The sequence below is a fragment of the Psittacula echo genome (genome assembly GCF_963264785.1).
Source record: "Psittacula echo genome assembly, chromosome: 1".
NCBI lineage: Eukaryota > Metazoa > Chordata > Aves > Psittaciformes > Psittacidae > Psittacula > Psittacula echo.
The window spans coordinates 122,366,574-122,654,931 of NC_137735.1; the positions used below are offsets into that span (position 1 = coordinate 122,366,574).

The 288,358-nt window shown below is 38.0% G+C and overlaps 4 protein-coding genes across 4 annotated transcripts; all 4 read right to left on the minus strand.

The window, feature by feature from the left end:
* Positions 1–384: 384 nt before the first annotated feature.
* Positions 385–2,094, minus strand: MYF6 (myogenic factor 6; the record flags this gene model as incomplete). Its single annotated transcript, XM_080624126.1, has 3 exons — positions 385–1,068; positions 1,289–1,379; positions 1,579–2,094. The coding sequence occupies 3 exons, from the start codon at positions 2,092–2,094 to the stop codon at positions 950–952; spliced, it is 726 nt and encodes a 241-aa protein (XP_080480252.1). The 3' UTR covers positions 385–949.
* A 23,638-nt stretch (positions 2,095–25,732) lies between these two features.
* PTPRQ (protein tyrosine phosphatase receptor type Q) lies at positions 25,733–152,724 on the minus strand (the record flags this gene model as incomplete). Its single annotated transcript, XM_080612896.1, has 63 exons — positions 25,733–25,770; positions 26,053–26,176; positions 27,946–28,081; positions 29,752–29,900; positions 32,082–32,207; positions 32,320–32,454; positions 35,188–35,264; positions 36,602–36,692; positions 41,626–41,707; positions 42,375–42,401; positions 48,985–49,029; positions 50,306–50,434; positions 51,228–51,327; positions 55,899–55,972; positions 56,403–56,625; positions 57,863–58,021; positions 58,586–58,652; positions 59,315–59,559; positions 61,836–62,022; positions 65,390–65,511; positions 71,953–72,285; positions 82,480–82,749; positions 84,155–84,296; positions 86,133–86,284; positions 87,071–87,346; positions 87,635–87,925; positions 88,392–88,557; positions 93,464–93,609; positions 95,156–95,316; positions 98,812–98,932; positions 101,397–101,498; positions 102,179–102,361; positions 105,242–105,523; positions 107,774–107,881; positions 108,696–108,875; positions 108,995–109,132; positions 110,918–111,128; positions 113,455–113,627; positions 115,254–115,400; positions 116,144–116,272; positions 117,917–118,166; positions 119,579–119,778; positions 121,463–121,532; positions 125,629–125,855; positions 126,696–126,807; positions 127,738–127,898; positions 129,288–129,548; positions 131,172–131,334; positions 134,900–134,997; positions 135,476–135,582; positions 136,061–136,211; positions 136,505–136,634; positions 136,815–136,945; positions 138,275–138,535; positions 139,730–139,999; positions 140,657–140,941; positions 142,562–142,846; positions 143,535–143,721; positions 146,952–147,169; positions 147,377–147,631; positions 148,763–148,898; positions 149,499–149,636; positions 152,677–152,724. The coding sequence occupies 63 exons, from the start codon at positions 152,722–152,724 to the stop codon at positions 25,733–25,735; spliced, it is 10,191 nt and encodes a 3,396-aa protein (XP_080469022.1).
* A 6,334-nt stretch (positions 152,725–159,058) lies between these two features.
* Positions 159,059–257,041, minus strand: OTOGL (otogelin like; the record flags this gene model as incomplete). Its single annotated transcript, XM_080610115.1, has 59 exons — positions 256,948–257,041; positions 255,962–256,001; positions 254,833–254,881; positions 252,601–252,661; positions 250,532–250,630; positions 249,075–249,229; positions 246,089–246,210; positions 243,855–244,060; positions 240,893–241,023; positions 240,189–240,295; positions 237,922–238,028; positions 237,031–237,156; positions 236,205–236,313; positions 235,908–235,954; positions 234,359–234,504; positions 232,678–232,801; positions 230,897–231,074; positions 229,923–230,047; positions 228,352–228,561; positions 227,395–227,560; positions 226,043–226,117; positions 224,850–224,902; positions 224,026–224,188; positions 219,255–219,362; positions 217,829–217,967; positions 204,508–204,642; positions 203,883–204,029; positions 202,061–202,180; positions 199,683–199,799; positions 196,912–197,068; positions 196,339–196,365; positions 192,981–193,148; positions 191,107–191,385; positions 190,681–190,798; positions 189,385–189,464; positions 188,241–188,507; positions 182,959–183,866; positions 182,119–182,296; positions 181,099–181,241; positions 179,698–179,721; positions 179,479–179,571; positions 178,617–178,806; positions 176,088–176,302; positions 174,084–174,225; positions 173,561–173,746; positions 172,861–173,073; positions 171,862–171,966; positions 171,466–171,573; positions 171,007–171,108; positions 169,695–169,799; positions 169,564–169,604; positions 168,561–168,624; positions 167,400–167,578; positions 167,064–167,168; positions 166,124–166,243; positions 164,101–164,146; positions 162,544–162,615; positions 160,328–160,407; positions 159,059–159,259 (listed from the first exon to the last, which is right to left on the minus strand). The coding sequence occupies exons 1-59, from the start codon at positions 257,024–257,026 to the stop codon at positions 159,059–159,061; spliced, it is 8,160 nt and encodes a 2,719-aa protein (XP_080466241.1). The 5' UTR covers positions 257,027–257,041.
* A 5,970-nt stretch (positions 257,042–263,011) lies between these two features.
* Positions 263,012–267,304, minus strand: RPS16 (ribosomal protein S16). The gene is made up of 6 exons (XM_080623479.1): positions 267,193–267,304; positions 267,051–267,106; positions 266,215–266,316; positions 265,389–265,485; positions 263,350–263,397; positions 263,012–263,206 (listed from the first exon to the last, which is right to left on the minus strand). Exons 2-6 carry the CDS (start codon positions 267,096–267,098, stop codon positions 263,061–263,063), a joined length of 441 nt encoding a protein of 146 aa, XP_080479605.1. The 5' UTR covers positions 267,099–267,106; positions 267,193–267,304; the 3' UTR covers positions 263,012–263,060.
* Between the last annotated feature and the right edge of the window lie 21,054 nt (positions 267,305–288,358).

Genomic DNA, 288,358 nt, shown 5'->3' on the forward strand with positions numbered 1-288,358 from the left:
AGGCCCCTGCCTGTCCAGCTAAGCAAGCGGCACCAGCGGGCATTTCAGGGGAGCAATAACGCTTTTCCGGGGAGGGGGGAGTCTGCCGCGAAGCACAGGGAGGGCACGGGCTGCCGCACCCCGTCTTGCTCGAACGCTGCCCCTGGAGAGGGTCGGTAACACCGCCGACGGGGCCCCAGCTAAGGAGAGACGCGCGGAGCCTTGGAGGAGGAAACGGAGGAGAAATGTGTCCAGCCGGATGAGTCATGTCCCGGCTGTACCCGTCTGACTACCAGGGGCTCGACGTCGCTGAAGCCGGTGGCGGGTTTTAACTCGGAGATCGGGTTATTACTGAATTACCGGGAGGTTGGGGGGGCGGGGGGGGGGGGTGGGGGGGAGGAGAAACACTGTAACGCAAAGAGCTTTATTTTACAATACAAGAAATCTGTCTGTTCTTATATACAATATCACATTCCACAATTTAAATATTTGTTATGTTTACAAAAAAAAAAAAAAAAAAAAAGGCAAGACAGTACTGAAATTATTTACAGGAACGAAACGAGGCGGGATCTCTTTTAAATACGATTAACGCGAAATGCAACCAACAGCTTCCCTCAGACAGGAATGAACTTTTCGGTGAGCCTCAGGCATAGCCGATCACCGCTACACAGGTAAGTATCTTAAATTAAAAAAAAAAAAAAAAAAAAAAGACAGTAAAGACAAAATAAAGGTGAGATGGTCTATGCGACACGTATAAAGAAAACAAAACTCAGGGCCGGGGTAAAAAGAGGGAAAGTCTGTCTGGCTTGGGTCAGGGAGAGCCATTTTCTCTGGGATAGGTGTACCCTAACTCGACCTTAACGAGGCCCCTGCTTGGGCTTTCCGCTGCCTTAATTTGCTTCGTTACTTAGTTTAGAGGGGAGGGGTGGGGGCTCCATCTCCGTTAAATATACTACCAAGGCAATCGGGTTTACTTCTCCACCACTTCCTCCGCGCTGGGTAGTTTGGGCTCGTCGGAAGAAATACTGTCCACTATGGAAGAGAGGCAGCGGAGACTGCTGGAGGCCGACGACTCGACGACGGATCCTCCTGCTCAACGAGAGAAAAGGGATTAAAGAGCAAAAACGTTCGTCTTCGCCGGGCCTGCGGCGCGGGGCTCACGGGGGGCGGGGTGAGACACCGGCCGTTGGGGACCGCGACCGTTTGGGACAGCGACCGTTAGGGCAAGGGAAAGAAGCGCGGCAGCGGCGGGTGAGCACGGCCCGGCGGTGGGGGGGTACTGAGGAGCAGGGGCCGCGGTGCCAGTTACCTTCCTTGGTGCTGACTCCGAGGGCTCGGGAATGGTCAGAAACGCTTTGCCAGTCGGAGGTGCAGGTGCTCAGGAAGTCCGAACTGGGGACCTGCGGCACACGGGCCGGTATGAGCAAGGTGGCCCGCGGCTCCCCGGACCGGGCCGGCTGCCCTCCGCGGGCCCGGGGAGCCCACACGCCCCGCGGCCGTCACAGAGGCCGCGCAGAGAAGGAGGAGGGGTGGGGACGGGCGCGGCGGGTTGGCAGATGGAGGCCGGGGCGGCGGAAGGAACCGGGCGGCAGTGCTTACATTTCCCTGCTTGGGGCTGAAGCTGAAAGGGTCCCCCCCGATCTCTTGCATTTTCTCCTGCTGATCCAGCCTGTGCAAGAGGTCCTGCAGTCTCTCGATGTAGCTGATGGCACTCCTCAGGATCTCCACCTTGGGCAGCCTCTGGTTAGGGTTCGCTACAGTCCGCCTTTTCAGAGCCTCGAAGGCTTCGTTGATCTTCTTCAGTCGCCTCCTCTCCCGCAGAGTGGCTGCTTTCCGTCTGTCTGTGGGGGCTGACTTTCTCTTGCAAGTTTTACAAGCCCAGATCAAACACTGGCCGGGGAAGTGAGGGGGTTGTAGTCCCGGGGGTGCCAGCACATGCTCCTCTCCGCTGCTGTCACTGCCGGCCTCTGGCGGCATTTGGTCCTGACAGGGGGACAAAGTGCCGTCGCTGCCTGGGTACAGCGGGGATCCCTCGGCCATCTCCAGCTGCTGCAGGGCTCCATTCTCCCCGTCCAAGAAGAAGAAATAGGAGCCAGTTTCAAAAAGGTCCATCATGCTGTCCCTTGGCCTCTCTGCCGGCTTGAGTTGGGTGGCAGGCTCAAAAACACCCCGAGGAACAACCCAGATGGAATTTAATTAGTGCCGTGACATAAGTCCCCTCTGCTTTATATAGGAGCTGCTGAAACCCTATCCAACTTTTAGCTGTCGCGGTGTATCACCCTCCAAAACTGATTCCAGCCAGTCTCCTGGGCGCTGTCCTGAGAACATCTCCTATTTAGAAGGGCGAAGGGGGGGGGGGGGGGGGGGGGCACGGGGAGAGGAAGGCAAATTAAAATAAAAAGGTAAAACAATCGGAAAAGAAGAATACAACCCAGCTACTGTCCCCACTTCCCGGTATGCTGTGACTGAGCTCGAGGTGAAGCGAAGGGACCTGAGATGCGGGCTTGGGGGCTGCGGCGGCCCTGTCCCAGTCCCCGCTGCCAAGCCCGCGGGGCATGGCCGGGAGACAAAGGCGCGGGGCTTCAGAGGGAGCTCTCCCCCAGCCCACCCCACCCAGCACACACCGCAGCGCACCCTCGGTGACTCAGTGCTGACTATAGATCTATAAGGAGTGATTTCAAAGGCAGCTATCGCTCTCTGAATAGGTTAATATTTTCAGAAGAAGTCAGAAGCCCCTGCTATTACACACCCGCACCCCCCCTTGAAACATGCCATTCCTGTGACCCAAGCCACCCGGGCCAGCCCAAGGTTAGGAGCCAAGCTCACTGTGCCTCCACACACAGGGGGAAGGTTGCCAAGGCAGAACCTTGCTGCGGTGCTGAAGCGCCCACGGTTATTGCAAGTCGGCTTTGTCTTTTAATATGAACTTTCCCACGTCTCCCATGAGGTGTGATAGGAGTGATTCCAGGTGACTGGGTTACAGTCTGACTGCCTCTGTCCTTGGCGGTGTTCAGGGCAAGCAGAGCCCAGGAATATGATGTAACTGCAGTTTAATCCCTTGGGCCTGGCAAAGCATGTAGAGCTTCCTAGCCCCTGAGACTAAAGACAGAGCTCATGGTCACTTTCTGTTAGTATATACTGTAATGTCACATCATGTCTGGGCTTCCCTTGCATCAAGAAAGAGACGGTATGGGGAAATGGCCTGTTTGCCTCTTTCCCTGCACTGTCTTGTGTTCCTTAAATCCCATGTAATTTCTCTCTGCTTATGTAAATATATATGTGTGTATATGCATATGTATGTGTGCATATCTATAGACACACACATATGTATGTGTATTTATGTGGATAAACGTATATTTCTGCGTGCGTATATACACATGTATACATATGTACACATACATATCTGTATGTTTCATAGAAACTCAAAATAATATATGAAGAGTGGATGAAGCCTCTGGAATACCACAATATCTCTCAAATATAGTTTCTAACTTCATTCTTTCAGAACTGTTTCATTTTTGTTCATTTCTCAAAAGCTACACTGGAATTGATCATTGACTTGACTGTTTCTCTGAAACTGATTGCAAAGCAGTATTTCAGAGTACAAGCATTTCAAAGAGTAGGTGATTTTGTTTTGACCAAATCAGAGTTGTGAACATTCACCTTGTTTCTGCTTTAATGAGGCAGAACAATACCCAGCTTTGGATGAGACAGAGAAATTCAGACTGTCCTCAGCAAAACTATTTTTGATATTAATATTCTAGACCTGAGGGTTTTTTTCTTCTCAGATTAAAGAAGTTAAGGAGCTGAATGTAAGATACAGTTTCCCAGTTTCCATGCTCTGCAACTTGCTTTCTGTTTGACCTTTGACTAGTGACTTCATTTCCATGTGATTTTAATTTTTTGTCTTTAAAAAGAGATATAATGTTGACCTTTACCTGTCCCTTGTGCTTCTCGATTAATTTGCGGACTATCCAGGGAGGAGCCACTGCTTGGCACTGCATGCTTTGGAGTCCCACAGGGATGTTTTTCCCATACCATTAGTGATGGTACTAATAATAATAATAAAAAAGGAAAAATTGTAAGCTGACTACTTTAAACATTTTCACGTTTAGTACAGTCATTTTTTTCTTTTAATCTTTAGTTTCTTCACTACTGCTCTGGTAATGTTTGGAACAAGGCCAGAAACAAGATCAATCTACTGGTAAAGTGCACAAATGAAAACTTTGTTTCAGTGAGAAATCTCATTGCCAAGTTGTTGTCCAAGAGTTTTAATTGAACTTAAGGAGTTTGGAAGCTGGAAGTTTAGGACCCAGATGCTCCTTAATTGTTGTCAGCAGTTTGGTTTTTTTAACAGGAAACCAAGTAAGTACTTTCTTTCCAGCACTTAGTGCTAGAGGAAACAGATTTGGTTCCTCACAGTAACATGGACATGGCATAATTAGGCCTTTGTGGAGCAAAACTTCTATTAACTGTAACTGAATTTTAATTTGAATGAAGTCAGACAGTTTCCCCATCACATAAGCAGCTTGAGTTTTGCTATAGCTTTCACACCGCATCTCCCATTGCAATTCCTTGGTGAACACAACACAGCTAGCAAACAACCCCAACATATTTGAACAGAATTTCCTCAGTGATGTTCTCCATTACAAAAGTGGATCAAGTGGATGAGTCAAAAGTTGGTGCTGGTCTTTTTTCTCTTCATGCCTTGCATTCCAGATCATGTTAGATGTAAGCACAAAGACATAAGAGGAAGTAGAAGCATGTGAATAAGAAACAACTGGACATAGAATTGGAAGGAGAATCACTGTTGAACTCCACTTGTAAGTTCAGTTGGCTTGATAGCCCCTTACAGAAAAACTCACTGTCAGTCTGTGAAGCCTGTTCTTTATTCAGTTGTGACTGCTTCCACCAGAATACTGTGCTACTATACTAAAGAGGTACTTTCAGAATATTTACACAAGTAAAATATGAGGTGTACTGTATTTCACTGGTTACAAGGTCTGTTATCCTACCAAAGGGGTATTTCAGTAAGTCAGCAAGTGGCAAATTCAGTAAGTGTTCAGGATGACCCAAATCCAAGCATTTTAATTAGTCACGGCTGATCTCCAGAACTTTGATCCTTCTAAATGCACTTTGCCACATAAACTTTTCTGGATAATTATGATTGAATAATGAGCCTGGAAATGCCCGGGTCACTCTTAACACCTTATGATTTATGCAGAAGTTCAGTCCAGAATTACAATATTTTGTCATCTAGAACCCATATAGCACCACACACCACTCCAAATACCTCTTTTTCTCCTTCACTCTCGTCAAGATCCTTCTAGCTGCATCTCTTTGACACTTCTCTGCAGCACCATCATTAATCACTAGGGATCAGGCATATCCACTCCTATGTGGCATCTAGGTGAAGATGACATTTTCGTCCCGCCTTTGTTGTTGCCCTGTTCTACGGTACAATGCCCCCCTTGATTTCAGAGATGTTTAGATACCTGACTTCCAGGTAATGATTCTTACGTTGCTGCTTGCAGATTGATGAAGTGCAGGTTAGCAGCATAAACCCAGGTTTGGGAATGGTGGGATTCTCGGAGTCTGTTTGCACTCCAGATATCAAAATCTTTCTGTTCACATCTTCGTTCTCCTTTTCCTTTAACACTCACGTTCAACAGCATCTTTCTTAGCAGAAACTTGCCCTTTCAACATATTTTACTGATAATGTGCAATGCTCTTATTCTGCCTTTATTTCTTTTTCTAACAGTTCATATCCTCTGGACTTGTGTTTCACCAAGTTTCTGAAATCCCTCTAACATTTGACTTGGTATCTTCTACTGATATTTCTAACACATACTTCTTTTTTCCCAAGGCAAATAACACCTCCTTTTAAAATTCTAGCATTTTTAATCTTCTTTCTCTTATTATAGTATCTAGGCAACCACTTAGAGTACCTCTTTGCCACAGAGGAAGTTTAGGCTCTTACTCCTGTCCTGTTTTCTCCCAGTTCCAGTTCACAGAATACCTTCTCACCTGAGTTTGGTAGTGCATTCATGTAGGGGTAGGTGACATGTCTGGGGATGTGTGTTAATGCCCGTGTTTTGTTGTCACTTGTAACCTGTATGTTGCATAGCTAGGACACCAGTTTAAGCTATTAGAGAGTTAATTGTCTGCCATTCCTCCCGAAGTGTTGCAAGGTGCACTGAAATACTAAGGATGCATTTACATTGTCATTTTAATTTGCCAGGAGTGCCCTTGTGGAGCAAATCTCGGAATAGCCCCACTTACTGCACTTTCGATACTCATTACAGGGTGTTGTCAGTGTGTCTTCTGGGTTCTGTTCAGGAGACACTAAATTGGAAGGCAGCCTGAAATGTGAAGTGGATGCTGGGTCTTCAGCACCACCAGTTTCTACAGCTCTGCTCCTGATGAACTTGTATTACCTGCTAATGTATTCATAGTCAGTTCATTGGGAAGAACTAGAGAAAACCTCAACATGTTGCTGCAGTAGAGATTTGCTGCTGAAAGAGTAAATCTGAAAGAGTAGGAATGAAATGAGAAGGGCTGCAAAACTAAGAAGGATGAGACACTTCATCTCTCAGAAGGAAATTTTAAACAGATGGAAAGGATTGAGATATCTTTACTTTGTAAACATGTTTGAAGGAGCCAAGAGATGTGGAAACTATAAGGGGAAAGTTGGTGCACAAAAGATAGGTAGTCTGGTAAAGAACATGTATCTATCCCCAAATCTACAACTTATTACAGAAATGTTTGGTGAGCAAAGATTAGAAATTTTCCATGAGTTTTCTTGAAAGCCTGGGCAGCAGAAGGGACCAGAATTTCTTATGCTGACAATGATGTATGGGAAATTTATGCAAAATAACTTTACTGGCATTCATGGAACCATAATTGCTGCCACTGGAAGTGACCATATAGAATTTCATGGCTTGTGATATGTAGGAGCACTTCTTAGCTGAACTTGGTTATCTCTTCTTGCCTTAAAATACCTGAATTTCACAGAGGTCTGCAGGAGTAACACAGACCAGCTTTAATTCTTGTTTTTCATTTATATGTGTTGTTAGACTGTTAGCTGACCTTTGCTTACCTAGACTCTTTCTTGATCGTATTCAAATCTGCTTGTCCAAGGAAATGATACTATTTGCATATCTCCATTGCTCCATGCACTCTCACTGGAGATTTAGGAACTGACTACAGGAAGTGTGTGTACTGTACATGCCAGTCCTTGTGTGTAAGAGTGTGCCATTTCAGAGAACTTAAAAGCATGTGGGAGCAACCATCCCTCAAAATGCAAGTGGAGTAGTGAATGGTGTATATGCTGCAGCACTGGGAAGCCAGAAAAATAGAAAACTGGAAGAGACAACTTTGTATATTTTTTATGGTCTTTTTAGGAGAATATTTAAAAATTCTTATTCACAGAGGCTGTAGAGCTGTTCCAAATTATTGCTGTTTTCCTTTGATTGGATATGGACTTTAGTGTTCATATCAGTTACAGTCCTGTTAGTATCTGAGAGGTGCAACCTTGCTAACTAAACAGATTTCTCTAGTTCAACATAGTAAGGTAGGATTTCATTACAGCCTTCATGTTGGGCAGTTATGAGACACAGTTCTAAATGGCAGATGCTTTAATGCCTGTGTCAGGGTCTACAGTGACAAATAGTCACCACTGCACAAACACATTTATTTTACTACAAGACATTTTCCTGGGGAGGAGGGAGTGCCAGTCAGAAACCAGAGGCCCCTTGTGCTGTTGCTGTCTGAGATGAGCATTTTCCATGGTTCTATCTGCAAGGAGGCATTCCTTAGTAATAATGATAGACGTCTTCTGCTTGTGATTAGGCAAAAAATAGGAGACATGGATTGTGACACAAGTACAAGACACATCATGTGCTATGCAATCATATTTTTGCCATCACATTTTTTTGTAATTACATGAAAGGCCATTTTACAGTCATATACTTATTTGTCTGTTTACACTACAACCTATTGGAGGCATAGAGTGCATTTTCACACTATGTAGTTTTAGACCGTGATGACTGTGATATCTAAACCTAATCTCAGTCAAAATGCTACTACTAAATGAAATAAATATTCATTTTAATTCTGCAAAAAGAAATTAGGAAGGAAAGGGTGTGGAGAGATAGTTTCTGGATCCAGCAGTCAGGCTAATCACATCCCTGCTGCCTATGGACAGGAAGAGCTTACTGCTCAGACTGTGGAAAAATTATAGCTTACTTTTCTAGGGCTCACAAGGGATTTTTGCACAGCCGTGGATCTTCATGGAAAATTGAGATGATGATGGCTTGGAAGAGGAAGCTGTGAAGATACAGTGAAGGTAATGGATGTAGTCAACTCCCTCCTCAGCAGTAAGATAGGAATTATTTAAAACAGCACATCACAACTTCTGAATGATTATTGTGAATTATCTCTTTTTATACATAAATTGTATTCAACCATTTCATCATCCATTGAAAACATTCTTTTGCTTTCCTGGTGTTAGCTCTCTGACATATGGGCGTACCAGTGTAATGAGCCATTTGATTGCAGTTACATAGCATTGGATGGCTAAGATAAAGTTAATAACCTATAGTAAATTCAGGCATTACTTGGTCTTGACTTATTTCCTGGTGCTGCATTAATTCAGTTCTCAATTATTCCATGCACATGTGGATTTAAAATGCAGAAACAATTGAAATGGGAATGAGATATTACTGTTGCGAAATGTAACTACAATATTGGAAGTAATGCAGTCATGTCATAGCCCTATAGAATTCTCTGTTCCTCATGAGATTTAAAGTATTTTCTCTGTTGTCTATAATTTCAAAATTTGTGCATTTTATTTTCAATATTCTTCTGCCGTTATGGACACTGATTCAGCTCATCATTTTGATGAAGTGTTGGTTTCACCATGATTTGTATTTTGTACATCTTACATGACTTGTACTTCAGGGTTTTGTTCATCATGTGTCATCATTTCCTTTTGCTTTCCGCATCCTACACTGCTCTTAATTGAACACATACAGCTGGTGTCATGTATTTTGATAAGACTTGCTTGAGACCCTTTGGGTGCTATCAATCTTTTACAGTATATGGTAAATACAGAATGCTGGTTTTGCTATCCTGTCACATTTTCTGTTTTAGCAGAGCTAATTGCTATGTCCTATGTTTTGTCCTCAAGTTCTTCCTTAGGTAAAATGATTAGCTTTGCTGAGACAGTCTTAGCTTTGAAAATCATCTATACAGCATCTCTATTTCTGTAAATATGTTCTGACTGATTTCATAGAATCGTAGAATAGTTAGGATTGGAAAGGACCTTAAGATCATCTAGTTCCAACCCCCCTGCCATGGGCAGGGACACCCCACACTAAACCATGTCACCCAAGGCTCTGTCCAACCTGGCCTTGGGCACCGCCAGGGATGGAGCATTCACAACTTCCCTGGGCAACCCATTCCAGTGCCTCACCACCCTTACAATAAAGAACTTCCTCCTTATATCCAGTCTAAACTTCCACTGTTTAAGTTTGAACCTGTTACCCCTTGTCTTACCACTGCAGTCCCTAGTGAAGAGTCCCTCTCCAGCATCCTTATAGGCCCCCTTCAGATACTGGAAGGCTGCTATGAGGTCTCCATGCAGCCTTCTCTTCTCCAGGCTGAACAGCCCCAACTCTCTCAACCTATCTTCATAGGGGAGGTGCTCCAGTCCTCTGATCATCCAGGTAGATGACGTCAACTGCTTTACCCCTGTCCATCAGTTCTGTAGCCCCATCATAGAAGGCCACCAAATTGGTCAGGCAGGATTTCCCCTTAGTGAAGCCATGCTGGCTGTCACCAACCACCTCCTTGTTTTTCATGTGCCTTAGCATGTCTTCCAGGAGAATCTGCTCCAAGATTTTGCCAGGCACAGAGGTGAGACTGACTGGTCTGTAATTCCCCGGGTCATCCATTTTCCCCTTCTTGAAAATGGGGGTTATACTTCCCTTTTTCCAGTCATCGGGAACTTCACCTGACTGCCATGATTTTTCAAATATGATGGCCAGTGGCTTAGCAACTTCATTCCCCAGCTCCTTCAGGACCCACGGATGGATTTCGTCAGGTCCCATGGACTTGTGTACGTTCAGGTTTTTAAGATGGTCTCGAACCAGATCCTCTCCTATAGTGGGCCTAGGGTCTTCATTCTCACAGTCCCTGCATTCGCATTCCAAGACTTGAGTGGTGTGGTCAGAGCATTTGCCAGTGAAGACCGAGGCAAAGAAGTCATGAAGAACCTCAGCCTTCTCCAAATCCAGGGTAGCCAGTTCTCCCGATAGCTTCCGGAGAGGGCCCACATTGTCCCTAGTCTGTCTTTTATTTGCAGTGTACCTATAGAATCCCTTCCTGTTATCCTCAACATCCCTAGCCAAGTTTAATTCTAACTGGGCCTTAGCCTTCCTAACCTGGTCGCTAGCTTCCCAGACAAAATGTATTTGAATGTAATGTTCACAACATGTACTTTGGGTAGTCTAATATGTGACCATTCCCTTTCCATGTCCTTTCTGTGTGTGGTTTTTCACAGATCTTTTGATTGCTGTATTCCATAATCATTGGGGTTTACTGGGTTTTAATAATAATAAAAAAGTTTTGTATATTCATTTTTAACATTTCCTATTTTTCCCTTTCTTTTTGCATTATAGCAAGAAAAAAAATGTTTTCACAGTTCTACCTTTCTTTATTCCTTAAGAATACAGTGATCTTCAAATGCTTTCATTATTTCTTCTAACTTCCTCGTACTATCTCCACTTGGGTTGGACTGGTACACCAAATAGCAGTTAGTGTATTTTGGAGCCCTTTTGCATCACTTACAGTCTCCTGCATCTGCTGGCTTCTTATCATTGAAAGACAAATGTACTTCTGTCCGTTCCTCATGATGACCTAGTCAGCTGTCTATCTGGAAGATACCTCAGAAGTCCTTAAAGGTTTATCTCCCATCAAATACAGGGATGAAGTGCGGAAGGTGCCACACTGCTGTCCACCAAATCTGTCATCTGTATTTTTTGTCAAAGGTGAATGTCAGATGCTTCAGTGGAAGATACAGGATGGTCTGAAGAGATTTCAACAGAGAAGTTTCTTCCTAATCCCTTCAGTTACATTGGTGTGAGCCCTCAAACATGACAGCCTGTATCACCTTCGGACTTTAAAAATTATTCTGTATAGTGCATCTGGGACTAAAGAAAATATTGATACAGAATCCCCAGGTATCTTACCTACATGGGCTTTCAAAAGGAAGATAGCTGCTACTTTTGGGAAGCAGAAGCCATTGAGATAAAGACTTCCAGAAAGAAATTTGCACTGTATTAAATAGCAAGAGTGACCTTGAATCCAACATATATTGTATCATGTTGTTACTGGAACCTGTTGCACAGCTGCAGAACTGTTTCAGGCTGTGAAGGTCATTCTGGTATTCAGCTGTGTGTCATTTAAGGTACATGTTTGTAAACAAGGTTGGTTACGTGTGATGTGTCAGTGCAAGAAGTGCAGCAGTCTGTATCGTACTCCTTCACCTCTGTGTTCTGTTCAGTTAACATATTTTCACTTAATAACTTCTGTATGTTTATACACTGAGATTTCACTTGCTTCGAGATCCCTGTAGGCTCAAAAATGTGTTCTTTAAAGTACACCTAGATCCAGGTGTTGTAACATGGTCTCATGAATGTGCCACTCCTTCCCCACGCAATTCATCTGGCACATAAGACACAAGACAGGAATTAAAAGAGAATAGCATTCAGAAATTCTGCATGACAAAATAGGTCTTTCCCTTCTCTTTCTATCCAGATTTCATAAAAGCGTGCTCAAAAAAATGCCTGTATTTCATTTTTCATCAGACACCTCTGCAGAACGTTTCAGAGAAACTGTGTAGACTGCAAGACTGCCAGATGCCCTCTCTGCCTGCAAAAATAATGAAAAATAAGGCTTCAGTTGAGTTGGTGTAAGTGCCTGGGTTCTTGGGGAAAGTACTAAAATTATGTTTTCTGAGAAGTGATTTGACAAACATTAAGGAAAAGTTTAGAAGAAGGAAACACCACCTATTCTGATTAGATATGAATCTCTGGAAGAGCAATCTTAAATCTGTGTTCTGAATCTGGTAACTGGACAGCATATAGCTATGTTTAGACTTAGAGAAAATAGCGAGAAAATATTTGGTTGTGAAGTGTGAAACAGCTGGCTTATAACAGAATCTGTTGACCTGCAGAGTCATTATTTGTAAACAACATTTGTGTATCAGAGCAGCCTAATAGAAATGTTTGGCTGGAGTGCTAAGCTTTACGATTACTTTGGAGGATTATTGATTAATAACAGAAAAAATAGAATAGACTATATATATCTCTCTATGTATCATCTATCTATAGCTATAGACATAGATATAGATAGCTATAGCTGTATCTATATAATCTATATCATCTTTATAATCTCCATATATATCTGTCTATATATCTGTATGTCTATATAGCTATAGCTATATCATCTATAGCTATAGCTATAACTATATAATCTACCTGTGTCTATATGTATAGCTGTAGCTGTAGCTAGACATGGATATAGATAGCTATAGCTATATCATCTATATCATCTACATCTATCTGTATGTCTATATCTATATATCTGTGTCTATATGTCTATACCTGTATCTCTATTACCTCTGTCTTGATTAAATAGCTCTATCTTTAGATCTGTCTCTATGTCTATCTCTGTCTGTGTCTCTGTCTGTATAGACTATATCTGTGCATTTATATATATATGTCTACATTTATATCTTTATCTGTAACTATACCTACCTCTATCTATCTGTCTATCTATCTATGTTTTGTCTTGTCTCAGCTGATGCTAGGCCTGAGTTTAATGGAACAAGGAGTTATTGAATAATCACAGAATTGGCACCATGGTTACAAATTGTATTTTTCATTATGCTGGCTGAAAGGTAGTGTGTGAGCACACTCAAGCAGCATCAATGCCTTATGGCTGCTTATATTTAGCTGTCTTTCCAGGTAGAGGATGTGAGTTTGAAGACATTGGTTTTACACAGGTAGCAGCAACAGCTTATAAAAAATAAAGAGTCTGCAGATGTTCAGATTACCACCTTTCACTGGGGAGCTTTCTCAGTCAAGCATCTCAAATGTGACATTTCCATGGTTCCAGAAATTTTGTAGCACTGCACATAAACTATTTTCCAGAATTCAAGCTGTTCAGTACTGAGATTATGTCCTGAGGCTGGGTTCAATTAACAGTGAACTTGCTTAGTGTTTTGGGGAAGTTTTAAACTTCTCATAAAGTCATGTATCTGAAGTAAGAGGAGAAAATATGAGACTGGAAAAGAGCAATGTCACTTTCTTAAGTTGTACGACATTCTCTGACAGAAGATAAATGTGTGCTCACAGTGTCTCCCGAATGGAAATTGAAGCAAGAATTTAATTATCAATAGAGAAACTGCTCAAAGTGATCAAACAATTTTTCCTCAGCAACAGGAGCTGTCTAATAAACATCGACATTGTAACTGTGTTTTTATTTCTGAATAAAGTCAATCAGTCATCTTAGTTATACACAGCACATTCAAGAACCTCGCGCATGCATGCACAGACCAACAGTCATGCCTGTTAACTCAAACCAACACCAGTATACATAGAGTTGTAAATAAGACTGAAGTTGGTCAAACTGCTTGATGTGACTTCTCAAGAGCCCCAAAATTTCCAAGCAAGCCATGGTCTAGAATTGTCTTATTAACTGTACCAGGCCCTTGCAAGGAATTAGTTTTCTGACTGTCATAGCTTTTGTTTTAAAATTACGTGGGATTATTTTCATCACGAATGGCTGACATAAAAGTATGAATGTGTTGCAGCTTGGAAGCATCAGACAACAGAATCGTAGACTCATAGAATTGATTTGTGTCTGATGAGTTCAAGTTATAGCAGCCATGCCAAACTATGGTGAAGATAACCAGAAAGGCACTACTGATATTCTTGGAAGAGATTGCATGCTGGGACTTGTCAAGTTCTCATTGTCCTCCATAGCACTCCTTGTCCAGTTTACTAGCATCAGTTCAGCAAGATTGCATCTTAGTTCAGATCATTATGATCTTAACTCTGTCATTCCTGAGGCAATGCAGTACTAGCAGGAACAGATTGGGTTGATCTCAGCCATCCTTACTTTACTTTCTGGCATAAGAATTCATATGTGATAGAAACTATTGAGCTAAACCAAATGACTTCCTTCAACAATTATCAGAGTCATCAGACCTGTCTTATAGATAGAGTTTATGTCCATCATTCACACACTTGTTTTTCAACACAGTAAGCTTACAGAAGTAGTTAATGGATTAGTGTAAGTGCCTCTTCCAACTTTTATTACAATAGAAAAATAAGTTCCATATAAGAAATATATGTGAGAAATTCCTTGCTGAATATTCTGGCTATTTAGGAACTGGCCACTTCTGGTTATCCATTCCCTTTGTACTTCATTAGTATGAGCAGTTATCTAATCAGGGATGTTGTAGGGCACATCCCTGCCTAGTTCTGTTAGTGTCTGTTTACAGACATGTTGAATTTATCTAATCCCTTTTGGAGCACCCCAATAGTGTCTCACCTCCCAAAGTATTTTTTTTTTTTTTTGTAATTACTTACATCTGATTGATAGAGCTTGCAGGAGCAGGTCCCAAAGGACAAGCCAGTGAAGGGAAACCTAGATAGATAATCCTTCTTAAACTAACCATGAGAAGGATCTCAGAGCTGCCAAGAGACATTAGGAAATGTGTAGGTTAGCACATGCCAATTAGCAGTAATATCATCAAGAGCTGGTTCCCCACAGGACTTAGGTGCCTGTGCCCCACTTCATTGTCTAAATTCACAACGTAGATTTACAGGGCTTTCTGCAAAACCTTTGAGATGTCTGAAAAGTCTAAGTGTGATGTTTTATTCCAGTAAATTTCCAGAGGTATCTAAACATCATCTTGTGGATTTATGCAGAAATCCCTCACTGCTGGCACAGCACGTGCATTATCTTGGTGTACTTAGAGAATTGACTGAACTGATCTCAGTGCCATTTCCTGATATCTTTGTGGGTTATGAGTGAGATTGCAGAAGAGTATAGGTGGGCATATTCTTAAACAGTAGGAAAGAGGGACTTGGAGATGAAATGTTCAACCCAAGTTTCTGTGAAAATACTATAAAGTGACACATTATTTGTGTGCACCTGGAAGAATACAAAGGGGTGAATAACACCAACATGGAATAGTCATATTCCCATTAAAAAATCTTCAAGACTGTGCTGTGTCAAATCTGTTTATTGTCCTGACATAACAGAATAATTCTTGTGACTATGGGATAAGCAGAAGCCACTTTCTTGATTTTAATGTTTTTTATAGTTTCACATGACATCCTTATATGAAGAGTAGGAAAATGTAACTCCTATGGGTATTCAACTCCTTGGAAACTCGTCAAAGGAGAACTCTCAGATGAGGGACTTCCCAGGGTTCTGCTCTGGGAACTCATATTTTAATTAATAACTTGGATGATTGAATAGAGAATATGGTCATCAGATGTGCAGATATTACAGAGATGACATGAATTACCAGCTTGTTGGAGGGCATTCTTTCAAACTGTTACGAATCAGAACTATGGTCTTTAATAGGTTTCAGTTTGAAGAGGAGAAAGACACAAATGGGCATTTATTTAGGCAAGCCAGATCACTGCATAAATATGGACAGAGTAACTATGTGAGTGGTAATTCTACAAAAGAAGGAAATTGATGGTTACAGTGAATCATAAGATGAACATATGCCATGGTGTTTAGAAGAACCACACACGTGCCACTAGAACATACCAACTGGAAGGAGGTGCATGAGGTAGTCCTTTTATCCTGTTCTCAGCTGGCTGGTTAAGACTTCAGCGGTAATTCTGTGCTTGTTTTCAGGCACTGCATCTCAAACCAGATACAGCTGTAACTTCGTCTGCTACACAGAATGCTAACAAGAATGATGAGAGGCTTAGAGACATTGAGTAAATGTTGAATGGATGTGGTGTTAAAGAGAATAGAAAAGTTAAGAGGAAGTGCTGGCAGTGATCAAGAAAACAGTAACAATTGCTGCAAAGAGGAATAGAGTAAACCAATGCTGGTGATTATGTGGATAGAAAACAATATATGCAGTTAGTTATAACAAGGCACATTTGGGCAGGTTTCCTGATGGAAGGATTTAGTCTGGCTTAGCTGCAGAGCAGAAGCTATATAAATCTCTCTCAGGAGTCCTGTAGACTTCAAGCAAAGTATGACAGACTATGGGACTTGCTAAGATTCCTTTTTTTGCCTGATTTTCCCTGAACTGTGCTGTCATTGTTCCCTATTAGAAAGAGCTTTACTTTGTTTGGGATAACTGAGGGGAATTAAGGATGGAAAAAGAAAGGCAGTCTCGGTATGAGAGCTCTTGCAGGGAGGGAGAAGATCCAACCAGGCTCCTGTAATTTTTTTAATGCTGTACCTGGCTGTTTGAACAGTTGCTTTCCAGATTCCATGTGAGAGCCTGCCCCCCTCAGGCTACAGCCCTTTCTGATTGAGTATCTGAACATTCTTGGAAGTGGCACTACTGGGGCAAGACAGAGAGTGCGCATGTGATTCCCTGGCAGCCTTAGCCCAGGGATCAGCATATTTGCCTGAGATGTGACAAACAAGGATAAACAGATCCCTGTTGTGAATCAAGCAGAGGATGAAAGTAAATCACTGTCTCCTATGTATTATCTGAGTGCTTAAAAGAGATTTTCTCCTGGGTTCTTTTTAGAAAGGGAAATCAGAACTGGCAATTCCAAGCGAATTAGACAATTAAATCATAATTGGATGAAGGCTCTCTAACAAGAGGGTGCAACAACCATAGAGCTGTGTGGGTATGTGTACTTTGCCACTTTTTATCTGCATTGTCCGTCCTTATTGTCTCCTAAGTTCCAGTCACAGTTTCTGAGAGTGCCTTTCTTAAATGGCTGTTTTTCTGCGTGCTTTCAGTTTGGCATCTTACTTGTCAGACGAGGATTCTGCTCAACAGCAGGATTAAGCACTGTAACATTTACATGTTCCTGAAATTCTCTAGCACAAGCCAACTCCTATTTTATGTCATTACTCCTTTTTCTATGCCTCTCTCTTTGACCTTCAGATAAAAAAATAAATAAATAAAAGAGTGAGAAAAAAAGGGAGAACTTCACACACAGAAGAGCTCTATGGAATATGGAGTGGATTGTAATCTCTCTGGTGCATATACTGAAAACTTCCTGTGCCCAAGAGCCACAAGTGTGCCTGGTATACAGACAAGCAGAAGAAGGGCACATGTTTGGAAGGCTCGCCTGCAGGAGATGGATGGCATTGACTGCCTTGTGACCTTATTGCTCCATTGTGAAACAGAACAGGGCTGAGTGTCTGGGCTATTTTGATGATGTCGGCCTCAACAGCTTCTACTGGCTCACTTCCTCCTGAAGTCAGGGGTTTGGATTACCCAGCAATGCCAGCAGACCCTCACTGCCAGTCATGGGATATTTCTTTGGCATGGAAACTGTGTTTGAATTGTGTATAAACTGTGTGTAACACAAGGCTAGCCTCTGCTGAAATATACAGCCTAAAGTTATTTGTGCAGTCCTTCTCTATGCAGAACTACACACAATTCTTCTACAGGGTATACTATGTTGATCTCCTAAATGTGATTGAAAATATCCTATATAGATCATAAAGAATGATTTAAAAATAGCAATAGGAAATCTTGTTTCATTTGATTTGTAATCTCTCATAAATAAACCATAAGGGCTTCCTCACAGCTTTGCTTCTTTGGAAAGATTAATTTCTAACCAAAGTTCACTAAAATACTGACTTGTGTTTGGAATTTCTTTCTCAGGAGAAAGGAAAACACATCATATGATGCTGAATATGAGTGGAATATAGTATTTCTATATATAATTAATACACTCTTCTTCTCTCCTAAGTATTTTAATACACGCTGTGTCAAATACGTTGTTCACAATGGATTTTTGTTAAGTACAAGGTTCTTTTCATACAGATATTGGCTCCATTAACATGGTTTCTTCAAGCTCATGTCCACGTTTTAAATCCTTCTGGAATTGACACCAACTGTCTATTTTGACACTTGTTCATTAGTTTTCTCTCAATGGAAGCATTCTCTTTCTTTCAGCTGTTGTAGCAATTTTATATTTCATGAAGTCTCCTTACAAAACACTGCTGAATGTTTTTCCCAATTTTGGAGAACCAGATAATGACTGCCCAAAGTGATTCACAGCTCTATCAGAGCAACTCACCACTTGTTCCAGTCCATAGTCAAAAAGTGAAAGCTTCAGTCTGACTCCTTGCAACTTCTTTTTGGTGTAAATCAGAATCAATTATTTCTGTATTTCAAGACTTCATGGTCATGACTGTTAATCCAAGTCACACTTCCCTTTGCTAACCTAAAGTAAACTAATCATACCTGACCTGGCCAATTTAGATGTGCCTTTACTTTCAAGAGCTTGAGTATCTGCTTGTGCATGTGTGATAAAGGATGCGTGGATTGATACCTTAGCAGCAATCACAAGTTAAAAACCACTGGCATCTTAAGTTAATTCTTGTAATTTTTCTATTATTCCAGACACACAGCCAAGAGTTGTTTTTTTTTTTTCCAAAGACTGGAAAAGCAGGAAGGTGCCTTTTGTGACATGTACCTGCTGAGCTCCTGGGGTGCTCACTTGGAATCTTTCTAGAAAGACAATATTAGCTTTCTGCAAATGCTGTCTTAGCTAATGCCCTTCCTACCACTAGTTCTTTATTGTCAGGATGAGAAAACTGAAGGGACACACTGTTGTGATGCAGTGATGGTGCTCATAGTGGCTCTTGACAATCTGCCGAACATTTCTTTGTTTTGAGATGAAGTTATAGGAGAAAGAATGTATTACTTTGACAGTGTTCTTAGTTGTGATAGGTGGTGTGAAAAGGCATTTTGGGAGAAAATGTTTTCCTCACAGACCTTCCAAATACATAGGACACATAAATATTAGGAAAGAAGGTTTAATAAAAGTTTCTTGGCTGCTTGCTTGCTTAGGGAGTTGAGATACACAGAAATTAAGTGATTTGTTTCAGACATGCAACGTCTGTGAAAACTTGGAACTAAACGCAGCTTTTCTCCCACACTAGCACAGGACCATCTTTCTCTGACTGCCAGTTGGCTCTGGCACCAACGTCAGGGATCCCTTCTGTTTCAGGGGGAGCACAGCAGTATGCAGGAGAGGAATGTTTGTCCCATTAAATTCGATGCAGAGTTGGTATAGCTGACACAGTTAACCTCCACTAACCAGCAACCTCATGTGTCTCCAAAACCTGCTTAGGAGTGCCAGTAAAGGATAAGAAGAATTGGAAGGGCAAAAAGAATGGGAAAATCAAGAAGTGACAAATGTATCTGCTTTCTTGAGTACTCAGTCACATTTTTAGTGTACAGTGCATTCAGTAGACATGTTCCTACAATAATGGCCACCCCACAGGAATTAAGCATATTTATGAGAAATTGCAACAATATGGACATTATTATAGAATATTTTTTATCAAAGCATCCTCCTTATGGCAGTTTTACCAGGACAGCTCAGTATTTTCCTAAGACAACTTGTAACTATTCAAAAATTAATATATTCCCAAATTTCCAGTCTAAAAGAGAAAAAACCACAAAAGTATAAAGGAGAGAAATGTGTGAAACTTTAAATGTTAACTATGATAAAGGCAGCATGTCTTTGTACATTTAAGGCACTATTAATACCAATTGAACATGAAGTTTTGCTTTCTAGTGTCCTAAGCAGCAAAGATGAGTTGCTGACAATGATGGCAATGCTAGCCTGAATTTTCTTTTTAGCCTTGGTAGAGAAAGGTTCAGATTAAAATCCTCCATACAAACATCAGTCAGCTTTTGGGAGCTTCCTCTGGACTCCCTGATCCAGACAGTGCCTTGTCAGATAACTATCCTGTTCTCAGAAGGGAGCAAGATTTCATGCTAGGCAGCCAGTCCCCTCAGGTCAATTCCTTGTGCATGCCTGGGATGCAGTATTGTGTTCTTGCAGGTCATTTAAGAATTCTGTGCACAATACACAAGCCCAGACTGATGCTATGTGCATTGTTTCTTTTATACTGGCAGAGAACTAGTAGAGTTCTGTAAGAAAAATAGTTAAATGGAGCTACTGTGAATCCCAGCAGAAGACTGATAAATGAAAAGGCACAGTTCTGTATGTGCTATATACTGGATTCTGAGAAAAGGATTACCAATGTATTAATCAAATTAAAAGTGGATAGATTTTACTTATCTGCAGTTATCCTCAACTGGTGAGCATGTGCAGACAGCAGACTGAGGGAGAGAGGGGGACATACAGGTTTAATTACTTTTCTGTTTATGCTTCCATTAGTGGAAGAAAATCTTCTTCTTTGTCTGTACTATCTGCCCATGTTCTACATTTGTGGTGTCAAAATATTTGTTTATGTATAAAAGATTAGTGAAACAATGGACTAAATAGAGTGCTTTGTTTCCTAGCACTAAGTTGAACCACAAAGGATGTTGCCAGCTGTCATAATCAGTGTTTTTCAAGTGAGGTAGGAACACTTGACAGTAAAGCTGATTGAAGTGTGATCCTGCAAGAGTGCCATGTATCTTGCAGTACTCAGCTCATAGGTTGTGTGATGTTGTCCCAAGTATGCTCTACGCATTCTAGGACACACTTCCTGCTCAGCAGACTTCATGGAATGCAACTGTGAATGGTGGAGCTTTTGTTGCGTATTAGGTTTCCAGTATCCAAGTATTCTTTTTATATCATTCAGAACTCCATCTCCTGTAAAATATTTTGGGAACATCCTTGTAAAACTCCCTTCAGCTCATTATTGACTGTAAAGAGTGCTGGAATGGTTTATTCATGATTACAGTGGATAGCTGGGTGCAGCTGTCATCCTACAAAAAGATCACCCTGGTAACACCAATCAACAAGCAGAGTAAGATGATCCAAATATAACTGAAACCTTCTAAATGTTGTTTTTCAACTGCATTACAGAGACACAACTTCATGCAAACGTTGCATGATGATGTCGGATCTGCGAAAGGTACCACAGACATTGTTATTCCAAGCTGTGAAGCCACTGATTTTCAGTTTTCCTTCCATAGTGGAATCTGAGAAAAAGCCTACATGATAAGGGAGCTATGAGAATAAATTAAAATGAGTTATTAGTTCACCATCATTTGGGAAAAGAGAATAATACCAAACATTGGATTCATCCAATGTGCAAAATACCAAACATTGCAAAATACCAAACATTGGATTCATCTTGCTGTATTCAGCTGACACTGAACAATGACCAGTGCTACAATTTGTATCAGGATTTACTATAGCAGTAGTGGGAACTTCTGGATAGGAAACCAGTTTATCCTTATAATTGTATACAGTGGCAATCGTGCAAAGATATGCAACTGATAGCACAGTTCAGCTCTGAGATCAGCACAAAAATTGGTTTGCGCTTGTCTCATACCTCATAAACATAGCCACAGAGAGGATAGGGCAGAAAATGTATTCTGGGCAAGAGCCAGCACAGAAATGCAGCTGATATCCTGTGATGTCATCTGGAAACCAACTCATAGGGAAACAGATAGAGAGAAGGTTTGAAATAAAACCACTACACACCTTACCCAAGAGTGATGTATAAATGTAGGTCATGCCTGCAGGATTTGAATTCAGATGATCCATATTATTGTTTACAATTCCTTCTAATACAGTCACAATACAGCATTAGGAAACAGAATAAAACGGAGAACAGCGTTGGGTGGACTTGTCTTTTCAACACCATACACAGAGTGGTGACACAACAGTCATGGAGAAGTGTTGAAACAGTGGATCACTTTCACAGTACATTTTCTGTGACTCATTTCCTTAAACTCAAAACTGACAGAGATATGTCCAACCCCGTGCGTCAATGGCTTCCAGTTACAGTCTACGCACCCAATGCATTGCAGGTTTTGCAGCACTGAATGGGCATGTAACTTAATTATAAAACAAACCTGAATTCATTTTTACCACATGGATATCCCCTAAAACAGAGAGCTAACTCTCTGTTAGCTGTTTCAGAACTTTCATGGTTCTGAAAACAAAAATTAATGTGGATCTATTTTTATTGTTTACTTCCATGGATAGACAATAATCTTGTGTAACGCTTAATACACATGTAACACATACTGTGAAACAGGTACTTTTCCAGTTTAATTTTAACTTGCTGTCAAAAAAATATTTTCAGAAAAAGTCTCTTCTGACCGCAGACCTCAAAGGGTTTTGTGTCCTGAATCTCTGCAAATTCATGTCCACATACAGAAGGCTTTGTCATACCTGTATGTAACCAGGAAAGCTCGCTGCCATGTACCTCAGGATGAAGTATGATTGATTCATTCTTTGCTGCTTTGTCTCTCAGTAACTGCATATGAGCATACTTTGTATGGCAGCAGTACACAGATGGTGTTACAGAGATTAATACACATTATTAATCTTTCACACAATGTTATGAAATTCAATTACTGAATAGCTCTGTATATACAGTAAAAGCACAAGTTTGAATGCATAAGTATTTTTATCAACTCCTCTAACAGTATAAAAAAGCATTTTAAATGATGATGTTCTGCCTTTCTATTACTTTTGTAAATAGATCTGATCAGTTTTTGAGGACACTGACAGTAGCCTCTTCCAATGATATCTAACTGAACTAGCTATAAAGGCTGTTTCTTCTGTGTATGGAGATATATCTGTTTACATAGAAATTACCTGAATAATTTAATACAGTATGACCTAATTTCAATACAATTGTAATAATCCTACAAAATTTGTGTATTCTTCAGTTTTTGTTTATTCAGTTTCTAATTTTGATAGAGTACACTCTTGCTATCTTATTAGCACCATGAATCTGTACAAAATTAAGTGGCATCATTAAAAATGAAAATGGTCTGCTGCTTTTTATATATATTCATTCTTTAGATAGCAATTGGACAAATTCTGCTTGCCTCTGGCTTTCCAGTTCTGTGAGTAGCACAGTACAGGTGTCACTGTGTAAATGAAGGAGGGCTGGAAGATAAGAGACTATGTAAAAATTCTTTCTTAATGACTGAACAGTGGTATGGGGGATCTCCTTATATACAGGTCCTCCCCTATCCCTGTAAACCACTGGCAGGCAGGCACACAAGAAGGTCAGTGAACTACTGCTGTATTTATACTGAAAATCAGTTCTTGGAAAGAACTGCTTGGAGATACTTCTTTTCCTGACCATGTATCTTATGAATTGTGGCCAGTTTGTGCTTAATATTTGCTTTTAACCTAAAGACAACACAAAATGTATCAAGGTAGCATGTATCAGATTGCTTTCATCAAATTATACAATAAACTATTTGAATTACTTTCTATTATTTTCATTTTTCCCCTACAGAAATGAGAGTCACATTTTCTAGTAGCTAAGTTGTCAGACAAGCATGCTACTGAAGGTAGTGTTTGACCACAGGCAGGTCTCTAAAGGAGGATGTATGAATCTTAGTTGTTAAGTAAAGTATTTTATAAAACATGAAGCACACTTGGAACTTCTGGAGTTCATCTGTAAGTTGCATATGGCTTCTTAGCTTTCTCCTTCAATTGAAAGGGGAATGACACACATACAGATATCCCACCGCTGTGGATATAAGATTATACAAGATTATGACTCTATAATGTCAATTTACCACAGTGCTGCATGTGCTGCTACCAAGTACAAATACAAATCATGAAAAACATCTGTAAGTCCCTATAAGCAATTTGTCAGAATACGTTAAAGTGCATGTATAATAAATGAAGAACACATGTTTCATAGGAACCAAATGAAACTAGAGCTGTACTGAATGCTCTGCCACAGACTTGAACAGCTGTGGACATCACCTCTTTCTCCCTCCATCCAGCTTTAAAAGGCATTGTCTTCTTTTTAGCTTGACAGGTGATGTTTACAATACTGTCAGTCTTCCTGAAAGACAAGTTGCCCAAAATATCTCTGCAGACCATTTCCATCTCCTTAAATGCTTTTGATTTTCATTTTAGGTATTTGGCACTTTTTGCTACATTACAAAGGGTCCTCACTGCACCATCCTCGCCAGCTTCTCAAAAGACATCAAACACCTACCGTTACTTATGAAAAAGTGTCATGTTACACACTGTATAACATTTTCTGTCTGTGAGCTACAGCTAAGAGATGGCAAGTTTTGTTCATTTACTATGCTGTTCAGAGTGTGCGCACACAAACACACCCACAGACACACATCCTCCAAGTTTGTCTGACTTCCCTGAGCTTGATGGCTCAACAAGGCTATGGATTTCTACTGTCTAAACAGAACGCAAGATGGCAACTTCAAAGTCATTTTGCTATTATGTTTTGCATCTCAGATTAAGGTAACAGTTTTAGTGTTACTCAAAATTATACATTCCTTTACACATGGAAAACCTTAGCAACCAATTCTTCTCCCCCATAGTAACAACTGAATACTGTCACTTCCATGTAAAACCAGGGCACACAGTTTAATTGTCTCTCTAGTTTTCCTACTCTACCACTTTTTGCTTTGCTTCTCAAATAATAGAATACTTCTCTCATTCCCCTTTCAGATCTAGTTCTGATAATGATAGTCAGTGGGAGCGGAAAATGGCTTTTTTAATTAAATCTCCAAATATTAATTCCCAAACTTTTCAGTGTCTCCAGTGATTTGCTAAATCTGAGGAAGGAGCAACAACTTTTTAACTTGACAACTCTGTGATATAAAATATATTGCTACTAAATTTTGAGTAACCTTTCAAAATACCAGTGTTATATTTAAGAAATGTGAATGAATTATAAATGTTCTATTACTCATGTCAATTTAATACTGATAGATATTACTCTGTTGATAGGTAATACTCAAGTCAATCTAATAGAACAATTGTAATATACATAATAAATGGATAGTTTTACTTTATCTGCTTGAAAAAGTAGCAGGATTGTACAATACTAACTTCAGCACTGAACATATGCAATCACCATTGTACGTTTAAAAAACACAACCTGCTGATTATAAAATAGCTTTAATAGCCCCAAGTGTCCCTGAAGAGCTACTGTATGCTCTGTAAAACCTGAATAATCCTCCCCATGTCAGAAGGTGACTCTTCAGCTGTTCAGGATCACGAGCTGATATGCTACCACTCGTAAAAAAAAAGATTTAAAATACAAGGACATACAGTTAGGTAAAGATCACTGTGGTAGTGTTGGAATTCATCTGCAAGAGCTGACAACATTGAAACCAATCTAGCAAGAAAGATTCAAGGAACTGTACCTTTTACTTAAAACCAAACCACAAAGAACACAGCAAATTCACATCAAAATAAGTTCAATGGGAATATGAAATTTTTACATCATATTTGGCTCATTTTTCTTATAACTGGAAAAAAGGAGTATGTTCAAATACACTTTCTATTTAAATATATACTGAATGCAATATTCATGTAACACCAGAAGTGCAAATCATTATTGCTCAGTGATCTGGATAAAATACTTTAATGTATCTATGAAGGCACATTGATAGAAGAAAAGATGTTTCAGTCATCTGTGGTTGTTTTAATCATCAAAATAGGGGAATTCACTTTGGCCCCTGTGCTTACAAAAATATGAATCTGACTTTCAAAATCGCTTTATCTTTAATGTGTAGTCTTAGTATTTACATGGTAGTTTCTTCCCATTCAAGCTCCACATCACCTACAAAAGAAACAGATGCATTCATTAACTTACCTAGTAAATAAATAGTGACTATGGCAGATAACTGCTTCGGTTGAATTTAAAGAATCTTGCAGGGAAAAAAGTGGAAAGCTTAAGCAATGACTATTTCTATGAGTGAGACTAAAGAGCAGCAAAATGGTGGAAATTTACACTACTGAAGCCAAAATCCACATGTCCAAGTACTTTCTTCTGCCTCTTCATTTGGACAGTCAATGCACCTGCTATGAAAAAATAATTTTGAAACAATCTGTAGCTCCTTACCTTCCATAGCATCCAGAGAATCCATCTTTTGCAGCGCTGAATAGTTTACAAAACATATGGGCTGACTACTTCCCTTGATTGTCAACAGATCTAATACACATTGATGCAAAAATATGTATTGTGCCTGTAAGACATGAATTTAAAGACATTTGATTAAAAGAAAAATGTACTTCTAATACAAAAAAACTTTAAAATTTTTGATGTAACATCAAGATGTTCTCAAAGTAACTGCAGTTTAACTCAGCAATCTCAATTGAGATTGACTATGTCGCGTATGCTTGATCTGATTTCACTCATTACAAGGTATACTGCATTAAAATTTCTTAAACCATGTTAATCCTTATGCCCAGTAAAGGTATATGAAATTAGACTAATCATAACTGAGACTAATAGGCTATTCCATCATTTTCTGTAAAGTTTTGTTCTATGAAAATACATTTGATTACTTTTTGCCACTAGACTGAAGAAAATGAACCACATGAATGCAATATTTAGATAAGAAAATTTCTGTCTTTCTAGTCTAGAGAAAACCAGCAGGGTGCACTCAAATACAAAAGTTAATCTAAATCTATGTGTTCTAGGAGCATACCCCATTGCTAAGAGCAAAAAAACCCTGCATTACTTTTAGTGATATTTCTTGAACTATAGGATCATTTTTAACTGACTATAATGCATACTTCCAAGGACATAAAGTAACTCTGGGTAATGCCTGTTGAAAAGAGAAAACCAAAATAAGGCGGTGTAAGAATGAAACAGAGAATGAAAACAGATAGCAGGAAAATATGTACAGGCTGAAAATAAGCCAGATCACAAACTTGTCCAGATTGAAAGGGACCTCTTGAGAGACCTCCCTACTGCTCAAGCTGGGTCAGCTAAAGCATGTTGCCCAGGACCTTGTCCAGATGGGTTTTCAATACCTCCACAGATGGAGATGACCAAAATAACTTTATCTCCCCTAACTTTTGCACAGGTAAATACATTAGTGTAATTTTTCTGCTCAAAAATTGCTATTTTGTTTCAGAACTGCCATCAATTTTCAATTTAAGTGTCTCAGATTTACAAGAGAAATTTGCTTACAAGGGTATGTTTCAGGGTCACAGCTCTAGAGCAATGGGTAATTAAAGCAGATTTTCACAGGCCCCTGAAGTACAAAGTACTTCATTACATTATACTTTTTAATAGCTTGCTTACTGAAGCTATAGCATGGCATTGTTTCAAACTAGCCTTTGTACTTGACTTGGCAAGATGATAAACGGATCCAGTAGACAATTATGGATTTCTAGAACAAAGGTCTTAAGTTTCAGTGGAGTTAAGATTGCTTATTCCAGTTCAGAAGGCAGACTCTGAAAGCTCCATCATCTCTTGCATTCATACAGCTACTTGTGAGCACTTAGCAATGAAAATCTTTCTGGGTTTGCCAGGGAAGAGTGGAGCGTACATACCTGGGGTACACATGTGTGACAAGTTATTTTCCCAGTTAGAACGAATGACATGAATGAATGACATTCTTAATTATTTGAAAGTCTTTTTCTATGACTGGAAGACATTAAATTTTCCTCCAGACTTTGTCTTATTTTCAAATTATTCTATTCCTAGTAAAAAATGCAAAACAATGACGAAAGAAAGATTCCCAGAATTTATCATCACAGGAAAGTCCTGGCACTTGTTTAGCTGCAGCAAGACTTCAAACAGAAGAACTGAAAGCAACTGGTAATCAGGCTGCACCATACAAGAAGCAGCATGGCATAGTATCGCCAGAAGGTCTCACAAAATCCTCTGAAGTGCAGTTGCTGAAGATGAGGTAAAGATATAGGTAAATATATAAATAAATATATTATTACTATTTTTATTATATATAATATATATTATTATTTATAAATATATAAATCTTACCAGATTCTGTACCATACACATTCTTTCACTTCTTAACTCAGCTACAAGTCCATAGATATCCACAAAATCATGGTCATTTACATGTTGGGTTAAATGGTCAAGTGCAATATAAACACCTGTTCTTCCAACACCAGCACTGCAAACACAATTCGCAAGTTAAAAGAAAGTTAGGTTTGTTGGTTTTCTTAGCATAAAATACTTTCTTAGAATATTCTGGTTAAATGAAGCTTAAGTGTGAAAAGAAAACTTCAGAAAAATAAATCTTTTTCAGTATTTAATTGTGTGTCTCCTTTCTGAAGGGGATCAAGTGAAATCTGGATTTGTGTCATGTTCTGATTTTGATTTTGCAAGGGGTTGCACCTGACAAACGAGATATAACTAAACCAAACCTTTATAAATGGAAAAATGTCTCTTCAACTTTTCCGTGAATTTTCTAGAGCTCACTAATTCAAGGAAAAATACATCACAAGATTTTGTGAAATCATACTTTGCTTCTGTGATGCTTTTGGTATTTGAGACAAAACAACACGGGATTTTCTCAAAATTGCTATCAGTGTAATAACTCTGCAATCAGTGTAATAAATGGAGAGTACATTACTGCAGATAATCAGGAAATGTAGAGCAAAACTCTCTTGAGCCTGCAAGTTCTAATGAGCTGAAAGTAATGAATGAGTTTTCTGAACATAAGAATACATTATGCCACTTTATAACCATCAGGAATTTGAGCACAGGTGGGGTATCTGGCCCTTGCTGGCCCCTTTAAGTAACTGTGCTGTGAAAAGGGGATAGCATTCACTGCAGAGTGGCCCCAGGGAACATTAAGTGTCCTCAAAACAACAAAACCTGTGGTTTTCTCCAGTAATACTGGCTCCTGCAGTAGAGGGAAATGTCAAGCTGCCAGTGACAACCATACCAAATAAAACGAAGCTTTATCTCCCATTGTGGGTGCACCTGTAAGACACTGAGGACAAATAAAAAGAATTCCCATGCATGATAAACTGGATAGTTAGGGAAGAGATTTGTGGCACCAAACCCAGCTTTTCCTTCCACATATTTTCAGACTCATGCTAAGTGACAATGAGAGAGAATTAACTGCAGACCTCTGAGTCCAGATTGCTATTTTGGAGTGTGCCCACTCATTCAGTGGGAACTCAGACCTGCGTATGAAACACAGGCACACTCACCACTTTCATGAAGACTTAGCCTTCCCCACACACTCTTTGAAAAGCACTTTAAGGGTGTTGAGTATGAAATCAGTGGGAACCATGACAGCTGAACAACTCTAACCACCAAACTACTCATTTAAGAGCCTAAATATAGATTTTAGCTGTTTACAGGCATCCAAGTTTGAAGTCTGGCATATGCAAACCTTTATTCCTATTTGTCATTCTCTGTGGCTCCCAAACAGTTTCTTCTTTTTGATGTGATGTACATTTTGAATACGTTTTTAAAACTTATTTCTTAAGAAGGGCTATAATTATGATAGAAGTAATTAAACACAACATGTCATTCTTCTTTTTATGATAAAGGGAAAATTGAGATAAATCTAGCAATACCTTATGGTAATTGTTAAGTGTTTCACTGACATCATCTCAATGGGTTTTTCACAAACAGAAAAATAGACATGCTTTGACACTTTAATTCCTAGAAAGAACTAAGGAGCTCTGCTAAACAAACCTTCACTGCTGTCCATGCTCGAACCATACCTGTGTACTGAGTTTTCATTGTCTCCTGGCAACTTCCCTAAGCGTTAATACACATTTGAAATTCTAAGACACTAAATGATGATTTGATGAATATGCTTACCTGCAGTGAACCACCATTGGTGTATTATCATGTGCTCGGCTTGCACGGATAAGTTTTACAAAATGGATAATTGGTGCAGTAGTCTCAGGGACTCCATGCTCTGGCCAAGAAGTGAAGTTACACTGCCGCACCATCATGCAGTCTCCATGCTGAAGAATGTAAGATAAGGCAGTTTTTGCAGAAGAAATGTGACAGAAAATTCAGTAAGCTACATGTAAGCTTCTCAGCAATTTCATGTGAAAAAGGAAGGTCAGAATAGCAGCATTGTAATAGGCACTTTTATCAAGGGACAATTTGTGTTGCATGGGTCTGACAGCAGGTCTTTTGAGAGATGGCATCAAGTCCATCTTTCAGGAAGTATTAATGACTTCAACAGTCACTCTTCATTTGGCTTAAGTCACTGTATCAATGTAATTTGTAGATTACCCACTGAGGTTTCTATGGCTCAGTTATAAGTTTAGTGAACTGGGGCGACAAATTTATTTAGGAGAAAGCAACCATTCTATGGTTGATCTAATGTAGTGAAGGCTAACACACATACACTGGTAAACAGCTATGTTTTCTAAGTAAGTGTTTGATACCCTCTCAGTGAGAGCAGCAACAACAGTGACTCAAAGAAAAGAGCAGGTTATGATCTGATATCTAAATTAACTATGAAGGACGTAAGAATAAAAGCACAGGATCATGCCAAAGGCCTGTCTAGACCAACAAAACATGACAAAAATGTATCTTGTTCCACAGAACACCATCACCATTCTTAATAGTTTTTGACTTGTGAACTGCCTCAGTCAAGAGATGGTATTTCAAAATTTAATAGTAGTTGTCAGAATTTTCTTATACTAATTTCTCCAGATTTTATGAAGCCCTATAAGATTGTAGTATTCACACTGTCTTGCAGCAAGGACTACTACAGTTGCAACTGTTGTGTAATGAACCAGTTCCTTTTTTTTTTTTTTTTCATTTTGAACCTACCACTCTTTCTTTTCATATTGCAAGAAAAACTGAACAACTGTGAACACTTATATGGAGCAACTACTGTGAGTCTATATTTTTAAAATTGCTAAGCATAAAACCGAAAGAGAAATTACTCTGGACACAATATGGCAATAATTGTGAATGATTTGCCTCACATACGCCTTTTACCTTCATTGGAAGATCATCAAGACTCTACCCATTTGTGAATGGAAGATGAAGTACAATCTTAAAGCCAGCAATATGACACATTCAATAACATGCTTATAAAGGACATCATAGATTTTTGTGCAGCGTAGTTCAGCTATAGTAAATGGATCACTTAGTTCAGGTTTTCTCTTTTCCTTTTTCCTTTCTCCTCTCCTCCCTGCCTCACCCTGGTTAACACAGGTGACTTCACATTTTGCTGGCATGCATTTTTACTCTAAATAGTTCCTTTTCTGGTCTTGTTTACTCTATGTCTTGTTTTAGCTGAAAAAAAGTTTGTCATTTCTCATTTTAAAATGTTCAGTTGTCCTGTACTATGTGCACAACATATCCTTATAGGGTGATGACTAAGGCAATCCCCTTTGTCATGTGCACATGCCACAGGATGGCAATGCATGTATTTGGATAGCCAACTTCAGGTCCTAGTATATGTCTGAACTACATACAACACAGGTCAATGTTGGGAGTGAAAAAGAAGGTTAACTTCATTGTGATTCATCATGCCCAGATTGCTTTCTGTGCCTACCTGCTGGTCTGACTTAATGCTGGGTGCTAATTTTTCCAGAGTGGAAACCGTAGTTGTGGATCGTAGCAAAGATGAACATCTATGCTGTGCCCCCCAACCCCCTTCCCAGGACACGGAGTGGGAGTAATACTGATGATTCGCTTTTATACTGAGTGAATCTTCTGGGGGTGGAGGCCAATACGTCTGGTGGTACAATGCAAAACAGCTGCACTGCACCAGAAAATCTTGCCCTTTAATCTGAGATGAATACACTCAAAGGGATTTGTCTGATCCTAGAATGGTTAGAATTACTCCTTTCTAGAAGAGACAACTGAGGTGTCCAAATAGAAACTTCACCTCCCACCAGACCAGAGATTCAGTAACCTTGACAGGCCCTTCATAGCATGTGGGACAAAAATCTGAGCTCTTTGAGACAGATAATGGGACAATTCTCAGGAAAAAGAAACTAAACCAAACCAAAACCAAATAGGAATGAAAACAAAATGAAGGAAAAGCAGGCAGTACAGTGCATGCACATTAACAGATTAAAAGAATACTGAGGGGTACTTGGGTGGGATGGAGCACATTTTATGTTCTTTGAGGTGCTGGATAGGTTTTATTCAATCACCCTCTGGTTTTGGCTTACCCTTTCAATTTTTAGATCTCTAATGGTCCAGTCTATTTGAATGTCTTCCATCAGTTTAGTAATCACTATATCCCCAAACACAGTCACCGGCTTATTATCTTCTGGCCAGTACTGATGACATCTTATCTGCAGGGAGATGACGACTAATTAACAATGATCATATTATAATCCTGACAGAAACTACATAAAAAATTTCCAATTATCTCAAATGCTGTTAATTTGCACAGTGGTAACTCACCCGTCCTTTTTCAAAACATTGTGTAAGCATCACAAGTGTTTTTGCTCTTGTCTCCCATACCATTCTCCAGAAATCACCCACTGTTCCTGGTAATGGTCCCTGAGTTGCAATAAACTCATTTGGACATAAATAACCCTAAGAAAAAGAAAATACTTAATACAGAAGTTGGCAAGGAAGAAAAAAATCTGCATGTGACTCAGAGTTGTGCCTGTAGCTACCATGCCTAAGACTAAAACCTTGTCAGACATGCTAAATAAATTGGCATAGGCTTGGCTAATCACTGCATGGCAAATGGCCTTGGCAACCTAAGGAAGTAATGGCATTTTCTCCACCACACAGATAAGTTATGAACCAATGGTCTAATAAAGTTTGGGAAATGCAATCCTGATAGAAATTCATTTAACAGAGAAATTACAGGGACTTCAGGTCAGTAATTCCCATTTAAATATATCCAAGCCTTCCTATTAACCAGGACATAGTCTTACTGCAGATTTACGCAGAGGCCACCAAGAACTATGTCAGGATGTGGCCAACAAAGTAAATAGCATTAAGGAGCAGTGGAGCCAGGGAAGCAATTAAGGAGTGCTCTGAGAGCTAGTGCAAGCTATACACCACACTGATGACCTTGTTCTTCCAGTGATCATCAGGGATCTGCTGTAACTTAGGCATGGAGCTTACTCAAACAAACGGTCTAAGAGAAAAGGTCATCAAGAAACCTACTGTACAGCTTGGCTTTTATTTTAGTGTTGGCTTCTGCTGTTTAGTTCATTTATAAATTAATGTAAATTTTGGGGAGCAGGAAGTTTGTTGAACAAAATCAGTGTAAATACTGTCAGTGCATAGGTTCTTACGGATCTGTTTCTACAAAGAAACAGGAACTCTTACGTACTACACAAAGTCTAAAATAATGACAATAGCAGTAACAGCAATAAATTTATGCTGCAGAGCTAGCTGTCTATAATATCACAGAGTTCTGCCTATTGATGAAAACAACTGACACAGTGGTTTATAGCACCACTGAAGTTCCTTGTTGGCATTATAGCCCTGTAATTCACAGCTGCCTGTTACTTACTCCATCTATAATATACAGAACAGGTGGCAGTGAGAAACTATGTTAATCCTTCCTAGTTTAAGAGTGAGGTGAGAAACTGTAATTCAGGGATGCAAAGCTCATGGTTCAGTTACTGACTTTTTGTGGTTTAACCAATGAAAACAAAAGTAGAAGCCAAGTTCCCATTTGTTAAAACTATATACAAGACCTCTTTTTCCCTTTCTTTATATGCATGCATATGTACATTCACCCAAATAATTATGTAAATACACACACACATATATTTACAGCTATATGCATTTATATATACATCCACAAATACGGAAAATGAGAGCATATGAAGGGCAAAGCTTTAGCCCTGAGATATGGTAACATTACAGTTGTCTATTCACTGATAAGCGGTGACCTAAAGTCAGCATGCAGCAAGATGCCTGTATGCAGTAAACACATGCAAAATCTCAGCAGGGCACACTCTCTGCAGCTCGCTTTTGCTGCAGCTTTTTTGGAAGCTGCTGTTGTTGTTCTCTACCTAAGCCTTGGCATGTCAGTGACAGGAAAGGTAAAGACTAGGCCATGCTCCAAGCTGTCTGGTCTCCTTCTCAATGGTTCTGTGTATAGTCCCAACACCAACTAACAATGTGTCATGGCTCTTCCTACCTGCTGTCAGAACTAGGACATTCCATGTAAAGCAAATAAACAGCTTTTGCTAATTACAGAGGAAGATGCTGTCAGTTCTATTGCTTATTCTCTGCAAATGTCTCTTAGTTACCTGGAAATAACTATTTCTACTTGCCATTGTGTCATCTGTTTAGACTACAGTCTGTGTGTGTAGCTATACGTTTGAATAGTGCTTACTGCACATCAAGTCTTGACTGCATGTGAGACCACCAGCCACTACTACAATAAATTGAAAGCATAATTATGTCACTCTTGAAGCTTCAGCAGGATGAAAATGAGATAAAAATATAGATTAAGAATCTACTGAGAACACAATTAGAAAATGGAAAGTCTAGGAAGAAAGCTGAGGATGAGAAATACAGTATTAGTTTATTCTTCAGGAAGCCTATTTGCATTTTACTCCATAGAATCATAGAATCATAGAATCATAGAATAGTTAGGGTTGGAAAGGACCTTAAGATCATCAAGTTCTAACCCCCTTGCTATGGGCAGGGACACCTCACACTAAACCATGTCACCCAAGGCTCTTTCCAACCCGGCCTTGAACACTGTCAGGGATGGAGCATTCACAACTTCCTTGGGCAACCCATTCTAGTGCCCCACCACCCTTACAGTAAAGAACTTCCTTCTTATATCCAATCTAAACTTCCCCTGTTTTAAGTTTTAACCCATCATAACTTTCACAAAATAATGAGGACATACCAATACTGCTCACCAAAATTACTACCTATTTCTATGAAACTTTTCAGTTCAGTTGTGTTTACATTGCCCTGTTCATATACAATAACTCCAGCTCCCAAACCAAGAGATCAAATAATGCCTGACTAAACAACTGACCTCAGTGGGAGTTTCACTTTCGTCTTTAATGATAATGGTACGAGACAACTTACAAAAACTAATTTGCTGGACACAGTTTTGATTATCACTGAAAATCATTGCTTAGCAATGAAAATGGGATAATTTATATTTTGAACTAGTCATGTTCAATGCTGCAGGAGTGACTTGAACAATGCCATGGTTGTAACAGCTGTAGTGAATGAAATTAAAATTAGAATCCTGTTCTTCTTGCAAGTGATTTTTTGACTCTCTATTCTACCATAAAACAGATACAGTAAAAATGTGAGGGACTTTCTACTTACAGACACGTAGCTGGCATTAATGTAGTCAGAACCAGGAATACCAGCATCAGGCATCAGCTTTACTCTGTTGTTATTATCTATCATAGAAACAAAGTCTAGTTAGCTAACAGATTTGTTCCAAAAAACCACTGACATATGTAACAAGTGTTCCTGGAGTGCTAAGAAATCAATAATACTGTTATTGTTGCTAACTAACAATACTTGACATGGTAGAACACTAATTACAAAGGGAATCTAAACAATTTCCATTTTTGTACTGTGATCCTTTAATGTTCCAGACATACTTTAATAAAATACTTTTTAATTAAAATGGTGAACATGCCAAAACCTCCAATCTGATGTATGTATGGGAGAATCCTCTGCCTAAAGGTAGCCTGCGTACTTTAATCCACGCTGTTCTAACATAGACAACCTCAGTGTGAATCAGACAGCAGGGTCCAGGGTCTGTCAGTCTTTCCTATATAGTTGCTGCCCAGGTAACAGATTTGAGCCTGATCTTGGCACTTTTACATTCTTTTACATAAGATAAGGTCATTATTACAGAAAAAAAAAATAATGGTTGAGGGTTTCTGATTTGAGCCTACAGTACATATGCAGAAATGACAAAACCTAGGAAAAATGTCATATGTGAATAGGTAAAGAATGAAACCAAACATTTCAAATTTTGATGTTTGGTCCTCAGCTTAGAAAAAAAAAGAGAATACAACATTAAAGATTTATGAAACTTATCTGTTTATATTTCATAAATAAAATTTTAGTGACTGTAACTTGGAGTATCTTGAACAAGGCAAGAGATAGCAGGAACAGCTGCTCTGAAAAGTTAATAGCACAGAATGTAGCATTATTAACCAAGGAATGCCATGCTCCTCATCTCACATCACAGCTAATGCCTAAAATAATAATGACATTTCTTGTCTTATTAACTGAAAAATGAAGCAGTGTTGAGTACAGAGAGACAGACTCCCGTCTCCTGTGATAAAATCTAGCCTTAGTTTATGAGTTATCATACAGTTACTCTGATCTTCCATGGAACATTTGCAGCATATGTACACATATCCACAAGAAAGTATACCCTGGCTCCTGAGGTAGCTGAATGCAGAAACGTGTATTTTATATGTTTAAAAAAATTACTTCTCACTAAAGAGGAAAAAAAAAGAACATGAGGAAGAATGTTAAAGAGTTTGAATTACAAAGCTACTGAGGCTACAGTTTCTTGCACCTGCATATTAAAGCTTGTGAGAGCAAGTTTAAAGCTACTCGCAAATAAAACTGTCTTTAAAAAAACACAGTGAAAAGACAGATTACTTGACTGAAAATTATTTCATAATGTGGACATGACAAGTTGCATTCCAAATATATACTGTGTGATTGAAGGTAGAGACCAAAACAGGAGTTGATCGGTAAATACACATACATGGTTTTATGTTCGGGAAACGATTCTTAGACCTGTTCCAAGGCAGATCAGCATCAGTTGAAGCAAGGTCATCAAGAAACTTGGGAAGTTCCTGTAGAGGAATAAATGTTTGTTGGCATACCTTTGCATTTCACCTTCTGTGAATATAAAAAATGACACAATCATCCAGTAAGAGGAAGAATTCTTTAGTTCTGCAACAGAGTGCATTTCTAAGAACAGCTGGAAGCATTATAGGACATTCCACCTCACTGTCAACCCCAGTTATGCCAGCAGTGTTAGATGCAGCACTGCAGACAATGCTGTCAAGTTGAACAATTAAAGCTTACATGAACTTTCATCTTTACAAGTCTGGGTAAAGTCAGCCTCTCACCTTTTGTAGTTCTTTTCTGTTTTTTCATGAGGTCACATGCTTGGTTACCATGCCTTACTGACTCAAACTTACTCTTGAATAATGCCTTTTCCTGACTCCTGTAGCTTGGGAGAGTTCTTGCCACAGCATGAGAACTGATGAGAATTTAATTAAGTTGAGACAACTGGCAATTAGCTATTGTTCATGGGACTGTTTGTGAAAAGGGTGGGAAGAGTTATTTTGGGCTGAACTGCAGTTTCATAACTGGTCATTAGTTCTATTACTGAAAGGCAGAGATTGATAAATCATTCATATTGAGAAACTTATTTGATGGGAGTGTTTGTATGCATGAATAGGCATAATTTCCAAAGCTGAGTAAAAGACTGGAGACAACTTCATAACTTGTTAATGGAGAAAACGTATTGATGTGATGATCTTGTGCGATAAGAGAATAGAAAGCTCAGAAAAGATAGAATTTAGTCAGAATTTCTAAGTTAATAACTACACAAACTGCAATGGATTTTTGCTTTTTCACAAATGTTATAGGCAAGTCTATTTCAACACCTAGCTGAGACACAATGGTAGAGATCTACCTGTTGCTTTGAAAAAGTACAATACAAAATTTTGCTGCTTGTGCTGAGTAATCCCTTCAAATTTTGTCTTTTAATATTAATAGTTAGTATCTAGATGGGCTACTTCCAAAAGTAGGGCAGACTGCCCTACTATCAGATTCAATATTAATTATTTTTAAGTGGTCTTTTGCTCAGATATTTCAGACAGATAATAAAATTCAATGTGCAACTATTAGCAAATAAACAAACAAAGAGATGAAAGAAGCAATGAAAAATGGAAAAAACAGAAGTATTTTTTATTCCAGTGTTTTTCTTTAATTGCTACTTCAAATATTTTGTCAGCTTTATTTGATGGGTTCAGATACTAAGAATAATTTAAGATAAACATTAGCAAAATGGGATAGTTTAAAAACTGATGTAATAAACTAAGTCAATAATTCATCTAATCTGATATCCTATTTTTGTACAACGGATAATGCCTGACATATAAAAGAGAACTGAAACCCCTTGAACTGTATCATATGCAGTATTATCCCATGAGCAACTTGTTTCTTTTTCACTATCTGACAAAAATCCTGTGGCCTGAAGCATGAGGACTATGCCACTTCTCTAATTATATCCTCAATAATATAACTGCAAGTGCTTCTGAACACGAGGCAAAAGATGATTTTACAATGAAAGCAAAGGACTTTCAGACAAGGGACCTGACTTCTCTTCCTGGCTCTGACACATACTTCCATGGGGAAAGACTTAGAGGAAGAATTACAGAGAACTAGATGCTCATCTCCCTTTGAAAATTAACAAGGGACTAGATCCCATCCATGCCCTTCAAAATCTCTCTAAGTACCTTCTGTTTCCTAGGGATGAAATAGTTATGCCCCTTCTAAAAAGAAAGCTTCTGACTTAAAATCACCATATAAAGAATGGCTGATTTTACATTTATACCCATATATTAAATAATTACAAAGCATAGTTAACAGACATGAAATAAATAAAAAACTAAATGAAGGATTGTAACATACTGTAGAAAAATGTATTTAAAGGCACTCTTTACAGTTAAAATCTTGTCTTTCAATCAAGCTCTGCAATACTTAGGGCAGAATACTCTTTTACGTATTCAGTTGCCTCTGCCTTTTGTCTCAACAATCCCTTAGAGAAGTAAAGCCCCAGCCCTATAACTGAACCTAGAGAATGATCCCTGTTTGCAAGACACAATAGAGTGACTTCTGTGCATTCTGTCAGGATTTGGTAAGAACTGTAAAACACAGCTAAGGGTGGAGATGTTAAAATTCCTCTCATTCAGAAAGCTGAAACACTCCCACAAAGTATCTGTTATTGAATTTTGCATGAAGGAAAAACACAGATGAAATGCCTGTGGCATTTTGTGGGTGTTATGGGCCATGGGATTCCGTATCACGTGTGTGTCATGTGAACTTGCCTCATTTGCCTCACTCCTCTGAGTCTTAGCTTGTAGAGAAAGAAAAGAGAAGCAGATTATGGTATTTCTGTAATGATGTTTTTCTCTCTGAACATGTGCTCAGAAGCCCTGTACCAATTCTCAATCTAAGTGATTGCTTTCAGAACTGGGGAAAGACTATTTGGATTCCCAGATTCAATGACAATTTGTCATAGATGCCGTTTTTCTGTGCAGATCCATAAAACTGAAAGAATTGATTTGCACTCTTTTTACTAATCTCAGGGTACTATGGTGACATTTGGAGGTATTTTACATTTTTATTCAAGAACAGAACTTACTGTGAAACACTTATACAAGTACTTCTGTTCAGTAATTTCACACTTACCAGAAAAACTGTGTTTTCTTTAACTTCTTTTCTGATAAGCAATAGATTCAGATCCATTCTGAGGCCCAGATTCTCTTTCCATCATGTCTACAGACAGGTCATGTTCACATGCAGACTGAGACTGAACCCTGGAAATCTTCCAGGCACAGAAGCCTGGTCAATATAACAAATTAAATGAGACCAGGAATATCCCTGGATTCCAAGACTAAGTGAAACAGAAACAGCCAAATTTATCCTCGATAATTCCAAAACAGGTCTGTCATCTACAAACTCCCTATTGTAAATGATCCCTAGACTACTTTACCTACCAAAACTTATCTTGGAACTGCCCAGGAAAACTGCTAGCTTAAACAAAATTCAAGTCTTAAACAAAATTCAACTGCTAACAGTTTATTAGTGTGAATTTTCATATTCTCATTTCCAGTTCCTGGTATACTTGAATTTACTAGTACAGAGAGGGTCAGACAGCCCAAGCAAGCTCAGCACCTTGTAATTATCTGCTTCAGACATAATGGCCCATGGTTTTACACCTTGAACTTATCTGTCCTAAACACATTGTAGGAGCCTTCAGTCATTTACCTGAAACTAAATGCTCAATGTGGATGGAAACAGTGCAGGTCACAAGGTCTGCCTGTTTCTTGTGTGCAATGCCCATTTCTGCGCATTGTCATTTCTGATGTAATTTCAAGTGCATTGTCAATCCTATTATTCACCTGGTAAAACAGGTACTACAGATACTATAGATCTACCCTCAATCAGGGACTGAACCCACTCTCCAATTCTGCCCTTGGACAAGCCATCTGGGAACTTATCATTATCCTCTGAAACATGGAAGCTGAAGCTTAGAGGGAACATTGGAAGCCCAAATGACATATGAAACTGTTGATTATAAGCTGACTTTATAATTTAGTTGAATGAGGCCTCAGCTACTTGTATTTCTCTAAATTTGAAATGGATTGCCAGAATTTTGATTTGATAAAACTACTGTTTAAGGCATTACAATGCTGTAAGGCTTACCCAATGTGGGTCACACCTCAAGGAAATAATACTAGAAACTTTCCAGTGATGAACTTTGATATGTGAAAACGTTATTGCTAATAAAACTTTTCATCTGTTCAGTCATGCATAATATAACTATAATCACTGTTGTTCAAGTAAAATAACACTTCTGCTCTTGGAAAAAAGTTCTTACTTTATTGCTCAGAGAATTTTATGGTGCTTTTTATTATTAAATCCAGGCCAATTTTACCTAAGTAGCATAACAAAAAAAAGCTGTAGGAAATACCATTAATCTTTTCACACTTTTGTTGGTTTTCCCTTAGAGACTGAAATATTATAATCCGGCAGAAGAAAAGCCAGTTGTTGAGTCTTCATTTTCATTAATCCAACTGCTAAGCCATTCATGGTAAATCTATAAATCCAAAATAATACAGTCACTGGAGACTGACAAATTATTTTTGTGGGGGAAAATGACTGTATGTGTTAAAAATGATAATGATAAAGATTCTGAAATAACAAGAAGAGAAGATATTGTTGAGAACAAAAATATGATAGCCGTAAAAATGTTACTTAACGAAAATAGTGAAAACTTTGAGATTTAAATTGAAAGTGTATATGCAATATATGTAACATATATTTTGAAAGCTGGTCTCTTTTCAGAAGGAAAGACAGGCTTGCTGTGTTCATCTAACTCACATAAGGAGTTGAAGGCTATTCACATGGAGGCGATTCTAAAGAGCATGACAAGTATGACCCATTATTTGTAGAGGAACGAAAAGCAAAGTGCCATGCACAACCTTTTTACTTTCTGTACTGAAACCTATGAAAGAAAAACATTTATGAGTTCCTTGGCAGTATGACTGGGGTCTGAACATTTCACAGAATAAATATCAGCTCCGGTTTTGGGGTCATCATCACTCAGGAAAACGAACCTATTTAAAGCAGTTAAATATATCTGTATATATGTTAGAAAAATATTTCTAAATGAGCTGTTATCAGGTAAACTGTGTATGCATTGCTACATATGAAAAAGCATAAATGTCTGGTGTTCTTGCAAAGATCAGAGTCTAAAGAAGATCATCTTTTGCTGACACTTAGGTGAATAGTTCTGATCAGGTTGCAATGTAGACTGAAGAATCCAAATCAGTGTAATATTACTTTCTAAACAATCAACCTGGTAATTGGGTATTGATTATCAAGGCCAGAGTCCTTCACGGCCTTGCCTACTTAAAATGGACATGAAATGTGACACATGAAACGACTGAAAGTCTTGCGATGTTGTGACAACTGCTAGCAACATACCGAAAATTCTTCTTGAAACTTTAGGTTGTTGCTTGTGCAAAGCTCTTCAACATGTTGTAGGAAGGATTTCTTGCTTATTGGCCTGAAAGTAATGACAGAAGAATTAGAAACCTGTAGGGAATTTATATGTCATTCTTTTTATTCTTGTTTAACTGCAGTTTACTAATAAACAGTGCTTTTCAGTTCAGTAGAAACTGATACTTAGAGGCAGAAAACTGTGAATTGCTTACAGCATGCTTATTTGGTTTGTTTTCAGTCACTTAAAATAGAAGCATTTTCTCGTGTTGTTTTTCCCCTAACCAAATTCCTAATGTTGCTAATGTTAACAGTACTGTAGGGTTGGATTGTTTTTATAGGTAACGGCATTCCAAGGCAAGGTTTTGACATTAATGGAAATTTGTAAAGTTACCATTGCCTTCTAAAGTACATAATACTTCTTTGTCACATAGAAAGCATTTTATACATTGTGAGATTTTAGACATATAAAATATTGCAGTGACCTCATTCTCATAATGACATGGTTTTTAAACCCTGAGGAGTTTAAGTATCCCTGTATTACTTCCCAAGCTAAAACACAGACATGCAGGCTTCACCCCAGAGAGAGAGAAAGCATTTCTCCAGTTACCATGCAATTAGTCATGCTTTTATGATTTATACGCAGCTTGGAGTTTTTTCCTAATAAACAGAGGAGAGAACCACACATTGAGACTCACCGATGACCACAATATAAAACTCTTTAATCAACTTACTTGAGGGATTTTCTATAACTAAGCAACCTGCAACAGAGATTTTTGTTAAATGTAGCAAGCTGAGAATTAACCAATATTGTGCACATTAATAGGTTTTAGATTAAATACACAAGTAACCGAAGCGCCAAATTCATTTCTCTCATGGATTCAAATACTGTTATACGTCAGGTATCTTGTGTGATTGTCTTGCCTCATTTTTATCTCAGGCATTGGCAGATATTGATATGGTAGTTACAGTTCCTATCAATCTCTTCAGACCATTTTACAGTGCTCTGGGCTCATATGGCCCTGGGAAATCCATACTTCTAGCACACTACTTCATACACATCGATAGGCTTCATTTTATGCTATGTAACCATATTCTTCTTAGGGCCTTTTCAGAGCATAACGATAGGATTCACCTGACTTAATACTGACACCTATTTCTGAGCTAGTCACTCTGAATTCTTTTTATTATCAATGAAGAGAAATAGCTGTGATATTTCTCTCATTTTAAGCAGATATCTAAAATAGGTCACAGATGAATCATGCTACAGGTGTGCTTCTACAGAAGCCAAAGAGCTACGGCTGTTTTCATAAAGATTTTAAAAATGAGTGGCTGTTTTCATGCTCATTTTTACATGTTCACTGCTCTTTTTGGGGCACAGTGATTTTAAATCTGTGCTACTTATTAAATCTTTACCTTGAACCCACAGCAGGTTTCACAAAGATGATACATGAGCATCTATGCCCAGGGGACTTTCAGATGACCTTGAAACTTGGTCATCATCACCTCTGAACCCATTTTAAAAATGTCTCAACAGTATGGATTTAGACACTAAACTTTGGGCACTCATAAGTTTAGACTCACAAAGCTTGTCTAAAGGACCAAGCCAAAAAGTTTGAATTTATATAGTTTATAATATAACTTTCCCCTTCGAAAAAGATAAAAGTATATCTTTATGTGTCTGTCTCTTAATGAATAATACATTCTTACATACAAATATTACAAAACTGATTTTATAATACAAATACAAACATCTACCATTGCCATAATTTTAGTAGAGAGGACAATTTGCCTTAAAAATACTTTGATGTTATTCTTAGATATTTAAATTTTAAATTAAATAATAAAATAGATTAATACAATTGTTGAATTATTTATTATCAAGTATCAGACAAATTAATTTCAAAGCTACTGAAGATGCCTTTCTTGGATGTACTTTGTTATGACAGTTCTCTTCACACAAAGCAAACTGGCTATGAAAGCCTTGGGTCAGTCTCACTGGAGAAGAAGATGTGTAAGAATTCACAGAAATGGGCTCTAATTCAAAGTGACAATGTCCTTTACCAGGAGAAGGAGAAGGAGAGCTTTAGAATGAAAAAAAGACAAAAGATGACAAAGCATGCAGCTCTGTTCAGATTGATCAGACATCTAGACAGTGCTTATCGTATCACTATGTTGTTTGCATTACATGGCAGATGAAACTACCTTCAGTAATAATGGCAACATAATGGCAACATTACAGACCTAAAGTTTACTGAAGAAAAAGTATCATTCAGTATTAATAATAAATAATAATAATTAAAATTTAATATTAACAGTATTAATAGCTGTGCCAGTGTAGTGCACACAAATTTATTTGTCTTTGAGTGAAAAGTAAACTTTTTTACACCTTTTTTTGGGGAAAAAATTATAAGCAGTTTCTGCCAAGAAATTACATTCGTTTTTCCTTTGAATTCACCTACCTTCACCATAGAAAAAAAATATCATCTCCCAGTTGACATCCCAGTAATTTTTTGAATACTTCTGGCTTTCCTCCTCTCAAATTGATAGCAATTAGGGGCTTACTGCACCTAATATGCAGCAAGCAAATGCAGTTTGATCATTAGGGAATAAAAATTATGTCTATGCTGTACAGAAGCAACCTGGGTGTATCATTTGGTGCTTCAGTGTTGAAGGTACATGGAGCCAACAGCAAAGAACAGAGGAGACCAGCACAACTCAAACAGCACCACATACTCAGTATTTCCTTTTTTTACTTTCACTCAAAGCAGGGAAGTAAAGCATTGAGATAGTTCAATGTTCACAGAAACACAATGTTCACTGAAACACAGTGTTCTCCATGTTGCTTTCTAGCTAATTTTTAATATTAATAACAGGTGATTTTTTTTAAGGCATTATCATACAGTATCTTTCACAAGCGCTAACCATTTTTAAAGAAGGCACCTACAGATTGACACTTGAAACTATCTGTGGGCATTTAACTGAAGAACTTGATTTTCAGAATTACTGAACCCACACTTTTGGTGGTAGCAAGTGCACACTGCAATGTCTTGGCAGCTCAGAAAATAAAACAATTTAAATGCTTATGTGAGAAATAATGTCTAACTTGAAGATTGTGGCAAAGATGTTGGCTTTGTTGTGTAAGAATCTTTAGAAGAGATGAATTTCGTATGCTCAGTAAAGACAGCTATGCTCAGTTTCAGCATCCTCAGGCTTCCAAAATTAGTATTTTTTTCCAAGTCTCTTGACTTAGAATATGTAATAATAATCTTACAGTATTTAATCAATGAAAAAAATACTCATCTACCTGTAATCTTGTTCTTCACATTTCCCAGTCTTTTCTATAAAACATAAGCATATATCACTAAATCTTGATAAGCACAATTTAGAATCAGTCCATGAAGTCGCAAATTTCCCTATTTCAGCTGGACAATTCCAGATTCCTGCTTGTCTGACTTTGAAACTAGGAAAGAAAAACATTCCCTAAGATAAAGAACACTTTATTGCCTTAAATCTGATTTTCTTTTAAAACAGTGTATTGTTTCATGTGTGGGATTTTTTTGAAGTCTATCAAAAATCTGAATCCCACTCAGATTACTTATGATAGAGCTAGAAAGAAGCCATTTATTTGTGTTGGCAGTGGTAACTGAAGACCATATTGTCACACAGACTCAGCTTTCTCTCTGGGTCAATCATCTGAAATCCACAGGGAATTAAAACTTCATCCAAATAGAAAACAACAGAAATGAGTATGTAGGCAAAAGGCTTAACTCATAAGCACCACTGACACTTCCTAGGACCAACGGAGGAACTAATTTTTAGCAAGTTAATTGAAAGCAATATGGAGCTTAACCCTTCCTAAATATTAAAAGTCTAAGGAAAGAGAACACATGGTCATTTCTGCCATTGTACCAGGACACGTACATTCATAAACCTTGTACTCCTGGGATACAAAGCTCAGGAAGCCTATTTTTGATAGTTGATTACTAAAGGGAAACTTGTTGAAGAAAAAGGCAAAGCAGGAGCTATGCCTATCCCCACCTAAAGAAAGAAGAAACAGGCTGGTCTAGAGAAAACAATGTGTGTGTAGAAGTGTTACTTTGAATACAGACACCTACTGAATGTACAATATATAGGCGAGATCAGACAATAATTTTATATGCAATACTTCTCCATGAAGAGCTCTAATTACCTGGTGTTTGCAAGGGTTACAGTGTCTCTAATTCAGAAATATTTCTTCTGAATCTCTGCCCCATTTGCTTGACAAGCTGTTTCACACAGAATGAAACAAAAGCCTCAAAGCATCCACTACAAGGTGCAACTTCTCAAGAAAAGATTTTGAGAAATGGATACCCACACGGCTTTATCCTTTCTGCAGAAACCACTGCAAAAGGAGGGTGCCAGAGAAGTTGTCCCCTAGGTGAGCACCCAGAACGAGTTCGCAGTCACTCACCAAACCTGGTGCACCCTGAAAATTTAAAGACAGAATCTATTAACAGCAGATGAGTGTCTGCTTGGAAACGTGACTTGCAAACCCTATGGACATGTTACAAAAAGTGATGAAAGGCCACAGTATTCATATATTCATTGTTCTTAATGAACCAATGTTTAATTCTATTTAGACTGATGGGGTATGTATGTTTTAAACAAGGGTTGTTCTTTTTGTTATTGCCTATTTCATATCAGCTCCATCATCATGGAGATCAACATATGTCCAAACATTCAAAGTTAGCATTTGGCTTCATAAAGCAGGTCTTGTCTTCCATCTAATTCAGTAGAACTTAATTCCCTGCATGCTCTCTGAAACTACATCCTATTAATTGATTGCCTAACAAAGACTTGATGAAAGATGGTGTATATGTACAAGCTAGTATTAGTATTTTTCCAACACTGAAGCTTTTAAAGTAAATTATATTCTCATGACCATTATTTTAAGAAATTTCCTGGGAACTAGGATCTGCCATGAATTCCCTAATTTGAAAAAAAGTTGACCCCAAAAAGGTTTCAAAATTGTCAAAATGAGATATTTGGTGCTTTTACATTTGATATTTTTTCTACTTAAACTGACTTTTGTAATGCAAAATAATTAATACTAAAAAAGTCATAAAAATGTGTGAAAGAAAATGTTTTATCAAAACCTACATTGAACGTTTGCTGAGTTTAGGTTCATTGAACTTTTCAAGCTGTTGAACTTTTGATCTGCTAAGAATGATAAAAAATATTTCAAGTCATATTCTTACAGAACAGAAAAAACCCTTTTCTACTTCTTTTTATTTCTCATGTGATACCAGCTGCACAAATTTTCTGAGAATATGAGCCAAGATGATAGGCCGTAATCCACTAAGTACGAGAGCATGTCTGAAGAGACAGTATATGAGAGAAAGTCAAGAAGGATCTCATGGAGCAGGCTAGAGTATCTTGATTGTGTCAATGAACTGTGTCAGCTACAGGCCCATCCCTTTACTGATTTATATAGCTAACATGATAAATAATACACTGGCTGAAAAATGACAAAACCCTCACTTCCAAACCAGCTCCTTCAAATGAGCACTGAATGGGATGATTAGTAGGTAAAGAAAAAAATCTCTCCTGTTTTTTTATCACCTTAGATTTTCATAGGAACTCCCCATCACACTCTCAGGGTAGAAAGTATACCTAGTTGGACCAGATTTCAGGTGACTTATTGCTATCCAGGAAATCCAAACAAGCTAGCCCAGAAAAGGATTCTGCCCATCTATGTTTTACTCATGGAATTACAAGATGCTATGAACTGAAACCAGCATTCTGCAACATAGCACTCTTTGCAAACACAGCTGAGACAGTATAGCACAGATGTACAGCAGTATGTTATGCAGATGCAGTGATGCACAGTCCTTTTCCACTGTAGTCATCAACATGTAATACAATAATTTAACATGCTGTTGTCACTGCTTTAACCACAAATCATGAAAATGATAAGGACAACACAAGAACTGGGACTGTGATTGACTTTTACATAGCTATTCCCCAAAGGCATCAGGTACAAGAGTTTCTTTGTAGTGTAACTTTGGAAGTCTGAAAAAAGGGAGCAAAAATATTAGACATTAGGTTTTGCATTAAGCTGCCTTTGTGCTTGCTGACATGCTTTTGCCATGCTTCTTGGTACAACTCATCATGATTAGGAAGGATGTATCTATATGAAAGACAGCTTTAGAGACCCCTAAAAAGTCTTTTTTGGTCACTGACTTTACCAGTATAGAATCTTCCATGTATTGAAACATTCTTTAAAGCTTACAAAAAAGCTGCAATAAAGTAAAAAATTTTGAGCACATGATGGATATCCTGTCCCTCGTTACTACATGCATGTTATCTAGCAGCGTCCCACAGTACATTTATTGACTTCTAGTTGAAAATACAGCATGAATCCTGTCCTGAGGAACTCCGTTTGTTAGTGCCTGCATTTCAAACTTCATCAATGTGTTTTAATGTCCAACAAGGGACCTGGGCAAGGAGCCTGCTGTAGCTTCAATGCTGCTACTGTTTGAAAAATAATAATCCAAAATTTAACAGCTGCATCATGTACCTTACGTGACTGGCAGAAGAAGAGAGTCTTTCATTTTGGCCATTAAAGGAGTGAGGAAGGAGGAAAGATTAAAATACAGGTGGAAGGACATGACAAATTGCAAAACAAAATGTGAGACTGGCTCTAAAATAAGAGTGATGTAACTAAAACTCGCTGTTCAGAAAAGGCCTTGCTGTGCATAAATCACCAACTGAATGTAAACTATGCAAGTATGAAATATTATAGTTTTCAATTCCCCTGTAGAGTTTGAGACTGTACAAATCTAAACTACACATAATTTAGCCAGAAAAGTGGCAGAATAGTACTCTGCAACTGATAAAAGTATGTGACTGTGTGGATATGTTGCTGAGATTGAAGTGGCATAGTACAAAACAGCTGCAGTGTAAGTGGGTACAAAAAGCAGTTGAAGGGAAAGATAACTTCTCTTAATTATATACATTCTAACTGCTAACTGCTGAAGGAAAGAAACAACATGTTTCTTATGTCACATTTGCATTACATTTTCTTCAAATATAGGTTGTATATATCAGTGCTATATTGTCATAATGATGTCCATGTAAAAATTACCCCAATTTATTTCAAAATAGTTGAGAAACTGTTGTACCTTAACATCAGGAACTAAAAATAACATGATTTTATGATGACAAATACCACTCTTATTAGTATAGCTGCAAAGATGACATTTCAATGAACTATATAATTGAAAGTAGCATGGTAGCACACAAGTTAAGAGAACACAATGGAAAACACACCATGTTGCTTCAATAATACAAAGAACTTACTGGATGACAAATATCTCCTTGCGTCTAAAGAAAAATGAAGAGTATCTGGAAGTAAAATCCATTAACACTTTAGTATATAAACAAAATTAGTACCATTCTTATTCAGCTAACAGTTTGGAAACAAGGCCATTTTGAAGATCCACCAAGATTATTTATGAGTCACAGTTATCACAGTGCATTGGCAATGGCTCTTTCTTCAGAGAATACTTTCCACTGTTATTAGAAAACATAACAATGCTATCTGAATGACATGTGCCCCACACAGAACATACCACAGCCATTATGTAGATGATTTCCAGATGATTCTTAGTATGTTTTCTCATCTGTTACAAGCAGCCATTCCTGTGTGCACTATTTTGAACAGGTTTGTACATGCAATCAACTTACTCTGTACCACACACATAGACATATACACACTCAAACAAAACGGGTCAACAGCTACAACCTTTCATCTTCCAGCTATTCCTAGTCTGCAACAGTAGGATGCCTGACTGCTAGGGCAAGACTATTTTAGGCTTCTCATCTTTAAGGAGACTGCCTACCACAGTGTTTCATCTCTGACACAGCAGGGAAAATACAGGCAGGTAAAGAATGTTCACCAAACATTTCTAACTCGGATGTCATATATTATTGTGAATCATTATCGCATTTATTTGGTGAATAATATCCATTTTTCTGGCAGTCAGAAAGAGCTCTTTTCCTTCTGATAAATACCTGACAAGATTCTTTGTCGGACAGAAAATATGAATAGCCTGGAATTGCTGCACACACCTTAAATGAGTAGATGTCAGGATAGGTAGTGTGCCGAGGCCATAGAAACCCAGATATTATGCAAATTCCCTTATGGAAAAAAACCCCAACCCCAAGCTAAACAAAAAAACCCAAGAAGAAGAAAACACTCTGTGCTTTCTGAACATCAATTAAACAATGGCAGATTTGTTCCTGAATTAGTTAATTGTGAATTCTGGGAATTTGACTCTCAAAATTCATATGGAGGTTTGCGCCTACACAAAATACTGAGCAATCGAAAAAAACTCAGAAATTCTGCATGTTTAAAAATATGTAGCCCTCTTTTTGGTAATACAATTAAACAGTGATTTGCACTTAGATCTTTATCTTGTAGTAAAAAGAGCTGAAGATTAAGTGATTCTCTAAAAGCTAGTGAGAAGTGTCTTGAGGATGGAGGTCATTCTTTGAAAGAGGATCTCAGTGACCTGTGTAAATAAAGAACACCACAAACACTTCCAAACAAGCAAAGGTCAGAAAGGGGTCATGGCTACAGCCCCTTTGGACTACTATTTTGCCTAAGGAGTACGCTTACCGTGTAAATCTCTCATCCTTCAGCTCCAGGTCTGCCACTGTGATCAACTGATCCAGTTTGAACTTAGTGTCAATAATTTCAGCATCTCGTGGGGAGTATGTGCCTCCCTCTTTTTGCTTTTGCCGAATTCTGAACAGAAAAAAAATGGTGAAAAATAAACATGCAAAAGATTTAAGGACACATACGTCAATACTTTGATTAGTCAGGCTGAAACTGAAAACTGCTTGTCAGCAATCCTTCCCTGGCCTTTATTCTGCTGTCCCTTCCAACAGTGTAATTTAGGCAAATCCACAGTCACATTGTCTAAAATTCATACGGAAAGAATCTAGACTATACATTCTTAGTTTTGCTACATAAATTCTTTGGCAATGCCTGAATGATGCAGCTGAGGAAGAACAGAACTTCTGATTAATGAGCTGACAACATCATTTATGCAGTACCCAATCTGCTTCTTTACATAGACATTTTGATCATAATTTGAATTAAAATCCAATTTTTCTTTCATATGTGAGACTTCAAAGTATTTAACTGATAAATTTATTAGTAAGACAGAAAACAAAGCTTAGAGTATTTACTTCATATCAAACTGTCAATAGTGTTAGCCATCATGTTAACTTCAGCCACCTGACATGCTAATCTGTATCCTCAAGTCAATAGAGAAGTGGCTCTAAAAGGGTAAGATAGGCTACTGCTCCAATTTACCCTCTGGAGAAATTGATTTTTCTCTTTCATCTATGGAGATACTCTCACTAGACTAAAGCCTTTGTGAATCCCTCCCTATGTCTCTACATGAAAGACAACAACAAAAAGCAATGCATTTTGAAATGACAGGTTGGATCCATTTATAGGATTGCTTGAACTCTTCTTCAAAACATTTCTGAATGCTTGCAAACATGTTATGGTGAGGATATATAGATCTCACCTTGCAAAGGCATATACTGCAGCTACCAAAAGAAAAACTGAAAGTATACACAAAGTAACAGCGAGGATAACCTCTACAGATCTTCCTGACATTCCTTCACCTGCAACAGAAAGTGAAAATTTAGTATTTCATAGACCCATTAAATATTTTACATTTCTGACAGGGTGAAATCAGGGAGCAATGAGAGACTTTTCTCTCTGTACAACTGCATCCATTTTGTGTCATTAGAAGTGCTGCTTGGGAAAGAAAAATGTAACAAAACCAGAAACAATTTATGTAATGCTAATAGTATATGTTTACAGCCATGTGTATGTCTATACCCTAGTGCTTTTCAGTTTTACCTGTTAAACAGGTGAAGGTAGGTCTATAGTGCAGTAACATCAGTCTGAACACTAGCCTGAGCTGAGCTCAGCTCCTACTTCAGCTCAAAGAGACTGCTCTAACAGGAGTAATTAAACTCCAGAAGTGGAAAAGGAAGAGCCACAACTCTAAAGAGCGGAGCCATCACTCACTGTAAGGTAAGAACAATTTAGGCTAGAGAAAGAGAATAGAAAAGCATGTCTATAAAAAAATATTGCAAGGAGAAAAGGAATGGAAACGTCCCTTCCACTCATTGCTCTGTGTGATAAGGCCCAAATACTAGCAATGCTGAAGAAGAGTAGAAAAATCTCCAGAGAAGCCTCTAGAAAAGTTATATCTATCTATCTATCTATCCATCTAAACAGTAAAGTCAATGATAAACCCTACAGTTAACATCAGTCCAAACATTGCCAATGCTATTAAACAAAACAGTGCTGGCAGAATACCCACCAATAATACAAAAATAACTTTCTCCTACTTCTTTGCAACAGGGAAGGACTGTACATGTCTGTAGAGAAGATCAAGGGTGAGGAAAAGAAGACAAACCAGAAGACATTATGTTGTGTAATTCTGAGAAGCTACAACTCAGTACATGGTGATAACAAACTCCAATACCAGAATATCATAAAGTAGGTTTCTATGCAAAAGGCAGTGTCAGAAAACCTCATTTTGATTATTTCCTGTCTCATCAGCTGTGTATTTCACATGGAAAAAGTCTACACTTACACAGGACTACCAGCTGTCTCACAATGATTTGCCAAACTAGTTATTAGAGTTTATGAAAAGGTTATAAACTGCCTTGATGTATTAGAAGTTTAAATGGTATTTGTCACCACATTTTAATTATCTCATGGAAAAATCTTGACCTTTCATTGTAGTATGGATGTTACATTTGCAATGTCAGTCATGGTTTATGAGGAAGAAACTCCACTTCTCCAGCTCAAGAGGAGAGCTGTGATACTCCAAGTATGGTTGAGTGGGAGCACCAAATTAAAATGTATCCTTCACTATAATTAAAAAATCATTATTGCAGCTGTGCATTCCAGTAATTTCTGCTTCAGTGTTCCTCCCTAGCAAAATTCTTATTGTTTAACAAGAGCATCTGATGTCTGTCACAGAGAACTCTCTCACAAGTTTTCCATATTCTTTCTCTGCTTCAGGCATATTTAACATGTAGTATTAAATTGCACAGACAGAAGGTTAGCTTTCTGGTTTCCCAGATCTACCTATTCTATAAGTAGACTTAGGAACCAAAATAATGTAAAATTCAAATTAGCATTTTATCTACTAAATGAAAGTGTAATGTTGGAAAAGCACAAATTTCAGTGATTGTTACAGAGGAAGACAACTGATTTATAATTAAATTGCAATACTGATTTCAGGCAGCACAAATTTCTTCTGAAAAGAAGGTTACAGGTGAAATAGAAGTAATTGGTCACAAAGATACCTAAGAGCTACTGATCTTTCTGATATATTTTCTAGGTTATACTTCTAGAGCAAGTCTGAAGTTCGTATAACCAGAGCATGTTCTATAAGGAAACACTTGGGCGAGTTTCTTCAGGTTATGTATCTTGAGAGAAAATGCATCTTATGATATATCAATTTGATGTTATTTCACAACACCTGTAAGAATGTATAGAAGAAACTTCTACTTATCTTTTCCCCTTGTTTTGTTTCTTGCAGGACAGGCTCAGAAATTTAGAAGTTAAGGCCAGACAAGAGTTTTCTTTACTGCCCATTTTAAAAGCAGTGCTTGACATTAAATTTTAGCACAGAAGGCGCTGGATGGGTATGAGGAGCTATGGATACCTGAGGAATTTATCCGGTCTATCTTTTTTCCTATGACATTTTGCTCAGCATAGAAAGAGATCTGCTTCTTTATGATCTATACCAAAGGCAACAATACAGAAGTGAATGAATTGCACTCTCTGCCATTAAAGCATGACTTCCTTAAGCATTACAGACTTTTCTGTTAGAAACGAGAAAGTTGCCCAGAGGACTGGCTAGAATTGGACTCATTTCCAATAAACTTGTTTTCCCTGATTGGACATGCTGTCTTTCCCATAGTGGGCAAACTATTTGCTTCATTGGCTTAAAACTTTTATACTCAGAACACATAGAGACAACTTTTGTGTTGCACTTTTCAAAACATTCAGGGTAAGAGAAATAGTGCCAGAACCTTTCAGAATATTCAGGTAGTGAATTAGCATTTCAGGATCTTCAGTATCAGATCACATAACGAATTTCTAACATGTATCAGATGAATAAGGGAGCTCATATCACAGAAGACGAATGCCAACTGAAAAATATGTGCCCACTAAAATTCTTCTGGGTATTCATCCAGTTGTCTTGGGATCCCTTTTCAGAAAGTCAGGGCTCATGGTTAGATAAGTAAGTTTTGGCTTCCCAATATATTCAAAGAACTTACAAATCTTCCTACGATCTGCCACAAGCCTTCAATATTGCCATGGAGGAATACTGGATTTGAGACCCCATAACAGCTGGTCTATTGGCCAGTGACATCAGAACCAAAGGGATTCTATTAGATGATATCAATTTATTAATTAATATGGAGCTTTGTCTGTATCTAAAGGATGAAGAGCTAAAGAGTCATGTCCTCTGAGCTGCTAGTAGAAGGAATGACCTGCAGCCAAAAGTTTTCCTATGCTAGGGTTACTGGAATAGAGTCACAGAATCATAGAGTCATTTAGGTTGGAAAAGACGTTTAAGATTATTATCTAAGATAATAATTAATAATAATTTTTATTTATTTATAATATAAATTATATATAATAAATAATAATAAATTAATAATAATTATTAATAATATATTATTATTAATATAATATATTAATAAATAATATAATATAAATTATATATAATATAAATATATATAAATAATATAAATTTATAATATAAATTTATTTATTTTATTTATAATTATTAATAATAATTAAGATTATTATCCAGCTGTTAACCTAGCACTGCCAAGTCCACCACTAAACCATGTCCTAAAGTGGCTCATCTACATGTCTTTTAAATACCTCCAGGGATGGCAATAACCACCCCTGCAGCCTGTTCCAATGCTTGACAACCCTTTCAGGGAAAAAAGTGTTCCTAATAACCAATCTATCCCTCCCCTGGTGCAACTTGAGGTAATTTCCTCTTGTCTCATTGCTTGTTATTTGCGAAAAGAGACCAACACCCCACTATAACCTCCTTTCAGGTAGTTGTAAAGAGCGATAAGGTCTCCCTGCGCCTCCTTTTCTTCAGGCCAAACAACCCCAGTTCTCTCAGCTGCTCCTCATCAAACTTGTGCTCTAGACCCTTCATCAGCTTCATTGCCCTTCTCTGGACCCATCCCAACACCTCAGTGTTTTTCCTGTAGTGACAGGCCCAAAACAAAACAAGATTTGAGGTGCAGCCTCACCAGTGTTGAGTACAAAGGGACAGGCACTTCCCTTGTCTTGGTGGCCATACTATTTCTGACAAAAGCCAGGATGCTCTTGGCCTTCTTGGCCACCTGGGCACAATCTCGCTCATGTTCAGGTCCTTTTCCTTCTGGCAGCTTTCCAGCCACTATTCCTCAAGCCTGGAGCATTGCATGGGGTTGTTGTGACCCAAGTGTAGGATCTGACACTTTGCCTTGTTGAGCCTCATGCCACTGGCCACAGCCCATTGATCCAGCCTGCCCAGATCCCTATATAAAGCCTTCCTATCCTCAAGCAGATCAACAGTCCCACCCAACTTGGTGTCATCTGTAAACTTACTGAGGGTGCACTAGATCCCCTTGTCCAGATCAGTGATAAAGATGTTAAACAGAACTGGCCCCAGTACTGAACCCTGGGGAACACCACTTGTGACCAGTTGGCAACTGGATTTAACTCCATTCACCAGCACTCTTTGGGACTGGCCATCCAGTCAGCTTTTTACCCAGCAAAGTGTACGCAGTAATAGCTCTACATCCAACACGAAGGAAAACTACACAAACAGTAGCGCTTCTGGTAGTTCACCAAGCAAGATGAGATATACTGGCAAAATGGTATTTTTATGGTGTAACTGAATCTCTTCTAATAAACTTTGTCAACACTGCTTCTTCATTTAAGAGTCCAGGCTGAGGTGAGACCTCCTGACAACCTCAAAAAGACATACAAGGGAATGGCTAAGTTTCCTTGGCCATTCTGCTTGAGCTAGGTCCAACAAAAACAGAGATTATTTACCTTAGGGAAACTACTGCATTAAAAAGAAATATGGAATTGTCTAGATTCTTTGGAAACAGAGAAATACTTTGGTAAATTACACTCTTCTTACCTAATGTTTTGACAGGGTCAGAATAGTCAGAATCTGTAAACTGTCCTTTAACATTAGTTGCTCTGAATTTAAATCTGTGAAATAAACCCAAGAAAAATAATGAAAGAAAAGTTTATGTTAGCTTTATTTAATTTCACTTAGAAACTAAAAGCCATTTTCAGTTTTAGTATAACATAAGCTGGAATCATTATTCACCTGCTAAAGAGACATGACAGGCATCAATGACTCAGTGTCAACAGATCTTAAATGTATAATCAAACTATAGATTACTTATCTTGAGTTTATTTATTTTAAGAACATGGTAAGCATCTATTGGTACCTGAAACATTTTAAAAAAATTGTCTCCCATGTTCATGCTCAGCCAAAAAATTTAAAATCAGAGATCATGAAAGTCACTTCAATCTCCACCTTTTCATAATTGAACTACACATTTTGTATGTTTTTATAAATGCATATTTCACTTAAATCTTTCTCTGGGACAAACATAGAGACAAATGTACTTACAGGTACTGCTTTCTTGGTTTCAGTGGGCCATTACATATTTTGTTTTGACTACCTGATATCATACAGGTAGTATCAGCACCTATGACATATATCTCTTCTTTGTCACTCAGATCTTCTTTTCCTTCTATACATGGTGGGTTTGGAAAGCCTTCATTTGTAAAATATGGCCTTGGTCTGTTGAAGTAGGCATCATACCACTTAGTAACATTCCCATCATGCTGAGCTATTGTCAAGAAAAGGAATAATCAGATACAATTTGCATTCTAACCAGACTTATTTAAAGAAATTTAGTAGGAAACTGATATTTTAAGAGCTATCAGTGCTATTTACACAACCAAGTCTATAAATGTATTTGCAATTGAACCCAAATTTCCTTATTATCAACACTATCTACATGTTGTTGACTCAGAGCAAGTCAACTAGAAAATTCCAGGGGCAGTCTCGTAGATGACCTCTGCTCGTAGAGGATATCTCTTGTACAAAACTTTGAAACTGAGCATAGATAGTAAAGACAGTAAAAAATGCTTGCTCTGAAGACAGTGAAGACTGCTTCATAAACAAAATTACTATATTACCATAAGTGAACAGTACCCAGCAACTCAGAAGAAAAATCTTTAAAATGTTGTTTAACATGGTATTTGCATATCAATCAGCTCAAGAGAAATTTCTCAGCAATAGCTACTAAGTAAATGCCTGTAGGATCAGTGCTAAAGTGCAAAATTCAGAAAAAGGTGAGAGACTTAATGTGCATTCACTTAATATGGATGCTTTACTTCTATACTTTGAAAGCAAGCAAACCAAATTAATTAAATACCTGGAATTTGTCCTTATTAGGTAAAGTAACCCTCACTATATGACGTCCTATCATGAAACTCCAACTCACATTGGTGGGCAATCACTCAAAAGAGTATTCTGGCATTGTTCTTGTGCTTATCAGTCTGTACAAGGAAATACACATTCTAACCCACAGTCTACAGAAGGGATTTATATAAGTCCCTCTGCCCTGTTATGAAATGGAAACATCAACTGCACATGACTGCAGTTGATATTTTACATTTACAGGCAACACTAATAGCAACAGAAGAATAACCTTGTAATAAAATGTTTCAGATTTATTTATCTTTCAAAAATGTCAAATGTATTTTTTTTTTTCCCAAGGAAATTGGAAATAAAGAGATGTAATGAAAACAATAGGCCCAGAATAACATTGGTGACTTAAAACAGCATGGATGACTCTTACTTGGCAAGCATTCTCAAAATCCAGTACTCAGCCCACAGGTCTTGTGAAAAAGCTTTGCTCTAAGTACTGTTGCCACAGCTAAAGTGACTTTGTTTACTGTTTTCTAACGTGAAATTACTGAGACCCAAGAAAAGAAATACAAGAGAAAAGACAAACAGCCTGAAGGTAAAGAAATAAAAATCCTTGAAAACAGATTTCAAGAGAACTTATAAAATTCCACCTCCGGCTTCCACAACAAGAACTTGAATCTTCTTGATAGGGCCATGATCATCACTGTAATAACATACTGGCATTCTGATTGTCATTGTTGTATCTGTGACGAGTAATGCCCCATTGGTGTCATAAACTGGTGCTGGCTTCTTTTTAGGTCGTGGCGGTTCTGTTTTTAAACAAAGATATACCACAGAGTTTTGTTCAGGCACATAGCTGTGTTATGCAAGACAAATCTTCAGCATATTTTCAGGACAACCTAATGTCCTGCTTAATGCCTTAAGCCTCTACAACCTGTGTTCTGATAAATGACTCTTCATACCAGTTTTCCATTCAAAGAGAAAACAATACAAAGATTGAGTCTTAGTTTTTCAACAGATTTCAATCAATGACTATTTATTTCCACAACTGTGACACTGTATACTTAGCAATAACTCTGCAATATTCTTCTACGCTGTTCGCTGATGGTAACTAAAATACTGAAGTTAACATGATTGTTTCACCGAGTCTGCACATGGTTTACAGTATCATATAGATACAAATAGCATACGATCAGTGATAGGGAGCAAAACTGAGCACTGCAATAAAAGTCTATTAGTTCTATTTTCCCGTTCCTACATTATGCAGCCTCTATATAATAGACAAAGGCACACAGCTGTACAGTCATAGGTAGAAAAGCAATTTATTCAGTATTTATAAAGATTTCAGCTAAAGGATACTTTATGAGACATACCTTTGATATCCATGGTTATTTTCAATTGAATTTTTGGCCCTGCACCAGCACCGTTAATTGCATATACCTTAAAAAAACCAAACACTTTCTAAAATTAGTATTTGTAATAGCTTCAATGTGGCCAAATCTGGATATATTTGAACCAACAATGAATGGTGAAACACTCTTCTTGTCATTCATACTTTGCTAGAACTTACTCCGTATTTATTTACAATCCTAAGTACAGTAACACTTCATTGCTTGTAATGTAGCTCTTACTAAAAGGAGAAAAACAAGCCCACTTAAAACAGTTTTGTTGCCTCCTCTCATGTCCTAGTTTCTGATTATTTGAAGGGACTTCATGCACATACTTCTAGCAAGCTCCCCTTGCAGAACTGGACCTTTCATCTGAGCCAAATGAATAATGCTAGTAGTGGAATGAAGGGACAAATTTAGTCTTGTACTTGCATGAATATGTCACAGGTTGCTTTGCTAGCACATGAACTGGTGATCCAGAGTACAAAGCTAACCACTGATGATGTGTCTTGCTCCCACTCACTCACTCTGTCCTCTACATTGCTCCCCTCATTCCTCAGACTTGTCTCTCTTCACATGTCAGCTAACACATGCCAGCTTCATGCCCCAGCTAACACTATGAAAATCTTGTATTTAGCCTAGGTTTTAGCTCCCTATTCAGACTAATTTCTCACTCTGAGAGAAAAAATCCACAGAAAAAGTATCAGTTCTTACGCTGACATTATAGGTATGTCCTCCTTTTAGTCCTTCGATCATGGCAGTGACTGATTGATCTGTTTTATCAATCACACTAAGGTTGTGGATCTGGATGGCAGCAGGGTCATCTTCATTGTAAACCATAGCTTGATACACCTGAATATTTCCATTTGGTTCAGATGGTGGCACAAATGTTACTTGGAACTTTGTTACTTCATCTGGTATCTTCTGAAACGTTATGTTGTTAGGTGGATCTTCAGGCACTGAAATAAATATTTCAATGAATTACATAATCAGTTTACTACTATTACAATTAGAGTAAAACCTGAAAAATTACAAATTATATTTTTGCATATCACTATTATTTTATTGGTATTCTCTGTTTTTATTAAAAATATCTCAAATACTTATTACACATATAAATATTTATAAAAACAATAACAAGCTAAATAGTGAAATCCTACTCTTAGTGATAGCATTTAATGACAGAAATATAAAAAATAATTATTAAATAACCCTCAGCAGTCTCTACGCAGAGAAGTTTCTTGTTTTCTACTCAGAAAGCCTAAAGGCATCATTATACCTTGAAATACATCCGGGGTAAACAAATCCTTGCACTGGTTGACAAGCAAGAAGCAAGTGTTAGTCTTGAATATCCTTTTGTGAAAGCCCTCTGTCAACAGCAAGCTCCCTCCCAACATACAAACAAACCACAATGCTCTTGAGAGTCTTTGCTTATCACAGCTAACTCCAGGAAAAAACTTTCCACTAGCTGATGCCTAGACACAAACACAACACACATTTTTCCCAAAGACAGTTTTTGTCAAACACTTATTCCAGTAGCCTATTCTCAGGACAGCAAAGGTATAAATCACTTTCCCAATACCCCTATCTGAAAGAAAAGGCTGTAACATTCTTTCTAGTCAGCTAAATTATTTATTGCTCTACCTGAGCAGACAAGTATGTAGCGTGACCTTTAAATAGTGAAATCAAGAAACTGAAGGTAAACACATTCCCTCAGCCATGGATTTAAATGCAGTTGTCTTTTTTTTTTTTCCATTTTTTTTTTACACCAGCCAACTAATGCTTACTCAGGCTTCCCTGGAGTAAGTCTGTGTAAACTGGTCCTAACTCAGCATTATGCTAAATTGTACAAACCAAATGAGACAAGAAGATATGGAAAAAATAACTGTTCCTCTCTAAAGTTACTGCACCTCCTAATGTATCACATTTTTATATAAGAGAATGGGCTACCAAAAAAGATAGTTTGCAAGACAGACCTGGCTACCACCTGATTCAATATTCATTCATTTTTCCACAGTAAAGGGCCATATCAGCCCCTATGGATATAAACAGGCCATGAAATTCTTAGAATGTAATGTATTAAAGGCATTAGAGAGAAAAATATATATACACACACACACTCATACCATTACGGACATCAGATTTTCATACATTAAAGGAAAGACAAGTAATAAATACAATCATTGTGTAGTTTGTCTAGATTTGAAATTAAACTGAGTATAAAGCTGAAAAAGCTGACCTCACTAGAGATAAGGCAATTGTAGTTTTTACCCTGTTGATAATTAGTTTGAATTAAACAAAATTTCAGCATCTTTTCAGAAAATACTTTTTTGCTGTTTGGCATGTTTGTTTGTTTAAATATCCTCAATGAACAATTCAAAAGGGTCTTTTCCAACCCTAACTATTCTATGATTCTGTGAGAGCAGCAAAGATATTAGACAGAGCATAACCAGGGACTATATATATGTAAAGCTAGGACTGTATCTTCCTCATGTACATATGTTTATATACACTTAAGCAAATGCTATCTACTTTTCTGTAACACAGCCTCTCAGTGTCATGAAGTCCTTACACAGTTCCTCACTCTCATCTCTCAGTTTTATTTCTCTGAGTAACTTAACAGCACCAGCAGCTTTTGTCACCTTAGTATCCACCTCACTCTCCAGATTGTTTTGAATCTGTGGAACAGCTGACTTGAGCACAGATCCCTGTGGGCCTTCACTAGCAACCTCCTTCCAATGTGAATACACAGATCATGTCCTCAAGTCAGTACAGGTACCATTTATAAATGGTAGGATTCACTTCACTTATTTTTTTATGTTGAAATTTTGCATTGAGACCAAAGACATCGTATGGAGTTTTCAATACTCTCTTAAGGAAACAGTCACCTCCACAGGGGGAGTCATCCTTTCCTAATACAGATATACACACATGTTAATACAGATAGGACCTCTCTTCATTGACATTGATTGCAGAAGTAATATAGATGGCTGTATTCCATTCATCCATATTCATGGGAAGCAAATTAAGATCTCTGCATTACTAAGGGTAAATCTTAGTATTTAGCACCACCACATTTTTTTGTTGACTGTCACCTTTTTAAGTGTTAAAGAAAAAATACTGTGAGAACATATCTGTATTAAAAGTGCACCACGTGTTCAAAACTCTCATTTATTTGCCAGATGAAAAAAACCCTGCAAAGTTTAATTCATGCAAAGTAAAGAAAAATACAAACCTGCTTCAAAAGTGGAGACGATTACTGGAGAACTAGCCTTGCCTTCAAGGAGTGCAGCATTAATATCCCCGGTAAAGGCTATAATTACTACAGAATATCTTGTAAATGCTTTTAAATCAGAAATTTCTAAGACTTTACTCTCATCATTTGTCTTCAGAAATTGAGCTTTATAATTGTTATTATCTACCTGTAAAATAATAATAAAAAATATTTCAAGACTTGAAGCAGTCAAAAGCAGGATATTGCTATTAGAACACTTCATTTAACTTTTATCTTTCAATTTTTCTAACCATTTGTATAGAAGGATTCACAAATATACTCTAGCTACCAAGATTAAAAATTTGCACAGGGGAGTACACTCACATCTCACCCATGTGTTCCCTCTCTAGCACTTCATGTAGTTAGGATTAAGGAAAAGGGCTGCCTGTTTGGTGTTGTCTTCCACCAAACAAACATGAACCAGTTAGTAGATACTGGGCAAGGGGAGCTCTAGTGACCTGAAAAGGGAATCTAACTGGGCAAAGATCCAGAGGATGAACAGCTATATGGCAGGAAACTGTTTGGAATATAAATTAACAAAAAGAAAATTGAGCAGCAATATATAAAGTTGATATGATTGCAGAAAATGTAATTCCACCTGGGATTTATTAACAGAAGCAGTATTTATAAGACAGCAGGGAGGGACTAATTCTCTCACTAGAAAGGCTAAAAGGCAGAATACTTTGGGTTCAATCTAGAAAAGAGAGAATGGTGGAAGACATAGTAATGACTTCAAAATGTAAAAAAGGACATCACTAAATTGAAGATAATCCATTGTTTCTAGTGTTCATGAAAACACAAATAGAAATTTTATTTGCACCAAAAAAGATTAGAATTAAAAATTACAGAACCTGCAATGATATACCTAAATATGTAACTAAAACTATGACTATTTAGTTGAAAACTAGAACAAGCTATTGAGGGTTGAGCAATTTCAGCACTGTAAATTTTTAAGAACAGCATAATGAATCATTTGTGAAGAAGACTTCAGGTACACTTTTTTTCTGTGTCAAAGAAGGATATGGACTGGATTATGTCCTGGGATCCCTATCATCCCTACATCTCAAATAATCTGTAGTTCTCTGGAAAAAACTGCTGTGCTGGGCTTTATATCCAATTAATCACTTCCAATGTTAGTTTTAAAAAGGATAAAAAGGAAAAAATTGAAGCTTTTCTAGTATTTGATTAGGTATCGCTTACAAAATTATTTTTATGTCTACTCCCACTACTTCAGTTAATGATGTTTTCATTATTGTTTCTTCAGTGTGTAATTTGAAAGAGAGGGTTAGGGTAGCTGTACAGTAGTTTTCCCACTGGATGAAATCTGTATTAAATGCAGCTGCTAAAACATTAGAATAGTTCAGGCATACCTTTTATTTGACAGATATGCATATATCCCTATGAGATTTAACCTGAACTAAACTTTCTGACGGATTAAACAGACATTCATTTCCTGGGATGGCCATCAAGAACTGAAACACTTTTTCCTATCTGACTGTGAAAATTCTGGCATATAAATATTTATATAAGAGCTAAAACACAATCATAGCACAACATCATTAAATGTATTTCTGTTCTTCCTGAAGTTTAATGGTTCATCTTCCTTAGTCATTTTCAGTAATGTTTTGTTCAGGATTACTTATAATTATAGTAGGCAGCAAGACAAACTAAAACATGACTTGAAGGAACAATAACGAGGGAGTACTTTTTAGTTTTTCTGATCTATAAAACTGCAAGGAACATCTTAGTAATTAAAACAGAACCCTACAACATTCACTAATAAATACTAACTATTACCTTTTAGGAATAAAGACATCACCCAGAGTAGAAATCTGAAATTACTCTGTTCTATGAGCCAATTTTTATAAATCCTTAGACACTCAGTTGAGAATTAGAAAGAGTAAAGTTGCACATACACAAAACTTATGGAATTTGGAGTCTTCATAAAAAATTGTCCACTGGGACAATAAAATGTATACTTGAATTTTCACTGAAAGAGATTGTGACAGCTTTATCGGCCTTTAAGAAGAAATAGATTTGTCTACTGAGATTATCTAAAGAACTGACAACTGTAGTTACTGATTATTAGACAGACAACATCTGATTACAAGGAATCCCTAAACATAAAGCTAGATATCTGAAATATATTTGAAACAAACAAATGAACAACTTTGTAAAACCAAAACCAAAGCCCTCCAAATTGAGCATTTGAAACAGGTTTTTAAGTACCTTCCAAATGCTGGCAGGCTCTTACATGAAACATTCCATAGTTCATTTTACATCAGGAATTTTACTATAACTTATATTGATAAGGTATTTATAACATTTTCATAGTGTGGAATCAGGTAACACCCTGTTTATAATCTAGGAATTATCAGTCATAGGAAAAATCTATTAAATATTACACAGATTACTCTGTAGATTTACTGAGAGGCTTAAAAATATTTGGTATCTTTTTTACTGATCTCAAGCAATTCTGATTGCACAAAAATCTCAGCATTAATATTTTATCAAATCTGTAATTCTTACACCTAATTTAGAAACATTGAAAATATACACATAATAGTCTTACTCTCTTCTCAGATAACTGAAAGAATTTTCTGTTTAAAGCCTTTACATAGTTTAAAGTAATATTTTTATTTTTTTTTTCCCTGTTACCTAACAAACAGGCTGATTCAGGACTTCTGAAGCTTCAAACAGCAAGATTTCCTGGGTAAAGTCTGGTAAACTGCTTCCCATTTTCACTAATATCCCTGTCTGCATAATTCCTGGACGTACAGGGAATCTATATCCTGTTCAAAACTTCTCATGTGCTCTAACTTAGAAAGTTTCATATCTTGCCACCAGGCAGGAAATGAGGTTTATTAACGGCTGTTTTAAAGAGTATTGTAAGGGTAGTAGAGGATGAAAAGAGAAAGGCCACTAGAGCTTTTCTCTTAAGTCAGCTTCTCTTTTTGCTTATAAAGATCAAGGAGGAAGAAATGTTATTGCTGTGCTACCAAATTACAGCTAATCTCATGGACAGAGCACTAAGGGGAGAGTGGGAAATCTAGCTTGACTTGACTCTGATGCAGTGTAACTTTGTACAAGTCACTTCCTTTAGCTAGGCTTTCCACTTGTAAAATCATGACAATGAACTTTTCCTTCCTTTGAAGAATAAAAAAAAAATTGGTTTTTTTTTACTGGTAAACAGCATCATTATTGTTAGAAAGAGGTACACCTTTGCAAAGCTCTGCTACTGTTTTTCTGTATACAGTTCTATATACATTTATGCTACACTTGGTTTTAATCCAAGACCTCTTATTAGCACAATTTTTTTAATACCAACTAATCTATGTCCCATTAAGGAATTTATAAATGTACAATTAATTCTTATGTGGAGTTTATGTGGAAATAGACACAGTATATTGTTTTTCAATCCAGTTGATGTCTGTTCTGTAATTCCTATATCTGCTGTGGTGTTTATATCACCAATCATCTGTATAACTACCAACAATAAACCAGAGTTGCCTTACTGAGGTAATGTCTATGAGGTAGCATGTTGGTCCAGTAATGATGACAGGTTCATTCCAGGTGATATTAATACTGTGTGGAGATGTCGCTAAAACAGACACATTTTCTGGAGGACTGTCTGGAGCTGTAGAAAAAAAAAATGTATGTGAATCATGGCCAAAGAAGTCTCAACAAATAACCTAGCAATTTTAGCTGCCAGTAGAGAGTATTTTTCAGTTTGAAAGTAAATTTTTCGAAGCATTTAACATTATACACTGCTTAAATAATTATAAAACTTTTTCTTTCTCATATACAAAACATACAGTGTGATTTAGAAACACATCTTTCATTGCAGTTACTACAACTTTTCTAGAATATGAACAGCCTACATCTTCATCTTAAAATGAAATTACAGGGTTTTTTAATTACAAATTATTTATATGTATTTTACATGGCACAAGCAAAATATATACAATCATTTAGACAAATAGGCAAGCATAATACATTTATGTCAAGCAAATCATTCAAACAACAAGAAATTGTGCAAACACAAGGTTGTCTGCATGCTAGAAAAAGATTTCCAGCAATGTTGGAAAATAATAATACAAGTAATTTTACACAGAAAAAAATATTATTTTCTAGACTTCATTTCAACTTATACTTAACATGTTGAAAAACTCCAGAAAACACACACATAAAAGTGATAGGTATTGTAAGCAGGCAAGAATGTTCACATTAAGAAATGGGATTTTCCTAAGATTTTGCTAATTTTCCTTTTGTCAAGGTGATGTGTGAATTAACCTAGTTATTTCTTATTCATGATTAAGAAATTAATGAAATCATAATAACAACACAGCAGTTCTCAGTAAGTGGTACTACTTTTTCATAATGACCATGGTGAATTTCAGGAAAACTAAAATTTGAGATAGAAGTGACAATAGATGTGTAGCTAATGCCAGAACTTGGATCCATGGTGCCTTTTTGGGGGATCTACTACTAAGAAAAGACAACTGTGATACATATCAGTGAACAGCCTGTTGTAAAAGCAACAACAGATTTGTACATTTTTCCAGAACTTGGCTTCATGGTGCCTTTGTCTACCAGAAAAAATGCAACTATGATTAACACATACCAGTGAACACTCTGTTATAAAACATAATAAAATATCTATGTGAATCAGAAGATGCAGTCTCTTTTCTCAAACATGATTAATGCATGAATATGCATTTTTTTCACCGTTAGTCATTAGGTAAGAGGGTTTAATGGGCAAAATTGGAGTGTATATTCAGCTACTTCATTTTCTAGGTACAAAACAGGTTAGGAAAAGGAAAAAAACAGCATGGAAGGAGGTATGTAACTATTGAAATTATGCGTGAAAGATTAATGAGGATAAATCACAAATTTTGCACTGTGAAGGTCAAAATTTTGCACTGTGGAGGCAGAATAAAACAGGAAGACTTGAGAGTTGGTAAGGTCATATGAAGAGTTTAGGGTTTGGATATAGGAGGTAGATTGCTGCGCTGGGATTAGCAGGAACATACTAGACTTCTTAGGCAGGATCAAATTCAACCATTGGAAGCAGTCCCCAAAAATACTGAATAACGTGAACAACTGAGTGAAGAGTGTAACTGAATGAACTATGAAAGCATATGAGGGATGATGAAAGCAGAGACTGCTCAGATAAGGCTGGCTGTTGATCGGGGAGCTAGAACAGATAAAATACAAGGGCAAGCATGTTTCCTAAAAACTAGAATTAGCACAAGTTAAGCTTAATTTGCAGTTAATGCATGTCAGACTTGTTGCTTAAACAGTGTAAATGATGCTTTCAGTAACTATGGCAGGCTATTACCTTTGTCACCCAGTGAAATTTCTCAAACACAGTATAAAATTACATATAGCTTAGTTTCCAAACCCACCAAGTTTCCAAGGACAATTTTTCCTTACTTTTGTATAGCATTAATAGAGCGTTTAATCTCTCAATTTATCTTTTTTTCTAGAAGTCACTTTAGGTTTATGCATTAGACAACAGTGGTGTGAAATAATTTTAAAGCATAACCAACCTCAAGTTATTTATATGGATAATTTCCATATGCAGTTTGCATTTGATACATTTGTAAATCTTTGAAAGAAAATTTTAATTGAGTCTGCTGCATTTAATATACTTATCTAAAATATATCTAAACATCAACGCCTGCTTTATTTTCATCATGAAAAGTACAAAATCAGACATCTGAATGATACTGAAATTTAGGAATATTTTCTGAAATAACCAGTATAATTACAAAGAAAGAAAACTAGAAAGAGAAATGTGTCTAATGGGTCTCATATCTTACAAAAAACATCTTTTAAAAAACTGTGTTTGCTTCAGTGGGTAACTAACTGCCACGTTCTGATTTAGGTTTGTTTGTGAAATGAATCTAGTCAATACGAGGCCACGATATCACTATACCCTTTCTCTTATAAATCACAGCAATTTACTCAGTAGAAATGACCTAGTCTTACTCTCCCATTCCCCCATAATCCAATCACTTCCTCTCATAAGCACTTTCCTCCTGGTTTTCACAATAATGCATTTTCTGTAACTAATAACCATCATTTCCTGATTATCATGCTTCTATCCTTGCACAGGAATGTGGGTCTTATGGAGGTCAGGGTCATCTTTCCCATCCATCTGTGTCTTGATGCTAAGGCAGCAGTTAAGTGTGTTAGCTTTAAGATAAGTCTGGATAGCCCATCATTTAGCATAATCCTCAAAAATAAGACTGAATAGTCTACTAACAGAAATCTATTCTTGCCAGTTTGGTTAAGACCAGATTTTTTTCTTTTTTCCAATAAGAGTTAAGTGTGAGGTTCATTTATTTTATTTTATAATCATCTAGGTTATTTTTACCTATATTTAAACATTTAATGTTATACTAGGCCATATTTACTTTCTGAGAGAATGAAAAGAACAAAGAAGAACAAGTTTTCTCAGGCAAAACCTGCCAGAAGAAAGGGCATGCAACAAGAGATGACATCTTACTATTTTTCACCCATATCTTTAAGTCTACCAAGCAACCAGGTATCAGCAGGGATTGGGAAAGAAGGTGCTGAAAAGAGAAGCATAACCCTTTGGCCCATGCATCTATGTCCTAGCCTTCATGGAACATTCAAACATCTGGGATTTTCCTTTGTATCTCAGTATATCCTGGCATTAGGAGACTTGGCAGTTTACCAAAAAGCACTGCATTGTGTAACTGTATGAGATCCAAAAGGAGGTCAGTGATCTCAATGCAATTCATTTTCCACCTAACACATACTCACCAAAACGATTTTTGTCTTAGAAAGGATATTTAGCCAATCTCATTCTCCTTATAAATGTAAAAGTAAAACTCAGGGTAAGTGCAGATGTGAGGGAACAAAGTTTCCCCAAGTATGGAAAACACTTCTTGCCCTTTCCCTTACTGTGACGCAATACTGTGATCTTCTGTATTGGTAACTATATAAATCTAGGTTCTGTTGAAAATATTTCATCTTGCAGAGTAGATTTGGCTCTTGTGTAATCCATCAGCTAAGTAATAGCAGTGCCATCAAACTACTTTATGAGACAGTAGGACAATTCCTGCGAGGATAATCTGCAAGACAGAAAGCTGAATAGTGTTTCTTTGTGATGTGAGAAATGGATGGTAGTGAACAACCTATAATATCTTCCATGGACTAACACCATAACCACCTTCAGTGCAGAGCACTTTAGTAGCCTTAAATTTATCTTCATAATGAGCAACTGAAATAAACAGCTAAAATCCACACCTTTGTCACTGGATATTCAGAATTATTAGGTATTTCTCCTTTAGCACAACAGTCAAATCCTCAGCACTTGTAAAGAATATTTAGGGTTTCTCTTACGTAATCTGTGCTGTTGTTTAAGTTTCATATCCTGGGAGAAAAGTCTAAGAGTTTTCAGCTTAAATGCTGTAATTTCCTGAATATAACAACTGTAATGTTTTCTTTAGGCTTGACAGAAACACAAATTTCTTAGAACGCAATTATTTTTGAACAAATGGTATTTGCCCAACCAATTTATTTCACAACCAAGGTAACTTTCCCTTTGGCAGAAGCAATGTTTTGCAGAGACAATTCTTGAAAATCAGCAGCAGTGCCTCACTTCTGCCCTCAAATCTGCAAACACAACTCACATTGATTTTATGGGCTAAGTACTCAGGGTATTTTACATAGCAGCTAAGCACCCTTAAGCCCTAACAGACCATGTATATTGGCTGTGCACCAGCAGGCTAATCCAGAGGATGCTTGGTTCTGTCCATGAGAGAAAGGACTGGGGAATCAACACCTGTTCTCTCAATACACTCTGCAAGGCTGCCTAGAGTGCTGGATCTGTGCATCCTGAATTTGTCTTCCGTGCTACAGGCAGCAACCTTTGGAAAAGAAAGAGGGGAACTAAGGTTTTTTAGTTGGTTTAACAATATCTCAATAGACGAGTCTTTGGGAAAGTATGAGGTCAGGTAGCTAGAGGCCTGCACTTGCTAAAGCTCATCTGCTGCTCAGGGAGGCTCCCAGCTCTGCTAAAGCACACCAGAGCTGCCAGCTGGCTACCCAGCTGTGACATGTCACCTTCCCCTTTTTTGCCTCCTCAGCTGATTGCCATCACTCCAGCAGAAAGAGCTGCACCCCACCATAATATCTGGAATAGTGTCTATGCTTCCTTGACTCCACAGTGGTGTGTTTTATAGGCAGCTCATCTCCTGATGTGTCACTGACTTAGCTCACAGGAAATTTGTTGTTGCCCACTTCCCTTACCACAGACACAGGCTATCAACCCCAGACGCTTGGGCTGGTGGAACTTTGTTAACTTCTACCCCACGACCGTTTGTTAAACCAGCTAACATAGCGTACAGAGGACCTACTGCTGAGAATGACGCTCTACTGGCATGAAAAGGGCCTGTGCAGCCTGATGAGATTTTTATACTTTTAACTACCTCAGTAGGACTGATAGGAAACTAGTTCTCTCGTAAGGCAAATTATTATTGTCCAGAGAGGAAATCATAAAGAGGATCCTAACTTTATGTGCTTATATGTTTCCATTATCTGCCTCTCTGTCCAGTTTAAATCCCTAAATTTCCTAAACTAAGCAATTCTTTTAAGAGAAGTATTTGCACTTACCAGCAGCTGAGATTTATCCATCTGATAGTAAGAAATCTCCCCAGAGCTGCTGGCTCAAGAGTCGTACAACTTCTACTAGATATTTTTTGCTCCATCTGGGGTTATATGGTTTTTTGGTTTTTGTTTTGTTGTTTGGTTGTTTTTTTTTTGCCACTTTCATCTAAAATGCTGCATTAATTTACAGGCATAGTATTCCCATAACAACCACTGGACAAACAAATTAAAATGCATATGAGAATGACTCTGCAGCTGGTTCCAGTACTTTTCAATCCCAAGGACTGCTTCTGTGCTTTACATGAAAAATGGGCTGTTGCGATGTCCACTCTCATGGTGTGTGTCCAAATTTATTTGACCTTTGGGGCTTAGAATTTCTGTACTGCAATTTCTCATCTACAAATTAAGACAACAATATTTCCTTACCTAGTGGGAAAACAGTGAGGTGTTTAAGAATAGATGGGTGCATTGCTGTACAGAGATGAGCATTATATAAAAGCCCCCTGAATTCATATTCCGTGATTGTAAAAACACGAGTGGAACTAAATAAGTACGTGACCACTGAGCAGTCTTTGGTATACAGCTATTTAGTCCTTGGTACCTTTATTGTGATCTGGAAGGGGAAAGGAGTGAAGGAGCTGGGTTTAGTCAGGCCACTCATGGTGGTTCTCAGTTGTTCTACAAAGGCCGAAGGCTGGATCTCAGATGTGCTCTGGTCTAGGCTGGCTGCAGACTAGGAGGGAAGGTCATGTGTCCCCATGACAACTGCCTAAATAATTTATGTCTCACATTCACTTCTCTCAAACATCTAGTGATGACTTATCTGTGAAACTAACTCTTCTCTTAGAAACCAAAATCCTTAGCTGAGACATGACAGTTCTCATATGTATCATGGCAGTCCTGTAGGTGTTACATGGCTACTCTGACTTGTAATCTCTTTAGGTGGATACAGCATTGGAAAGAAATCTGAATTCATCAGAAACTATTGCTTAAATTCTATTGCCTGGAGCATACAACAGAATTTCAGGAAAGCATTACAAATGTTAGTGAACAGATTTTTAGACAAGGAATTAGAAAAAGGACTACTTCCCTTGACACACCCCACATATGAAGATGTACTGAAAATGGCATATCAACCCAAAATTCACACTTACCATTCAAGACATGAAGTAGGGCTGAGGAACAAAACTGCTGTTGGGTAAGCAATATATATAGTAAAGCATGCAAAAGGCATTAAAATCTGAAGCAGTGCCAATGATCTAGACCTATCACATGATTTATATCATGATATTTCATACATAAAGAGCAGCAATAAATCCTTAATAACTTCACCAGTATTGTAAGTCTATGAAGAAATAACTTCTACCAACTGTTCTTGTTTAGTTGACATCACATGGTTACAGAATTATTACACATGGCAGACATCCTTACTTACAGCCAGGAAGTGTTTGCGTAGAAATCCAAGGTGAAGAACTGCCATAACCAACATTTGTACTGGCAGCAACCGCAAATCTGTACCATCTGTATTTTTTCAGTCCATACACTGTCTCTTCTATGTGGTCATCCACCACATTTTCATATAAATATTGATGCATTTCATGTTCAATACATTCCCTGGTTTCCCAGTCACTGCAGTGGGTGGACTGTAGCTGTGTGGTAATCTTGTAGTTTTGAAAGTATCCAAGGATAGATTTTGGTGATCTCCAATTCAAGGTCACACTTGTTGATTGCACATTGGAAAAAACAATATCCCTGGGAGCACTAGGAACTAGAAATTAAAACATTTGTAAGATATCTTCATTTGAATGAAAAGTGATTGCAACTATAACCCTTTTACCCAGTGTTGAAAAAATACTCTAATAAGCATGTCTAAAGATGAAGATTCAATTTCATATGCTTAATAAGGACTAATTCCATTGGTGTAAATCACACTGTACACATATAGGTAGTGTACGTTTACTATAGCTTTTGAAATAAAGAAAAATACTTTTAGGTGTGGCATGCAGGGGTAGCTTTGAGAGGTGTGACATTTCTGATGCTACATTTGGAGCAATGTCCCAACTGAGGGAGGGCATATCAAGCAAAGTTATTTTTGGCCTACCCATAGCATCTTTTACTGCTGTTGCTAACTGAGATTCCTCACCTCTCACTTAGAAATACTCATTTGTCTCCCTCTCTTCTGGTAACACGTGAAATCCACAAGCAACACCTCAAGGTTTTTTAAGTAAGTGTCCTGTTTCACCTTCTGAATGGAAAGTATCAATACATGCAATATGTTTTATCTATTTTTATATAAGTGCTTTACATGCTATTTAGCAAATAACAAATTAAAACACCAACAGGAAGAACTAAATGATATGTCAAAATAAAGCAAAAAAAGAAACTTCCCATAAACTTTGCTTCCATGTATTTATATATATATGTATATGTGGGTATACACAGGTTATATTCACGTGCACGGAGACAGAAGTAGTGCATGTATGCACATACATACACATACACACATACACACCCATTTGTCCATATCTATATTAAGCCAACAGTGTACTCCCAGCTCTCATAGACTGGATGCAACATATGGTTTTGTGCTATATCACATAGTCATACAGTAAGCTAATATTATCTCTAAGACTCTGTAAGATAATACTAATACTGCCTGTGGCAAAAATTGTGCAGAGAAATCAGCTCAGAAATCATTTTGTGCACTTAGCTTTAAAGAGTGCTTTAGAGTCTTTGGGGTAAGAAGTATCACTGCTAAAAGAAAAACACATGATACATCCTCAAACTGAAACTAAAGAAGCCCCAAGGCTTAGGGAAGAATAAAAGGATCCCAGACCAATGTTATTGGGAAGAAAGAGAAAACCTTTTTTTTTTTTTTTTTTTTTTTTTTTTATCCTTGTGGGAATATCTGATCTCTGCTTTCATCTGCAACAATTTATTTCTAAAAATCTCCATAATGTAACAGGCTGAAGCTTTTTCGCTAAATACAAATATTTAACAAGAAATGTGAATTCCGAGTTAGAGCAAGCTGTGATGATGGAAAGGTTGAGAAATACAGATCTCTTCAAATGAGCCAAAGCAGGTGGAGCCTGCAGGAGATGAGCCAGGCTCAGGAATCATGGGCACTTCCCTTGTCCTTCCACCCAGCTCTTACACCCATGTACACAACACTGCAGCTTGCAATAGCCCTATATGTTCCCACCCTGCTACACACTAACCAGAGACAGAACAAGAGTGAGCTATCTAAGAAAAAAATCTTTGCTAGAAACAACATTCATCATCATCATACTCCTTGATATGAAAATTAAAGTTGTTTTGCTCTACTGTTATTAGCATGAAGAGAAGTACAGGAAGTAGCAAATAAAAACAAAGCAGGCAGTAACATTCTTGCTTGATCAGTTTTGGAGATGTAATACTGTTTGTCCCCTTTCAAAAGAAAAAAACCCCACACTGCAATATTTTCATAATAGCTCTATAAACTGGTTTTGCTACTTGTATAAATAACAAGAAAAGACTTAGTAATACCATTAATTAGTGGAAAATAAAGGCAGAGAAGTGTTCAATGGTTACTATAGAAACAATCTGTATTTTCCTTAAAAAATCATCTATTGCAATATAAGTTATTAATATCTGTTAAGATACTGAAAAGAATATGAATGCTACACACTCAATTAGGATGATGATAAAATGTGGGATAAAATGGATAAAACTATTGTAGCGAAATAAAAGTTACCACCCAGTCTCACTCGGAACTTGAATTAAAGTATTTTTAAGACCCATTACTACATATTACAAGAATTAAAAAATAAAGTGTCAGCAATTCCAAAGACATCAGAACAGATCAAAATTAAAAGAACTTTAGAAAATTCAGTTCTCCTCCTTCTTACTCAGAGGGGATTACTCTGTTTTTGATAAAGAATATGATCTCACCTTCCCAGGTACACAACTCCGAGAAATCTTGCTGCTATAGGAACAGCCAGACCTGGCAGGTTTGGAATAAAAGTGTGAAAGTATGTGACATGGAGATAGAAACAACTGGCTTTAATGCCTCTTAGTCTACCATTGCTAACTTCTGTCTGCTGAAAACTGATTATCGGACTATACTCCAATTCACATGAAAGACTGGATCAAATATTGAAACAGGGGCTTGGAATAAAGTGGATAGTAACTGGTTGCTTGGTGGTTGCCAAGAGACTGGTGTAAATACATACCTTGACTTCACAAATGTGCAACTGCTAGAGCCATGGTTGGCACAACTGCAGTCTCTGCACTTAAAACAAGGCAGGTTAAAGAGGCTAGTCACAGGCAAAAAAAGTAATGCCCATTTCCAGGTAGTATAGTGGGCTTTCCTTCTCAAGGAGAACACACTTTTTGCTCAGTTTCAACATGGATGATGACATTAAAAAGAACTGGGAGCTAGCAATGTTGCAGTAAAGATGGAAAAGGTGCTTGGCAGTTTCACAGAACTAGAAATTTTATCAGGAAAAGTAACAGTGGCTCTGATTTGTGCGCTCTCACACAGACACAGAAAAGTCTAATAAAGCCAGCCTCCATGAGCTCTCCTTGTATTTGGTGGAAAGACAAACTCCCAGAGAGTGGGGAAAAGAATGGAAGGCAGAAAAATAATTTTTCCCTTTCCATCCTTTTTCCCATTGGTTGCAGAAGGAGCACATATACATTACCCTCAACAAGGCTGAAGATAGCATGCGTGTTTATCCTGACAACACTACATGAAACCCATAATTGTGAAAGATCAACTTGCAGGTATCATGATTTTGGACAGATTTGACAAATACTTCTTTCATGCTAAAGCTTTTATTCCTATTTTATGTCACCATTTTTTTCAGTTTACTATGAACCACATAAAAAAAAGTATTTCTAACCTATGAAAGAAAAGGTTGGTCAGCAGAAGACACAGAAAAATTTTCTCTAAGAATGCCTACACAGACCTTTAAAATGTAATCAGAACCCTAAATGTTAGTCAGTTTAAAATCTAGTCAATTTTATCCCATTGCTTCCATAGACAAACCAAATCTAAATGTAACCTTTTATTAGATCATATGAAAAGATATGATCTGCGTCCGGAGCAAATTAGAGGTTTGGTCTGAGGGTCACAGTGAGGAGCAGTGACACCCAGTGGCACAGTGTCTCTTGCACTTGATGACTGTGTTCAATGAGACAATTTCAAGACAACTACACTATCGGGTTACAGATACAAAGAGGATTACAATTACTCTAGCATGGAGAATCAGATTTCCATTCCTCAAGAATGACTAAAATTTCCCCAACTTTTTCTGTCCACAGATGGTACTGATTTGAACAAACCATTCCATGCTTCCTAGGGTAATCATGCAGCTTGTTTAAATTTTCTAAACATGACTCAACTATGATGAAGTGATCACTGTTCACACTAAAAACAATTAAAGCAAAAAATTGCATCTTTGTCAATTATTCCTTCAGATTGAATTGAAACCGTAGCAAAGATTTATGTATCTAGTCTTAGACACTGCTGCTTTGATATGTGCCTAACGAGGACTAGATTATTATTCCTGGTTTCTAGAAAGGTGCATTTAAATAAAAAGCATGAAAAAAGCTGTGTTCACGGTGCTGTAGAACACAAAATGTGCTCTGATTAGCTACCTGGCATACTAGTACCAATTCTATATTTAAATTTCCCAAGAATAATGCATAGGATGCCTTAAAGTTTCATCATCACATATCTGACAGTCTTTACCTATTGAACTATATTGCATTTGCTATAATCCAGCTAGCTCTGGGAGTAGGGAGTTTTTCAAAGTTCGAAATTTTTGTTGCAATGTATTCTATAATTTTCCACTTAATAGCTTTTAATTCAGCTTCTGAAAGCCAGCCAGGGTGCTGGCAGAGAGGCTGGAGGTGAAATGCAGGTGAATTCAGTTTCTGGACTAGAGGAGGAATGAGGTATTTTCAGATTCACCCACCATTGTTCACACGATGGCCAAATTCCAACAGAAAATGCCTGAAGCCAGATCCACATGGGATTTTAAGCTCCTAAAACCTATTTATGTGCCTTAACTCCCACTGAAGTTGACAGGAAGCTAAGCACCTAAATAGAAGTTACTTTCACAGATCTTGGCCTGGTTCCCTATGCTGATCTGGCTGCAATGCTAATCAGCCTTTCTAAAGCTGGTGGATGGCTCTGAGATTAGGTTTTCATTTGAGAACTTAAATGAAAATAAATTCCTGGTAGAAAAGGCACCAGGACTGTGAAAAGACTCAGATCAAGTTGAACTGGGCCAGTGGAACTGGTGAGAACCAACAAATACTGGGTAGAAAGTCTTCTTCTCAATACAAAGATAACCTAAGGGCAGGAAAGGACAAACACAAACACATGCGCGCGCACACACACACACACACACAAACTACTGAGAAAGAAAGAAGTTATGGCTTTCTGTAAAGACTTCTGCGGAAAGCAATGACTACAGCTGTGCAGGCCAGGAACAGAAGACGGTAACATGATAGGGCATAGTTCCTAACGAAGTTAACAAAAAAAAGGTCTGCCTACAGAACAGCTGCTTGTAGCTGTAGTTTGGATTAAAAGAACAGCGGCAGCCTAGAAGTCTGTTGGGTGGTATTAACAGCATCAATAGGAGGAAAGTGAAGAACAAAGTAGAACAGATAGCAATGGGCACACAACCAAAAGACTTCATAAAATGGAGGTATCTGCAAAGAAATGTAATATTCTGAGTTGATTATTAATTTTTGAAAGCTTAGTTACCCAAAGGAGTTCCCTGGTTAAGCTGATAACCCTGATCAACTAAATACTATTTTAGTATAGACTGCTAGCTTCAGGGGTCATGATATAAATTCCTTATCAGTATGAATAAGGACATCACAAATAGGTCCCAAATGATTTTACTAACATAAAAACATAAAAACCTGCAGGCTGTTTTTCCCATGACTTGGGACTGATACTATCAGACATGCTTTAAAGGAAATTGCACAGTTGAGAACATGCCTTAAAAAAGCCTCTCTGGACCGTATTTCTTAGTCCTTGGCCCATTAGAAAAGAGTCTCTAACTGTGGGATCTAAGCATTGACAAATCAAATCCTACAAATCTAGGGAGAAATGCAAACCTTTAAGCTAGCTTAGAAAAGCAGTGAAAAGCTGTGAGTACTCGTGTTTTAAATTAAGTAAGCATACTCAGCTTTCCAACAAACTGGACCACTGTCTACTTTTCAGTAAAAAATATATTTGATCTGTAAATGCTTTCAATGTCAGCTTTGTATGTATACATCACTATCATTTTTTATACATTCATGCAGAGTTGACCTAGTCCTTACAAACTTACACTATATGATTTTTCTATTTTTATCCACCTGCTTATAAAAATAACATCAATACAATTTCATTGGCAGCAACCAAGCGATATCTGCATTGGTCTAGTGAAGATTTGCCATCAACATCAAAGCCATTACTTTACATTTGGACATAACAACTAACCAAAAAATCTAAAAAAACCCCAAACCCTCTTCATTACATAACGAAAATTGAAGTTTGGGAAACAAAAGTCAGTTTTAGTCATCTCGGATAGAAGTGTTTCAAAGATTCTTAGTCATGATTCACTCCATAATTTTTGGATGCTTTTACTTTGATGCAGTTTGGAAACATGAACTTTCAGTGCTGATTGAACATATGTGGAACACTGCTCTTGTCTGTAGTAGTGACAGGGGACACTGAAGCTCTTCCATTTTCAAAGCTGTGTGTCTGCAGTAGGTTAATCAGGCCAACACACTGCACTGCACACTGCATTGCACACCATGCTGGGGCCCTGAAGAGCCCTTTAGGGTACAAGCTTAAATATTACTTCAGTGCATTATGGTCATCTGTAGTTCTCCAGTTAATGAGGAAATCCATGCAACTCCAACTCAGAGCTGCCATGTCTTAAGAAATGGATTTATGGTGAAGGAAACAGAGAATTTGATTGGATATGAAGATGGCTTTAAGCTCCTGCTATGTTTTGTGCAGGCCTAGATGAAACAAAGGTCCATATTTTCCAACGGGCACTTCCAGCCTGGAGATACAAATACAGAATCTTTAAAGGCTCTCCTATCCAGAGACTAAAGACATTTTGTGCAGAAGTAACAACAGACGATGTTAATTTGCTACCTGCACACCAAAACACCTAAGAAACTTTCCTGTTACTAATCCTTTGAGACACTATTCCTTTATGCACATGGCATGCTTCTGTGTATAGCTACAAGTTAGTTTTAGCCAGCAAGATTATGCACAGATTAAATAAAAAAAATGCTTTTTGGACAAATTTCTAGTCATATTTCTTTTAAATGTAAGTTATGAATGAATCTCTGTTTAGTAGAAAATAAATGGTAAAGACTGTCACCATAGTACAATGGGGGCCTCAACCTGTTCCAAGACACTGTTCACTTACAATATTAAGTAGGATTAGCAGTAAGGAGGGAAAAATTACTCTGCACATCTTAATATTACAATTAATACAATTAATATTTTCAGAGAAGAATAAAAAAATCTATCAAGAAAAATCTAAATTAAAAAGGCTGAAAGCAGCAGCAGCTTTCTTCTGATTACTCATGCTTTGAACTCCCCAATTGTTTTATTTTTATTCTTAACTGAGTTACTATTACACTTGTCCACACTTGTGAGTTAACTGAATCTTCACAGCTTTAGCATGCCTTTTGGAGAGCTTTCCTACCATTTTATGGCTCTTTCTCCCTTCTAAAAACTCACTCAACCTTAATGAAATTTCATTTTAATATATGCATTTTCTTGAAAATAATCCAAGGATAGCTATTCAGTCATAAAATCCTAACACATTTATGCACATGTACCTGCTATATTATCTTTCATATCCTTTATAATATATTTAATCACAAAGTAATATTACTGCTAGACAGTTTTTAGAACATACTGCAGCCTGGCAAAGGCGGTTTACCACGACAATGGAGCTAGATTAGACACAAAACTACAAATCTCCTCATAAATTTAATCTTCATGATTCACGTTTAACTGTACCCAGAGATGAACAAGTTTACATAAAAAAAAAAAAAAGGCAAATAATCTTGCTAAGAATGTAAAGGTCAAACGCTATGCAGTGAGACACTGAGCCAAATTCGATTTCACTTTATGTCAGAAATAAATGCATTGTCAGTGACTCAGTGCTGGCTACATATGCTGTGACTAATCTTAGACCACCATAAATAAGAAGTTGACAACAGCTATAAAACTGTTTCCATTCCCATCCATGAATCTCCAATTCCTAGTACCCAGTCACTACAAAACAATTCATGCAAACACACAGTGAAGGAAATGCCCTAATAATAACTAGTTTGTTGTAAATATGACTAAGCAACAACATGTAAGCCAATGCTAAAACAGCAAGAAAGGGTCTGCACAGTGTTATGTGGCAAACAAAAACTCCAAAACCCCAACCTGTATTGTAGTATGAATCCTATAAATCCTTCACTTAGAACAACTCCCCATGATAAGACTCATAAGCCACAAGTTGCTACAAAATAAAGTATGTTCTTTTTTCTCCTGCTAGTACGACTCTGTGTTACATATACCCCAACAGGCTAGCAGTCTGCCTTTCAAGCTCAGGCTTAATACCACATCCACAGCTCCTCCAGGCTCTCTTTTAGCACTAACTAATAAACAACTCCAAATTTCTCAGAAATCACAATCATTAACTTTCCTAGGTTCCAGGCTTCTTTAATAGTACTAGAAGCCTTTCCCACATCCTCCAAAAAGTGAGGAAGCTGGGAAGCTTCCTGTTGTCTGTACCAGAGGGTAACATGCCTCTTCTAAGATCATGTCCAACACCTGAAGGTTTTGGACAAGTCCAGTTTTAATCAGGCATCAGCCCACCTGTCTGCATACCCATTCCAGTCTTGCTTGAACTCTGAGCCAGGGTTTGCTGGTCAGAAACCCCGATTTAAAAGAAAGGGTAGAGAGTTTCAACTGCAATTGAGAACTGTACTTAGATGCATGATCACATGGATCCACGTTCAGAACAGCAGTTAAGCTCACTACAGTATTTCCAGCCAATGCTGTGAGATATAAGCATGCTTATCTTTAATACTTAACACTTCCTTCAAAAGTGGATTTGAAACCTTGCTGATGGACAGAAGTTTCTGAGCAAACAAGAGAGTGGATTATTCAGGCAGAAGTCTTAAATCACCAAGGAGCCAGGCAGAAGGGATCAGAAAATGGCAGAATTTGTAGGGGAGCTGTTGATTTTGGGGAATTTAGAAGGAACATTTTTACTATAAACAGGTACGAATGTGCCACCTTATAGTTCAAACAGGAAACGTGTCCAGGCTTTAGTGGGATGGACAGTATTATGAGGGTCAGTCATCAAAGTACAACACTGGCTGTTTTCACAATGTTGGTCATATTATACTAGCAAAGGGCTGCTCTGCTTGTCCTCATTTGGCGCTCAGCCATTTGATCTGGAAACAAAGCAGCAGTAATTCAGCTGGTGATACAGACAAGTTCTAGATTCATTTAGACATGCACATTCTCAAGTCTGATTGTAAGAAATGTGGAAATGAAAGAGATGCTCTTAGGAGAGATCCAAAGGCTGAACTTAAAGCGCTGCATGCCACTCAGGAAGACACCAACAGGAAGTCTAAGCATAAGGGTAAGTCTGACCTCCTCAAAGTTTAGATGTCTGCACAGGGTTTTGCCGCCCTCCTCCACTTGTCATCCAGAACCTAAACCCTCTTGCTGATACAGACTACTATTTGACAGAACTAAGCAAAATGCACTTTTTCAGTTTAAATGTATATGAGAATGAGAGCTGCAACTCATCTTTTAAGTTATTCAATATCACAAAAGCTAGGCTTGGTTTCTAAGCATCAGGGGATACAGTTGTGCTTCCCCATTCCACCCCCATGCTTCCTAGTGATCCAGCTGTCCTGAATTATAGAGCTCCTCAGTTCCACTGCATGAATTGATGCCACTGAAGAGGGGAAAAAAAACCCAAACCAAAATAAATGTTGTCATCACTCCTGTAATTCAGTAGGAAAGTGAAGTCTTTTTTCTGGGTCCTGCTTGCTGAGCATTATTTTTTATTTTTATATTAAAAGATCACTGAAGAAGAAAAAAAACCCCAAGATAAATAATCCCAAGAGTAGAAATCATCCCTGACTGGGGAAGAGAACTGAAACAGGCATTTGCTTCCTGGACTGAGACGGGTTCCTCTCCACTTTCAGTTTAGAAGCTAGGCACATAGCTATTTACACAGAAGCAACACTATATTTTGCATATAATTTCATCTCCAGGTTTCAGGTCTCAAATGAAAGCACAGCCAGGATTAGATGAAATGTGAAGTGTGCATGGAAAGAGAAAGGAAGACACAGTTTGGGAGACAATTTTTTACTCCAATGCCAAAAAGCCTGCCTACATTCTTCTTTGGATTTAGCTCACAATTTTCTTTCTTGTTAAAAGTTAAAAATTACTATCCATCGACAGTAATGACACAGTTTGCTTGAAGAATTCAAATTCTTCTTAACTGCACAAACTATGAACAGCTTCATTGTCAATCAATGCAGTCATAGCATTGGGCTCTGGTAGAAACAAAACAAGAAAAATTTTCCTCCCAAGTTTTTGTTCAGATGCACAACACCAAGTATGTTAAGGGCGCAAGGAGTAAAGCAGAGATTGTAAGACAGAAAAATAAGAGGTGATCAGAAATTAATAAAGTAGCCATTCAATTTTAACACAGAAAAAGGTAGTCTGTGCTTTTTAAAATGGCAATTAATTCTCAACATCAAGTTTATTCTAAAGCAGGAGAAAGAGGAAGCCCTGTTTCTCTCATCCACTGTTAGCAAGAAATTAAACAACAGAAGGATTTAGTTGCCTGAATTGAAGCAAGTATTTTAAGCCTGCTTGTTTCATAGTCATCATTTAAGCTAAATAGGATTTATTTCAATAATTTGTTACCTTTTTCTGGAAGTGTAGTAGCATTGCAGATCTGTTCCTCACCACCACCAGCAGATGTTGCAGCTTTTATTTTAAATTGATAGGTAACATTGGAAGGCAGATTTCTAAAAGTATGCAGGGTATCATAAAATGAAAAATTTGTAGAATTTCCTTCAACTGTTATGACGTAATGAGTAATTACACCATTGGATGAAGCAGGAGGGTCCCACTGCACCAGGATCGACTGCCAACTCATTGCAATACAGTGAAAATTCTGAACAGCATCTGGTACTTAAAAGATACACAAGCACCAAAGATTAACATTCCCACACAATTAAAATGTTAATCACAGACAATATAGTCAGAGAAGGAGACCTGATGTTTATAGCAAGGGTCAAACTTTCCAGCAGCAGACAAATTGATAAAAGAAACACTGAGAGAACAAAAAGATGTTTTGGTCCTCATTAGACGGCTCATTTCCAAAATCTGGGCTGAAGGAAAGGAATCAATGCTGCAACTAGCTGAGCATAAAATCTGACAAAAAGCTGTAAAATGACTAGACCACACTCCTGTGGGCAATGTCTTTCCAGCATTTTTTAAGAAAGTACCACAAGCATGGAATGTCAGTGATGAAATGAGACAACTGATGGATGACCATGGCTCTTGGGCAGGACAGCCTCCAGCTGCAGGGATCCAATTGCCAATCTGAACCAGTTCAGCAATGGTGCAGACATCTCATGGTTGTAACTTCTGGGTACAACAAAAAGCATAATTTCTTCCAGAATCCCTGCTTTATCAGCTCTGGAAAGAGTATTTCAGTGGAAGTGTGGTCTTGAAAAAAATGTAGTCACCTCATGGGATCTTTTGATACTTCATCTGCCATCAGTTTAAAGGAACCTGGATGTTCAGACACAGACCTCTAACCCATGCTAGTCCCCTGGCACTGACAGGCCTTATTAAAGTACAACCTGGCCTGGGGATCACTCTGACCTGGCTAAGGAGCTACAGTTCTGCACAAAGGCCTGTTTCACAAATGTACAGAGTTCCCTGGCTCTCTTAGTGAACGCTGAATATTCACTTTCATGTAATACAACTTTTCATTTCAAAACAACCTTCAACTTCAAAAGATATGTAGAAAGCACAAGCCAAAACTGCACATAATTAATCAAGCCTGCTATATTGTGTAGTCCTCCCCAGTTGTCAGGAAGAATAAGATCTAACAAGTTAGGATACTTAGTGGCTAGCTTCCCTTCCTAAAATAAATTGTAAAAAATGTTAAAAATTTATATTTGTTTGATACAATTTCCAGATCATTTGCCAATCTTTTGTCCAGCTGCTTTTGATACTGCTAAAGTTTCAGTTATTTTCACAGGGATCTGAATTAACGCTTTGATCTGCAAAGACTGATATCTATCTAATTTTCCTCCCTTTATCTGTGATGCTATTAAAAGATTTATAGTAGCCATATAAGCCTTTCATTTCAGATGAGGACATTTCTAATTCTATACTTCCGACATCAAACTTCAAACCCAGCCTATCCAGTACAATAGGAATGTGAATCAATGTTACACAGGCAGAAGACGATGAGATAGTGTTACGTTACATTTTCTTTGGAGAGAAGAGGAAGACTGTTGTTCAGCCATGCAAAGAAAATACATATAAACAGAAGTGCAGCTTAGAAAAAGTCACATCTAACCTGATTCCATTGTTGTAAATTGGACAGCATTACTGAACTGATTGCCATTCCCAAGCTTGGTAAATGCAGAGACACTGATAAAATAGGGGCTAAATGGTTCTAATCCAACAAGGTTTGCCTCATGGTTTGAACCTGAAATGTTCTTAAAGAAGGAAAAATTATTAGTATGCAATTAATCTGCGTAAACATTGTGGGCCTCACCTTGAACCCACTGAAATGAACAGAAGATTTACAGCCACAGTCTTGCTTCTTCTACTCTGAGTAGCTTTCAGTCAAAGTATCCGTTGAACTCAACGAAAAAGAATGCAGGGTCAAATTCTTCCTTTCCCTTCTCTCCCTCTTTCATTGTGGCTCACAAGGAAGATATGCCAAAGGATGGTATCATAATTACCATAGTGTTGTTAGAACAGATTAACTCCACATATGCCTTCTTTTTACCAGTATTGAAAACTCTTGTCACCTCCACAGTGCCACGTCAACCCCCTCTCAGATTCTACTTCCTTACTACATCTCTGCAGTGGAAGATGTCCTGGACCATAATTTCTTATTTCTTTTACTCTACCTTAGCCAGACACAGAGACTAATGAAGAGCTTTGGAAAAAGCTAAAAACCACAGTTCAGTTCCTGGTAGCTTTTTTTTCCCAGAGCAGGCAAGGCATGTTTTGTGCAAATGTTGAGTGAACTATAATAACAGCAAGGAAAGAGCTGAATTTCAGCAAGAAAACCTTGTGAACATCTTGTGGGATCCAAGTTATCGGAGAATTATGGTGCCTAAAAATTATGGTGCCTAACTACAATATTTCTATATAAATTGCTCTGCCTGTCTTGCTGCCACAACCTAAATCTAATTTCTTGCCCATGTAAGATCACACAAAAAAAATGTAAGGCATAGCAGATGCATTTGAGTGCTCCAGCCAGTTTGTGTATTCTAATTGGGTTTGAGTCTGCCTCAAATGGACAGAAGAGAATAATCTTTGGTGGTCTCCATGAGTGCCCAAAGAATGTGTTTCCAAAGGCAGCCGGCTTTAAAAACCACTGTTTCTATTCTTGTGCTCCCCTCTTCCAAGGACTATGGAAGAAACTGGGATGATGTCAGCATTTGATTCCACAATTGGGAATAACAGCAGCCTGTATAGGAGGTAGCATAGTAGGCCACAATGATTTCCACAATGCATACACTTAACAACAGCACAAGCATTTCCTTGCATGCTCTGCAAGAACTGTATTGCTGAGGGAGCTGGGAACAATGAAGTTCCTCACAGTTCCACAGGTTCCTTACCTGCATGTCTTAAACTCATATCTCACTGAAGTAATGTCTTTTCTCTGCAGCTTTTATAAGTGTCTCTGGTGAACAGAACTCGCTATATGATTCTATGATTCTGTAGTTTCCAAGCCAGAGATGCAATTCTGGCCTCAGCCTGCTGCCTTTAAAGTCTCTTGATGCCACCCAAGCAAACGGATTTAAGCAAATATAAATGCCTTGGCCAATTTTTGTATATAATTTTATAGCATCTATTTCAGTTAAAATTTGTTCAGTTATCCTTATTCTGCAAAAATAAAAAATGCAAACCTCTAAACAGATTTAGCCATTTTTCAAGATGACAAGGAACGTCTGTCTTTTTTGAATCTTGAAAGTCTGCAGATACTAAATAGTGAAACAAAGAAATCCGCAAAACAAGCAGCTTCTGCCATTTGCTAACATAAAATTTATACTGAGACATGAACTAAAGATTAATAAAGCTCATCATTAATGAAATATTGGAAGCTCAAAGCAAATTAAAATCTAAGAATTCTTTTCTATCTAATTTTAGAAATTGAATTACAGGCATGGTGGGAAGCTGTCTTAATAAATAGGAGTTTAAAGTAGATTCATAATTCTACGAGCATAACAGACATTTAAAATATTTGTCATATATTTTATTCCCAGAGCATGAAAAGAGTATTTTAAAAAATTAAACACTGTTAATGATAAACATACCTGATAAAATAGGTTTCCAGTGTTGTTTTGATAAATCTTAAAATTATAGCTCATAATAACACCATTTGCCTGGGGACTTGGATCCCATTTTAGCCACACAGAATCTGCAGTGTAGTTGGCAATGGTCAAATTCTGAGGTGGAGCTAATGGCACTGCAAAAGAGAAATGCTATTGAGTTCCAAATTACAAATAATCCAGGCAAAACCAAGCACTTTGGAGAAGCAGGACTTCTGTTACCATTTGTACCTAAACTCAACAAAACAGTACTTCCTTGCTATTTACATATTTGTCTTTCTCTTTGGCATCAAACAAATTCCATTAATCTGGAATACCTGTTTAGTCAGCAAGGGATCTTTTTAGAGATCTATTAATCTATTCGTCACTTAAACAACCCCATTGTCAGAACTAAGGCATTTAACAAAAGTCTTATCACGTATATTGCTGGAATGCAATCTACTTCACTTCCTACATCACATATTGAGTGCAACTCAATATACATTTACAAGATCTATCATTTACCATGAGGGTGAGAAGAGGTCCATGTAAAGGAGAGGTGTGTGAATGTGTCAAAAATACTTCCACGTTTTATAATTTCTCAATTATGTGGAGGTATGAAGAGAAATGTATTGATGCTTGCTTCAAAATCCCTGACACTTGGCAAACTGCAACACATTCTAAAGGCAAAAGACATTTCTCCCTGGAGTTATTTTTGTAATCCTATGCAGAATGTGACCTCCTCTTGCACACTGTGGTGGGAAGAGTAGAACTCAGAAAAACTCCCCTTGTAGCGTTTCCTTCTTCTGAAAGCTCTTCACACAGAGACCAATGGAAAATGTATCTTTCATCTCAGCTTTCTCCAGATCTGATGTTCAGATCTAAGACAGATGCAGTAACATATGGCAAACATTTCAAAGTTGGTTACAACTGAATTTGCTCACCTGACTCGTCTGTATAAAACTGAAGCATGGCAAATGGACCAAGTCCTTTTATTGTTCTTGCAGCTGCATAAATGTTGTATAATGTGAACGGCAGAAGGTCTTCCAAGATGATAAAATTATTGGTGGTAGAGAATGAGCTATTCCTTTCTGGACCAAATAAATTTAAATCATAACTTACTATAATACCACTTGGCTTAACAGGAGGATCCCATGAAAGCATTACTGAGGTAGTTGAGAGGTTTGAAAATGTTTTGATTATAGGTGCTGATTCTGGAGCTACATGAAAAAAATAAGAAAAAGAAAAACAAGGATAACCTCAGGAAAATACGAGTTACAATGAAAAGTGTCTTTTAGATATCAATTAAAGTTGTGCTATGACTGGAAAATTCTATTTCATGGTCTCAACACAGAAATGTCTAGCAGTTTTTTGTGTCATTGTATAACAAAAAAGCTTTAAGTAATATGAGAAAAATAAACAATCTTTTCTGATTTTCCCCTTCTAGAAAGCTATTTAGTTTTTTCTTCTACATTTCCTTAGGAATGAATAAAATATACTTATCTTACCATCTTCATCAGTTCTTATATGCAAACTTAGAGCATGCAGTTCAGAAGATCCTTTATCAGTGGCTGGTGTGATTTTCAGAATGTAATCAGTATATTTCTCCAGATTGTCAAAAACGATGCTTGTGTTGTAAGTAACGAAAGACAATACCTTACTGGTTCCCAGTTGCAATAAACTTAGAGAAACATGAAAGAAGACTAAGCCATTTGGCTGGGATGGTGGAAGCCAGCTTACATTTACAGAAGATGAGGAAATGTTTTGATAGACCAGATTTTCAACAAAACCATCTGGGACTATGAGAGATAATAAGCAAAAAATAAATGCATGGATTACAGCAATAAAGCATCCAAAACTACAACAGAAATAAATGTTCAAAGTATGATTAGTCTGTAAATCTCACTTGTAGTATTTTTTACAACTTTTAAAAGTCATTTATGTTTCACTATCAAAAGCAAAATATTTTGAAGGCATGTATGAACAGCCATCTATGTTAAATTTGTTTAATAAAAGTCTTAATGATGGTTTAAGACAATATTTGTATTGCTGCTATCTAAAGAAGCAGCTTGTGAACTATGTTCTTAGTATTAAAAGAGAAAGATTCAGATCAAAATGTCTTCTTTGTGAAGAAAAATACTGCAGTACTTATTGGGTTTTTTTTAACTTTGCCATCATAACAGTAAAATAATTTTTAAAGTTAAAGAATATTTAATAAAGAGAAGCACTGATATATACTGAGCATTAAAAAAGTTATTAACTTACTGTCCTGATCTGTATACACGTCTATTATTTCACTGGTTTTGTTTCCATCACCAAAAGCTGTGCTTGCAGTTAACCATAGAGTATAATGGCTGTATTTTGCCAAGTCATCCAGAACTCCAGACTGGGGCATATTGCCATTGCTGTCATTAGCATAACTTGTGAAATTCTAGAGGAAAAAAAAAATAAGTGTTACCATTGAAAATGTTATTTATTCACTGATTTCTCTTTCCAGTTTCCCATTTAGCCATCACCACCACCAACAGATGATTCACCTTAGTGTTCAGGAGACATAAACCTAATCTTTGACTCCTAATGAATCCTGATTTTTACAGAAATACTCAAGTAATTTATTGTATGATGTCTGTTGTTACTCCTTGTAAGTACTACAGAGTATGTAATTGACTCCTTCTCCTGTTTGTATTTGTTGACTGCCAATCCACCTTTTATTAAAGCACATTATATCTGTAATATTGCAATGTGTTTATCCATGTTGCAAACAAGAAAACAACAAAAACTATCATCTACTAAGTGACCATAGATTGATTACATGATCACACATGTGACTTCCTTGCCTGATCTGAACGATGGAAAGCAAAGGACTTTCTGCATAGCAATGTTTTCATGGTGAGCTGGATTTTGTCCACCCCCCTGATGCACTGCCTAGTACACGTTCCAGTTATTTGGCCTGCCCACAATTTTCAGTGTAACATCTTATTTACACACTCTATCTCCTTAAAATCAAAGCTGGCTTTAAATTAAATGCTTTCCTAAAAAAAGAGAGGCCGTGATAGCAGACTTGCTGAAACAGCACAAAGGTGACTGTAACGTTTGCATATTTAAATTGAGAAATACCACATATAAATATGAGATTGCTAAAACCACATGCTAAAAAATAGGTTATATTTCTCTCAAAGAAAATTCCTGCTGAAGAAGCCACTGTGATACGCTCTACCAGTTGAGTCTGTACTGAGTGCAAACTGATAGTTCAGTATGCAATCTTGAGGAATGCCACCAACACATATCAATTTATATAACTAATGTAACACTTCACCAAATTTTTGTACAGGCAAAATGATTTTTTTTTCTGCAGAAAGCAATTAAGTGATACTCTCACTTATTTACCTGAGATTTTTACACCAATATCTGAGGACCTAGTTTCACCTACAATCAGTAGTGCTCACATAACATAAATAAACAGTTTGTCTGTCAATGAAAATGTAAGCCTTTGTTTTGGACGCAGAACAGACACTGCACAAATTGGCAGTATAAATTTTTACACCTGCTCCTATTAACTTATTAAAGCACACTGTTAGGTTTGTCTGAAAGATGAGGTTAGGTGAACATCAGTCAAAATGCAAAGGAATTTCACCTTAATATATGACTTTCTTCTAAACATAGATGGAAGCTTTCACCATCTTCATGTAACTAACCAAAAAGGGCTGGAAAGAGCTTTGCTTTATGCTTGGGTAAGGTAAGAGACAGGAAAAGGAGAATCAAATTCTAAGGTATTTAATTAAACTTTTCGATGCTCAAGCACAGTATAACCTTCTGACCCAGATGCACCATTTTACTATCCTCCTATTATTATTATATATTTTAATTACTAATAATTAACTTTTTTTGCAATTATCTAATATTTTTTAAAACACCTTAACTAATTCTCTGAGTTTTCAAGGTTAAAATGTCAAAGGTACCATAGTAAGTTTTGATTCTAGATTTAATAGGAGTTTACTGGTATGAACAGCTGAAAATCCAACTCTTAGTTCAAAAAGCATACCTTAACAATTTAGTCAGCTGTCCAGCACTTAGGGATTCAGCGAATCAATGTGAACACTATAACAATAGGCTTTTTGGTGGTTCAACAAAAGCTGTTTTAAGTGGTAGTTCCCTGTGTATGAGTAGCCCACGGACTGGGGATTACATTAAACTTCTGATACAACAAAATAGTAGAAAAGAATGAACACATAATTAAGAGTAAGGGTGAGCAGGAAGAACTGTGTGGGTACAAACTGAGAAAAGATGGAACTTGCACTAATTGTACCCTGGGGATAGAATACTATAGGAAGTTTTACAATTAACTGTGGCTGCAGATGAAAGCAAACAGCTTGGGATCTTTGGCTACAGCTGAAGAAATTCTTCCTTCTGTTTCTTTCTTCATCCATACATGAAAGAAGTTTTGACATAGCAAAGTATCAGATTATTAAAAGCAGCTAAGTGTAAGCAATACACACAGGCCACGAAAGTGCCAGCAGAAACTAGTATCTTCACCTCAGGAAGCAGCAGAAATTTCCAGTGGCATAAAGCTGTAACTAGTTGTGTACAAGCAACACAGTGCTGCTGTTCTTCACTGTTAACCTTTTCCTCCTGTTCTGTTTCCTTCTCTAGGTTCACTGTATTATACTGTTCTTTTAGACTATCGCATACTTGACTCTGGTAATCTGGTGAGAGTGGTGACACTGTGAGGGCTAATCCAAGCCATCCCTCAAGGAGCATAATCTACACTATTCCAGTATCAACCTAAGTGAAGATGATGTTTCCTTTTTATGTGCAATAGTGTATTAATAGAAAGTTCCTCTTTATCCCTATTTTGCTCATACTGGTAAAAGAAAATGATTGATTGTTAAGTTAATATAAAACATTGCTTGCATCCCTTGTCTGCATCCTGAGGACAGAGCAAGCTGAATTTCACTCTGAACTGTATCCAGTCATTTCCACTTAGGTTGACTTGAAGTACAATGGATGGATGTTTGGGGTCTATTGTTCAGTCTCTAGAAGGGCTGTGGGATTTTTTTGTCTACTTAGCTCCTGGTTCCCCTGCGTGATGCGCCTGAGCAGGACAGTTGTTATCTGTACTGAAATTCGCACCTTTCCCACTTCCTCTCTAATAAAAATATAAGTATAAAAAGCTTGAATAAAAGAGTTTATTCAAGCCAATTGTGTCAATTACAGATCAGTATTTAGCAATGAGACAATTACTTTCATAGATCCTTTGACTTCTTTCCCTTTACTCTGCAGCTACTAATTTCCTGATTTTAACATATTCATAACCAGATCCTCACATATTCTCAGACTTCTCAGGCATATTAAAGCCTGTGTGTGAGAATTGAGAACTTGAGACAACAGAGTAGCACTAGCTATAGTATGACTTTAATATCTATTTCAGATTATGGCAACATTGGAAGATGCTTATTTACTTGATATTCTTGAGCATCAGCCAGGATGGTTTTTCCAGCATCTAGAAGATATGCTTTAAAACTTTGACCTCTGTTACTATGTCCTGAACAAAGAAGCAGATGAAAGACTACAGAGAATGACTCCCTACAGCACCATGTCTGAGAAGGTGGGGCTCCTAGAAATTTGAAAAGATCATACTTTTTAAATTTACCTGTATCATTTCCAAACTGAAAATACAGTTTGGATAAACAAGCACAACAGTGACCTAGAAGCACAGTATTCAGCTAACGATTATTTCTTTCCAAGCACATGCAATACAAAACTTACCAAGGCACCATGCAGCTATAGGGTTATACTCCTATGTTACAGATAGCTGTAAACTGTATGTGTGCATGCATTCATACAGCTTATAACTGCCAGTATATGCCACAGACCCTCAGCTTGCTGGGCCAGTGATACTTTGCTTCACCTTCCCTATCTTGCTTGTTTATTTCCAGAGCCCTAGGTACATCCAGAGGGATTTTAGCTCTCAGTGAAACAGTTTCAGCTTATTCCACTCAGACTGCCACCTTCCTAAAGGCAGGACTAGCCCAAGTCCATAGTCTTCCTCTAAAATTGCTTCTACTGAGAATTGAATAAATGTAGACACTGTTCATCAGATGGGCTAATTCAGGTATAAAGGTTTCTCCAGGGATTTGTTAGGCTAAGAAAAATGCTACCAACAGTAGTGTATCAAAAGCGCAAGCAGAGCCTAAAGCTCTGAACTGTAGCCCTTATTTTAATCTCATCAGAATGTCAATTCATGGCACGCCTGCACCTAAAACTATGCAGACAGAGCCTGGCAACCACACAACTTCACAGAAGTTGGAGAAGTGTCTACACTGAAGTATGACAGCAATTACTACACAGGTATTTGCAAAATTTGTGAACACTTTTTTCTAGTTATCCTCAAACACACGCATACCTCACCCTAGACATATCTTGAGCATGAGGTTATTCAGTAGACGTATTTTTTCATGCATTAGCTTCTCCATGAATTTATATTTCTTTCTTTTCTTCCACATGTGTAAAGCTTGTGACCAAGAACCTGTACAGGAAACTTATTTCTTCTTCTTATAGGGAAGCCTATTTCTTCTTATTGTATTTCTGTATCATAATATATTCTTAGACAGGAGAATAGAAAAACTAGGTATAAAATTAATATATGTGGTGCATAACTAAGGATGACAGTAGCAACAGAAAAACCTACATGGAAATGTGCAGATCACAAAAAACCCTATAAATAACATTTCGCCTTTTATGCTTTAACTGAGGAATCTCAGTATCTTTGTTTCAATATACTGAGCAGTAATTTCCTTTGGAGAGTAACAAAAATATGAAATAATAATGTATTCAATACTTAGACATTGTCTTCTTGCTTTCAGTACTGTAAAAACATGCATTAAAAAAGTAAATCCAGAACTGTTATAGAAATGTATTCAGATTGAAAGATTAGACTAAAATAAACAGTCTTAAGGATTTGTAATGAATGCAATGTCTACCTATGTTGTGCATATATTAGATGTATGTGTACATATATACATATATATATACATATATACACGTACATATAAACTTTGAATATATATAGAATATACACAAGACCTATTTGCTTTAATACTCAGTTAGATGAATGTCCAATGAGAGGCACAATTCCAAGATGTTCTTCTTGGAAGAAGAACTTACACAGACATGTTTTTAAACTTACAAAGATATGTAAGTTTAAAAACTGCCTTGTGATAAAGGACATGTGAAAAAAATAATATATTGGTAACCCTAAAACTGATTTAATCTTTAATGAATCATTAGAACACTTTATTGAATTCTACAAAAGAAGAATGAAAAAAAAAAAAGCTTACCTGTATGAATATTCCTGAATTATTTTTGAAGTAAACTGAGTAATACAGTATATTTCCATTAGGCTTTTGAGGAGGAGACCAGAATAGTATTATTGATGTGGAAGTAAGGTTCCTGTACACAACATCTTTTGGTGGATCACTTGGTGCTGGAAGAATGTTAAGTTTAGCATAACTAACTCAGGTTTTGTACATTTTAGTGCCCAAGAAACATTCACTATAGGTTTGACAACAAACATCCTATGCTAAATAAATTTCTGATTATGGTATAAAAACTGCTTCTGGAAATGATGAAATAAAATAGGAGATGTAAATAAATTCTGAAAATGCAATTTTTTTTTTTTTTTTTCATACCTGTTTGTATTTAGCTGCATTTGTAAGCAGATACTCATAGAATTTGGCCTGTACTCACTGTTTTGGGCACACGGTAAGTCTAATTTGCAGCTATGGAAGTTGACTGAGGCCTCTACACTCTATATATGCTTATAGGAAAAAAAAAAATATTTCATGAAAACTAAATTAAAAGCATTGTTCTCCTTTTGCTAATGATAAACAGAATTTAGGCTGCCAACTCAAGTAGATCTTTCAGATACATAAGCCTGGACAGTATAAGCATTTCTGTTTTCTCCTCTTTCATCAGCCTGTTAAATATGGAGGAAGGACTCCTTTATGTCTTCTTCAGTTTCCCTCTCCTCCTAATAGAATGGCAGCATATGGGCATATGGTCTTTTTCAGTAGCACAGCAATGTACGAAACTCAAATTCAGTTCCTGAAGTTGGTTTAAGAGAATTTAAAACTGTATTTCTTGCCATCCAAGAAAGTGCTCTATACCACATGCCACAGAATACCGAACACTATAAATTACCTTATCTCTCTTGCTTTGTGCTCTTCAGGTTTGTATAAAATACTAAAATATTAATTGGAGGGGAACTCCACAATCAGTTCCTAAAAATCCTGCCCTAAAAAGTCAGTTTATGTTTCCACTACAGCTTCCAGAGCAAAGACAGGGAATACCTATATCCTGATGATTTAGATAGTCTTTTGAGGGATGGTTTGGATGGCTAGTCCTGCCAGTGATTGTGTGTTGGGAAATCAGTTTATCTATGCAGGATGATTCTGAAATACGCCTGTGTACTACCCATTTTGGAATGGGTTATAGCAATAGAATTGAAAGGAAAACCAAAACCAATAATTAAATTGAATGACTTTCAAAGCACAGTATATAGTATGGTCCTTTACGAAAGTCATCTACTGTGTTGGAATTGTAAAGTCATTAAAATAAACAAATCATTGTACACTTACAGATTTCATTTTCGAATTAAAAGCATTTCAGACTTGTGAGATACACTCTAAAGAGTATCTTTTGTTAGAAGTTGTGTCACAGCAAGATAAAGCAAAGAGCTATTAAAATATATTATAAAATTAATTTATTTCAAAATTTAAAATTAATTTAGTTTAATCTTACTTGTCTTGAAGGGAAATGCAAAGTTTTGCTCAGTAAATTAACAAAAATACCCATCATAACTTTATACAGGCATAGATATACGTACAGACACACACTCAGACAGGCAGGTAGAATGTCTCTTCTTGACTGTCAAATGCCACTTCTACTTCAGTAGCTTTATTAACTTAAATAAGGCTGACAGAAATGTAAGCTTGAATTAAATGAAAGAGTCATACTATGCATAAGCTTACCTCCTTCAGAAGTTCTGAATGTTATAGTATCGCTTTTTATGTTCCCATCTCCAAATCTTGTACTTGCTGTTAGGTAAGCACTATACTCATAGTTATATTCCAGGTCTGTGAACTGCAATGATGTTTCTGTTACATTAACACTCCTTTTTGACATCTTATTCCTAAAGAAAAAGTTATTTTATTAATTATATCTACACACCATTTCTGTACATATACAACTGTGACATACAACATAAAATTGAAAAATGCAGTATGGTAAAATGCAGTGGTAACTACAAATATCTTGGCATTTAAAAAGACTGGGATAACTTTTGTCTTTTATGTTGACAAGCACACTTGTAGTGTTGCATCACAATAGTGCTCTTGATTTTGCTTTAAACACCTCCCCCCCAAAACCAGAACAAAATCCCCACAGAAATACATTTGTAAATTGCATCAGCAAAGAAAATGATTACACAGGATTTCAAGGAGAAGCATGTACGTCTAGTAACTACTATCAAATGGTTATGTGGTACCCTTGGGAAGGACACAGTAGGGCATAACTAAACTGTCTCCCTGGACAGGAATAGCGAAATATAAAAAGATTATAGCAGGGAGTATGCCCTACTGTGACTCTGTGAAATTGGTCAGAAGGCTGAAGTTATAAATGGAATAATAGAAGATGATATGGAACAGGAATTAGCTGGTGCTGAGTTAATTCTGGTGGAATGTAGCAAGGGATCAGAATGGAACTCTAGTCAGGTCAAAACCCGCCTAGAAAGACTGTAAGATCTAACATTAATAAAACACTGGTATTAGCATAGGTATGAAATGATTATCAGAAAGTAAAGTAAGATACAGAAATAGCTAACCTGAATTCAAAAAGTCTGCTATTCCTCATTAAACTAATCTAATCTTTTTTAAAAAAAAAGTAGCAGGGCAAAAAAGCTAGCTAATGTTCCATTCCTGGCTTCTGTACGAGTGCGTGCCCTGTATCTTTAATAGGATTTTATACAGGGATGATAATTTGACAAGTAAAACTGAACATCTTGCTCCAGAACTCACCAAGGAGTTCTTCACAAACAAGAGAAAGAGTTCTAATTCTAAAAAAAAAAAAATGAGAAATGTTGATTCAAAATTAATAGATGGGCTGATTTTCATCCTTTGATCAATGAATGAATGAATGTCCCATTAGCAAAGATCACTGTCTGATACTCCTGAAATAAAGTTATATTACCAAACTATTGGAATGAGGAAACATGAGAACGAAAAGACTAAATTCTCCCTATCCCTTTTGGATTTTGAGTGGAATGTCTCTTGACATGGGAAACGCTCTCGGTAACAAAGAAGGTACACTACATTTTTCCCAAACTTCTGACATTTTGAATAGTCAGTAAAGAAATACAAAAGGTTGCTGCTGCAGTTACCAAATAAAAGTTATACAAAGAAAAGACATCTTTTCTCGGATCTCTGCCTAATATATTCTTAGTATGGAAAAACATTGCTGGCTATAATTTAAGTAAGAAGAAAATCCACAGTTTACTGCTGCAAACACTTCTGCCCTGAGTAATTGCATTCTTATAACATCTTATTTTCCAAAAAAAACCATTCCCAAAAGCAGGCACAGTTAGGAAGAACAGGATAATGCCAAAAGGCAATAGCTATATACAGGTTCAGCAATTTTGTTAATATGCCATTAATACTCTAGAACTGCAGACTCAGGGAGTACGAATATTGTAGACTTAAGGCACACAGACTGTTGCTTTGCTACCTGCTATCACCCAAAAGTACCCTGTCCTGTGACAAATGCTTTGAAAGATAACAACAACGAAAACATTTCCGATATTACCCTTTCTATACTAGTAGTTGTGGATCCTAGTTTCAAATACATCAAAGAAAGGTTACCAAGTTCTCTATAGCTGTTCCAATATATTTAAGGGAAGGAACATTTATTTAATGTATATATTAAATTTCTTCTTTCTGCCTCATTGAGAAGCTCTGGGATCAACAATCTCCCCCAGAATCTATCGCATGCCTCCCAGATGCAGCAACTATGGCATGGCAGTTTACCTTGTCAAATCTCACACTGCAATGCACTTTATGAAATTGCATAGACAATTCTGTTAAATACTTAAAATTTCCCTCTTCTCCCTTTCTCCCTCCTTCCCCCCTCAAAAAAACTCCAACCAAACTCTGAGGAAGGAGTGAAGTCACGGCCCCTTTGAAGGCAACAGGAGTTTTTGTCCACTGTCCTTGCCTCAAGATGATACCTAATACCTCTCTAATTTTAGATATGGAACAGTAAGGACAGATAAAACAGAGCAAGGAGAATGTGGAAGGAAAAAGGACAAGGCTTACTGCAAAAAGCTGTGTGGTTGCTTGATTTATATATTTAGAAAGATGGCTCAATCAACAGTTTTTAAAAAAATAATTCTGACTAACTCATTTATCATAATGACAAAAGCAATAAGCTTTAAGGCAATATAAGGATGAAAACTTGCATAATCTCAAGTCTTTGAACACAGCTTGTATCAAAACCATAATCCTTATTGTGAATTAACTCTTCCTTAGCTGGAGGATAGTCTTTAATTTAGTGGGGTTTGTTTTTGTGGTTAAAGAGCACCAGACCTTGCCAATACATGAGAAGAAACAAGACAAGCCTAATTTGACTTTTCTGGAAAGAAGAGCTCACTCCTGTTCCCTTTATCACCACTTAACCAGCAGCTATAATTAAAAAGAAAATAAATCAGTAGGAACTGAGGCCAAACCCTACCCTGAAACAGTCAAGTAACATTAAAATAATAAATGCAAGCTCAATAGTAGTGTGCTTATAACAACAGCTGATTTGCACATCTGGTTCACATCTCATAAGGTGCACATTAGCATTTGCTTCCTGCATCTTAGTAGTAGCAATAAAATACTGCAGATAAATGAAGTATATTAAAAGTGATCATTAACAAAATCTTCTCTCTCCCAGCAAAAGTTATACAGAGCTTTGAAGAGATATCGCATCACTAGACCAAATTAAGTTATGCAAAGAGTAGGACAGAAACCGCAAGTTTTAAAGTGACAAAGCTTTTGAAGGTGAAAAAGATCTCAGGAGGAACGACAGAAAAAAAAAAATAGGGAAAAAGAAAGGATAGATAGAAAAAACCCCCAAACAACCCAGTAAATACCACCACCCCCCGTTTTAAAATACTCATTTGCTACAAATATCATACGCACAGAATGTAATAGTAGACGTAACTGATGGCAATAAAAAGACTCTTAACATTGTTCTTACACGCTTTCTACAAAAGGAAGCAGCATTTTTCTATTGTAAGTCTATTTCAAATCTCCTTGACAATTTAGCATAGGCTTGTGTCCTGCCTTACAAATGGGCCTAATCAGAATAGAGGGAAAATAGCCACCATGTTCTAATTTAAATTTTAATGCATTTACCATAATATAACCTTTAGAAAAAAACATTGGAAATGCTTACCAAAGTTTTAATACCTCAGTTTTCAGCTACTATATTATATCTGAATTTATATATATAAAAGGCTAGTATTTTAAGTGCTGGATGAATATTTGCTTTCCAAACACGTGCAATCAACACATTGTGTAAGAAAAACCTAACATTCCTGATAGGTTACAGATTAATATTTATCCTCAGAACTACTTCCAGAAAATCTTACCAGACATAAACTGTGTAATAGAGGATAATTCCATTTGGCTCCAGCGGAGGTTTCCATGACAACTTCACAATGACACCCGACAACTGTTTTACGGAGAGGGATTCTGGAGGAGAACTTGGAGCTATAAAATGAGAGAACAGGACACAACATCTTGTTAAACAGCTAAGATCGATGGGATGAACAGCACCCTTAAATAGGTTTTTAATTATTTGTGATGGAAAGTGAACTTTGTACGACACCGGTATACTACCCATCAACTACTGTTAAAGCGCAGCTTCTTTTCCGTTTTTGTGACAGATGATAAAAGAAGATTTTGCATGGTGGTGTTAGAACATCTGTTTCTGTGATTCAATGGAAAAAGTACTTCATGAGAAAACAGAGCAACGGGTAGGTCACAGTGATTCATCTACCATCCAAATACATTGCTGTAATTTTTTTTCCCCTTCTAATAAAAGCAAGAGCTTTATAGGTATGAACACGTGTAAAAACAGCAAATAGTTCCCCTGAGGAAAAAGAGGTGCTGTAAAGAATTATACAAAGCAGCAAAAGGTGGGAAAATGATTAAGCATGGCATTGAGAGATTATAAAAATGGGGGTTACTAGGCAGTGGTAAAATCTATTCACTCCAAATAAGGACCACATTCACACATTTAACATGTCACAAGGGAAAATATAAAGACAGGCATTGACTGAGACCCTTAAAATTCATTTTAGGATGAACTCTACACAACACCATATCACAACAGTGTAGGGAAACAACATCAGAAAATGAAAACGTTAGACCATGTTTGATTTCATTCTGAAGTTCATATAAATACTGCTGAGGAAAAATATACCTATGTATGCATTAACTGATAGAGCTTTGTATTAGCATGTTATAGAGAAGTAAATTTTTATTCATTTGATTCACAGATATATGTATCACTATGAAGTAATATTAGAATTACTTTTGTTTTTCTCAAATTAAACCAAAGAGCATCATGCACTAAAAATTCAGGTCATAGCTGTAGTCATGCATGAAAATTGAGAATATGAGCACAGCTATTAGCAAATCTATGAAACATTTGGTCTGAACCTTGGAACACTGTGTTCCTCTGAATAAAGAACATGTGGCGTGTTATAAATATTGTTTTTCAGTTGTTGTTCCATCTTTCACTATTTCAAAAGTTGGCATAAAGGTTTCAGAACTCTCTACATTTAAGAAAAAAAATATTTTTTATGAACAAAGGTTCACTGAACTCAGTGAATGTCTGTATTTACTAGCGAAAAATGGTGACAGCTGTATTTAGTGTTTTACTTGTTATATTATCCTCAGTGGCTATATAATAAAAGATCTGTCATACTGTGAATGTCAAGTCTTTTTGGAATGTCTAGTTCATGCTACAGTTCTTATTCAGTGAATATTTTTGCTGAAAAATAGAATCTACATTCTTCTAAATAAAAATACTCTATGCAAAAGATGTGTTTATCCAAATTTGCTGTTCCCAGTGTGCTCCAGCAATGTTACTCTTGAGCAAAGGCTTATTACTGACAGTATGAAAGTAAGCCCATCAACATCTTAGAGATTTGCAAAGATCCATTATCATCAAAAGCTGGATCTTAGGCAAGTCAGTGCTCCATAAGACATGAAAACAGACTTAATTGGGGAATGGCTGGTGGGATATTTGTGTCAGTCCTGCTTTAGGCTACATTCCCAGAGACTTCCTCCTTATGCAATGAAGAGGGACAGAGACTCCTCCAAAATCTGAGTCACAGCACCTAAGCTGAGATTCTGCTTTGAATTTGTTTCAGGATTCCCCCTCCAGAAGCAATAGAGGGGACCAGTGATGACTTTCTGCAGCTAAATTGGGTACTGAAAGAACAAATATAATTTTAAAGTTCCTCTGAAGATTTATGACACACTGTACTAATTAGCAGGGATGCAATGTCTGTGTTCTACTCTCAACCTGCAATGCAGAACATTCTCCTGCTCAGTTTGGAAGTCCAGCATACAGATAATGGACTTTGAGCATTTTCGTAATATCAATAATTCTACATCTATACAAGTGTATCTCCACATCCATCTGTTTAGAAGAATTCACAAATCTCCAAACAGAAGAACCAGAAATGTCCCTGGACCATTCAAATTGCCTTTTGGTGGTTTTCCCTTTCTCCAGCTCTTACACATCTGCAGAACCAAACACAGTATTTAACCATGTGGTGTATTAGATTAAAATAACGTTAGTGAATTAAGATTCTGCAAATTAAAAAGATATTGGTAAGATCAAAATGTCCATGCATAGCAATCATACCATTTCACATAGCTTGTACTCATAAAAACATTAAATAACCGATATATAGATAGATAGATAGATACATGATAGATAGATAGATGATAGATAGATAGATAGATAGATAGATAGATAGATAGATAGATAGATAGATAGATGATAGATAAAGTTTGTGTGTAGACAGGTATAGATATCAATACGGAGATACAATTGCAAAAGAAGTATGTAAAACCGACACATATCTGACATGAAGTGTAAGAATAGTTTAGGACTACAGGCAGGTGATGATACATTGCAACTTCTGTTCTGACTTACCATCTTCATCGGTCAGTATATGCAGAGGTGAACTACGAAGGCCCTCCCCCACTGTGGTACTAGCAGACACTTGTACAGTATATTCTGTATATTTCTTTAAATCTAAATAAAGAAGAAGAATTTGATAAAACAACCATCCACTGGGCCAAAATATGGTTTTGAATGGACCATAAGTAGTTCTGATTAGGCCCATAATTTATACTGATCTGTGTCTTTAGAGACTGAAATATGCAATAACAAAACTTGAACACAAAGTATTCTGCATGAACAAGAAGGGGCAAAGCCCTACTTAACAGTTCATACTTCATATTCCTAGAATGCTTTATAGTTTGTTCTTGGCTTTACTCTGAAAATCTGCTGGTTAAGGTACTGAGTTCCCGGCATTAACTGCTGTGTCATGCCTCAGTAATAAAGACAGAACATAGAAAAAGATGCAAAGGTGAGTGGAATGGGAAGGATTTCTTTTTATCCAGAATAAAACAACATACATAGGTGACTTGAGTGTTTACTTTGGTATGATGCAAAGAAATCTACTGAAGTTCCTTGTATTTTAAACATCTAAAATACAACAAGATTTATATTAGACTATAACATTTGTGCCCCATTTCACTATATTACGGCACGTCACAACACGCTATTTCTCAGGAAAAGTAACATGTAGCTTTATATAAGGACAAGAAGAATGATATCCAACCAATGAAATAATTGATCTGCATCAGCCTGTTGATCCCTTCTCAGAACAAGTTACAGTTGCCATAAGTTCCACATCATTATATACTGGCCTGTGATACGTAGTGTCAGAAGAGTAGTGTTTATGATTCTTTGCTCAGTTCCATTAGTCCTCTTGAGATATATTGTGTAGGCCTGTATGATTCCATTGGGAATGGATGGTGGAAAAAATGATAATTCAATTTCCATGGATGAGATGTTCCTATAGGTTATGTTTTCTGGTGCAGAATCAGGAACTAGAAGACAAAATTTAGACTCATAGATTACCGTCAGTTTCATTGATTTGTTAAGCGTTTCCTTAAACCAGTTTAAATTAAACACATTGTGAACATTCGGACTTTTATCCTATTTTTCAAAACCATGTCAGATACACACTGTAACAACAAGGTACAGGTTACAAAAAATCTTAACATAACAGTTAAAAAAATCTTGAGCATGACACTAAACTTTCCTTCTAACACCCCATTCTTATCACTGCAGTTCTCCAAGTTATCCATTGGTAGGAAACTTCACATATTGGCTGCCATAATTTATACTTTGTACCATAATTTGCATGTATTTCCTTTTCCTTGGGTTATCTATACAAACTGTATAAATAAATACCTGTATGGAAAAACAAACGGAGCCCAACATATTGCTGTAAGAGCCTTGAAAGCATTCCCCCTTCTGGAGGGTCAGTTTAGCAGTAGCATAGCTGAGGACTGCCTCCTTCTTGCTCATGACATGCTCCCAGGCAATGCTGCAGCGAGGCTGCAGCCAGGGCTGACTACTGGCCCTGGGAGCTGCTTTCAACTGAGGCTCTCATGCTTTGCCCCTGCCTGAGCTACAGCTCTTGCTGCATCACTATCATGGCTGTGCTTGGCCATGGACCCACTGACCTAGACCCCGACTTGCAGACTGATGTTGCAGCCTGACTTCAGATTGGACCCAACACTACAGACCTGCTCAGCTGTCACAGGGCTGCATCTGACTTGGTGTCACTGAACCTGCTAAACTCACTTTCCAGGCTCAACCTCAGAGCTGCTTCATCAATGTGGACTTTGGCAACCTGAACTCTGGGCTGCTCTGGCTGCCATCCCCAAAACCTTCCCTGCTTCCTTCACTGGGGGTTGGTGGGACAAGTCCCACCTAGTCAGGACCTTGCCTTACTGGCCCAGGGATGCTCTCGGCTCTTGGCTCCCCATCCCTTACAAAGCAGCTGGCCCTTGCTGTGTCATGACAATTATTTTTTTGTGTGCATGCATCTGCCTGTCCCCAAACAAATATACAAGTATGTTTTCCATTATCCAAAATTGGACTGACAGCATAATATATGTTATTCCAGAAAATCATAATCCTACAGTGACAGCACAATTTGCCCAGAAGGTCAAGTAAGCCATGGAGATGGTTTTAGGATGCCCTAAACATTCTTATAAATGCACTAACATTTGATGAAACTCTGTATTCAAAAGGCTAGATAATTTCTGGCTACGCAATATCCAGAAAGGGGATAAATGCCACGAGAAGCAGTGAAATCAGCCTACAATTCTGCCTAATTTCATGGTAAAGTGGTAATACAGAACTCCCAAGAGCTCTTCAAACACACCCGCCCATTAATAGGCTGCATTTCACTCAAAATGCTCTATTTTCCATATCCTTCCCTAGTTTCATTCTTGTTGTCTCACAAAATATTTTTGCAGCTTCTCAAGCTTCTCATCTCTATCACATGCAGCTGGGATTCAGATTTTTGTTTTGAGCATCAATGGCATTAGGCATTGAGAAAGAACTGTTAGAATACAAATTAGATAAAAGATGGATGTCTAAGTTAAAGAGAGCAATAAAAAAAGTCACATCTAAGGACATTGTATTATTTGGACAAGCGCCTACATACCTATGTACACATACCAAAATAGTTCTCAAAAGCAGCACAATCTCTTGGCAGAGATAGCTTAGTGTTCCTACTATGACTAGTGTTTCATACAATCTGTTGTTTCATGCAATCTAAAAACTAGGTGTTTGTGTCTCTGTTCCTTAAGAGCTTGAGTGGTTAGGCAGGCCTAGACTACTTCATATAGGAAAAATCAAAGTTCATTTCAGAAACAAGGAGGAGAAGGAGCTCATCATGATTCCACTATGTCTTAACAATCAAGGAGCATCTCCCTACCCTAAGAGACAGCAGTATGTGCCTGTTTTTCCTTACTGAGAAAAATGTGATAAACAGCATGCTTAGTTCCAGTGCTAGCTCTAGGTATAGACAAAGAAGGTTATTGTCTGAGGTAGCAAACTGGTGAAGATGGCACTAGCCCCCCAAGAAAGGATGATCGTCATACTATTGCTACCTGGATATGGCTGAGTCTTAAAGGAAACTAACCTTTCCATCTATCTCCCCAGCTGCCTTTCATTTCTGATTCTACAGCTTAACCCAAACATCTATTCCTCCCCGTAAACCATTATCCTCAGCTTTTTCTCCAGTACCTCTCCTGTTTAGCTCCACTGAAAATTTAATTAACTTCTGTTCATATCTTATAATCCTTTCCCTTGTCCTACCTTACAGATACTTACTTATTCAAGTTTCTTCCTGAGCCTTGCTACACCTCTTTAATGCTCATTCTTACCAATCCTCACTTTTAAATTTACTTTCCTTCCTTGGAAAAACTTCATCCACTCTAATTCTTTGCTATCTGGTTTTATCTGTACCTGATAAATTGTCAGAGACAATTTTTCCTGCTACAAAACAGCATTTACCTGTGAATTTTCTTTTTTTTTTTTTTTTACCATCAAGATCTAATTCTTATAAAATTTTAATTCATAACTTGAATTACAAATTGCACTCATTTTTTGAAATCCCTCCCTTCCTAAAAAAAAATATTTTCTTGACAAGGAATCTTCAAGGACAAATAGTAAAATATATGAAGTCCATCAGACATAAAACTTCCCACTGTTTTCTTTAATTCTTAAGCTTCCTTATTATTTATTTCATTACTTTTGCCTTGTATATAAAAGAGAAAATATGGTTCAAACTTACTGCTTTGCAAAGCCAACATGTACTTTTAAAATTAATTAACTGATCTTCTAGGCAGGAAAGGTCATAAAGGAACCGATTCCAGAAATTATTATTTTTTTAAATATATACTCACCAGTTTCAGAAGTTCTCACTGGAAGTGGGAAAGATGACTGATTCCCATGGCCAAGTCTAGTGAATGCCCTTACAGAGATGTTGTACAGGGTATATGGCTTCATTTCACTTAGTGATATACTTGTAAATGAGGCATTTTTGATAAATACATCATTGGAATCACCGTACAGAACTTCATAGTGAGTTATGAGACCATTAGGCTGCTCAGGTGGTAACCATCTCAGATTTATTTCTGTTGCAGTTACATTTATTAACTCTACATTTTGGGGTGGGGAGTCTGGTTCTGCAATATGGAAATCAAAGAGAAGAAAAAACCTCTGAGACTTTGAATTAATTGAATGTAGAACTGATCCCATAAACCTACTGGATCCTAATGCTTAGATTAGCTAACTGGGCTACTCCTTTTGCTACCATTTTGCTACTCACTCACTCTCCTTCTCAAAACTTTACCACTTTTTAACTCAGTTAATTTTAGTATATGTCTTCTTTTCCACTTGTAAAACTAGGCATCTTTTTGAATCCCAGACATTTCAGCTTTTCTGGAATTTCTTTTCTAATCCACTTATAAATCTATCCAAAACTTGCATTTATTAAGACATAATCTCTTTTGTCTACTGCTCTCATGCAGACTGATCCTCTAAATTTCCTCAAATTCAGGTTCATTAAATTTAACTGAATACCATCTTGCTGCTTTTTTCTTAAATAACCACCCACCTCATTTCACTCAACCAACCACTGAACGAAAAAGGGACTGTATGCACTGTAACTAAATTCCCTTTAGTTTACTGATACAGCTGCTAATTGATGACCATGAAGACCCCAGTATAAATCTCACATGCACTGGTGTGAAGGTCACACCACAAAACAAGTCCAGCTCCGGGGTAATGTGTTGGCTAAATCTACTGTCAACATATAAGTTCATGTGACTCTAGTGAGCTAATAATGCATGGAAGTGTTGAAGGAGTGAGTGGGCCGCACTTATGAAGAAAATAAATAAACTTTGAATGTCAACCTTGATTCCTTTGAAGGCTTCACCACTTCACCTCTGAAATATCCTGCCTGTAAAATTTAATAAAATGTACTAAGAACCCAGGATTATGAGATCCAGTTTGTGTATAAATACCTATAACCCAGGTATTTCAGAATTTATCGTGACTATTTTTGTCTCACAACAAAAGGTCTCACAAACAACTTTCATCCCTGATTTCTGAGCCTGTGATTGAAAAGTGTAGACTGTAACAGATCACTACTCTGTGGATGATTAAGACTGCCCACATGGATATTTCCCACATGAAGAAGCTTAATTGTCAATTGAAAAGCATTTTGCAGTTTATCTGGCATGGTAAAGTATTTAAATATAACAGCCTAGTGTCTTCCATCCTAACATAAGTAATCTAAGACTGATGTAGTTAACCTTTTATTTGGAGGCATTTCTCTTTTCAAGACTCAAACAAATTGTCACTCCTAGGTTGGTTAAAGTTAGGAAACAACAATCTCAACCTGAATGACCTCAGAAGAAAGGAGTAATTACACATAGCCTCATAAAAAAGCAGGAATTACCGGGGGGGGGGATGGTTCTCAATAGTTTCCTCAAGGCTTCCACACATCTCTTACTAATGGATGAACTGTTGGCCTTAAACTCCACTCTGAACAAATTTCTGTAATGCTTACAGACAAGGAATTGTAAACTTTCAGAGAAAAAGATATTTAGATAAGTAATTATCTGATCTTGCCATATGCCTTTCCTCTCAAAACTACTAATGGCACAGATGCACACAACCTTTAAAAAAAATGCTGAGCACTAAGTTTCACTGTTTGATATTTTGGTTAGTTATTCAGATCATCTAAGGTTCTTAAACCCCCATGATTTTTAATCCTGTAATCCTTTTCTCTCCTTTATTATCACTTAATTGTTTTTCCTATACTGTAGTGTATTTGTCAATAAGAGAGACAAATGACAACTGGATAGTTATCTTCTTTATTACGTTGACAAAAACTAGAAATAACTTTGCTGAAACCAGTGAAAAATATAAACTTGATAGACATGAGAAAAGATTAAGGTTTAACACTCATGACATCCTCTTTGCAGAGGCCAATGGCAACTCCAGCTACTGACCCTGTCCCTTCATGGATGGCGACTGCCATGCAAGCAAGCAAGGAAGATCCAGAAACCTTCACAAAGCAGTATTATACCCTACATTAAAACTATTGATTGGTCTTATAATTAATAAAGTCCCAAAGCTCCACAAAGCCAACTGCATAAAATATCATACACTGTAAAAAGCTTTCTTCCTTTTGTCTATCAGACTTGAAATTAGTTGAATGCTGTTCATGCTACAGCTTTCACCATTATATCTAGCACTTACCTAAAAATGGTCTCAATGAAGTCACTGACTGACAGAAGACTAATAATTACAACAAACACTGATTTTATTTGTACACTTTCTTCCCCTCCTTATGTATATGCCCAGTCATCTGAGAAGTGCAAACTTCAATACAGAAATCAAATCATCATTGTAAACAATGTATTTACCATCTTCAGCAGTTCTCACGAAAATGTCGTTCTCTTCAGACAAAGCACTTTCTCCAACCACGGTAGAGGCTGCAACTCTCATTTTATAATTTGTGTATTTTTTTAAACCTAAAAAGATTAAGAAAAGAAACCCTGACTTCTGACTTCTTACACATATTTTTTTCCTCATAGCTACTTAAAAAACTATCAATCAAAATGGTTACTGTTCTAAGAGGTTTTATTACATCTGTCACCTGAAAGACAGAATATGTAGAATACCATTTATTTAGGGAAGGCCAAATAAGCATTCAGTCAAATCAACAGATATTGAAAGAAGTTAACCAGCTTCAAACCTGTAAACTTTATGATTTATTTGTCAAAACAAAGGATGTTTATGTGTACATCAAAATATGCATAATACTGATTAGAATTAATAAATAACTGAAATCCATAAAGAATGCATTTTGTTGAATTGCTATCAAAATTATCTCCTTAGAAGAAGAAAATTCTTATTAATGTCAGATGAATGCTGTGAAAAAAAAATCAAGTCTGAAAAAGAATTTACAATTTAGGAATATTTTCCTATGTGGAAAGAAGAGGCTGAGGAGAAAATTCCAAGGAGAAATCCATTTCACAAATTACTACTCAGTATATTTCAGAAATTCCTACTTGGCACATTTCACAAATTACTGCTCAACTTACTTAGTCCTCCTCTCCCATTTCACATTCCCTACATACCCCTCCACAGTAGACAAACCTCTCAGGAGTGACCCTACCTTGCTTTTACATGCAGTTGTAGTGAGTGTGTGTATGTGCCTGAGTGTGGATGGGGGAGATTTGGTCTCCTTGCAAATGGCTATATTACATAAAGTTGAAAAAAAAATATTTTGTATAATGTATTTGCAATTTGTATTTTTATTTTTTTCATGAAATGACACTGTACCTGTCATAAGTAAGCTGTTGTTCAAAGTTGTAGTGTGGAATGCTCTTTTTGTATCCAGTTCCATTGCATAAACAGTATAATGAATGATCTTCCCATTGGGACTTGCTGGAGGATCCCAATACAGCAAAATAGAGGAGGAGCTAATATTCTTGTAAGCTATATTTTGTACTGAGCTTGGAACTTAAACAAAAACAGAAAAATAGAAGAGTAAGTAAATAAATTATTAAAAACAATAAAAAAGTTCAGTAAAAATAGTCACATAGGTTAATTTTGATAGTAGCAGAGTTACAACATTTCACCTTGTTCATGTGTCCTGACCATAAGAACTGATGGCGGTCCTTCTCCAACAGCAGTGAAAGCAGACACACTGATCATGTAGTCTGTGAAAGGTACAAGGCCTTTTATAACATATGACAGTTCTTCAGCCAAAATGTTATCTGTGATTAAATGAAGATAAATAGTTACTTATTCATAAACTGATTTTTTTTTTTTTTTTTTTTTTCATTCTAAACTCACTTTGATACAGCACCCTGGAACTGTTTTACTCCTAAAGAATTAACTTTCATGGCAATTACAAAAATATAAAGAAAAGTTTACACTTCACCTCTTTAACACAATCAAGCAGAGGCTATTATAGGTCCATTCTCCTGTGTACAACAAACAGATTGGCCTAAGTAAAAGAATGAACAGGCAAGAACTAAACCCATGAGGTTTATACTCAGCTGTTTCCAAAATATGAAGGAAATCCTCTAGGAACCCTCAAATCCCTCTTTTCCCTAGGGTGGGGAAAGGATGGGAAGTATATGGCCTAGTCTTTCCAGTGACTTCAGAACCATGGCTCCTAAATTAATCTATGTTAATGGAGATTTAGTTTTGGGTTTGTTTTCTTTGGTTTGGTTTTTGGTGTTTTTTGTTTGTTTGTGGTTTTAGTTTTTGGTTTTGTTTTTAATTGGGAAAACAGATTCCCTCACCCAGTGGTGCTATAATAACTCGAGATGGCTCCCTCATGGGTCCCTTCACACTGGTGTTTTTGGCAGAAGAGTTGTCGTCAGCAGAATGAAGAAGTCATACATGCCTACAAAGAGGTTTTGGTGTCTCTGCAATGAAGTTTGAAGTCACCTGCAATCTAACTGTGGTAGTCAAAATCATCTCTTACAAAGCAGCCATTATGCCACTGCAACATGAAAGTGTGGGTACTTCGCGTACCTTGAGTATAAGTTTCAGAGTTTTGTGAGACCAGCATTAAAATGAAGGCATCTAAAAATCAGCAGACCTTGTTGAAAATGGGGCTGTCAACAGCTTTAACTACTATAGGAATGACTATAAAATAATACTTGTGTTAGATTACAACAGCCACTGTCTGAAATCAATTTTTCAGCAACACAGACATCTTTTAGGAACTCAATACCTCAAACTGAATAAGGCTGTAAAAAGATCTGCATTTAAAGCACTTATACTTTTTCTTTATACGACAAAGATTCTCCAGGATTAATATAGTATAGAAAGATCCACTGTAGTTGAAACTAATGCATTAAATTTTAGGTTTAGTTACTGGTGTATATGGAGGAATTTAGTGACTTTAATAAAAGAGAATCAAAAAATAAAAACTTGACTTTCTCCTCACTGTTCAAAACTCACTGTTAAAAATTCAGAGTGGTATGTTAAGTCCCTGCCTGTCAGTTGAGGCCTGCTTAATGATTTGTAAATATCCATTCATGGTAAAGAAATACTTGTCCATTGATAATACAGAACAAGTGTACACACTAATGACATCACCATGTCATGGGGTCATGTCCACCTGTTTGTCACCCATATAGAAAAGTTGTAACTTTCTGACCTATTTACCTTCACTGACATTTGAAAACCTATTAGTCAAAAGGCTTACAGAAATCAAGGTCTCTGAAGGGCCTGGAGATATGTTAATCCCTGACAATCACACCTGCTTTGGCAACTGTAATAACTGATTGTCTATGCAGCTTGGCTGATGGCTTTCGGGTCCTCCTTTCACTAGGAAGAAGGTCAGCTGGGTGACAAGGGGCTAGTTCCTGCCTGTGTGGCATTCCCATTTGGTGCAGAAGGGTTTTGGTGGTAAAAAAATCTGACTCCAACAAATGACCCATTAATCATTTGCTTGAACCATGTGTTAAAGATCATATCTGAGACAGTGATGGGGGTCCTTCAGAACAAAGCAGCAGGTAGAAAAATACCCTAAAATATCTTACCCAAAGCAGAATGCAATTCTGCAGCTCCGTTTATAGCAGGCAAACTATCACCAGATACATTTGTAAATGTGACTGGGGATGCTGTCTGAATGCTGGAAAACATTTCAGCTGAACCTTCATATAATTCATTGGCTGTTTCCATTGAATTCCAATCGGAAGAAGGTTTGATGTTTTCATTTATCATGTATGGTTCCAAAGAATCAACCAAATACTAAAAATTAGAAAGGTAAGAATGAATCACAATCACTGTCATTGCTAAAGTTTTTAATTAGATTTACGTATAACATAGAAATAGTGTTTGTATATTTGTGCATATATATATAGTATATAAATCCTGGCATACAAACATTATATTACAACAATTCATTTTGTAAAACACAATATTTCTCATGAAAAAGCTCAGCTGCCCGTAGCCTATAAGCTTTTATTAATTTCTGTTGTTTAATCAAACACCTCTTTTTTTATTTCTTAAAATATATTTCTTACAGTAAAGTGGCAATTTTAGAGCAAGACCTTTAACTCTAATGCTCTATCCTTGGAGTTATGTTGAATAAATCCATTTTTGAGCTCTGGAGATTCCATCTGTGCTAAGTATGTTCTGAAACAGGGTTGCAAGCATTGAAAACAACAGGGCTTCAGATGCCTCTACTAGGCAAATTTAAGGGAGAGGGAAAATAAGTGAGTATATATATGAAAAGAAAGAGTGAAAGGGAAGTAAGTGATACAGAGGTCCACAGGACAGAAGGGGCAAAAAACAAATGTTGGAAAGTGGTGGCAGTAGACGTAAGGTGAGCAAGACCTACAAAGAGAGGAAAAACAAAAAGAGAAAAGAGAAGTTAGAGCATAGGTACAAAATGGTGTGTAAGCACTAGATCATTATGCCCCTTCAGAATCTGGGACCAAATCCAGGACTCCAGTGTCTCTAAATTGTTCTGCTGTCATCTGTGAACACTCCCCACTCACACATATGGCCCACTTCACTGCCAGAAAAAGATGCTTTTACAGTGATGTAACTAATTCACATTAGCTCTTTCCCTACAAACTCTGGGTGGAGAGAGGGCAAAGCAGCTTTTTTACTGCTTTAACTAGGGTAGGATTAATCACAGGCAGAGATACAGCACCAATCTCACCTAAGTACCAACAGGTAAAAGCCATATATGCATTATCTTCACCAGCATTTTATAGCAAAATAATAACCCACATGGAAATACTTTTTGCTCTAGAGGCTTTTCCACGCATAAGACAACAGCTTTTTGCTGCTACTAGTTACTGAGTACCATTAGCACTGTGGATCTGACAGTTTAAATCCTGTAGCTGCTCTGAGCTTTTGTCAATGTGGTTATAACTAAAGTAACGTTTATTATGATCTGTTCTGTTTTTTAATTAAAAAAAATTACATTCAATAAACTGCAATAAAGCCACAACGACGCTACACTAAGAGCTCAAAAATTAGGAAATCCCATCATTAAAACAGCTCTGTGCAGACAAGTTTCATCTTTTTTGTGTCTGCAGTATGATACGATCTTTAATTACAGAGTTATAAACTTTCATTTTCCAAGGATGCCTGCCTGGTTTAATGAACGGATCCTTATCCCCATTTTTTTCCCCCTTACTCCTTATTTAATGTTTGGCTCCAGGGCTCTATTTAATGTACACCATTCAACTTGAAAGCAAACTCCTTCATTGCACTCTACAACAAAAATGTAGATACTGTGTCAGATTCAGAGAAAGACATCGTCTAAAAAAAAGGAATTATGAAAACTTTAGGCACCTATGCTCAAAATTCATATCAAAAGGCCCTACCTCAGAAAGCACTCAATCCCAAGCTGAATGCAGGATAGGAGTCTACAGTTCTGTGCTGCATGCTCAAAGCTATGCCATCTAAGCATGTAGAGCACATCAGCACCCTAAATCCAAAAGCTAGACTGACTGACAGCATAAGTTCCCCAAATGATTTGATCCAGTAGATGTGTACAGATATACTTAGCATACAGCCACAGCATGGAGTTCAGCATGTAGCATCAGACATGTAAATTCAAGGATATAAATAGGGGCAGAAAGTCTAGGGGTGTTTGCCTTGCAAGCAGAGCCGCTAACCAACCTTGGGAGATTTCTGTTGAATTCATTTCTCCATAGGATTCACACTGACATCTTCTAAGAATCTGTTTGAGTGGCTATGAATCAATCTAGGTACCTGAATTTGTACTCTTAACTATTAGGTTATCTTATACTGCAAAGAACTCAAGGTCTAGAAAGGATATGGCTGTAGGTATGGCTTCCTGCCTTCAGCAGCTACAAGAGTCTGGATCATTCTATGAGAATTATTTGTTGTTTTCATGTTGTCAAAACAGTATTAACGGAATCTCTTTAAAACCCAGTCAGATAAAGAGGGTGGGTTGAGGAAGGTGGCTTTTAAAAGCATTGGCAACTCATCTATGGTGGCTAATTCCACATTCTGTACCTATCAGATAAGGCAGAGGAACAAATATAATTTAGCAAATAAATCCATATTTAAAAGAGAAAAGAAAAAAAAATACCTTATTTTTTCCTTCGAGAATAGTGTTTTCCAGAGTCACCTCAGTTTCTTGCATGTCTACCTTAACTCTGTACTGGGTAATGACTCCATTTGGTTGTTGTGGCTTCCTCCAAACAATTTTTATATGTGTGGCTTCCACTTCTGCTAGATGTAAATCTGATACAGCACCTGGGACTAAATGTTCAAGAAGAAACTTGGTTTCATTAAGCATCTGTGATTATTACAAGGTCTTCCAGCACTGTGTGAAAAGTACAATAGGCATCTAATCAAATTTCACACCCTTACCTATTTGTTTGCTGCTATGCAGGTAGAGAGTTACCTTGAATGGTTTCTTAGCAAACAAGTTACAGTTCTAAAAACATGCACACAGATTTTGACACATACGTATGAATACGGCCAGATCCTAAGATGATGTAAATCAGGAAGTCACTGCATTGGAAGCAAGCAGACCTTTGCTAGCTTGCTGTATGGAATCTTAAGTATATTGAAATTGAAAGGTTAGTTCTAAATTCATCAAAACCATAGAAAAATAAAGCAAAAAGCTGGGGAAAAAAAAAAAAAAAAGAAGCATGTGACATCTTTTATACCAAATTTTGGCTCAATTTCTTCTTTAACTATGCAGTTATGATACTGAACCTTACATAGGACTGCCAGAGATCAGATACATTTATATTCAATGATACTCAGATTTTATATGAAAAATAATTGTTTCCTATATACCTCAGAAAAAGACAAACCTGAAATCACTTGCATAATGAAGATTTGTAGATTTGGCATTAAAATGAGACATTCTATGTCACTCCAAAAAACCCAACTCCAATACATCAACAAAAAATACCAAAATCCCCTTTTGCTTCTGACACCGAGTTTAGACAGCAATAAGCATGACTGTGCTGGAAATTGTCTCTGAGAGCTGAAAAAAGCAGATACTTTGGGAAAGCATATGGTAAATAAGGATGGGTGTTCCTTTTGCTGATACACCTTGCCAGCAAGCATTGCAGCAATCACTATTGAGAGATTGTCTACATTTGTTCTGGGAGGCAAAAAACATAACACAGAAATAACCATCCTGAAACTACCTGCCTGTTATACACTGATTCTTTTTCTGGTTGCATTTTCAGATGCAGATCAAAAATCCTGCACAATCTCACACACGTGTAAGGTAAAGCTGCATTTCTGTACAGCAAAGGACTCTCACCTGGTGAGCTGACCACTGGGAGCCAAAACTCCCAAACAGAGTAGCTGGTTCAAGGGCAGAACCAACCATTTGACTGCCACAGGACAAGATCTCAGCGTTGGGTCTGCCTCAGAACAATGGTCTCTGATAAAGGTGGCTCTGTAAGAGACTCATATGGGGTCTTGGATTTGGTGAAAGTGAGTCAGATGAGAGCTTTAATAAGAAACACTGGGGCTGAACAAACCAGCCGCGGGGAATCTTGGGCTGTTCTTTCTTTTCCACTTGCTGCCATCTAATGGGTAAGCGCGGGGTCTGCAACTTAATTCCCGTATCCAAAAATAATTACTTTCATTCAGGCAGAAAATAAGTTTCTTTCAAAATCCCCACAGGCCTGTGATAGAAAGTAAATTTAGTGACAGTGCATGAACTCGAAAAAAATGGATAAATAAATTGATGTAATAAATTTTCAGCTAATTTCTTTCCTTATCTTTTCATCCATCTCTTGTAACGCTCCTGTAACGCACCCATTCTTTCCTTTGCAAAGTACCTAAAAGGCTCTGAAGGGAAACTGAAACCAATTATTATGTGCAGCACATTTACTTCACTTCTCTATGCTTACTTACCATCTGCAGGAGTGAAAACTGTAAGGTTAGCCTTTGGCCCCACCCCAGCACTTGTCTCAGCAGCGATGTACACATCGTAGGTTGTAAACGGCACAAGGTTACTAAATACAAACTTATGATCTTTTGTGCTGTTATCCAGAATATGACCTGGAATGAAAAATGAGGAGATTCTAGCTCAAAAATAAAAACAGTCCACAGCCACTTTCCAGGATGATGAAAGATGAAAAGCCAAATTTGTTTGTGAAAATGCTAATTGGCATCAACTTCATTGGAAATAATACTGAATGTCTAGGAAAAAATGAACAGACAAACAAAAAAACAATCTCATAAAGGTATGGCATTTTAAGAGGAAGGGATTTTTTTTGTTTCTAAATTAACTCCTACTGCTTTTTCTGTGTGGTCCCATAAAAACAACAGGATACAGCTCATTAACTTCTTACTTAACTACAGGCAATCATATAATTTCTTTATACATACATGTCCAAGTTAAAAAGAAATACAAACCCGACAAAACAGACTCATACAGTTGATCAGATACTACACAGGGATTCAAATCCTCAAGAAATCTTTAGCAGAAAGAGAAGAGTGAAGGTAAGATACAGAATGATAAGTTGGGATCTTAGTCTGTCATCCCTCTGAATGGATGAGGAAAGTCGGTTTCCTCCACTTTTAAGTATATCTCATGTGAATTTAATTACATACTCTTCCTCATGACAGACTGACTTTTCCCTTAAAAATAATCTAAACAATTTAAAATGTCTAATAGGAAAAAAAGATACATAGCACTGCTTTCAAATATTCATTCTGGATAGGCATGGACACTAAGAATGCAAGTGTAAGGAAATAATCATAAAAAGGAAATAGAAATAGAAACATCAATTCTGACTTACCAGATGGTCCATACAGCTCAACTCTGTAACTAAATTTCCCTGTCACTACGGTTGGTGGGTCCCACATCACTGAGAAAGACTTTGCTGTAATGTTGCGCTTGGCAATATTTTGTGGTGGATCTTCTGGAACTTAAACAATATTGGAAAAAGTCTTTGAACATAAAATAATTTATATTAGGATTTCCAAGAACCACATTATCAGACAATTCATTTTAAACATAAACATTAGATATTCTGATGGGAAGCTACATTACAAGCACATCTGATTAAAATGACGTCTTTTTATTTCATTTCCTTTTTTAAGGTAATGAAAAGGTGAAAAGGTAAAAAAAAAAAGATATCAAGGGAGTTGAAACTCTGTAAATAATGCTTAAAAGACAACGGTAGCAGGAATTCTACCAAATTTAGCATGCCCTTTATCATTATATAGATTACATAAAGATGATCAAATGCTTTCCTAACAAACCATCAACTCTATGGACTGAATAAGGTTCTTTGGCACACAGGCATGCAGGACTCACAAGGGAGCACTTTAACAAGCTCCTTAATGCTCATAAGGTGAGGTCCAAAAGCTTGGGTGTACCAGTGTGCTGCTAAAAGAAAGGACTTACTGAGGCTTGGGCCAGACGGCTTACTGTGCCTGTGCCCTGTGCATGCCACACACAGAGCCACACCAAACAGCGGGCCAACTTCCCTTTTCCCAGACCATGCTTTAATGGACGAACCCTGGCTGTGCAGGCACCCAGTACACAGGGACTGAAGATCTCATCTGCCAAACAGCTTGCATCTTCCTATGTATTTGGCAGATCTACACCCCACTGCATAACCTTTTTATCACTTTCCATGGTTTTCTTATTAGCAGTGCACCTATACTAGGATGTTAACAGGGTAAAAATTAAATCGAAAATTAGCCTGAGATCATTAGAACAGAAATTATCCAAAATTTCATTAACCCCAGACAGAACAACAAACTAAAAATATTTTAATTCTATCAAAGCAATTCAAATGAACAGTACTAGGAAGGAATTATTTTTTTTTTCATCTCAACAGTGCTATGAAAAGAAAACCCACTAACATCAACCTGCATCAGGCAAAAGAATGATGTCCTAACAAACGGACAGCCAGAATAACACTCCTCTGAACACCTTTTGGGAATGGGTCTATTGATAATATTTCCCACTACCTAAGCCATTACAAAACTCCTGTTCCTGGACAATGTTTGTTTCAAACTCTTAACTTTTCAGTACGTTGCAGGTAACCCAAAATCAACTTTCCCGGTGTTTAAAGATTTTTTCAGCACTGAAGAACTTTCTGCAATAGGTACAGATTGAGGAACGATGGGATAGGAGTTTTCTTCATACTGCTTGTTTTTTCACAAAGGCAAATAAGCTTTAAGTGCGCTTCTATCTATATAATACACATACTTTTTGAATATTATGCCTGACACCCTTTCCCTTCATCTGTATTTTTAATTTTTCTCCCATTCTGTTATTAATTGCAGTTCTTAAAGTATCCTCAGTTTTTCACAAAAAATTGACTTATCTTGAGCACAGTTTTGGTTTTTTGACTTTTAATAATAACCGTACACTATTAGATACATTACAGTTATATACAGTTTCAGTTGAGTCCATCAGGTAAAATTAAATAATCATGTAAATACAAAAGTGTGATACAGATTTGGACTGAAGTATCTTGCAACACAACTTCAATCTGATATTCTGAAGTTTTCATATAAATCTGAGAACTGTATTTCTATTTGAAAGCAGTAAGTACCTGATTCTGGTGTCCGGACAATCGCACTGTCAATGTAGCCTGCTTCAGTGGTAACTGCAGAGACTTCAAAAAGGTAGGTGGTATATGGCCTGAGGTTAGTTATAACAAAACTAATTGGTTCATTCCAAACAGAGCTCATTTGATTTGGTGTCTCTGTACTTGGTGTAACTGAAGTCCATAAAGGAATTGTGGATTTGCCAAAAGCAGTTGAAGGAGTAGTAGTACTCCACAAAAATGAGTCACTGTTATCCTACAAAGACAAAATATGAAACATGATAAGATGCACCTATAATCTATAATTGTAAATATATGTAGAACAAAAAAGGCAAACCACCTTTGAAAGAAAATTACCCTAAACTGGTTCTTTTTATCCTTCAGCCTCCAAATTCAGGTTAGCATTTCATCAGTTGACATTGCTAGTATATCCTGTTAGTGATACTGTTACAGTTTCCTGCTTTATTCAAAAATATTTCAAATCTGACTGAAAGAAGCAACTCTCTAGGGTTCATTCAACTATTCCCAGACTCCAGTTTCAGCGTTCAGTCTGTCTCTGAAAAAAAACCTCCCCAGAGAAGTCATTCTACATCACATGTATGTTATATGTATTTATGTGTATAGAGATATATAGCATACATATATCCATGTATCACGGATAAGACCAGACAGGGGTTTCCTAATCCATAGTGTCAGGAGACATCTCTGAAAAATTTCTAGACTTTACAGTAACCAATGCTTATGATTCAGTAGGTGGCAGTTTCCCTTCTCAGTGCTGAATTTAATCAGCTTGGTGTTGAGAGCCTCCACAATGCATAAAATGATTTTCCAAATACAATCTGAAAGAAAAGTCCTGATAATTTTCATTATTTAAATTTGCACTTTTCATTAAAGTGCTGAGCCTAAGAACCTGGGGGAAAAATAAAGGGAAATAAAAGTTTGACAACTTGATATCTGAGTAACCACAACACTGCTCAGAATAAAGCAGAAAAGGAAAATAAATACTAGAAAAGAGAATTTTCCTCAAGAAATTCTGAAGTGTACACATTGGTTGCAGGTCTGAATCTGATGAAAAGCCAAAATTCAGAAACTTTTCAAGGAACACTTCTTTTAAGACCAACTCAGACTAAAAGCATTTTTTAAATCACCCTGTTAATCAGGGGTCTTTTTATTTTGATATGAAAAGTATTTTTCAAATGTTGAAAGGGTAAACAGAATAAAGTATACACTTAAAATATAAAAATCATTATCATGCTACATATAAAAATAAGATATTAACATTCCTACATGTTTGCGTTGACCAACCCTCCCCCCCCCCCAATTCTAGCTTTTTCCAGTTGAATGCTGTGTAAAATAAAAATTTAAAAACTGATAGCCGAAAAAATTCTCTACTTCATTATTGTCTGCTACAAGGATGCCAAATTGAATCTTTCTTAACATTTTTTCTTTGATCAAACTGAGCTTCTCAAGGACAAGCATTCATTTAATCTATTTTGAACAGGAAGGTTTTTCTTCAAGCATTATATTCTGCCCTGGGCCTAAGCCTGTAAAGTATTTGGGGTTGTTCTGAAAAGCACGCCTCAATTTTTTTATGTCTCAAAATTTAAATGTAAAACTATATTCTCTGGCTTGAGTCTAGTTCTAATTTAAAAGGTTTATAGCACTTACATTGCATTCTGGTAACCTCCCAGACAGAAGGTCCTCTACTTTAACCAAGACATCCTTCGCTACAATTCCACTTCTTGCATGTTTCACACTAATCTTGAAACTAGTTATCTTTCCATTTGGTTGCCGAGGGAGAAACCAGATCAGATTTACAGCTGAATAATTTAAGGCTTCTACGGTGAGATTCACTACTTTACCTGGAGCTTGAAAACAAAACAAAAGCACTGACACACACTTTTCATCTCAGCTCTGGAAACAAATACCAAAAAAAATCCCTTTTATTTTGGTAATGACATTTCTCACTTCTAAACCCTGGAGTAAATAAATAACAATCATTCACAAACACATGTAAAGTAGCTGATATGCAACCAGCTCTTTTCCAATATAGCTTAAATGAGAACTATAATTATTTCAGTCTCAATACTATAGTAATTGGTTTGGTCAACTTTGGTCATTCTTCTAGAAGCAACTCATCTACTGTGTCAGAAGTAGCAAATTTTGGCTCATTTTTGTTTGTTTATGACCATATGACAGTTCCTGCAATAGCTATTCTTAGTACTAGGGAGAAAAGGGTTATGCTGCCTTAAAAGCATAAAACTGTCCACAATTACAGATCTTCCATAGATGAATTGAGACTGCTCCTCCAGGCCTCATATGCAGTTCTTATTTAGGCCCTGCTGAATCTTTTGCAGCGTTTTCACCTCCTCCCCCTTCCTCCCAGACTACAACCTTTGTATTTAAAGAATTCTATCTTCTGGCTACCTTTCCTACTTCAAACTGAAACTCTTCTTGTTCAAGATGTTGGGTCTTCCTTAACCACCAAAGCGAGTGTTTAAAAAAGTTGAGAAGGTAAAAGTATAAATGCAGTATATAACTCTCAACAAGAATTTGAATAAAAATTCAAATTACATTTATAAAAAGGGATTTTAGCTTTACTAAAAATGTACACCGAAATGCATCTAAGGCCTCATATGAAGAAATGCTACCATCGTCCTCTGTCAAGCACGAGTAAATAAATCTCCTGGCAATACAGATTTCTAGAAGCAATAACATACAAGTGGCAAGTTCACTTCCATTTCTCATACTTGGTTTTACAAGTCATTGCATTATCTCAGAAATCTCATGCAGAGTGATGATTTCCTGCCATTAACTGAGATATGGCACTCTGCAGTTTGCACAGCTACAGAAACCAACCAGGATTCCTAAACACAAAGGGATGGCTGCTGCCACAGCAGCACAAATTCTATACGCCAGTGACACTGGCTCACCCTACCATAAGTGACCTGGAGCCAGCTCTTCAGGCAAGGCACAAATGCTCCTGCAGCATGAGCAAGACTAAACCCACTAAATTAATAAATATTATGCAAATTCAGACTACAGTTAAAATTTTTAAATCTTCAAAACCATCAAGTTAAACTTCATTTTTATTTAGTTTTTCCTTCAGAATTAAGAAGTAAAAACTTAGTGAAATACATTCTGTGCTGGGTTGCTTAGAGAAGGCATTTGACTCCAAGAACTAAACAAATATGGCTTGACATCAGCAGGCAATGCCTGAGCTGTTCCTGTAACAAAGTCTGTCTCCTAGTACTGCTGCAGGCAACAGTAAATGGATCCACTTGATAGGTAGCTCTGCTCTCCTGTGACCTTGCTTTCTGGAAGCAGCCTAGCTAAAAATTGGCATAGGAAAACCCCAACAGAAACAGAGCTTGCATATAAGAAATACCCATAATGTGCATGTTCAAAATGCTGTTACTGGCAAATAGGACAGAATGCACCTTTTCCACCGACTGAGCGAATAAGAAAAGGATTGGGTTTTTGTTCTAAATGCATTAGAATTGCTCAAGTGTAAAATGTGCCACAGATACTTAGTAGCTTTATTAAAATTACCGCTTTCTGCAGTCTGAAAAAGAAAAGGATCGCTAAATACTCCAACACCAGCACTATTCTCAGCAGCAACCTACAGAAAATGAAAAAAGCCACATTAGATAACCTACAGAATATACAGTTTCAGGGACTACAAAAACCTTCTACCTTTCAAACTGTAAGTATTCAAATAAACATGCCTTTTATAGCTTCTGCTTAATTTACACTCCTCATTTAAATGTGAAAAAAAAAAATAAAATGGAAGACTTATGAAACAGTGTAAGAAACTGAAAAAAAACCATGTGGTCATATCCACACTTCAAAAACACTGAGTCCCTATTTTAAGCTAAAATCAACAGTAAGATTAACATCAGTAACACTTCTTTTCCTTACCACAATTCACTTATACCAGCTCCCCCATTCCTATTTATTTGTACTATAACTTAAAAGAGTAAAAGGAAAATAGGTTCTCTTTTATTTCTTGAACTCCTGAAGGACAGCAAGAGCAGGTTAACTTCCACCAGGGCAGAAACCCAAGGAGAGCATGTCTTCTGGCAGAAAGATAACAGGCCATGGAACTGTGGATGCACTTTATGATGCACTCAATGCTCGCTATCATAACAGTCTTCCCGTTGAAGACTAACAAAGAATTTGAAAGTCTTTGTTAAGAATTTCTTTGTTTGTTAAGATTTTGTTTGGTTGGTTGGTTGGTTTTTTTTGTTTGTTCGTTTGTTTGTAAAGAATTTCTTCATATGAGAAGAAGACTAACAAAGACTTTGTACTAACAAAGTACACTGAAACGTTGCTAGAATTTACGGATATAAACACGATGCTACTTGCTCTGCAGTATGACTTACTGACTTAACTGACAATTCAACTCAGTGATGGGCCATGGCATGCAATACTTACAATAAAAGAGGAATGAAGTCTGACTCCTTATTTTCAAATGAAGTGAAATAGACAACAGGAGATAAAACCTGAGCAGAATTCCAATAATGATGGTCAGAGGTGTGTAAAAGAAGCAGCAAAATGAAAAGCTCTCCAACAAGGTCAAAGTTGGTAGAGTCATGCCCTCCTGCCAGTGTCAGGTAACAAAGGTATGGCAGAGGTGCTGAGAGAGCAGACAGTGCAGACTGTGGGGAAGGCAGGGTGAGAAGGGGAAGATGTGCGAAACTACATGCGGATCATAGTAGAAGTAACAGCACACAGAGGGTAATGCTGGGCAAATAGAGTGCAAGAGCCAGCAGGTCAGAAGGGATAACTGTTGTAATCACTTCTCAGGACTAAACTGTGCCTCTTTCAGAAGCCTGTAAAACTTTTTAAACAAAAACACTGAAACACAGCAGACAAACTACAGCAACGTGGAAGACTTCCTCTAGGATGTAAGGGACGCATATGCCTGTGACCATTTCCCAATGCAGCACATGCTCTGCTTGGTGAAAGAGAATCTTTATCACTGGCCAGCTCCTTCCCAAGCCATGTAAACACCTACATCTCAGGCACGCACACCTCATGACTCCAGCCAAACCCACCTACTTCTGTGTCACAGAGAGAATGACTTGAAACGTCCTTAAGCATTGATTTCAGTAGCTGAGGAAACTGCCTGGAGATGGTCAGGGGCTTGACAGGCAATCAGAAAATTCTGACAGCATTTAAATTTCACCATACAAATCTAAAGATATGTCCTCACCTGAACACTGATTTTTTTGTTATCTCGTCTCAAAGTAGGTGTTGCAGAAGGGGTTCAGAAAAGAAAACTAGCATTAAGGCAGACATGGAAACTCCTGCTTCATATGTGTAGTTTCAAGAGAACTCAAAGTTACTAAGACATAAGTATGCAAAAGCTTTGCATGGTAAAGGTGTCAGCTACACACACCAATTATTTTTGAAGAGAAATCAAAATAAATGTATACACAATGTACCGTTAGCTTGTAGAGATCATTGCCACAAAGAGCATTACAGAATAAAGCTTGGAAACACTTAAAAGGTTTACTATGCAGAAAATGAAGTACTATCCAAAGTTAAAGTATCTGCAGTTCACATTTGAAAGGAGTATTAATTTTTATGCTTTAAAGATATTGCTGCTAATTATTTAAGTTTAGAAAAAATTCTGAGTGCATATTTTTACAAGGTTATCAGTGATCAGATGTTCAAAATTATACCCAGCTCTCCAGCATTTACCAAATGAGCACTTGTAACTGCTTTATTCCTTTTTTTTTTTTTTTTCATTAGATTTAAAGAAATCAAGACTGGGTTTTTACAAGGAGATTGGAAATCCATATTCAAAGCTTATAAGTTTTGTTGAACTCTACTATCACAGTATTTACCAGAAAGATTTTCACAGCAGGACCAAGCCAGGTAGCCTAAACCAATACAGAATTTTCATCTATGCAAAAATCAAGAGCTACTTTTAAATGACACAACAGACTCCAAAAATTAACTAAAGAACCACAAGAAATTGCTCAAGAGAAGGATAATTTGTAATGTATGTTTTTGTCCACATCTGTGAGGTAGAGAAAGTATTTCCACCTGAGTCAGTATTTAATCCGTGAGATTGCTTGTAGGTCAGGCAGTCAGGGCACCCACCAAAGGAGCAGGTAACATAACAACAACCCTTAGCTTGCCAACAGAATTTTATTCACATGTGAGAAAAGCCATGTGGTCCCTGCTAGACAGAGGTTGTTGGGTCACAAGTCACTTTTCCAACTCAAATTCTGCTCTAAGCTCAATGTTTCAGGCACCAGCAATGAGAAGGCTTGCCTCCCACATATATCAACACAGGGCAAAGTATTATTGCTAAGCAGTACAAATGATTTAAAATGTCCACAGTTTTCCCAGGGAAGATTCATATATGGAGCAAAGAATGCAAAACCTCTAATAGTGCTGAACCCCATGCAAGTGCTACTGACATACTCAAAACTGTAAATTGAATTCTCTTACTAACTATATTTCTCTGAGGGGATTAATCTGCTTAGAGTCTAAATGATAATACTTTCCTCAAATGGTAGCCAAACATTTTTTCATGGGCTTTTTTTTTGTGTTATTTTCTTGGGGGGCAGAGGGGTTGTTTGGAGTTTTTTTAACAGATGACTGCAGGCAAAAGATCAAAGGATAAACATTTCTCCAGCTGTGCATATACTGGCTTTTATCAGCATGGTCATCACAACTAGATTCACAGTGAGCAGCTTTCCCACAATGGCAGACATAATTACATTTTTACCTTCTTACAGACACCACCTTTGCAAAGAATCACTGTAAGACCTTATTCATAGTCTGGTCAACTTCAGTGTTTTTTATAGCTTTGCACTGTATGAACTTACATGATATGGAAGGAAGCCAATCAAGCACATAATTTCATTTCATTCTTGATACTGAAAAGAAGCATCTCTCTAAGTTTCTTATGAAGGAGTAAATCTGGCAAAGAACTGCTTGGAAAATAGTGCCAAGAGGATAGCAATTCATTTCTGTCCACCTGAAATCATTTATCGTTGAAGGGTTCGGAGAAGGATCAGGAGTGACTAATCTCAATGTAAAAAAATTCCACATATAGAAGTCACAAACTGATTTTGAAGTCATGAACACGTACCGATTCTAACAGTAGATATTCACTGTGAATATATAGGCAGTAAAATCTATGGAAAGGGAATGAAAGAGTATGACATTTGTATCAGGAGATAATACTAGGTAAAACTCACAGATTTAGAGAAACCAGACTAAGGTGTTTACAAGCTACAGCTAAACAGATATTCAGACAAGAAAACTTCTTTTTAAACTAATTAAGTTTAAAATCAAAGAAAGAAGTATGTACCTACATGTTTTTCTGGATCTGGCTGAGATGATTTCTATATGTAATATTTAACGTACACCAGTGATTTGAAAGATTGAATCTCAATGAAGACAAAGAAGTATCTGGATGTTTTTAAAAATTCTACACTTTGCTTTTTACTTTTTACCACATAATGCCATAAGTCAATTAAGAATATGAACAGAAGAAACTATTTTGGTTGGAAACTATTTAAAGCAGGTTTAAAAACTACTAATGCAAAAAATACCTGGCTAATATATTTTGTTATATGACAACATTAACTAGTAAGGTCCTTCAGAAAACATTATATGGACCTAGCATAAACTCACACAATTTACAGTAAGTTAGGATTCAAAATACTAAAAGGCATTCATAAAGGTTTTACCGTAATTTCATAAGTCGTTCCAGGGTTAAGACTGGTAAGAAGAACCTCCAAACTATCTGGCTTTGTTGTGACTTGTGTATAAGCCGTTTGCATCCATGGGCAGACCTCTTTATATCTGACAATATAGGAGAGAATTCTCCCATTTGGATGCAGTGGCATATTCCATGACAGCAGAATCCCAGCAGAGCCCACTCTTTCACCTGCAAGGAACACAGGGGGCCCAGGATCTAAAAAGAACCCCCAAAAAGTAATTGTTCTAACGTACACAAATTTAACGTACACACAATTGTTTTAACATACACAAACACACGCATATAAACCAGGTTTTAATTAAGTTTCGGGATAATGGAGACACCTTCACAGCTTCTATAAAGAAATTAAATTGCCTGCCAGCATAAACCAGTAAAACTATTGAAACTAAGGTACCATTGAATAAAAAGCTTTTTTTCTGGCTGAAGTCTTGTTACAAAAATGATTAAATGAATTTTTGAACACCAGGAATATTCCTCTATAAGAATGTAAAAAATGTTAATGTTCAAGATCTTCATGAACAAAAGAGAACTTAATGCAAATTTAATATTTGAGGTATTCTAGCAGTTTAGTTTCAGTTTCTTTCCCTAAAACCATTCAAAACCAAACTCCACTCTTTTACAAAATGTGTCTGATCTGGCTGCATTTTTTTGAAAGGTCTCCAAAATATACCACTATACATATAAGTTGGGGTATCGACATTACTACATGACACAGCAAATTTTTCACAAGTTTATAAATTGCTGCCCTTTATGCCTTCCCCCCCCCCCCTTTTGCTCTTCTTCATAAGCCAACTACTGGATGAATACAAGAACTCACATCCAGGGCTGCTTCTTAAAAATATCTGATAAAGAAAATCATGCTTTTATAGAACACCTCACATACAGTGTATTTTTGAGTGGTTAGAGAAGATGACAAATTCTAATGATGGTTAAAAACTGATTGTAATTTCTCAGATATTCCTGTGCATATAATAAATACATAAAAATCATAGTTCAAAAAAGATCAACCAAATTTCATCGTCATTATTAACTCACTTGTCACATTTGTTGTCAATGTTCTACTCGCAGGTGAACTGTAGAGTGAAGAAGAAACTGTAGAAACTGTAACATTGTATGTTGTTCCAGGAACAGTATTAGAAAAATCAGCCTAAAACAGGACAAAGATTCATTTCATATTTTTACCAGGAATCATGAAAATGAAAACAAAAGAAAACAACAACCCAAGCCCCAGAAGTTTAAGCACTCCGCTACTGAAACTGATGTTAATGAGCTTTTAGATATACAAAAGCATTTGCAAGAGTAAAAATAAGTTTACATCTGTTAGCTACATTATTTTGTCATCTTATTTAACTACCCTCCACAAGATTTGTATAATATTCAAGAACAAAAAACCCCTTAGTTTTATCACTGAATTACCTATCTGCATATATATAGATGTTTTTCTGTATCTTTATTGTTATAAAAGTAAATAAGCAGCATTATAAAATTCCTTTTTGAAAGAATAAACACTAAAGCAGCCTGAAAAACTTAGAAGTTTATGACTTTCAAGCTATCCCATATTTTGAAATAAACATAACAACTTTTAGCAACCATTTATATAAAATACCTGTATCTTTGTAGATCCAGTAAAAAACAAAACCAAAACAACCAGAAATGCCATTATTTCTGTTAATATTATTATATTTTCCAGACAGCAGAACCAAAAAGTGCTCCTTTTTCTTTCTGATGGCTTAGCAGTGAAACATTGCCTGCATTAATGATTTAAGCACAGATCGTCCTGGCAAGTACACAATTAATGAGTCTGTATTACTCAGTAGCTCTGCCCTTCCTTTGTTAAATTATTCATGAACCCTTGGATGACAGGCTGTATCCTTCTAGCACATGCTTAAGAAGGCAAATTCACTACCTGCTGTTAGGTAACAAACTCTGGATGCTGAAATTTGTTCTCACCAATTTTTCATTAATACTTTCATATTAATATTTGCATTAAATAGCTAAGGAAGCAAACTTGAATTTCTTATCAGCACAGTGCATAAGGAAAAGCTGGCCATGCAAGTCCTGTAATAAATGCACCTACTTGATATTCCCTAACTCCAAGATCTAGGATAACAACAGAACCATGATCAGGAATAAGAGCCACGTGAAATCTGTCTACATGTCCATATGGTAGTCTCCAATACAGTGAAAAAGAGTATGATGAAACATTGAAGAATCTAAGTCCTACTGGCTCTGCAGGTTCTGAAAAAGAATTGTGGAATAAAAGACATTGACTTCAATAAACCCCTTCACAAATAAATTAGTAGTTACAACTGAATATAAAATTGTCCAAGAACAGTTTACTTGCTTCATGAAGGATAATTGCTAATTAGCCTGGATAGAGCCATGTATTATACTACAGCTGCTATACTACCTCTGAGACTTGATTGATAATCTCCTAGCTATGCTGTGCAGACAACCGCATTTGCAAAGAGCTAGCTCAAGTATGTTTGCCCAGTGTTCAGTTAACAAAGACTCTGCATAGTCCTGGTGTTTATTCAGTACTCAACTTTAAAGTTAGCACCACTACTGTCACAGCTAGTGCTACAGTTGAAATTTAAGATATAGCTGGTGCTTGCTCCAGTGCTAGCCACAGGGTTGTTAACCCTTTTATACTCTTCATGTATTTAGAATCCCAGTAATTCCATGAAGTCTATTAAGTCCTCCAAATTTGGATTTTTTTGTTCCCCTTATTAAAGCCAAGTTTCCACCTACTCCTGTCACAGTCTTGCTTTCTTCTTCTGCCATTAAATGCACCTTTAAGTCTGTATCATCCACTCTAAGTCTAATAATGAACCAGATTGTAGCTTCTTCAATATGTCATTCAAACATTATTGACCTATAATACTGCACAATTTATCCACCTGTGCAATCCAGAGCTAGGTGCATCTGTCTGCTTTTGAATATGGAAAACACACATAGCTAAGAGCTGTCCCCATGCTTATGTCCCAGAGCAAGCCCAGCCAGTGTTGCTGTTCATCACATTTCAGATTTACCACTACATTTCATTGTTACAAAAAATCCTATAAAAAGTAACAGAAGAAAGTAGTAAGTGAAGTCGGTTGATGTAGTTTTGATGCATATTTCTGCCCTTTAAATTAAACCTGTATTTTACATTATTACATTACAGTAAACTGCAAACACATGTTGAGACTCATTTTTTTACCCCATTATGTTTTAATTACAAATCTAATAAGAAACAGGTCTTGAATGGAGCAATTTACAATATAAAGCCTTAACTCCACAAACATTGTAAATGTCTAACTTCACTCACTGCAAAAAATCCTACTAGAATCAGATAAAATAGCTCATGCATAACTCCACAGGACAAGACTTTAAAAATAATGAAAATACTAAAAATTGACAAAAGAAATGCAGCACAGCTAAAGAAATTATGTTTCTGGTAGTGTATCATTAGATGCAGGTTGAATAGGATATAAATAATGTCCACAACCACTGCAAACTATTACATGCAAGATCTCTTGAAATTCCAGTGTTATTCTACAAAGTGAGATGCACAAAGCTAAATGTGAGTTGTTATTGACAGCTACCATTCACCAGCAAGGAGAGAAAGCAAGAAGCCATACAGACCTGTTACAATCTCAATGGAAGCAGAAGCTCCTTCAAGATTTCCTCTTAGTCTTTGCAGTGTGAAATTATAAACGCCTCCAGCAGTCAGGTCTGTAACACTGAAGTCAGTCAGCGCTCCTGGAATCCTGAACTTTTTTATAAAGGTGTTGTTTGATAAAGATGCTTTGTAAGACGTGAAGTTAGTCTTGGTTGGATTCCATATTAAAGTTGCAGAGGAAGTATTTACCATTTTTAATGTTAGACCGCATATCCCAGCTGGTTCTACAGTAAAAATTTTTCAGGTTAACAAAGAAAAAAATAATGCATAGTCCTTAAAATATAAGAAAAGTACCTTTTTTATTATTATTTTAATGATTTTAGAGTTCACAACATCATGAAATGTTCATACAAATTTTAGATGTTTGAATGAATATATAGCAAACAGAACCATTATGCTGCACAGGGTAAAACCTGGGATGTACCTCCTGTGTTCCCTACAGGATTTATAGAAGAAAATTCCAGACTTATCAGATCTTCTGTAAGAACAGTAACATTTCTCACTGGTGAATCAGAATGAGAATGGAACACTTTGTAAACAGATTTTTTTAAATAGAGAGTTAAAAGTTTTCTGAAACACATCACAGGCCATATAATTTTAGAAACCTGTCCATCTGTTCACTAAGGGATACAGTAAGTCATATAGTCTCGGCTATCCTTTTTTTCCTTTTTAAAATATTCCTAAAATCACACATAATTATTTACAAATAGCACCTCCATTAATCTGTGCAGCACATCTGTTGTGAGGAATGGAAACATGTTTTCATTCCTCCTGAAGAATTAATCGTTCAGATCATTGATTTGTCTTTCTCAAAGATCTCTGAAAACTACTAATCAGCATAATCCCATTAATGGCTGGATTGTTCAGCAAAAAAATCCTCAAGGTTTGCCATTAGCATTATGAACTATCCATAATCTAGTCGTATACTTGACTTATCCACAGTACTCTTGAAATATTTGCTTGAGACTAAAAAGTACCTTCAGGATCATGATGATGGTTATTCTACTGCACTTTTCATTAGCAAGAATCTGCAGGAATAGTTCTGTGTTTTTTCAGACTCACCCATCTTTGAACAACTAAGTGAAGAGACTCCTTGGCTATTAACAGGTTAAGGAGATACAGTCTAAACAAACCACATCAAATACATCAAGAAGGGAGAGGTCTATGACATGCATCTGTATAAATTTGGTGGTTGATTTCTTTTCGGATTACACTTAGCTGCTTTTTATATGCTTTGGCAGTCCAGAATCCAGTATAGATCTATGCCTTTAAACCTCTGCCATAAACAAACTCTCCTCTTTTTATGTTGTATGACAAAAGCATTGGAAAATCCATGTTTGCTCAGGGACAGAAAATGAGTGCAAGATATGGATTAATTTTCTGGACCTTGTTAAGCTATCTGAAGCACAGTTCCTCCTACTCTTTTAAGCATTCTGCAGCCTTGCACAGGAGCAATCCTCCAGTCTTAGACCATAGGCTTGCAAGAATTTAAGAGATGCAGAAACAACTGTAAACAAAATGCAAGGTAATTCTTAAAGTATAAGATGCTCTTTTGGCAAGATCTTGTTCTGCCAGAGCTGGAAGAATTTTGCGAGTCCACCTCCTCTTTTAAACAGGTACCTGCAACCATCTGATCTCCTCAACTTCAACCCAGTAAGTTACATGCAAGGCTCCTGTTTGAACAACATTCACAAGAAGAAGCAGAACCTGCACCCAAAAGCTAGTGCAATTTTGAACTTTGTGAATCTTTTGAGTCACTTACATACAATGATTTAAATATCTCTGAACATTTACTGGGTTTTTTTTTAAAAAGAAAACAAAAGATAAGTTATAAGGTATTTCCTTACTTGTGATGACTTTTTTCTCCACAGCCAGAGAGGAATCCAAGCCTCTAACTGTCCTTAACTGAAACAGGTATTCTGTCCCAGGGGTCAGGTTTTTCACTGCAGCTCTGCTGTCATGAATGGGTCTGGTAAGCAGCTTTTCATTATTCATCAAACAATACGAAAGCTATGGAAGAAAAATAATTTATCAGACTGTATCACTTCATAACAGTAATGTTCAGAGATTCCAAATACTTGTTTATGTAAAAACATATACAAAATTTTCCACATTTTAAAGAAAAAACTGGAAAGGAATCAGCCACTCAGCCATGCTCTCTGGTATACCTTGAAAACTTACTATGTTTAGAGCCACTACAGAGTATAAAAGTTCTGGAGATAAGTAATTACAATTTGGGCATTTAACCCCTAGAGGCTGTGAGAATTCCTTTTCCTGTGACAGTCATTTCTGTGGACATAGAAAACTGCTACTGCAGGCAGTTTTATATCTGCACTGGTGAAAAGGAACATGCACATTGTGTCTGTCTTGCAGAGGAGGGCTCTAGACAAGCATCTCCAACATGCACACATAGGTTTCTCAGGCATGCAGTTAGTACTAAGAGATCAAGAAGGTTTGCAGTTGCCTACATCAGTGTGTCCTGCCCTGCCACTCTATTTCCTCCAACAGATGGATATTCTATGCATGGCAGTGATGACCTGAAAGCAGTCTGGGTCAGCTGCTATTCATTTGGGGAGGAATGATCCAATTCCCCCCGTATTTCACCAGCACAGTACCTGTTAATACAAACTAAGTCTTGGAGATTGTCATCACCTTATTAGAATTACAGCAAATCAAAATGCTAGAAGCAAAGCAAGGGATTAAAGATTTAAATCTAGTACATACAAGTTAGGAAAGCACCTTTTGTGCACTCTTTGCTCTACAAATTACAATATATTGCATAGAAAGTTGGTGAGCTAGGATAATTAATTTTAAATGATTAGTAAAATGATCCCTTTTATGCAGGTGCACCTTACTAAGCAACCAGTCTGCGGAAGCCTTTCTCATTAAAGATTTAAAGATAAGTTCGTTTATTCAGACAAAGCACTGTCTAATGTGGCTGCTCGCTCTGTGAGATGCTGAACAATAATACTGTGCCATGAAGATCAATATTACAGATGACAATTATTTTCCACAGGATGGTTAAAATAACCTGACCACATACAAAAGTATATCTGAACTGGTTCAAAACATGAATGAGATAATTGAATTTTAAAACTTATAAAAATACTCCAGGCTACATCAGCTAAATGTGCTGTTGTAAGTTAACTGGATACTCTTATTCATTCAAATCAACGCAACTCTACACTAACGAAGAAAGAAGAAATGTCAAGAAACTAAACCAAGAATACTCTGATTTCAAGTAAGGATATAACCGAAGTCATGGGGAAGGGGAAGGAAAACAATTGGGTACTGTAATATTGGGGTATAAATTGTGTAAGATCTTTAAAGCAAAGTACTTTGTCTCATGGTAGTGCCACAAACTGAAGAATATCCTGGTCAAGTAAGTTAACCGTACAAGACTGTATCTTGAAACCTTTATTGATTCAAATGACATGTTTAAGGAAAAGTTTACTGTCACAAGTCTTACTGACCCCATGACTGTGTTCATACAATGACTGCAAAATACAAAGGATAATACAAGACAAACGGTAAAAGAGAGGATAAAAAAAGGGAGACTGGTTGAATGTCAGTAATCCACAGACAAAATATACAGATGTCACACTAGATTGTTTCTGACCAGAGAACTGGGAGAACACAAATAACTCTAGATTCTGTGCTAAGTTTTGCAAAGGATATGGTTCAAACTACAAGTGCTGAAGAGCCACTCTGTAATTCCAGCTGTGAAATATTAACACTCAGCCTCTTTGTAAAAGTAAAAATTAAATGTCCATTTAATTTAATTACATTTAATAAGAAAAAATACTTTAAAATTATCAAGCAAATTAAAAGGAAATTATAAGAGCAACCAAAAGTGTTATGGTATGAAAAATACTGAAATGCAACTTTAACACATGATACACTACTCAAAAAGTTTGTAGAGGACATGTAGAAATAGCAAAAACATTTGAACAATAAAGAGCATTACTTTAAGAAAAGATATCCTTAAAAATTGGATTTCACATCAAAACAAGAAAAATAAAACCTATAAAATTGTCTAATTCATGCAAAGCCCTGCTCCAGCTTCGTAAGCCCCCTTAAGGTACTGGAAGGCTGCTCTAAGGTCTTCCTGGAGCCTTCTCCAGACAAGTCCAAGTCTCTCAGCCTGTCTTCACAGGAGAAACACTCTAGTCCTCCTCCGGACTTGCTCAAGCAGATCCATGTCCTTCTCGTGTTTGGGGCCCCAGAGCTGAACACAGTACTGCAAGTGGGGGTCTCATGCAAGCAGAGTAGAGGGGCAGGATCACCTCCCTCAACCTGCTCGTCACTCTTCATGCAGACCAGGACACGGCTGGCTTTCCAGGCTGTGAGTGCACGCTGCCGGCTCATGTTGAGCTTCTTGTCAATCAGCAAACCCAAGTCTTTCTCCTCAGGGCTGCTCTCAGTCCATTCTCCACCCAGCCTGTAGCTGTCCTTGGGATATCCCCGACCAAGGTGCAGGACCCTGCACTTGGTCTTGTCAAACTTCATGAGCCTGTCACTGACCCACCTCTCAAGCCTGTCAAGGTCCCTCTGGATGGCATCCCTTCCCTCCAATGTGATGACTGCACCACACAGCTTGGTGTCATCAGCGATCTTGCCAAGGGCTCACTCAATCCCACTGTCCATGTCACTGACAATGTTAAATTGTGCCAGTCCCTATACTGAACCCTGAGGAACAAGAGAGGTCCTCCTTCCCCTCTACTCTGCCTTGGTGAGGCCGCATCTGGAATACTGTGTCGGTTCTGGGCCCCTCAGTTCAAGAAGGACAGGAAATCGCTTGAAAGAGTCCAGCGCAGAGCCACAAAGATGATTAAGGGAGTGGAACATCTCCCTTATGAGGAGAGGCTGAGGGAGCTGGGTCTCTTTAGCTTGGAGAAGAGGAGACTGAGGGGTGACCTCATCAATGTTTACAAATATGTAAAGGGTGTCAGGATGATGGAGCTAGGCTTTTCTCAGTGATGTCCAGTGATAGGACAAGGGGTAATGGATGTAAACTGGAGCATAAGAGGTTCCATGTGAACATCAGGAAAAACTTCTTTACTGTGAGAGTGATAGAGCACTGGAACAGGTTGCCCAGGGGGGTTGTGGAGTCTCCTACATTGGAGATATTCAAGGCCCGGCTGGACAAGTTCTTGTGTGATGTACTCTAGGTTACCCTGCTCTTGCCGGGGGGTTGGACTAGATGATCTTTTGAGGTCCCTTCCAACCCTTGGGATTCTGTGATTCTGTGAACACTACTCCTCTCTGGTCTCTACTTGGACATCAAACCATTGACCACAAGACTTTGAGTGCAACCATCCAGCCAATTCCTTACCTACCAAAAGGTCCATCAGTCAAATTCATGTCTCCCCAGTTAGGGACAATTATGTCGTTCAAGTCATTGTCAAAGAAAGTGTCTCCTCCTATAGCAATATTTCCCTCCCATACTTGGTTGGTTATAAAGACACACATTTATTGCTGGATTTGCAGTACATACATGACGATAATTTCATTGAGAAATTACCAAAATAAATAAATAAAGGATTGCACTGGTTTCTTCCCATTCTTACCTCACCTGAAACATATCAAATCCTCCTCTTGGTAGTTTCCAAGAAAAATAGACTGTGTTTTCTTCTTGACCAAACACCTGCAAATCTGATGGTGGATCTGGATCTGAGGTAAAAATAGGAGTCAATACAAAATTTAACAACAAAATAATCTAGACTAATTTTAAGGAACTTGACATCTAAGGAAGACACTCCTGTAACTCATTATTTTATTGTTCAGTGTAGAAATAGATTTCATTTTGTATTAAGAAGAATATAAAATAAATAAAATTCACTTCTACATATTAGCAATAGAATCAGAAATAAAATCAGTGTTTGTATATTTTTATGGAAAAGCTGTACCATCCTAATATTACTGCTGATTCAGTTACTGGCAGAATCCCATTAACTACAGAGGAAACTTGTTTCTGTTTTAAAAGTAACTTTCAAGGATGTTTAGATTGAAAAGACATATCTTCATTAATCCAGACATTGTTAAGATGCATTGATTTAATAAGGAATAGCTGTTTTTAGACAATACCTTAAAATGTAACAACCCTAATTATCTCAAATCATGAAAAGTTATTAATATATTGTGAACATACAGGTACTAATCTTGAAGATGGTTGGGTAACTTCTTTTTAATCCATTGGTTGTCACAATACTGATTAAGAAATCAGTGCCAGGCAGAAGACTCCCAAATTTGTACATTCTACAAAGATTAAAAAAAGAGATTGTGTTCCTTAGGATTTTAAAAATGCATGTGTGTGTTCATATGTTAATTCTTTATAGTACCATGGATATTATTTACACATGATGTGTCTGTACATGTGCATGTGCTGTCAGTCAAAAACTATTTCAGTATAATCAAATCTTAAATAGGCATCACACTAAGCTTCACATGAAGTTCGAGTACCAGAAAGTCTTAAAAGATTAAACTAATTACATACAGGTCTACTGGTGCCCACTCCAGTGCAGTATTTTGTTCGTTTGCACAAACACATCACATGAGATTTGTAATTTGTTAAAAAATGCAATTCTTAAAATACAGTAATAGTATAGTAATGTGTATCAACTAAAACATCAAATACATATCACATATAAGTAACGCTTTAGGCTACTTATTTTAAATACCTTGAAACATCTGTTTTGAGTTCATGTCAGTTATTTTTTAAATGTAATCCTCATACCTTACACTAGAAGATAACATCTTCTCCTCATTGAAGACCTTACTGCTTATTGAAAGAACATATCCATCAAATGCATTCTGGGCTGGTGGCCAGGTAACAGTTATTGATTCAGAGTCTCTGCTATAGTTCAGATATTTAACTGCGCTCGGTTCTGTGTCAATTAAAAAAATGCAGTACTTTAAAAGTATAATTTAAAAATATATTTTAAAAATATTACTTTATGACAGGTCATGTATCATCAGAATGCAATGAAAACTCCACAAAGATTATGTCATGTCTCTGCTTATCTCAAGGAACCACAGACTGATACCACTGTAGCAATGTGTATAGATTCCTGTTACCCATGAGATCCAGAGCCAAACTGTTTGCTGCCCTGTAATGCATAAACCTCATAAACAGACAATTCTTCAAGAAATGCTGAATTTGACAACATCCTGGTCTCACCTGTCTGTATTTCCTTCGTCACAAAAATACTGTCTCTGAAACCTTCCTTTTCTGTTCGAATTGTGAAGTTGTACAGCTTGCCAGGAGTCAGGTTGGAAAACGTTGCTGTTTCTTGCCTGACCTTCTGGACCTAGAAAACCAAATATAACTTTCACAGAATAGCTTGCAAAGTTTGCTTATCTTATGTAAATGATACCTCCCCCTATTTTAATGGGAAATACAGCTTTTAATTTAACCTCTGATTTCTTAATAGAAGACTTTGAAAAATAACCGCATTGCCTATACATAAGTGGTCTTTTAAGAAACATACCCTGAGAGCACTTGCACAATTTGTACATGTAACTTCATACTGCTGAAAATCTCCATCAGCTCTGTCCCAGGCAATCTGTATTGAAGTGTCTGTAACGTTACCTTCTCGTACATTGAGTGGAGCTGCCAGGCCTACAGAAGAACACAAAACACCTTACTGTTCAATCCAAGATTTCATTCAACACTTTTTATATCTCCCATAGAGACATAAAAGTGAAAACAATCAGTAGTAGAAGCAAACAGAGGGCAAACTAAGATCTGAGGCATGCAAATATATTCCAAAGTAGAAAAACAATGAGAAAGAACAGAGAAATAATATAGCCACTATTTAAAGAAAACTGCTTGCTTGTTTATCTTAAAATTACATGGGGCTGAACATGCATTTCTCCCTGAGGATACAGCTGGAACTTGTAGGTGGGAAAGCCCTCCAGAATGAAGTTAATTGCTCCAATATCATCACCACAGCACTCAGAATGTACCTAAAGTTTGTCAAACAGCTCTGCAAAATTGAGTATACCACACAACACAAATACACTTTATCCCTATTTAGTATAGTCTTGTATGATATAAGACAGAAGAGACAGACTAAAATTAGGTTTTCTAAGGCAGTTTTATGCTAAATTTAGGAAATGCTTTCATAAGAGCAATCAAAACGCAAGTTTTTACTAAAACTATGTTAAGAAAAATCAGCTTTCAAGGTTTTCATTGTCTGGGGAAGATTTTTTTCTGTCTTGTCCTCATTCTCCTCTTCTTTATTCCTTGTTTCTTTTTATCCTATCTTAATTTTTCTTTCTATAACTTTTCTACTCTGAAAGAAATAGAGCATAAAAGAATTTCAAAGGATATGATAAAACAGGAAAAGAAAAACTTCTGGAAGTATATTTATAATAAAAAGTAGAAAAGTGCAAACATAGAATTTTAGCAGGTAACTGTTTTAAACAGTTTTTAAGTCTTTATTAAAACTCCTTTCTTAAAGGCCTTGCTAGAAGGTGTCCCCTTCCCATAATATTGTTTAAAATGTCTTTTACTGAATTTATTAGCTTGAAAAATGAGAATCTCAATGCTTTCATTATTTGCTTAAAGAATAAACTTATTAATTTCAAGACACAGTACTAACTCAATTGATACTCATCTTCTTACCTAAAATAGTCAAATGTGTCTTGTTTCCCAAAAGGAAAATTTAATACAGCCTAAGTTCCTGAAACACTTGCTAAACATTTTATAGACTTGATATAAAAAACACAATTTAGAAAGTTTAGAATTTATCGATATTGTTATATTCTTGTTTAAAAACCAGCTAGTGTTAGCAGTATAATTATTAATTGTTTACACGGGTATACCAAGGTGATTTTTAAATAGCCTATCTCTTCTACTGCACTGAAATAAAAATAAAGTTAAAAGAGTTTATAAACAAAATTTTTATATGGTGCAATTTTATAGGAGTAAATTTTAAATACTCACATGTTTTTACACCAGATACATGGTAAAAGGAGCTCAGCATTTTTCCACTCTTTGTGGAGACACGGAAATCGTATTCTGCCCCTGATGTAAGGTTTTCAATTGTTATTTTACCATCACTTTTTAAAATGAATGTTGCATTAGGTCCTCCTTTACTTCTAACATATACGCCATCAAATACTCCATTATCAGGCATGCGAACAAATAATACTACAGCATTGCTATAAAGCATGTAAGGAACTACAATTTGAACAGGCTTGGGCTCTAAAAGAAGAAAGGAAAAATGTCACCTGTTAAATCAGTTGCAAATAAATTCAATGAAAACCACATAATAAATCTGAAGCATCTGCCCTGAGAAATATGCTTGCTCAGTGCAAATTAATAATTACCATAATAAAACATCATTGCTCAGAAACAATAAACAACCTGATCTTTTTAGGTGTTTATTACTAGAATCCTGAGGCTTTTGAAAAATGATTTACGAATCAAAGCAAGTTAGGCTTCCAAAGGTATCAATCAATGAATTAACGTTTCAACCACACACACTCCAAGAAGGTAAGGGATAGCTGAAAAAAATATACCAAAATGTGTACGTGGACAGAGACATGAGCATGGAGAATGATACGTTTGATAGATGCAACAGTGATGTGTTTATTTTCTTCCCTTACAGCTGGCTCTGACAGATGTGAAAAATCCCATCTAGAATTTTCTGTCTTCTGTGTCTTTGAATGAGGTCTTAAATCTACTCCTGCATAAAAAAAAACTGGAAAAGACTAAGCTCGCTACCCTCCAAAATACTGTAAATCATTTAGGAAAAATTACAACAGAGCATTTCATATATCTATAACCTGATAGCTGCAGCCTTTGAATACCACATGTATAAGTGAATCCTGCTCATTCCTTTACATATACCAAAAACTGTATATTGTGCCAAAAGTATTTCAACACCTTGGTAAACAAAGACTAACAGGAAAGACCCTTCAAGAACAATGTAAAGCTTCTATCTTTCAACTACCAGTACTTCTAACTCTTAAAGTCCTTTCCCAGCACCCTGTTACCAACAGCAGGGTAATTTCTCACAGTTCACAGAGCAACTAATGCATCTCCATAAATAAATAATTTGTTTTGACAATTCCAATATTTTCCTATTTCAATGAAAATCAGTGATTCACCAAATTTCTTCTGTCAGTGCGAACAGGATTCACAGCTGTGGTCCTCATTGCAGTTTTCAGTACTACCAATGTGTTTTCCAAAGCTGCACCGTCTTCGAAAGTTAACAGCATCTACAGTGCTATTAACAATCAGGATTTGAAAAGCCTATTTCACATTCTAGTTCTCATCCTTCACTATTTAGCAAATTGACTTGGTCTACCAAATATGTTAGGTTATAGCAATGATAATGAAACTGATGTTGTCTGTATTATAGTCAATAGTTTCCACCATTAAATGATGTCTTACTTAAAGTGCATTGAATGGTCTTCGGTTCACTCATATTTCCATTAGTTACACTTGCAACTGCTATTTCATAAGTCATTCCAGGAATTAGGAGATCAACCTTCAATTCTTCTTTATTGTTTAATAGAAACTTCTTAGTTTCACCTATGCCTGTATTGGGTTTCATCTGAATGTAGGACTCCTGACCCTCCTGTGGCAGCTTCCAGTGAATGATTAGACTCTCTTCTTGTACATCCTCTGGGTGAATATAAACATCTGTAGGTGGACTGACAGCTTCATCAAAGAAAAAGATGTCAGTATAAAACCATAGATCAAACTTATTAACAATTACTTTCCAATGATGCTTTTTGGGTTACCTTCTAACATTTTCATTATTTTAAAACTACTAATTCATTTAATTGTTCCTTATAATAGTTTTTACACAACTGCCTGTAACAGGCAGATTCTGCTTTCTGTTTTTTCATGACAAATAGGGACTTATTTTACAAGCATATTTTGTTCCACTGGACATATAAAGAGTAAGAAAAAAGAATATACAGTGTGAGTCGCAGTATCTATGATTAGATAAAAATTAATCTGTCTTCACCTACATAATTTGAGACATCATGTTAATGTTTCTACTTTGCGAAAATTAAATATACAAACCATAAGTCTGTATTTAACCAATAGGATGCCACTTCTTTAGCACATACTCATGTGCAGTAAGTACATGAATAAATAAATAAAGGGATAGGTACACTCACTCTTTTGGAGGGTTCTGAAAGTTAAAATCAGTAAATATATAATACAGAAAAGAATTGCCTCGACTTTCCACTACTACATCCCAACAAACCACAATCTGTACATGTCCTTAAAAATATCTCTGTATCTTGAATTTTAAAACTAAACTCTGCCTAGTGTAATAAAACAACCAGAAAATAGATACATCACCTGTTGTGATTAATATAGGCTTCTCGTGGCAGCTTAGAGCTCCTTTCTTTGCCACATTCTGTAAATATACCTGATACTGATGATAAGGCTTTACATTTCCTATTACTATTGAAGTCTTGCTTTTTTCAACTGGTAACTCTTCCCAGATGTTGGTTTCAGTATCCAAAATGTTGATGAGGTAGTAATGAAAAGAAGCACTGGATGAATGCTGTGGAGGCTTCCAATTTAAATGAATTTCTGCAGATGAAACATATGTAACCTCCAACTTCTGGGAGTGCAATGGTCCTATTGAAGAAGATCAGGAATAGAAATGGCATAATAGCTTCCGATGCCTTTTACCAGTAACTTTTTTCTTTTTAATATAGCCTGAAAAGCTGTATTAAAATTGTACAGTATGCACTTACATACATGCTATATAGCATTAAAGCAAATGAAAGCAACTTTGACAGTGTATCTAATATTGGTACCCAGGGGGAGACTCACACTTTCTAGCTGAGATCTTTCTGAATCACCTAGCTCTTCATATGTAGAACTCTGTCTCCCCCCCGAGGTCCTGTTTCATATTTCAGTCAGATCAGAAACATCATCTAAGACAAATTATATGAATTACTCAAGTTGGTTAAATCCTGGTCTTAATGAATTAAGTGGCAATATCTTACAAATTTCAGAAAGTTTAAGTGTTCATATTAAAACACTTCTTCACATCTCCTAGATACTTCTTCCAACAATTCAGTCACTAGTCTAATAATCAGTAAATCGTTCTGATTTTCCTTGCCTAGACAATCATGTTTCTGTAAATAGCAATGTTACAGCTGAAAAGCTGCTTTCTGAAGTAAAACACATATTTGCTTCTCACAAGAGAAAGCAAGAATATCCTTCCTTCACTATAAAGGCCAAACTGCATTACAAGGTCTTATGTACAGAAAACAAACCATTGGATTAGGGAGCAGTGAGGCAGGCACAGGAAATAAGAGGTCTTTCAAGTGCACTAAAGCAGCCCAGAAGAAGATGATGTGAATGTATAAAATGTATCTGAAGCAGAAAAGGAACAGCTTCTTTCCTCTAACAGAAAAAAAAAAAAAACAACAAAAAACAAAAACAAACAAACAAAAACAAAAAAAAAACAAACAACAAAAAAAAAACTCATTTTGTTCTGACTTTAAGACAATGAACCTCTCTCATGTTTGGACTGCCTTGCCAGAACTGGTAAAAATGTTAGGACAGAAACAGAACATGAAAAGAATTTGCACATAAATTTGTGACCATGAAGTATTTTTTTTCCCTTTGAGGACATTTTTCATCTCTACCACCTGGCAGGTTTCGCTTGGCTTCATTCAGCTAAACTTTACTAGAACACAAGTTAATCACTTCATGAAGTTTTCTTATGCCACACTATATCATGCTGCAGGTCAAAACACAACGCATTTTTAAACTGTATAGTTTGTCTTAACTGCATTTATCAGGGATACCTCTGCGAATTCCGACAAAATCTTTTACTTTAGATTAGAAAGTATGTTTCTGCATTTCATCAGCATGGTCAAAAATACCTTACTGCTACTCTGACATCCAGCTTTGCCTTTGGACATCAATAGGAATTCTGTGAGTAAAATTATGGCGAGAATGATCTTTGAAAATATACTTCACAGAAGGTGTAGCTAGCTTTCTGCTTGCAGCCACCGAAAACTCCTGCGTTTTTCCTCATCAATCCCAATAAATCATATTAGCACAAAAGCAAAACAACAGTGTTGGAATCCACTCTGCGAAAAATCCTGGATTCAGAATTCCTGTTCAGATTTATTTATATTTTCAGACAAAATTTCAACATAAGAAACAGTGTAATTAAAGGAAAAATAGAAGAAGTGTATGATTATCTGGTTATTACTGCTATTTATTTTTGTAACTTACTTGTTTCTACCTTCAGAATTGGACTTAGAATAGTCTGTGCCCCTTTTGGGTTCCTTGCTGCTAATAAAAAACTATAGTGAAGACCAGGAGACAACTGCACAATTTTTGTTTGAGTTGTATTCACAGGCAAGTTCATAATGCATGGTTTACTCTGATCAAAACAGTACTTCATTACAAGTGCAAAGTCTGACTTAAGCCACATGTCCGTATTACTCCACATAAATACAGCTTCAGTTGTCGTGACATCATGCACACTAAATGTGAAGTTTTCTGGTATCAGAGGTACTGAAAAAGAACACACACACACATACACAAAAAAAAAAAAAACAACTAAACAAACCAACCAAACAAACAAAAAAAACCAAACCAAAAATCAATCAACATTGAAAATCATGAAAACGTTTTTATCTTCAAAGACAAACATATTTCAGTTCTAGTGTCCTCAACATAAGGATATGGAGTTGTTGGAGCAAGTCCAGAGGAGGGCCACAGGGATGATCAGGGGGCTGGAACACCTGCCGTATGAAGATAGGCTGAGAAAGTTGGGGCTCTTCAGCCTGGAGAAGGCTGCATGGAGACCTCATAGCAGCCTTCCAGTATCAGAAGAGGGGCTATAAGTATGCTGGGGAGGGACTCTTCATTAGGCATCACAGCAGTACGACAAGGGGTAACGGGTTCAAACTTACACAGGGGAAGTTTAGGTTAGATACAAGGAAGAAATCCTTTACTGTAAGGGTGGTGAGGCACTGGAATGGGTTGCCCAAGGAAGTTGCAAATGCTCCATCCCTGGCAGTGTTCAAGGCCAGGATGGATGGAGTCTTGGGTGGCATGGTTTAGTGCGAGGTGTCCCTGCCCATGGCAGGGGGGTTAGAACTAGATGATCTTAAGGTTCTTTCCAACCCTAACTATTCTGTGATAATTGGGGGAAGGTTTTCAAAAATAAATGCAAAGGATTAGAAAAAAAATTAGTTACATTCATATTCACAAATATATGGTAGTGGTATGTAGCAGAAAAATCCTGTGACAAAATAGCTTGGACCAGTGGGATCTCTCTGAAGGGCATAGCAGTCAGTTTCATTTTCTGGTATCATTGACAAGTTTGAGACATCAGCCTTTAGAAGATAAGGAGATCCATCCGTCCACACAAGCTGACCTTCTTCCTAAATCGAAATGAAATATAAACCCCATGTATTTTCACATTATATTGATGAACTAAGGCTTTCCTCATTGCAAGCGTATGTCCTAAATCCAAAATTCATATAGTTTATACAAATTAATTATATAGGAATGCTTTGATTAAAGTAAATATTTCAGTGTAAAATTCTAGTCCTTCTATCACAAAAGATTACAAGGTTGTAATATAAGCCACATAAGGCTAACGCAGACTGTCTGATCATTACAAGCAATCTTTTAAAAATCACTATTAATCAAATAATCTAATCATCATGGATGGATAATTTTCTAAAAATGTTATTCACATAAAAGTAATTCATCAAGTCAAAACTATTAAGAAATTCAGTCTGAAAGCAAAAACAGTTTGTCTAGCTGACAAAAATACAGGCTAGATTCACAGTCAGATGAGGAAATGCTATCTTTACCACCCTCTCCTACTTGTTGGTAGTGCAGCGGTTAGGACACTCACTCATACCTGACTCCATGATTCTGACCTCTGAGGTATTTCCCGTTTGTTCAGCAGAGGTCTACAAATATTTCCAGCATTTCAGTGCAGGCCCCTCTAGTGGGAGACATGTTTGCACTACACTAACATATACAAGCATCTACAGGGGATTAATAAAAAACCCAACATATTTTGTTCATGGCATCAGAGCACTTTCAGGATGCATACTAGCATAAGCGCTTCCAGCTATAACAAGTCTGTGGCCCTACAATCTAAGTAAATGCTTGAGAATTGAGAAAATAATTTATAATTGAGAAAATAATTTATAATTGAGAAAAAGCAAGGTATCACTACAATTTCAAGGCTTCCATTACTTTTCCATTTTGTTAAAGATATTCCAAAAGCAAAAGGAGATTAAAAAAAGATTTTTTTCCATTTCTCTGATAAAACAACAAAAAAAATTTGTTTGTTGAGATTAAGCTTGTTGAATTGAAAAAGGAAAGAAAAAAATCAAATAAAATACTGTGATGTCTTTCTTTTTCTCAAGAAGGTAAAAAAGATTTTCAACAATATGAAATAATTCAACTTGTCTTTCAGGAGGACTTGTGTGTCTAGCCTGCTGTTTCTAAAGTACTATGCAGATCAATGCATATCTTTTTCTTATACTGGTCTTCCTGGGCACCAGCTAACTACAGGCATGGAAAACCACAAGATACTACTATGATATAAACCTCTGTAGCAGGACTTGTAAGAGAAACCCTGGTAAACAGTCTTCAGCTACTTTTTCTCTTTTATGGCTCTGAAGAACTGCAGAGAGTGTCAGGACAGACAAGAGGGTATCACCAAAATGCTCTGTTCATTCTTAGCCAGTGCACTGACCTACATCTCTGGGGTCCCTGCTGTCTTTCACAAGAATGCTCACTTTCATCAGGAAGGGTTTGAATGCAAATGCAGATCAAAATAGGGTTCAAGAGAAACTGTGAGAACGCAATTGCTACAGAACTAGTCCTGCTCACAGTGCTGCTAATTTTCATCTGTACCACGGTATTTGGCAGTTTTCCCAAGGCTTCTGAAATCTTCTGAGTAGGTTACAGTCCGAACTTGTTTTCATAGAGTATTTCAAGTCCCATAGGTAGTGGGAGAGGAAAACCTGGAAACAGAAATGTAACTCCCTAATGGTTCAAATACGAAAGAAAAAGTACTTGAACCTTTGCTATCTTTGCTAGATTTTAAACAAGTCCTGCGATTTCCACAGTGTGTCCCAAGATCTTTGAACTCCTGCGGTAAGTAAAATTTGGTACAAGTTTGGAATTCTTGTAACATGAGAGCAAATGAAAGCAGTGACACTTAACAAAGATTGTAACATGTTCAGACAGTACTCGAACATACTAATTAAGTACAACTATTTCAGAAATAAGCTCTTGAAAATCAAAGTATATTATTATCCCTTGCTACTCTTTAAACAAGGTACTCATCCAGTTCATTTGACTGACTGCACTCCCACAAGCATAAAAACGCATGTAATGATTGAACAGTGGACTAAATTCCAAACAGACGATTAACTCTTTTCTGTGTAACCAGAATTTAAAAAGAAAACCCAGCCTTTCTAGCACTCTTTCCAACATGCAAAAATATTGTGTTCTCATGGGACACCTATTTCTGGCAGCACCTTACAAATACTGCCTTAATTCTAAAATCCCCAAATGGTTACAATTAATATCAGGACAGTGTAAAAACTTACAGCAACTCTAAAATCTTGTGCATAAAACAGTAACACGTAAAGGCAAGTATTTCAGGTACTTAACTAAGCAGAAAGGTTAGAGTGCTTCTCTAACCATAAACCTAGACAAGTTTATGTTTCCTCATTTTGCCGAGTTATCCCATTCTGACTTGTGTAGCCCCATTAAGCTAATTAACAGATTCTGCAAAAAAGAAATTTTCTGTCTATGACATGTTTACCACTTACTCTCCTGCCCTTTCCAATAACATTTACTATGTTCTTACTGTTTTTCACAGCATTTTTAATTAATTTGACCAAAAAAGTATTAAATTTCAGAGTGTTTCCAAACCAAAACCCAGTGGCTTTCTCCCAGCCTTCTGACACTTACCACAAAAGAAGTTTCCACTAAGCCAAATCACAGAAAGACCAGTTCCCACATTTTTGGCAGAGTGTCTCCATCTTTCTGGGAGCTTTCCCAATACTTTTATTTACCTCTATAGCTGTTCTCCAATCACACACCCCACCACACTGAGCCATTAAGTAACAGCAGAGCTGGCATTAAGAGTCCTTGTACCCCAAATATGAGGAAAAGAAACTTCTTACAGGAAATATCTTGCTTTAATCCTTTCTTCTGTTGCCTATCCAGCACTCAATCTGGACAGACCTTGCTAAGCTCAACACTCAACACCTGAGACCTGCATCAAAACTAAGCCAACCCCAGGCTTTGATAGACATAGTAACATACTGAAGGAAGATTTAAAATGTGGTAATGCAGCACCACCTACAGGCAAAACAACATCCCTGTGAAATACTCACAAAAAAATAAAAGAGTTTATGTGTAAAATGTCCTTTTTTACCCAGCTATGACAGGCTAAGTATTTTAAGTATTTGTAACAGGAAGAAAAAATGATTTCTTTTCTAACTACTAAAAGCTATACAAACAAATAACCAGTTTACTATGTAGCAATTTTTATTCCAAAGATTTGGGTTCTATGTATCAAAATTCTCCTGCTTCCACACACACGATAACAAAGAAGATAAAATATACTGACCTTTAGGTCATTAAGACCCATCCATAACATGATTATTTGACTAATTGTCTGGAGATAAGACAAAATAAAACCATGTTCTTCTTTACTCCCTATATCAAGAAGATGTGCCCCTCGTGAAGACGTTTCACAGATTTGTTGTGCCACCTTCCACATCTTGCTCTCCTTACTCATTTGATAGCAGCTGCTTTGGAATGCCACCCACCCTTTTGAACACGTGCCTACAGGTGAACAAGGACAGGATTGAAACAACACTCTGTGCCATTCAGGGCAGAGGTACAGTTTAAGATTTTTTTTATAATTATAGAGACATTTTGATGATGACAGCATTTAATTAATTCACAACTGCAAATGCCCAAAATCCAGTAATTACAAATCAACACTCCTTTAAAATCCTGAGTGCGACAACAAAAAACTCTAATATATACCTGTTTCAACTTGAACATCCAGCGACTGAGACACGTTTACAAATTCAAGATGTAATTGTTCAAAAATAAACTTAAACGTATACAAGGTGGCAGGTGTCAAATTACTCCACACAAAGAATCCGCTGTGGCTTTTTATAATCTGAGAAGTATCATTCAGTGAAACTGAAACTGAAAATCCCTCGGTCACCGTGCTCCAGTTAAAAGACACTGTAGTTGCTGTCACAAAAGTTTTGATGTCATTTTCTGACATTCCACCTAGTAGGCAAAGAAAAAAGAAAAATACTGTCTTTACCACAAGGGGATAATTACCTCAAAGTACTACTGCATCAATATTTAGTTTTTTTCCTTTAAGAAGTGATGAGGGCTACACACAGTAGGGAAAGAAAGGTTGCATCAAAACAAAAAACATCTTACTAAGCCATTAAGAAAGCCATGCTCTTCTTTACTACCATGGTATGTAAACTTATGTCTGAAGCAACCAGAAATAAAAGTGCACAGTTTAAGGAGTGTTTAACTGAGAAAGTACCCACTTTGCTAGAATACCAGTTAAATAATACACATCAAGCGCTTAACACAATAATTGCATAACCAAGAATTATTTCCTGTAGCTTGCTGAACATGCTTTCAGCATGTTTTCATTGACATGAAACACGCTTTCATGTGAATGGCTGCTGCAATATTTTCAGCCTGCTACGTATTTTTCTCAATGATGTTGTTTGTATTCAGCTCTTCGTCTGTATTCCAAAGTTAGTATGGGCATGTAATGTGTACAAAGGTAATGCTATAAACTATTTTAAAGCAATTAACACAAGTTAGAAAGCACTCTCATTCTAGTAATCAGTGAGACTTGTGGTTCTGAACAGATTTACAGCTATTAAGTGATGGGTTTTTTAGGTCCAGTGGCTAGACCCACAAACTCTTACACTAAAAGGCTGCTGCAGTTACTCAGTACTAAGATCCTCTAGCTACTCATTAATCTTTTTTTAAAGAGGGACTGTCACAAAGTAGAAACAAAAACATTTAATATGTTTAATTTATATAAGGCAAGCAATCACAACCCTATATTGGCATAAAATTGCCAGGCTTTAAGTGACTTTCTCCATGGTCCTCTTTCATAAATCTCTTCTGTTAGAATTGCTGTAGTATAGCAAAGCCTGTAACATTTAAAAATCTCTTGAACTTTTACAACAGTCCCATACTGCAGAATTGTTACACTAACCAAATGAGTTATATAAAATGATTCCTTTACTCCTCATTGTTGAAAACATACATTGATGCGAAGTTCCTAAATACATGAGTAAGGGCAGGATTTCAATTCCTACTTCTTTCATCTTCAATATTAGACTAACTATAATACCAAAATATTTTTTGTGCTACTCTACTTACGTGTCTTAAATGATTTTACACTTAAGATTCGGCCATTTTTTAGGGATTCTATTGTAATATCATACTTCTTATTTTCCTCAAGCAGAATTGTAGCACTGACAGGTTTCTGTTCAACTTTAGAAATGTTTCTTATATTCTGCAAGTTAAAAGAATTTCTGGATATAGTCAAAGTAATAAAAATGCAATTCATAAATAACGCATGAAATTTTTAGAAGGGTAGCTTATATTGCAGCATGTCAAACTTAAGGCTGCAGTTAAACTGCAAAATACCCAAACCATTTAAACCAAAACCTTTTAGAAATCAAACTACTAATAAACACCTTCATATTAAAACACCCATATTTTCTTTTAAGGTCCAGAATATCCTGGGCTCAAAATAAGAATAACGACCTCCCACAGAGATCTGGGGTTAGTGTCTGTGCCTCTCCTGGAGAAGTCAGACTCCTCCTTCAAACAACAGTACCTCAAAGAACTTGGCATATTCTTTACTTTGAACATATGCCTATCAACCATTCAACCAGACTCAAGTCTTTTCAGTCCCAATGGCTTCAACAGGACTCTGCAAGAGTGCATATAAATGACATAAATTACAGAATTCAGTGTCATTTTTCCAAACCTTCTCTTTATTTGCTATTTTACATTATATTTTTATAAACAAACACAATGCTATTAACTACTGATATCTACTGCTTAGATACATATGGAACTACTTATCCCTTAGATTAACAAAATTTACTTTTTGACTGAAACCATCTGTTCGCTGGTATGTTACAATATAATAATCTGGATCCTCTTCTCTTGGCAATTCAGTCCATTGCATAAAAACTGTTCTAGCAGGCCTTTTCATTTGGCCACAGTCTAGACTCTCTGAACCCTGTAAAAGAAACATACATGAATGAGTGTAGTAGACAATACAGAAAATGTACCTCTAACTAAACAATTAGATAACTGCTTTTACCTAGAACTTGTCAGCTAGCAACAGTTCCTGTATGAACCAGCATCACCAGCCCTACTGTGTGACACACAGGCTTCATAATTCCTTACAAATGCTGCAGATACAGGTTCTATTCTACTTTTCTCTCTCTCCAGAAGTAGACAAACCATGTCAGTTTACCGAAACACGCCCTGCTAGGAAAACAGAAGTCTGTTGTCATTTTAGACAAGAGGTCAGAGATTTCACTTGCAATGTATGTATTGCAATCACAGCAGTCAGTCAGAAGCTGGAGGTCTCAGTCCTGTTCTCACATTACATGGTAAGGACTCTAGTGGCATCACTTTCACAGCTTCCCAGAAATGGCAGCATTCAAGAGGTAAAGAAATAATTTATTGAACACCTCCCTACCAATCCAATTTAGACATGGCAGTACAAGGTTTGTTCAGCGTTTCACCTTCTTACAGATGCCAGTTCATTGTAGATACAAGTCTTATGTAGTTTTGACATATTTTTGACAGTACCTCTTAAATAACTACCTGCCTTTGAAGGCTTTTGGCTTAGCTCTTTAGAGAAGCAAGGTCCTTCTGGGTTTGAATTTCATTTGGAATAGGAACAGGCTGCTTTTATCTAACAGGATATAAACTTGAATCAGCTCTAAAATTCAGGAAAATTGGGGCATGTAATGCCAATCCCTATTATGTAACATTTCTTAAAAGACTGCAGTTCTTTAAGTTCTAGTTTGATCTCCTGTATGAAATCAGACAACATATAAATACCATCATTCAGCAATGAAATCAAAATGTAGCTCAAAAAAACAACCCAGAAGTCAAATAAGGACACTAGTAGACTAAAATAAAAATTAGGACTTTTATCATTATATTACTTGGTGTTGTCCTGTAAAGCAATCTACCACACACCAAAACCCTACAAACAACCCCAAACAAACAAAACACCATAAAACACAAAACCACTCTGGAGTTCTGTTTGGTTTCAGGTAACTTCCTTTAACTAATACCAAACTAACGTAACTAAAAAATTTGCCAAGACCTTAATGTTTAAAGTTTAGATTATACTTTAAAAAGTATAAACTTTATAAAGTTTATAAAGCCTTTAACCTCTATATCCATTTACAATAGGGTACATACAACCTCTTGGAAGTCCCTGAACTGACATACCAGACAAATGTTGATGTCATACACAAAAGTGCTTAAGGAGTACTTTTCCAGGAAAACTAGCAGGCTTTTAGCTGACGGGTATATAGCTGGTTTGTGTTCTCCAAGAAACAGTCTAAAGGATAGGAAAATTTGCTTTTAAAGAGAATTAAAAAGTGTATTTGCAGTAATTGAATTAACCACTTCCACCATCATCATTATTATATGCCATTTTACTGTACATAAATATATATTTCGAGAAGTAAAACCAAGAACTAAATCTGCAAGTGTATACAGAAAATTCACTATACTTAGAGAGGGATTTATAATGTTCCTTTTTGCTGCCAGCACCTTGTCAGTACCTTATCCAAAGACTGCAGCTATTTTAAATAAATCAATAAGTAAATAACTGACTACAAAGAGCTAGGGTTCAAATCTATCTGCAGGCTAGCTACACAAGGAGCCAGGGGACCTAACAACAACCACTTACTGACTTCTGCTATCGATCACTTCTCAACATATGACTCAAGCAGGCTTCTCAGGCTGAAGAAGAGAAAGGAGAAATACAAGAGGTCTATAAAATCTTTAGTAGCCAGAAGTGAGTAGAGATTGAGTTTTCCATTTTCTCTTCAAGTACAAGAACTGAGAAGGATGAAACGTAGCCGGTATGCTCCAAATTCAAAGCAAAAAAAAAGAGTCAGTTTTCCACAAAATAAATAGTTTATCTGACAAAGCTTAAAATGAGCCCATTAAAAGTTTCACCAGCCTTCGGAAAAGGCCAGACCAGTTCACAGAACTACATAAGCTTACAAAATGCACTGCTACTACATCCATCTCAAGAAGTCCTTATGCTAGAAATGGTGAGAAACTAACACAGTACAGGTAATTCACATCTTATGCTATTTTTACAGTCCTCCTTAAGGATCTGCTTTTTGCCACTGCTGGAGGAATGATACGGAACTCACTGAAGTTTTTACTTCACCCCATTCCATCATCCTAAAGAGAAAGGCTCTCTCTACTACTCTGCAACTGTCAGGAAACTCCCCTAACTAAGGCAGATCACAGACTGCTCCATGGTGGCTTCCACAAAATGCACTTGTTCTCAAGCTCAAAATTGGCTAGCACAACCAGACACTATCTGGATATTCTTGAGGAGTATACCAGGAGGCTGGGTACCACAGCAGCATTTCATCACTACAAAATCCATGGCTCTCTTCTCTAAACAAAGGGAATAGTATTTGTACAAGTAACTGACAAGAGCTTTTAAGTCACTTTTGCTACAAAGCACATTAAGCCACCTTTAAAATAAAGATTACACATACAAAAACATAGATAGATATGGAAAAATTAAGCAGAAAGACACATGCAGTTCCTATGTTAGGCAGTTCTTTCAACTAACAGTCAAATTAAACACAAAGGGCTAACACACAAATGGCAGTTTTGGATGAGAAGTACACTTGCTAAAGGTATAGCCAGAGTACAGGCCTGAGTCCCAGAATGACTCCGAACTGTCACCATCACCATGCATGTCTGCAGTGTCCAAAAAGTGATACAGCAATACAAGCTAGCTTAGGACTTAAAGATGCTGGGATTTCTTACATCTTCCAGGGAACAACATTAAACCAGAAGCAGCAGGCAATAAAGCAGATTCAGGATCTAAAAAGAGCTTCCAACAATTTAAATAAGACAGAGAATTCTCAGTAACAATAACTGAGAGCTCCCTGTGACTGCTAGAATGAGAAAGCAGCAGCCCAAATCACAAACCATTGAATTTTTGACATTCAATTAGAATATCTATCCATCCTCAGAAAAAGGAGTATTTTTGTTACCTTGAAGAAGTATTTCAATAAAAGCAGGAGAACAATTGCTTGATCCATAAAGAAACTCTGTAGTCCCAGTGATACTTAGTGTTCGAATCACAGCTTCAAATCAAAATCATGTCAGAAGATCTAAAACATAAGAAGAGAAAAACTAACATGTATTTATAATTCATGCAGACACAGCAGCAGCCAATGGTGCACTAGAAGTTTGTGGCTTCGCTCTGGCCCTGCCTCTTCCCAGGCCCCATATAAAGTTTCCCAAGATCAGCAGAAGGCATCCTGTAACTTCACCAAGCTGTGGCTGTGCCTGTTGTTCATTAGTCAGTTAAAACCCTTTTGGTGTAAAGAGAAAAAGCCAGGGGTTTTGAAGTTTCACTAGTCATTACTGGGTCGAAATTCATTGAAATCAGTGTAAACCCTTGCACTCTCTTCGAGAGGCTTCAGCTGTTTTCCATGGTACACATCTCTAGTGAGACGCCCCTTTGTCAGTGTTTAAAATACGCCTGGTAACATCTTTCAAGCGCAGGTACCATGCACAGCTGCAGAACCCTCTGATAGGTCTTGCTAGGGTGTCCATGAGGAATAAACAGACTCAGTTGATGTTAATTTCTGTTGTATTTGCTCATCAAAACCAGGTGCACACCAGGAACTGCAACAGCAAGTCTAAAACTGCTCATAGAAAATACAAAATCCTACTTCCTCAATGTAAAAGTAGAGCCTATAAATCCCCTAACTCTCACTAAATCTTCCTGACACACACCATTCCTACTTACTAGAGGACTTAGTACATTTCTAGTAGGTAACTACAGCACATAACTGCCAGTAGAAATCCTTAGAGCACCAAGACGACTTGGGCTTTAACCATCGATGAGGAACCGCTGCCGCCGCTTGCTTCCGACAGTTCACACACGTATAATCCGTAGGACGACGGCCCTCGAGCCGGGCAGCGCTGGGGAAACCCAGAGCCCAGCAGGCAGGAGCGGGACGCTCCCGTGTCCCGGAGCCGGCAGACACCGCACTGCGGCTGGGCAGCACCTCCGCTCCGGCTGGATCCTCTCCTCCTACTCGCTTTCTCTGTTCGGAGGGAGGGTGGCGGCGGGAACGGGGAGCAGCAGGTTCCTTAGGCAGCGGGGAGCACCGTGTGGCGGGGCCTTAGCTGCCGGGCCTCGGGTCTGCTCATGACCAGCGGACCTGCCGCGGGGGTTCGCACCGGACAGTTTCGCTTATGTCCCGCTCCCTGCCGCGCAGTTCCGCTCCCCAGGGCTCCGGGCCCCGAGGCGGAAGGGTCTGCCGGAACGCGGCGGCGGCGGCGGCGGTGGTGGCGGCGGTGGCGGCGGCGGTGGCGGCAGCGCAGTGGTGCGCTCCTGGTGCCCGCTGTGAGGCCACGCTGCGGAGCTAAGAGCCTACCAGCGGCTACTGTAGCTATCAAGGCCAGAAGTAAGCTGTGCCCGTTCAGCTGTTTTACAGGGCAGATATACTGTTTATTTCCAAAGCCCTTTGTGATCACCGAGCCCAAAGGGAGGCTTTATTAATGGGGCGGTTTTCAAGACAACTGCGGGAGGCATCTCTCTTTTGATCTCATTAAATTAAGTGTGCATGGCACATTCCACCTTAATCAAACGAACACTCCCAAAACATAACTCTGTCCTTTTACTCAGCAGTTCTCATGATTTTTAACATTGCTGACTGTTGGTTTTCTCCAGAATGCGGCATCAGGACAGGAGAAGCTCTTCACATTTCAACGTTCTTCATACAAAAGCTTCTTGTGAAAGTATAAACTACATATATGGGGTTTTTTAGACTATCACCTTTGAGTGAGATTCTCAAATCTCTGATCTTAGAGAATCTTTCACCACTGATTTGGATAGGTGTATGACCACCTAATAGGTCTACGGAATTATTTGTCAAAATAGGCAAAAAATGGAGGTTTGAAAATGGTAAGTATGTGGCTGCCAAGGACTAGTCAGTGAATCTTACTTGCAGTTGCTGGAGTTCATGGTTCATCAGCTCAGAATATGCCCTTCCACCCTAAACTGTGGTGACTTGTTAATGACAATGGCCTGATAATTTTTTGAGTTTCCTTGTCCCGTAGGCAGCTTGCACATTCCATCTGGCATTTAAAGAAAGCTTAGAGAAAACTCGGTACACAGTGTTACATACAGACCCTCTCGACCATCGCCTTTCCTCAATGAAAGCCTTTCTTCTTTTGCATTAATGCTAAGTCCTATAGTCTGTCCCTTGAAAGACTTTTTACGTTCACTTCGTGAATGTTTAGTGAAAATATATTCCCAGAATGGTTGGGAATTTCCTGATCTGGGAAACGCAGTTACCAATATCCCACTGTAACTGTAAGGAATTTCTGCTGATGTTTTTGGCCTTCTGCTGCTTCCCCATGATTGCTATATTGCTACGGTTACATGTGACAATTCATTAATGTTTTTTCCTGTGTAATAGAACACATGGGTGTGGGATTTTCTGTAGGACATGCACCCGTACATGATCACACCAGCAGTACAACCTCAAGGTAACCCCTGGGAAAGGATTTCATGAGACAGAGCTTGAAAAATATTAGTTCAAGTTAATGTTTCCCACTGCCACAATATTCCTGATGGATGCCCACACATTTATTTGGCATTAAGTTTTTACACAAAAGTGAACTTCTATAATATTTAGACATTGGATTTGTCCTTTAAATCCTTATAAAAGCAGAAATGGAAGAAAAAGAGATAGAGATGGAAAGAGCTATACTATAAATGATGCAAATGTATTAAATTCTACTTTGATATTTAGTATACAGATTTGGCTTGCTAAAAATGAGACTGTTAGCTACCTGTGTAGCTATACTCTAGGCCTTGGATTTTATTAATGAAAACACACAGTAAGTGACTTAAACCCAATATTTAAAAACATGCCTCAGATTGTAATAGCATACTGGGACAAGAATTGGTTGTCACAAATGGCCTGGTAATAAGGCAATGGAATTATAGAAGTCAAATATTATAAGTAATATGGTGAAAGCCTTTATTGTGTTACAGAGGCTTATTCAGTTACAGTCTAAGTATAGAGATATATTTACATTATTCCCAAAAAATTCTGCATAGTTTTATGGGTAAGCCTTTGTTCTGAGGAATTCCTTTTGCAAGCACAAATAGGAGAACCAAGCAGTGGAACTGTAGGAATGAAGGACAGCTGGAACCAGGTATGGATGGGAGAACTGGCAGGGCTCAACAGACTGGAGCGTAAGGCAAGCATGTGGCTGTGCACACAGCTTCTCCCCAGTTCCTTGCCCTTTCCAGTGGCAGCGTGGGAGTTTGAGAGAGGCATGCATTCCCAGCCTTTTTGTTTTAGAGGAGTAGAACTTATGTGAGCTGGGGTAGAAGGGAGGGTACTCTGTGGGCGTTAAAGCTCTTTCAGTCAATAAAGAGCACACTAATTAATTTTGGTATTTAACTAGGTTAGTTTGAGTTGGATCAGCTTTCCAAAGCAGTGCATAGGGTGCCTGTCCAAACAGGGTTACACACAATTTGAGCCTGGGAATTGAGGCAGGAAGGCACCATTGAAGAGAGATGAAGAAACCAAAGCAGAACCACAAACTGCATCTACGTTTAAGTTACAAATGGAAAATCATTTGAAGCAGAACAGTCCTGCCACATTGCAGTTCGATTCAAACCTTCTTTCTGTTGCAAGGGCCCTGAGGGCTAGTTCACATTCTATAAAACATACCATGTCATGCCAATGTCACCTTTGTGGGGATGATGGGGGTGGGATGGCTGTCCGGAAAATGGTTCCCAAGGTTTAACAGATGTTTGCTTTCTGATCAGGCCAAAGCAGTCTGAATTTGAAGTTTAATTGTAAAACAAAAGGCAATCTTAAACCGTATCCAGCTCCACTGAAAATGTGAGATTTTGCTGTAGATTTTCGGGAGGATGCTGACACAATTATATCCTGCTGATTGTTGCACTTAAAACTACAAATTGAGTAAATGGGAAACAGGTATTTTAATACAATTTATTTATTATTAATTTATTAACTAATAAAATAAATACTATTACCGGTTATCATGGAGTTAATTTTAAGCATAATTGCCTTTATAATTTCCAGGTTCATCTATGATTTTCATCTTCAGTGGCACAGGTAAAGTAATTGCGTCAACATCTATTATTCTGCAAAATAATGTTTTTTACTTTCTCTTTAATTACAATTACAGTTCTAAATCTTAGAAAAGCACATTGCTTATAAAAAGCACAGCTGTTAATCAAGGCACATCAAGTCATTATATGGAAAAGTTCCATTCTGCAGCAGCCTCCTTAAGTAGTTTATCAAATGCTAAATTCATTAAGAAGTTTTGGGCCAAACTTTCGTGATGTAAATATAGGATTCCTATCTCTCTGTTCATAAATCAAAAGATCCTTTTAATTTGCTGCATGAGTACACAAACTTTACAGCTATGACTATGATTTAATTTCCATTCCTGGCTGCAAGTTGCTGTACACAAATTCCAACAGTAATATCAGAGAATATTTTGGTTCTAGGCCGTAGTCTGTAACACAGCTTGAAATATCTGCTGTTACAAATAATAAAAACACGCAAATGAAGCAGATGCTTTCTCAGAACAGCACTTTATTTGGATCGCTAGGTGATCACTGTTTCTTTATAATGGTTAAATATTTTACTGATAATACAATGGATTGTTCTTTAATTTTTAAACCAAGTCACTATTTCTAAGGAGATGGATGAGGAGATGACAGTATTGTTAGTTAAGATGGATTATATCACTGTACATGCTATTTTTCTTTATAAAGCCATCAAACTGAATACAGCAAACGTTTAAAGATTTGTCACACAAAGTAGTAAAATAGCCTTGGAATTTTTTATTTTTATTATTTTTCTTCGTATAAACCAATGTGATAACCCAAACTTTTTGTAATTGAATGATGACAGCTTGAAATAAAAACTGTTCGTCAAAAAGTTTTGAGACTTTTCAACAAGAATTTTAATCCTGAAACTATTTGCATGATAAGGAAAAACTGTCAGCATTTAAATCAGTTTCATTCAGCAAGTTTATAAAGCAAAGTAATGTTCTAAAACCAAGCCTAAAACTGTATCCTTAGTTTTCAAGATAAGGTTATGTAATATGTTTAATAAAAGAGAGTATGTTCAGCTTAAGATGCTCAATCATGGACATTCACCATCTGATTGAACATGAATAGCTCACGAAAACCCTTCATAACTTTCACCTGGATATTTTTTTTGCCTGGACTCAAAAATGATGAATCCTAAGTTAAGTTGAGTCCAAATCTCAGTATTAAAAACAAATAAAAACAAACAAAAAAAGTCTTATGTATTTTATAAAAACATACTCAACATAAATGTTCGAACTGGAAAGGTCAGGTTGCATGGGCTTTGAACAGCCTGGTCTAGTGGAAGGTTTCCCTGACCATGACAGAGGGGTTGGAACTAGATGATCTTCCAACCCACACCCTTCTATGATTCTATAAAACAAAGGAAGAAACCCATTATGAATAGTTAATATGTGCAGTATCCTGTTTTTTAAATAAATACGTATACATAGAATCTTATTCTACAGCTAGTATAAAGCCAATTTCTTATTTGTGAAAGCTGATAAATGGGTATAAAATAGAATCCTTCATCTCAGAAACAGCTTTCAGATATTTTTCATAAAGGCACAAAAGCTTGAACTCTTCAGCTTTTGGCTAGTCATGCTTCATATTTATAATCTATATAAAAATGAAATTAATGTCTCAAGTTTAAAGACGTTATTATGATTCTACTATATGCTCTGGAGATTTACTACAGGCACTTACAGACCATAGTCATGTTGTTTCTCAATGACTTACAGTGTAAGCATAGTCCCCTAAATGACAACAATTTAATGGACAAAAGATAGACTTTTCCGCAAGGTAAAAAATGTTTCAGTTGAACCCACTATTTTATTCAGTCATTATCAAACTCCCATTTAAACATGAGAGCAGTGATGGTTCTCAACAGGAAGTTCCTGAGTAAAAGGAAAAGAACCACTGAGAAATTCTGAACTTTGATAGATAGCCACAATCCAACTGGAAACAGGCATTAACCAGCTTTCAACAACTTGTCAGAAAGCCCACTGAGTAGAAATAAATGATGGCTAAATTATACCTTTTTTGAAAGGATTTATATTTTTCTTTCTGTTTTTGCCAGTACTTCAAAAGAAAATGTGAAGAACGAAGAACATCATCTTTATTAAATCTGTGAAAAATTACATTTTAAAGCATAATTGAGGACATCTTTTTTTTATCCCTGGAGTTGTACTATAGACATCCAACATCAAAAAAAGTTTGGTGAAAGGAAGCTCCTTTTAATTCTACAGATGAAATCATATCCACAATAATGTTCAGTTCCATTGGCATGAGCATTCTATAGGCTCTTGAATGATGTACATAATTTCAGTGCCGTTTCCTGAGCAGCGCAGTGGCACAGTCAGATTACGTGTTCCATTTTCTCGACAACATTTACAGAATCTTAAATGGGTATCAATATTGACATTGAAAATTGTTGCAGATGGGCATTTTCCATCACAAGAAGCCACATTTATCTAGGAGTATAATAAGAACTGAAATTAGACATCTCAAGATTTGTTACAAGGATATTGCATTTCAAACTTTTTTGTGATAAAAATTCATTTTTAATTTAAAATTATTTTATCTTCTAAAATTCATTCATTCTAAGTGTAGACACATTTTTAATATATTTTTCTTTTAAATTAAACTTTGTTGTTGTTGTTTAACCATGTATTCTGTCTTAACCTTGACCCAGGTGTTGTGCTGTGGATACCAAAACCAAATCCCTAGTTTACAATTTAATAACTTCAAAACAGCACACCTAAATTCATGTTGACTCCTGAACAGTTAAATTCTCATTACCAGTCCTCTTTCTAAAATTAAATAAATACACCACACACTCTTACTTCTACTATTAAATTTTGGGCATATCACTGTTGACCTTCTGTCAAGATGGAAATTAACCTGCTCAGCTTTCAATCTCTAATGATATTTTGCCTTTTATGACTGTATAGGTTCTTCAACAGTCTTACCAGAGGCCTTTTGGAAGTATAGAGATACTGTGCCAATTGCTTCTCCTGTAAGTGCTACATGAGAAGCACATTTGCTGCCTGGAGATGCACCCTGGGGCTACACCCAAGCTGAGAAAAAAGTTGTCATAAGCAGACCCATAAGTAAACGCCATCATGAATTTACGATATGGAGACACATGCTATGTGGAGGAGAAACACCCACAGAGTAAAGGTCTTCAAAGAGGAATGCAGCAGGAATTCAAAGAGAAATCACATCCTAAGTGAAAGCATTTCTACTCCTCTTTTAGAGTGGGATGTTATTTCATGGTGAAGAGTTCAATGCCCATGTGAGTTATAATTATGCTGTGCACTTTTCATTTGAAGCCAGATGATTTTCCAGGTAGGAGGGCTCAGGCCTTCAGCCAATAGGAACAGCTAATTTTATTCCATTTACAAGTAGGATAACATTCCTAGGGTCAAAGGTCTGCTTTTGAGAAGATAGCAGCATTTTTTTGTTGCTTGTTGAGAGCTATAACACAATACTTGATTTGGTATGCCGGAGGCCCAGCATCATGGGTCTTCTATGCTTACCGGGCTTTGACTTATACAGTCATTTTTTCTTATGGTTGTCCTGATTGTTATTTTCTGGCAAATCCTTTCTTCCTTTTTGCCTGATAAAATACATAAAATGCATACTGAATCAATACACTTTTTGTACTGTGTTTTCTACTAAAAAAGTGAAGCTATTAAAAAGTGAAGCTATATTCAATAAATGTATTTTGTTTTCATTAGTGTGCACACTGAAACTAGTACTTCCATAATTATTTTTAGGCAAAAAATAATACATTAATGAATACCTCCTGTGCAGAATTATTGATTTTTTAGCTGCACATGTGAAGCATCAATTTGCCCATTAAGCTAAACAGTTTTATAAATATTAAAATAGCAGTATGATTTTAAATTACACATATGGCAGGACAAATATAAGCAATCAGAAAAAAGATGTCACAAATAATTTTGAATAGTATTAAAATTAATTCTTTTTAATAAGAATCTTGAATGTAAATAAGATTTTAATTCTGCATTTAAGAAAATTTTCAGAACTTAACATTCGAGAAGGTAAAGCTGTAAATGTGATTAAAATCGTGATGCTATTTTGAATGTTTAAAATTTAAATAGAATCCTACCGTGCCATATATTTTTGAGAAAGATGAAGAAGGACACTTTGAAGGAGAGAGATGCATATATATTTCCTAAATATGGTGCAGTTTTTACCACCAGAACTGAAGTATGTAGCATTAAGTCAGCATATGGATCTAAGATTAGGGAAATTTTAAAGTACATTCCGGGAGATACTGATAGGAGGTTTTTCCTTTTATTGGAAAAATAAATCTGTACATTGCAAAGCCATTTTTAACACAATAAAAGTTGTAATATAAGACTGACACAGTTAAATATACAATATTTCATGCTGCACTCCATACCAGACTGTTACTTCTGTCTGTGTAACAGCAGTTACTTAGATCTCCTATTTCACTTCCCATCAAAATTACCTATTAGTTTTGGTACACAACTATTTTGGACATGCAACATCTCAAATAATAAGCACCATCCAGCAGAGTTTCTCTACCTGCAGCACGTGCCTTCATGGCTGGGTATACACAGAAGAGAACAATATTTCTGTTCTCCAGAAGATTGTGAGCTCTTTTACAAGACAAATGAGCTCTGAGTGACCAGGATATCCTGTACCCACAGCTCCAGTGGGTATTTAAAAATTAGGCTGGCTGCAGAGCACAGCTGGATTTTAATGTGTGCATTGCAGGATCAAATAAGATTCTGTTGCTGAACTAGTACTAGCACTGCTGTACTATCGAAGCTGTTAGCCCACAGTATCTTGGTTTTTCCTTCTCAGTAGCATGTAAGAAAAAGAAGTCCTGTGATATTTCCATTAGGAAGTGCTTGCCAGCATTAGTATGTGCAGACAATGCAGTCTTTGTACTTTTTTACAAGTCATATAGGGATACATGACTTTTCAGTGTATAAGGTGCTGATGTCTAATGAAAACTCTGCTGTTGTGCTTTTTTCTCTCTCAGTTTCAACTGTCAAAAAAATCTGCACTCTGTAGCAGGTGTGCTTTTTTTACTCCTTATTTGATTAAGGAGTTTCTGTGACTTATCTATCTTTAAAAGCGATGAATTATTATCATAATGCAACAGTTCTGTAACATTCCATAATTCCTAGTGTAAATTATTTATTAATGTATGACTGTAATTGTATGTTTCTCCCCCTCCTTCCCCCCCCCCCCAATTTTCATAACTTTGTAAGACCATGATATTTGTGACAAAAGAAATACAGCATGAATCCATATCTGCACAGATAAGTTGGGCAGTTTTGCTCTACTTTAAGGCAAAAACTGTTCAGTCATTAAATTAGTGACCTGGGATCAAATTTAGAATCTCTTGGCAACAGTATTCAGGATGATAATAATTTTTAAAGTATCATTTCTAATTACAGCCTCCCTGTACATTATTAAAACCAATTTCAGAAATGAACAAGAGTAAGAACTATCAGCAGGATGTACCATAAATGGATGAACCTGATTCTGACAGGTGCTGAGCAGTGAACCCTGACCAGGCTTTAGAACACCACTGATTTGGGATGCCAACAGGGAATCAGCATCTCTCAGTATCAGGCACAGTACCATTAACTGCATGGTGACATTTAATGTGATGCCAGCTATACACGTATATCAAGCAGTGCTTACACTATTATTAAAAAGAAGAAAATAATGTTATTAAAAATAATACCTGGTTCACAATTAATACTATGAGTAGGCACTACTGGACTAATGGCAAAGGGTAATAGACCCAATCCAGAACCTGGCAGAATCATTAGGAATATTAAGTTTCTTGTGAAACAAAAACATTTTTATTTAAATGACATTTCATTAATTCTTACACTGCCAACTGCAATTTTTCTTTTAGCAAAAAACAACGAGCTTTCATGTTAGTCTACCAAATTTAGAAACTTTGCAGCTGCTTCAAGTCTTACTAAAGATGGCTTAAACTTTATTTTCCCCTTGGTTAGCACAAAACTGGAATGATACTTCCTTGTAAATCAAACTTTTGCAATGAGTCTCTCTATGGCAAGGTAAGAATTAAATATATGCACTCACTTTGCATGCATTGAATCAAGCTTTTTCAGAAAGATTATTTGTTCCCATTAGAACCCCAAGCTCTATTTATAAGTACTCTTTTTAACTGCTTCACCACAGGGCACATGCTTTTAGTTAAAAAAAAAAAGAAAATAAAATTAAGATAGCATAAAATTGTATTAATTATATCTGGGGTTTTAGCAGCCACCTCAGCAAGTATTTCTGAAGTATAACGATGCCTTTCCTGAGGCCACAGAATACGGCCAAAATTATGAATCTTCCTGATCAACAGAAAATCAGTAGCCATTAATTCTTTACACTTTAAATCCAACCTAATTTGGGAGGGGGATATTTAAATATTTTTTAATGTAGCTTATCTCATTAAAGAAACAATAATGATTAGCAAGATTTTAGTACAATTCTGGTGTGTTACTCTTCTGTACCGATTCTCATTCAAACAAAAACATATTCTGTTGTATTAAAATAGCTTTTATTTTTCTAGGTTTTGGATGCAACAGAACAACAATAATTGCAGTTCACTTTCAAAGCTTTGCATAACTTGGAAACTTGAGTATTATGTATTTGGTAAATATTAATATTTCCTCTTAAATCACAAATTATTTACAACTCATTTCACTTCTGAATTATATTTAATAACTGTGCAGTATATGGTTATAAGTCTGTGACTTCCTATGCAATATTATTAAGTAAAGTTTTGTTTAAAAAAACCCCAAAGACTAATTTCCTTTTATATTTTAACTCCAATGTTGAATACAAGAAAGGACAAAGGGGAGGGTTTCCTGTGGCATTCCACAGATTTTTGCTCTACACAATTAGTTTTACACAACAGTGTTTTATTTTTATGTACACATAATTAAATACCTTGATAATAAAAACTCTTCTTGTCAAAACTGCAGAGAAAAATAAAATCTTTTCATTATTTTAATTGAGATAACTTTTGATCTTCCACGGGTTATATTTGGAGAGATTTGGTTATACTCCAGAACAATAAAGTTAAAGATTACCATGTCAGCAGCCAAGTGAAGCAAAACCTTTTAATAGGAGTAATTAGGTAACTATAACAATTTTATGTGATTTATGGGAGGACTGCATGCTTTTCCCTCCTTTATGTCCCAGCAAGTGAGGTTAAAAAACAAACCCTCCAAAACGAAAGCCAAACTAAGCACATATTGCAGCCTTTCTCACTTACAGGTCTTGCAGCAGCCATCATTATACATCTGCACAATTCCTCCATTCTAGGAAAATAAAAAGAAAATATAGCAAAAAACAGTGGCCAATACAAAGGTGAATTTTATCTCAATACATTCCATGTTTTAAAGATGTCCAACTAATAAAAAGTAGCATCACTGAAATCAAGAGAATTACAGAGAGATGTGTGAGCTGGAGGCTTGGTTCACAAATTCTTTATAGCCTTGGACACTGAAAATGAACTCATTGCTGCACATCTGATCTAGTGTCTTTGACTAAGCCACTGGGTTTCTATAAGCATCTTTTTATATCATGCATTCCTATCTATTTCCGCACACCAGGATTTATTAGAACAGTTCAAAAAACTCAGGTGTGCAACTTTGCTGATGATGTAAAAGGATTTCCAGTGATGTTATGCTAAGGAAAAAATTAATACCTAATAAGTAGCTTTTTACAATATTAAATATACATGTGTATGTATACACACTTTTGAAAGAGAACATTAACTGCAGAATTTCAGAACCACTGATGTGGTCAATTCTTTTTCTCAGTTATAGTCTTTGTTACTGTTTTTTTGCTGAAGATGCCTGTTAGCTAAAAGTTAAAATGTATGAAAGTGAAGAAAATGTCCTTCTGAGATTAAAAGGGAGTGTGAGAGGGAGAAAGAAAGAGGCACTGTCAGGATCTGACAGAATGGGAACAAGCAAGAAACAGGCACCCACAATTTTAGTCCATAGCCCAGAACCACATATCAAACAGACAACTGAACATAAATAGCACTCTTATGGTAACAACAGGCTAAAGACATTGTTAAGCTTCAGTCTTTTCATGCTAGAATGCGTTTTTTATTTCATTACAGGAAAAATATTGAATAAGTTGTTCAAGGACTTCTTATATGAGCACTTAAACTCAGCCTCTTAAATCCATATTCCTAAATTGTCCTAAGCTGCCTCACAAAAGAGTTTTCTCCTCATTTACTGTTTCAAGTCTATACTCAGCATCTCTGAAAAACAGGTCAGAATGATTCAGAAAATTAATTTTAGGGCTCTATTCTTTAAAATCTTAATGATTTATTACTAAGGAAAGATCCTAATAGATGGTGACAAAAGGGTTCCAAGGAAGAAACTGGAGCATAAAGTCAAAGTAGAACAGACATTAACTTTAGATAGAATGCCTTCTTCAGGATTGCAAGAAATAAGGACTCTTAAACAAATGGAATGGATAAGTAGGACTGTGCTAAATTTATAATCTGTAGTCAAGGCAGCAAAGCTACTTACTCTGTCTCGTATATTTCTACTTGTATATTTCTACATGTATTTTTTTATTATTATTTGTAGCGTACATTAAATATAGGGTGTACTGCAAGTGCAAGAATTAAAAGAAATGTGAATCTTGAGAAATATTGAATTAGAAATTAAATTGTAAAAAATATGTAATATACATGAAGCATTAGCATTCTTCAAACCAGTTTTTATGGTTGTGCCCAATTTACATTTTCAGATATATGGTGTAGGTAGATGCCCATTCATGTATGCTAGATAATTTTTTTTATGTTATACAACTTTTAGTTAAAGAGATAAGTTTATGTATACTCTGTCATCTTCCTATCTTCCTAATCTTTGCATAACTGCAGGAATTTTTAATATTGCCCTCTTTTATATGCAGCATTTCTGAATTGCTTGATCCAATTTATTTAGTGTATACATACTACAAACTGGGCAAAGTGTTATTCCAAATTAAAGTAAGCCATAGTGATTAGCACTTTGTATAGTGATATATCAAGTATGATTCCAATTCCACAGTATTTTAAAAGCAGTCATCATTAGGACCCAAACAAATTGTTGTACTCCTCACAGGTATTTTTTCAGTCAAAACAAGACTGTAAATTGTTCTCTTATGTGTTTTTACTTACCACTTTTTAAATTTAAAGAAAGTGTATGAAGTATGCTTGCGTTGTCAAGGTCCAGTCAATAATAAGTGACTCCAGGTCAGTTATTGTCACTTACCTCAACCAAAGTACAAACCTTTGTACACTCGGTGTCATTAAAAGGGGGGCAGACAACACTCGATCCCAGTATGACAGCCCCTGCAGCAGTCTTTGCACACTTGTAGTTAGTGCAGTTAGAGGTCCAGGTGCTGCCTTCCTGAATGTATACATCAAGACCATTGTCAGGAAATACAAAACATTTTGGCTTTATCTCCAACCCCAAATGTTTGTGAAAGTGGTCCCCTCATGCTGTAGTACCTACTGGAGCGGAAAGCTTGTTGCAGACCACCTACAGGCAGCAAAGACCATCCTCTAAGTACCAATGACTACTCCTCCCTGGAGGCATGGTTCTGCTCTCCAGCAAATGGCTCAGCATTGGTGTACTAGTGCAGACCAAAAGGACTCTGTGCCACAAAAAAAGCCTGATAGTTTCTTTTGCTCTAAAAGCAGTGGGAAGCATGAACCAAGTCATGACCACATCTAAATTTCCTTGTATGAACACTGGAACAAACCATGAGGATCCTAAACTCCAGTGCTTCAGTTTGCACACTTCCTTTCTGTAGAAACCAGAATGAGGAGAAGAGTGGCCCTGGGAAGAGGGGGACATAGGAATCCTGATGCAGACTTGGAAGCTCCCAATGCATCTAGTCACCATATATGACTTAGAGTTAGAATTTCAACCCTACCCTGCACTCAGAACATATCCAGCCTGAAGTAAGTGATGATATTTATATATCTTTGTAGAAAATCTTACACCAAATAAAATTAAACAAGGTATTCACCTAGTGTGAAATGGCAGGTCTTTAAATAAACACACTTTTTTCCCATCATATACCATAAATAGTCCCTGAGTGTGTAACCAGCAGTAAGGAGTTATGAAGCAAGACTCACAGCATGAGTTAACTAAGAAGTGACTGTCAGACACCTGTTTATTGTATCATTATAGTTACTTCCCATCTCTGTCCAGAGACACTTACCTCATACATGATTAGTGTTCCGTTCTCAGTATGAAAAGAGCAGGACATGTCTTGACAGGTACCACAACAAGTATGGTGACTGGAGGAAGGAATGTATATTTGATGCTGGAAAGAAAGGAAAACAACAAAAAAGGGGAAAAAAGTGTTTTGTAAACACATATGCTGCTAGAAATTACCTTTCAAAAGAATCCTGGAGACTCAAGATACACATCACTGTTAAGTTCTCAAATTCTTACTTAGCAAACAGGACTAACAAAGTCTTCATTTACGACTTTTATCCTGATGGTGTAGTTGAGCTCACAAATAGCATCGTTCCCATATTTTAAGAATACTCACAGCTTCACATTGCTGGGAACAGTTCACCATTGTAAAATGTATTGCATTGTATCCTGTGTTCTGATCTTTTTCTTGTAAGCACTGTGCAGTGTAACAAAGGTCTCCATCCAGGAATTGAATCACTGATTGTCCAGGATTCAGTACTGTGACCTCTTGGAAGATGCACACATCATCCTTCTCTAACACCAAAAGACATAAATGTTACCAGAAGGGGAAAAAAAATCATCAAGCCAATCAACAGAATCATTGTGGACACAAATGGAGGGCAAAGTCCTATGGTCTGCAAAAGTATTCTTTGAGACTTGATTGGTTTGTGGTTTATTTATCAGACGGGGTGGGGCAGGGAGGGAAGGGGAGAGGAAGGTGTAATTCAGCTTAAGAAAATGCTACAAAATGCAAAACTGTCTAAAGTGTTCCTACTACAGAATTAAAAAAAAAAAAAAAAAAGTGTTGGTCTTATTTTTAAAGAGCTCTAATATTTAACATTGGGCTACATACGCTATATGAATCATTCTGCACATCACAAAATGTGGCCTTTCTGTCCGTTAAACTAGCACGTCTACAATTACCTGTGGGACAGTAATATCCTCAAGCTGTATTGTAAATGTGTGCTTTGCTCCCAGAGGCAGTTCAGCCTGGGCTGCAGTCAGGATTGCAGCGGGCAGCAAGCACCCCATGCACAGCACAGCTGAAATCTAGTCTACACAGGGTAGCTGAGTGAGGGAAGGGAGCAGAGGTCTGATCTTAAGACAGGGTATCTACCCTTGTGCTGGCTGGACAGGTCTGTTGCTCTGATGTGAGATGTCTCATTAGTGCTCGTATTGAACTAGCAGCACTCGCGCTGCTCACGCTCAGCTAAGGTTCACAATCTGCACCCTATCCGCCTCCCACCAGACAGACCATGCCTGACTCTGAAAGCAAGGGCAGTTTTATGACACTGCTACACCTCACCAGAACAGACACAAAATGGATGGGTTAGCAGGCAAAGCATGGTGTTCAGAAAAGAGAGTGTACTGGCATAACTAAGTAGACACCCATGAAATCAAGTTAAAGGAGTATTTATGCTTGAGAAAGTTATTATGGCCCTATTTCTGCTTTCTTTGCATGATATTTTTTTGCTAAAAACTAAACTAAAACAGCTAAGAATATGAAAAAAGTTACCACAAATGTAGTGAGTGCATCCACAAGCACTGGAAATATTACTATCTATTTTTTTAACTTCTCCCTGAGGATAAAAAGATAAGAGTTTGCAAAGTCATGGACAATTGAATGTAGCGCTAAACAGACATTTTTTTTCTTTAAAAAAGTAAAATACTACTTTCATCACTTCCAGCCCTGCTTTCATAAATGAGAAAAATTTCAACGTACTTAAGAAACAGTAGCACATTCAGAGTTATTAGATGTATTTATCGCTTTAAACAGGAGCAAAGAGAATGCATTTGAATAGCAGAGTCACTGAAGAGCAGTTTTTCCTAGATACAAAGTTATGTCAGTAATAAACATAACAGCAACAGACTAGCTGATATGAATTTTCTTCCAAAAGCTAGGTAATAGCTATTCAAATTCACAGCTTCTGTTTAGACTTTACATTATTCAACCTTCACATAAGGGAAAACAGAAGGTCAAGCGACAGGCATTTGATACGGAAAATATCTCCATCACTACAGTAATAATGGGAATTTGAACATTCACTCATAATTATTTTCCAGATCACAGTCCCTATTATGAGAAAGTATGTGAGGAGCAAAATATTTATGGCTTCTGATAACAGCTAAATTCAGTGTTGTTAAATCATTTTAATCAAAAGCATAAAGGATTAACAAAATAACATATTTCTTCAGATTATATATATGATCATAAAGCTTATTCTTAATTAATTATTAAAAATAATTGGGTTTATTTAAATGGAAAACCTTCCCAGCATATTTTGAGTCAACATTGAACAGAATAATACTGCAGTTGTTTTCCTTCTTTCGACATCTTACAACACACAAGGCGAAACTTCCCCAAGGAATAGTTGACAGTACTGTGCAGACACTTGGAGTTACATGCCTGTCCCTGTTCAGCCTCAACACCCTTTAAAACTAATTGAAACAAGGAATGGAAAGGGAGGAGTAAGAGGGTTGAACAGCATTAATAAAATTATCTAAAGGACAGTGCTTACCAATTTACAGGTCAGCTTAGTAGTGTTTTCACAGCTACATTCTGAGAAGAAAACAAGAAAACCATGGTAGTCAGTTATCTACTTGTTAGCTTTTGTTACCAGCAATGACTAAGGAATAAAGCAATGATTACCACAGTGCCATTCTGGACAACACTGCCCAGGTATTTTTTCCTTCGCAAGTGTCATTTCATCTGTGCAATTTGTAGGAGGCTCAGAACAAAGATTTTCATCACAAACTAAAGGGGATAAGGAGAGAAGAAACGTGAGACACACATTTACTCAAATTTCCTTTGAATTTTCTGGCTTATATTTCTATGAACTATTTTAATGACATCTTAACTATTTTTTGTTGTGTTTCTTGAGCATCTGAATTATATTTGGAGCTTAAAAAATAAACAAAGATTCTAAAAAATGCTTTTAGTTGCCTTAAAACATGTTGAAATTTTCAGAAAACTTCACACATGAATTATTTAATATTCCTCTGACTTCAGAGTCACTCAAGCTGATAACTAGTACCAGCTACAAATGTGCTGTAAAGCACACTTCTGTAAGATAACAGCGAGCAACTGTCCTCCTAGGAAGACTCCAGTAAGAAGATATCTGCCTGCCTTATCAGAGGTGGCTTACCGGGACTCTGAAAGATGACCACATACTAAGATCTAAGTTTCTACCTGCCAGAATTTGGCAAAAACAGTGCCAAAGGCCCTTTGCAGAAACTTTAACCTGGGTGCAAAGCGCAAGGAAAAGGTAAGGACCAAAATATGGAACCAGCTGAAGTAAAAATTACTAAGCTCCAGACTTGCTTGAAGACTACTTAATTAATTGAAATTACTCAAAGACTCCAACAGGTCAAGAGTTAATCTAAATCAAGCAGTTACACATGTAGACATTACTTAAGAACATACACCACAATTTCTGTGGCTACCAAAGACCACATTAAACTGCAAATATTTTTCTTCTGACTGCTTCTTTTTTGAATAGTAGTCAACCCAGCAGTGTTTGAAACCCTTGGCCTATCGCTTCCTTTAGCTTTTAGAAAAGCTAAAACTGCGAAGAAACTGCCTAAACACTAACGAATGGTACAACAGAGGAACAACAATATGAAAGCTGTTTTATAGCAGGTGTTTTAGTATGTGAACAACTGTATATTTATACTCCAAGGATGGGATTCAGTTCCACATCAGTATATCATTACTTAGATAACCCTGAAAGTACCTGTATTCTCTCTGGTGGACTAAATAACATCTCCAGATTCCATTGACTGGGTTGGTTAGACTGCCACTGAGTATACCAAGAAATTTGAACCCACCTCTATGTGAACACCCTAATTTAGATCTCTTAATCTCTCTTGCAGCCCACCCTAAATGCTGAATTTCCACACACAGAGTCTGTCATATTTACTAAATTTGGTAACATATTGAACTGATAAAGAATTATACTCACCGCAGTAGTAATGAGGACAACAGTAATGTATGGTATTAAGGTCTACAGTGAGAATTTCCCCCTCATTACACAAGGGAACGGGCTCAATACAGGATTCACAAACTAAATTTAAAAAAAAGCAAAGTTTTCAATACAAAAATGTTAGCACATGTGACTTCCATATAATAATCTCTATAACAAGTCATATCATGTTTGTTACTTGGATAACAGAGCTTTTATGGATTGACATTCAAATATAAAACCATAACAAAGTTCAAGTATATGTTCAAAATTATGTTTGAAATAAAAAGATCCCAAAACTGAAGAATGACCTATGCTCTAGCCAGCCTGACCTGTGTGAAATCCCACTGACCTCTACATGAATTCCTGACTTAAATGATTAGGTTTAGAACTATAGACTGTTTTTGTAAATACTTCACTATTTCTTAGTTAATCATAAAAATACTAGAGGATTCTTACCACATAGATAAGAGAAACAACAGGAATCTTCCTGTTTTGCTTCCACAATAAATTGATCTTCTCTGCAGTCCAGCTGGGAAGCATTGAAACAAGCTGAAGGATCACATTCTGCAGGATGTGAAATAAACACTATTCTAAAAACAGCCACAGAAATAATACTAAAAAGATAGATAAAAGATATTCTTCATCTACCCCAAATTATCTGTAAGTCAATAGTGACACAAAACATAAACACAAGAAAATATTGGCATGTGGAAAAAAAAAGTCATTGCCTGGTGCTACTTACAGTGTCCCACTCTGTTAACAACTAAAACAACTTGTAAGGCAGGTTTTCTTACAACACATAATACAAGTGTGGAAAACGTCCCAGAAACTGTGTGTTTGTATTTCCCTTACCACATCGGTACTGTGGACAGCAGGACATGGGGTGGTAACCTGCCACTAATTTCTCACTGGGTTTGCATGTTGGAATAATGGTGTCACACAATGACTTGTTACATTCTGTGGGATAAAAAAACCAATCAATTTTGACACATTTGAACAGATATGAGTACAAGTTCTATATCTCAAGATGTATATACCATTCAATATAGAGATCCACAAACTACAAGCAGCCTAAGTTAGCTTAAAGTGTACTCCATACCATCCTGTAGACCTCCGAGCTCAACCCAGGGCTGGTGGAACTCCAATCACGTGGCAGTGTACAAGCAGTTATATCCCTCTTAAAGCAGGTATTTGCCTACACTGCTTCCTACACATGAAGCCAGCTAAAATGTCCCAGTGAAAATATTCCCTTAACAAATTGACAGTTCAGTGTTGGTTACAGGTGTGCAATGAGCAAAAGCATATCAGTTGGACCATTTGTGCCCATTTTCCTTAAAGATGTTATGAAGAAATTAGTCTCTTTTACTTAACATTTTAGGAGCAATGAGCTTATTCCTTAACCATGGCTAGACAAAATATTAGCATTCAGTGATCAGCTCACAGAATACTGCTTCTGTGAAACAGCAGTAGGTCAGAGGATATTGCTTTTGGTACCAAAGCATTAATAAGAAAAGTGAACAGGCTCTGATGACTGCCCCAATTACCAAGCTACTTCTGTCATCAAGTATTTAATAACTTATTTTGCAATTCAAACAAAGAGCTTCAAAAATCATTTTGAACAAAAGTTTTGTTTCACAAGCAGACTTCTAAGAATGAAAAAAATATATTATTTCAGTGAGTCAGTTCTTACAAAGTAAAGCAGCCTGCTTTGCTGGCCCAAGCAACCACGAGTACCTAAAAAACACTTCTGAAAAATGCTACCTTGGACCCTGTCTAAAGATCAACATCTGCCACTGAATGTCAAGCACTTAATCTTATAGTTCTGTTACTGAAAATAAGTGTGGTACACACCACAAACTTTCTTCGGACAGCAAGCTCTTTCTTCGATGACATGGACAATAACTTCCCCTTGTCTTTCACACACTGGTAGTGGATCATCATTGCATTCAGGTTCTACAGCAACAATGCTTCCATTTTCTAAACAGCTGTACATGCAACAGCCTCTCATGGACCCATTCCAGATCTCCCCAGCAGAGCGGGGTTGTCCTTTGTCATCTGTACATGCTGAGAGAAAAAACATTGTATCCCTTTATTAAGCAGAGAGTGCAGATTTCCTGCAAGCAACTAAGAATTCCATAGAAGCATTGCATAAAATAAGAGTGCTGTGGAGCATTACAATCAAGGAATCCAAGAAAAGATGATGACCTCAAAAAGTCCAAATGAACAAAGGCTTCACTATGGGTGAAAATAAATACTGAGTGTAAGGGAAAGAACCTGCCCATACTATTCCTTCCTGAGTAATCTAGGAAAGAAAACCTGGGTGCTATGGAAGGATGACCATTATTTTTCCCTGATGGAAGTACATCAGCACTGGCTTTTGAATCCAAGTGCACTGAAAGCTCAAACTTGGTGAGATAGATGAAGGCTCTGTTGAAGGGAGCTATACCAGATCACACTTACTGAGGGCTGACAGGGAACTTAAACATCACTTCTAGTGAGCTGCAGTTAATATTAGCATATCTACAAAACTGCCCTCTGCTGCAGCACTTACTACATTTTTCTTCTGGTATACAGAGGTCAGAGTCTGTTCTATGCAGAATAGTGCCATTTCTACAAACACAGTCCTCCCTTAAGTAGGAACAGGGAGAATCTTCATAGAACCATTTATTCAAGCATGTCTTGGCTTCACAGGGTTGCACACAAGGCTGGTATTCCTTTCCCTCGGGACAACTCAGTGCTGCAAGTAATAAAAAAAAGGCAGTGAGTGCTGCTGTTATTCTTTTAGCATTTAATTGGGCTAACAGGTAGTAAGAACAAGCAAGTGTATCATAGAAAGCATGCATTTCTATTTCTATCAGTATTTTAAGAAACTAATTCAATCAAGATTAAAACTGATCCATGATACTTCGCCTTAAACAATACATCTTAATAAATTTTACCCTGATTTACTAATGCTGTGATGGAATAAGATGGTACTCACAATAACAATAGAAAAAAAAGTATTTTTAACTCATCACTAAAGACTGCAGCAGTATAAAGCCACTCTGGGGTATAGAACATAGCTATCCGCTTACAACAGTAATCAGGTGTCCTCCATTTAATGCAGATGTTGTGCTTGTTGCATAAAGCCACATATGCAGAAAGTGCATCACACTCATAATTCCAAAAATAGGTACTGTTGATCCACATCTTCTCACAAAACTCCTGTGGTGAGACCTGGGAACATATTGTAATTGAGAATTAAGAAGTGGAAGAGCTTTCTGCAATTAAGTCATTAATTACAAGGAATAATACAGCTGCAAGGGAAAAAATCATAAGCATTGTCTGAAGCAAAAAAGTTGCATTTTTTCCAGAACACTCATTCTACAAAACTTCAACTGATAGAAATTTTTTTATGCTCATTAGTAGGCAAAGAAGACAGTCCTAATGACATTGCCACACCACTTTTGCAGTTATCGTCCTGTCAGCTAGAAGTCAACAATCTCAGCTAAGCATTGCTGCTATACCTTCCATAAATTCCTGCTGTGAATGAATTAGTACTGAGTGCTCTGTTTCTGTGTCTGCAGGAAGACTTAATAGCCTGTCCCTATTGGGTCTGAATGCAGGTGGTGCAACCAATATTTATGTGTTCTTATTTTTATAGGCTTGTAATAAGGTGGAAAAGTCAGATTTTTCCTGTTTACTATGGTGCTGCAGCCCAGCTCTCCCTATGGTTTCAGCAGTCTTCAAGCAGTCACTCACTTTGCCATGAAGTTAATTGCCCTGATGATTGCTTCCTATCTTTATCCAGTTGCTTCATGCATGTGAAGAGTACAATTTGCTCTATCCACTCTGGCTCTACCTCCATCATGTATGTCAAAGAAAACAAATTTTCTAATGGATGAAACAAGTCCTTGGCAGTTTTGATGCTATGTCATGTTTTGCTATGAACTAGTAAAAGATGCAATTGCATTGTATTTGAGGCTATGAGAGTTCTCTTGGAAGCATATATGAAGTAGGAATTCTGACTATTCGGATTCCCTTTAATTATTTTTAAATGAGATGTGTTGAAACAGTTATGAAAAGCATTCTGCTACCCGCTGGTGCTATTCTCCCTTCTTGATTCCAAACTGCTTATCACTGCTCCCTCCCATTAAGTTTCTGTGACTAATATCTATTAATCTTAAAACAAACAAACAAACAAACAAACAACAAAACTCTTTAACCCCTTCCTTTCAGAACTCCATCAATTTTTTCTACCCGTGGAAAGTGATGAGAGGGCTTGGAAGCTTGAAGGAAGGGGCTCAGCTGCCTTCAATACTTTTGATAGTATTTGTCTGCGATGAAAGCTGAAGAGTATCACAATGCAAACCAACGATGGAAAGGCAGAACAGTAAGAAGTGAATCAGGAATCTGGACACATCTATATCTGAGAAGGAATGGGCCCCTTGAGTAATTAATCCTTTCACTTTGTATTACGTGGGGAAAGTAATTCAGACCTCAGAGATTTGGGGGTTCCTCATTTAGGAAAGCAGCTGTGCTGCACTACCCACCTCTAGTGGTAGTCCGTATGCTACAGCTATATCTCTGCTAGAAAGTACAGTGCCCAGAAACAAAAGATAATGCTTTCTGTAAGAAATGTTACCAAATTGTCAACATAATAGTGAGTATATCAAAATTTGTTTGACTGGAAATGTCTTCAGTTCAAGCAGTCTCAGGCTGCATGAGTTGCTGATGTATGCAGCAGAAGCATGAGGCTTTCTGTTCTAGTGACCTGTGTCAAGCATTTATTGAAAATTGAATTATTATTTGGAATGTGCTTGTGTTGAGATGATGATCTGGTGTCTCTCCTTTGAGCTTTGCCTACTAAATAATTTAATAAAGACCATAATAGCACAGGGATCGATATAGATGTATGCTTACAACGGACAATATGACAAGAGTATTAAAGCCAAAATGACAGAAGTATTAAAGCCACTCATCCAGTTGTCAGCTCATGGAAATAAGCAATACATAAAAACTATACATATCAGTCTTGCTCTTTTCTTAACTATAAATCTTTAATTTGCACCTGGAATTTCTCTGATCTTCATACTCACTTTCTTGTGACAAGGGATGAAAGTGCTTCCATTTAACAGTCCCATACAGTATGTACAGTTATCTTCAGTACAGTTTCTTACTGGCCTCCTGGTTGTTACATCAAGTGATTTCTCAATTTCCCAGCTCCTAATGAACACTTCAATGTCCTCCATATTTGTAATTATGGTCCTGTTTTGCATTTTCAGATCATCAGTAGGGTCTCCATTACACACTCCTGGAGACAGAGCATCGCATTCAAAGTACAAACAAACATGCCATATTACTTCTTTTGGGAAAGAAACCCACTGAAAAAACCACTCCACCTAAACCCCTGACATCCACTGGCTACCTGAATTCATTATTGTATGTATTCTGTTGATTAATCAATGAAAACATACACTTCCTATAAGCTGTCCTGGGTTCAGCAGTAGCAGTCATTTTTCTCCTTAGCAGCTGGTGCAGTGCTGCGGTTTTGACTTACAGCCTGGGAACAGCACTGATAACACCGATGTTTTCAGTTGTTGCTCAGTAATGTTTACTCTGACCAAGGACTTTCTGAGTCTCATGCTCTGCCAGGGAGGAGGGGAAGCTGAGAGCAAGCAGAGACAGAACACCTGACCCAAACTAGCTAAAGGGGTATTCCATACCACAGCACGTCATGCCTACCATATAAACTGGGGGCAGTTACCCGGAAGGGCTAGATCACTGCTTGGTTGGGCTGGGTATCGGTTGGCGGGTGGTGAGCGGCTGTATTCTCTTCCCTTGTTATTTCCCTTATCATTATTATTATTGGTGGTAGCAGTAGTGATTTGTGTTATACCTTAGTTACTGGGCTGTTCTTATCTCAGCCCGTGGGAGTTACATTCTTCCGATTCTCCTCCCCATCCCTCCAGGAGTGGGGGGAGGAACGGGGGGAGTTAGCGAGTGGCTGCGAGGTTCTGGGTTGCCAGCTGGGCTTAAACCACAACAATGTAGCAAGTCTTTAATGCCAAAATTTTAATCTTCATAACAGTGTTTTACATCCCAGCAAGTAATCAACCAAGGTGCCTTTATCCTTTTTTCACTTTCTTTCCACATTGCTAACCACACGTTAAGTGCTTGCCTTCATGCTTCCAGTCCTGTATCCTGATACCCTCCAGGGTCCCTTGTAGGACTGGGTTAGCCTCACATGACAGGTTGTTATTCTCAGCAGCATGGAGAAACACAGAAGATGGTATTTGCATAAGGAGCATTTGACGGTAGCACCACTCTTCAATATTCTTAATACTTCTGCTTCTTGCTGCTGCCCTAATGCCATCCCACAAACTGTACTGGTGTTAGAATTTGTAGGGTGATGCTAAAAAATTGCACAATCAGTACAGCTTTAAAAATAAAGCCATTGTGCCACATAGTCCCACAGTTTTTTCTGTTTGAGAGGGAGAGAATAGGAGAATCCTAGACAGGAACAAAAGGCAGAGAATAGAAAAGAAGTGGTAAAAGAGGCTTCAGACTTCATGGCAAAGTATCAGGTAGAGCAACACTTCACAGCAGAGATTGGATTTGTCTGCAGAGTCTTCCTCTTTCTTTTCATGGCACAATGAGTAACTATTCTATAATCCTTCCTCCATTTGACCACATCTTATCCCAATCTTTTTCAGTGTGCACAGATAAGATGGCATGATACTGGAAAAAGATGCAGAGCCAGCATTCACCTTCTCTCAGTAGATCTAGGAGAACTTTCATTCAAGCAGAATACAGCAATTGATTTTCAATTTATTTTGTTTACAGCTATATTTAAACCTTATCCAAATTGTTTTTTGTTTGCTTTTAAAACTGAAAGCAGTTTAAAATATTATAAAAAGTCCATTTTCCTGTTCAATATGGGGTAGACTGTGCACCAGGAAATGAACATGCATGATAGAATTAGAGTAACTCAAATATTTGCTTACAATTTTCCATGTAATTCCTACTAGCAGGGTTACAAGAAAGGAATCAGGGAAGCCTGAAACGTGCTCAATTTACTATCATTGTAAGTCTGAGACACATCAGCACAGTTTTGGACCCTAGATCCAGCCTTAACAGATCACAATTTGGATTCACTACCCTCAGGGGACTTGGACCCTTCCCAAGATATACCTTTTATCAGTATTTTTATAGTGATAAGCTGCCACTGCTAACATCTGACAGTTATCCTTTTCTCTCATAATCACTGAAATATACTGTCATTACCTGAACTTCTTCAGCAGCCAGTTCTCCATTGAAAATTTTACCCTTTTCTTTGCCTGACTTCAAAAATATTCTTAAATGCAGGCAGTGATGAGTACAGTTTTTTAAAGTTAATTAGATACAATCTAATGATCATTCCTTGCTCTGCAAACCAGAGTGCTTTGAAAAAGAGCTACTGATCTACTATTATTAACAGAATTTCACAAGCCCACCTCTAATAAGATTGCCAGTGTAGTTAATGGGGTCACAAGGAGAGCTACAGGGACAGCAGGTCACAAACACAAAAGGCAGGTGTACATTTTAAATGGGAAATTATTAAATATAAAAAAAAATCATAGCCTCACCACAAAGTCCTTCTGTCTTCATGGACATGTTAGAGTGTAATCCATACTGTATATCGATGATGCCTGTAATGTGAGCCCACTTGATGCTAATACCAGCTGGGGTATTAACAACATACATTGCACCAGTATCCTGAATACTCAGTCCCTCTTTTGAAAACGGTAATGATTGAATTACAGAATCCACTGCTACCTAAAATAAACCAAATATGTTTTAGGGATAAAAACAGATGGCAAAGATGCATTTTATGTCTCTACATTTTATAGCAAAAGATATTTTTTACAGCCTCTGCCATAAAATAACAGACACAGTGCTTAAGTCACAGAGCTTCCTGTTAGTACCATTTCCTATAACTGCAAATGAAGTAGGCATAAGAAAAAAAGATACAAAAATCTTTTCTAATTACAGAAGCAATAAATCTTACTTATCACATATCATATGATAAAACATATTAATGCGGGTGGATAAACTCCACCCGCATTCATTTATTCAAAGTTATCTGTTCTCACCTGTTATTATTCAGGAAAGGCAGCTTAAGTATTTATCACATTTTGGAACATTTCTGTTTGGCTTTGGGTTTTCTGGGAATACATTCTCAAGTATAAATGCTTTTGCAGCTTCTTTAAAATCTCAAAAGAACTTTGAAGTTTCATTTTGGATAAATGGCATATAAGTGGAGCATGGTGTCAGAAATACATATTTTTTTGCTTCTAGCATACTATGAATTACTGGGAACCTGAACAGCAAAAGTAATCCTAATCTTATAGTGCATTCATTATAAATTAATCTATTTCATTCTACAACAGAATGAGCTCTCAGCTATCTTTTAAGTGTGCACATGATGTATACATGATATATACTCACTTTTCTTGCTAAACGATTGATAAGTAACTGATATGTGCCTGTTGTTACATTCAATTTCTTTAAACAGAGCCCTGAAGTGCTTGCAGGGGGAACCTTAAAAGAAAAGTGACAAGTTCAGTTACTATTTATTTTCTAATTGTATACCAGTGCCATAGGGAATTTTTTCAAGATGTGCAATAATGATGTATTTTATAATTAGTAAAAGAAAAAAGTACTCACTAGTTTTCTTATTGAATTTGCACTCTGAAAAACATTAGAAAGAGATTAGAAGTGCAATAATAATCAGCAGCATTCTTATTTAGCAAAAAGAAGTTGACTGTTTTCTTTAAGTTCTACAACCAGCTGAACTAATTTAATATATTCCTTATAAATAATAAAAATACACATTTCCCAGCTAATGCAGCTTTCTGTGAATTATTTTTGTGAACTTTCTATGAACTATTTTTAGAAACTTGATTTGCTTGTTAAAGATTTAAATCAAAGGGATTTATGTGGAAAATAAGACAGAAAAGATAACACCATGACCTGAACAAGATGAATTAAAAATACACAGAAATACAACAGATACGCCAATAAAATCTCCTGCCCTAACTCTGATAAAACTGCTACTTTACCAAGGCATCCTCCTGCACAAGATGTAGCTCATATATACCATACCTCAGCTGGCTTTTAGCTGAAAAGCTTTTGCATTGACAGCAACTCATTATCAGTATCACAAGATTTAGCATATGCTGCAACGCCCTTTCAAAAAGTATTTCTTAGAGAACCACAGCTACAGACTTCTAAAGCTCATCTGGTTCCGTGAGCTGTGTTCACACCTTTAGTCTGCAACCAAGAAACAGTGAAGGGAGAAATTTAAAAGAAAACCTCTAAAACAGTGTAAGACTGGGACTTAAAATTCATGTGTACAGTTCCCCCAGTGAGAGTACGTAAGAGAGCAAATAAGGATGGAAAGGAAAGAATCCTGATGGAGTTCCTCATCAGGAACTTCTTCATGCACAAACCGAAGATGGAAATGTAAGCCAGCTGTTCAAGAGCTACATGAATTAGGACTATGGACAGTGCAAAGGAGGTGTATGTAAAGACCCTAAGGATGAGACTGACCTGACCTAAACTGACAGTCTAAAAATAAAGTGGCTGGATTCCCTCTGTAGGCAATGCAGTGAGTTGGACAACTACAAAGAACAGCTCTTCACAGTAATCCCAAAACCATTAATACCTTCCTAAAATAACTACTACAGATTTGAGTGGCTATTCAAAGTATTTTACTATTTTTACCATACTGTAAATTATAAATTCAAGTCCTCGGGAAGCTTTGTGGGTGGAGAACCTGAACGGAGACATGCAAATACAGAAGCTATGTCACCCTAATTAAGTTAAAAGGAACCTACATTTGAATTTCATTATAACATAATACAATTACTGTTTTACCTGAGATAAAATTCTTTGATCTAGAGAGCATGATTAACATGTTCCTTGAATATTAAGTAACCTGCCATTTTTCAAAGGGTATGGCTTTTATCTGTAAGTTTTAATTGATAAAATTTAGCAGAATTTCAGTCTTATAACACAAAAAATCAAGAAACTATGACAATTATTGCAGAAATGCAAGAATCTTACCTGATTAGCAGGACATTTTTCAATATGAGCAACAATAATTTCTCCTGGTAACTTGACTAAAATGTAGGAAGCCATATTACAGAGGGCTATGTTGTTTCCATCAAATGTGATAACACTCAGTTCAGACAGTACAGAACACTGACCTAAAAAAGAACTGTCATTTAATGAGATTACCACAAAACCAAATACACGGCATTTCTAAAAACATTCCAATTTAGTAATATTTGCTGTCTCCCTCTGAATAGTTATATATATATACTGATGACCTTGTTCTGCGGACAGCATACTGAACCAAAAGCAGAAGCAAGTGTCTTAAATTACTCAGTGGAAATAGTTTAGCCTACTGCTATGTGCCTAGAGTAAAAGTTTAAATTGGTGAAAATTTTAACTTAAGTCAATGCTTTACAGTCAAGGTCATTGAATCCGTACATTGTGAAATAAAATTCATGCATTAAAATGTACGCATTTTTGAGCTACTGATAACAAGATACTGATCTGTCCTATCTTGAGACAGATACTTAAAAGTGCAATATGGGTTTCAGTAATGCTGCAAGATTATTAATACAACTTCTTTGTGGCTTTTTTGTTCCCTTGGCAGACAGCCATCTGTCAGTTTCTGCAGTTTCTAAGTATGAGTAAAAACTGCAGTTAGAGCTAACTGAAATTTGGGGGTTCTGTGTTGCAGAAATGACAGTATTTAATTTGTTTCCTTCACAAAATATTGAAATCTGAACATTTCTACTGATAGAAATTCTGAAAAGAGAGTCAGCTGGAATATACTGATGTTCATGCTGCAGATTTCATTTCAATCTTTTGATTCAAAAGAAAATATTTTGACTCTCTTGAATTCAAAAATACCAAAAGTTTCAGTATATTTCATTCTGGTTTCTGACGAACAGTTCTTTTAAATTCATGTCAGTATTCAACCTCATATTCCCACTGCAATAAACCCTTAATTTATTACTTGAAATTTACAGATCAAGGCTCTATGTTGTATTTAAAAATAAAACAGTGACTTACAAGGACATTCCCATTCTGGGCAACAACTATCAGAGTTAACTTGAACCGGCATTCCTCGAAAACCACAATCTGGCTTCTGAACATCCTTAAGGCAGTTCCTTGAAATGTTGTATAATATCCAACCCATATTAACACATACATAGTGGCTACATTTGTCAACAGGTTCAAGGTATCTTGGCTGTCATATAAGGAAAAAACAACCATAATCAACCTTACATTCATTGCCCTTACAGAGTCCAAGTGACCACTTGTTCATCACCCTGCTCTGAGACAGAATCAGCATGACTACAAGACTCCTCATCAGTTATTTTGGAATTAATTGCTTTTTTGTGACAGGTGACAAGGATGCGCATTCACTCACCCACACCCCTCCTGCTCCATCTAGCTTTGGTTGAATATTCTATGTAAAACTGTGCACTGAGGCTACATGTTATATTCAGCAATAATCTGAAGCATTTTAAAAAATACAGAATCATCCATTCCCATCATTTTAAACCCTATAACAAAGAATCAAATGGAAAAAGGAAAGGTGGAGTGAGTTTATGCAGAAACAAAAGCATCCAATGGATTATGGCTTTGTCTGTAGCTCAAAAATGTATTTTCCTATCTAGAATCAGCACATAGCTTTAAAAGTCTTACATCCAAGTTGCAGAATATACTAGGGCAGTATAGGAGCAGTGATACTGCAACCATCTAAGAATAGTTGAGTATTTTAAAACAGACAAATGAAAACAAAATTAGGAGGTTTTTAAAGCTCTGGTATTACATACATAGCATAACACAATGGACTGCAAAGCAATGTCTATTTTAACACATAGGGGCAAGTAGAACTGATCATACCACACATTCAGAAGATGTAGACATCAGTGTATGCATCACTGTCCCAAAGGAAGCCTTGTCAGCTACAGCTGTCATTGTTTCTGTGCTTGCCAGAGGACTTTGTGTTTCCACAGGCTCTGGAGAGAAAGGCAGAGATATTCCACCACTAGAATGAGATAGATCTATTACGGTTCTGGTCTGAAGCTCTGTGGGCTCTGTTAAACTGAAATAAGTTTTAACGGATTTCTGTGTTGGAATATTCAACCAATCTGATGTTATTACATCTGAGACTCCAGAAGCTGAGAGATTTTTTACTGTGGTTATGTTTCTTGGGAAAGGTGAACTCTGAACTGGAGATACTGCCAAATAAGACAGGGAAGATTTCTCAGTTGTGGTTGACTTTGTCTTGGTAACGTTTCTTTGCTCATGTGAAATCTGACCACTTTCTAAAACACCCCCAGTTCTTTCAGATGAGGTTGCATATTTAACTTCTGAAACTGCAAGTGAGGTGCTCTTTATCTGTGATAATGGACTTGTAGTAACAGTTGTTTTCATTATCATAATTTTTGGAGTCTCTTTCGTGCTCTGTGAAGCCTGAGTCACTGCAGATGTAAATAAAGATCTGTGTGACACATGCATGGATGTTTCTGTGGTGGTAGGAACTGAAGCTGAAGCCATATAAAAATCCAAATCAGCAACAAAAGAATCAGTGGATTTTGTAGTAATGCTAGAGGGTACAGTAGTGACAGAAGCAAAACTGCTTGAAGAGCTAGGTGGTATTTTTGCAAAAATATAAGGTGCTTTTAAGGATGTAGCATTCACTGTTGTGTTCTTGATTGTTGGTGTAGTGGATTGAGTGATGATTCCAGCAGATATGGCTGATATTGTTCCATCTTCTTCTGAAGAACTTACCGAAGGACTCTGTTTTCCTAGAGAAACAGTAGAGATATGAGTGGTCTTAGAAGGAGGTATCACAGTATCACAGTATGTTAGAGATTGGAAGGGACCTCAAAAGATCATCTAGTCCAATCCCCCTGCCGGAGCAGGAACACCTAGATAAGGTTACACAGGAATGTGTCCAGGCGGGTTTTGAATGTCTCCAAAGAAGGAGACTCCACAACCTCCCTGGGCAGCCTGTTCCAGTGTTCCGTCACCCTCACTGAGAAGAAGTTTCTTCTCAAGTTTAAGTGGAACCTCTTGTGTTCCAGTTTATACCCATTACCCCTTGTCCTATCATTGTTTGCCACTGAGAAGAGCCTGGCTCCATCCTCGGGACACTCCCCCTTTATATATTTATATACACTAATAAGGTCACCCCTCAGTCTCCTCTTCTCCAAAGTATAGAGACCCAGCTCCCTCAGCCTTTCCTCATAAGGGAGATGCTCCACTCCCTTAATCATCTTAGTTGCCCTGCGCTGGACTCTCTCCAGCAGGTCCCTGTCCTTCTTGAACTGAGGGGCCCAGAACTGGACACAATATTCCAGATGCGGTCTCACCAGGGCAGAGTAGAGGGGAAGGAGGACCTCTCTCGACCTACTGACCACCCCCCTTCTAATACACCCCAGGATGCCATTGGCCTTCTTGGCCACAAGGGCACAGTGTTGGCTCATGGTCATCCTGCTGTCCACTAGGACCCCCAGGTCCCTCTCCCCTACACTACTCTCTAACAGGTCGTTCCCCAACCTGTACTGGAACCTGGGGTTGTTCCTGCCCAGATGCAGGACTCTACACTTTCCCTTGTTATATTTCATCAAGTTTCTCCCTGCCCAACTCTCCAGCCTGTCCAGGTCTCGCTGGATGGCAGCACAGCCTTCTGGCGTGTCAGCCACTCCTCCCAGCTTAGTGTCATCAGCAAACTTGCTGATAGTACACTCAATTCCCTCATCTAAATCATTGATGAATATATTAAATAATACTGGTCCCAATACTGACCCTTGAGGCACTCCACTAGATACAGGCCTCCAACTGGACTCCGCCCCATAGACTACAACTCTCTGGCTTCTGTCCTTCAGCCAGTTTGCAGTCCACCTCACCACCTGATCATTTGGACCACACTTCCTCAATTTAGCTATGAGGATGCTGCGGGAGACTGTGTCAAATGCTTTGCTGAAGTCAAGGTAGACCACATCCACCACTCTGCCATAATCCATCCACCATGTTATGTCCTCATAAAAGGCTATGAGGTTGGTCAAGCATGACTTCCCCTTGGTAAAGCCATGTTGACTGCCCCTCATAACCCTCTTATCCTTGACATGCCTTAAGATGGCATCAAGGATAAGGTGCTCCATCACTTTCCCAGGGATGGAGGTGAGGCTGACCGGTCTATAGTTACCCGGGTCCTCCTTCTTGCCCTTTTTGAAGACTGGAGTGACATTTGCTTTCCTCCAGTCCTCAGGCACCTCTCCCGTTTCCCAAGACTTGGTAAAGATGATGGAGAGTGGTCTAGCAATGACTTCCGCCGGTTCCCTCAGCACCCGCGGGTGCATCCCATCTGGACCCATGGATTTATGGACGTCCAGATTGCTCAACTGGTCCCTAACCCATTCCTCATGGACTAAGGCAAACTGCTCCAGTGACCTGGCTTCATCTGAGGTCTCAGGAGTACAGGGCTCTTCAGGACTGCCTCCGGCAGAGTAGACTGAGACAAAGAAGACATTCAATAACTCTGCCATCTCTGTATCTTCTGTCACCAGGGCACCCACCCCATTCACCAGTGGGCCAACCTTGCCTCTGGTGTTAGTTTTATCTGCCATGTATTTGAAAAAGCTCTTTCTGCTGTCCTTGACCCCTCTTGCCAGATTTAATTCTCAGGAGGCCTTAGCCATCCTAGCTGCCTTCCTACATCCTCTAGCAGCAGCCTTATATTCCTCCCGAGTGGCCAGCCCCTCCTTCCATGACCTGTAAACTCTCCTCTTCCACTTGAGCATACCCAGCAGTTCCTTATTTAGCCACGCAGGTCTCTTGGCCCTCTTCCTTGACTTCCTACGTGTCGGGATGCTCTGCTCTTGAGCTTGGAATAAGCAATTCTTGAATGCCAACCAACTATCTTGGGCCCCTTTACCTTCAAGCAGCCTTGCCCATGGGATTTCCCCTAGCAATTGCTTGAAAAGGCCAAAGTTTGCCCTGCTAAAGTCCAGGGTTGCAATTCTACTTGCTATTGTACTGGTCCTACCACACAAGATCCTGAATTCCACCATCTCATGGTCGCTGCAACCAAGGCAGCCCTCAACCTTTACTGCTTCGACCAGACCCTCCTTGTTAGTGAGGATGAGATCCAGCAGTGCTCCTCTCCTGGTTGGCTCATCCACCATTTGCATGAGGAAGTTATCATCCATACACTGGAGGAACCTCCTGGACTGTGGCTGGGTTGCTGTGTAGTCCTTCCAGCAAACATCAGGGAAGTTAAAATCCCCCACGACAACCACGGCCTGTGACTGTGAGGCCGCTCTCAGCTGCCTGTAGAAGGCCTCGTCAACTTCCTCACCCTGATCTGGTGGCCTGTAACAGACACCCACAACAGTATCACCCCTGCCAGCCTGCCCCTTAATTCTCACCCACAGACTCTCAACTCGCTCGTCCTCTGCCTCTGGACAGAATTCAGTACATTGCAGCTGAATGTAGTGAATGTAGTGAATGCAGGTGAAGACATAGAGACCCTACTGGACTGGCTTTCTAAAGTGGCTTCAGGAGTTGTAGGCATTAGTAAAGGGGGCATTACATGGATGTTTTTAGTGCTGCTGAAAGGCTGAAAACGTTATGTTTGAAATGAATGTAGAAGAATCTACAGAAGTTACAAAGTCTATAACTGGACTTTTTGAGGTTCCTTGTGTATCAAAGGTAAAACTGGTGTTTGGGTAGCAGTTATATTTTGTGTTAATGATGATGTCCTGCTGACTGTGGGAACCAATGAAGAACTTGCAGTAAGAAGATGTCACATATAATTGTACTGATGTTGATAACAAAATTTCAACAGGATTTGTTGATAAGAAATAAAGATGATGATGTTGTAAGAGAAGGATCTTTAGGAATGAAATTGTCTGAACTTTGTACCACAGGGTCAGTTTTCATGTCTGTCTGTGAACAGCTTGGGTAATCTGTTATTTCTGAAGTGGGTATTAATGTAGCATTTAGAGGTAATACCAGTGTCCTAAGAGGGAAGACTGTAGACATAATGGATTTCATTAGCTTTTTCAGACATGGATGATGCTGAAAAAGGATCAGTGTGCAGTATGTATTTTTCTTCTGCTGAGGCTTTACTTGCTATAGACATATCAGAAATTATTGGATTGATGAGAAAAGTGGAAACTGAGGAAGGTACTTTGTAAAGACTTTCAGAGGCAACGGTGACATCTGCCATAGCTTTTGGTTCCAAGGAGGTAATCAGAGAACACACTGTTATAGATACTGTGCATGTTACAGAAGGACCCAAAGAAGTATTTATAGGAATTTGAGAAGCAACTTGAGGAGAAGATACAGCCACTATGGGGAGAGTAGAAGAAATGCTGTCTTTTATTAAAGGAGATACCTGCTTGAGAACTGAAATTTCCACTAAAGATAAAAATGGCTTTGGAGAAAAACTAGCTAAAGAACTTGCATTTAACGATATCAGAGAAGTTTTAGACAAGGGTTTTGCTGTTTCAAAATATGAAACAGTGGTTAATTGAGGAAAACTTGTTTCAAAGTTAGCAAATCTAGTAGTCGTAATTTGAGGAGAGATTGAATTCAGTACAGAAATGGGTGTTGGGTGAACTGCAGTTTGACAAATGCCAGACCTAGTTCTAACAGACAAAGTAGATATAGGAGATATAGTAGATGTGCTTAGTGGCAGCTGTGAACCTAGAAGAAATACATGTCTTGTGAAAGTTGCTCTGCCAGCCAGCAAAGCAGTAAAAGACACTTCAGAGGGTACTGCTGCTCCTTAGAATGATTTACTGAAGGATTCCTACTCTTCCCAATCCCTGGAAGCAGCTCAGAAGTGACAAAAGATGGCTTGGCGGTTAAAGTTGTTAATAATGAGGTAGGGGGAAACAGTTTCTAGCTGAGTGGTTGATTTTCAGGTGGAAATGGAACTACAACTAGGGAAGTAGGTGTTAATAACACATGTGTTGTAAAAGGACTTGCACTGAGCGGGGTTGTTGGACTTGCTATTGTGAGGGATAAAGTTATAGATGCAGCAGAACTGAGAGTATGTGATGTGACTGCCGAGGCTTGAAGAGCTGTTGGAAAATCTATTGAAAAGGGGAGTGTGGAAAGGACACTAGGGCTGGCTGTGCTGTGAAGTACATCAGAAGGCTCCACTGTACTTGATAATGAAAACATTGAAGAGATGGCTGCATTAGATTCTTCCAATGAATAAGCGTCTGTGACGGGCTGTGCCGACATATTCATTCCCCTTAAAGCTGTGTTTGCTTTCATGGTTATTTTGCCTGTCACATCAGCATGGGTTGACTTAGTCCCTGAAGTAATAAATAAAGGAGGTGTCTGAGGACACTCTGTGGTAGTACCCGTGTGAGAGATTAGCAATGAAGGTTTTGTTCCAATTGCTGATTCTGTAGGTGTCAAAGGTATGCCTAAAAGGAAAAAAAAATATGTTTCACTGTTTTTCATAGATTATTTGTAAAGCAAAATAGCAACATCTATCTCTACTCAAGTCCCATTTAAACATTAGCAAATCAGAGCATCATTGCTTAGAAGATAACTTGCCAGTGGTTCCAGGTTATCTAATGACTTTGAGAAACTCAGCTGATTCAGGAGGTTTTCTAATTTTCTTTGTGAATGAGGTAGCTAATTCTTTATTATTAGTGAAAACCTTGATTTTGCAGAGCAGTTATAGAAGCAACAAGGGAATTCTATTCAGAATTCAGTATATTAAAAATAGTAAAACATTTTGAATAAATAGATCTTTGGAAGGTAGTATGCTGTGAGGTAACTTTGCACTAGCAAATATCAACCAATATATTTAATTTGAAACTTGTAAAATAAAATAAGAGACAGTATTAAATGTAATTGTTAAAAGAACACTGTTTCCCAAAATAAGCAAATAATGTGGTGTCATCATACACTAGAAGTTATGAAATAGTTGCACTGAATTTGTTACTGGTGGCTCATAAACTAAAATGACTGAACTTTTCACCACAGCAGTATTTCCTTCATTTGGGATCTTTGTCTTATATATACATGATATACTAGCACAGTATATAGTCAAATATAGTTGCAATTAGTATAATGCCATCACAGAAGGTTAAATTTAACACAGTATTAGAGAAATTAAAGAACTTTAGCTATGGCTTGTTTGGACGTAGGAGATTTGTTTTAGATGACTCATAATGGAGTCTAAGTTCAGTAGTAAAGCATTTATCAAAAAATACGATGTACATCTGGTTAAAACTTTCCATGGATCTTTAGAATGATTTATAAGATTAGGCCAATATAAGAAAGTATACTTACAGTCTTCTGGATAAACACATTTAAGTGTGACCTCATCAAGGATCATGTTTTTGGGACAGTATGGCAAGCATCCTTCAACCCTTTAAAACAGTGTATAGTTAATTCTAAAGTCACAGTAGAAAGGTAGATTAATTTTAACTTATTTTACTTTGGCAAAATGAAACACTTGAATATCTTCCCCATCAGAGTTTAGAGAACTGTTCATCACTGTAGTGATGAACACAGCATTTGAGGCATTTAAGGTCAAAAAGACATTGAAGATCACAATTCTATTTCTAAATTGTTAATAATAAATTATTTGCATAGATTGACAAGCATGATAGTTTTGGACCATTCTGCTTCCACAAACAGGAGGAAGTTTAGATCCCTAAGCTGAAAGTTTTCCACGGACACAGAACTTCTTGACAAGACTGTTGTCTTACCCAGGTATGTTTATTTGAGACATTAAAATATTTAGACTGACTCCATAGAAAGTCTCATTCTTGTGCATTTTCAGCATGGAAGAGTGCAGGCAAGTCCATATAGTCCCTTTTTTCATATGGGGGGAATTTTTAATGAGAAGATCATGACATTAACAACCAGTTTGCCCATATGGAAAAAGGTAAGAATACCAACAGAGAAAATTAGTAATACTAGTAATATTCCTAATAGTAAACTGCATATGCCTAAGGAGGTCGGCTGAAATGCAAAATTTCTTTTCCACCAGATTTTGCGCCTGAGCTTTTAGGCATTTTTCTTTTTAGTTTGCTGTGGTTCCAGACATGCCAGGGGAGATCCGTGGAGACAGGAAATCTTATTACCGAGTAACAAGTTAGCTGTGTGAAATCCCTCATGTCATGACAATATCTATTATTATAAAGTTCCCTTCTCTTACAGGAGAGGGCGTAGTCCACCCTTACTATTCGTACAGGTTTTGATCTCATAAACACCAGGAATATGTAGTCATTCACAGCATCGTGGGTTAGGATGTGAATATCAATCCATAGAAGGATATAGCCTTCATTTAATTTAATAGATTTCTACTCAGCCACTACCAGAAGCTAATCCCCTGGGCTAAGTATAGACTTTCTTATTCTGGTGTTGAAAGGTCACATGTAAACAGGAATGTATACCGTGGGAAACAAGAAGCTTTTTACAATTGTTTTCATATGACTTGTGAGACTTGCTCACGAGTGATACTGAAATCTGGATGAGTAAATATGAATGGATACTGCAGCTGCAGTCAGTCTTAGAAAGCCTATGTTATGCATATTACAGAAATCAATAGGGTAGCAATACAAGCTTAATTTTACTTACGGAGGAAGGAATTTACATGCTATTCCTTCAGGATCACTACAGGTTTTAACACAAGGATTAGCACAAGATTCATATCGCCACTCACACATTCTTCTATAAGGCACAGAGGCACTGAGTTCTGAGAAAGAAGGAAAGGGTATTATTTATTGATTATGTAGTCAATAAACTATAAATTTATAGTCTTTTTTATACTGTACAATGGAGTTTTCAGAAAAAGTAAAAAATTAGAGAAATTCCTGAGAACTTCTGAATATGTGAGATTTTGTTCATTATCAGTTTCAAGTCTTTTACATTCAGTCAAGCTAAAAGACATTTGAAATGTCAAGTTTCAAGTTACAAACAGCTACTCACATTTATAATATATTGTGTGTGAAACCTACAAAATCAGTTAAACATAGTGAAGGTACTGCAAAATGCAAAATTTACCTTCAATACTAAAGCTACTCAAACGTTTGAATTCTTCTGAATCATCATACTTTGCCACTTTAACACCAGATGAGGTGAGAATGATGAAAAAGCCTTTTTTACTGTGTAGTTCAAAGGCGCTGAGCCCTGGACTCCAGAGGCCCTGGTGGTGGAAGAAGGTGGCTCGTCTCTGAAAGGAGTCATTTGCCTGCCACTGTTCCAACCCAGCAGTTTCATTGTCATGTACATACAGAAAGTAGTTTGGTCTTTCAGCAGATTCAAGGGAAACAAGAGAGAGAGCTTCCACAAAAGAAAAGGAAATAAAAAGAATAGTAAGATATTCACAGAAAAATCTCATAAGTGAGATTAAAATCTATATATTGTCTATTAAGTGATTCCTTTTTAAACAGCTGGTTTTCAAAGAAAAATATTTCAGGTTTATGAAACAAACAAAAAAAAGGTTAGAAAAGCAGGGTCTAAAGAGACTTCAAATGATCATATAATTAGAAATTAGCAGAAAGCTAATGAGTTAGATCAAAACTATATTGCCTACTGCTACCAGCCTTTGAAATTATTCATAAGCAGTCTGAAACTGGGACTTGCTCACATTGGGAGTTTTTTCTTGAATTAGGACTAATACCTAACAGTTTTGCTGTACCAAGTTTTCATTTGTAAATAACACTGTGCAAATTTTGTAAGAATGTGCTTGACTTCACCTTGAGGCCAGGCTTGTTTTACATACAGTTATATCCAGCAATACAGTAAGAAAACCTGTGGCCCAAGAAAAGACTCAACCCTCTATTTGCTCTATGCATGCCAGAAATCAAAAGTGAAGAAAATTCTCAGAAAATAACAACTTAGAAGACTGACTTCATATTTGGTTTTCAACTTGAACAAAATCCTGAAGTGTCTATAATGTAGACCAGTACTATCTAATTCCTCACAGATATAAAGACCACCTGTGTGCTGCACAGACATAATGAATGTTTTACTTCCACTTCACATCAGTTGGGGAATCGACAAGACAATTAATTCATCTGTTCTATGTACTTTCTCATTCAGAAATCATATATAAAACCCTAATTTCTCCACTGTCAACTGTTTGTGAATATAGTTTCAATTTTTACCAAGACAACACTTCTCTATCTTGATTTTTCAGGGTTTTGGATTTTTTCAACAGATTAAATTCTTTGAGAAAGCAATGACAAAATCTGTATTGTCTTGATCAGCACAAATAAGTTAATGTGAAGAAAGCAAAATATATACAGAAGGAAAAATATTAAACATATTTATTTTTGGTTGTGTAGTTTGGATCAATCTCTGATAAGCGAAAAGTAGAGCTTAGGAATCTTTCTGAGCTTTCCACCTAAGAAACTGCCTTCTACATTGTATGGAGCTGCTACACATGCTGCACACTGACATATTGATTGTTCTAAGTTTCACATTTTATAGTCTACTGAAAGTCACAAAAAAGAAGAAAAGATAAAGTAGAAGTGATATTACTGGAGATGAAAATATCCTGCATTTATCTTCAGTTTTGATACTGGCGAGATACATGTGCAAAATTTTCTATTTTCCAGTTATACAAGCTAATTAATTATTTGTTTGTTTGGTTTTTCCACAAAGGAATTCTAATCACTTGTATTTTGCAATATTTCTTAGAAAAACCTTTGAAAAGTCAGCTTTAAAGCTGGCAGTGAGGTCTACCAGTTTATTTTTTTTAATTGAATAACCCCAGTATTCCTCAGTTTTGAAGTTGGCTGCTTCAATCTCACTTATTCCAATAACTAAAAATATCTATACTATTTTAGAAGATTCAGCAAAAGTCATCCAAAATCATTCATATAGTTTGAAAAATATGTATTTCCATTAGCAAAATTGTTGAGAACACTTACATAAATCTTTATCTTTGAAAAGCCCTGGAGTTATCATGAAGCTGAAAAATACATTTCCATATGCTCCAGCTCTAGGCAGGGGAAATATCCTTCTACTAGATATATTAGCTCCTATAATTGTGTCATTCTGTCCATAACTTGCCAAAATATAGGGTCCTTCACCAAAACCTGAAGGGAGAAAAATCAAAATAGAAAAAGAAAAATCCTCCTTGCATAGCATACAAAATCTTAATTAACATAATATATTGTCTGAAATACATTGGAATTACAGCTCAATGCCTCAAGTTATTATGCTAGTATAGGTCTGTATCTGTCTGTTCTTTGCTCGCTGCCCAGAATACAACAGATACAAAGTGATCACAAAGAACTGTGGGTAGCTGTGCTCACAAAATGACATGTACAAGAAAGCAATCTGGGCTGCTTTTTTATGGTGTTTAGTCTTTTACATGTCCTTATTTCTATAATTTAAAAGAATCTGAATTCAACAGAGCAACTTTAATATTATTTCCCACATAGACACTGAAGCTACTCTAAGATCTACAAGCCAATTTCTCACCGAAAAAAAAAAAAAAAAAAAACAAAAAAAAAAAAAAAAAAAACCCAGATTTCAAATTATATTCAACTTCTGGCACAATATTGCTTAAGCAGTTGCTTAGTTCATCCTCTCCCACAAACCACTTGCTTCTGCCCCCCTACTGCTCCGTTTATTATGCCCTCCTAAGTGCTTAAGCAGTGAAGTGGTCCAGCTGAAAAGCAACCAGCTAACTTTTCCAGTCTTGTTCACCACATCATTATTCAAAAGCTCATGCCAATAGAAAAGTAGCAACAGCCTCAGCTGGTACTGCTGCCAAAACAGTGCTTGCCTAACCATGCCTTGCAGCAAACCTCTGGAGCTATTTCTGCTAGGCTGGAAAGGCTCACAGGGATACGTCCAGATATAACAGCATCCATCTTTGTCACTATATCCCACTGAAAGAACCAAGAGCAGCATACTTATAAAGCCTTACTTTGTGAGTAATAAACAAAATGTGTAGATTTTTAAAAGGTTTTAATCCTTACAGTAAAAAGACTGAGCCCTTTCCCAGCCTAAGACAGCTTCTTTCAAGTATGAATCTTCTAAGAGAGAAGGAATTCTCATAATAATGAGATTTGGCTCAGCTAGATGTTAAACACTGATTTCTAAACAAAACTGCTTGAAAATCACTACTGTTTTTATATGAAAGCTATGTTGGAGCCCATATGTACATAAAGCCCACAAGCTTGCCACTTTTAAAGAAATGGCAAGACAATTTATCTCAAAAAGACCCTTTATTCTAAATCATTGAATGCTTATCCCTACGTATTAACAGACATTTTGCCTAGGACTTGAACAAAAGCAGGAATTTCCTTAAAGATTAACAGTCTGAAGTCATGCAGAACAAAAGACAATCAGAGAAGCCATCCTAGTCCCAAAAGGTGTTTTGCTGGCACTTTGTGGTGGAAACCTGCATAGCACCATCCTTGACCTTAACTGCGGTAGGCAACTAAGCACCACACAACTGCCCACTCACATCTACATGCTGCTACTGTACTGGGCCAGACTCCTCAGAGGAGAAAAAAATCCTCCTTTTATGATGATCATTATAGGATGCAAGCCACTAAAAAAAAATATATCTAAAGTCACATTTATTTCTTTGCATTTAGTCAAGTTTCCTTTGCTTTTCAATATCTTGCTCCACACAAAGCACATGCATATTATAAATATAAATATAAATCCCCAAATATGAGTGGGGATGCTATAAGAATTAAGAATTTCTCATTCTAAGGAACTGTACTTTATAGTACAATACTTGTGAGACTTGTGCATAAAAACCTGTAACCTTTCAATTTCAAAATATAATAGATATTAAATATTATAGATAATAATTATAATATTAGATAATTATAATATTACAATAATAGATATTTACTGTTCTTAAATTTACAGTACAAATGCAAGGTAACATCCTTCTATTGCTTCTCCTTGACTGCCAAGATGTGCTGCAGGGTGCATTTATTCACCCCCACATTGAATATGAGGTTATTAAATGAGACATTAGGGATTACTAAGATCATTCAACACAGCAGGGCCACTGACCTTTACTCGTTAAAAATAGAAGTAATCTTAAAACTACATACACCAACTCAAAGAAAAAGCACATCAATTAATTCAACTGAGGTTTTAATTGAATCAGAGCAATGTCTTTTATATCATAATGAAAAAGAAAAAGTAAAACAAAGCAAGCCACATCAGAATGAAAACCTAGAAGATAATTGCATAGTGTGACAAATGCTCATAAAATTGTGAGGGATTTTTATTTTTACCCCTAAAATTATACCAAATTAATTATTATTCTGATTTATGTAACTCTGATTAACTCACTATCATCAGAGATGCATTATATCCACACCATCCATTTCTGGAGAAAAGCACTTGAATTTCCCTGTGCCAAAGGCAGTTAGTTCAGTGAGGTGAAAACTCAAATGTTAATAACCATGTGTAACCTTTTAAGATGCACACTAGTGCATCAGTATTTGAATTCCTTACTAATGCAGGATTGTGTATGCTTATATAGGACAAATCTCAAGTAATACATGAGATATCACACAGAAAAAAAACAGTATTTTAGATATCCATAGCAGAACACGAGGAAAGAAAAAGTCACATAATGATATAATGAGGTTAAATAGACAAGAAGTATGTTGCAAAATGACATATAATGCTCCAGGCTGCTTATACAATCACCTCTCCTTTTTAATGGACTTGAAGGTCCAGTGAGTTCAAGATATTGTGACTATGCAATCCTACACTAGGGAATGGGGAGAACAGAAAAAAGAGAACCTCCAGCGCTGCTGCAACTGACAGAGATTCTCAGCACAAGCTGCTAAGGGTTTTATATGCACGGTTCACTGCATCATGTTTCATCTGAGATGCCAGATGTGTTGTTTTGCTTACAACTATGTTTGTTTCCATGCCACCACCATCCCTGGACATAGAGCAAAAAGGCCCATGGGGACTTGCTTTGCTAACTTGCTGAGCTCATCAATACCCACACATACCCAAATTAGGAGTGCAAAAAAACACAATCTAACCTGTGAAAGAGAGAAATTATCAAACTGTATTTTCTTCCACGTTTTTTCTGAGTGAACCAAAGTAAGAAAAGTGTGTCCTGGGTATTTGGTTTTGAAAGAGAAAATAAGTGAGGAGGGGAGAGATTAACATCTCAAAATAGCATCATACAGAAAGAAAGATGTTAGAATAGAAAACCTGAAAAGTAGATTCAGCAAGATACATAAATATGAGGATGAATCAAAGATAGTAATATCAAATGCTACATACCTTGATTGTAATAATCACAGTCATAAGCTGAAAGAAACGAGAACAAGCACATTATTATTATAAAGTAACATCAGAATCTATGCATATCTGCATTCTAAAAATGTAAAGTTCACTTTCATCAGAGGGAGTTTCAGTGAGTGACTTTATTTCCTTAGGCTTTTATTTAGAGACATACAGCTGTATTTAAACAGATATTCCAGGAAAGCAGACCTAAAGCATGAATTAATCTACAGCTGACAGCATGAATTATTCTATTTTTCACCAGCTGTGAAAAGTAGAATGGACTGAAGCTCTTTGCAGCCCTACACAGAACACTGGACGCACCCCAGATCTGGTATCCCAGTGCCTTTCCCACACTCTCTGCACTGGCACACCCTGAGCCCAGACAGTCCTCTTCAGTAAGACAGCAAATTTGGGCATATAACACTAAGAGCTAACACAGAGACAGCTTGAAAATGGTGAAGAAGGGCACTTATTATCCACCTGCTTCTGTCATATTTGCATTATTGGGCAGCAAAAGGCCAAAGATGCCTCAAAGATGACCTCCAGTGTGAGGCTAGCCCAGGTACATACCACAGAGGGAAGGAGATCGCCAGTGAATTGGTGCTCCTTGCTGGCAGCACTTGTGGGCATAAGCTGCAATACTGGTACACAAGCACTCGCAGTCCCCACCAAGATTGCAGTTGCATGTATCTGTGTGACAATTTTTGACAAAAGAAGTCACATCAATCTGGGGAAAAATAAATAAAAGAAAGAGAGGGTTGGAGACTGAATTGCATGAGCTGTACAAATTCCTGTTGCACCATTTTCAGCAGAAGTGCTACCTCTGGATGAACTGAAAGGATTTAACACAAAAAGAAGGTATTTTCTGAGGTTTGGGTACATTCCGATACAAAAAGTACACTTTGAATGATCAGTTTCTACCTATGTACAGGCCAAGAGAAAATTTCAGTCAGTGACTATTAACAAGTATGTCTGTCCACACACTTGCTGTTCATCAGTTTTGAAGTGTATATTGAAGCTGGCAGTTCTGTTTTTATAAGGCAAATACTGCCATCTACAGTTATCCTGTCAGTTTTGCACAAAGAACAACAGTCTGCAGGGAGATGCAGCTCTGATTATAAAGTAATTAAAGTAATAATTTGTAAAGGGAGTTTTTGATTAGTGAAAGAAAGACTGAGTGATACTTTGCAGAAAAATATTCCTGTTCAGATTTTAATATTCCTATTCAGATTTTAATATACCTTGCCCACAAACTTTCATTAGATCAGAAACCCACCTCTCACTCTAAAATGCTATCACATTAATTCGTGTTTTCACATGGTACACTATTTCTTTTTTGTAAGGTTAAGCAAAGTTTCCAAAACAGTGCTCTTACTGCTCAACACATGCAATGTTTAAAGCAATGCTTTTCTTCAGTTTAGACTGGTCTAGCTCAGTTGTAGAGCCTTCAAATGGCACATGTCAGATTACAGAAATACCATCACAGTAACAAAGTAGCGCTTATCTAACACAGAGACAGCTTTTCAGCTGGCAGTTGCTAGAAGCTGTCAGGGACATGAAGACTTTTTTTCTCTTCTCACTGGAGAGAGATGCCATTTTGCTTTCATTCTTTTCCTCATTTCGAAAACAGGGACAGGACTGGTGTGGGGGCATGAGTGTTAGCTCTATTGAAAATGGCTCTAACAGCTTTGCAGGAACCACCAAACAGCAGATTGGATCCAAAGACCTGTCTCATGTCTGCAGGACAGCATCTCCCCATGGGTTGGCAAGATCCTGCAGTTGTGACAAACTGGGAGCCTCAGGTCAAAGCTCCTGCTGAGCTCAGGAGTTACGAGGAAGACTTTCTTTTCTGCCAGTGTTGAGGGTCCTCAACCCTGATGAGTTCAGTGCTCACCTGGGCAACCGCAGCCCATCAGTCACTGCCAGCCAGAGATGCAACATTTTGTTCCCATGAAATGGGATGTTCCAACCTCAGCTGAGCTCCATGAACATCAGGATCCTCCACCACTCACACAGCAGGAATGAGTGCTCCGAGAGAGCTGCTCCAAAGAACATCCTGAAACCCACATCTAGGCTTTCTTTTCTTTCCATGTCCCCAGTGTCAGTCTCTGTTTGGGCTTTTTTCTTGGCAGCCAGTTCCCCAGGCATGCTGCCACCAGTCAGCTGCAGACATCCTTAATAGGGGTCACTTTACCTTTACTTTTTTAACATAATTATGCTAAAGTTTCGCCATAATGTTTGCAAATTTTAATCACAACATGGATAAGGTATAGAAAATGAATGTTCAAGAGAAAACATCTTTCTTTATGGGTTATAATAATGCAATTCCTTAAAAACTCTCAAAAGTTCCATTTTATTTATTACTTTCCATTTCTAGAATACCCTCATCACCATGTTCTCAGGCACATGCTCAAAAAACTCTTTACATAGTAATTAAAGTCACCATTAATAAATCTCTCATGTTAAGCTACTGCAACCTCCTCCTCAGGCAAATTCCTAACCATGTTGATATCAAACTTCAGTCCTGAAAGTCAGAAGGTTCAGCTGGGACATCTGATAATCTCATTGAGTATTAATTGTCATAAAGAAAATAAGAGACCAATACAAAATGTCATAGTGGTTCTTGCTTGCACAGGTGTAAAGAAGCACCTTCGATAACTAAATACTTTTGGGAGGGTAGAATCAGATATTGGGAAAAATGTATAGCGTGTTGTGTTGATACAGGGTGGACTAAAATGGAATCAAGGATTCCTACACAAGCTATTTGCTAGACTGAAATTAAGGACATTCTTGTAACTGAAGTCCCAGGCTCATCCAGGTACTGGGAAAACAAGGACACCAAACCTCAGAGTTTTGATAAAAAGCAGATGATAACCTGTCAGCCAATTAAAAATACTGATAGCTCTGAAGCTGAAATCTCGCTCTCTCATATTTCTTTCCATATTGAGCAGGACAGTTAACAAAATAAACTCATTTGAGATAAGCTGTAGGCACATCACGGAAACGTTTATTTTAGAATCCTGCAATATATACAAAAAAATTAAAAAATTAATTACCTCTATAAATAAAAGATATAAATAAAACCTAAAGAGAACAGAAACTTCATTATCCAGTCTATTAACTCATGGCTCTCAGTTATCACTAGGCATGTTTAGGCTCCAGCCTTGAAAGGAACAAGGAGCTCTGCACAAAAATAGCCCACCCACAAAGAGATACTTGCATGACTCTGCTCTGTATCCTCCATGGCACTTGGACTGACGGGAGTAGCAAGAAGAAATTAATTACTGGGATTTTAATATTTTCCTACAGGAAAGCACGTCTTGGATTTTTAATAAACTTACCACATTGCGACAAGGTGCAAAAACATCACTGTATAAAATTGAGCATTCCTTTTTGGCGTAAGGGAACTTGCTCTGATGTACCTCACATGGCCTTAGTGTTTCATTTAGGCTCTTGCACTTAAAAACAACAAAAACACCACAAGCATTTTATACAAAGGTGTGCTTACCATGGACTCAGGCACACTGTAATATCACATAATTCAATACCTGCATACTCAGAAAATCAAAATAAAGCTTAAATTCTATCTATTTCACCTCCCCCGTTTCCCGATTTGTTGTTATAACTGAAAACATTTGCACAAAAAAAGAATCTTTGTGTTTTGTTCTGAAGTACTGAAATGTTCCTGTTGTCTGCTCAGCACATAAAGACAAAATGTTTTCTTTGTGACACATTATAATCATTACCAGAGCAACCAACTGTAACATTACAAACAAATACATGATCCAAATCCATCCCTGGTGGTTTTTCAGACTTTAAATGGAGCCACACTACAGATGGCTTTAGCCCTGTAAGTTTAAATAAAGAAGCAGCGGTAGGAAGAGAGCAATCCATAAAAAAAAAAAAAGAATCAAAGATCATCCTGATAACTGAAAAATGACTGAGTTACAGCTCCCTCTCTTCAAGAAGAAAAACTAGCGGACAGAAAAAATGCAACAAAACGACACTTAGCTCAGAAAACACGAGCTCATCCAAACCCATACTCTCTTGGTGCAGCAGGGAAGCCCAGGAGAAGCTGATGACGGATCCATACACAGCATTGGAGTGTTCTGATGCAGCCTCAGCTGCAGTGCAGCTGCCTACACTACCTTCATGTGCAGATCCTTGGCCATGGGGGGGACATGCTGCCACTCCCAGGAGGGAAAAACCCTGGAAGCATCCCACGCTTCTTGGTGCCAATGCAAGCTTGCCAGTAGCACACTTGGGTTCTAAGCCTCCAGCTATCAAATACAACTTTGCAGTACTTAGATTTTGCAGAAAATATGACCAGGATCCATCTCTACGAAGGCCAACGGTCCTTTCTGAAAATATCTTTAATTCCTACTGCAGAGACAGATGAAGTGTCAAGTCTGGCTGAGTGTAGGCTGCCTGAAAGGCCAATATCAAACTCAAATACCAAGTGCTCTGACAGCCACAGAGATCAGAAGACTATATGAGATTTTACAAGTATATATATATGGCTAAAAAAAAGGCAAGTGCAAGTTTGGGCTGCATAAGCAAAGGTCATAACATCCTAGAAGTTAATGTGCTATGTAAACACTACACACCTTTTTAAAGCAGCCACTGAACCGACAAATTGGAAGAAGGAAAAATTCATATAATTCATTCAAAGCCTTTATACTTTTCTTTATGTACCACCTTCTAGATGAGCAGTATAACCACCAACACTACACACTGGCCTTGCTTGCTCACATAATCTGAACAGATTATGTAAATTACATAATCTAAACAGATTATGTAGAGTAAAATTACATAAAATTACATAGAGTAAGATTACATAATCTAAACAGATTATGTAGAGTAAAACAGATCTAAAGGGAGATATTGAGGGAAAGAAGCCTCAAAATGTACTTCAAAATAGAATAAGTATCATATTCTTTCATGAGGTGAGAGATTTTGGTTGTTTCCTTCTGTGAGTCAAGGAAAGACTAAAAACTGGTTCTCACAGACATCCTAAGGGAGTGCTTTACAAATACTGATTTTTCAGGAGGTTTATAAGGCTATAAAACCTCACATCTCAGCACAAATTAATAAAATACCTATTCTCCTGTGTTATACAACACAGTTGCAGTCATCCACTTTCTATTGCTTCTTCCCTTCTTCTTGGAAACCAAGTTTCCATGCTTGGTTGTGCCTGTTGCTGTTCTGAGCCCTTTCTGTCTCACCCCTTCCCCATTGCTGCTTCATCAGTTAGCTCTCTGTTTACAAACTGCAACTAAAAATAATCAATTCTTTTTCAGTGTTGAGAAAGAAACCTTTTTCAAGACTGTTTTTACTTTCAGTATCCTGATGCCTCCAACACCAGAGAAATTACAATTGCTTTTAAAATTGCATCCAAAATATCAGAAGCAATGTATCAAACTTTGTACAGAGGTGAAATCCAGACAGCTATGATAACTATCTGACATAGAGAAAAATATATTCTTCCCTTCCTTCCCTAAAGAGATTGTTTGGTTTCATTTAAATTCAGTATGTGTTTACTATGACGTAAGACATTAATAACACATTTCACATCTACAGACATAAAAATTAAAATGTGCTCTTATACACTGACCATGAGTTTAGAAAACCCCTGTACATCATGTGCTTATCAAGTGTTCATTTATGAATTAAAATTATCTTCCATTTTTTCTGGTATTTTACTGGATATGGGACTTACCTGTCCTAATACCCAGCTGTCTCCAAACACCTGTGCATTTCTCACCTCCATGTTGTTTGAGGTAGTCAGATCATTTGAAGTATATTTGTCAAAATTTCCACACAAACCTGCCAGTTTACCCTAAAAGAGAAGGATTATTTTTCTTCTTACGTATACTTACGGACAATGATCGGTACAAGTTACATGTGCAGAATAAAACATTCTTAAACTGAAAAAGATGAAGGTAATTCTAACTTATACTTTGAAAATATCTGACTCTCTGCTATGTTTACAGTTCCATATTGCAAATTTCTATTTTAATAGAAATATATGTTTTCTTTTTTCTTTCTGTTTTCCAGAACCTGTTCTTACTGTCTGCCTGTGAAAAGGGACTGGAATCTAGTAATATTTTTTTCTGAAAGCTTAGTAGCGTATGCAGTCCAAAAGTCAAAAGTTCAGGTGAATTACCTCATGATTGTGAAGCCTGACTGGTTATTGTTGTTAAAACTTGCTGCCTCTAATTTTAGCTCACAGTAACTAGAACATTTGTAATAGCAGTTACAAAAGAGACAGCTGCAGCTTTCTGGTGTTGGGGCATGCACTGCTGGTGGAAAAAGTATATATAAATGCATACACATCTACATGCATAGGGAAATATATTTGTGCACAAGAGTAAATTGTAGAGCTGGATTTCTAGGGTGCTGTGGCTCACTCTATTGAATTATTTTCCCTTAGAGTCTGCTGCAGACACTATCTTACTGAACTGGAGCCTCTGGAAGAAACAGTAATTGGAAACAGAAAGAGCTTGAAATATTTGTGCTGCTGCATGCAACCTGTATAGCTCAGCTCCCTGCTGGCCTGTACAAAAACAGAAGAATTTTTTTTCACAGTGTGTATTGATGACTGATAAATCAGCTTGTACATGAAGCATTTGATAGTTATTGGGATTATTGGGACAAAAGCCTATAATAATCTTGCTTTAAAACCAGATTAGATAATCATTGTAACTTTGACTTACATTTCAAAAAATCTGGTATTGTATTCTAGTATAGAGTTCTTCCTTTTCTTTTACTGGAAAGAACCCCCTCCCAATAAGTGTGTTTGTGGTCAAGACAAAGCAGGAATGTAATTATTGAATGTGCAGATAAGGTTACTCTGCCAGGACCCAAAGACTGAGTTCCAGAGACACCAAGGCAGATGATGATATAGGAATGGAACAGAGAAGAGCAACTGGTAAGAGAAGGAGCCTTGTATTCTTCCCTGTGTAATGGCTGAGCTCTATCGCAGTATACTTATTAGGTTTAAATACTAGGTTTTGTCTACATCCTTTCTTGCATCTTGCCTTCTTAATTTAAACCCGAGATGTGACTCCATCTGTTCATCTCAGCAGCCTCTACTACATCTCAGGGTGTGGCTCCATCATCAGCCTAATTCAATCTGTGCTACAAACCTGCCATCTTCCATGTTGCTAGATATGGAAGGTTCTTTTTCATTGGCTTCAGCAATTATGAAAACATGCAGTGAACTGGGTAACACAAAACTAACCCTCTCTTCCTACCCCCAAAGTAACTTAGAGCTAAATCACCGTGTATCTGCAAGGTTGTGATGTGTGGAACAACAGAGTAAACATGTAGGAACTACTGCTTCTCTTTAGGAATCCAACCGTAAAATCACATTCCCTGTCTATTCTGACCTGGGAAATGCTAGCAGCTGAACACCATGATAAACACTCATATCACTGGCAAAGTTAGCCATGAAGAAAAGACAATCAATCACAGTTATTCAGCAAGAGATCACATTGCCAACACAGCTACACAAATCTCAGGTTTTTATTTGAGCTCACCTTCCATCGAGGTCCAACTTTAATATGCATCATTGTCTTCTTATCCCACAGAATCGTAATGTCTTGTTCTGGAAAGTGTATCACAGTATAATATCCAGCCTTCCAAAGCTGATAGTTAGATTTGTTTTCCTTTCCCCTTAAGGTCTTCTGACAAAAATGAATATTTATTTAGATCTAATAAAGTAATTCTACTAAGGTTTGCAGCCAATTAATAATAGTCTATACTGAAGAATCTTTTATCTTTATCATATAGCTGAATCAATAATATTACTAGAAATGTCATTTAGCACTTTGATATTATGTCTTTTCAATCATTCAAGTTTGCTTTGATTTTTTATTTTGGTTTCCCTTTCAAAACCAAGTGGAAAGAACTACGTAAGTGCCCATATGCTTTGATTGCTTGAGCCTCTTGAGCAGTTTTCTTTGTAAGGACAAATAGAACTTGAAAAAAGAAACAGTGTAAAAGGAGATCTTTTCCTGGGACCTGGTGCTTTATCCAGGCCTAGGCACCTGCACTATGTTAACACAGACTGAGAGACATTTTCCAAAAACACGCTCCTTCAGAGTTGTAACTTTAGAATGCTTATCTTAAAGGGCAACCCGAAAAGAACAGAAAATAACTAACCTGCTTCTCAGAAAGTTCGCTAAAATAAATCTCAGTGTCTCCAACAGTGATGAAAACATTCTTCGAGCAAACAATATCATTGTCAAAGCACTTTTTGTTCTGAGCAATTATAGATATATTTGAGTTATCTGTGCTCTGCAATATGAAGAAGAAACAATTTTACTTATAGATTCAGTTGCATTTCACTCCTGCAGATTTATTTCAGGCTTACCATTACAAAAAGATGGATAACTTAGTATTTACAATCTATGAAATTAAATTTCAGAAAGCTACCAGACCAGAAAATGCATTTTTAAATCCCAAGCTGAACCCACAAGCACAACACAAAGAGCCATTACATTCAGCTGTGAGTCGTCTTTTTGAGGACTTCATAAATTCAAAGGATCAGCCTACCCCTAAAATAACAGTCTGGTTTAGGCTTTTAAAATGTGCTCATACATGGAATCCAATATTTACTGCACAGTATGGTTGTCAAAATTGAGACGTGCTATAAAAAGAGGTTTATTTTTAAACCAAGGTACATGAGATCAAGCTGTTTTCATATTTTTAAAGCACGAAACCTACCATCTGTCAGTAGTAGATAGAACAATTTTTGTACCACCACCCATCAAAATTCACAAAGCCATGAGTCATACTCACTGTTACTGGAGGGGGCAAAGGTTTCTGCTGATATTTTTGTTTGTGGGGTTTTTTTGATTTAACATTTAGAAGATTTGTCTACTCTGATGGATTTTGATTTGCTGGTGTTTTAGTACCCAAAATTCAAATGTGCTGCCTTCCCACTCCCATGTCTTTTGGCTCTCCAGCCTGTAAATTAGTTTTGCATCCTAGGTATATAAAATCACTTTTGCACCTTGGCTTAACATTCCTATTTATTCGTCTACAGCTTCTGTTGTTCTTCTGTACCCTGAGGAAAACACACACTCTTTGTAATTCTCCATGTTCTAGAACCATAACTTAAGGAGATCATCTGTATTTTCAGTTGATATCACTACCACAAAGAAAAATAAAGTCGAGTTACTGTTAGTATTTCTTATTTTAACTTGCCTTTGAATTAATTTCTGACCAATGTTTGCAAGTCAACAAGAAGCCATAACTATAGAAATTACTTAAGAGGGTTAACTTCATAAAATTAATATAAGCCAATAAGAGTGCTTCTGAATACAGGTGTTTTGGGTTTGGTTTTTTTTTATCAAATTCAGTCGTACAGTCATTACAAACTCAAAACAGTTGTGAAATAAAAATCTTGGACGTGGCAAGCTATGCATCTGACCCTCTGAGTCATCCAGTCTTATGTGAGTACTTGTGTAGCGCTGGAAACAAAAAGATGTTTAAACTTCTCTTCTTACTCCCATCCTCCTTTAAACACCCTCTGAGAATATGGCTAGGTAAAACTAATTGCAGGTGCTAATGGGCATGGTGGGTGAGATGGGAATGATGGTTTTCAGCAGTTCTCCAGTCCTAACAACTGCTCATGGATCCCAGCAATGCTCTTGGAGAGATCTACTTGGCCACAAAGAGAGGGATCTCTTGCCTTGGTTTGTGTTCACAGCACCTCTCCCCAGAACTTTGCTCTCTCCCTTGGTTAGTGTACCCCTGAAGGGTGCTGGGTACATACACCTCACTACTCCTTGCCTGTCACATTTGTACATTTATTTGTTCTGTGCTCATCAGAATTCAAGAAAAAAACATATCAGCAATTTTTCCTCACCAGTGAGAGTCATTGTATACAGAAGATGCAGGTGCTACAAGAAGCAGGTTTTGGGGTTTTTTTACTTAATGGAAGTCATAGTGTCCAAACTGTTTAAAGAATACTTTCAATCTAAAAAGAAAAACCAACCCAACCCTAGATGATGGGAACTATAGAGGTATTTTTGTTGCCATACCGAGGAGTTGCTACAGCTTTGCTGCAGCAAAAACTAGCTTGCTACACAAGCCAGAGGATGTTGCTACTCGGCATAGAAAATACTCTACAGCAGGCATTAACAAATGCAACGAATATAAGATATGGAAACTGCAAGGTTTATGTTAGCCTGATGCCAGGGCTTAAGAAACAGGTGGTATGTGCTAGCAATTTGCTTGGAAGGCAACAGTTAAGATGGATAAAGTTAGCCACTAGCTGCTAGTGGTAAGGGGGTGTAGGAAATCTGTTCTTCATGATTCATCAGGGGAACTCAGTTTAAAGGTACTGAAAGCTTTTGGGTAAAGCAAAGTTCATCTGTTCTATTCTGTTGTGAAATTGGTTTAGGTTGCACTCGGAGCGATATTGGTCGCTACCTTTTTGGGAAATACTCTGTGTTTTAAGCCAGGTTTGCTGCTGGAGTCAGTCCAGTAATTATTCCCCTGCAAGTCAGATAACAGCCAAGAGCATTTCTAGATCTATTGGAGGTGATGTGGTAAATTAAAAAGGAGACAAACTCATTAGTTTGGTAGATCAGATGCAAGCTGATCGGTTCTGTGCTTGCCAAATGAAAAATGAGCAAGAAAGGGAGCAAACTCCCTGCCACGAGCCCGTTTAGAAAAGGACTTTGCTTGCAGTATCTGGATCTATTTGGTGTCTAGCACACTGTGGGTTGTTTTCATTGCAGAGTTCATTCCTTATCAGCTTAGCCTCAGCAAAAGGGGACGCTCTGAGTTAATAAGGAAGCAATGTCTTCACTGTAAGGAAAGAGATCAAGGGTTTGATTTTAAATAAGGATAGTGAATTTAGGCTAATTATCTCACAGTAAAAATGCACCTTTTTTGGCAATGAAGGCAAGCCCTTGGAGCAGGAGTGGGTAGCTGTATTAGCTATGCAATTGAAGCTGCTGCCTGTGCCTTCTGACAGCCCAGGCCAATCCTTTCAGCTGAACAGCATCAACATACTCAAGTCAGAAGTTTCTGCGTATGGTTGGGATTTAAGCCAAGGGCAAAAGTTGAGTTATATTTTAAGTTAGCTCTGCAGCAGAAAAAAGCCTGGAGACACGGATTGTTTTGCTGACCAAAGCCAGAACAGGGAGTCCTGAAGACACGTAAAGTACTTCCTTACTTATAGGCCTACATGTTGGTGTTAAAACACTAGAAGTGATGCAGGATGGAAATGCAGAAAGACAGGGGTGGTGGTTCAGTAGAGCTATGAGTAAACCAGACGCTTAAGAAAAAGGGCTTTGCATTAAACCCTAAGTCTTCTGGGTTTTCTCCCTTTCTAATTAAATCTTAGACCCAAACTGAAATATAGAAACACCATTATGGATTGCATATCTTTTGTGGATCAAAGCTTTCATAATCAAATTTGCTTTGCATAATTCTCTCTTTGCCATTCTTTCCATATACCTCAATCAAAATTGAGTCTTTTTCCAGCCATACAGCCCCAGCCAAATCCAAAGTTGAATGACAGTTTCTATCATGGTCTTCAAATTACTCTGTAACTGCTACATGTGCAGCCTCTTCTTTCAGCAGGAAAGAAATAAAGTGCAGCTGAAACTTAGCACTTAACTGTTGCCAATGTGAAAGGAAGAACAGGGGCTATTCAGATAAAATGAGGATCATCTTTTAATATTTGTATAAGACAGTGATGTCTTGGGCAAATCTTGACAGCTCTTACAGACTGTGGTAGTATACATGATAATGATTGAATTAAATCTCTCTAATCTGCAGTGGATCCACACAGGTATGAAAACAAGCTTTTGTTACTACTGTTGGAAGAAATGTCTGAGTAGACACTAGGAGCAGGTCTAATAAATAACAAGGTGGTGAGGTTTGTTGGTTTTCTGTTTTTTTCTGCACAGTCACTTTCCAAGGCAGAGTCGCTCTTTACCTTTTTAGGTAAAATGCACCCAACAGGGGATGTACTACAGTTCATCATGTGAAACCTACTTATGCTGACAGAAACTAGAAATAAAACGGTTTTCCCACTGCAAGAGTATCTTCCCACGTAAATTACCATATCCAGCCTGTTCCAACTTAATATCAGTTTCTTTGTGATAACATGGAGTTGCCAAGCAACAGAAAAGACAGAGTCACAGCTCTGGGCAGTAAGTCAAAAGCTCATTGTCAGTCCTGCTTCTCAGGACATTCTTTTTCTAGACTTCACTGCACTTTTTTTCCATATTTCTTCCTAGCCGAAAAAGCAAAGCACTGCTTTCCTTTTTTTTTTTTAAGTAGTGCTTGGGAATGCTAGAGTTTATTTTTATTAGAAACTTTCTATTTCGATATCCCATTAGAAATTTTCTATTGCTCTCCACCAGTAACAGCACTGTGCAATGTGCTTATGCAGTCAAAATGTAGCCTGGCAGAAGGCAATTTAAAAGTGGCAGCATTTATCTTACTTGAAAGTTTCATTAAAATCTCTCTAACTGTTCAGTGCAAGGACTCATTCTTTTCCATTCTTAATAGCCTCATTTCCCCATTTTTGTTTGTTTTGTTTTGTTCCCTACAATACACTCACTTACAAACTAGGATAGCCATAAAAGCATTAAGGGACATACCAGGAACTGGATGGAGATAGATTAGTCCTATTTTCCTTTTGTTTTAATGACTCTTTAGAGGTTTTCATGTATAGCCACATGCACAAACAAATGCAAGAAGCTCTAAAAATACTGAAAAAGATACACAGTAATTTAGAAAGCAGAATTTGCCTTCTCCTTCGTACATATTTTCAGAGAGATACCATTAGCTCTGTTCAGACTTAATATTTCAGGAAATTTTATGGAAACTGAGAATTAGTTTGGTTGTTGTTTATTGGGCTCTGAGATTCCTCTGAAGGAACTTAACATTTGAAACTATTACTTCCAGTGAGTTTGATTCCAGGGGAAGCAAAGTATCATAGCCCAGTTAGGCATAAATATTTAAGTGGCTTTGAAGAGCAGACAAATGCCTTGGCACCTGACATGATCTTACTCTGTTAGTTCCTTGTTTCATTTGGGGGGGGGCTGTTCTCCAGCCAGTCAGTGAAAACACATTGATTATTCAAAACTCAGTCACAGTTTACAGGCTTCTTTAATTTTTCTGGAGTGATAATTTCTTCTGAACATTTCAAATTTACATGTATACATTCTGCATAACTTTATTTAATGTCTGCTTTTGAAACCTGTAAAAATTTGTATCATCAAATGGTTTCCCCCCTAACTATTCAAACGTTGGAGCAATATTGGTCAAAGTCAGCAGGTGGCACTGATACACATTGTCTCAGTTTGGGTGAAATCTGGGAAACAATATTATAGGAAATATAGTAGGTGGTGCTCTTACAGGAAAGAGATAAGGAATGGTAGCAGTAATTTTTTTTTTTCCACTGATGTTATGTATTTCTATACAAGTATTAAACAAACAAATAAACAAAGACACATTTAGGAGCTAAGAACCTAAGAACTAAATTGCTTATGCACACACACTCACACATAAACTCTCTTTCCCTCAGCATGTTCTACAGACGCTGCAGATTATATGATTATTTTCACTTAAAATATGGCAAAGAAACTTGCAATACACCTGTAAGATATGACATGTACAACTCAGTTGTAGCACAGTTGAGTAGGAATGGAGAACATGACTAAGTAGATTCACTGATGCAAATTCAAAGGGAGTGAGATTATTCCAGCTACTGATTCACCCTCAACAACTTGCAGATGTCTGCTAATGCATCCATGATAACTCCTTGCTATTTCTTTAAAAGTGACTTCCCAAAAGGGTTCACCACAGGCAGAATAAAGAATAAAGAATAAAGTTGAGTAATCCGATAGAGATCACTGGGAAAGTTTTGGATTTCTTTTTTATATTTTAAGAGAACTATATTAAAAGGTCTGAGAAAAGATCATTTAAAGCAGATTTCCTTTTCTTTCATTTACTTAGCTTTGCCTGCTTGTGTATCAGATTTGGCTTTTGCACAGGTCACATTACTGCAATCCCTTTCTAATTAAAAATGAGATGTTCTGAAGATCAGGGATTTGGGAACATTTAAATATCTGTTTCCAAGTGACACATTCTGCAACACAAGCTATTCTGAATCACAAATCATCAGCACAGTTGGTGGTGTTCGTTTTAAATATCTAAACAGGTATTTTTATGAGACCTATTACTACTATTTTATTAATAAGTGCATGATAAATGTCAATATTTTATCACTGTTACTTGTAATGATAGAGCACAACATAACAGGGGAAAAAAATAACAAGACATAGTGATGATAAATTTGCCTTTTTTGAGCTCCAGCAAATGATGGCAGGAGTGAGAAAGCTGGAACCTCCACAAATCTTTTAATTTTTTAGTATAACAAATGTTAAATGCACTAATTTACACTGCTGAAGTTTAGTTTCTATGCATTCAAAACCAAAAATACTCATATACTGAGCTAAACCTGAGTAAATTGAGTTCACAGTTCTCGTAGTTCACCGACAACATCCAGGGTCCAAGGCCATAAACTGTTAAGTAGCATCTACAGGTGACTAGCGTGAATATCTTCCCACTTCAAACACAGCAAAAGGCTTTCGTTTGACTACTGACAACACACCATGGAGCTTCTTGAAACAGCAGCACATAATGCTGGGTCTTGCTCATCTTTTAATACTGTACCAGTAGAAGATAGGCATAAAGAGTTCACAAAGCCATACACACCACAAGTCATCCAACTCAGACAGTCATTCTTACAGTGAGCTGCCTTTTCAGGCAGCCATCAGATTATAACATTTCAGAGACAGTCTAGCCAAAGGGCTGTTGGATGCTGAACATTAACCCAAAAGCAGAAATTCAAGACAAAAAGGTCACTTTCTTCAAGCTGTGTGGTCGCGAAATGGCAAGCTCCTCAGAAAGAGGGTCCAACTTCTGAGTCACACCATGCATGCACCGCCTCCAAATTGCCATTCTCATGGCAAGAAACTTTTCCTCAAGCCTTTCCTGGAAGCCCTCCATGCTAATCTGCACAAATTGAAAGAAAACTTTCCTTTGTTGGAGAATAAAAGTGATTCATTTGCTGCATAATTTAATGGTCTGGAGAATCAGGTGGTGGAGACGGAAAGGCATGTAGAGGTAATTGAGTCTGCAATCATTGATCTGGAGAAAATGGAACCAGGGCATAAATCCACTGCCAACTGCAATGAAACCTTTTGCTCACAGAAGGAGTAGAACAAATGGAAAGACAGGTACAAGCCAACATTATCTGAACACTCTGCCTTCCAGCTGAAGACAAGGATGGAAAGGGATGTCTCCAACAGGGAGCTCACTACTGACCCTTATAGAACTTCCAAAGCCCCAGATAAAAGAGAGCATTCGGAAAGTTTCCTCTGAAATCATGGGACTGATAAAAAGCAAATTGTTGGTATTCTTTGCAACTAGAGCAGGGCAAACTATTCACACTAAATAACATTTTTCATTGAATTGTAGTCTCTTTTTGGACACAAATTTGCATGCAAACTCTCAAGAAACACATCATTGTTTCTATACAATTGCTGCTGCTATAAATTTTTTGACAAGTTGTTTAGGTGTCATACCACTTATTCACGAAACCATTTGCTGGAATGTGGCTTTGAGGATTAGATATGTTAATTAAAAAAGTAAAGGCAGTCTGATTGGAACCCCATGTTACAGTTTCATTCCATGTGAAGATGAAAATTACTTTTAGAGTCAGGTTTCCAATTTAAAATATTTGTAATTTCAAGTACAACATTATTTACTTTCCCATTAAAATCTTCAGAGCCTATTAAAAGAAAATATTAGTCTCAAATATGAACAGTCAGCCTGACAATGTTCAACAAGCAGCCTTAGTCCTCCATAGGGTGACAGCAAGCAGAATGTATTCATTTTACAAACAGGCTACAAGAGACACTCTGCAAAATACTATTTCATTCTACAAGTTTGCGAACTTCATGGATCTACAGGCTGGCTACCTGGCACAAAGAATGCTGAAAAAAGATGCTCAAAAAGTCACAGGTATTCAATAAGGGGAAACGAGGTAAAGGCTGCTTCTGTGTCTTTGAGCGTGACAAATGAGTAATTGAAGATTTATTGCTTTGTGTGTGATTGCTTCAGCTTTTGCCCAGTCATCATTTAACAAATTTACCAAAGAAGATAAATACATCAGCAAATAAGGGTAAAAGATTATCAGTGCATCAATTAACTTCTGTATTAAGCACTCTATTAAAAGTGTCCTAAACTAAGGGCTTTGAACTTGCCTCAAGTTACAAAAGAAGGGGTATACAAGAATAGAGCTCCCTTCCTGTATTCCCCAGGCAGACCAGGTATCTAACACTGGGGGCTGCTCATCAGTAGGATAATCACTTGGGAAACTGTAATACTGGTTCACCAGATCATGCATGTTTTGTTGAATGAACCTCTGCCTTAACAAATGGGCTCTCATGTGGTGTCTCCTGACCCAGAAGAGTTACATCCACGCTTCTAATTGACATAACAGTTCAATTATTTGATCAGATGTCTGGTTGTTGCTTTGATGATCCTCCAACACACTAAATCTGGTGATAAACTTGCCTTTAAAGCAGCTTTCATGGTTGCATCAAAAAGATTGAAAAGGTGACTTTAAAATGGCAAAACCTCCAATGTCACATGAAAAGAAGGGAAAATATTTTTATCACATACTTTAAAGTATTACTTTAAAGTAATCCCTAAAATGTGAATACTTGAGGATGAGGGCTTAGTTCTGCTGACCTCCATCTTTCAGGATACAAGAATAAAACAGTCCTTCCTTTTTTTGGCTTTAGTACCTTATTGAAAACCTACTAAAGTTAATGGAAAGACCTCAGTGGGTTGTTTTGTTAGTTTGATGGGGTTTTTTTAATGGCAGATAAGCATTACAACAGAGCTCCTTCACATTTAAGTATATTCTTATGGGTAGACTAACCATCCAAATTCCTGCTTGGACACTGCCTCAAATCAGAGAAAATATAGTTCTGATTTTCAGAAGAAAACAAGTCTGAGGGGTTCCAAGGTCACAGACTCAACAGGCCTTAATAACCAGATTGAACTGCAGGATGTAAAACCACCACAAAGCTAGACAAAGGCCAGGATATGTGACAGAAAGAGTAAGTTTACTATGAAGGCATAAATTCATGAAACAGGCCAGCGGAAGAAATAGACCACATGTATAGATAACACACAGTAAAATTTTCCTAGAATAATAACTCCACTTTGTTAGGGAAAGTATGTAGTCTCCTCAAAGAGAGAAGAAAATAGAATAAAGCAAGCTATTTAAATCTTTTTAATTAAGAAATTAGTTGGCTTAAATTCATCAGTATTCAGATTAGCTAAAACAATGTGTTTACATGATCTACACTGATAAAATTCAAATGAATTTGCTAAGATTTTTCTGGTTTTCCTTTGAAATTACTGAAGTTTTAAAATGTTAGAAGCAAGTATTGATGTCTTCTCTGTGAATGCCATTTATCCATACAGGGACTTCACTTCTCAGTGTATAATGTAACTCCTAATTCCCTGAAAGAGATGAAGTTATCACTTCATGAAACATTACTGTCCTAATTTCTTAATTGCTGCATTAAATCTTTTTGGCCATTTTATGACCGAGAGGTATATCTGTTGAACTAGTTATAAAGAGTTTATTCATACATCTACTATCACCTTAAACAAAAAGGCCTGACAGATGATACTGATGTTGAAAACAAAGTTTGAGGATTGGCTGAAAGTTGATACTTGATTTTTCTCCCATAAGAGCACAAGAACTCCTTATTAAAAACATAGTAAAAGGTAAAGGTGACTTCTTTGTTTGGTATAGTGCAATACAATGACAAATTAAAGGGCTGTTCAAACAGATCACATTTAAGGAGGTTAACAGTTAAATTAAACAGTGGGGGCTGGTATAACGTTGATGGGAATAGTGCATAATCATGCCACTGGGGACATGGGATTCAGATTATAATTCTTGGACTCAGTTCTACATATGGGAAGAACTAGTATGCTAACAAATTTATGGTAGGTATTATTTCCCTTATTGCACTGCTATAACACCTTTGTTTTGAGTATGTAAGATAGCAAAGACAAAGCAATCCACTTCTTACAGGAAAAAGATTAGAAAACAGGAAAGGACAAAGTTATTACAGTGTTTGATATATAACATAACAACCAGTTCAAGATGTTTAAATTTCAGGTGTTTGGTGAGTCTTTTAGATGTTATTCATAAAAATCAGCTCATCACAACACTGAGAACTACCAATATATCAATTGATTGTGTACTAGTAGCAATCAAACCTATGATGTTCTATACTACCTCACAGATGGGGAACACAAAGCTCACTGTACATAGGTCCCATGGTGGTGGGGGGTTGGACTGGATGTTTTTTAAAGGTTCCTTCCAACCCAAACCATTCTATGATTCTACGATTTAAGTTCAATATACATATATATATGTATATATGTATATGTTGGTTTGTAAAACAGGTAGCATGGTTTAGGTTGCAAGACTGCCCTGGACAGCTGTGCTTGACAAGGCGTTAAGCAAGGCATTTAAACTTTTACAACCACGTATACTTTCTCGCCTTTCGTCTGGCTTGGTTTTTTGGGTAACAGGCTATAAGAGACAGGGCTTTCTTGCATACTTTCTGAACAATGAGTAGCTCAAGGGAGACTCATTATATTACTCTGATACTACTATTACAAAATGTCGCTGCACATGGCTACAGTGTAGGGATGGTTATGAAGAGACAGCCATGGAAACCTCTGTTCTAAGAGCCAGAAAGTGTATTTCAAAAGACAGCAGCCTCGCTATGTTATCATGTCTGCACGTATAATGTATGTTAGCCATATCAGTATGTGGTACAACTGCACACATGTATGTGGTACAACTGTGGTGTAACTGTACATACAAACGTGAAACTAGAGAATGGAAGACACTTTGGATGATCACTCAGGCTGCCTCTAGGAAGATGCCAATTACATCTGTTTCATATATTTTTCTCATGTAAAATTCCATTCCTTCATAGCTGTAGTTAATTTAGTGCCTATCTTCATGGCAGCAAAGTCAAAGTTGTTTTTTCTGTTCACTGATTTGTATATTTCATTGTTGAATTTCATTCTCCATTTTATCATGCAGTGTTTTCTGCCATAAAATCTTCTGCACATTTTGGTGGTCTGTTTTTGTTTCAGTTGTTCAGACTGACTCTCTGCCATCAGCATACTCCACCTCAGTCCTCAGACCACCTGTTCAAAACTGTTTGTGAAGATGATGGGTCTCAGCATGGATCTCTGTGGGATGTCACTGGGGCTTCTCCATTCTATAAAGAGGCCATTTATTCCTATCTTTTAACTTCTAACTTTTAATTTGGGTCTCAAACAATCTGCACTCTCATCCTATGAGAAACTACGCTCTAAAAAATATTTGTTGAAATTTGTTTTCAAAAGGTCTTTAAGCCAAAATACGCACATATTGACCTGATCATCCATGTAGTTTATTGTCTTCATGGAATAACTCAGAAGATTTATCATGCATTAATTTCTTTTTTAAAAAAAACAGTACAACTCTTCCCAATTGTCATTTCTCCTCTCCTTATTATAATTTCCATTAATTTCCTTCATATGCAAATCAGACATATTGGTCTGTTCCTGCCAAATTCAGCCATAGAGTCCTTTTAAAATACTTGGTTATACTGCCATCTTCCATTCCTCTGATTCCAGGATTGCACAGCACACAGTTCATCAGTTCTGTGTCTTAGCTCTTGGACTAAGTTCTGTGTCTTAACTCTGTCAAGGCTCTTGGGCATCTGCCATATGATCCCATCCATCCTTTGTTTTGCTTTTTGTTTTGCTTTTTTTTTTTAAATTTTTCCTAAAACTTCTCCAAACATTTCACAGTCAAAAACGAGCTCAGAGATACATTATCCGCTCCAGACATAATTATGCAGTGCCTAATTTGTGATAAACAGTTCTTCAATATGGATCAGGAAAGTTTTCTGTATGCTAAAGAGGAAAGAAAAATGGTGAACAAACTAGGCCATACTTTCTCACATTAGCTCATTTGGGGGGGAAAAGACAGTTTGATAAGCTGAAAAAAAATCTGAAGAGCAGATCTATGTAGGCAGATTGTCATTTGTGTCGTGTTCACTTGAAGAAAGGCCTGTTGGCAGTGTGCCACATGCCTTAATTATGCAGCTGCCAACTTTATTCTTGGACTCTAAATAATCCCCATGGTTTGTTTCCAGATAGGTACTTTCTTACACACTAGGTTGACAGGTGACGTTTGATTTGTAAAAGCAAAACATTCCAGTATCATACTAATGTTTGGAAAAGCAGCACGGGTTTGTGTTACCCACCTCTCTGGCTGAATGGCGTAAGAATTAAGAAATGGCAGCCCACCTTTCCACCTCATCATACAAGCAAGATTATTTTACAGGTAAAGTAACCCCTATTTTTTGCATCTTAAAGGAGGAAGGTTTGTGCAAAGTTTCATATACCTCTAAGAGTATGAGCTTTTTTATGAGACAATATGATACACACCAGGAGCTTGTTATGAGGTAGTTCCTATTAGTTTTTACCAGATCTCTCTCTCCTTTAATTTTTTTTAACAAATTAAAAAACCTGGACCAAATCTATTTTATTTCACAGCTGTGAATACTCAAGCAGACATAAGAAAAAATATTTGCAGTAGTCCTTGTTGAGAAACCATGTTTTTCCTCAAGGTTAGGCAGTCAGGGTTGACTGAAAATGAATACTCTTCTAAACACATTACTGTAACTCAGAAGACAGACTCTTAGTCAATAATAGCAACAATGATACTAAACAATAGTGTTGTTAGTAATATAATGTATTTCTAAATGTCAGTAATGGCATTTTTAAACAAAAAAGGCTAGCAATGTACTGTAAATGTGTGCTATGAGGAACATTAGCATGTAGCTGCCAGACAGTCTCAATGAAGGATTTCACTGTTGAATTATGAAATCATTGTGTTTGATATTATTATACACATACGCTCCAGATCTGATGCAGACTGCATTCAAGGATTCCAAGCAGCCTCAGAGGTCATCATTAACCTTCTACCAAGCAGAGTTTATAGATAAGTATTAAATAAATCTATAGATTTTACCTAGTTCTAGAACAGTTTCTATAGTGTTATTTTTCACTCCTTGTGATGAAAGCATGGTCAAGATAGAAAAGGAAACATTGTTTTCTGTTTTTCTCTAGACCACAAAGATACATTAGGACACACCCATGTACCATTTTCAAATGGCTGAACACAAAATGTCATTTTCAGATTCCTCCTTTCAGAGACATCTGTTCTGCACCTGTTTTCTTAATATCTGTTTCTATAGATCAGTTCCCGATGTTCAAAATACTTGCCCTTTCACAGGAACTTTCGCTGGAACACATGAAAATGTATGAACAATCCTCCTACCTTTAGCAGGTAAGCTTGGCAGTCACTGACATAATCATATTCTAATCCGTCAAAGGTATAATAATGTCGATCTCCATAAACAGTGCATACAGCAGGACAGGGGTAACTAGTGCAATTGAATATCCCTTTCCGACAAACACTGTGAGGAAAATTAATAATCACTATTTTCTCATAGCAGGGTCATTTTCTTTCTTTCTTTCTTTCTTTCTTTCTCTCTCTCTTTCTTTCTTTCTTTCTTCCCCCCACCCAAAAAAAAAAAAAAAAAAAAAAAAAAAAGCTTTCTTTCATTCTTTATTTCAAGCCATGCAGAAATTCATGAAGGGAAGAAAATTCTCAGACCTTCAAACACAGCTATTCTGTGGATTGCATTTGAAGTTATTGGTGATGCCACGGCAGAAAAGCTTTGAGCGCTCTGCTATCAGCACATATGTATGATAAAAATGCATAAGAAATGAATGCGAAACCTTAACATTTTTATGCCTTATGCAAATATTTCCATCACAGCCTCCAGTATAGATAAGATACCATGCTACAACATACTCATTCATAAAACATCAATATTATTTTTCTCAAGAAATTTTGATTAAAATATGCACATACTTAAAATGCAAAAGACCTCCAGTTACTACCTGTAAGTATTCAGACAAGTACGGAATGAGATTAATAAATAAATACTGATATTTTCCAGGATTACTTTTCCTGTCAGCTACATTCAGTGACTTTCATGAATTTGCATGAAGGTAGTACTGACAGCTTCTAGTTTTGCTTGTGTAAGTGTATAAACTCAATTGATTTGCCAACGAAGTTTTTAACTGATTAAAAGCTGCCATACCAAACTTAAATGAAAATAGATATTTTGGCTAGCAAATTATAATGGATGAAAAACTGGTTTGCATCAATATGAGTCAGGTAAGGCTCCCTAATAAAGATGCTGGGCACTAGCACGTTTTCCAGTTCTACTGCTTTTTTATTTCCCCGTTTTCTTCCTGTATAGTCGCTCATACTGACTGGTAACTCACACTGCAAACAGTTCAGTTCCCAAAGGATCAGACTATATACCACCATCATACATTTGATTTCTCCTTTTTCTCCTTGATTGTCTTTCATGACATTCTATTCTCCAAAATGTCAAATGTCTTTTCTTTCAGAGATTAACTGATATGTGTGGAATCAAGCACTTGCTCTTGGCTGCTTTTTAACTTGGGTATCTTTTGCATCATTTTCAGACCTGAAGAAGCACTCACCCAAAAAACTGCCTACTCTTCCAAGTCTGTGATTGAGCCTAATAAAAGATATATCCTGGAACTGTCTATAAATAAGCATATACATTTTGATTATTCAATGTACTCAGCACATTTCCTCTATCAGATTCACTTTGTGACTAGACCAAGATGATTTGGAAGTATGCAAAATGCATGTTACTCACCAGGTGTAACATGGTGTAGCTATCACTTCTCCTGACAGAAATTCCCTGTCTTTCCAGGTGCATGGACAGCTGTCAGGAATATAACATTTCCCTCTGTGCTCAGCCATCCTTCAAAATAAAAGAATTATTGAGATGAAAATGTAAATTCACAGGAAGATCAGCATGTCTGAATGTGTTTGTCTATGCCCCACCAGAAGCAACCAGCTTTGGCAAAAGCTTTCTGAATCAAATGGCCTCCTGTGCACAGGTGGAGACCTCACAAAGCTCACAGCTGCAGCTCTCCTGCTTCGAAATGGGTATGTTGGGGTGGGGCAGCAGCTCCTATGCAAGCAATGCAAGTAATGTAGTTATTCCTCTCTGCAATCTCCAGAGCATCTGTGTGTTACAGACACTGCTGAGGCTGCAGCCGCGCTTCCCTTCCCTCTCTGCTGCTCCCTTGTCCCCCTATCCCAGGAAAGCAGCTGGACTGATGTACCGGCTCCTCTGCACAGAGCAGCAACCATCCTGTTCTGAGCACAGGATAGTGAGCTGGACTATGGCAAGTCTTGCAGAGTTACAAGAACAAAAGAAATACAGTTTACACGGGGCAGTGGACCTACCTATCAAAGGGAAGTGGAAACAGCTATCAAGGTTAAGACAAAACAGTATCATTAAATGCAAAAAGCAGGAAATCTTATTAGATCATAAGTAAGTAAACCAGAGATGTGGTTTACCACTTTTTGTTATCCCCTTGTTTCCATCTGCTTAGCAACATTAATTTTAAATAACAAATGTTACTGACACTCCCAATGCTGCTCTTTACAGGAACAATTCCTGCAGTTGTCATTGCTACACATGACTGAGGACAAAGGTAGATGTGTTTTCAAAGAATTATCTCGAGATTACTTCACTTGAAGTTGAAATTAAAAGGAATGCACAGATTAGAGTTTTCTGCTTCCCATAATTACTGGTTCATTGAAGATACATTGGTTTTAAGAAAAAGAGTCAAGTGTTCAGAAAAATTATTAGAGATACAAAAGCACTAGAATGGATGGATTGGGGAGATAATTTAGAGTTTCTGTCAATGAAAGTTAAGTATCTGCCAAAACCAATATAGTTACTGCTGATGCCACCTAAGGGCAGGAGAATAGTTTAGGCCATTAGGTCCCTTTCCATATTACTTTTCTGTGTTTCTGTAATTCAGCTTATCCTCTTACATCTCCAGCTCAGTCTTAGGGTGACTTTCAGTGTATCATTGCGTGACAAATTTACTGTCATTCTCAGCTCATTTCCTCAGGAAATTTTGAGCTATTCTATTCCGTTTTTATGGCATACCAGAGACTTTCAGTGTTTCTTATGCTTTGCCACCTCTTCAACTACTGAATAAAAATCTGCAAGCTGTTGTGCAAGAATTTTAACAATAGAGTATGTAAAGCATTTTTACTTGAAGGGGACCATTTTGTGCGTACTAGAGTCCATCCAGTCATGGGTTTCCAAAGGAAAGGGTTTCAGTACCTCTCACAAGCTGCTTTACTTTGTGAGCACTGTAAGTACCAGGGATGCTACAATAAGATGACAGTATCCAGAAGAATTCAAGATTCCACCCAAAAATGTTAAGCGATTGGCTCAAACAGTGGGTAGTGGTAGAAATCAGGTAGGAAAGAAGAAACAAAGAACAGCATCTTAAGAACCTGAATGTGCACAAGTCCATGGGACCTGATGAAATCCATCCACAGGTCCTGAAGGAGCTGGGGAATGAAGTTGCTAAGCCACTGGCCATCATATTTGAAAAATCATGGCAGTCAGGTGAAGTTCCCGACGACTGGAAGAAGGGAAATATAACCCCCATTTTCAAGAAGGGGAAAATGGATGACCCGGGGACTTACAGACCAGTCAGTCTCACCTCTGTGCCTGGCAAACTATTGGAGCAGACTCTCCTGGAGGCCATGCTAAGGCACATGAAAAACAAGGAGGTGGTTGGTGGCAGCCAGCATGGCTTCACTAAGGGGAAATCCTGCCTGACCAATTTGATGGCCTTCTATGATGGGGCTACGGAACTGATGGACAGGGGTAGAGTGGTTGACGTCATCTACCTGGACTTGTGCAAAGCCTTTGACACTGTCCCACACGACATCCTTGTCTCTAAATTGGAGAGACATCAATTTGATGGGTGGACCGCTCAGTGGATAAAGAACTGGCTGGATGGCTGCACGCAAAGAGTTGTGGTCAATGGCTCCATGTCTGGCTGGAGACCAGTAACGAGTGGTGTCCCTCAGGGATCGGTGTTGGGACCTGTCTTGTTCAACATCTTTGTCGGTGACATGGACAGTGGGATTGAGTGCACCCTCAGCAAGTTTGCCGATGACACCAAGCTGTGTGGTTCGGTTGATACGCTGGAGGGAAGGGATGCCATCCAGAGGAGACCTCGACACACTTGTGAGGTGGGCTGATGCCAACCTTATGAAGTTTAACCATGCCAAGCGCAAGGTCCTACACCTGGGTTGGAGCAATCCCAGGCACAGCTACAGGTTGGGCAGAGAAGAGATTCAGAGCAGCCCTGCGCAGAAGGACTTGGGGGTGTTGGTCGATGAGAAAATGAACATGAGCTGGCTTCACTGTGTGCTCGCAGCCCAGAAAGCCAACCGTATCCTGGGCTGCATCAAGAGGACCATGACCAGCAGGTCGAAGGAGGTGATCCTGCCCCTCTACTCTGCTCTCATGAGACCTCACTTGGAGTATTGTGTGCAGTTCTGGTGTCCTCAACATAAAAAGGACATGGAACTGTTGGAACAAGTCCAGAGGAGGGCCACGAGGATGATCAGGGGACTGGAGCACCTCCCATATGAAGAGAGGCTGAGAAAGTTGGGGCTGTTGAGCCTGGAGAAGAGAAGGCTGTGTGGAGACCTCAGAGCAGCCTTCCAGTATCTGAAGGGGGCTTATAAGAATGCTGGGGAGGGACTCTTCATCAGGGACTGTAGTGACAGGACAAGGGGTAACGGGTTCAAACTTAAACAGGGGAAGTTTAGATTGGATATAAGGAAGAAATTCTTTACTGTAAGGGTGGTGAGGCACTGGAATGGGTCGCCCAGGAAATCTGTGAATGCTCCATCCTTGGAAGTGTTCAAGGCCAGGTTGGACAGAGCCTTGGGTGGCATGGTTTAGTGTGAGGTGTTCCTGCCCATGGCAGGGGGGTTGGAACTAGATGATCTTAAGGTCCTTTCCAACCCTAACTATTCTATGATTCTATGAAATCAGTCAGAACATATTTACAGAAATAGAGATGAAAGGCATAATGGCCTCAGAAATACAATTTAACAGCAATTATGGCATTAACTGCACTAAATGTTGCACATTTACTTTTCTATCTAATAACAAACTAAGTGTTTATTCTCTTACTTAACAAAATAATTCATGCGTTCTACTCCCTTATTTGGCAGAAATTTGGGATTTGGCTTGTTTGTATTCCTTTTATAGTTTATCATTCAAAAAATATTCAAGTAACATTTGATTTGAAATGGTGTAATACTACTTGACTGTGAAAGCAGGGCTTTAGCTCTGGTTTTTAACATGTATTTTAATTATTTCAAATTTTCAAAGGAACTTCCATGACAATGCTGCTAATTTAAGTTCATGAAAATGTCATGGTGATGTTTAAGTAAAAATTCACTAGTTTTTATATGAGTCCTTGAACAAATTCATGCATATTTGTGTTAAAAATAATTCTTTATTCGTGTAACGCTAATGGTCTTGAAAGCTAACTCCTCAGTTGCAGAAGTTGTAGAGGACTACAAAATACCAGGCAAGAACAACCAGTGAAATCTTAAATAGCTGTGCCTGAAATCTGTCCTTCACCAGTGCTTAATCATCTATGAACACCACAAGCTGCTGGAAGGGGAATTCTGGCAGTCTCATTACATTCTGATCTGTGCACAGCTGATATACTGTCAAGCTACACATATGGTGAAATAAAATCAAATGTTGAGAAAAAACAGAGAGCACTTCACCTGAGGCCAAATTGCAGCAATCTGCACAGCATATTTGACTCTTCAAATATGAAAATGCACATATCAGGCATCATGGAAGGGAATGGAAACAGAGGGAGTGGTAGCTGATCCTGAGAGTAACTTCATAACAAATGCTTTTAGCCTTTGTACTTGGATTGACCTCTGCAAAGCTCAGCAGACTGTTTCTGGGAACCAAATCCAAATACATGTGCTGAGAAAAAAACTTTGGCTGAGTTCAAAATGGCAGAAAGCATGAGCGTGAAAAGAGCAGGATCCAGCCAGCAAAACCCTCCTCCCTGATCCAGGTTAGGCATCAGTACTGTAAGTCTGAGTAGAAGTCTAGGTGAGACAATTACTTCGGCAGGAAGCAGGAACACAGATGGCCTACATTGCCATTTTTTGTTATGTTTGCTTCTACACTCAAATAAACTATACTTTTCAAATGGTGGGAGTCATCTCCTGTCTAAAGAGTCCCAAATACCAGCCAATCAGACTGGTAGCAAGTTGGATATCTCATGAGATAGTGGTCTCAGCATTGACAAACTGTGGAACTCCAACTGAAGCAGTATTATAGCACAAAGCCTCACACCAGCAGGAAGGAGAAAAGGGCTCTCAGAGAAGAAAGAACGAGTTGGCCTTTTGTATATCTGCAAAAATTTAGAGAACAATAGGTTCAAATTTAGAGGTGTAATACCAGTGGAATTTAAAAAGCAAAACAAAATATGCAGAGTTAAATTGTGAAAAATATGCATGTATCTTGTGTTCCAGGTTGTTCTGCCAAAGCTTACCCAGGGGGGCAAATGCAGCCACTTCCACAGGGTGGTGAGGGGACACAGGAGAAGTTCATGGCAAGGTTCGCGCAAGAGATCCCGCAATTCACACCCGCTGCTGGTAATCCAGGCACGGGAGATCTGCAGTCGTAGTAGATTTTTCCTTCAGGGCATATGTGAACTTCAAATGCAAAATGCAGGTTAAATGAGATCAACTGCTCTTTTACACTGAAGGTTTTCTATTTGTTTTCCTTCACAGTCTATTTGTTATGTGTACTGCTTACACTACACATAGGAACACAATCTGGATAAAATTCTATAACTTCATTTGTATTACAGAGATATTAAATTAATATATTAAGCACCTGGATCTATGCACCCTGGATCTGATACACGGCCCATTCTTAAAGATGGAGTAATTATGCCTTAGGTAGAGAATCTTTAGAAGTGGCATAATTTTCAGTGTACTGAAATCCCTTCTAAATCATTAGAAATTCATTAAAAATTTGCTTTCTAGAAATCAAGAGTTTCAGGCTTCCTAAACATGGATAGTGAGCCTAATTTGGGGTATTGCTACAAGAACATATTGACCTACACCTCACATGCAATTTTTAATTTTTCAATTTCCCGAGTGACTTACTAGTACAGTTTGTGCTACAGAAAAAAGACAAAGAAAAAACTTTGACGACCAAGACAACTTGTGCTCCTCACCTCTTATTTTACATATGTTGTGATATTAAGTATCTCATAATGAAAATACATATAAGGAGAAAACCAAACAACTATTCAATGTAAAAAACTTTCTGTGTGCAACTCTAATATGAGACAAAACTGTAAATTACCTGTATTTTCTGTAGTGGCTTCAATACATTTCACTGTTCCGTTTAAACACTGACTGCAAAACAAAAGCAAGCCCATCTTCATTGAAGGGGAAAAGGTTAAAAAAGGTAATACATGTTAAAAAAGATAATACATCTTAACCCTATTTAAACAATAGAAATAGGGAGGAGAATGAGGACTAAAATCTAAAAGCATGAGTTCTGACCAGCAATTTCTTGATGTTTTTTAACCAGTGATCTGTAATGAAGGCCCAAACTCACAAAGAAGTTTGTGTACTATTTGATTGCCTAACTTTCACTGAAATAAAAAAGAAGCTGGGTATGTCAGCCTCTGTGGGAGCAAAGGGCCAGGTGATTCAGGTTGCTGACAGTGTTACACAAAACCTTATTTGTGTTGGGGAATATGGAAGGGTACAGTAGGCAAATTTTTTGTTGCACAGATATTAGGAGACACATCTTGATTCTATTATGACAAAATACAGAATTGGAGAAAAACACATTCAACAATAAGCCTAGTCCTCATTTTTTCCTTTTACTTAAAAACAAAAAATGAAAACAACATTGCAGAGGCATAGCAATGGCAGAAAAATGAGGCCCCTACTCTCACCTCTTGAACTACGTGATTATCAAGCTTTAGTTATAACAACTATAATATATAAGACCTCTGCAAGAATTAAGCTTGTCACAAAAGTCACAAACATGATTTTAGGTCAGCAGGTTGAGAGCATTTCTTGTAAAATGAACAAGTTAGACCAGGAAACCTGGGAGGTTTCCCACTTGTTTCAGTGAGGTCAGGATTCCATCATGAATTAATAACATAAAATGACACAAATATAGCTCTCTGAAAGCCTTTGTTTGAAAGACTTTCCAAAATAGAATCACATTGTTTATTCTTCCAAAACCAGTCTCCTATTGCTATCATAACACCACCAGGTCTAAGAAAAGGACTGGATCTGCTATGTGCATGTTTTGAGATATTCTTTAGTCCCTGGCTTACAGAATTTTCCAGGTATCCTGTTGTTAAAATAAGCAGGTACGTAATTCAATTTCTATTAGGCTCCCTATTACTAAGTGTGTAACAAAAGTAAAACCTTAATACAATAGACTTTCATTCTATGTGAAAGAATTCTCAGCGCCCTTGAGTAGCATCCAGACTGTGATACAAGAAAGGTAAAATTCTTGGAGTTCAAACTTACCAGGAGCCTGCTGGTGTAGGGAGGATTTCTCCAGGCTGGAGGGCTTTGCCCTTATAATGACAATGACAGGCAGATCTGTTAAAAGAATATTTTTGTAACTACAAAAGCAAGATGAAATGTGGATTTAAAGGCAATCCATTTATCAAGCTAATATGATAAGCAGGCCTTCCAATTCATTAACTCAATCTTAACATTTACAACACTTTTCTAAGGTCAAAAACGAAAGGGTGACTGACTATATTGAAGTCAGTAGCAAAACTCCTCCCATCTTCAACAATGCCAGGATTTTCCTCAGTCTCTGGATCATTTATTTGCTGTTTCTGTTCATTTGTCTTACAGAAAGGAGCTTTCCTTCCCAGTTATGGGAATAGTATGGCAATATGTAGTTCCCATTTAAGTTACTGTCAAAATCTTGGGATGTAAGAGTTACTATAGCAAAATCTATTAACTCTGTCTGTGATAAGAGCCTGATGGGATAGAACAGCAACAGAATTCTCTAGAAACCTTGGAAAATATGGGAATTCAAGTTACCTCACACTCTTTAATAGTTTGAAACAGTCTTTATCCCTACAATATGAACTTTACTGATCCTTTCAAAATATATATACAATGAAAAGCAATAGCTCTGTATAATTGTGAAATTTACACAAGTTCTGATTCCAATTTTTGATTCAGTGCCTGAACTCAGTAACTCCCCATGATGGTGAGCTGTAAAATGTCAGTACACAATCACAGAATCTTAGAATGGTTGGAAAGGACCTTAAGATCATCCAGTTCCAACCCCACTGCCATGGGCAGTGACACCTCACACTAGACCAGGTTGCTCAAGGCCCCATCCAGTCTGGCCTTGAACACTGCCAGTGACGGAGCATTCACAGCTTCTTTGGGCAGCCTGTTCCAGTGCTTCACCACTCGCACAATAAGGAACAAAAACTATTTCCTTTCATTGAGCATTTCTTTCCATTTAACTGAAGGGGTTTGCATTGTGAGATAGAAAACAAGACACTCCTATCTACTTTCACTGTATGATCCCTCTTTACAGATTGCTACTACATAGATTCTTTCTATTTTTTAAGTGTTAAAAACATGGTTTCTCATGAATTAATGACGTTTCATCACCCTTCTTTAAAGCAGTAATATATCTTCTCTGAAGTGCAGTAGATGGCTGCACACAAAGAAACAGATGAGGCCCCACTATTGATTAGTACAGAAGAATATGAAATCTTCATATATTGTTTGCTATCCTGTTTAGGCAGTCTACATCTTGAGGAAGACAACATAAAAACTACTTTAAATCTTGCTGGAAAGAGGAAAATGTGCCTATGCATAGATTCTATTTTCTTATGACTTACATCGACACACAAAAGTTGACTGACTCTTCAAAATATTTCCCATCAGGACAGTTACATCCTTCTGCACAGTCATCACCACAGATATTTGCCATAGAAAGTGAAGCACAGGAATGTTTACAAAAAGAAGAACACTGGTGATAAAGCATACCACTGTGACACATCACAGCTGGAGGAGAGAGAGGGAGAGAAAAGGGAGAACACACTTAAAATGTGAAAAATAGAAAACTAAGCAGCATATCATGGAATTGCAAAACAGAAAAGCAAAATGTTCTCTTGCTGCACTAGGGTGAGCTGAAATGCATGAGAAAAACATGGTGGTTTACTGATTTCATAAGTTAGAACTATTTAGATTCAGGTGGGTTTATGTTAGACAGTTCCTTGGCTGGAATTGTCTATTTTGTAAGCAGTAGATGTCTATTCTTTATATGTGTGGGTGTGTCTATCTAGTTACTCAGGCATCCAAGAGAGGAAGAATGGTCTAGTTAAGGATGAGGCATTACTGTATGGTTTAAAAATGCCTTGTTTAAAATTATTGCTACATCCTACTTGGCAAATAATTTTCCACCCTGCCCTGGGCAAATCATTTTCCACCCTGCCCTGCCTGACCTGGGGAGCCCCTGCCACCCTGACTTGCCTTCCCTTAGGAACAGTCCTGTTCCTGCCACTACCTGACTACTTTAGCCTAATAGAAGCTTCCATATGAGTAAGATGTTCAAAGCCAGAAATATAAATTCTCTCTGTAGCTAGTGGAAAGGGACAGGCATTCCCTGTAAGACAGCTCAGGGTCCCTGATTCAGATGCCTAAGGTAAAGGCTATTTGTGTTCTCCCCTGAATATGTCATTATCCCATGGCACAATTCTAGTTTCCATCAAGAAAAGGTCAACCCCTATACTTTGTGGAGTGAATAGAATTTTAGACATTTCTAAAAGATGTTCCATTCTGCAAACATTACTCACCACAGTAAGAAATATGAGATCTGAAGTCAGCGATGACCCCATGCTTGCCACACACGTAAGCATAGTGTGCCAAAGCATTACACAAACAGCTGCTTCCGCATTTGCACGCATCAAAGCGACATTGCTGGTAGTATAATCCTGGACTGATGTAGGCATGACAGGGAGCAAAAACTTCTTGGTTGATGATATCACAGTAAGATGCATACCCAGCTAAGAGAAGGCAACACTGGTTTAGCCTGATCCATTTTAATGTGACAGTTACTCAAACGAATAGCACAGAATATTTTTTACTAGGAGTCACATGGGAAATACAAGGAGTAATAAAGACAAGTTACTCCTGGGGAGATTCCAGTTGAACACTACAAGAAAATTTTTCACAATGAGAACACTCAGCCATTAGAATAATCTCCACAAGGGAAGTGGTGGATTCCCCAACACTGGACACTTTTAAGATTCAGCTGGACAGGGTGCTGAGCCATCTAGTCTAGGTATGCTTTTCCTAGAAAGGTTGGACCAGATGAACCTTGAGGTCCCTTCTAACCTGGTATTCTATGATTCTGTTGCAAGAGCATCCCTACCCTTCATCCTCCCTGTTCCTTCCCACATACAAACACTGACATAAGGATTTCTGTAGTCTTAGTAAACTAGGTTCAAGGGGTGAACTTAACTTGGTTGAAAAGTAACCTGACAAAAGAAACAAACAAACAATTTCTTTTTCAGTTTCATCAGATCAAGTTTATCACAAACCTGGAAAGATGTTTGTGCTGGCTCGGTACAGGTGGTAGCGTGGGGCAGGACCATTTAATCAGAGACTGCTTTTTCCAGTGATGATTAAAAGAAAATTCAGGCTGGAAGGGACCTCAGAGGGTCATTTAGTTCACCCTCCTGCTCTAAGCAGCTTACATTTATGTGAAACTTTGCCTTCACTGAGGAAGCACAGAACTGAAGGTGGGCATGAAGTATTTTGGAGAGAGCTAACTCAGCTGAGATGTGCTGCTTTAGAAGACAGGCAATGCTGAAGGCATAGAAAGCCAGAATGCCCCAGATTCTTAAAAGTTTATGGTTATTCTAGGCTTGCTCCCACAGGCTCTAAATATGGCCAAATCCCACATCCTTAGTGAGTCCTTATGTCTGAAACATTAAAAACATTAGTTTAAATTCTGTCAAAATTGGCAATTACTGTCTATCCATTGTCTTCATTAATTGAAAAGAACAGCAGGATGGAAAGGAGGAGACAGTGAAAGTTCAACACAAAACATAGGCATGTCAACCAGCCAAAACTAAGTCTTTACTCAGGAATTTGAACAAATACACAAAGCTCAGATTGTTCGCATCCGTTTATGTCAAAGAGCATAGATGAAGGATAAAGAAACTTTTAACACAACAGGCATGGAGAAACCAAAGATAGGACCTTTGATCTGAACATTGTCTTGGCAAGACACTGTCTCTTGTCCTTCCTTTATCAACTTAGAAATGTGCATCGTATCATTCCTCTTGACTGGCAGAGAAAACAAAAAATGTCCCATAATAATAAGATACAGGTAATTCCAGACTCACATGTGAAAACATACCATTTTGCTGATTAACATTGCAGGGATCAACCACAGGAATGTTGATAGGCACAGAACAAGCTGAGGAAACCTTCCATGCATTTGCATGAAGTTGTGGGGTCCCTTCTATCATCCCTGCTGGAGAACTGAAAAGGAAAAAATCAACACTGCAATTGTCTTGCTGACCTTATGAGCTACATGGGTGAGGATACAAGTACATCAAAAAGCCTTAGATGCATAGTCACACTGAACATAACTGTCAGAAGAATTTCCATCTGTGAGGAACAAAGCTTTCTCCTCAATATGGTACTCATAAAAAAATACTCTTACAAAGTCTGCGCTCACTTACACCTAATTCAGGTACTCTGAAATCAGCTGGAGAAGGCATTTATGAGAGGAGAATTTGGCCTTTATTTGAGTTTGTGCATTCAATGAAATGTCAAATATTTAACCTCTTAGTTAATGTCAGTGTTCTAGAAGAGAGCTGTTTGCATTCTGATGCTGGGTTTCACCAAGTATTTCAGATGCATTTGTTATTGCTAGAGAAGTTTTGTAATATTATAGATTGAGGAAGTTTAGAGAAAATGAAGCAAAAGAATAAGGAAAATGTGCCCTTCTAATTAAATTATTCCCATGGTTCAGAATTATTTTCTCCTTTAAAACTTGATGGGGAATCAAGCAGTAATAAGTGTTAATCAGGTGAGATGATCCTAGTATTATCATCCACTCTTTTTGTCACTGCTCATCTATTTGCTCTGATGATAAGGCAGCAGTAGGGAGGGGAAAAAGTGCATTCAAGAAATACCATTATCTAATAGCTTCTATAAATAATATGGTAGTTTTCTATGACGTAACTAAATTTATGAGTTTCATATTTTTAAGTCACTAACATTTTAATTAAGAGAGTTTACATTGGTTAGATTAATAAAGTATGAGCATGTTAATGAAATTAAATTCTTCTTAAACACAATCTAAATGTACAATGTGCAACTTACAGAAAATCATCTCTTAAATTCCCGTTGTATGTTCCACATAGTCCTAATGTTCTTCTCTTCCAGCCAATATCAACTTGGACATAGATCCTCTCTCCATCTTTAGCAAATAGTATCTTTAAACCAAAACTAGTTTTCAGTTGAACAAAAAAAGAAGATACATTCTGAATTTCAATAGCCCCTGCACATAGCAAAAGAAAAACAAAGGCACTGAAATCCAGCTTCCAGGTTGTATTGGTTTACATCTTAAGCAAAATAGACTTTCAAAACTTAAAAATAAAATGAGAAACTGCACAGCCTCATCTGCAGTCAAATAACCTCACCCATCTGAACTTATGAGACTACATCTCTTTTTCATTAGCAACGCAAATCAGGAATTGCAACTACTGTCAACAGTAAAAAGTCTCTCACCTTTCTGTACCTGTGAGTTATCGAGAAACCACTCTCATATTTATTTATTCTTTTAGAAGAAAGCAATGCTACCGCATGCCTCCAGCAATGAGAAGACAAGAAACCACTTGTTTCTTAGTCTCCAGGGATGTTATAAGATTAATTAGCAAATGTCTGTAAACTGTATTACAATCTTTAGATTGAAGGTTCTATCTTGCTATTATTGACATGACATCAGTACAGCTCCTTGTTTAGGCTGTATGTGAACTAAAGCCCTATCAAATTCCCAGCTTTCCTTCCCATCAAATCTGTTATGCGAGAAAATGGAAATTTCACAGCCATAGCATTAATTTGCTACACATTGTGGGGCTACTTGCAGCTGCAGGGTTAAAGCAGATCTACCTTCACAAACAGCCTTTACACATGCACACACATACACACTTTGGTGCATAAACTGAGAAGAGAGAGACAAAGTATGAGCTTAAAGATGTTCTTCACCGATAAGACTAACTAGATACACCCAACTGTCAAGAATCTAACACAAAAATATTTGTGATCAATTATATTTATCACAGGGTATGGAAACAGACAAAACAGTGAATAGAGACTGACTCAAAAGACGTAAAATTAAATTAAAATGAAGTTATGAAGGAGAACTGTCAACATAACTGAAAGTATATCTGATCTATGAAGCTCATTGCATAGGAAGCTGTGAATGTCAAAAGCAGTATTGTGACTGGACAAATTCAATGAAGATACAGCTAAAAGCACCAACACAGAACTCCCTAAACTCTGTTTTGCCAGAAGCTGGGAAAGAGGAACTCCCACTTTACTCTTTCTTACTACAGTTCACTGTAAGATACAAAATTTAGCGATATCATTTCCACTTTCAGTGCTGAATTTTATAACATCCTTTTAAGGCTGCTTTATTTTACTATCCATTCTGAAAAGATGAAATAACCTAGCTGAAATCAGGCAGACATAAGTCAGCACTGAAAGCAGTGTAGATCCCACAAAGCACATGGATTCCATGCCATTTACTCCAACAAGCTTTAATCAAGCTAGACCTTAACATCAGTCTCAAGATGATTTTCAGCCTCTCTTCACCTCCCTTATTTTTCTTACCTTCTCCCCTTTTAACAAAATTAGTGGAATTCTAGGTACTCTCTAATGTAAGAAATACAAAGAAATGAGAGCATAATGAAGGGCTCTATTTCACAGGCTGGAAAAGTATATTTCTAGAACCACTACTAAGGTTATAAGAAGTAATCAACTGTGAGTTTCATAAGTTATGCTTGAAGGAAATCCTTTCCATAGGCAGATATTATTAAAAAGCTTTGAAGCATATAAAAGAAAGAATGTGAACTCTGGTACCTACTCCATGCACTTCTTACCATTAAGGTTAAAAACTTGGTTAAGGCCAGTTTGGACTTGACCATATCTCGTGAGAGTTACTTGTTTGCTCACATCATCTTCAAGGACTAGAGTTATAGACTCAATGCAGGCGTGGTCAAAGTTCTAAGTAGAAATGGGTTTCACCATCAGAAATGGAGACATTAGTATTACCATGGAAAGCAAACCCAAACAAATGAGAAAAAACAGCTGTATAGACAGGAAGTACCAGACCTGTCATCAGGTAGTAAACTGTCACTCAAAGCATTAAACAGAGCACCCTAAATTGTATCTAGAACATAATAAAACATGCATATGCATATAAAAGCAAGGAGAATACATTTTAGCTCTTATGGCAATCTAGTAGCAATTGGACTGAGGTTGCCAGTACTGGTACTGGGTTCAAAAGGCCATACTTGCATGGCCTCCCTGGGTACTCCTCATTGCTGGGTTAACCAGTGTTTGAGCAAGTCTGACCTCATCTATAGCAAGCTGGTGCAACCAGAGCCCAAATGCAACCAATCCAGCAGAAAGAAACTATTGTACACATGAAGGTACTTCTCACCTTGAAATGTGGTCATGCTCTTTGACGGCAGACCAAAAGAATATAATTTCTCCAGAATTATACTGCAATAATATATCAATATCTGACTGTCAAAAACTGATGACTTATAAACTAACTCACACCCATCACTTTAAGAGTACTATCCAGCCAAAATTTATGAACCTAAGTACAGGACGAAAGGTGGCACATAACTAAACCAAGCATCTTATGGTTCCCAGACCCCCTATGTTTTCATCTTGAAACTTTCCAAGGTACCTAGAATTGTGATAAGGGTTATTTCCGATAGCATCCTTGTCTCTCAGTGGCTACCTAACCAACCATTTCATGAGGCCACCTGAAATGCAGAAACAGGAGGCTCAACAGCTATGCTTACAAAGGGAGGGGCTTACAAAAAAAAGCAAACACCAGATCATAGTCTAGCTTTTGAGAGACAGTCCCCTAGGAAGGCAGATTTAGTGTATCACTCCCTGCTGATGAGTTCAGCCATCCCAGCCCTCAGCACACTGGTAGCTGTGAATCACAGTCTCAGAGCTCCTTCTCCTGAGAGCCTAGGTGACTAATAACATCATTAAATCCAGTCTCGCAGATAAGTGCTTTTTATAAACACCTCTATTAGTAAAGCTTGTTGTTGGATTCCTGCCAAAATATATTCAAACAAAGATGTGTGGTGGCTAGTCTCTTCAGTAGTTTCCTAAAAGGCATTTTTCCAACAAAGTAAATATGCTATAACATATCAAATAAAAATCTAATGTTAGCAAAAAAACCCCTCTTGCCTACCTAGCAGCATATTAAATCTGTTCAGTGCTGCCAGCAAGAGCTTTTCTAAAGGCTGGGACATCTGTTTGTACCATAACCAAAGATGTATATACTTGTTTAACATGCGAAAGTAAATAACTCTCTAGACTTTATACCTCTAAAGGTGCAATTTGTTTTACAAAAGGCAATACGATATGTATCAATACAGCTGCTTACATAAAAACCTATGAAATTGTTTCAGTTTATATTTTCTGTTTAAAGCATAAACAGAAAACATGAAACATAAACCATAGCCCAGAAACATAAACCATAAACCCTATACAAGATTGCCTGAAATATGGATGGACATGTTTGTGACTTACCTGTCCACAAGGTGCTTTCTGTAAAGTTATTGTGAACTTGTTTTTCCCAGTGCCTTTTACCAAAATGTACTGGCAAATCCCAAGAAAGGTGAAATGACGTCCATCAAATGTTGTGAAATGAGAACTACCTGTTATAGAGCACTCAGCTTGAGAGAAAAAGGATAAACAAAAGTGTTTACTTGCATAAAAATGCATAATTATTCTGTGAGTTTTGTAGGAGACATAAATAAGAAACTTTCTGCTTAATTCTAAGCACATAATCCAGAGTAACTTTAATCTATCTAGCTGTAATGGCATTTGGAAATAAAATATTTTATATACCACTATTTTCTTCAGATATGCCATTTCACATTGCAGACATCAATGTGCAGCATCTTCAGATTATAACTAGATGGTATGCTTTTGAATCATGAATTCTCTAAAATTCAAAAGAGTTTTCTCTTTATTACAGTTCTGAAGTTTCCTAGAATCTCCTTCCTTGTCATCTTTTGGCATGAATGAGCATGAAGGCAAGATTCTTTCTCTTTCCTCCTAGGTGCTCTGGCGCTGCTTGTTACTGCATGTATGAAGAGGCTGCAGGTGGCCGTCCTCAGGGCACATCTATATTCATTTTTCAGTTCAGATCAAGAGTGCACTCCTGAAGCAAGTCTCCAGTGATCCCCACTTACTGCACTTTCATTCACACCATGGGGCAGTGTCAGAGCAAATGAACTAGGCTCATTTCAGCTGCAACTACTGCAGGAGGTGCTCTCTGGGAACACATCTAACCTGCTCCTGCTACTAACAGGCATTCAGTCCCTAGGACCAGACTACAGTAGTTATAATTAAACCCCACATGCACACACTACGCAGACGAGACACGTGGAGTGGTTCTCAGTGTCAATTGTTTTACGCTACAGACCCAACCTGTCAAGCTTTGCTTAGTAACTGTTAAGCCTTGTTCATTGTCTCAGTCACAGGGGGCTCCTTAATTTGTAAACAATTTTCTCTTTCACAAGTTTCATAGTATAATCTCATCTAAGATACAGAACTGTCTAGGGAGTTTCACTACCCAACTGATGCATGTTCCCTTGAGTAACTCAGTACAGAGACATGTAATCTTTAAAGATAAGGATCATTATCCAAACATGAACCGCTGTTAGAAGGGAGAAAATACAGCACACTGAGCATCAGAATGGTGGGTTTCTTACTGTATGCATTACAATTGCACCTAGTGAGGAGATCCTTGTACCTGGCCTAGGTACTGCAGAGGCAGTAGAACTAAGCCATCTGCCCCAAAGAACACAGAACATAAACAGAAGACAGAAAACAAGAGGTGGATGTAACACACTGATTTAGGGAAGCAAATAGGAAAAGGTAAAATGAATATGGTCAGGCAGTTGGCAGCTTTGTACCAGCCGGCTCACTGCTATGCTCAACATCCATCTGCTTAATCTTTCTTCTTAAATTAGCATACCAAGCCCTTGTATCGTATTTATTTCTGTTGTCTTCTGAAAAGTTTATCTCCTATGTTCACTGAGGAGATAAAAGAATAATGCAATACAGATACCTGGGCAATCATGATCAGTGCAGTTCCAAATGCCACCAATGCAAATACTAGAAAGACAAATCACAAAACAGAAAATCAGTGTTCAGATGTTTGGCAAAAACAGAAGCATCATGCTAACTAACATGTCTTGAATTCATCCTTTCCATAGATTAGCCTGAATATTTTAGTGATAGACAGGGCCAAGACTATAAAACATAGATACTAACTATTCTTTAAAATGCAAATGTGACTATGATGTTAAATTAACATTGAGGAGCACTCACAGAGAGAGGAAACAGGCATGAGGCTTTCACATACCAGTTGCTACATTCTTGTTCAATTTTTGAGCCTACAGGGAAGGCAGTTCCATGATAAATACAAGGACAATTCGACACAGAGATACAAGTTCCATTTTCCATAATGAGACCTATCAGGAGGGAAGTTAATAAATGAGATGAAAACCAAGTTAACACTCTGGATCACTGCTTTTCCCCCATCTGACTGAAACACTCAAATCTGCCAGAAGGTGATCCCACCAGTCTTACCTGGGGACCAACAAAAAGAGTTGCTTGGTGAGTGCAGAGAGCTCACAGTGATGAACAGTGTTGCTCTCTCAAAGCAGTTGTCACTCTGAAGAGCTGCTTTATGAAAAATGTCTGCCTTAAGCATGTAAAGCTATATAGACTCAAAAATGGAAAAATTCTGGTATCACATATTTTTATTCCTTCTGAAACAGGACTGTTCATAGTCCAAAACCTAATTTTTTATTGAGTACGGGTCTCACATATTTGCTTCCTTGTACAGAGTATACGTAAGACATACTCTGTTTAAAATGCATCACAACAGATTTTGGAATAATTCAAATAAAAGCAGATTAAATATATGCAATATCTTATTGTAAAAAGCATTAGTGATGGCTCCACATTTTAACTAATATTTCATTCAGAGGCATCTTTGTATGCTAGAGAAATGTTTAGAACACAATAAAATGAGGAATCACGGTTAGAATAACAACAGCTAGAGCAGAATCTACAGTATTCATATTTTCAGACTTTAACTTAAGCACAGTCTATTTTGACAACTTTATTATGATGTTGGATATTAGCTTTACACATTTTATTCATATAAAATTGATCGTATTTACCATCTGGACAGTAACAGCCATCTAAGCAGTGTAGGTTGCTGCCAAGACAGTCTTTTTCAAATGTGCAGGTTGGTGGACAACAACTGATGCAGTCACGGTGTACAAAGCTGTCTTCGCACTTCTCAGCTAGAAAAAATACATCGTACATTGAATATCAGTGCAATTTCTCCTTCCATACTGGAGAATTTCCTCAGTGCAATTTCTCCTTCCATACTGGAGAATTTCCTCAGTGCAATTTCTCCTTCCATACTGGAGAATTTCCTCTCTCAAATAAACGGTTGTGCAGTGTTTCTAGTATAGCTAATTATTCAGATCAAGTACAATAGGTTGTTTGGAGAGGTTTTAACTGACAAGCTGTGGTGAATCTCTCATCAGTAGTTAAGTCTTTCTTTAGCAAATTCTTACATCACCCCTCCAAAAGAAGTTATAGTTTCTGTGACAGGGGAACGTGTGCTCATATATCAGCTAGTTCAAAATCTCGTGCATGAGACTGAACTGCAATTGATGGGTGGTGGTGATAAGTAGAAGAAGCTGGATTAACAGTATTCTGTAGGGCCAGTAAAGGCTGAAAGGTCATGCGGGAAGAGGGGCAACATGAAATGTCTGCAGATGTTTGTTCTTTGTCCTAGAATATAATCAGCACACATGATACTTCAAGTGATCTGTTGAAACATGAGTTTTGTATGCATCTAGATCAGATCACAATGGAATTAAAATATTCCTCTAGCAAGACACTGACTTCATTGTTTTCCAGCAATAGTGAAGCTGGCTGATCCACTTCAGTGACAGGTTTGAGTCCCATAGTGACGAAGCTGTCAAGATGGAATTATTTGAAATTAATACATTGGGTATCTCAAAGGTCACATAGTATGTTTTGTTAAAGAGTCTTACCACAGGCAGGAAAGTCATCCCTCCAGTCCCGCACTGGGGACCCAGCGTGAGAGCATGCTCTAGCGTATTCTGTCACCGCCCTGCAGTATGTTTCATCATCATCTGCTCTGAAATGATAAAACAAGAGAGTAATGAAGGAATTCAGATCCTATCTAGAAATCTCTGCCACAGGACACTGCTCAGAATTCTTCACACATAGCTGACACCACTCAGTCATAATAGCATATAGTGAAAATACTATGAAAAGGAGCAAGCTATACTGAACACACTGTTGTGTTTTTATCATTTGGTAAAAACCACCATTCCTGCATGACATGAAAACTCTGACCTGCACTGATAAAAGACATTCTGGTCCAAGTAACAAGTTCAAGCTTCTAATTGCCTGTTAGTCCTTGAATTTAGGCAAGAGCCCTGTTGGCAGACTTCTGACCTTGTGCTGAAGCGCTCAGCACCAGAAGCATTATCCGCTGAATGCCATAGACAGGCTCAGGGATTTATATCACAACCCTGGGCAAAGGCATTATCTCTGCCTTAGTCTATACAGAAGAAGATGTACAGGATGCTTTTACCAGGACCAAGTAAAAAGATATTCATCAGTGTTAGGTAAGCACAAGTTTTCTTCAGATTAAGTCACACAAGATGAGATATTACCAATGTTTTTTTTACTGTGAAAGTCCAAAAGCTCCTGTCACTCACTGTGAAGGACTTGATGCCAAAATGAACTAGTCATAACAAGACATTTCTATTATAAGCATGACTGTGACAGATCAGCTGAGTTTGTGTTTCAACACACAAGATCATGTTTCCAAAATTAATGGTCTTAAGAATATATTATATTGTGTTTGCATTCTGCTTTCAGCACATCTGTTATCAAATCAAACACCACTATACTCTTTGTTACAGTGATCAGAGTCTCTCCAGCTTTCCTTATCTAATCCAATTAAATGGATCTTAATAAAAAGAATACTTGGCATATACTATGACCCCACAAAAAATCTTCATAAACTGACACTAAGCCACAAGAAGAGAGGTCTCTTTTATAAATGAAATAAGCCTAAATTAATGAGGTTCTGAGTCACAGAAACTTCCTTCAAGGTTTTTAACATTCACACAATTCACATCAACACACATATACAACACACATGTATATATGTTCACAAAAATCAACTCTGCCTTTACACCATGACACTGATGCAATATCACATTTGAAAATTGCTTTTTTTAAAATTTGCCTTTCATGATTCTTCTGCAAAAGTCACAATAAACTCCTGAGTTACAAAGAGACCATACAGAGGCAACTCATTTCTTCTCTGAGTGCAATCAATGTACAGATCATAAACTTCAGGAAGCACACTGAAGATTTGCCTACAAACACAAATTCTTCCATCTTGACTTCATGGTAAATCGGGAAACTGAAAATTCATCAATAATCAACTAATGAGTTGTAATGGATTATACTGAATGACTTTAACTTTTGGTCTTGTGATCTTTTTGTATGTTTTTGATTAAATTGATGATAATCTGAGAAGGCCGTAATAGGCCATAGTCTGGTAAAAATCCTGCTATTTATGACAATTACTTCTTAATTTAAAAAACCCACTAAAAAGGAAGTGGTACAGAGCTCAGTCACCTATTCAATTACACTCTGGAGCATCTCTTTACATTGAATGACAAAAGCTAAACAGGAGTCAGGAGAGTTAAGAAAAAAATACCAGGGTGCATATAATGCCAGCAGTTGAGGGGGTGTAACTCCCACCAAAGCCAGTGAACGACAAAATTCTTTTGACAACTCTGAATATATATAAATAAAACAATTTCGAGAAATTCTACTAATTTGAACCATAGTGCTCATAAAAAAGTCCAGCTATTCCAGACAAATGATCTGGCTCCTCTAATATCATTTATATTTTCTCCTAGTATCATCTTCATGTATTTTTGATTCAGGGCCTCCAAGTACAGGTTTCAGGGGTTTTGTGATTAGCAGCTTCTCTTTTATCATTAGCGTTTCTCTGTGGATTTCTCTGCCATGTATTTGTCTAGTATTTCATTAAGTCTATGACAATCTTTAGCAATCAAAATATCCCTAGGCAGGCTTGTTCTGTGCCCTTTGTTTCCACACTAAATCACCCACTGAGAAACCCCATCTCCTTCATTTTGAGCTTGGTTCTTCCTAACTTCCCTCAGCGCTGCTCAGTTCTTGCCTCCAACAAAAGTGTGAGCATTCATTTCATGTGTCAAAAACAAATACAGAAGAACTCCAGTCTTACCTGCAAAGATCATTCATGCAGCTTGAAATATAAGAATATGGATCTATGCTTTCATGACAGCTGAGAAAAGGAAACTGTAGGAATATTTGGCACTTGAAGAATATGTCCTGTGCATTAAGGAGAATCAGTAAACAATAGTTAGTAAATACTTGCTGCACAAGCATAATTCTTTTTAGCTTTGTTTACTTAATTGAGGGTCCTTTAGATCCCCATTCAAATTTCAGAATCTCTCAGTCTCATAATTTATTATTATATCTCTTTTATTAGTCTTCCAAAAATTTGTCCTTTCTGCCTAGGCTGTCTTGATTGCATGCTGCTCCTAAACCAGCTGGGATGAAAAAGCATGAAATGACAAAAAAAATCATTTTGTGTCAATTCAGGAGCTGAGCATGTTACTTCTGCAGGATTTCACAATTTCCAAAATAATGAGGTGTAAGATGCCAGGACTGGAAAATGAACCCAAGTTTACTGCAGCAAAGAAGAGCTCTGCCAGCAGAGCTGTGCCACTTGGCACATCTTATCTAAGCCTTTGTACTTCTAAGCTAAATATCTGAAGATCTTCAGACATTTCCTAGCAACAGTCCTGATCTGAATCTTCCCTTTTTCAAAGCCTCAATTCATTTAAAGCTTTTTTTCAACATGGTGGATATTGCTAGATTCTTATACCATCACTAGGCCACGAAAATTAAGAATGATTAATTTACCTCAGTGGATTCTGCATCAGCTGAGCAAGGACTGGAGAAATCTGAGGCAGTAGGTACACAAGCTACATCATCTGTGGTTTGCACAGCCCAGCTATTTGCAAATTCAGCAATGTCTTCTGTATATTCACCTACTGCATGAAAATATTGGAAGAGCACCCAGGAAAAAAAAAAATATAACTGTCAATACAAACTTCAAAGACAACTTGGAAATTTCTGGTGTTTTTCAATGTGTTCATTGCCTCACTTACAGATATGTTCAGAGTACAGGTGGTGTAGAAAAATCTCGTTTTTCTTTTTTAGTTTAAGTACTTTCTACTGCATTTAAACGAAGAGATTAAAAAAATATATGACAACGCGCTGGTTGAGGTTTTTTTTAAGAGCAGTCAGTGACAATTTTATTAAAAATATTCAAATAAGGACAAGCATAATGTATTGAATACTTAAGAAAAAATAAATTTTTTTAAAACAGTTTAAGGCTTTCATCATGTTTCACAAATGTCAGTCAGCACTATTATCTCCCTCCGTTTCCTTTGCTACAGAAAAGCCCTAAAACAAACACACCACTACATGCCCAGCGCTCCTCACAGCATGAGCATGGGAGAATTAATGAACAAGATGCATGACTGGAAGTCATGGCAACAGGCTGAGGAAGATACACGAACATACAAGGAGTTTGGCAGTAAAGAAACAGAACCAAAATGTCCATATTTTTTGGCAAGAACTAAATATTATATTTTCTCTATGTTAAGTGTCTCAAAAAGCGTAAATTGCCTACATTTTGAAGACCCTTACAGTAATTGGTATCTATGCTACAGTTATCTGAATCTATGCATGGTTAGGAGTCAGGGTACTGAAATTAAATCAGCTACAGTTATTTTCACAGAGCTGTACTATCCAAAATTTAATCTAACTGCTTCTAGAACAAGACGTACAAAGTTTGACACTGCAATTTGGAAAGCCCCAAAGCACACTAATCAGATATTTGTTCTTGGATCTCCACAAATAAACAAAGATAAGACCCTAACTACCAGTCTATTTTACTTAACAGCCAGGAAGACTTAAAGCATTTCTGCCCCTCAGATAGAACAGTTCTTTGCACAGAAAACCCTTCCCAAACATAAAAAGCTGGAGTTTGATCTAGAGGTGAACCTGTTGACATAAACTCTGCTTCTGCAAAAAATATTAAAAATATTTTATTTACATTTCTGCATAGCTTGAAAAAAAATTGGATCTCCTCAAAAAAAAAGCCACAAAATAAAATCACTGTCCTTGAAGCAGCTCTGTACACAAATACAGGCTGTATATTAGAGCAATATAAAAATGCCATTAAATATGAAGAAAATGGAAAAGGAATTTGGTTTTAAAACTGTGCTTTGAAATGGAGTATTACATGCCTTGCGGCAACTTATTTACTTGGGCCATTGCAAACAGAGAACATTCAGAGTCTGGAAGATGCAGAATAGATATAAAGATGTCCTTTATACTACTGGGAGAGTAATTTAGCTGGGGAAGATAAATGATCATCCCAAATAATTTATAAGATTTGGAAACACTTAGAAATATTTTTTGGCTTAGAAGTAATTTGAATTAGCAGCGTAGTCTTGTGAAGATATCAGAACTTTGTGCTTTGTATTTGCACAGAGTCAAGGCCTCATTTTATACAATGGTTCAAGGTTACAATGATTCACAGAGCTCCTGATTGTACACTACAGTAATACCGTAATTTCTGATAAAGAAAAATGTTAGAAGAAATTATGATGGTGAAGAAATGTAGCTCTGGAAATTAAGATGTCTAAGAGCTGGAAGTCTTCTACAACTGATAATACATTTAAAGATATTGTAATTACTATTTTTTAGAGATCATGAGAATTCATTATCTCCCCAAATTCCATTTTTCTCCAGTATTACAGCTCACCAGTTTTAACTAGCTATTAAACATAGTATACTTTGCTGTGCAGAAGTTAGTGCATGAAACAGGCAACTTACTGCTCCCATGGCAGAAGAATTATGAGAAACATACATTGGGCACATTTTTAAAGACTATACAAAGATAGGTACACTGCATATTCCTTCACTTAGAAAGTCAAAGAGCTCCACTATCTACCATTAAAAATGGAAAAATAAAACAACTGGGGGAGGGTGAAAATAGTTTCAGTGAGATAACTCCTGTGACATAAGAATATGCAGGGTCATGGGATGAGATTCTCTCAGCAATGAATGGTAACAGTAAAACAGTCCTGTCCTTGTTTTATCAGAGACTGGGAAAAATATTCCTCACATTCTTAGGCTTGTTCTTTTTCTGGTTTGGTTTGTTTTGGGTTTTTTTCACATTAATTGCAAGTAGGACAAAAATCCCTATGGAGTAGTCCCTACATAGACTGTATATGACATAGACTACATAGTCCCTACATTCTGTAGAAGGTTTTACCAGTTTAGCAAGTCATCTCTGCCTCAGACACAGCATTGGGCAGCTCCTTATCCTACAGAGTAGTCAGAGGCCTATGATACTTCATGGCATGTATGGATACAAGGGACTACCTGGAAATAGCTTTGAAATTTACATATTTCAACTGGCACTTCTATGATGCTCATACAAAGGAACGAGTGGAGATGGTGCTTTTTGCAAATATTACTATTTTGGCTCTTCTCTCCTTCTCTCTCCACCTTTAAACATAGAGAAAACCACAAGCATTTGTTAATTTATTTATTATTTGAAGGCACTTTCATCAGCTAAGATAAGCATGCCCCAAGTACTTTGCTGAGCAAGAAGAGACTTAAGCATACGTTTAAATACTTTCTTGAACCTTTTCCCTTAGCAACTTTAATTATAAGGATGAGTAGAGCAGATACTCTATTTTCTACTGAAAAAATGGAAACAGGACTCTACTTTTTTACAGTATTATATTTAAAGTGAGCACGGAAGCTGTTCGCACAAGGGTGTATTTCTAAGCTACTGGCTTACTGTTTTGCAGTTTCAGGTCATCATGTTTATTGCCATTAAAATCTCCGCAGAGGCCGCAAGGTTTTCCCTTATGATCTTCTGTCAGCTTAATATAAATACCAGAGTTTCCATCCCAAGCAAGAGAAAAACCAAAGGTGGTCTTCACCAGAATATAGTCAGCCAGTCTCTCAAAGAAAGCATTTCCAATTGTCTGAGGCAACACTAATCTGAAAAAATAAACAGTCTGCTTCAGATGAGATAGGCTAGTGCTAGAAAAATGCCACATAAAACATCAATAAACCCTCTTTTCCAGGTGTATACAGTCACTTCAATTCTTCACCATGTTTTTCCTCTTTTCTTCTGTTTACTTCTCTATATGCAACATCAAAAATGAATGCTGTTCTGTGTACACCTATTGGTCGTACATATTAGAAGCCTGAAAGAATAATGAATCTTGATTTTCAAAGCCTAGCATGGGTACATTGAGGAATACATGACTTCATGAGCCTGCTGTATTGTGTGAGGAGCTATGTGTGACACTATGACCACCAGGAGCCTTTTTGGGCACAGGGTCATCACTGGGTTAAACACAGAATAGAACCATAGAATAGAATAGTTAGGGTTGGAAAGGACCTTAAGATCATCAAGTTCCAGCCCCCCTGCTATGGGCAGGGACACCCCACACTAAACCATGCCACCCAAGACTCTGTCCAACCTGGCCTTGAACACCGCCAGGGATGGAGCATATGATTCACAACTCCTTCGGGCAACCCATTCCAGTGCCTCACCACCCTTACAGTAAAGAATCTCTTCCTTATATCCAATCTAAACTTCTCCTGTTTAAGTTTTAACCCATTACTTCATCTGACTGCCATGATTTTTCAAATATGATAGACAGTGGCTTAGCACCTGCATTGGCCAGCTCCTTCAGGACCCACGAATGGATTTCATCAGGTCCCATGGACTTATGCACGTTCAGGTTCTTAAGATGGTCTCGAACCAGATCCTCTCCTACAGTGGGCCTAAGGTCTTCATTCTCACAGTTCCTGTGTCTGCCTTCCAAGACTTGGGTGGTGTGGTCAGAGCTTTTGCTAGTGAAGACTGAGGCAAAGAAGTCATTAAGAACCTCAGCCTTCTCCAAATCCAGGGCAGTCAGTTCCCTTGATAGCTTCTGGAGAGGGCCCACATTATCCCTAGTCTGTCTTTCATTTTCAGTGTACTTATAGAATCCCTTACTGTTATCGTTCACATACCTAGTCAAGTGTAATTCTAACTGGGCCTAGCTTTCCTAACCTGGTTCCTAGCTTCCCGAACAACATTCCTGTGTTCTTCCCAGGCCACCTGTCCTTGCTTCCACCTTTTATAAGCCTTTTTTTTTTTTCGCTCTAAGTTTCCTCAGCAGCTCCTTATCCATACATGGAGGTCTCCTGGCCCTCATCTGCAAATGGAGGAATTATAGTACAGAACTATTGACCAAAACACTGTGTATCTTCCTCCGTTGGCCAAAGACCACTGGACAATAACATGGCAGTACAGATCTAATCCTAATCTTCCAAAGTAGTTTCTGTTGGGATAAACAGGATCACAGTAGCTATCACTCTCAGATGGTAACAGATACAACATTATATCGACGGGTATGCCCACAACTTTTTTGAAATTTCCTGTACTGTATTAACCAGTAAAACATACTTATGATAGCCTTGCATTCATCTTTTTTACTTATTAAAAAAAGGTAAATTTGAGAGTTTAATGTACCTCAGATATGGTTTGTGGAGTTTTTGCCCAAAAGGGGGCTTAAGATCTTTGATTCAACCAATTCAGACTTGTCTAGAAGATTATGTCTTACATTAAGTATTGCTACCAAGAACAAATAATAACTGCCTTGATAAAAATGGTATCAGGATGCATCAAGGATTAGATGGAATTGCCTGATACAAACTTTGTCTGTACAAAGTAGGAATGAGTAATTGTTAGGTTGCAGCTGAAAAGCTGAACACCAGATTCATGTGGGAAGTGTACGCTATCTTCACTCAGGTATTACATCTGCACCATTACATCTGCTCAAACGGGAGCTCTGTCAGAGCACAACAATATAGAACAGTGAGCAATCAATAAACATATATATCAAACTATTTTCTCTAGCTGGTGTAAAAAGCATTAATTTCCCAAAATCCACACTATCTTTCTGGAATCAAAATCAACCATTTAAAATCAAACCATTAGAACACGTTAAAATCAACCATTAGAACACTTACCTGATTCCATCTTTTCTTACTTCATGTCCTGAAATAATTATTTCTTCTTGGTTTGAAAAAAACAAGCTAATGGACCTCTGACAAGTATATACAGAACCGTAACAGTGAGGACTGTTATGAACCTTAGAGAGGAAAAATGCACACACAATAAGAATAAATGTTTGTTCTCAATAATGTCATCATGAATTTTTTCATAAACTCATATATGATATTCTTAATTTTTATGCACTAATTACTGAAAGAGTTTTACAAATAAATACTTAGAATATAAAAAAGTCACAAAGATATGCAAAACTAGAAGTTCACACTACTCAATACTACTGAGAAATAGAGCAAGAGTTTAATAGCACAAATCATCACAAGACAGTAGGTGAAGTACTGGGTGACATAGCCAGTTATTTTATGTAGATGAACTTCAGGGACATCGTAGTGAGATAGCTTGTAACTGCCAATGTAGGGCCTTGTTAATTGCACTGAGGAGACAATCCTATTGCTCTCTTTGTAGAGGTCTGATCTATAAGGGGGGACTACAAACCAATACAACACCTCAGTGTAATACCAGCATTCTCCATGCTAGCTGAGACTACCACCAGCTGACCTACAGCATGCCTTTCTGAACCACTCAGGATTTGTTGAGATTTTGGATGTCTGCTGTTTGTCTACTGCATGTCTACAGTTTGATGGCAGCCAAGTAGATCTTGCATAAAAAAATGTGTAATCAGACCTTGAAACCAGCGTGATAAACTAGCACTCTTTGTTCGTATAATCTGACAAAAAAGAGGCTTCTTTGCACTGCCAGCCTTCTGCATGGCAGATCACAATTCCTGCAGAAAAGTCCCTGTTTCCAGACATCACATAGCTTTTGTTGGCCAGGACGTTCTCTCAGGACTTGAAAACTGTGGTTCAGATTTACTCTGACTGATGACAGGAATACAGATCTCCAATTCTCTGTGCATATGCTCTAAACATTTAACTACACAGTTAATTACACTCATGTAGTCTGAATGAATTTTAAGCACATACCTACTCCAAGGGCTTGAGCAAAACTTCAACAGCTTTCATTAATATCAGTGAAGCTGAGCCACCCAAACCTGTGGGATGCCTTAGACTGTGGTCTGTGAGCTGAATTTAGACCACACTGATGAGACAGAGGAATGAGTTGTGAATTTTAGATACCTATCATTTAGGTAAATTAAAATGTAGACAGAGTTTAGATAGCTGGAATATGATTCCTATGAATATGTGTCACTGTTCTCTGAGGAGGATGGGAGTTGCACTGCCAGTTTATTTGACAATGCTGTGAAGCTAAATAGGTTACTAACTGGGAAACAGCTTGCCAACATAGTAAAGGAAACTGCAAAAGTAACTAGAGCTATCAGGCTTTTTAGAAAAGATCTGTTGGTAAACACATACAGTGGTAACACATACTCAAATTAATCTTTCTAAACTGACATTTAATCCTGGAAGTAAAAACCAGTTACTGTTTCTCTGAGTGAAATAAACCAAAGGAGGGAAAGCATAAGAGTTTTTACTTATACTTTTTACTTATAGTTTATACTTACGTATAAAGATAATAAAAACTAAAGACATCATAAATGTTACTAGTTCTGATGAATAGTTTTTATGTAAACCTGGACCAAGACAGAAACACAATCAAGGAAAATTAAATAATTCTTGCATTCCCCTCCTAGACAGGTGGATTATTAAAGCCAGAAGGACAATAATGTGACAATCTGACAAAGTTCTTGGCTCTCCATTGCCCAGCCTGTAGAGACTGCATTGTTTCAACCTTATTCATGACTTTTCTGAATAAACATTTTCAGTTTTTAGCAAAGCATGACATTTATTCCAGCAATTGAATGGTAGTTTCTCTCTTTCCAGAGCAGCTGGAATCAGATATTGATTCTAAATTTTAATATAAGCTTGGACTTTGGTACAGCATTTCCTGAAAACTCCTAAAAGATAGCTGCACACAGAATCCAAAGAATTAAAATGAAATCTTGGAAGACAGATGTACTTGCATCTGTCTATAACCTGAGTGAATAGAAATGATAGTTTTAATGGCAGATTTATCTTCACTAGATGATATTATCTGGAGAAAGAGGAGGTTATGTGTTTATAAAGGAAAACTAGTCCTTGGAGCAGAAATCAGCATCTAGGTCTGCCCTTGCCCCTGGGGGCACTTTGACCACTAGGGCTCAGAATGTGGATCCCTCTTGTCTCCTCTCCCCTGTCCAGTCAGCACCAAATCCCAAACAGGGTGTAAAATGTAATACCATGAGCTCATATCCTCTCCCCACAGTAACCAACTAGGCCTGATAAATAAGGCATCTCCCTTCAAAGAGGGTATAGGTATGATTCTCCCTGACCCAAAGTCATTAACCGTTGATACTCAGCAATTTGAGGAAATTACTAAAAAGACTGCCTTCCATACGTAGGTGAAGATGAAGGCTTTTGAGCTATTAATCTTCGCTGCATGATGTAGAGGTAATCAAAAATTAGAATGCAAATCCACAGAGGGGACAGAGTTTTCCATGAGCCATGGAGGCAGCTCCCCATAAGCATGCCGATGGCTGTGAATTTGTACCCAGTATGCTTGGGAGCCCAGCTCTCAGGCAGGTGATAGCTGCTTGCACTTTACTCAGCAACTCAAATCTTTTACAACCTGACAGCTAAATTTTATTGCTGTTTCCAAGGTCTGCTTTGGGACTTTTGCTTCCAGAAAAGAGAGATCAGAGGTCCTTTTTAGGATAGGAGGAGTAAGAAATACTATTTTTAATATGCTGACTGTTGATTATCGTTTCATCAGTGGTTTGAGTTACTGCACATAGGCTTAGACATTTTCCAGCAGCACAGTTTTATATTTAAGTAAGCAATGCAACAGCCTGATCCACTTATTGTCTCTCTATTTATTTTACTTATAATGAAATTCCTGTAATAAAGGAATACTCAGTGCGTTATTTCTAGCATATGCTCACATACTTACCCAAACAGTGTACTGCGGTTCTGGAGTACTGCAATCTTTTGCAAAAATATAGGAGCAATTTCCTGGGACGTAGTAGTAGATGCCATCAAATGTTTCAAAATGATACTGTCCCCACGATTTGCAAATCCCATCTCGGTCCTTACCAGTGTTGGGTACTGGAGAGAACACATTGAGCTTACAAGCAGCACAGTAAAAAACTGACAAGTGTCAGAGGCATCTACAAAAGTAAAAGCTCAGAAAGGAAATAAGAGCTTAAAAGGAAATACATAGCAAGGACAAAAGATAACCTAATTTCTTGAACTTAAAGTACAGTCAGTTTTTATTTTTTTTAATCCTTATGATGTGGTTTTAATCATGTGAGATCATTGTAAGTTTTTCATTTTCTTCAGTGGAGACATTTTAATTATTATATACTTCACCTCCTCACAGTCCAGAAACCCACCATATCCTGGGCTGCATCAAAAGGAGCGTGACCAGCAGGTTGAAGGAGGTGATCCTGCCCCTCTACTCTGCTCTCCTGAGACCTCACTTGGAGTATTGTGTGCAGTTCTGGTGTCCTCAACATAAAAAGGACATGGAACTGTTGGAACAAGTCCAGAGGAGGGCCACGAGGATGATCAGGGGAGTGGAGCACCTCCTGTATGAAGATAGGCTGAGAAAGTTGGGGCTGTTCAGCCTGGAGAAGAGAAGGCTGCGTGGAGACCTCATAGCAGCCTTCCAGTATCTGAAGGGGGCCTACAAGGATGCTGGGGAGGGGCTATTCATCAGGGACTGTAGTGACAGGACAAGGGGTAACGGGTTCAAACTTAAACAGGGGAAGTTTAGGTTGGATATGAGGAAGAAATTCTTTACTGTGAGGGTGGTGAGGCACTGGCACAGGCTGCCCAGAGAAGCTGCGGATGTCCCATCCCTGGAAGTGTTCAAGGCCAGGCTGGATAGGGTTTGGAGCAACCTGGTCTAGTGGAAGGTGTCCCTGCCCATGTCAGGGGTGTTGGAACTTGATGATCTTAAGGTCCTTTCCAACCCTAACCATTCTATGATAAGTAGAGGCAAGAGATTTAGGTCTACTGCAGAGACCTACTGGTTCTAGGAACCAGTGCATTGAAATAGCTGGTAATTTTATTTGCAATGAGTCACTATTTGTTAGAAAAATGCAGTGACTTTTTGGTTGTTCAGCTAACTACAAAAAAAGTTGGCCAGCTACTGGTGTACTAGATAGTGATCTATCTGTTGCGGTATATATGCATCATTATAGCTCAAGTGCTAAAATGTAGGCATTCCTGATGTTGCTTTTTATATATCTCTAATGCATATCGTTTTAATCCTATTAGGTACTAGTGGAATGACAGTCTTACCACAGGGGAATCACAAATATGCTGTTAACAGTGTTGTTTTAAAAACCCGCACCTTAAGTCTCACTTGAAGCTGAAACTCGACTTTTTGGGCCCAAAACTCACCAATTTGGCACCTGCTTCCTTGAGCCTGAAATAACTGACAGTCACAGTCACCTTCCTTTGTGCAGGCTGCTCCATTAAGGCACTCCAGGGGACATGAACCTGTAAACAAGCATAGCAGCCTTTTAGTAGATACAGTATTTTGCAAACAGGCTGAGAGATCCACATTAAATCTGTTTATTGTTAAATCATAAGCAGTTATATCAGCTAAGAAAATTAACCAACAACAATCTCCAGTTTTTAACATCTACTTAATTTTGTCCTTTGTGTTCCTTGGTTAAAAGAGAAGCAAGGTTCTCTCCCGTTTGGTTTGAGACTTGTAAACTAACAAAGGAGCAAAAGGTCAGCCTCCTCCCAGCAAACAAAAGGTCAAGTTCCCATGTAAAGAAACCAAATCCCAGTCCTGCTGATCTTGAAATACACAGCGCACAGATTATTCTAATTGACTAAATTCAGCACAGTTTATACATGTCCAGCTCCTCTCTCCTAAGCATTACAGCAAAGGGTATATTCAGCTTCTGAACAGTCCAGAATATATAATTTACAGAGTAAAAAACAATTATAAATAACCTTCACTCCATGCTAAAAAAAAAAAGGTTATTTCTGCGTAAGAGGTGACTGGAGTCAGAGACTCCGGATTCCATGGGAATGGCTTGTTTGATATTATAATTAGTAATTGTTTCCAAAAGCAGTTTCATTAAGGGGTTTTGTAGCCTCGTTGGAAGATAAACCTCACTGTCATCTAATAATCATTTGCTGAGGTGGGTTTAAATCACCGTTCCCAAAAAAGTGGGGAAGAAAGGTAGTCCCTTTCCTCACAAAAAGCAAAATTTCATCAGGTTTTGCAAATAGTTGCTTTCCTTCTTGGGGGAGCATGAAAACCCTAGATATAAATGCTTACAATCTTGCTGACAGATTAAAAAAGCATTGCGAAAAGCAAGAAGTAAGTGACATAAACAGGCCCTTCCATGCCATGGTAAAGCTGCTAATGACATTAGATGAGAACAGAATGGGACCTTCATAATTAAGCACACACAGAAGTTACCAATGACTAAGAACATCAGCCTTCACTGTGAAAACTCCTTTCCATGCTTAGTTTTGAATTTTTTCCGTTTAAGAATTGCTTTCCAAATATACACAGACACTCTGAAAATACCGACAAAGCAGAAAATGCTGTTTATAGAACAGCACTAATGTGGAAAACTTCTTTGTTGTTGTTAGAATTCTGAGTTGTAAAATTACATATATTTATTTACACGGAAAAACACAACAGAAAGCACCTACCCAGACATGCGTATTTTTCAGGAAGGATACCAAAGTTCAGTTGGTTACAATGTGCTTTTCTGCAAAACAACTTCTGTAACTTGGACCTGCTTTATGTGTTTGTACAATGCTAATAACCCTGCAGGAGCAGCTGCGTGCTCATTCGCTGAACATCCCTGTCCCTTCGCATAACCAGTTACATGCCTCTCAGACATGCTTACATCCTCTGCCAAAGACATAAAAAGGGGCAGAAGACAAAAATCGCAACAGAACAAGACCTCTCAACTTTTTTTAAAAAAAAAGTATTGGTTTAGTTGGCTGTTCCTGGTTTTGAAAGTATTTTGAAAGTATTATTTTAACAGGAATTTTCATAGAATCATAGAATGGTTTGGTTTGGAAGGGACCTTAAAAATCACTCAGTTCCAACCCCATGCCACTAGACCAGGTTGCGCAAAGCCTCGTCCAACCTGCCTTTGAACACTTCTAAGGATGGGGCATTCACAACTTCTCTGGGAAACCTGTTCCAGTGGCTCACCACCCTCATAGTGAAGAATTTTCTCTTAATATCTAATCTAAATTTCCCTTCTGTCAGTTTAAAGCCATTCCCCCTTGTCCAGTCACTACATGCCCTTGTAAAAAGTCCCTCTCCAGATTCAACATGGATAAAGCAAGTAAATAAGACAGGGCATATTCTGTAGGGGACACAATGAGGAGGGCTTCCACAACCAACAGTAACACAGGAAAGCTGGTAGGAAGGCAACATTTTCAGGACCATCTCTCCTCTTGCAAGTGAGGAGCACAGCACTGACCTCCTGGAGGACTCCGTGTCAAGGCCCCATGAACGTGTGACCGAGCAGAGGAAGCTTGAATCTGTCAGAGAAACGTAAAAGCAAAATCAGGGTGTTTGTGCTTTAGAAATGAGCCGATACGAGCTTGAAGCCCTGCAGCCTAACACTGGGTTAGGACTTCTAATACAGAAGAATAATTTGTGGCTCGACCAGCACATTGAACAGTTGTGGATGCTGCAGGAGGGATTGGCAGCATGAGCCAGTGTGAAAGACAGTGACTGCAGCAACCAGCACCATGGGGAGGAGAAGCATGGAAGGATACAGCTGTGCTGTGGGATCACCAATGGTCTCCTTTCCATGCCCATCAGCACCAATGAACCAGCAAGACTCCATCTGAGAAGTTTTGCGTTTACATTTGGAAGGAAGAGTAACAGGACAGAGAGCACTCCTGCCCTTTTCACTATGGTCAAATACCAATAGCTGGAGAGCTCAAAGATGTGATATCCATCCATTTCATCCTCTCTCCTAGACCTTGCTCTGTGCTGAACACTGTGGCCACTTCAGCTGCAATGGATTTCATGTCCTCCTTGAGACCCTTCAGAATTGCGTTTTGGTTCACCCCAAATAAAAGAGCAGGTGGATCTGCCTGATTTGCTCCCTGTCTTATTTAGGAACCAAGGAACATTGGACTATAAGGAAGCCCTGGATCTGAACCAGCACTCTGCTACTGCAGCTTGTCACGTTGCATCATCTCTTCCAATAACTGATCGCATCCCAGGCTGAAAGCACTCAGGGTTTTTTGCCCCCACTAGTCTGATTGAAAAGTTTATCAGGGTGAAGTGCTGGGTAGTTAAATATTTCATGGCCAGTTTAAATCCTTTAGCTTTATAAAGCTTGGACCTTTTGCTTAAGTAACTCTTCTTCCCTGTGGTTATTTATTCCATTTCTGATGTTCTATGAGAAAACAGTTAACCCTCTGTGCTCCCACAGACCTAAATGCCAGCCTTCAGCTGCACGAGTAAGCAAAAAAAATTGTTTAAGTCTTTACTTCTAAGGTAATTTCTTTCTTCCCTCCTGCCACCAGTCATTCTCCACTACTGGAGTTTGAACTAATGGATCTCAAAGTGAACAGCACTGCACAGGGAACGGGTTAGGTGAAGTTTCCCTAATGCTTTGCACAATGACATAAAAACTTCCCTTTTCCAAATGGAAATATTATGTAGGATGAATCCAAGTAGCACAATCCATCTAAAACCAACTTGAAATGGACTTCATCAAATCACCACCTGAACGGCCGCCGCACCAAAACTATTCCTGGTCTCCCTGGCCTGCTGCTAGCTGAAGAGAATCTTTTCCCTTCCTGTACAACAAGACCTGTGTCCATTTACCCTGATAGTTACCCAGAGCTGTCCTCATCTGGAAAGCAGTTTTTGGCCTTTACGTTATTTCAGGAAGGCAGAGTGCCCTTGCTGTGAAAGCACTTTCCTGCTGAACGCCCTCCTGAGACGCCCTCCTGAGACACCATCAGTCCTGAGGGCCTGTTTTCCTCAGAGGCTCGATTCACCTTAGTGCAGCCTTTCACACCAGCTACCTTCTGACTTGGCCAGGAGGCACATGGATCTCAAAGGGACTTGGAGAAAATCATCCATGGTTCAGCTGCAGGATCCCCACAGGACCGTGAGGAGCGATCACCTTGGGCGATCCATCTGCCCTCATCAAACAGGGTTACAAACCCTGTTTGGGCTCTGTAGCCTGAGATGTGTACCAGCAGGGGAACAATATTCCCCTGTTTACTATTAAGTTTCAGCACAACATTGCTGAGATACAGCATTGAGGCAGCAGTGGACCAGAGTGGTAGGCACCAGTGCCGAGCTGGAATCATCACTGCACCACATGTGAGAGGGATCCTTGCCGGTGGTGCCGCCGTCATGGCTCCCACCAAACTAACAGGTTTCCAGGGCATTTTGTTCGCCCTCACAACAGACAAAGGAATCGCAGGTTTATTTCCCATGGTGTGCGTCAGTCAGCTCGTCAGTGGGTCACCCACCAGGCGCTTTGCTGAGAGAGGATGAAGGCATGAGGGCATGGGCTCGGGGGGGGGTGAGCAGGTATATAGCTGCTGTTCCTCAACACTGTCCTCCTGTTACCGCTGCCCTTCTCCCCACAAAGGCTCCTTTGTAAGCACGGCAAAGGCCCAGAGCAGCAAATCAGGAAGGGTTTTCCCTCCCTCCTGCTTTTGGAGGTATAACCTACCTCGGCTGTTACGAGATCTCTTTTCTGTCGAGTTGCATTAAAGTCATTTCTGGAAGAAAACAAAAAGGATGTTGTATAATCAAAGGTCCCTGGAGCAACCTGAATAAGCAGCTCCCCAGAGAGAAGCGTTTCTCTCTGATTACCATCGCTTTATCAAAGCAGTCTTTCTTGGGTTAACATTTAAAGAGGTGGGTTTTTTCTTTCTTTTTCTTTTTTGTGTGATCTCATTTTACAGAATTGGGCAGCACTCCGGTATCTGCTTGCACAGGGAGGTACCTGGAGCTTGTGGGGGAGACATAAATAAGCAAAATAGGCTTACATCACAGGATACGAAGTTGTAAAGCAGCTTCATATTTACTTGACGCTGGGTGTGAGTGGCTGTGAGTTCCCTCAAGTATTATTCGAATATACCATGATGGTACTTGCAATAGCAAGAGATAACTCTCCAGCTTTTATTGCCTTAAATTTCTGATTAAGATAAGAAACAAGGGCATCAGACTACTTAGTTTTACCAACAGCCCAAGATGGCATATCATCTGATGTGTGTTCACTAGATGTGTTAGATGTCATTAAATATCTGAAGCTATGTCTGACTGGGTGCTTCCATTGAAATTGATGGCATAGTTCCCATTTAATTCAATGGGATCAGGAGCATTCCCTAGTTTGGGTTTTGTTTGGATTTTAGCTTCTACATGAAAATTTGTATTGAAAATGTTTATCTTAAGGCTGTATAGCCCTTACTTTTCTGTGCTTCAAATAGCAGCTAGGGTTTGCAATTAAAACTGCTGAAAGATATTCATTTAATGTATTTTTCCAGTCATGAAATCATGATCTCATGCTGGTTTCATTCCATTATTCCTCTAAGCTTTCTCAACAGCATAGAAGCATCACTTTTCATAAGGGCCTCCATTTTTCAAACAATTTTCAAACAAAGGACCCATGCCCTTCATGTAAAGTCTTTGAAAAGAGTTGTAAACACTCTGAAGGTGTGTTTTATATCCAACGTACATGTAAATGGCATTTTACATGTCAAAATCAAGGCTGTATTTTACTTTCTAATTTGCACTGTGTCACACTTTTTCATTCTTGTTCTGTTTGTAGGACTTAACAAGTAAGGAAAAAAACTTACCTTGAATTTCTGCTCAAAAGAGAAAGCTTGCAATAAGATCCTGTAGATTAAAAAGTCACCAAGTTAAATGTTTTTTCTACAGTTTGTCAAGTTTAAAACAACTCTGTTGAATTTTGTTCTTTAATGATCCTAAGTTTTCCAGAGCACCTTCACACAAACTTTTTCTGTTTCCAAAGGATGTAGCACTACATGCTTTTCTTCATTAGAATTGGACTCTCAAGTACTGACCATCAAGTTTCTATCATCTCAGTTCTAGTACGTGCTACCAAGAAAAAAAGCAAAGCCTTCATAGTTCTTCAGAGGCTCAGAACAAAACTGATAAAATACAAGAGGTGCTCAGAGCTTTCCAGAATTAAACTTCTAGGGTGGGTACCTATAATCATTTTCTGAATGTTACTTGCAAGACCCAACTGAAAATCATTTAAAATGCTCTGGAGATCAGGCTTTTTAAAACAAACAAACAATATAAACCTCCCTCCTTTTTTTCTCATATTGCCTTAGAAATCTTTATAATTACTGCAAGAAAACTATCTACAAGATTCATTTGTACAGAAAATAAGATCATTTCTATAACTAGAAGAGCAATTATTCACCCCAGCATTCTAAATATGTTTAAGCAAACGGCAGGTACAGTCTGCTCAAACAAAATCATACCCCATTGAAGATCATTAGGTGCTTACTCATCTGACGATAATGACAAGATAAAAGAAGTCTAAAATTTTGTTCCTAAATAATTGTTTTGTAACAAATTCAGACATAAAAATGTATCTTAGGAAAAGGAAAAAGAGCTGTGTTTTAGTTTCTGCACCTGTGAGAATAGCGATATACAGTATTTTAACCTGTGTTAAAAAAACTTTTATATATGAATTCCAGAAAGGGTCAAAAAAGTTGCTTTGTAATGATAGAAAAAGAAGAAGCTGTAATATTAAAATATTTAGGAAAACAAACCCTTGTAAAAATCAGCATTATATAGAAAATGTTCTTACCTTGCAAAGAGGACAGCAGTGAATGAAGCATGAATATACTCCACGGTATCATTAAAGTGAGTTTTCCCACAATGTTCATTTCAGTATAACTCAGTAACAGAGAATTTATCCAAATTAATGACTTTGATTATGATGGCATCTTAGAAGTAGGTATTTCTACAGTGTATTTAAATCCTTTAAAAGCTAGATAGTTGAGTGCATTATTTAAAATAATGCAATGCAAAAAAGGAAAAGAAAAGGAGACATCAAGTTTGGTAGCTACACACAGCTTCAGGAGCTTTTCAAGCGTTGCATACTACTTTCTGGCTGCATGTCTCTCATTAGTAATGCATAGTAACTCTTCAGCAGAGTCTGTATTAGTTACACTTTGACTAGACCTGCGAGTATTACTCCTCTGTTGAATTGAATTGGCCCTTTATAACATAGCAGACAATGACACAGAAATGTTGCCACAACATGATAGTTTGAGAGTTCTTTCAGTCGTCACACACCTTTGTGTGCTTTGAGGCTTGCGCTGAGTGTTGCCCTTTACTGCTTATTACATAATGAAATACCTTTGCAAGACCCTGCAATGATGCTACTCTATAAACTATAACTAAATGGTTTGAAAGAGTAACATATAATGTTCCTTATCTGTCCTAAAAGGAGAGACATGAACTTACATTTCATGCAAATTAAAAATTATTATATTTTAAAATAGAAAAATCTTACCTGCTTTACCCTAATATTATCAGAATCATTAAAAACTGTGCTTTTAAAGATACATATAATGTTAATTGAAACTCCTATTACTCATGTTATCTTGAGATTGGGATCACTGGTAGTCCAAAGATAATTACTGCAAAATGACATGTGTTATCACACTACGCTGTGTTTGGAGTATCTCTTAAGAATTAATTTATTACGGTTGGATCTGAGAAGCTGACATTCACATAATTCACATTTCAAGAGGTTTTTACTTTGTTTTTACTTCTGACTATCTAGGGATAGAGACCACCAGAGTGGTCCAAAACTACTCTGGACTGCCAGAGAAGCAAAAGAAGGAAGTTCCTGATCCAAATTAACACACTGTTGTAGTTACACTCACAGACTGTGAACTATTCGATGGCACCTACCAACATTTCAACCTCTCTTCACGCTCTCATAAACCTACTCTTAGAGGATCGAGTGGAGATGAACCCAAGCTTTAGAGTTTCCAAATTCCATTACCAGTCTCTATGCTATCTTACTTTCAAGCTAAGTCTGGTTTAGAAACTCTTTCAAACTCTTCTGAGAAGTCTGATCTTGAATTCTTTCCTTCCTCAAGACTGTATTTCACACCATGCTTCCTATGCAGCTTTAAAAATAAATCTTTCCATTAATACAAATGAACTCTTAGTTTAACTGAAATTATCAGTCTTTTTTATATATTAATATACATTAATGTATTTATATATATTAATATTTGATGAATGTTAGTATTTTAGTTGTTTAACTTCTAATAATTTAGAAGTAGGCTAAACCTCATCAGCTGCAGAGGGATTTTGTAAGAGTCAGAGCAAGAGGCTTCGCTAGATCTGGCTATCTCTCCTTAAGGCAGGGTAGGAAACAGCACATTCTGAAGTATATTAAGGATGTTAGCTAATAAGGAAAAAGAATTATTCAGCCATGTACACTGAACTATAACTCAGAGGACTATACTAAGAATCAAGTTATATCAAGGTAATGACACACACTATATACACAAGTAATAAAATACTCACAGACTGGGACTTCTGAAACATCTGAGCAGAAAAAATGCATTAGAAAATACTTTTGTAAGAAAACAAACAATACAGATCACAGTGATCTACACTTAAAAATGCTACTGTTACATTTTTAGATTACAGATCTTTCTTTTAAAATAATAAACATTTCAATATTTATGATTTCTATATTACAGTGAAAATTTGCCCCAAATTTTCCAACAAAACATTTGAGAGGACTTAATTTTATATATATGTCTTACACAGTTTATTAGGATTATAAATAGTGGGCTAGAAAATAACTGCCTTCAATGCCATGGGTACAAGCATGCCCTGGTTTGGAATTGGGTCCATTTTCGTCATTAACAAAACACTGTACTTTTCAGAGCTCACACTCCAGCCTTCACTGAATTGGTGTTTTCAGTTCAAGTGAGGTCACATCCTGATGTGTGCACCTGATCTTCCTGAGGATTGGCATCAGTGAAACTAAGGAAGGAACTCGATGGTAACAAGGTTACAAGCATTTCTTCTCTTCCAAGACCCACCTCCACAACTGCTCAAGAGCCTCGCCAGGGGCTTGAAGACCAAACTGTTAACTATTTCTCTGTGGAAGGGTGCCTCTGGCCAGAGCAGATGCTCAGTGACAAGAGCTTGATTGCCACCCCTGCAGAACCAGGGCATCAGGAAAGGAAACATTTCTATGAACACGTTCTCTCCTTGCACTCCCAAACTTCACGGTAAATATGCTTCCCCAAAGAGGTTAAGCCCTCTAGTGGGTGATCAGTAACTAACCGTTAAAGTCTCCGTCCACTCAGGACACCAGCCTGATTCCATGAATATTTCATGGATATTCCATGAATATACAGCAAGTCTGTGAGGATGACAACACTCGACAGGATTAACGGGGCATTTTTATAGGCTCAGAGTTCAGTTCAGAAAGCATTTTTATTACGCTAAGAGCCTTTTGGTTGAAGGAATGACACGCAGATACCATCTCTGGATATATTAGTAGCAATGTAAGTTTTATTTTTAGCCTTTCCATAAAGGAACAGCAAAACAAAAAGCACCAACTGTTACAAGCCCTTCTGTGGCCAGAAAAACTGATACATCAGTTTTTCCCCGTAACTGTGAAATCCACCCCTCAGATTACTGGCATCAGATATTGCATTTACCTTTGCCTCCCCCATTTTCACACCATCGCAACTTTGTGTCCTCTCTTTTTTGCCTGCAACTGACAGCTCTAACAGCTAAGCAAAAATCACTTCTGGACAAGCCATGGTATAGGGTATGTACGTGCCAACTGGCAGGCCAGTACACGCTTCTTAAGCGTTGAGTGAGCCCTTGCTTTTCAGTCACCACATGAGCCAAACAACTAAAAGGCTTATTTTTCTTCAGCCAAAGCTAATTAACATCCACCAAGATGCCAGTTTTCACTCATAGGAATTCAAGTAATCACATTGGAATTTAGCCTTGTGTAGCATCTTTTCCTTAGAAAGCCAGGCTAGGAGGCAGAACATTACCATTTTACAGCAGCCCAAGAGCTAGAATAATTTGTGAGCAACTCTATGACAAGGTAGAAACTGTTGAGGAACTCGCTGGATGAGAAATGGGTGCAGAAAGGGGAAACTGAGGAAAGCAGACAATGCATGTTGCCAAATAGAAAACAAGTGTCTGGAACAGACTATCTCATTCATCTGGTGTAAAACAAAAATCCTGTTATGTAAATCAGTTACAGAATATACAGCAGTGCCCTCTGCTTCAGCGAGTGCATGAGGGGTTTGAACAAGAGTATTGTACTTCTATTCAGGTCATGTAATGCAGTATTTTGTTTCAGATGCCAACAGCTAAAATGAGAGATGGATGGAGAATTCCTTTTCAGAAGGAATTTGGTCATGTTATACATGTAACTCTTGAATAACTACACTTGAGTGAACACGCCTTAAATGCCTTTCTACAGAAAAAGCAGATACATCATCACAAATATCAACATTTATAAAAAGCCATGAGCACCTATTTTCCTAAAGCAAAAGGGCAAAATCGCCCTATTTTTTCCAGTTCCCCAGCCCATCACAAAGGAAGCTGGTTTAACTTTGTGTTGACCAAGTACACTGAAATGACCTACCATTAAACAAGTGAGAGAAGAAATACATCACTAGAAAGCTCAACAAAAATCTCAAGTGTCAAGGTACTCACACACCAATAACAAAATTGCAGCGTAAGTGTAAAATAGACACAGGAACACTGGACTTAGAGAGCAATCCAGCAGAAGCTGAGCTTTCAGTTGCTTAATCTCCAATGTTTCTTCCAATTCCTCTCCAAACTGGTTTTCAAAGAACAGTCCAGGTTTGTGCCTTATGCTTGTTGGTTCAGCTCACATCCAAGACTTCGCTTGCAACTCTTTCACGGGACAGAACAGGCCTTTCATACAGCCTTTTGTTGGCACATCCGATGTCTTGCTCAGAGCTTGAGTCTTAATTTTCTGTCCCTGGGAGCTCATTTCCAGAAAGCAAATCTTCAGAGGACAAGAAACTGGAACTTCCCCAACATTTCATGTTTGACAGACACACATCCTAGCTAGACCTTTGAAAATTACTGTCAGATTTTCAACTCCAGGTTTTTCCCATTTACTTCCCTAAGGTCTTCAAAATGTCTCAGCTGGCCCATGACATAAGCAACTGTCTGGCTTCCAAGGGATTTTTCCTTTTATTTTTGTTGAATCATTCAAGGTTGTTCTCCAGGTCTACATCCCTCTGTGCCTGTACTGTGTGAGCATGTGGTTGAAGGAAGACTCATTCAGGCCCAACCTTATTTGTAACACAAAATCCTTATGTTTTACATTTATAAAATACTATTTTGAGTATGAATGTATGGTGTTTGTTATTTTAGAAGTAAGTTTCCCACACTTCGATATCCTAATCCAGAAAACTGCTTATTATTTCATGTGGCAAGAGTTCAATAAACTTCCACAACTAATTTGGTTTTGAAAACATAAACTTTAAATATGTACTTCTGTTGTGGTTTAAGCCCAGGCCGTAAATTAGAACCACGCAGTTTCTACTCGCCCTCCCCCCACCCCCAAGGGATGGGGAGGAGAATCAAAAGAATGTAACTCCCACGGGTTGAGATAAAAACAGTCCAGTAACTAAGGTATAACACAAACCACTACTGCTGCCACCAATAATAATAATGATAAGAGAAATAACAAGGGAAGAGAATACGATACCGCCCGCTGGAAAAGAGCCCGACAGAGAAGAGGACGTGCCCTTCCGGGTAACTCCCAGTTACATCCCCCCGCATGACGTGCTGTGGTATGGAATACCTCTTTGGCTAGTTTGGGTCAGGTGTCCTGTCCCTGCTTCCTCCCGGCTTCTCCTCCTCCCTGGCAGAGCATGAGACTCACAAAGTCCTTGGTCAGGGTAAACATTCTGACCAGCAACTGAAAACATCGGCTTTATCAGTATTATTCCCAGGCCAAAAGTCAAAACCACAGCACTGCACCAGCTACTAAGGAGAAAAACTGACTGCTGCTGCTGAACACAGGACAACTTCAGAGCGACTGCTTGAATACCCACTTAGCTCTATGTTGAGGGAATTAGCCTTGAGGGGATAAATTCCTTGCCACTGAGCAAGCACAAACAAAAGCAGCCCATGCTGTCAGACAATACTCATTGACATGTAATGTCCATAATGGTGTTTGGAACTTCACTCTTGGTGCGGTATTTTAGGTGAATATATAAGGAAAACAGAAGTCCTTTGCAAGAACATGAACTGCCAGCATCAACATGCACATGGAGACATACTTCATGTGTTGCATTAAACTAGGGTGGCATACTAAGGCAAGCCACCTAACACACAATATAGAAGTTACTACCTAGGAGTCACATCCACATTCTTGTGCATTACTGAATCAGCCTGTAAACAGACTGAGACATTTTCATATGGGAAGAACATAAGCTACTTACTCTTCCTGGTTTGTGACACCAGGAAGAGTGGCCATCTAGGATCTAGAAAGTCTGCACATCTGTTTCAATTTCCCAGAAAGGCAAAGACTGAACCCTGCTTTAACTAACTACTATACCATTGCAGGTACCCACAAAAAAATAGGATGTAAACCTTCACATTCTGCTAACCATACATTGATCAACAGGAGAAAGCTCTTCCTTATTCCCAAGACCCAATATATCTAGACTTACTTACTATGAAGGCATAAAAGAGAACTGCCAACAGCCCTCTGATTTTACTTTCATGCTTATAAATCTGTGCATCAATCTTAACAAATAGTGAAAAAGAAAAAAAAATCTATTCACCCACACAGAAAAAAAACACCATTTACAAACATCAAAATTATCAAATCATGTTTATTGACTGCCACATGACTGCAGAACAATTTTAACGGTAAGACTTCTGGTAGCGTGCACGAGCACCAGGTCCTCCAAATTTCTTGGACTCACAACGGCGTGGATCTGCAACCAACAGAGTCCTGTCATACTGGATTAGAATATCCTTGATCTCTTTCTTGGAAGCTTCATCGACATCTGTTAAAAAACAAAAAATTAAAATCCTCAGTTTCAGAATTTTTCTGTGGAACAAATCTGTGTAACATTTTTTTTCCCCCACCAAAACTACCAGAAGCCATACATTTCCACTTAAGGTTAACACAACAATCAAAACAACTTACATTTTTGATAGTAAGCCACCAGTGCTTTGGAAATAGCTTGACGGATAGCTGTTAAAAAAAAAAATGGATCAGTAAAGACTGTATTTAAAACTTAAACACAAAGTGCCAGTTATCTGAGAAGCTGTCTTGCTTTCTCCCAGATTGTCCTTTCCCTCCTTCATCTCCCCTCCCACGTATTCCATGTGACCTTTACTTTGGCAAATCTGAAGGAACCTGTGCCAAGGGCCCACCCACAATTCATTTGATTTGACAGCTGACAGCCAAGGAATTGTTCAAGGGCAGTTTCAATCATCTCCCAAATACTAATGTAGGTTCATCTTCCACCTACAGGCAGCCAATTTCTAAATCCTTAGAAACACAGTTCTCTGAAACATCTGTACTTTTTGACAATGATAACATTGATCACTGTGCTCAAAGACTAAGGGGGCAAAAGGGACAGTAGGAAGGTATGAGCAGTTCTTCTAGCAATCCTCAACACAACAAGCCTGTAGCATAGTACTACAGGAATCTAAACTGAAAGCATGTGTATGGGAATAACTGCAAAGGTGGGGTTAGGTTTTTACCTGTCAGAACATCAAGATGAAGATTCCTATGATAACCTGAATTTTCTGAGAAAAACCAAATGCAATCAATTCCTAGACTAAAACATGTCTGCTCTTTAGGCAGCTTCAGCTCCAACTCATTAACCTATACCCAAACCAAAACAGCAGAACAAGCTTACAATGTGTAAAGGGCAACTCTTATCAACAGCTAGCACAAGTATGTTCTCAATCTTCTTTGCAAGGGGAGAAAACTGAACCTTTGCAGGTCAGCTGGAATATGCCTTGAATTAACATGGTAATTTGCAACTGAAGATGTAACCTCTCACAATAAAACCCCTTTTCCCTTCCCCAAATCTTTCTGCTCAGCTGAACTGTCCTTTCACACTGCAAGATGCAGGTTGTTTCCTCACATTCCCTTAAAAGTTTACCAATTCACTTCATTCATCTTACTCCAGATGTTACACCTTTGCACATAAAATACACCCAGTAAGCCCTTATGAAAAACTACATTTGCACAGTGGAAAAAGGAACAGAACATAAAGATGTGCAAATTACTATTCTAAACTCAAGCCTCTTAAATACACAGCTGTTGGGTCTGGCTGAGCTGAAGTCAATTTTTCCCACAGCAGCCTTCCTAGTACTACTAGTGGTAGCTAGAAAGGTGTTGATAACACACTGGTGTTTTGGCTACTGCTTAGCAGTGCTTGCAGAGCATCCAGGCTGCCTCTCCAACATTACTTGCTCACCAGTAGGCCAGGGGTGAGCAAGATCTTGGGAGGGGACACAGCCAGGACAGCTGACCCAACCGACCAAGGGGATATTCCATACTGTATGAGAATAAAAGGAGGAAGGTAGACATTTGCTATTACAACATTTGTCTTCCAAAGCAACACTGTGTACTGAAGCCTGCCTCCTGGGAAGTGGCTGGACATCACCACTTGATGGGAAGTACAGAATAAATCTTTAGATTTCCTTTGCTTCCACACATAGCCTTTGCTTTTTTAAACTGCCTTTCTCTTTGCAGATGGGAATTTTTATAAGAGCAAGTAGTGATAGGACAAGGGGGAATGGCTTTAAACTGAAAGAGGGTACATTTAGATTAGATATTAGGAAGAAGCTCTTCACTGTGAAGGTGGTTAAGGTGTTGAAACAGGTTACCCCAAGAAATTGTGGCTGCCCCATTCCTGGCAAGTGTTCCAAGGCCAGGCTGAACAGGGCCTGGAGCAACCTCGTCTGGTGCAAGGTGTCCCTGCCTGTGGTGTGGCAGGGGGCTTAGAAATGGATGATCTTTAAGGTCCCTTCCAACCCACACCGTTCTGTGATTCTATCTGGACCCATGAGTTTTTTCCATCTTTATTTTCTCTCTGTTCCTGTCCTGCTGAATAGCGGAGTGATAAAAGTGACTTTGGTGGGCACCAGGCATCCAGTCAGAGTCAACCCACCACAGTGGCCTGACCTGTTCTAGCCCACACCACAGATTCCTGCAAAAAATCATACCGTAGATTTGTGCTACGTGACCACCACCCTTCACACGGACTCTGATGTCAACACCAGCAAACCGTTCCTTCCCCAGGAGGAGGACAGGTTCAAGCAGCTTGGAAATAAAACACAGAAAGAAAATTCACTGGTGATCAGAAACCAGAAGGATTAGCACTTACAGCAAGTTTACAACATGTGAAGTTATGCAAAGTTCTGATAAACAAAGCCACAATTTTAGAAGCATACACCCAAATTAAGTACAACTCTTGCAAAGTTCTCTGATATCTACTAGTGGTGTTATAAATCTGCTAAAGTCTTGAATTTCAGAAATCTTTACAGCAAAGCACATGCACACAGGAATTAAGAGCAAGGGAACAGTTTAAGTAGAATGCTGTAACTACATCATAAAACCAAACCGAGTTTATTAAAATTGAAGATGTGAAGTAGTCCGTAGGTGGTTTTTTCCACTATTCATTACACCTTATAGTCATGTAATCAGTTCTAGATTCAATCAGCTATTTAAGTCCTAAACAATCTTTTAAAAAGGAGGACTTTAAGTCCTCCCATTTTAATTTAATAAAATAGATGTAAAGTGCCAAAAATACTTCATATAATTACATTAGCATACACGAAGCCAGTTAAGCAAAAAGCCCACCCTTTCCCATAAGGAAACCACAGGAGGCCAGGTTTCTGAATTTTTCATGACAGCATTTCCATTTCAGGAAAAAACACACCAAAAATTTAGTACTGTCAGTGAGGCAAGCAAGTCTTCTCCATCACCAAGTAATTATGTATATAATGACATCTTAATACCTAAGCTGGAGGAGTCTGGGTTGATGCTTACCTTATACTGCAGAGTTCTGGGCTCAATCATTTCCAGAGGTCTTCCATTCACTTTAATGAGGCCATTTCCCCTCTTGCAGTGGGCAACAGCAGTTGCTGTTTTCTAAAAATCCAAATGCGTATTAGTACAAAATTTCATTTTGGCACTAGCAGTGTTAATTTCTAATTAACAACGTAAAAATCTTAGGTTCAGGCTCAAGATTACATCTCACACTAAACAACAACCCCTCCTTACACTCCCCAGGTATCAAGGCACCATCTTAACAAAACTATATGTCGTTTATAATTATCAATGTGATTGTTATAAGACTTAATTATAAATGGAACATACCCTCTCCGTTCTGCAACAAAGTATTTCCATGTCTCATTTCCTCCAAAGAGCCTGTTATCTAGAATTATTGGAGCAGTGGGAACTTTACCTTGCCATCACCATCTCATAACATGGCTCTCACACACCGGCAATAAGCCAGGCCCCTGTGGCCTGGGGCGGCGGCCGCTGCCGAGTACTCTCAAGAGAACGGACAAAACTCCGACTCAGGGGCCCCAAGGCCATTCCCAAAGAAAAGGAACCCGTCCCCCCGCTTCGGCACGGCGCCGGGGATGTGACGCGCTGTAGCACCTACTGAACGGGACACGTGGGCTGCGAGCAGGACTCGCCATCGCGGGCCCGCCATCGCGGGCCCTCCCTCGCTCCATCCCCGCCACACGACCCTGCCCAGCAGCCGCCGCCGCTGCTCCCCGGCTGGGGCCGAAAGACAACGCGCGCGCCAGGCCACAGAGTGCGGCCCAGCCCGAGAACGAAGAGACGATGAAGCGGGCACCGCGCTCCGGCCTCACCTTGCGGCCGAAAACCTGGACGCTCTGCAGGGGCCCCTTGGCCGGCATAGTGGCTCCTGCAAGAGAGAGAGAGGCTGCGTCAGAGCGGCCTGAGGACACGGCGCAGTCACGGCAGCCCGGGCCAGAGCCCCCGGACACCCACCTTCCCCTCAGCGGCGGCACAGCGAAAAGGCCGAACAGGGCTTCCCAGCCTCTTCTCAGGGGCAGCTGGGCCGCAAAGCGCAACGCCGTCTTCCGGCAGTGCGACAGTGCGCCCAGACGCCTCTCCCCCGTGAGGCCGCGCTTTGCGGCAGCTGGAGCTGGGCTGGCCGGGGAGCGTGGTTCATGCTAGGTACTCGGCGCGGCCCTCCCTGGGGAGGCGGGGAGGCTCGGCGGAGGGGCCGCGCTTCTGGCTTCGCTGTTCCTTCTGGCGGGGCTGCGTCTGCTGCCTCCCCGCTAACACAGGGGCGCTGCACCCGGACCTGCAGCCGGCCCGAGGAGACTGATAGGAGCCGGGGAGGGTTCAGCGGGGTGGACCGGGCATTTTGTGAGGCTTCCCGCTTCCACCTCGGCACGGTGGTGTAGGGTCAGTTACCGAGGTCGCACACTCAGAATTACCTCACTTTATCCCTTTGGTCCCCTTCATCCGGAGTGCTGTTGAGCTCCGCAGACGCTGGACAGGCGGTGTCCCCCTTTCAGAAGCCAACTTCTGTCACCTGAAGCTTGCGTGCCGCCTTAATGCTGCTGCTGCTGAATGTGCCCGCCGGGGATGTTCCGCCGCTCCGCGGGAGGAACGCGGCGGGCCCTGACGGGGCCTGGAGCTGGGTGCTTCCAGTCACTTCTGGATGAACGGTTCAGCACTCTGGGAGAGGGCAGTCCGTCCTCAGATGGATGAGGTTAGGTTAGGGCGAAGAGGAGGAGCGAGGAGGGAGATAACCCACTGCCCCAGCTGTGACATGGCTTACAGCAGCTCGAAGGACCTCTTGAGAGGGATAGAGGGGATGCGCAGCCTGGGAGAGGCTTTTTCTTCAGTTACTTAGAAAACATCTAGTGCCGACACCGAAGTGTACTTTCCGCTGGGTATTGCTATCACAAGCAGAACCCAGCTGGGCTTCTGGTATAAAGACAACAAAACGGTACCTTCCCTAAAAGGCTTACTGTCACTCTGGACCTGCTTGAGATACAGCACTGCAAAATACATAGCTCTTTTAGTTCTAAAGTTTGGTAAGCTGCCAGAGAAGATGAAGCATTAAACCCTGTATTCTGTTCTAGCACTGTACACTGAGGCACATTCAGGCAATTCTGTGCCCACTAAATTGTCCAACAACCATTACGTTTAAGATCAAGACGAGTTATTCTTAGATTCAGGGCATCTACAAATCAGTTGGAGCTTTTATCTCTGTTTTTCTAGTTTAATATATGTCATAAAACATGGAATTTAAGTTGCTTTCAGACTGAAAATATTTTACTGCTAAGGCTTGGTATTTAATATGCAAAATTTTCCAGAGGACAAAAACAGACTCTATCAATGAAGCAAAGTCATGCTTCTTACATATTTGAAACAAGAGAGATTTAAATTACTATGATTAATTAGAAAGTTGACTGTTCGAATGCAACAATCAGTTCCTTTGTATTTGGACAGGATTTTAAATACTGAACATTAGTCATCAGTCATGTGGGGATTTGAACAAGCACTTAGCTTTATGCAATTTGAGTGATTAGTTCTATTCAAGTGAGTAGTACTGTGCAGAACGTGTAAGATTTAGCACATCTCAAACCCCCGATTGTACAAAGCTTTAACATGTGACCTGAAAAGTGTTGTGTTTTCTCAGGGCTTTTTTAAGGCTGTTTCCAAAGGAACAGTGTTTATGCAGTCACACTTGTCTATCATCCTCTTTTTCCCCATCATCTGGGAAAGGGGAATGGTCGCCAATCGTTGGCCTATTTCAGTTAGTTTTCACAGAAGAATGGAAATTTCAAAACCAATTTAGCTTGTACATGTTTGGTAAAAATAGGTGTCTCTCTATAGAAGAGATCTTTTACTTGCATAATAAAAGCAGCTGCAGGAGCTGAAATATTAAGACATTACAAAACCATTATTTAGGTGAAAAGTAATACCTAATTAACCCAGTTAGACAAAAAAAAGGTTTAACTAAGACTTACAATCAACCCTAAAGTGAGCCATCAGTAACTGAGTTTTGTTGGGTGTTCAGGGCACTTTTAAAGGAAAAGAAAGCAGATCTCAATCTGCTCCTGCTGTGGGCATCATGTGAGGTCTGCTAGTGAAGACCCAGATTTTAATACCAGCTACACCATTAAATAGGCAGGTTTCAAATGTCTGCTTGTATGAAGCTTGTATTTTAAGTGCATGGTTTCTGAGGTACTTCAAAATCTATCCTCATTTGAGTGTTCAAAATCTATCCTCATTTGAGTGTTCATCTGGTGCATGTTCTTCCTGGAACAGAAAGCATTCATCCTAGAAGAACCTGTGTATAAAACCAGTGATATGTCTACACATATATATCTTCCTGTTTTCTGTTAGCAAAATAAGAAAATAACCAATATATATTGATAGTGTTGCCTGGAAGATAAGGTTAAAGGCCATGTACTTCTTGTTTGCTTTGCTTTCTAGCATAAAAATGGGAGAAGGAGCTAAAAGGCATTTAGAAACCATGTATCATAGAAATGAGGCTGTAACATTGGAAGAGAAAATTAGATCATAAACATCACCATATGCAAAAGAAAAAGAAAGATACCAGAATAGAAATTAAAAAAAAAACAACAACCAAGCAATTAAAATAATATAAAGTCCAAGCGCTAACAAAATACCTATGTATCCCTGCAGAGCGCTTTAAAATGGTGATGTATTCATGATTTCAGAAAGCAGCAGTAAGAATCTCCAAACACCACCTACAAACTCTTGTCTTCACTTCCTTTTTATTTGTAAAATAATTACACCTGTGGAATGTAAGGCACTTACTTTGCAGCCTTTCATTGGTTTTTTTTTTTTCACTTTGTAGCAGTTCAAAGAGTTAATCAGCATTCGAAACAGTGAATAGTCAGGCCCAGATAAATTAAGGCATATCTGCAGATAAATCACTCTTACCAGAAAGAGCCTTTCAAGAGAAAGCTGGCAGGGTTGAGCCCCTCTTGATAGGGCATTTTTATTATTTCCTAACAGGAGGAAAACTATTTAGATTTGATTCAAGTCCAAGTCCTTGATTTCACAGTGATTTTGTATTGCGCTAACAGATGATGTGTTGTGTATCTTTGTGCTAACAGGTATCTTACAACTACTAATCTTTTATATGGGCGTTTAGTGAGTCTTTAAGGGATTGAGAGTCTCCACTGCCTGACCTCCTCCACTGGAGCTGCTTTGGCATCCCAGCAGGCTGTAAGATGCTGCTGTGACCTATTCTCTGGCAGATCAGGCACACGCACTGCTGCTCTGTCTAGTGTTTACTGGGAACACCAGGGGCGTGGCAGCAGGCTATTGCACAGGGGGATGTCTCTGGTGTCTCCAATTGTTTCCCCACTTTGCGATGGGAGCACAAAGATTGCGTAGCTTACATGGCTCCATGGGCATGAGGGCAGGAAGGGCATGGCAGAGGACGGGCAAAAGTGGACTAAGCGGAGTCCAGTAAGCAGAGCTGAGCAGAGCAGCACTGTGTTATATTTGGAAATTTGCCAGCATGGAGCCCATTGAAAACTGCCGTTCAAAACCTGGGTGTCAATCCACTGCCCACCTATGCTGTCAGGCTGAGGTAGTGCAACCAGTGAATTTTAAATGTAGTCTTATCTGTTACTTGAGTGTTAACAGATTTTATGTAGTGACTCTATGCAGGGTCACCCTATGCAGGAATCAAATATATTGAAGATTTTTGCTATTTAGGTGTTGGGGGGGTATTGTTTTGTTGGGGGATTTTTATTTTTTGCGGGGGGGGGGATGAGTTTTGGGTTGGTTTTCTGGGATTTTATGTAGTTCGGAATTTTAAATAGCAAGGAACTGGACTTCCATGTGAAGTCATGATGTTGGTTCTCCACTTGGACTTTGTCTTCTCTCAAATCAAATTCACATGTAAGTTCAAAAGGTAAACATTCCAAGAGGACGGCATTTTAGTTTCCACTTAACACAGAAGTATGTAGCTACTGAGAGTGTAAGGCAACAGAGTCAAGGTCAATTTCTTAACAAGGCCAGCTGTAATGTGACTCTAAATTTCCTCTTTTAAAGGAGAGAAAATCCTCTCCATGGAAAAATAGAGTGAGAATTAGTGAGATTATCTTCCTCATGTATTATCTGAAACATTAATAGAAAGGTGAGAGGTATGGCAAAATATAGTCTGCTAGTTCTATATATATGTTGTCATAGAATATAACAAAAAAAGTCATTTTAAAAGTAAAGGGGCATTTAGGAGGAAATATGAAGAAACATTTCTTCTATATAGTCCATAATCACATTAAACAAAACTTATGCCTTGTGTCACAGTATCCCAATTTGAAAATCAAATCATACATTGTAGGATTTTTTTTAGCAGAGTGGATAATTTTAACCAGGGAAAAGATAAGTTCATATTTCATGCATGGTAAACAAAGCGTATTCACTGCACCTTCTACTTCAGACAGCAAAAACATCTCTATACGCTTCTGAAGGCTTCTGTCTTGTACAGATTTCTATGTTTTGAAAATCAGTGAGTTCCTTCACTGAGAAGTATGAACCATTTCAGGAAAGAATGTGGGGTTTTTTATGGCAGCTCTTACAACCTGAAAGATCTGGAATACCAGAATATAGCTCTCATATTACATTTTACAACTGATGCATGTTTGATGATAAAGTGTAATTAGCTAATGGATCCCATTATTTCTGATGCTTGCTTTTCACAGATCATATTCATCCAGGCTGCAGCTGAAGACTTTTCTAAACCCAATTAGTGCAAGAATGCTATGACCAATGGAAAAATGTTTGATGCATGCCAGAAAACAAATCTTCCCAGCTCTTGGAAATATGTTCTGAAAACAAATAAGGGTCACACAAGATTTTCATATTAATAAATACTTTTTTCTTAGGAAAATATTTAAAATTTAAAGCAAAATTTTCAGTTTAATTATCCTTCTCTAAGGAAGGTCTATAGCATAAGCTCGGGAAGACAAGGATTTATCCTAATTGGTGTGAATACTGACTCCCACTTGCAGATTATAAATGTTAATATCACACTGAGATTGAGAACGCAAGTAATATAGAAATTAACACAGTGACAGGCATATTCACACTGAAATTCTTTGAATGTAAGTAATTAGCAATACAATAGGTTACTCAGGATGCCACACTTAGCATTGCTACTTGGGAAAAATCACAATTAATGGTTGTCTTGACTTTAGTTTTGCATGAATAGTATAGCTCTTTCAGTACTATAAACAAAATAAATACAAAGCCCATCTTCGATCTGAACATAGAGACAGACATTATTAACTTGTTATTTTGGTTCTGTTACCTGATGTTACTGGAATCTGTTGTGATTTAAATTTACAATATGCATCCTATTTACAGTGGCTGGAAAATCGTATTATCAGTTAATATAGTTCAGTTGGAAAGTTTATTAGCTGCTCTGTCCATATGTTAAAGGATAAAATCTAAAAATCTAGGGCTTAGATTTGGAATATGACTTCATCCGTGTTTGAGCTTTCTTGCAATACAAGGCTTTAGTGAAATTTATTGACACTAAATTCGAATTACTTAAAACTCTCCTGTTGTATATTCACAGAAGCTTCTCTTAAGTACGTGTGCGTGAGCTCATACACTCACACTTTCATATGTCAGCAGGAATCAAAGTTGTAAGAAGCTGACCAGGCAACAACCCAGTACCCCCAAGCTACACAAATAAGCCAAAAAATAAATAGAATCATGAACATGAAACAATTTTTTTTTTTTTTTTTTTTTTTTTAGAACAGAACAGCATCTCAAAGCTTCCTGCTGTATTTTGCTGCCCCTGGAGGCTGCTCCTCAGTTCAGTTCCCTTTTTTAGAAACTAAACACAGCAGGGTCCAGTGGGATCCAGCTGCCCTCTCTCAACTCTTCTGCAGAGAGAGGAGTTGTCCTGGGTCTTAGCTTCCGCATGCATGTTGGGATCCTTTCTGCTCTTCTATGTTCAAGTAATCTGGGACCATAGAAATGGACACCTATTTTGCACGTCTATAAAATGCAGGCGTTTTGCCCCTGTTGGTTTAGTTATGGTCAGATTACAAACAGGGTATCGCACTCCATGATCTGTAGGTCTTAATTTCTCTTTAAATCTCGCCTTCGATGTAATGCATACAGAAAGTTGCTATCCTTGAGGTAGATAAAAAGATGTGATTATTATTATTGACTGCAGAAATAGACAATTATTCACACGCTTCATTTGCTGAAACATCAGTCATGATTTAGAGCAGAAAGAGGTAGATTTCTGTGAAGTTATATTAATCTCTACTGAGGTAATTCCTATTTCTGATTTTGAATCTGTTTGTTGTTTCAAGTGAAACATTTTCCATTGCTTGTGGTAAGAGGACAGATAAGGCAGAAGTATCAGAGCTCATGAACTGTTGTGTACTTAGTGACCTACCAGAGGACTGAGACGTTTTCTTCAGAAACTGGAGCAGTTGAACTCTGAAGGATAATGAACCCTTTTGGCAAGCCTTTGTAGGGGCTCCGAATGGAAAATCTTGTGCTTGTGAAGCAGAGAGAGTGAAATTAGTGGCTGCCCAGCTTGTAGCACTAAGGGAAATAAATACATTTTCATCACACAGAGCTGAACACAGCTAGGTTATCTGGACACTGCATGCTGCCGGGAATCATGGGATCATCAAACCTGACAGAGTTTCCATCTGATACAGGATCCATAAGGTGGTTGTTATCTGTAGCTCTTGACCTGAAATAGAGGTCGGTTCTCAGTGCCTTGTTACATTGTAATAGCTGATGCATTTTAAAGTAACATCTCCACCCTGACCTAGCCTTTTGCTCGGGGACTGTGGTGAAGAAGTCATAGGGTCTGGAATCTCCAAGCATCTCTCTTGTAGTTTTTCCCTCCACTGTTCCCGAGAGAATCTAGCCCATAATATCTACCCACTAGGAGATCTGCACAGTTCACAGAAACACAAACACATGCAGTATTACAACACACGTATTAAAATTAATTTTTTTTTTTTTTTTTACAAGATCAAAAACAGATAGAAAAAATAAAGTGCTGTGGGAAAGCTTTTACCAAATAAAAATGTCTGTGGAGGCTTGATCATATGTGGGCCTGTGAATAACACTCAGGAGACTATAAACTTTAGACAAACCAGATGGTTAAACAGCAAACCAGATGCTTTTATTTATGCAGACAAAGTTCACATTTAGTGAGGTACTTTGTTCTTCTAGAGAAGGTTTTGCACAAAAAGTAAAATTGTATTTGTGTCCTGTGACAATGGACTGGAACATTCATACAAATGTAAGTCTTATTAAGTAGTCCGTTGTCCTTTGGATAGAAATATTATCATAATTGTATCATTGGGATACTCGTTGGCTGCTCTGGTCCATGATGTTTCTTCTTTTTACTGCAGTAGCATCCAGAGGGTTTAGTGATGATTATGAGCAGCTTCTGTTACATGTCATAAAATTGCATAGCAAGATGCAGTCCTTGCTCAGAAGGATTTAGAGTCTAAGGAAGATGAAATGTAACACAGGAGTTGGTCAATGAGGAAAATAAGAGAGAGACTATAGGCTGTTACTGATGAGTTTCAACTAGGAACTAACTCTCCTTTTCAGTATCTATGAATCTTCTAGACCTTTGGGTTTAGTTTTATTGCAAACCCAGAAAGTACATTTATATTAAGTATAAAGTATAGGCATACCAACTTCCTTCTGTTTAAAAGCTGCTTCATCAAAACCTGCTGAAATCTCAAGGTCCCTTGAAATGCCCCATTTTGTGAATTGTCATCTGTAGTCATTCAGCTGGGCTTCAGCCACTCCAGCTGAAAGAGAAAGTAACTGTTGCCCTATCTGGTGGGGGTCAGTTCTCTGACAGAATGATAAACATATGGTCAATTCCAGGTTATTTCAATGCAATCTTAGGCTAAAAACCTTACCTTAGCTCTACTGCTCAGACAGTACCCTCCAGCAACACAGCAGTCATAGCAGCTTCTCATCTATAATGGCTTAACACAATTCTTTTGAGTGTTTATGTCATCATTTCATAGGAGCATTTGAGCCAAATTTTTTCTGGTTTATTTGTTTTGGTTTGGTTTTTTGTGGGTTGTTTTTGTGTGTGTGTGTGTGTGTGTGCTTGTTTGGTTTTTTTTTTCTGATGGTGCTACCTATAGCTTCTTGCTGATCTTGGAAAAAAATATTCTGGAAAGTGTATTTTCACAATCTTAATGTAGGTGGGGCATAGTGCCACATGCATTGTGATTAGCAGATTAAGAAGCAAAAGAAATTGCTTTAGTGATTTTCTTAATGTAGTTTGAAAACACCCTGAACAAACAGATGCGTGAACTTTTATCATCCATTCCGTATAAAGAATGGCACCTAGATTGTAAACATCTCTTCACCAGAGATCCATTCTGGACTCTCTTCCTATATACATTCCATCCAAATTTCAGCTTTGCTGAAAATTTCTTCTTCCCCGTATTGTTATTCAGCTATTGCTTTTATGAAAGTGTTCTTTAAGTATTACTTCTACTCAGTAGAGCTATGGAGATTCAGAAGATACAGAGGAGATAAAAGATTTCACTGATAGCAAAAGCATCAGACTGATGTAACATTAGAAAGACCACCTCATGGTTTTTCCTGGAAAGTACTAGCTTTCCAAAATAAGTATCACAGAAATCATGGCAATAGCATTGTATCTATGAGCCACAACAAAAGGAAAATACATATTTTTAAAAGTCAGAATTACTTATTTAATTTTATGGCAATCAAAATCAAGGAAAAAGTAGACTATTTCAATATTAGAAAAAACTGACCTGGGAAAAATAATTAAACAACCACTGAGCACATCGACACAGAAATTATAGTTCCCATACAGAATAGGAGACCATATACATTTTAAACTGTAAAAGAAATGAGGTGAGATTTTCCTCTAGGTATTGAATACAGACATTGAATGCACACTGGAGAAATAAGAATGCCTTGCCAAAGCAAGACACCTCTCACAGTGTGAGATATACATGACTCTTCATGGTTGTAACAGGCACCTTGGATGTTGTTTCACTTCTGTAGATGAGGTGCTGCTTTGGGCTCCATGGGAATGCCTGAGTTTGGCACATTTTCTTCATGAAGAATAAAAATATCATTTACCAACCATATAGCATCAAAGATATCACTCATAACAGTGAAGAATAACCCTCCCAAAGTGATCGTTGTTGTACATCAAATACTGTGTTGCACCTTGAATACTGTGTTCAGTTTTGTGCACCTCAGTAGAAGAAAGATATTGAGGTGCTGGAGCGGGTCCAGAGTAGGGCAACAAAGCTGATGAAGGGTCTAAAGAACAAGTCTGATGAGGAGTAACTGAGGGAAATGGGGTTGTTTAGTCTGGAGAAAAGGAGGCTCGGCAGAGACTTTACCGTTCTTTACAACTATCTGAAAGGAGGTTGCAGCGAAGTGGTGGTCATTGACCAATAACAAATGATCAGTACAAAACAAATTGACCAGTAACAAATGATAGGACAAGAGGAAATGGCCTCAAGTTGTACCAGGGGAGCATTAGATTGAATATTAGGAACAATTTCTTCACTGAAAGGATTGTCAAGTGCTGGAACAGGCTGCCTGGGGAATTGGTTGAGTCACCATCTCTGGAGGTATTTAAAAGGTGTAGATGTGGCTCTGAGGGACATGGTTTAGTGGTGGACTTGGCAGTGCTAGGTTAAGGGTTGGATTCAATTAAGTTAAAGGTCTTTTCTAACCTAAATGTTTCTATGATTCTAGGATCACTGTCTGCAGTCTTACACAGTGAAAAATACTTTTGATGCAAGCTTGCAAAGTCTTGTAAAGGAGTTTGGAGAGTAATATAAGTACGGAAATGCAAATTCTGGTGATTTTATACCACACAGAAATCAGTACTTATATGGGAAATGAACCATGCAGGTTTCAAAAATACTTGAAATGTATATGGCATTGAAGTGCCTAACTCCCAAAGGTCAGTTGCTGGGGTGAGTAGCTTGAGAGAGGACGCTTGCAACACCGGAGCGGAGCGGGGGGAGATCAGCGTCCAGGAGCCTCACCTCAGAGCGGCCAGAGCCACCGAGGAGGGAGCCTCAAGTCCTCGACAGGACTTGCCCAGGAGCCAGCAGCTCAGCTGACGCGAGCAGCTGACTCACCGGGGGCGGAGCCAGGAGGAGCGGCACCAGCCCTGACTGGTTAAAAACCTGCCCAGGGAGCACGAGCGACCGGGAACATGGCGAACAGAGCAGGTCGAGGAAGTTTGCGCGGGCAGGCAAGTGAGATGACCACCTGATCAAGAGGACTCGCCTGGAGCTCAGGAGGAGGAAGGACTACTTGCTTGTGTGGAGAGATGTAGACGGACCGATCGACCAGACAGATCATGGTCACAACACGATCAAAAGCTGTAGTGAGGAATAATGTGGGTACCCAGACTGAGCCTTCCCACAGACATACGGCCATGCAGGTCTCTGGCTGCAGCGAATGCCTGAGCCTGGCACTTGTATTGGAGGGAGCCAGTGACACCAATTGTGTGCGGTGTGAGTGAATAAATGATCTGCTCAGGCAGGTGGTTGAACTGAGGGAGGAGGTAGAAAGGTTGAGAGCCATCAGAGAATGCGAAAGTGAAATAGATTGGTGGAGCCATGCCCTGAGGCAAGGGCAGAGGGAAGTGGTTGAACAAGTGATGGAGCCCCTTCCCTCCAACCATCAGATAGGAGTGAACTTAAGGGACAAGGAGGTATGGAGGGAGGTCTCTCCTCGGAGAGGTAAGCGAAAACCCTCGCAATCCCTTCCTCCCTCCCAGTTGCCCTTGAATAACAGGCATGAGGTCTTGGAACTACAGGGCCAGGTAAATGGAGATGGAGGGGTAGATCTATCTAGTGAGTCACCTAGGGCTTGTCACTCACCCCCATGCCTTAGAACTTCCTCAACCAAGAAGAAAAGAAGAGTAATTGTGGTGGGTGACTCCCTTTTGAGGGGAACAGAAGGGCCCGTTTGTCGACCAGATCCATCCCACAGGGAAGTCTGCTGCCAACCTGGGGCTCAGATTAGAGATGTTAAAAGGAAACTCTCTGATCTGGTGCAGCCCTCTGACTACTATCCACTGCTGGTTTTTCAGGTTGGCAGTGATGAAATCATTACAAGGAGGGCAAGGGCAATGAAGAGAGACTTCAGGGCCCTGGGACGGCTGGTTAGAGGGTCTGGAGCGCAAGTGGTGTTTGGCTCCATACCTATTACAAGCAAGGGTGAAGAGATAAATAGGAAGAGTCTGCAGATTAATGTATGGCTACGTGACTGGTGCCAAAGGCAGGGTTTTGGGTTTTTCAATCATGGGCTGCTATATGAGACACCTGGTTTGCTGGTGGCAAGTGGGATACACCAGTCCCAGAGGGGGAAAGGGTTTTGGGGGCAGGAGTTTGCAGGGCTCATTGACAGGGCTTAAAACTAAATATGAAGGGGGAGGGGGAGATAACTGGGCCTGTTAGGGACAAGCCCAAGAGAAACATGCTAGGGCTTGAAGGATGGCAGACTAGGGAGGACTCTCAACCTATTGTTTCGTTTGAGGGAAAGGATAGTTGTTTAGACCCTGTCCCGCAGGGGAAAAAGGGTACTAGGGCAAGAGTTATCAGAGCTCACTCACAGAGCTTTAGGTTAGATTCAAAGTGCGAGGGGGTTGTAGCTGGGTTTCAACTAGTGGGGCATTGTTCTAGTATTAATGAAGACCAGAAGGCCTCCCACCTCCCAAGGGTGTCATTAGCGTGCTCTGCTCGCTCCCTGAAATGCCTGTACACCAATGCACGCAGCATGCGGAATAAACAGGAGGAGTTAGAAGTCTGTGTGCGGTCTAAAGGTTATGATCTGGTGGCAATTACAGAGACGTGGTGGGACAGCTCACATGACTGGAATGTGCTCATGGATGGCTATGTCCTTTTTAGGAAAGATAGGTCAGCAAAGCGAGGTGGTGGAGTTGCCCTTTATGTGATAGAGCAACTAGAATGTATTGAGTTCTGTCCAAGGGCAGATGAGGGGCAAGTGGAAAGTCTGTGGGTACAAATTAAGGGACAGGCTGGTACGGGTGATACAGTTGTGGGGGTCTATTATAGACCTCCTGGGTCAGGACGAAGGAGTTGATGAGGCTTTCTACAGGCAACTGAAAGCAGCCTTGCAACTACACGCCTTGGTCCTCATGGGGGATTTTAACTACCCTGATATTTGCTGGAAGACTCACACAGCCAATCATTCACAGTCTAGGAGGTTCCTCCAGTGCATTGATGATAACTTCTTAATGCAAATGGTGGACAAACCAACTAGGAGAGGAGCGCTGCTGGATCTAGTACTCACCAACAAGGAGGGTCTGGTTGAAGTGATGATGGTCAATGGCAGCCTTCGCTGCAGTGACCATGAGATGGTGGAGTTTAGGATCCTGTGTGGGAGGAATAGAATACCTAGCAAGGCCACAATTCTGGATTTCTGAAGGGCCAACTTTGGCCTCTTCAATCAATTGCTAAGGGAAGTCTCATGGGAAAGGGTACTAGGTGGTAAAGGGGCTCAAGATAGTTGGTCAGCATTCAAGGACCACTTCTTCCAAGCTCAGGATCAGAGCGTCCCAATGGGTAGGAAATCAAGTAAGGGAGCCAGGAGACCAGTGTGGTTAAACAAGGAACTGCTAGGCAAACTCATGTGGAAAAAGAGAATCTATGGATTATGGAAGGAGGGTCTGGCCACTTGGAAGAAATATAGGACAGTTGTTAGAGGATGTAAGGAGGCAATTAGGACAGCTAAGGCCTCCTTGGAACTTAATCTTGCAAGTCGGGTTAAGGACAATAGAAAGGGCTTCTTCAAATACACAGCAGATAAAACTAACACGAGAGGCAATATAGGCCCACTGCTGAACGAGGAGGGTGCCCTGGAGACAGAGGATATAAAGAAGGCAGAGGTGGTGAATGCCTTCTTTGCCTCTGTCTTTACTCCTGCAGACTCTTCCCGGGGGCCCCAGATTCCTATAGCCCCAGAAGGAGTCAGGATAAAGGAGGAGTTTGCTTTGGTAGATGAGGATTGGGTTAGGGATGAGTTAAGCAATCTGGACATCTATAAATCGATGGGTCTGGATGGAATACACCCACAGGTGCTGAGGGAGCTGGCGGAGGTCATTGCTAGGCCACTCTCTATCATCTTTGGTAAGTCGTGGGAAACAGGAGAGGTGCCTGAGGATTGGAGGATGGCAAATGTCACGCCAGTCTATAAGAAGGGCAAGAAGGAGGACCCGCGTAATTATAGACCAGTCAGCCTTACCTCCATGCCTGGAAAGGTGATGGAACAACTTATTCTTGACACCATCTCTAGACATATTAAGGATGAGGGGGTCATTAAGAGTAGCCAACATGGTTTTACCAAGGGGAAGTCATGTTTGACCAACCTTATAGCCTTTTATGAGGAAGTAACTAGGTGGATGGATGATGGTAGAGCGGTAGATGTGGTTTTTCTTGATTGCAGTAAGGCATTTGATACTGTCTCCCACAGCATCCTCATAGATAAGCTAAGGAAGTGTGGGCTTGATGATCAGGTAGTGAGGTGGATCAAGAACTGGTTCAAAGGAAGAAGGCAGGGAGTTGTGGTCAATGGGGCAGAATATAGCTGGAGGTCTGTGACTAGTGGAGTCCCTCAGGGGTCGCTGCTGGGACCAGTGCTGTTTAATATTTTCATCAATGACCTGGATGAGGGAACTGAATGTACCCTCAGCAAGTTCACTGATGACACTAAACTGGGAGGAGTGGCTGACACACCAGAAGGCTGTTGCCATTCAGGGAGACCTGGACAGACTGGAGAGTTGCGCAGGGAGAAACTTGATGAGATTCAACAAGGGCAAGTGTAGAGTCTTGCATCTGGGCAGGAACAACCCCATGAACCAGTACAGGTTGGGGAACGACCTGTTAGAGAGCAGTGTATGGGAGAGGGACCTGGAGGTCCTAGTGGACGGCAGGATGACCATGAGCCAACACTGTGCCCTTGTGGCCAAGAAGGCCAATGGCATCCTGGGGTGTATTAGAAGGGGGGTGGTCAGTAGGTCAAGAGAGGTCCTCCTTCCCCTCTACTCTGCCCTGGTGAGGCCGCATCTGGAATATTGTGTCCAGTTCTGGGCCCCTCAGTTCAAGAAGGACAGGGACCTGCTGGAGAGAGTCCAGCACAGGGCAACTAAGATGATTCAGGGAGTGGAGCATCTCCCTTATGAGGAAAGGCTGAGGGAGCTGAGTCTCTTTAGCTTCGAGAAGAGGAGACTGAGGGGTGACCTCATCAATGTTTACAAATATGTAAAGGGTGAGTGTCAGGATGATGGAGCTAGGCTTTTCTCAGTGATGTCCAGTGATAGGACAAGGAGTTAATGGGTGTAAACTGGAGCATAAGAGGTTCCATGTGAACATCAGGAAAAACTTCTTTACTGTGAGAGTGACAGAGCACTGGAACAGGTTGCCCAGGGGGGTTGTGGAGTCTCCTACGTTGGAGATATTCAAGGCCCGGCTGGACAAGTTCCTGTGTGATGCACTCTAGGTTACCCTGCTCTTGCCGGGGGGTTGGACTAGATGATCTTTTGAGGTCCCTTCCATCCTTTGGGATTCTGGGATTCTGTGATTCTGTGAATACAGAACTTCTTCATTTGAAGTAACTTTGGAGCCTGAGTTGTGTTTGCAGAATGACACAGATTTATAGTCTACATGTAATTGAAAGTTAATTAGATTAGGCTTTTTAAAGTATCTATAAGTTTTGAAAATAGAACTTCTGTTCATTATAATTAGAACCCTTTGAAACGTGTACTTTCCATCTAGCATGCTGTCTATAGTGAAGGGAGTCGCCCTCTATTCTAGCAAATCCTGAAAGCAAACAGGTCAAGTATCTGGCATACAAGCCAGGGTTGTCCTTGGGACAAATGCAGCAGAGTATTAAGGATTGAAGAAATTTATTCCATGGGATTTAAAGATATGCTGAACTGTTACTCTTACAGAAGCACTTTTTTTGAAGAGCTAAAAGCTATTCAAGTCTATTTATTGTGCATTCTGGACTTAGTTGCTAGTCAGTTATTTCAAGAATTAAAGTATTTTGACAAAAAAGTCCTGTATAATCTCTACAATGTAATTCCATTCCATGGGTGGTGACATTTTAGATAGATAAGCCATCAACATAACTTTTCACAATCTTCCATCATCCCAAAATCAGTTTAATGGTAATTATGTGTTTTTGCCACCTCATATGTAGTTGATAAAAATAGGCAGGTTTGTCCATAGACAGCATCACTTTTCAAATCTGTTGGAGTTCAATTTTAATGTATTTGGTGTTTATACCTTTTTAATTAAAATAATAGAACACTTGAGATTTTCCATATTGTATTAATTTTAAAACCATTATTCATACAGTTCACATATAATAGAAATAATTTAATCATGCTTCAATGAAATATTAAAATGCAATATAGAGATTTATTATTTTGAACATAGTTTTTTGCAGTTAACTGTCTCTCCTATGAGCTTAACAGGATACAGGCCTTTCAACAGCACAGAGTCAAACCATCATTTGTGAAAAAAGGAAAGAAAGACCATCTTGTCTCTGTGTGATCTCAGCCTGTGCGTGCATGAATTTCCTCTATGCAATTATCAAATCCTCTGAATACAAAGACTTAAACAAACTAACTAACAGTTATGACTGAACATGCACAGAACCCTTGCCTTTAGCATCACAAGCTGCACAGTCTCCGTCAGTCTTCCTGATTTAATTTTAATTCAGTGCCTTTATTGATTGCTCGCAAACTGTGGCCATTTGGAAACCATGGCAACTGAAATCCTGCTTTATATAAAGCAGTGTCAGTGCAAACTTGTCAGAGTTTGCAATCCACATTTGATCTAAAGTCTCTAGGTTCCTTTAATGCCTGCCTGTTTGGATTTCAGATTTTGTTGGCATATGTCCTGATGTAACATGTGACAACAGTTCAATAAGTAGCTCTGGTTCAAATGACAGAACTCTGAAGAATATATGTAGCTATTCTTTTCCAAAATTCCAGAAGAAATAACCACTTTATGAGCTGTTCTGAGAATGAGAAAATAATCTCAATAAGCACTTTCTTTCTGCTCTTCCTGCATTCATTCTCCAGAGGAAAGACTGTGCAGAGGGTTTAGGTCAGACAGAGGGTTTACACCTTTTACCGTGCCAGCTCATACCGTTCGAGCCGCACTGTAAGGACCAACTGATGATTTCATATGTGACAATTGCATAACTATCTAGTGATCAGACCTCCAGCCCTTCTAATTTGAGCTAGATTTGAAATCAACTCACTTAAAGTGACCTTGCAACTTCCATCATCTGTTCAGGGTCCTGTAGAAATGCTGTTACCAAAGGCTGCCTCAAACACAACTGAAAACCTCAGTGGGGTGTTTTTTTCAGCCAGTGATCTATTCAACCGTTTCCCACTCCACATATGTATTCCTTCCATCTCTCCCCTCCTTGTGAATTCACTCGTCATCTTTCATCCCTTTGTCTCTCTTTACTTTGTCAGAGGAGTGTGACAAGCCTGGAACAGACTCAGTGCTGATCTAAGTGCATGTGGGTGGTAGGGGAAGAGGAGGGTGAAGCCAGGCTAGTGCACAGCCCTACATAGCTGTGAGTGCCCTTGGGACATGGAAGGGGGCACCACATTGGGTGGGAGTTAATGCCAGCTGCCATGGGGGTGAATGCTAAAGCTCCCTTAGCTTTTCCATCACCACTGAGCGAGAGTCACACCTCAAACGCCATCATTACATAATGGACAAGCTAAACTGAAGTGTGTTTGCACTGAGATTCACCTCTTCTAATCCCTACTAAAGAACAACTAGAAATCAGCTGATTTACACTAGTTTCACTAACTCAAAAAATAGTGCTTGAAAAACTGCTGTAATAAACTTTGTTGCGGATCCAAAACCCCAATGCTTTTCAGGCTGGCTCTGTCAGGGAGCAGGAGGAGCAGAGCTGCTTGTCAAGGTGGGATAAGCCAAGCCCTGAGGGTGACTCCAGCACTGCACCAAAGGGTCACCATCCCACAGGGGCTGAGCTGGGGGCTGCTAATGGGGCCCATTTCACCAGTTATTGTTTGGTTTTGCAAGCTGGCTTTCTTTTTGGTTTGTCTGTTTCCGTGAAAATCCTGCAGTCCCTGGATGCTACCGGCTTCTCAAGAGAGATACAGACCACCTTAAATTGTTGGCATTTTAGTATAAAAATGTCGTGAATTGATTAACTTTTTGTGAGCTTCGGTCATTTTGACCTCTTCCATGGCTCCGCTGGTAGCTGCAGTTTGAGAAGCAGTGCTCTAACCAATAGTTTGTATTGTCAGCAAACTGCTTTGTTACATTAACAAATTAAAGATTAAATTATTAAAGTTAACCTGAAAGTAAACAGGCAGCTTTCTTGAGCATGGAGCCATTTTTACTGAGATGCCTGCTGGTATGTAGATAACTGTAGTATTTATTTGTAGTGAAGTTGTCTCTAGAGGCCTCCACCACGCTAAAGCGTTTGCTGTTCTCTCCTTTGGCACGTGCATCCGGCGTCACACCACAACCGAGAGACTTGAAAAGAAACAGGAACCTGGTGGGTGGTGAGAGAACCTACCAAATGGGCCCAGGAAAGGACGAGCAGGCAGTGAGAAGCAGAGCTGCGGGCTGAGCTGCTGAGCCCTCACCTGCTGCTGCCTTCACTGCACTCCACTTCCCATTACAGTTCGGTCTCCTCTGTTTACACATTGTCTCCGATGCCTACGTGCTTCCCCCACCTCCCTTTCTCATGATTCAGTCTCAAAAGGTTGTTTCTGCTGCCTCAGGAGAGCAGCAGGAAGCCCCAGCCACTCGGTGTTTCCCACTCTATCTCATAGCCCAGACAGATCCCTGGCTGTGCCAGCTTAACTTGCACACCCGGGCCTCCATCTTGTGCAAGAGCAGGAGGGATTAGGGTTCTCATTTGTGACTCGTTCCACAGCACTGAAACACATGCCTTCCGGTACAAGCTATACTTACCTCTGTGTTTAGGTTACTTTAGCCCACATATTTTGTGTTTTTCTGGCAAAAAAAAAGCCGCAAAAAACAAAACCCAAAACCCACCATGAGCCAGCTTCGCTAGTTTGTTCAATCTGCTCTGTGGCACTCCAGCAACACAAAGCAACTGTAAAACCTGCTTAATTGGGCAATTAAACTTTATGACTGCTCTGCAACTCTGAAGTGGTAAAAGGTAACCAGAACCCACCAGGAAATCTCACCCATCAGCTGGAAAAACTAAGGATGCACAAACAGCTCCTCAGACCAGCCCCCAACCCATGCAGAGAGCATCATCTCTGGCCCAGCTGGGCTGTGCTGGCTATAGGATATCCAGAGGACAGGTGTACACAGAGGTTAGGCAGAGTCTACCTTTGCAGGAATGCAGGCATAGCTCCTTTTTTAAAATGTACCTTTCATTGTTTATAATGCAAGTCCACCGAAGATAATGGTGCTTGAGGCATAAAGATGGGACCTCGATCTCGTCAAACCCTTAGGCTACATGTGAGCAGAACGACCCCTGAAATCCCTGGTGATGTTTTTAAGATCAGATCTTACTTTTCAGGAGCACCGCTGAGGTAAAATTTTGTCTTTGCTTCTATAGAAAATAGAATAATTCCACTGCCCGCAGCCTCATCACCATTTTGTTAGGCTTTTTTGGAGACGGTTGCGGTCCCTGGCACTGTTTGTTTAAAGAATGAAGGTAACAGAAGTGTTCTGAGCACTGGAGGCAGGTCTGGGAGCAATGCTGGTCCCAGTCTGCACACCGAGTCTGCTCCTGATCCCCTGCCTGACACTGAACCAAAGTCCTGGGTCTCAGCACTACCTTCTTTGGCAAAGCTGGGGTCTGGGTTTGAAGCTTGCAATTTAAACCTACCCCTTCAAATGTTTTCTGTGACTCTCTGGTAGTATTTGCTTGAAACATCTCTCCCAAAGGCGAGGTGTTAAATATGCCAGGAAGGGGTTAAATGGGTCTGGCTGTTTCATAGAGGCAGGAATTTTGCTATTCCCTAAGGAAATGGGAGCTACTTTCTAGAAAAAGAAGGGACATGGGCTGTGCATGGGTCTGAACTACCCACAGAAATGCTCACGATAAATTACTTTGGGATTGCAGCTGGAATATGAAGTTATTGCTCATACCCTTGTCAGTGACAACTGTCTCTAGGAAGAAGAGTTTTTATTCTAAAGCAGGAAGATTTAGTTTAAGGTTATGTAAGTAAAGCACCCACACAAAACCTGCTATTCGTTTTTCTCACTCCATTCACATTAAGAAATATACTTGTCCACTTATAAAGGACTTGTTTTGCACTTACTCTTAGCAGTGCAAGTAGCTGGAAAATGTCCCTTTTAGGTTTTGTGGCTGCTTAGTTACCACAGCTTCTTGCAATCCAAATAGTCAGGGTTGTGAGATGGGGAGAGATAAACACAGGCAGCAATTGTGGCTTCCTGCCACCAGCCCTGCTCAGAAAGCAAGAAAGCAATAGCAGATGAACTGTTTCTGCAGCGGCGGTGGGAAGCTGTGGCCTCACAGGAATAGGGCAACTGAAAAACACAGCCAAATATCCTGAGAGCAGGATAAGTAATGTCAAATAATGGGCTCTCCTCTAGATCCACTTTGCTTGTGCAACAGTTTTAAGGCAGCCGTTACTCTGCCAGGAAATAGACCATGTAGATACACATAGAAAGTATCAGGTTTGAGGTAATGCAGTGATAGGATGCTCTATATGCAAAACTTACTTTGGTGGCAGGCAATATAACATATACAGTGATGTAATATAGTAATTTATCAGCTGCAATTGTTGCATCAGCATTGGCTAAAATAACTGTCAGGTGCTGAGTTTTGTCACCTGACCATACATTTTCCTTGTTTATTCAGTTTTGGAAACCATGGCTAGAAAGGAACAAAAAAAAAATCAGCTGATGGGAGAGAAAATAAGAGAAATGAAACAAACCAGTAAAGTTGAAATTAGAGAAGCACCAGTGGCGCGAAAGAGGCCAGATCCAAAACACGAACAGCTCTCAAGCAAACTAGCCTTTCCCTTCACTTTGGTGGGATATGGAGCAAACAGTTTTCCTATCAGAAACTGCAGGACTCGTTTCTGCTGCCGTGGGGCTTTGTAACAGGAGTTTAATCAGAACCACTTCTGCAGAGGGAGAGAAATAACATCTCCTGTTTGTTGTTTTTAAACTTTCAGCAGGGTTGCATGGGGTGCGATTAACCAGTGCTACCAGTAGCTAAGCCCAACCATGTTTCACACTGGAGGAAAATTACCCAATGCTGTAGGTGGCATCTGGGAGGCACACTTTGCTGTGGCCTTTGATTGCATCACTTCCTGAAATAAAGATTGACTGATGTGATATATTTTTTATTCGGCTTCTTTCTCAAACCACATGTTACATTTTTGTGCCATTTGCAGAGTTAGGTTTTGAAGAGATGTTCAAATCAAGGTGCACTGTATTTTAACATAAGCTCTTCCTGACTTTTCCATATTTTTTTTTTTTCTCTCTGGCATTTCAGAATGGAAACTCTGCTAAAGCACTGAAAAAAAAGGGAATGGCTTTATTGAGTTAAAATTATATTCGTTGCAATATTTATCATAATTTTAATTCACTTTACTTTGGGCTGTCCTCGACTTTTGCTTTCTTAATGTGCTACAGATTTCCAAGTTGACAGTGGGTAACTGAGGATCTAAGAGCTGGTCAGGATGCAACTGGAGTTTTAACTCACAGGAAAGTGTAGGAGGTAGTTCAGAATTGAAGGATTTATTTTTTTTTCCGTGGGAAAAAGATACCTCTTCTTTGTCCCCTGTGCATGGGAGAGATGTGAATGAAGGGAGATCTGGCAATTTCCTGCTTTCCTAGTTAGCAAACCCATGACAGCAACTGTCAGTGTCCTACCCTTTAGCCTACTATTACCACCAACTGCGTATTTCAGATGAAATTATTAACAAAATAATATTTAATTATGATATATCGCACACTCAGATTGAATTTCTACCAGGACTAGAGCAGAACACAACTCCGGGAAATGGTGTTTCTATTTGTCTGGTGTTTCTCTATGACATTGTTTAATCAAACCCATTTGTTTCATTGAATTAGTCTTGATTATTTTT

What these genes read in the sequence shown, in the direction of transcription:
- RPS16 (XM_080623479.1), bottom strand. Translation starts at nt 267,098, where the DNA reads ATGCCGGCCAAGGGGCCCCTGCAGAGCGTCCAGGTTTTCGGCCGCAAG. An exon ending in TCCAGGTTTTCGGCCGCAAG is followed by an intron (nt 266,317 to 267,050) that starts GTGAGGCCGGAG and finishes TTGGATTTTTAG; the next exon opens with AAAACAGCAACTGCTGTTGC. An exon ending in CCAGAACTCTGCAGTATAAG is followed by an intron (nt 265,486 to 266,214) that starts GTAAGCATCAAC and finishes TTTATTTCCAAG; the next exon opens with CTGCTTGAACCTGTCCTCCT.